Source organism: Pseudopipra pipra, chromosome 4, assembly GCF_036250125.1.
Source record: "Pseudopipra pipra isolate bDixPip1 chromosome 4, bDixPip1.hap1, whole genome shotgun sequence".
In the NCBI taxonomy this organism is placed as follows: Eukaryota; Metazoa; Chordata; class Aves; order Passeriformes; family Pipridae; genus Pseudopipra; species Pseudopipra pipra.
Genome location: NC_087552.1, coordinates 51,871,564 through 52,121,651, shown reverse-complemented (window position 1 = coordinate 52,121,651; position 250,088 = coordinate 51,871,564). Strand labels below are relative to the sequence as shown.

Genomic DNA, 250,088 nt, shown 5'->3' with positions numbered 1-250,088 from the left:
GTGTAGCTCTGCCTGTTCTATTGACTCTTCACATGTGTTTGTGGGTCTTGCCTGTGACTGGCATATCTCTGAATAATAAAAAATTCATCTTATTGTAACAGTTGTATTGGTTATCCTACCATGAGATACTCTTGTCAGTGCTGGTCAGACTGGATTTGCTATCCTCTCTGAAAGCCAGTTTCACACCTTTCTGGTTGAGGATTCAAATAGGCTTTCTTGGAAGATACCAAAGATAAGAAAGAGTTTGACTTTTTTCTTAGTTCAGTTCAGCTGCACGTGAAGAGCATGACAGCACAAGGGGAGTCCAGTTAGAGCTAGTGCCAGGCAATAGCTCATCCAGCAATCAAAATACACTTTACTGTTCATTGTGTGTGATGAGACACTTTCTGTGGACATTTTTGACATTTTTTAGACATTAGAATAATTTTTCTCTGTCTTGTCCCAATTGTCCATCTGACAAAGTGTTTTAAGCGGTTGTCACCTCTTTACATAGGAAGGAAAGAGTGACCCAGACGTAATTTGCTGCAGCACCCTCCAGCCAATGGGTTAAAATGAAAGAGCAGTCACAACCCTGCAGCATGGAGATTTCCTGTTCCTCTGCCAAGCCATGGTAGGGTTTCTGACCAAAAGCAAGAATTTAATGAGTCCATAGCAAAGCAAATTAAGCTAAGTGCAGCATGATTAGGCTGTGAACACTAATCTTTAAAGGCAATAGTATTTGATTAAGGAAGGCGTCCTCCAAAAGTGATGTTAAAATTGCAGTAAAAGACATCTAGCTATGAACATTCAATGTCAGGGGGATTGGGGTGGTTTTTTTGGGGGGTGAGCATGCCTCCCAGTTTGTAATGCTTCCTTCTGAATATGGCTTAGTGTGGTATCAGTTGTGCAATACCTATTGTGCAGTTTATCACTACTGCCAAGAGCTGACTTTACTGCAGCAAGAAACTGCATGTTGAAAGTTTGGTGACTGCATTTCATTCAGGAGACTATGAAAAAACTTTTTTCTCTCTCTTTCTCTAATGGGAAAACTATAAAAAATGCAAGTGAGCATGTGTTACTCAAGAATGAATGTCTATTTATCAGAAAACTAACTGGAGAAGTAGAATATTTCTTACTTTTACAAAAAGTTAAAAAGCCTCTAATTCAACTCGGTTTTCTAACACAGAATGTTTCCTAGTACAAGTTAAATATTTTAATATAATTCAGTGAGCAAAGAGTCTCTAATTAAGTCAGTCATCAGACAGTGGTGGATTTTTCCTAGTTAAAGTTGAAGCTTGGAGAGTGAACATTTCTGATAGTAATCTGTAAAATCGTGCCCTTGCTATGTAAAAGATCTCAATATGCTTAGTCGGTAACACAGCACCTTCTCCTCCAGATAGGTCTTGTGTGGAGCTGATCTCTCATATTTTCTCATCTGCTCTGTTTTCTTTCTGATACTTCTATGCAGTCTGTTTACAACCCCAGTCACTGTGGCTTCCCTCAGTCCCCATCATCTCCTCCCAGTCTGCACCTCTTGCTTTCCCACTTAGTGGTTTGACTGTCCTAGCCCTCCCAAGAGCTGCTTCTTTTGTCTACACACATTTCAAATTCAAGCCTTCATTTAAACTGGTAATGTCTCAGCTCTTCTCATTCTTGTCTCCATCTTTGCCTCTGCCTAGCCATGACTCCAGCAGCACCAGCCCAGGTCATAGTAATACTTCTTTTCTGCAAGTAACCTCATGCATTCTTCCAGGCTGTCCTCACACCAAATACAATTTCCAAACAAAAAGAAGCAGGTAAAGCCACTGGTGCCTTTTCCTTGAGTCCCTCATTAAGGCTGTCTGTTGTGACAACAGTGAGAGATTCTCAGTGCTGTGTTTTGGGATGGGGATGACATGCCTGGAGGTGTGCCCTCACCTGGCACTGGCAGAAGCTATGCAGCCTGCCTGGCTGTGCTGCAGCAGCTGTCTTTTCTTTGCCCTTCATCTCACAGCAAGAACTCTCCTCCACCTCCAAGTCCCGGCTCTCAGTCACTGTGTAGCCAGTTACGCCTGTGCGAGCTGGGTACAAAGAAGTCTTTTGATTTTAGGTTTGCATTTGCTGTGTGCAAGAGCCCCCAGTCACAGAGATGCAGCCACAGTGGCTCCAGGGCTGCTCCCCTTGCCCAGGGCCTTCGAGTTGCCAGGGTGTCTGCCCCCAGCAGCCCCAGGGTGGGGATGGCACAGCTACACCCCTCTTTGATAGCAGCAGCTCTATTTCATCTTTGATGTAAGCCCTTTACTCAGGGCAGCGGGCATGTCTGGTATGTATGCCACGTGCTCCTGCTGCGTTTGGCTAGAAAATACTCTTTGGGGGTTCCTGGAGCCAGAGAGGTAGATTGAGGTGTTTTAGTTCAGGGCTGTCTGCATCATGCACCTTGGCTGTATGTAAACATGCCCTTACATAACCCTCCAACCAAACCCACAACTCACAGAGTGCTGCAACAAGCTGCTGCTCTTTTTCTCTCTTGATTTTATTAAAACTTTGGAGGGAAGAGAGCTCCACACTTTCACAGACCCACAGGCAGCACTGCCTCCAGCACAGAAATAATATAGTAATGTAATTTCTGTTATTATTATGCTAAGCTCTCTCACATATACAAAGTGGTTTTTCAGTCCTCATAATAAAATGAGGACCTGGCAATGCTAGGGCAAAACCCTCTCAATGTAGTATTACTCTCCTCTCACAATTTCTCAGATCAGAAGAGCAGATAGTTTGCACAGGAGATCTTGGAGACATGCTCTGCTTTGCGGACGGCTGAGAATTCACAGGTGAAAACTTGGGCTCTCATTTCATAGCAAACATATTTCTTTAGCTAAATATTGGAAGCCATCGCTGGTGAAATCAGAAGCTGGGTAAAGTCACAAGGCTATGTGGTCAGATTTAACCCTGCCTAGGAGTCACACAGTGCTGGTCTAGTATTTACTCTGCAGTCACTTGTCTTGGAAGGGAAGTGAAACAGGCAAAGTGCAGCAGAAGCAGTTCAGCAGGAAATTATCGTTATGTACCAAAGCAAGCCCTAAGAACAGAATAAAAATCAAGCCAAGTAGAATTCAGCTATTTGCTAATTCTAAAAGGGGTCAGGGGGAGGAGGGGGAAGAAAAGAAGTTGCCTATATGCATAGCTTCTCTCTCAGCACACAAAAGAAGCAAGGCCTGAGTGGCCACTGAGACAACATCAGATATCACTGCAGTACATGTAGGCACTTGAGTGCTTGACTGGGTGTGAGCTTCTGTAGAGGTCAGGGGGACAACTAGGAAGATTTGTGACTGTGGGAGAGAGGGGGTGCTCACACACATCCCATAATAGTCATGGGTGGTTAGCAGAAAAAAATGTACTCAAATGATTCAGGAACTCAAAAGTAATGGTGAGAGCTGAACCCCCTCCACCCTCCAATGGACAGAAATACTCCAGCAGGACACGAGACACAGACTGTGGGACTATAATGCAGAAAAGAAACCCATCAAACAGGAAGGTCACCCAGATATGCAAGATCTCTGCCCCACATAAGCCTTATGTTAATAAACACTGATATTCCTTTTGACATATAGCTAGGTAAAATTAAAAAGAGTGCTTTTTTTCCCCCCAACAAAATCAGGAAAAATTATTGCAATTCAGACTATTTACAAAAATATTTAAGCACGTTATTTCTTGGACACAGAAGAAATCAAACAATAATGAAATTGTTTATTTGCAGCAACAGATGATTCTAAACTAGAAGTCTCCTCTGCAGGCTTTCAGTAGGACTGTTCACCTGCACCGCTGTACACTTCTCTGTTCTCCGTGTTATCAAGCAGCTTCTGAGCCCTCAGTTGTCTCCAGTCTACCTACCCACCTGTGAATAATCATGGTATTATAGAATGATTTGGGTTGGAAAGGAACTTAAAGATCATATAATTCCAACCCCTTTCCATGGGCAGGGACATCTTCCACCAGATCAGGTTGCTCCAGGATGTGTCATCCAGAACTTCTCTGGGCAATCTGTTCCAGTGCCTCAGCTCTCTCATTGTGAGGAGTTTCTTCCTTGAATCTAGTCTAAATCTACCCTCCTTCAGTTTAAAACTCTTTTAAAAAACACTTTAAGTAACACTTTTACATAACACTTTTTTGTAAAAATGTTCAGTTTTCATATTCTTGACCTTCTAACCTAGAAAGACATATGCTCAAAGTTCAGTAGGAAATTATGGTTACCTTTGCATTTGCCTTGGCTTTCAGCAAAGCTCTGCATTAATACTCAAATTTGGAAACTGCTCTTATTTCTAATACCCACTCTGGTACAGGAGTTCATTCAATAATGGGTGACAGATGTCACAAACCAACCTCCATGAGATCAAATTAATTTTTTAAGTAATTCCTTAAAATACACATAGAATAAGTAAAAATATATATAGTATAAGTAATAGGTAATAACAAAAAAGGTAACTCTGCTGTTTTAGCTTTCGAGTCCAAGTGTAGTCTATGCTGAGGAAGACCTGTTGAAAAAGTCTATTCAGATGATAACTCTGTGGGGAAAAACATGGGATGTGATCCACATTTGGCAGCGCTTAGCATAACAAGATGCTGATCCAAAGCCAAGCCCTTCCAGATCTACAGTAAGATAAGCTACATTAGTGATCATAATAAACATTATTTCCTCTGTCGGTTTTGTCCTCATATGAAATATTTGGCAGGTCGATTAATTAGAAGAAAAACGAATGGCTTAGTCTGGTCTTAGTAAGAGAAGGTCAAATAAATCTGTATGCCCTAAAATAGTCTCTTCCCAAGAGAAGTAAGAAGTACAAGTTGCCACAGATCCGATGACTTACACTGCTTGGAAGTCAGCCACCTTCTGTGCTGTGTAATGAGACTGCCATCCCTGCTCCTACAAAAGTAGAGAGTTTATATGAATTTCACAGGCATTAATTGTGGGGGCTTTAAAATTCTATTAGCTTAGTAATTAGTGGTTTGCTAATAATTACCTTGACAAAGCCAAAATATCTACTGGCATTATAGACAGAATTGTTTTAAGCAGGAGAGACAGAGACGAACACGATGCACAGAGTCAGCAGCACCTTCCCTCAGGCCAATGCTGACAGGACTGTGTTTTTAGCAGAACTTTCTACTGCAATGGCAAAGGTGCTTTTGTGGGTTTGCTTTGTTGTTGTTTTTTTTCTTTTCTCTTCTACTTCCATAATATTTACTACATTTTTCTTTCTTTCTTTGTTTCTTTCTTTCTTTCTTTCTCTTTCTTTGTTTCTTTCTTTCTTTCTTTTTCTTTCTTTCTTTCTTTCTTTCTTTCTTTCTTTCTTTCTTTCTTTCCTTCCTTCCTTCCTTCCCTCTCTCCCTCCCTTCCACCGTCCCTTCCTTCTTTCCTTCCTTTTCCCAAAATTTGCCACTTAAAATTGCAGGTAGCAAAAATAATAGATTCTACCCAGTGTGCAGCAGCAAGTACAGAAAACTAGAAGTAGGCTTTAAGCCTACTCTGAAAAGGTTTCAGGCAGACACCATGCAAAACCCTATAAGGCTCTAACCCTGTTCCCTCCCATCTGCTACCACTTCATTAATACAAGCTGAAGTTGAATCAACAGAGAAAAGTTATGTAAGCACTCCCAAAATGTTGTTCAGGTCAAGTCATCTAACTCAGCATAAATAGCCCCTGAGCTACCAGCGTGGTGCTACTGAAGGCAGCGGGGAGGAAATGTGTAGCTATTGAGGAACAGTCACCACCTGGGAACAAACCCATTCATGCACACAAGCTACTGCAGTGGCACCAGCTTCATGCCATCACACCTCTGTTTACATCAGCACCACAAAAAGTTTCACCAGGTGAAATATTTTTCCCCTTTCAAAGCAAGGATCTTTACTAAAACATTGAAATTTTCATTCAAGTTTGCTCTTGTTCTTAGTTTTCTTGTGGAAGATAGAAAGAAGAGCAATGATGACAATGGCTTTACAAAAATCTCAATATCTGAGATGTGATGTTTCCATTCTTCTTTAATATAAACTTGTATACACTGAAGCGCATAAGAAAACAGTAGTTTTACTACACATAGTTGGGTTGAATACTAAGAAAGTTCGTTGGGTTGAATACTAAGAAAGTTCATTGGGTTGAATTCTCTAAACTAACAAGGAAGGAGGACACCTACCACAATCCAGGCTCCATTTTCCAGGCTCCGTTTCCATAAATTACAGCTATCACAAAAAGCATAATTCTGAACAGAGAACCTGCCATTAGCAGCTAGTATCCTAGTACAATTGTGGTAATAATTGGAGGAAAATAGTCAAATATTCCTGAAAATTTTACATGGCAGGAGAATTTTGCACACCTATCAACGAGTTCTGCTTGCAGATGGAAGGATGCTTTTTTTCTACCTGTTGGCTGCAGCACTGCAAACACCTGGCTACTTGAAAAACAAGCTGGGCACCTTTTGTCCTCATCTTGTCACAGTCACAATAATAGAAGAGGCTTTGAGAGGTCACACTGTGTTTCCCCCTTCCTAAAGGGATGATCAGTTACTCCCACACTATTTCTGACAGATGCATTGCCATTAATAATCACTGTTAATTATGAACCTGGAGACCATGTTGTGCCCATAGTGTTTGCAATGGGGACTCTACTGTCCTGATGCATCATACTGTAGGAAAAAGATCCACCTCTCTGTTCCTTACATGTGTTGGCTTAGAGGATATCAAAAGAATTCAGAAGAGAAGGGAAGTGAATAATAATTTACACTAGCAAAGAGACAGGATTCTGAACACAAAGGTAATTTTTGTGGTTTGTGTTCCTTTTAATTAGGATCATAGTTTGTAATAGTGATCATGGGAGCAATGCATGACATTTCCTAGCAAAATCACTCAAATTCCTGCAGGAATTTTTGCAGTAATGCAGCACTTTCAAGCATAATGGACTTGTAAAGTATCAAAACTATAGCAGAGAGATTCAGAATCACAGAAAGGTCACTTGCTATCATTTCAGCTTCTGTTTCTGCAAAAACCTATAGTTACCATGTGCGTGTGATGGATCCAAGCAGAAGACTTTTCCATGCCTATGGGTGTGAGGCAGGAGCCAAACCATGAGGTGTTCACATTTTGAATAGTCCAAGGAGCTGACTATGCAAAGTAACAAATCATGAATAAATGTGCTAGACAGGATGGCAAATGGCTGAAGAAATGTCCTTTGTAGAGGCAGAAGGCCTAGAGGGCGAGAAGAGGAAAGGAAGGAAGGTCAAGTAACTTATTCAGCTTCTTCTGACATTTTGGATAAGAAAAATATTTTCTTTGCACCAAGTCAGCAAAAGCGTTTCCTGACGTCTTGAACTCTTCGCTGCTGTTTCTTTTCCCAGTGAAAGCAGCTTTCTAAAAGGCACCGAAAAATGTGGATGCTGGTCAAAGGAATGTTTTAACTGTCCATCTCTAAGCTTCATGCTGACTCTGTTGCTAGAACACCCAGGCACTTTCCATCAGGGATGCTCCTGTGCCAAGGGTGAGCTTCACTTAAAAAGCACTATTGTGCAGGGAAGGTAAAGAGTGCAGGGAATGGAGCAGCATGAACCAGCAGCCCGGCAGAACCTGGGAGGAGCTCTGATGTGCAGAAAGTCAGGTGTGAGTGCCTGATTTCAACCAAACCCTTAGACAACTTTTCTTCAAGCATGCAAGCCTGTAAGGTGCTTTTGGGTTTCCCTCCAAGGCGAGTCTGTAGCAGGGGACAGCTCAGTGTTGTACTCTCACTGCTGCTGAGCTGCTGTGAACCCACTGGGTTTTAAACTCATTAGTGCTGTGAAACAGCAATGAAAATATTTCTCTGAGTAAATCAAATGGCAAGGGAAGCTGGGGCTGGATTTGCCTCTGCTGTTTCTGAAATGTGAACGGTAAACTGGGACTTCACTCTGCACTCGGGTAGAGCCGATTTTACTTTTATAGGACTAATTGTTAATAATTTCAATTTTTTCCTATTTATGCCTTTTATTATGCTTTTAGTGACAACAGGTGAAGTTCTGCAGTGCAGTTGCCTAAACTGAAAAAATCTGTTTGCACGATTTGTAGAACTCTAGGAAAACAAGATTGAGAAAAAACTGTAAATATTTTGTATTAATGTAAACTACTCTATTCACTAGTAAGATTCAGACCCGCGTTTCACCCTTGCTCCTAAGTCTGAAATGAGCGAAGAGGACAGCGCGGGGAGGGGAGCATTCGAGGGCTGGCTAGTCACGCTGCCAGAGGAGGGGGACACAGGACGGTCGTGCAAGAGGCGGCTGCTGCACGGCCACCTTGTGCCGTCCTCCTCAGCATGTTGCTCGGCAATGGCTAGTGTCAGTGAGAAAGGCGGGCTGTACCTTTCCGAACCTGCGGTGAAGCCACTGACCCTGCACGCCCTGAGACAGAGCAGTGCTTCTCATCCGGATTGCTAAGTGGTGAACGTCCTCCTTACCTCCTCCACACAACGATTTATATCCTCTTAGGACACTCCAAACAGACAAATTATTACTAGCACACGCAGTGCCCTGGATAACCTGAGTGAACTCATCACAGTAGACTTGTATTTTGTTTTTCAGGGTGCAGAGCAGTCCTTCCAAGACTGGCCAGCAAATGGCCGCTGTGTAAGTTTTCCCCCTGCCACTGAAGTATGGCATTGCTAACACACGTCTTGCCAGCCAAACTTTACCGGTCTAATTCTAAACTTTAAGTGAACCTGGGTCAACTGCACCTTCGTACTTTGCATTATAAACAAACACCATGCAGCAGCACCCCATGATCTGGTGTTTTAGGGAGATGGCCATCAGTGAAAAACTCTAATGAAAAAACAGCTTTCACCAAATCTCTCCATTATGTGCTCATTCTATGTTCTCAAACTAGGGGTTTTTACCTTACTTTTTTTTCCCCCTGCTGCTAATGAGCACTTGAGAATTTGATTTAGCTCCTTGGAATGACTGCCACTTACTGCTAGAATGTTAATCTGTCTAAACCCATTCAGGTCCTCTTACTTGGAAGTCAATCACCTGGAGCCTGCATTTCAAAGAGATGCTGGCTAAGGCAGTCACAACAGCAGAGATGCTTTGGGACAATTCCCATAGCTGGGAGTAATCTCGGGAAACTCATAGCTACTAGACAGAAAACAAGTCTGTGTTGAATTCCAGGGATAAACAGAACTGGAGTCATCCCCAGCGGAGACCAGAAGCGCCAATGGCGGGGAGACAGGAGGCTGCTGAGCTGCAGCTCACACATGGGGTGCTGCACTGGCGTGTTGCATCACCTCTTCTGGGGGACAACCTTTAGTTAATAGTGCAAATAACAATCAGAGAGTGCATAGGGAAACCAGGACGGAGGAGATATGCCAGGACACAGCTGGAGCTAAAGCTTTAATGTGTCAGAGGAGGAGTTTGGCTTTCCAGAAGTAATAAGGGAGATGATTTAATTTGTCTTGTACTGGCCATTTTTTAACCCCTGTTTGGAGGGGAAGAAAATGCATAGAATCCCATACAAAATGTAGGAGACAGGGGTATCACTTGGGGCAGTTGATGATGTACTGGAGCTGTGTGTCTGTGATCATCCCACTGTGCTATTCTGAAAATGTTTCTCTTTTAGCTTCCTCAGCATGTTCAGAAAACTCTGGCTGTCAGAGCATGCTGTCCAGGCCAGAGGCACAGCCACAGCTGGGAGTAGTGACTAGGAGAGCCAGGATCTGGGGTTTGCACTGGGAGTGGAGGGCACCATGAAGTCTCCAACCACCATAACTGCTCCCGGGCATTGCCTTGCATTTGTTACATGGGGAAAAGTGTGTTTCGCCCTTGGTACACCCCATCTCTGTCACTGTCTCTTCACTTCCTGTGCAGTTCTGTGATGGTAAACTTTGTATAAAGTGCACCCTTGCAGAGAGAAGATGTAACTATTTAATAGCAAAAAATGGTTGCTTTGCTACTGCTGTAGAGAAGCAGACTGGTCCTGTGATCCCATGTGCAAAAGCACATTTTGGCAATAAGCAAATATTCAGTGTGATTATTTGCTCTCTGAATAAAATGGTTCTTTCTAAATAAGAAATGTATATTTGGAGTGCATCTCTAGAAACCTTATAAATAAGAAATGCAGAGGGAAGGTCACAGCATGTATTTTGTCAGCTTATGCAATCCTTTATGAAAAGACACAATCTGAGATGGAACTGGAATTCCTTTAGGTACTCATACATTTATCTGCTGTCCTAGTTCTCAAACAGAAGAACACAGAAAATTAAAAGCCAAAACCATCATTATTATTATTGATTTATAAGCAAAATGGAAGATTATGTCCATAAAGCTTAGGAGACCTATGTTATATGACACCTAATATTACATGGTCAGCCTTATACACTCACTACAGAGTATGATCAGAAGTATATTTTAGCTGTTGCATATAAGCCTGCAGTATGCAGGCACTGTAATAACCTAGTATTTAAGTTTTGAAGTAAACTATCTTAAAATTACTTATTAGTTAACAAAAGTGGTCTGAGGGATTAAATACAGCAATACTAACGTGGTTTCAAGTTCTGCTCAAAAGGCAGTTTTGTTCTTTACTATGGAAGAGCTACATTTGTGAATTAGCTTCTAATTTTACATAGACTTCAAGGGGAAAAACTGAGAGAAGAGTAATATATTTTGCTTCTGAAAAATTCAGAAGAAAATTATGGATTCAAAACTCTGCAGTTACCAACAATGCACCCACTGCTAAGGCCCTCAGGGGAAGGCCTGGTACACAGTAGCACAAGCAACCTGCTAAGCCTAAAACCATCAAAGAAAAGCAGCTAAAAAATGGCCATTTTTGTCTCTTTGTCTGCCAGGATTATTCCAAGAACAAGATGTTTCCAGGAATGAATCTTTGCTGGAAAACAGAAAGAGCATGAAGTGCAGCCAGGTTTCTAAGCTATGGCTTATATGGATGGCTTTGTTTTGTGAAGCCAGAAAAATTTGTCCCTGCTGATGTTGCAACCATACAGCACCATGAGTCTTTGTGTGTGAAGAAATTAATGTCTTCTCCATTTATTTACAAAAATGCTAAGTTAAGCAATGGAGAGATTGTAGGTACCTGTATAAACACAGAAGCTTTTTAAACTCCTTTCAACTGGAGAAGTTATTTTAAAAAAAATGAATAAGTCTTCAGCTCACAGGTTTTAAGCTTTTTTTTAAAGTTGTAATGATTGTAATGATATAATTTGATTTTATTTATCTGAAGTTAAAAGCACAGCTGGTTTTTGACACACGAGAGTACTCAGAGCTTTTGGCAGTAATGGGAAGATGATAAAGCAAAGCTATTTAATGCCTGGATGAAATAACCAGATCTGCCAAAGAAATTCCTTTTGGAGGTGGAGGATGGTGGAGGAAGAACAATCTTCAGGCTTTTCTTCATCTGTCATTGTGGCTGAGTGACAGATGAGCACCTTGTGCCAGTGAACCTATGCCTGCATGACAGCTGCTTTGCACCCCTCTGCACGGAGGCAGCCACCCTGGGCTTGGAAGCTTGTAGAGGGGATGCAGGTCTCCCCAGCCTGGTCAAGCTGTGGTTCTGCTGCTAGTACAGCCCCTGCAGAAGGATTAAAGGACCTTTTATATTGGAATTACCAAAAACACAGCCATTCTACAGCCTGCTTCATCCAAGTCATTTGCTTTTATGACAAAATGAGGACCAAGGACCTACATTTTCTTGCAAATGTTTGTAAGGAAGACTGACTGAGGGAAAGCACACTGGCAAAGGGTATGGGGACTACTATTACATATTTTGAATCACACCTGAATAACTTTGTTTTGCTTTTTTTTATATTCACAGAATTTTCTGATGCTTCTACTCTATCTGTTAAGTAAGCACAGGCACAGATGGTACTTAAAGCTCTTGCCAGCTTATCTATGTTGTAAGAAGTGCAAAATTAATGACTCAGCCTGTGCAAGAAAAAGCCAGTGGCTTGGCAATTAGACTGTCAAAATAATTTTTTGCTTACTGCTAGATCATATACTACCAATACGCTATTTTTCTTAGGTACTACTGTTATAAACTATGCTGGTAAAGAAATACTTCAACTGTTACAAACTACCTTGGTCAGAGGCTCTGACACTCAAAAAATGACACCTTCCTAATGAGAGCAAAGAGCTGTTTAAACTGTCACTCCACAAGAATATTTGAGCTATCTAATTTTAAAGATCTTTAAAAAGCATGTCAACCACAGGCTTGATCTTTTAATATTTTGCACAAGTCCCATTCCCTGAAAAGTAGAGGTTTCTCATTAAAAATGGTTGTCAGAGACTGGGTTTAAGCTGTAAGCTGATCTGGAATTTTTTTAATAAAGTGGCTATTATTTGCAGAAAACTGCTGAGTAAAGTTGTTCATTTATATAATCCCATCCTATATTTAAAAACACTGTAATAGTGTAGAGTTAGGCACATATTTAACTGTGAGGTCTTTCCAAAGACATGCACCAGTTGAACTCCTGTGTGCAGTACTGGTACAAGTTACACTCCACTTGCATGTGTGGTTGCTACAAGAACTGAAACCTCAGCACAAACATGACTGCTAGCTATTTGCAGATATATTCTCCATCCCCAAGCAGTTTCAGATGTTCTGAAGAACATCAACATCCAGCAGTACCATCTGAGATTAAGAGTCTCAAACACTTTGCATGGGAAATTTTCTTCCCAAGGTTCAGCAGTCTGAAAATGTCCAGATAAACTCCTTCTAGCTTAACTTGACATCTCTGGTGCAAACTCCTCAGCTGGGCTGGTTGTCTTCGCTTACACAAACATCATGTCTGGGAGCTGACCTCACTTGTGTTACTTAAAGAGAAAGGTATTCTGGAAAAAACCTTCTGCTATGATTTTCTTCCATATGTTCCAGCCTGGGGGTTTGAAACAATGGGCCAAATCCCAGCCATTACCAATGTCAGGAAAACCCAGAAAACAGCTGCCTGTGTGAAAATTCCTATGTTCTTCCCCACACTGCTCACCAAAACAGTTACTAGGAAACACAAAACATGCTTGTATTGGGATGTAAAACCTCTGACAGAACTACTGAGTTTCAAAAAAGCAATACAGAACAGCAACTGGTAAAATCAAGAGAAAGAGGAAAGCATGGCTTTATGAAGAAAACAAAAGCCTGAGAAAATAAAAGCTCTTAGAAATGAGGTTCATTCACCCTGGTGAAGGGGGAACAGCAGGCACAGCCCAGACATTTTCTCCCCTCTCTACCAGAGCAAGCAGAGCTCCCATCCCTCCAGCTTGATGGGGCAATTGAGCTTTTACCACACTCTGGTCTCTTGCCAACCCTGGGAGCCCAGCACCTGATCTCCAGGCAGGTTAGACCTCTTGGGTGACCGCCAAGCTCCCAAGTTCTCCAAGTAACCACTGGCTGCACCAAGGACAGCAGATCATTTGACTGGCTCCTGGCACTAGCGAAACCTTCAAGCCCTTCCGAGAAGAGAAAGGCCTGAAGAAAAAAACCAACCCAACAAAAAAATCAAACCAAAAACCCCATCAAACCAAAAACCAAACCCACAAAAACACAAACCAAAATGGATTCCATGGGACAAAAAAAATGGAAAAAAACAGGAAAGGGTACAAAAGTTACAAGCTCAAAAATTTATCTGCAGAAGACTGGAGGGAGAAACCAAGCAGAGCATCCCTGAGAGCACCCACCACTCCTTGAAGCTGTCCAGAGAGGCAGTGGCCATGACAAGCGTGCTCTGCACAGAGAAGAGAGAGAACTAGGTGAGGACACAGGCCACCATGGTGCTCACACAGTTTTCTCCTCCTGGTGGCTTGTGTGACCAGTTTGGCCAGGGCCAGAAGGAGGCTAATGAGGAGCTCCTGGGGATGATACTGCTATCTCTTTCTGTCCCTTACACCAGGACAAGGGAACTCTTCTGTTATTAAGGGTCTAAATATCTCTTCAAACCCTCTGTCAGGCCACACAGCAGCCCTCATCTCAGGTGAACCCCCATGGCATTATCCCATGAACTCCACAGTGTGGCTGTATGAAATGGCAGGATAGGCCTCTGGCCTCATGTTTTCCTGCTCTGAGCTGGAAAAAGCTTTCTGGGAAGAACTGGAAGAGGCTGATACAGAGTTAAAAGCACTCTTCCTGCCCCTGACCCCATCTGATTTTAAGAGTGCATATCAGAACTGGAGTATTACCTTGATGGCAATGCAGAGCTGCTCAGAAGCAGCAGCTGCCTTTGAATATGAGCTCTTTAGAGGAATATGAACTCAGACAACATAATGCCAAGACCAGGGAACACCCTTCAAATTTAAACCCTTTGTATTTAACAGAAAACTGTTCAAAAACCCTCCCTGCATGGCTATTTAAGGCAAGTCGATTAAGTTGGACTTAATAGTGCTATGCAGAAACAATATAACTCACAGGCTCCAAGTTACAGGGAAATAACCTTGTCTTCCTCATAATGAGTCATATCATAATAGTGACATAACTCATTTGGGTGACATGGCAATTGAAACCAAGAGTGCTGTGCTACTTTGCCGTAGCAGGTGTTGTGCTGTAAATGAAAATTGTGCTTACAGGGTTTGGCTTCTCTGCAAGACCTCTGTGGTTAGTTACTGCTGGGAAGTGCTAATCCCTGGAAGTAAGGGTGGAAAGAGACAGAACTCCAGCCTTTGTGCTTTCCCAAACAGAGCAGGAACAGCACAGGACACGCTGAGCCTCAAGCCCCAAATTTAAAGGACTGAGGTCAACTAGGGCTAGATCTCGGAGTAGTTCCTTTACAAAAGCCTTTAAAATGATCACTTTTTGGTCTTTTGTCTGCAGGCATTCCTCATAGCCAGTACAACCAGATAGCCATTCCCATAAAACATGAACAACAGAATTCAGAAATACGACTCGCATGAAAGGCTTCAGACAAACCAAACAGGTGAACAAAAGCTCAATGAGACCCTCTTTGGCCTGACAACTCTCTTCATAGATAGGCAGGCTTTTGTTTAGATTCTTGGCATCTTCCAAGGCAATAAAGGGGATCTAATATATAGGAAATCTAGAAGATTTTTATTTCTCTTTTTCTAAACATTTTTTAAAGCACTCCAAAGCACTGACTGGGTATAGATCACTTCGCCCCCATCAAAGAATGGAAATACAGCTATGCAAAAAAACTCCTTTCATTGTAGAAAAACATTACTTTTCAGTGTTGCAAACACATCATTGTATTGAACAATAGTGTCAAATTCATCAGCAATAGGAAGCATTTGTAAAGTATTTGGGGAAATTTCAGTGGCATTAAAACATAAGACCTAGGGCACCTTTCCTAAATCCCTTCTGACATCTGTAAAAATTATACTGTTACACCTTTTTTTTAACCTTTTTTTCTAACTTTCTTTTCTTTTTTCTAACTTTCTTTTCCTTTTCTTTTTTTTTTTTTTTTTTTAATTAGGGCTTTGCAGACCATATCCACTCTCCTCAAAACTCTCAGCTGGCTTTAAACTAAAGATGTGCTTATTTTTTATGAACAATAGGGGAAACTTCTAACCAGCAGCATCACTTGGCCTTTTTTCTTTTGTGCTGGTTGTTGAAAGACAGATTGTGAATGCAGACAAGTGAGCTATTCAAAGTCAGCTCTAGTATGGATTCCACAGATCCAGCAGAGTAGCAAAGGCCTTTTAACAAATCCTGCAACATTCTATACAAAATTGAGAAGATAAATAAAGCTAATGATGTAGTTTAATGGAAAAAGAACATGTGCCAAGTCTATCACTGTCAGGAAACACAGGTCCAGAAATTCTGTGCCTTTCCTCCCCATATATAGTAAATTAGATTATCCATAAAATGGAAGGCTTAGGAAGTCTTGAATGGCAGAAAAACATGCTGGTAACCCTAAAAAAATGCCATATGCCTCAGTGTGAAGGTCTCACAGATAATGATAATTCTTCCTGAACTTTGGAATCTGATTGCTCAGAAGAGTATGCTTTTCCTGGAAATTGTTGGTTTGATTGCAGTTTGGGCAGCAGCTATCATTCAGCTTTGGTAGTTCAGTCACCACTGGCTACTGGGGAAGATGTCCTAGCAAAACAAAATGAACCTGAGTGCTGGGGGAACATCCACATTAACCCAGAACTTCAGCATTGCTACTGTTGTACATTATAGCACATCACAAAGGCTGCATGGATTCTCCTGCTAAGCCATATCAGGTGATCATGTGCAGGTGGGGCCATTTTAGAAAAAAGAACATGTAGAAGACACATCAAATACTTACCTGGCAGGGAAGACAGCATGCTCAGACACATTTTCCCTGGATGAGGTTCATCCCCTGCAGTGTCTCATAGCATACTCCTAGAAAAGCTGGCAACCCACAGCTTGGGCAGGTGCATTCTCCACTGGGTTAAGAACTGGCTGGATGGCCAGGCCCAGAGGGTGGTGGTGAGTGGTGCTGCATCCGCTTGGTGGCCGGTCACTAGTGGTGTCCCCCAGGGATCAGTGTTGGGCCCAGTTCTATCTAATGTCTTTATTGATGATGTGGATGAGGGCATCAAGTCTACCATCAGCAAATTTGCAGGTGACACCAAGTTAGGGGGGAATGTTGATCTGCTGCAGGGTAGGAGGGCTCTGCAGAGGGATCTGGACAGGATGGACAGATGGGCCAAATCCAATGGTATGAGGTTCGACAAGACCAAGTGCTGGGTCCTGCACTTTGGCCACAACAACCCCATGGAGCACTACAGCTTGGGGACAGAGTGGCTGGAGAGCAGCCAGGCAGAAAGGGGCCTGGGGGTTCTGACTGACAGCAGGCTGAACATGAGCCAGCAGTGTGCCCAGGTGGCCAAGAAGGCCAATGGATCCTGGCCTGTATCAAGAATAGTGTTGCCAGCAGGACCAGGGAAGTGATTCTTCCCCTGTATTCAGCACTGGTGAGGCCACACCTGGAGTGCTGTATCCAGTTCTGGGCCCCTCAGTTCAGGAAGGATGCTGAAGTGCTGGAGCAGGTCCAGAGAGGGGCAACAAAGCTGGTGAAGGGACTGGAGCACAAGTCCTATGAGAAGACACTGAGGGAGCTGGAGTTGTTTAGCCTGGAGAAGAGGAGGCTCAGGGGAGACCTCATCACTCTCTACAACTACCTGAAAGGAGGCTGTAGCCAGATGGGGGTTGGTCTCTTCTCCCAGGCAACCAGCAGTAGGACAAGAGGGCATGATCTTAAGCTGTGCCAGGGAAGGTTTAGGTAGGACGTTAGGAAGAAGTTCTTCACAGAAAGAATTATTGAGCACTGGAATGGGCTGCCCAGGGAGGTGGTAGAGTCACTGTCCCTGGAGGTGTTTAAGAAAAGGCTGGATGTGGCACTTAGTGCCACAGTGAGGTTGACAAGGTGTAGTTAGGTCATAGGTTTGACTGAATGATCTCAGAGGTCTTTTCCAACCTAGTTGATTCTGTGATTCTGTGAAATGTACATAGAGAGATGAGAATCTTTCCCTGCCTCAAGGTATCTCTCCTGGCCACACGCAGTTAGTGGGAACTTTGCTAAATGAGAGCTTCCACCCATTCTTGAGTGATATGTATAAGCACTTCTGGTTTCCTCATCTGGCATAACAGTACAGCAAACAGTAGCTTAACAGACTTTCCTTGCTTACAGGGCTGTGATCCAACGTGGTGAAATTCTGTCATAGCATAATTCTGACTGAATATTCCTGAATTTTGACTTAGAGTGGCTTACTTATTTTCAAGAACTGGCCAGATTTGGATGAGCTCCTAAGATGGTATAAAGTAGTCAAAAAATCCTACGGAAGAGGCAGCCAAATATTCGCTTTGTTAGAGATAAACACTCACCATCTGTCCACCTTTCACAGAGCAAGAAGTCTGAGATAAAAAGCACACCAGGGTCTCACAGCCTCTTCCAGATCTGCAGCTGCCCAGGTACCACTGTAAGGCTGGGGTTCCATGGGTCTTTTTTTCAGTAGCACTGCCAACAAAAGCATTTTATCCCACGTTTTTAATTTCTGGTGCTACTTTCCAGCCCCCGTAGAAAATTTAAGGTTTGCAAGCATAACTGATGGGACTGTATGGTTGTGGGAAGGAGGACCTAAAAGATGAGGGAGCTGCCTGCACCAGCACAGTTCACCAGGAGAAATGTCCTTGGAAACACAACCTAAGGGATGATCAGCTCTTTCTTCCATCCCCTTTTTGACTACAATGAGCAGTGCAGAAGCACTGTCAACCCTTGCTTCCCTCTCTGCCCAGCTGCTTCTGTTTTCTTGCATTCCTCCAATCCTGGCTGAACCCAGGCAGTATGTTTAAACACAATGAGAATTCAGAACCCTTAAGAACACAAGTAGCGACAAGCACAACTCTTGTAGCAGATGCCATATCCGTGAAGAAAGAGGAGGTGAAATTAAAAATAGGTCCAATTCAACATTTCTGGAGCTCTGCAGGGTTGAGCTAGTATGTAGAAAAATGTACAGTTCAACTTTCTCTGTTTAGGTTAATTCTGTCTTGCAAATTAATTTCAAAACTTTACTGGTAATAAAATTCTAATCCAGGCATATAGTAGACTGGTGAAATAATACTAATCCCCATCTCATTCTCTGACATTATTGAAGAATGGCTCTTTTGTCTGATATTGGGATATATAGGGAAGCTCATATATTAAGAGAAATCCATTGAAAACTGTGATGAGAGCTACATAATGCAGGTCTTCAGCTTCACGAGCACCAGAACCTGAAGATTTCTGAGAGCAAAGTGAAGTGCAGATATTTGGGCTCTGGCTTGTATAAGCTCACTGGATAGATTTGCCTTGATTCTTCAAATGAAAAGCTTCTCCTGCTTCCCAAGGACACATTTGAATGATGCATTTGAATGGAAACCTGTCTCAGTCTACCTCTTTTACATTGTGAAATCCAGCATTTACTAGTGTATTTGGCATCATTAGCAACTCCTTTATGTATCACAAAGCCTTTAGAAATCAGTGCAGTACTAGTTTGAGTCCAAGACTTCAAAGCAAGACCATAGTGACATGTAGGGGAAGCATACACAGATATATATGCTATCTAATTGGGATGAACTAACACGGATGTTCCTGGGTCTACTTTAGTGGTAATTTCAAATTCACCATGCACAGGAAAAAGGTCATGAAGCGCAACTTTCATTTTTTGTCATGGAATGCAGATCTGGAGAACAGAACAGTAAAATCTAGATCACCTGAATATTACAAGCAACGAAGGGCCAGATTCACTGAAGTTGGTTTAAGGAAACACAAACACTACATTTTCTACCATCAAAGCTTCTGCTAGCCAATAAGACTTTCAGCTCTGAAACCACGGAGCTTACTCCTGCCATCCCAATCATGTATGGCCTCAAAAGGGGGTATATAGCTGCTTGGTCAATTCTGGACAAGATAAATAGGGGTCCTTCTTTTTCCCTTTTTTTTTTTTTCTGCAAATCTTTTCCCATTGAGTGGGTCTGGTCACTGCCACTGGTTTCCTGAATTCTCTGCTCTTCAGCAGATGGGGGTGGTAGTTGGTCTACAGTTTCACAACTTCTAACTACCTCTTCTTGAACTGGAAAGGAAGAGATTAGGAAGGTGGGCACTCTCTGCCTCTGAGGAATTTGGGGAGGATTTACATCTGTAGAAATCTCCCCCTGTAATGCCACAATCACTGGGGACCTTCAAGTTAATGCTTGGTTAAAAGCCCAAACGACTGGAATTTGGGCTAAAGTAGTGATGCTAATGGGATCAGCTGCACACCAGTGTATTTTTGCCATGACAGGTATAGAGAGGCATGGATAGTTTACTCACTGACCTAGTGTAGTGGGTCTGACTTGTAATGACTGCTTTGGAAAACAGTTCTGAACCCTGCCTTTTCTGCCACATCCAGATTGTGCTCTCCTATATTAAAAGCCACCACAAAGAACCCTCCAAAGCAGTGGCATCCAATATTGAGCCTCTTACACAACCTAGATGATTTAAGTATGAAAAGTGAGGAGCTGCTGGCACACTGCCGTACTATCAGAGGAGAAAGTGGAGTTAAAGGATTTTCTAAAGGGCAAGGAGTTGTGTGGCAACACAGAACACGTGTGATCTGCCAACAAAAGCAATAAGTGGCAGGGACAGGCATCAGTCATAGGGACAATAGCAGGAACTCAGAACACTCCTTGCAGCACAAGAAGGGGGAAAAATTACATTCATCAATTACCTCTATAGATTTGCTTTGTGAGAATGTGAAACAAAGGCAAATGCTTTGATGCTCAGCTTTCAGGATCACTAAAAGCATCCTGGGAATCACTGTAATTGTTATCCTCAAGTTCCTCTCAAACAATTAATGTTCTGCCTTCTCTTCACATTAGAAAGGAGTGGTTTGCTAGTTTTGTGGCAAAAAAAAGAGGAGGTATGTCAATACAAATGATGCACAAACAATACAGCTGAAAGTTCAGTAGTGATTATTGCTGATAGGTGCATTTTAAGGTTTTTGTTAATAACAAGCATCATTTCAGTGGCCCCTACTCAACTAGCAAAGTCCTTACCCTCACGAATGTGTGCATGTGTGCATGCATGTGTGTCTGTCATGATTTAAGGAATACATAAGTGATTGTAATAGTTTTCAAGGACATGACTATAGTTTTGACCACGCCAGCATTGTACTGCTCATGACATCAGAGCAAAAGTGGAAGTGCAAAAAAAAAGGTGAAGAGGCCACACCATGAAACTACCTTTCTTGGTTAGCTAGTTTGCTACCAGGGATTTTAGTTGTGGTTGTTACTTCGAGAACATTAATGCATGACTTGGCTTGAGAAATCTGAAGATTAATAACTTTGCTTTTAACAAAAACTTGAAAAATTAGGTCAGATACAGTTCGGACTGGTTAAGATTCCCGAAGAGTAAAGTTACAAATACAAATAACCCCAAGACCAAATATATTATTAATTAGCTATCAGGGAGCTAAAGGGCACATAGTAAATGAAGATAATGAAAAACTGTAGTAAATACACAGGAGTAATTTATCATTTTTGGGAGCAGGGTGGGGGTGGGAAGAAGTAGGGACTCTATCTTTGTGCAGACCATTATATAGAGATACTCCATTAAAATATACTAATATTTCTTATTCTAGCAAGAAATGACAGAATGAAACTCCACTTCAGATGGTAATAGTCATTCACTACAAGAATCTGTGTCAAAGAAGAATACTTTCCCTCATATTAAAACCAAGCAGTTCTCATTTATTAGATCTACTCAGTTTCTTATAAGCTTGGGGAACATAACAACAGATATACATTTGATGCAATATTACTTCAGAAATTCGATGCAGTTGACTGCGCCTAGCACAGAAAGATATAGGGATTATTTCCTTAACAATCTTATCCATCAACGACAATAATTTAAAATGATAGTCCATGAACTTATATTTTATTGCCTTTAATTTGTAAAATTGAGCTAAAATCAAGCCAAACTCTGAGTTTATCTGACAGTTGATGATCTCTTATATTTTAAAATCAAACACCATATGATACTTATTTAGATCCACTTATATTTTTATTAGTCATGAAAAAAATGCTTTCTGTTTACATTTACATCTATTTTATATAATTAGAATATCGGTGATGAAAAAATTTGTCCAAACCCTAGACATATTTAGACAGCAAATTTAGGATCCTTATTCTTGATTAAAATCTAACAAATAACTATGTTACAGAGGTGGACTTTTTAAATCTACGCATTTCAAAGCTAAATCCAAGGAGCAGGATCACTGCTCTTACTAGACCCTAAACCATCTTGTCTGTAATGTTTTAAGTGGAAGCCTGGAGCTATACTCAAATGAAGACACAACTTATCCCACCTTTCAGGCTGGAGATAAGGTGATAGCTAAAAAAATACAAGTGATGAAAATCACTTTCTTTGCAGTGTGAACAGGGTGGCAGATAAGTTTTGTTTCAGGAGAGAGTAAACAAAGGAAGAGCTCCCAGAAAAATGAGTGTAAGGAAGATAATGGTGCACATTCATCCCTGGGTCTCAACTGGACTTTGAAGTAGGACTGAGTCCCTGCATTTCCCTAGGCACATTAGCTCTGGCAGAGAAACTGGAAAAAAATTTAGTTGCCCTGACTTTAAAAAAAGCGCAGATGTAAGGCAATCTTCAGAAGCAGAGCAAATCCTTCACAACAATATCAAATGCAGATCCACTTTTTTTTTCCCCTTTCATATTCTCAAATGCCAGCATTTCATGCACAGTCTGCGTGTGTGCTCATGCAGTTATCAGGATGCAACTGCACCAGATTTACACCTCAAGATCTACCTGTTTCCAGCCCAGGATTCTTGCCTAAAAATTACCAGAAACGTTAGGAAAAAAAGATGCCAAATGCACTAGATCTTCAGTTTCCTACTTAAACACAAACATCTATTACAATTTCACAATATTTTATACTTATCAGGATCTTGGGCAGGCAGAGATGGGGAAGTTCCTAGAACCGCCCCCAGCATGGCATATGTGCAGCTGCAGCCTCCTTACATCATCTCCTCCTCCAGAACCGTGGTGATCCTGCCTGTTGAGGCAGAGGCAGCTCGTCTCCTATTTTCTTCCTTTTCAGTTCAAGACTCGCACAGCTCTATAAGGACATCTCCCAGCCTGGCTGCTCTGTGGTTATCCCTTGTGACCATGCCCTGTTTCCACCTGATCAAGTAGTTCTAAACAAATAAACATGTCCACAGTGACACATGCTAAAAGTTCACCCTTTTGATTAAAGAAAAGAGAGGATCTGACATTATCACCTAGTCAGGCATGGAAAGCTTCCAGAGCAAGCTCTGGCTTTGCCTCACCCATTCTTTGAAAAGGAGATTTGTCTGTCCCAACCTGAGTGCAACAACTCTGTGTGTGGCATATATTTATCCCCAGTGAAGTGGTTGCTAATGTATCCTTTGACCATGTGATGAAGTAGGCAGATAAGACAAGCCTCACCTCTGCTACTTTTTTATCTGTATTTAGGAGTTTATCAGGCTGATATAACCAGTAGGCAGAAGAGCATAAGGAGAATAGGACTGGTAAGTAACACATTCTGCAAAGTGTCCTGGACTTTCATGAGCATAGCTCTGGAGTTTTGAGGGAGCATTGAGCAAACCACCCGAAAAAGACTATTTCAGAGGCATTGTTAGCTGTGAAGTCTGGACTCATATCTAAACCCAAACTTTGATAAGTAAAGATTTAGATATTTTCTACCCGGCCTGAAGGCTGCTTCTGCTTCACAGTTTAAATGCACACCTAACGAAAGAAGTCGTAGTGTGACAGCCTATGTCAGAATGCGAAGCTCTACCAGAGCTGCACACAGAGCATTTATAAAGGGGATTAAGGCAAAAAGCACAGTGTAAGTATACAGTTATTGGGGTGTCAAATAACTTTATATTAATTCCTTGTGCATGAATGTCAAATGCTTTCAGGATCTGGCCAGATATTTTCTGGTTTATTACAGTGTCCAGCTTGGTAAATGAAAGGTAATATGTCTTGGTCTAACAAATACCTAATGAGAGAGGGGAAAAAGATCATTGTGACACTGCACAGTTTGAGAAAGAGATATGAGGACCAAAGATAATGACCAAACCAGCCAGCAAAACCTAAACAGATGGAAGTTACTGGATAAATTGGGCATGAGTAAAGCCAAAATCAGACAGAGCTCTGTACTTGCTTAACTTAGAGCAGGTAAGTTGTCTATTTGCTGCCATTGTTTCCTGCATCTACTTGCAATCCTAGTACCCCAAAAGTATAACAGTTTTTGTGGGCACAAGTGTAGGAATGAAATCAAACCCACATAGGGAACGTTCACATAATCTGATCCTGACAGAGTACTATGGTAAGATAAATGAATAATAAGAAATAAACTTCCTTGAAGAAGAACGATGCTATAGGCCAAGATACAACAGCATGATGAATACATTTTAGTAATGAAACAGACCAACACACTGGTAAGGTACAGGAAAAATTACATGCTGAATAGATAGCTAAACTTCCTTTTATCCATAGTTAAATAGCTATTATCATGCATAGTCAATTAATGTAGGCTGCCATTTCAGTTTCCTTTGCTTAGTTGCACTATTCTGTTTGCTTAAAAATACTGCACTAAGTAATAAAAAGCTAAACAAATCTATACTTTCTCTTTCAACCACATTTATGTCTCTTTTACCTGGATTTGCACAGCTCAAACATGCACTCAGTTATTAATGACTGACAGCTGAAACTCAGATGATTTACTATTGATGAGCACTCAATACCAGGGCCTGGAAAACACTGTCTAATTACTTGATAGACCTTTTACTCCTCTGCAAAACGAAGACTAAACTAAGATAGTAAATAAGTGTCTCATAAATGTCTTGTATTTGACCTGTTGTACAGTAGCTTAGACAAAGGAGAACTGTCCTGACAAATGATCCCAGGTCTTTTTCTTTAGACGTTGAGAGAAACTGGCTCCTTGTTCCTGTATCTCCCCCTGCTGGACGAGCAGCAGAGCTGCAGGGAAAAAAAAAAAAAGAATGAGTGGCTGCTTGCTCTCTGTGCTGTAAGCAATTGCCAAGATCGGTCATTTTCCCGAGTTGAATGAAGCGTTTCATCGTTCAATAAAGAGAAAAGTCTGAAAACATTTCCAGCCATAATGCAGAACTAAAATAGTGCAGTTATATGCCAGTAGTCTTCATGGAAGGAAAGATGTTGCCTTCTGGCTTGCATGCTTGACTCTGAGACGATCCTATAGCAAGAAAAAATATGCCAAAATGCCCTGATAATTACGGTGATACACACATTAGTCAGTACCAGCCCAGACATTTAGTTTCATATCACTCAGATGACTAATTGAAAAAATAACTCAAAAGTCAGTATCCATATTACAGCTATTGACCTCACAATAATTGTTGCCATGATCTGTGGGACCCCAAATGTTGTCCCTTTTATCCAGTCAGCTCTTTGAATCTAGTTAAATTTCAGTTCATGACCTGCATATAGAAAAAAACAAGGTCTGAGAAGTTTGCCTTTCAATTAGCAGTGTGATTTCTGCTCTATTTCAGAAACAGCATAAACATGGGCGCTTTTTTTAACATATTAATTTATCTTCATGGAAAGGTGGTGAAAGTGCTGAGCTGTCAGTCCTGAAGACTGACATGTACTATTTACCCAGAGGAAAAAAAGCATCCAAAAACTAGCCTTAGCTTTGCTATAAGATCTTACAAAATTTTCATCAAGTTTTTCCTTTGGAAAACTGTGCATAAAGTTACTGATGCAGGAAATCTAAAATGCTGCTGAAAGTTCAGGTTTTCCTCTGTCTTATATGTCTTCTTGAGATGTTCAAACATGTAGAAACACTCTTCATGCCTGCTAATCTGAAGCCCTCACATAAGCACTCTTTCTATGCTAGAGCTTGCAACGCTTTCTTTCTCCATTGTGGTCATGCTAGAGAACATTTTTGGTTTTGCTAGGACATCGGTGGTGCATGATGAGTTTCTCTGCAGTTGGTGGTATCTTTTGGCCTATTTTTGCCGTCTTCTTCTTCACAGGTCTAAAAAGTCTAATTTAAGTTCTAATTAAAATGGTTTCTTGACTGCTGTATAGCTGGGCATATTCATCCCACAGATGAAAAGCTACATAATGCTAACTATATAATATTTTCTTCTAGTTTTGTGGTATTTATTAACTAGTCAACACATGAATGTTTTGATGTACTGCTGAGACTTAAATAGAATCTTTAAAACTGTAAGGGGAGGGTGCATTTTCTAAATTTAATGTTAAAATGTTTCATACCCAGCAAGTTGAGGAATACTTAAATGAAAGTATGAGTCTTTCACCGCACTATAATAAGACCAAGTTCTAAGCACACTTTTGTTAAAAGTGCCCAGTGAAATGGATGGTAGAAGTCCCAGACAAAATATTCACAGAAAAAATATCAGAGATTCACAATGCTACAGCTCCCACCTGTCTGCTACCCTCTGAATGTGAGCCCCTCTCAGTTTTGCTGATGGAAGAAAATATATGGGCATTTTCTCTAGTCCATGCAATACACTGCAGCTTAGCTTGAACCGCCTTGCGCAACAGCTTAAGTTAAGCCATCGGACTTTGCACTGACGTGGCTGAGGAGTGCCATTCCACCAGTGATATCTGGCACAGAGGCAATAACAAATCCTAGGATAAGAGGTGTGGTAAGAAGGCATTAGCTCTAACTCATCTGCTAAATGAATGTATGTCTTAAGCCTAGCTTTACTCTGCTTACAAACTCCTTGGTTATATAGAAAGGTGAGATAAATGGAGAATGGGCAAGGAAAATGAGGCTTTAGGCCACTTCTCATTTGTTCTGTGTGCTAGTACAGAAATACTGAACTTTGGCCAGAAGTCAGCCAATGCTGTGCCAATGTAGTGCCAATGAGGTGGATGGGTAAGGACATCCCTGGTGCAACAACGGGTCCTCAGCCTAGCTTAGAACTTGAAAACACAGTGATGACCTGCAGTGTCATACATCAATCCACACACGTCACACATATGAAAGCACCTTTATATTGTCGCACACGGGTTTCCATGCAATGATCCCCAGTGCCATTGCGCCCCATCTTTTCTTGCTATCCAGGCTTCCCTACAGGGCCAGAGTAAAGCAAAAAACACCCTGCAGCACTACTGGGAAGCTCGAAGTGCCTGTGACAGCTCTCGGCTGTTTGGAAACGAAGAGGGGCTGGTGTTCCAGCAGAATCTCGGGCCAGAGTGCCGGGGCTGGGCCGGGAGGTGGCAATGCCGGGCCGGGAGGTGGCAATGCCGAGCTGGGCACAGGCGCCTCCGGCCCACGGGCACTCCCGAGGGCAGTGGAGGGCATCTCTTACACGGGTTACAGCTCCCCGTCTACGTCCCAGTTAATGGCAGCTCCAGCATGCCCAAACGTATGGGGACTGATTTACTGTTTGCATTTTGGGATGCACTACGCTGCAGATAATCACTTTTCTCCCAGCAGTCTGAATGTAACAGTTAACAAAGAGCACTTGGCTTCACAGCATCTCCTTAATGCCTGATGAGTTTTCTGAACCAGCTAATGACGCTGTTTCATTTGATTAAAGGCAGTATTTTTTTCATTTGAAGTGATGGCAATGGATGAGGAGCCCAGTAAAAAAAAAGTAGATTGGCATGAGAGGCTCAGAAAAGCTCTGGTTAATTTAAGCTTAGCTAGGGAGAAGTTTAGTGATTTTTATCATATTTAAACGTCATGTTCCAAACACAGAAAAGTTGGATCTGCAGTTTTCAGTGTGGGACTGAATGTGAACACTAACACCAGGAATCACATTAGGTCAGTTGCACATGAGATTTGAGCTCTGGACTTCATGGTTTTGGCCCTAACTCTGTTTTAACCATGTGTTATGTCTCCAGTCACGATTTCTTAACAGTGAGCAAGATCTTACCAAAGCGTGTGCTTTTCTATTCTCAGAGATCAGAGATGTCACTCATTTCTTTGATCCAACAATTTCAAAGAGTAGAGAAATTTTCTAATTTGACTCCAGGGCTTGGATTCCAACAGGGAGAGATATAACCAGAACAAGGAAAGTTGGGATATGTAGCATTAATGCAATCAGATAACTAAGATGTCTGATGAAACACTGCCAAATTGACAATGTCTTCTATTGAATTTATATACATGCTTGGTATGGTAAATTCAGTGTAGAGTTACAGACTTTTATTGTAATGTTTAATAAAAAAACATTCTGGCAAAGTTCAGTTTATGAGTATTGTTCCTCCTCTGGAATTTCTTTCCATGATAAGAAATAGAAGGCAGTATATTTCGATTTACAAATGGTTCAATTTTGGTATCAGGACGCAACTGTGGCCTGAGTTCTGCAAGGTAAACTGAAAGAGTTTGAACACTGCCAGGAAGTAGCAGAACCATAGGAAATTGAGCACCAGAATCAGATCAGGTTTTAACTATTATTAACTACGCTATTGGCTGCAGTGAAGTTATAACACAGCTCACTACTACAAATCTTTTAGATGAGGAGAGTATCCCCTATCCCACAAATGTCCTTTCCACACATCGTGGGAGCTTTCATATCAGGGGTTTCTACTGAGCTGTAAAAAGAGTATGAGATTTTTGCTCTAAATGGGTCGTTGAACTTCATTCTGTGAACTTGAAACAGATTAAATCTGGAAGGCTTCTTATGAGTAAGAAGACGACAATGTTCAAAAGACAATGTTCAGGTTCATCACTGGAATATCACTAAAATTAGTGATATTTCTAGTGATTAGTGATATCACTGGAATCAGTGATATTATTTCTCATTCTCACTGGTATACCTCATGTCAATTAAGTGGCTAATTAAGTGACATGAATCTGCTGCATGAATATCTTCAGGCAAAAGTAAAATACTTTTCATTTGTTCTAGCAACCTTAATTAGTTTTTCTAACTGCCGGTCACCTGAATTGCCATAAATTAAGAAAAGATGCAATTCCATGTAACAGAGACATTTTTAACTGAAACTGGGTGAGCTGTTTTTTGTCTGTCCAGGGCTTGCTATGATCAATAACACACTGCTGAATCCCAGTGGAGTTGATCTGAATGAACAAGACAGGGATTTAATAAATTAGAAAAGAAATATTAAATAAATGAGGACTCTTTCTGTAATTTAAATATAAACCTATTTGAGCTCTTGTTTCAGGAAAGAAAAAGGTTGCCTAGACTTGCATCTCTTTATTTTCCTCTCACTGATACTTCTACAGAACAAGGGAAACTCAGAAGCCCATATAAACTGCTGTCAGGAAAAACAAAATCTTCAAACTGCCAAATAATACACTGATATCAAACAATTAATGTTTCATTCACCTATGTAACAAGATGAAAACTCAGGTCCCTGCAGTGCTTCTACAATGATTGATAGTATCACTGAAGGTTTTAACAAGTGAAAGAACTGAGCAGCAAGAACATTCTATGTCATTTTGCATGTTAATGTTATGACATCCTTTGCTAGCATAGCACAATGAGTGCTTCACAAAAAATTTAATATATGTAAAGCTTTGGAAAAAGGAGATTATGATAAATGGGAATATACTCTCAATCTTTTATTTTCTCATTCTTTTTTTAATATTTTCCTGTTAGTTCTCTGTTAGTATTTTGAATAGAACCGTTTTTTCTCCTATGAAAAGCAACTCATCTAATTCCAACAGTCCCTACAGAAACCTATAATGTTTGAGAATGATTACTAAGTTGTGAAATGCTAATGTACACAGTGTTCTTTGGCTTGGACCAAACTAGCATACAGATGTAGAATCAGTGAAATTTTAAGTGGAAGCCTAATGGCTGTTTTGATTCAGGACAGATAAGCACACTGCTATTTCTGTTCAGGAAAGTTTTGCTCGGAGAGCTAATATGATCACAGTAGTGCACAGCATTCCATATCTCTAGCTATTAATGTTAACAAATTTAACCACTCAGAAAGTGCAACCTTATCACCAACATCCACTGAGTAATGCACAAAAGCAAATAAGCCATGAAATCACGTGCAAGAAATACTCAGGCCAGTCCTCAATGAGAATAGTGAGAGTTGCCTAAATCCTTTTATGCTAAAATCACAGGGAAGAAAATTGTCTTCTTCGCTCCATGATGGCCATCCCAATATTGAATTGATGCCTTTGTCCAGGATGGAAAGAACAAAAACCTATCCACAGCCTGTAAAAAACTGTTTTTCTGAGCTTGTAGTTTGTATGTCTCTGTCTACTTTGACAGTATGATCACTTGCGTGAGGCACATGCACTGTTCCTCGCCTAAGAGGTTATTATTAGACGCATGAAATCAGTTGGAAGGCTGTTTTCTAAAGCCTGCCCCATTTTTTAAAGTACTTAAGCACTGCAGGATACAGGCTAGTGAAGTGCCAGACTTTATAACAGGTCACTGCTGTTCTTCACTCTCTGAAAGAAACTGGGTTTACAGTGAGGAACACAAAGAGAGGAAAGGACAGGCTCCAAGCACTAGCAGCATCCTATTACACAACAAAAAGACAAGCTTAAAAATCATCGAGGTGTGCAGGTTACCTGTTCTACAGATGAAAGGTCTAAAAAAAAAGCCACTAATCTGAGATGTGTTAGGAGGCAAACAATGACAACTTGCTTCTTATTTCAGGTTATGTCCTAAACAATATTTAACTTCAGCAAAACACTGGAACACTAAATGCAGTTCAAAACTACTGTGTCTCCTCTTTATCCTCCTGGCTTTGATGAATACTCTTATGTTGCCTCTGCTTGTTGAGTGAATTAAACTCTTTTAATCTCTGGTTGGGAGGACTGTCTCATTTCTGCTTGTTCAAGAACATGAAAATGCAACTGTGACTTGCCAGGACTAAGAACATGCCTTTTCATTAAATCTGTTTGCTAGGTATTGGTGAGAACACAATGGTCTTACTAAGAAACTTGTCAATTCATGTTATTAACAGACTATTTTGTCATTATTGTTGGAAAATTGCGACAAAGTATTCCAAAGGGAAAAATGGACAACTTCATGCAAACACACTTATCAGGTGAGTTGCAAATGGTAAAATGAATAAATAGGAGCACAGTGTGTTTCTTATTGCTGTGACTGCATAATAGATCAAGCAACCTCATCCCCAGCCGATGATTTGGCGATGCACTTGCACTGCCACAATAGCTGCGTTGAAATTGCACTGCTTAAGAAACATTTTTCACAAATCTGCTTCACATAAAATATATTTGAGAGGGAACTCATTGATCTTGTGAATAGGGCTGAATTAAGTTAATTTTGAGTCTTAAAATGGTTGGCAGTATGCCAAGGTTAGACTCCCAGAGGAGAGACACGGGCAGCAGTGAATTTGGATTTGAGGTACAACTAGCAGGCACAGATTTGTGGTCTCTTTAACTAAAACTGTCATCATAGTAAGAGGGGTATCAGCAACAGAGTGGAGTGCCAGAGTGGGGGAGGCAACAGGCACAACCCTACAACACCCGTCCTCCCACAGAACTGGATACTTGCCATTTCCTTGTGAATGGAATGGAAGTAATTTGGAACAATTGGTATAATGAATTAAGGACTCAAAACTGACACCACAGGTGGATATTACCTTGGCAGAGGCATGGGGCAACAAAGGCTGATCCTGTATCACTGAACTCAGTAGGAGTACTTAAATTTAGCTCAGTGGATGCAGGTGGTGAGAGGGAATTCTGATAGGGCCCCAGGAGCCTAATTCTGTCCTGGTGTCTAGTGTTACCTGTGCAGGGGTGCTGGAGAAGAAGGGTCTCATTTCTTCACATCTGCTCAAGTTCTAGACATTCAGATTGTTTCTGAACCTAAGTTATAGGACAAAGGTGGAAAACAGACAGCAAAAGTGTTGAGAAACATTTTACACTTGTTCCACAAAATATGTACTAACAAGGTAGGTTATAATTCTATTTTGCAACTGTAGGGACATGAACAAATATTCTGAGGTTTGGTTCATTATGCATTTATAGCTTCAGGGCTCTCCATTCTGTATAAGTGTGCTTACTGATATACAAGATGAAAATTAAAGGAGCTGTTTATGTCACTAAAACCTGAACATGTTGTCCCTGACAAGTAAAAGAACATTTTATCTTACACCTTGCCAAACCACAAAGCTACTGCTTTTTGGTGTCAAATTATCTGACTGTGCTTTACTTCCCTGTAATGTATCTGCTTTATCTTCCTGGCAGACACCTTTGCAATTTTAGTAGTATTTGAATAAATAAACATTGTCTTGCACAAATGGTTTCTATGGAATGTATGCAGTACTTTTGGGTTTTTTTGGTGAACTATAAACTTTGGCAACTGAGGTGACTTATATGTTAAATCCTTACATATCACTGTAATTAGATTACACAGGGAAATATTTGTACTGGTATTTACTCTCCTGTTCTTAACTTCAAAGAATAATATTATAAACATATCTCTATTTATTTTAAGATCATCTGAAATGTTTTGGGTTTTTTTTCGTACGGATATGTCAAACTCTAGATTTGCTAAAAAACATTATTTTTATAATTGTCCATGTATATCAACAGGAATTTCTGCCTGTCTGTCTGTGAAAAGTATTTGTGAACAGAAAATCATTCTTGAATCTTAATGTTAGCAGCAATGATTACTATATTAGCTAGAGGTCATAACCATCATAATTAAGGAACTCAGCTTTGCATATTCTTGGTAAATAAACAATAGAAATGCATTTACATAACCTATACACCAATGAAACTGAAGAGGAATGCTTTATTAATACCCAGACTGCTGTACTTTTACAAAAGACTTGTAATTCTAAGGTCATGACTGTCAAAAATGTTAATTAGTGATGCAATGATGGCCATTTTACCTTGCTTCTGTATGACTGAAAACTCCCCCTATTCTGCTCTGCTCCTTCTCTGATAGCCTTTGGCTAGAAATTTTGTCTCTGTTTCTTCTGTCTCTTATTCCTGTTACCCCTGAAGCAGCTCACATTCCTCTATTTCTTTTCCAAGCCCCTACCATCTTATAAATAGCAACTTTTCTGGTGTCTGATCTTCAGACTTCTTCCTCAGCTTTCCTCATCATCAGCTTTCCCTTGTCCTCCACACTTCAAATTGCTAAAACAATTCTTTAGTTATCCCACTCTTTTCTACCAGGGCATTTGTTACTCTCAAGCCTGTTAGCTGTTCTCCGCTATTCTGAGTTACAGCCGTGGTCCTCCCAGCTGTAAAACAAATAGTCAGAAGAGTGAATGTGGTAGATTTATAACATTCCATATCAAACCAAACTTGTTTTTTCCTTATTATAAAGCCTAATTCAAGATTTCTTGTAATTGTTATGAGATAAAATTAAATAAAAGCTCAGTTGTTAAGTACAGAACATATCTGGGCAACCTTTCCAGTGAACTGTTTGTTATTCTGAAGCCATTAAAAATTTTGGGACTTATTTGACCATTACCTGTAAAAATAAAATTAAAAAATCTAGAAAAACTAAATGTAAAAATTGTTTTTTTGAATGAACTCCTTACATTTCTTGGCTGGATTTGCAACTAGACTAGAAAAGCAAAGGAGGAAGTTTTGTTTATCAACTATATTTCCTTTGTCCTTTCCTTTCAGCTTATATTAGAGTCCAGGAAGCTGTTTGTGTATGCTTGCACGGCATTTAACTTTGAAGTTATTATACTTCATTCAGAGTCCTTTCTAACTATAATGAAAGACACTCTGCTATAGAACTTAAATCTTCCACTTCTGAGGCAGAAGAACTGACCATAACCAGGGTACCAATGAATATTTCAGAAATTTACACTAAACACTTCAACAAGAAGGAAAGATATTAAAAAAAAAAGAATTTAAGGTAACATCTCATATGTCTTTCCCCACCATAGCTCTTTAAAGGTTTTAAGTTTAACATATGGTAATTATTAAATGGTTTGATGTGAACAAAAGACAACTTTTTTTTTTTTAGTCGAACAAGGTATTACAATGACTATCAGTTTTGAACCACCAAATTTTTAAACATTTCTGCAACAAAATTATTATCAGTTTCACCTAAACCACAGTTACTCACAAAGTATTAAAAGGGACAAAACTGTTGAAGTCTTTGTTCACTTACCAACTCGAAGTTGCTATATAATAGATCTGTTTACACATTAATTTTGCAACCTGAGTTGTGTCACATAAAACTGGCACCCTTCCTCATCTATTTAATCTGGTCTGAAAGAGGTATCAAAACAGAGCAACACCACACAGGATCAGGTTCCATGGCTACCAATAACAGCGTGGTGCTAAATACAGACATACCTGTTACACATGACATCCTGGTATATGTAATATTAATGACTTCTTTCTTGCTTTAGATAAATTATTTACTGGTCTTTCATTATGAAGAACTTTAAAAGCCAGTAACCCCAAGTTCCCGTGGATTCAATGAGTAATGAAAACTTCTACAATGTGAAAGACTTGGATGAACTGAAATTCATATGAAGTGATCTCCTAGGTATTACTATACCATCTCAGCGCTTGACACTTCACTTGAAAAAATTCATATATTTGGTGTTTCTTGATTTCTTCAAGAAATTCAGAGTTTCAGAAATCAGCATGGACAATATCAGCATGTAAGGTGTTTGTGGGTACTACTGGCTTGGCAAATTTTGGTCTTTTTGCCTCTGCATAATTTATTATAATTGGGTTGTAATTTCAGAATATAAGGACTTTTCTCAGCAACAACCTGGACAGAGAAGGAAGCAATGAGATATGATAGTTTGCCAATTCATGAAAGTATTCATAGTAGTGAGAATGAGGGAAGCGGTATAAATGAGGGCAGAAAGACCTTATGAGACAGAGTGAGTGGTCAGTGAAACAATAGGTAAAAATGAGATAAATTATGTACATAGGGAGAAAAGAGCCCTGGCTTTAAATATAGGCAGGTGAGTTCTGAGCGGAAAGTTGTCACTCAGGAGCAAGATCTCATTCCCATAAAAGTATCAACTCAATGCACTGTACCATCTTTGAGCTACCAAGTTCAGGTTTTACCATATCCAATCCTTGAGCCCTACTAGATATAGTTTAAACCACTAGTTTACACAGAAAAGCCTAACAGCTTTCTATTCTATTACCTTCAACGAGTAAAACTGATTTACTCATTTACTTTGGTAAAATTAATTTACCCAATTTCACATGACTTAGCCTAACAAACACACTCAAGTATTACAACTGGTGCAGGAAAAAAATGAGATTCAACCTTTTATTCTTAATGTTCTACTCTAACTATGTCAGCAGTTCATTCATGCACCACTTCGGGGCTGAGGCTGCAGGTCAGTGCACTTCAGTGAGCCACTTCAGCTCCCACCAAATTAGCCGTAATGAGATTGCTCAGCTTCCAGAGCATGCTATGCTCTATGAAGAAAGGGCCCAGATTAAACAGAATACTGCTTCTTTTTTACCTCCTCCATGATTCAAAAGAACACAGGCTAAAAAGTCTAAGGAGTTTTAAGAGGGCTTTCAGTGAGGGGACAGTAGTTAAAAATGTCACAGACAAAAAGGAAATGAGATGGTGGTGCTAAAAGATATTTCCTTCTTTCAAAAGACAAATAGCTTCAGGTACTGAAAATTCTTAGTAGAACTCTTAGCAAAATAAACTACTTCAAAGTGAAGGTGAAAAAGTAGTACACAGAAACGAAATTGACATTGGGCAGCGATTTCCAGTTGTCTTTTAAAAAGAGCTGCCTTATCTATTCGAACAAAATAAATAAACAGCATAAAAAACTCCTTTCCATCTATATTGTAGCTAGCATTGTGCCCTATTGATGCATACAACCGATTAATCATGTATTCCACCACTTCATCAGGAAAGAGTCAAGATTTGTTTGAACTGCTACATGCAAAGTTTACCCAGCCTATTTGGCTCACTTTGTTATTAACTCCTGCCATCACGATTGCAGCAGCCGTGCTGGAGCATGTAGCAGGTCCAGACCAGAAAGGTGTCTTTGTACCATCAGCAAACTAAGGACTGTTTTTAACTCTCCAAATTTTCTAGTCCTGATGCACACAATTGCATAGAGTCACAGCTTGGTTTGCTTAGATATCTGATAATATTGATACCAGAAAGGGATCTGGCTAACACCCAAGTTTTTCACAGGAATAACAAGCATTGACTTGTGCACTTCAATGCAGCTTGTTCCCAAAAACTCTGCAATCTCACAATTTGTAAAAGCACGTATGTACTAAGGTTTATAATGAGCTTTACTAAGTGTGCAGCCAACCTAGACTAAAGCCTTGATCACCTAGCTTTTGTGCAGCTCTGCTACAGATTCTTCTGTGAGGTCCTAGGTAGGATTGTGTTGGAGAAATGACACACCAAAAGTCATTACAGATTTTAACTAAATCAGAGGAGTTTTTGCTTTTTCAGGAGAATTTAAAGATTGTCCATGACAGCACTGATGTAACAGGAACAAAGTTTATAGGGAAAAAGCAGCTTTCTGACAAGGTTATGGCTCATTGATTATTGGCATAATTTCAATTACGGCCTTTTTTTTTTTAAATAAAATTTTTGGAAACAACTTTAAAGCCTGCTCCAATTATGCTTCCAAACTCTCAAAAGTAGAGGTTGAGATAGCCAAAACATTACAAGACTATGGTGTAAGGTAATAATACCATGCAGCTAATTTCAAGCGCAAGTGAAAACCCAGCACCTTATCTGGGGCTATTGCCGTGCTTGGGAGATTTCCAGTCCTGTAATTGGCGGGGTTTCGATGGAGTTACAAATATGAATGTCAGTAACATTTGTCTTTAAACGTGGTCATGGAGCTTGCAAGAACTAATGCCATTTGGGCTTTTTGTTTGGTTGGTTTTTTTGTTTGTTTGTTTTTGCTTTGTTCTGATTATTTTTAAACCAAACCAAAGCTGCAAAGGGAGCGTGGGAGCACCTCTTGCTCCGGCGACGTGGATTTTCGCAGAGGTCCGTTCAGGGAAACCTCGGGAAACACCTGTGTGTTACACACTCCCCCTCCCCAGCCCCGGGCGAGCCGTTGCCAGGCTGCTTGTGCCTCCCGGTGGATCCTGAGGGAGTGAGGGGCTCGGCCTGCCCGCTGGGGATGGAGCACGGACGCCAGGCTCCCGGCCGGGAGCGGGCGCCGCTGCCTCCGGCTCCGGCCCCGCCGCCCCCCGGCCCCGCGGCCTGAGCCCATGCCCGGCCCGGCAGAGGGGGCTGGCGGGGGGCCTGGGCAGGGGGACCCCCCGCCGGAGCACAGCGCTGGCGGCGCCCCTTCCCCACCCCAGCGGCCCCGCAGGTGCGTCTGGGCCGCGGCTCGGCCGGGCGAGTGAGGCGAGCGGGACGTGCGGGCCCCGCCGGCGGGGCGGCCCGGCGGTCCGGCTGCCCTGCCGGGCGTGGGGCGAGCCCTGCCCGGCATGGCGAGGAGGGGTGCCCGCAGCCCCAGGGAGCGCCCTCTGTCCCGCAGCGCCCCGAAGGGGCCGCGGGCGGAGCGGCCTGGCCGGGTACGAGCCCCGAGGTCCCGGCCCAGGGAAGGCAATCTCGGAACGTTTTGCCTGTTTATACAAAGAAGTAGCTTTCCTCCCCCCCCCCCCCCCCATTTTTTTTTCTTCTTTTTTCAGCTGCTGCATATCTGTCCTGTGAGTCGACTTGAGCTGGGAGTAAAGCGGAGCTGGGGAATGGTCTCATGGCTGACTTCTTTTCCTGACTCACTAATCTCCCGTCCCCTCCAGATTAGTTGACTGTAGCTGGGGAGAGCAGAGGCTTTGGAGTTCTGTGTCAGACAGTTGCAGTTGATGTTAGGAAATTTATGGGGTCATGTGTACCCATAGAGTTAGTAAGACAAAACCTACCGTGTATATATATGGCTGTCAAGGATTTACTGTTTGTGAGGAGCCATGTCCAGGGAGTGAGAAAAAGGTTAACTAAAACATCTTGTTCAAGAGCTTTCTCAGAGCATGAGCATAAAGTCTTTGTTCTCTCTCACCCATGTTCTCTTCAGGTACTCTTCCAGTGGATTTCCTGTGGGCTTAGTCTTAGATGTGTTGAATGCTTCAAACACAGGGCCTATCAGAGCAGCTGAGAGCTCCTCTCAATCTTTGGGTGTAAAAAAGATAGGAAGAAATGTGAATGCCTCCAGGCCTCGTACCTCACGCTGCCTGACTGTAAAGCAGTATAGTCCAATTTAGATTCCCAGTCTCACCCTTAGTTCGCACTCTGCTATTTGGAATCTGCAGTCTTCTTATCTTTATTGCTATTGTTTGTATGTGGATACAGTAACTTGTGTTATGGGAGTTTATCTGCATCTGTAATTACAGGTATTTTTGGAAGAGAGTTTTGTACATCCCTTTGCACAGATAAGGTAAGAAAGAAGCACCCCTTTTTCCTTGGGATGCTACTGGTAGTGCTTGTTGAACTGTTGTGCTTAACAGTGAGTAGTCCTGATCATTGTCGTGAGTTTAGTGGATTGTGACTTGGAAGCAGAAGTGGGGAGAAACTTTCTTGTCTATTTTCTGTGCTTTCACAACCAGTATCATCCTGAAATAGGTGCTGTTTACCGCAGGAACTCTAGGTGTCATGGAGAACAGCTGCCCAGTAGCTGCTGCCTAAATCTTAGTCATGGATGTCTTTAAGTTCCCTTCTTTTGCATACCCTATTATTACTCTAACTTGTAAATTTCATCAAGCTTAAGGAAAACAGTATGGAAGTACGTTGGCAGGAGCTTGGAAACTTTATTGCCACAAGTACTTTATTGCTTTGTACCTCTAGTTAGCCAGATCACAGAGAGTATGTACCTATTTTTAACATGGAATCAGTGTGCTAAGACTGTATGGAGAGATGCTGGATTTGGGTCCAAATAAGGTTGATTCAGTGTGTGTATGACTCAGGAATATTATAAACTTTTATTTTATGTTTTTCTGTCTTCACATTATATCTCCATCTGCTTTAGAGACCCCGTAACACAACAGATTCATGTTTCATTTGAAAAATTTCTTAACTAAACAGTGAAAAAGAAATACTTCTGAACTTTGAAGGCCATTCTGTTTTAGTAGTGTGATAGCTTCCTTGGGACCTTTAAAGTTTTTTTTCCCCATCAGCTGCATAATCTGCTTGAGATCCAACTCATTTCTTCCACAAAGGCAGGATCTTTTCTCTCTTCTCTGGGAAGCTCTTCTTCCTAGCTGAGCTTCATATTAATCACGCTTGGTGTACTCTGCTTGGCACAGTGTTCAGTAATCCAGGCAGTGATTTACAGTGTTGCAGCTGTGCAGTGTATCTGCACAGGGCGGAACACTGTCATCTCATCTTTGTTAGGGTGACATTTATCTTTTGGAAAAGTATATTCATCACATCATCCTAATATCAGTGTATCTTGTGGCTCGGCAAAATCGGCTGTGGCAAAGAAGTCACAAAGAGTAATTGGGAACTCTTCAAGTCTTCAAAGTCCTGACACCACAGACATAGTTCACTTGCTACATATTTTAAACAGGAATATTTATGTTCACCTGGAGAAGGGGTTCGAGTTCCAGGTCCCTTTAGATGGTGTCCATGTTTCTGTGAAATCGTATACAAGTTTGCTGGTGAAATTAGTTTAAAAGACCCTGAAAGTATTTATGATTTTTTTCTTTTCTAAGCACAAGAGTTTCTGTTTGGTTTAGGTAACCTGGTACTTTATTCTAGTGAAGAATAGTGTTTTCTTTTGATAACACTGCTTGTTCTGTTTCAATATAGCTTCATACAATTAATTTATGTTTGCTCCATGGATTCATCAGTGCTGCATCTAACACTAGAGATGTTGGAGCTAAGCTCCCACCAGAGGAAACTATTTGCCTGAAGCCTTTGTAAAGAAATGGGAAGAATTGCTTTGATAGTGTTAGCAGTTCTTAGTTTTGGAGAGCAAATCCTGGGGAAGGAGAATGAGATGTGGCCTCCTCCAGGTGAGCTGCCAGAATTCAGGAAGGAACACTGGTCCATTGTCTGGAGCATGCTGGGCTGGTTGGACACTGACTTGTGCTGGTCTTGGAGAGGGGAGAAATGGGCTGAGTGTCACCAATGTTCAGGAAAGGGAGTTCGAATGGGGGAGTGCTGGCTCAGTATGGGGCATTTCATGGCTGCCTGCTGGAAAAGCAACAACTTGCATTCCTTCTTTCCCCTCCAACTCTGTGCTGCCATCCAGTGTTGCCACTATGGTTTATTGTGATGATGGGCAGGAAAGGGAAGAGGAAAAAAAAACGTGCTGAGCAAGTATGTCTGGCCTGAGAAGTATGTATTTTACCCTGAGGGGTGTTGGGGAGTGCAGGGAAAAAGCTTGAGAATGCTGCTGAACTAAATTATGTAGCAAAAGGAAGATCCTTTCCATTTGATCAGAGTATCACCTTTTTTCTTTTCTTTTTTTTTTTTTTTCCAGACTGGCAAACCCCCCAAATTCTGCTGTTTTATGCTGTTAGTTCTAAAATATTTATCAGCACCAGACCCATGCCTGACTTTCTGTATTAAAGCTGCTAAATTCCTCACAGTTCTCTTGTATTATTCTTCCCCAGACATTAAGACTAGTTTGATTTAAAAAAAAAATAAAATTAATTCTATCTTTAAATTTGTTCTGGCTTATCCTTCTTCTGAACACCTCCCAGTGTTATCATAAAAGCATGTTATAACAACTAGAGCAAGTAGAGTAAATCCAATACTTTAGGTGTGTTTTACGTGGGACTTTAGCATATATCTGCATTCAGCTAACACTGGGCCTTTTTATTTTTCTTTTTCTTGAAACCCCATTCCATCTCTGGGGAAGGTAGTTTTTATTTTATTGTTTATGTAGGATGTGTAGAGAATTTAAGAAATGCACATGGGATTATGGAGAGTTGAATAATACCTTCAGAAACTCTCAGAATGGATTTCCTGCATTTAAAATTCTGCTGTTTAGGTATTGTGTTAAATATGTAACTCTTAGGTGATCTCTCTTTTCCGCTTTTAAGAACAGATGTGCAAGTTAGTGGACAAACATTTGGAATTCACTGCAACTCTTTTCAAGATGGTTTTTCTTTGGAAGATATGATGTCTGCTTTGAAATTTCAGTGGTGTCTTTTTTCTTAAAGGAGAATTCCTAGTAAGAGATTCTATTCTGTCCACAATACTAATGCTTCTTATTAGACACAGAGAATCAGATCTCCCTGTACAATCTGTTTAGGATCATTTATTGTAAAGCACTGACTTCTTTGAAACAAATAACAGTCTTTGCACTGGCATTGGTGAAAACAAATAAGGTAAGAAAACTTACAAATACTTCTCTGTATACTGTAAGATGATAGATGTATACAAGTATAGGTGATAAATGTTTTTGCAGCATTAGTGCCTGAAAAAGAAAATAAGTTTTATTGAAAACCTGAAAATGAAGGGAAAAGTTTATTCTAGCAAAAGAAAATTTCATGATTCAGTGCAAACTTTTTTTTTTGCAGAGGCAGCAGGACTGTGACTTGCACTTACACAGTCAGCAACTGGAAAAATGCCAGGTTCTAAAAGTAACTTGGTATCTTCACATGAGGATGTTATAAATGATACGTCAGACTTGAGTGAAATTAAAATTTCGGATGAAAAAGGATCCGTTGCAAAAAGAACAGTGGCTCTAACTGAGAAGGATGGCTATCCCGACTCCGTGTACATGAATGCAGCTAAGATTTTTCAAGGCATTCGTACTGAAAAGAGTAAGGATAAAATGCTAGTGCGGTACGGCGATAACTCAGAATCTCCCATGCTGGCTTTTAAAGATGAGCATTCCAGGCGTGTATCTTATGAACTGGCTTTCAGTGCTCTAAAATGTAAGTACAAAACTTTTCCAACAATTGCCAACAGAAATGATGCAGCAGGGAAAACACAGGAAAGCAACATGTTGATCTCTGACAGCAGAGGTCTGAGGAATTCTTTGTTAAACTGCAGGTTATTACAAGACTACTCATATGCCTCAAATAGTTAAATATAGCTAAGTGTTATTAGCCTTTTGTGAAATCAAACAAACATTTAAACCCTATACATTTTCATGTAAAGGAATTATATAAAGTTGCTATTCTTCATGATTGAATTTACCCTTAATTTTCATGATGTTTTAAACTTACAATTTAGTGATTTATCAGGTTTTCTTTTTCTTCCCTAGAATTTTGTAGATTTCATAGCATAACTTGTCAACATTTTCTTTTTTTTGCAGATCAAGATCTTCTTGAAGAAATATTGTTAGATAGTGGTGTTTACCCATGCCAGTCAATAGTAAGTGAATGTTGTTGTGAGGAAATAAATTTTATATTTTCTACATTGATGTAATTAGAATCTTTTCTGCAACACTCTTCAAAGCAACCTTTGTTGTTTTGAACTATATGACAGCCTCAGACTGAAATATTGCTGACCATTTTAGATAGTTGTCCAAAGCCTCTGTCTCCAAAGTACTAGGTATGTTGTTTGTGAGATTCTGTTGCACCGTACAATCTTTTGAAGGGAATCAAAACCTTCAAAGAAAGAAGGTGGGAGAGAGACCCATAATCTTTACTGCAGGGTAGTACTTGCTCAGTCAGATTGTCCATGTGCTTTCCTTTCCATCTGTGTCCCCTTGTGAGCAGGGGAAAAAAAATCATGTATCCTTCCTGTCCTTGGGAGTTAGAAAGCATAGAGAGAATCCCATCAGACAAAAAAAATGCATTGAACCCACATTTCATTTCCTGGGAAAACCATACTGTATACAAATATTGTACTGGCAAAAATTGGTCCAGGTTACTCTCTGAACATACTTTCTTGCTTTGACATGAAAAGAAATTCTAGACCTTACAGAGTAATTTGCTGTTCCTTCCAGTTTAGTCTTTGATGGCTATGCAAATTGCAAGATGAACTTGAACTGATGTTATTTGTGGAGATTGATGTGAGCAGGCAAATGATCCAACACGTTTATCTTTTGCTTGTTTTTGTAAGGAAGTAAGACTTACATGCTAACATTCTGTGTTTGGTGGTATTTCCCTAATAACTTGAGTTTTCTAACTAATTTTGGTCATATTTGTGAGAAGTTGAGCATTTTAGAAGGCATAATAACTGTAGGAATTTCATGGAAAGAGGTAGACAATAGTAACAGAAGTGCTGTTAATTATTGTCCTTAAGCAGTGATGCTCCCTGGTGTAAAAATTTTGACATGGAAAGGAGATTTTACATAAATCCCAACAGCAGAACAGTTATTACAATTGAGTTTATGGGCTACTACATACAGAAGAATCCCACAAGAGATGAATTTAGACAAGAAGTTTTTGTTAGCTTTGCTATTCAATTCCTTAACAAGGAGAAAACAATTTCAGTGGTTCAATGCTGATAACATTAGAAGTTGTTAAGATGCAGTGTTTTATCTGTGTTTGGAGAATGTTTTTAATTTCGATAAGCTAAATAACTTACAAAATGTGTATTTTGAGTTTTAAAAAACCACAATCTTCAGTGTTTTATTAGCTCTCCATAACGAATTACTTTTGTATTCTTCCAAATAAGCATTTCACTGGAGTTTTTAATGCCTCACACAGGAGAATGCTGTTTGATATGGATCTTTTTGCAGAAGTAAGGTACACTTTGTGTCACTTTTGCTATCCAGATGCGTTTCTGTTGCAGCCAGATGAGTTAACCAGCTTGCTTGTTGTGATGCTTTATGACCTACAAGACCGAAAGTTTGAAGCACGAAAGATTTTTCATGAAGAGGAACCTGTAGAAGAAGTCCAGGAAATAGGGCATTATTTATATAGGTATATGTGCAAAGAGCTTTTTTTGTTGATATATATTAGCAAAAATGCAGATTTGTATAACCAGTACCTTTTAATAATAGTTATTAAGCATGTCTTTTATTTTCAAATCTTGTGGCCTTTTTGAATTTTTAATGAGAGCCTAGTTTGAAGGGAAACTTTCATATTTATATAGTTAAGAAAAATACAGCTAACAAACCATCCTTATATTATGGATTATTTTACTAGCATCTTGTCGTATTTTGGCATTGTTGAAACTTTTATCATACAATTTTAGGAGAGAAATTAAATATTCAGTAAATGTTCATAAATATGAGTGTAATAGAATCGAGAGGTCATGGAATGGAATAACATGCATCTATTTAGCAGTACTTCTATTATGGAACTTTGTTAAATATCTATTATTTTTAAAAATTAGAACAAAAAAGAGGGTACGTAAAATAAACATTTTTATATTTATTATTTTGTTAGTCAGATGAGGAACTCTAAAGGCATTTATTAGACAATATTGTGCCGTTGCTGGATTTAGAGTAGCCCAAAACGTTCATGGATATCTTAAGTGCAAGGTATTGCTGGAGGGCAGTAAGTAATATATCTGAAGTAGTTCACCAACAATTTTTATTTGCTGTGCATTATCATATATCAAGAGCTTGTGGGGAGAAAAGACTGAGCATATTTTCTCTGACTCCTGGTTGCCATCATACTTGTGTTGGTGTTGTTTCTGTAGAACAGGTCAGCTTTCATCAAATGCTCATTCTGCACATGTATGTATTTACATTTTCAAACATTTGAATGAATCTCATGATTGTATTCCACAGGTGGAAGTTCCAAAATATATTGGGTTGGGGTTTTTTAAGCTGTTTGAGAAAGTGAATGTATTTGAGAGTCACCTGTCATAATTCCAGTCCCACCTGCATTTAAATGAAATAATATTAGCTGTGGACTATACCTTGCATCTACCATTGTCTGGGATAGGAAATGTTCTTCTTAAACTTATGACTGTGTTTTTGTAGTCGTAGGACCAAAGCGGCAGCTGCACTGGCACGATGTCGCATTAAATACGATGCTCTTTCAATTGAACACTTTGTACCAGAAACCATATGGAAGCAGGAACAAAGAGTTTCTGCTTTACCTTTCTATGTTTGGATAAACACATTTAAAATAAGGTAAGGACTTTAAAGTATCATTTGGTATTGATGTTTTACATATGAAGTGATATAGGTTGCTCCGTACTTGTTTTAGAATTCTCAGGTTATATTTTTACCAGTAATTTAAAATTCTTACAGGAAATTCTGATTAGTCCAGTTCCATTGTGTTATGTTTGCTTGTAGTTTTTATATATTGCAGTAATGGTATTCATACCCTGTAACAAGGTTGTGAAACAGTTTTTTTACTATTTTGTTGCCTGTGTGGGTCTTTAACCAAAAGAAACAAGGAAATAAAGTTAAAAAAAATATGGATGAGTAAACTTGATGACAGAAGATAGAGGAAACATCTTTAAAAGTGGATGTATTGGTGTAAGCCATAATCTTGGCAAAGGGTGTTGAGACAGATACAATACTTAAAGTGGTGTTTATTCTGTGAGGGTGGTGTAAACTTGAAATAAAAACACACTTTTAAAAATTCTTATATTCTGTAGACTACTTTTTATAGTCTATACATCACTATAACTGATGTTCCCAGTTCTGTACTAACTGATACATGAACCATACCAAGTTATCCTGTTATTTGTTTTGTTAGACAGGTAATACATTTTATAATGTTTTCAAGAATTTTGTTTTTCTACTCTGGTCTTGGACCAGTGTTTGGTGCTTAGAAGATAATGTGTCTTACTCTGTTTGTGACTTTGCAGCCCTTAAATAAGACTGGACTAAAAGCTGCTGCATTCATCCCACATTTAATGTACCATATAAGGCTATGGCACTGTTCAACAAACAAATGTTGCTACATATACCTTTAAATCTTTATAATATTTGAATTGCTAACCTCAGCAGTTATGCCTTCATTACATTTACACAAGGATTCTTTTGGTTATCAGCCATTAAAATCATTGGTGAGTTGGGCTAAATTGAAAGCAATCGAAAGAACTAAAGCATTCCAGCAGTAAATTTACTACAGTGTGTCCTGAGCACATGGACATTTCTGTTTTGATGCTTTGAATCATTCTCTGGAGACACGTACATCTTTCTTAATTTATTTTATCAGACTTATTAAGTTAATTGTTTCAAACCAGAACTTATATGCCTAAAATATGGTCAGTTCCCCTCCTACAGGCGGTATGGCATTCTGTACCTATGTATGTATGCATACGTATGCACACACTAACAGAAGTAAAAAATTCATATAATCAATGTAAACTATATTGCTTAAGTAACTCTTGCATATTTAATGGTCAGAGTTGTATGTTAACAGCCTTGAAGATGTTATCAGAGATTTGGAGACGAAGGGACTCACAAAGGTTGAATCTGTGTCAGACTTTGACCATTATACGTATGCCATGGACCAACATTGCCATGATGTATTGGTTTTTCCTTCCTCTCTTAAAGAAGAATTGCTTAATTTAGATCTTTTTGCAGATTGCAAACTCTTACTGCAGGTGAGTTGATGTCACCCTTGAGTCAGATGATCTGCAAACTAAAGTAATTGCTTTGCATTAGAATGAGGTTGTGTATTGTGTGACTATCCTATTAAATCAGTCAGGCAGCAACATAGTCTCCTAAGGTTTTTGTTATTTTTGTTAATTAGAAGGTTACAAACTCATTCACTTACTAAATTTAGCATGCAAATGTCAATGCTTATAATTGATAGGTACACTTAGGTTAGTAGAATGTTTTACATTTAATCTTAAAACTCTTGACATTAAATATAAAAAGTGATCAAAGAGGCAGTCTCACTTCTAAAAAATGTGAGGAAAGTTTTGATGTATCTCTATATGCTTTCCCCCAGTTAGTAGATATTGGTGTGCTATTGTAGTATTTCTTCCTCTTCAACTGGATGTTTGGGATGGAATGATCACACTTCTTTGTATGTTGTGCAGTGTGGTTCCTAGATCTCCATAAACCCCACTGGTCTTTTTCCTGACTTACTGTCATTAGACTCTCCAGTCAAGATTGGTTGGAAGTTCCTGTTGTAGAGCAGTGGTTTGGAGTAACCGTGCAACAACACACAACCACGAGTTATCTGAACTATCTGATGATTTTGAGTGCCTAGCAGAAACATTTCAATGGGCATTTTCACTAGATGCTTAGCATCGTTGGGAAACTTTAGCCTCAAAATTTATTGCCTGACTTAAATAGTGATTCACTGTTCAATATTCAATTTCAGTGTGCATATTTTTAATAGAAGATTTGCAGAAAAGGACAATACATGAGAGCCCCATAGGTGATGGGAACAAATTCTGAGTACTACTACTTAAAAGTATTCAAAATGAGGAAAGAAAACTCTCAAAACCTCTGTCTCTTTGGTGGGGAAGGGTGGTGCTTGAATGCTGTGAGTACATAGACAATGATGTGAACTTAAAGGCTTAGCAGTGTTTTCCCGCCCTTCCATTTATTATCAGTGTTTGTCAGATTTGGTGCAAGACCTTGTACCTGTGGTCAGTATCTTTACTCCCTGCCTTTTTAAGTAATTTGATGGAGCTGATTTTTCTTAATCACCACTGGTATGAGGCCATTGACTCCTTTTGAGTGGTCCCTGTGTTTTCTGCATTCCAGTCTGGCTCTGTGTTGTTCAGATTTCAGCAAAATTTTGATCTTTGATCTGTAAGGACTTCATTTCTCCTGTAATGATTGTCAAGAGCTATGTGAATAGTTTTGCATTTCTCTCTTAATTCTACCTGTTCTGAATTGCGGCCTATGTTTGTTCTTTTCTGGCTGTTGTTAGGAGTTCTTCATCCCTCATGAGGATGATATGCATTCTCTCTTTTCACCTATAGAGATATTATGCTTTTTTAATGTATTATTTAGAATTAAGTTATTTAAATTTATTGAGTGACTGTTTGGATTTGTACTTTATTTAATTCTGTGTTAGGAGCTATCTCTGGTTAGTTTTTTCCTCCCTTCTTTCCCATTTCCTATGAAAACAATTAAATACTTTGCTAATTTGGAAAAGAAGGTTGGCATTCATAGAAACCAAAATAGATGGTTGTACTTAATTTTTATGTCATTGTTTTCTAGGATAAGTCTCGCAGCCTTGCAGTACACTCTGCACAGGCGCTGTTGAATGCAGGTGATGACATTATAGTGGCTCACACAGGTTCCTATCTGACCATTGCCCATATGTCAGTGCTGACAAATCATGGCATGTCCACAATTTTCGTTTGTGGTGTGAAATCTTCAGCAAAAGAAGAAGAACTGAGGAATATTTTCAGTCATATGGGATGTGAAAGTAGGTGCTGAAACAGTTGGTATGCAAAAAGTATTGTAATACAGATATTTGTGATATCTATAAATACAGCATAATTCTATCCAAATTCAGAGATCTTTTCTTTGAAGACTTGGCGAGGGCAGTAACAACTTTTTTTTTGTCACAAGGTGTGCTGACAGCTCTTCAGCTACAGTCAAGTTAATTGAAGGTCACAGATTAACCATGTTATACATGGAAGCTCCTGAAATGTCAAGATGAATTTTTCCATAGAAGTACTTACTGTATAGCAGTTGCTGTAGCTGGTAGCTGGGAACTTTTGGGTCCATTTATTTGATACTTTGGCTGTTGCTTTCAGTCTGATTTCCGGCTGTTTGAGTGTTAATTCAAAACACATGTACTTGTCCAGTTTATGCAGAGGACACGATCAGAACAGAATGCAACAAGACCCTGCAACCCCATCAGCTGTCTTTTCAGTGGAAGATGCAGGTCTAGTTAGCCTTTCAATCCATTTGAAATCCACAGGTTATAATTTGGAGGATCTGGGTCTAGCAGGCTCTAGCTCTGTAGAAATCTATGTAACAGCACAGTCTCTTCACTTGTATCACCTGTAGGTAGGCTTTCTTGCAATGCATAACTGTTGAGTTCTTCCTTTATTTTGCAGATATTCGGTTGTTGCATGAAGACTTTACTGAGCTTGAACCAACAGACCGAAGACTTCAAAAGGCAACAGTTATTTTGCTGCTACCACAATGCTCTGGACTGGGTGCTGGCAATCCAATGGAGTTTATTTTAAGTGAACACAGAGGTAACTTTTGATACAGAAAAGCTCATGCTTTCTGGTAGAAATTAATAAATTCAAATATTGTGGTCTAGTCAGTGTAGGTACTTCAGTAAATTTTATTTAAAACCCCTTATTTTAATTACTATAAAACATATATTAACTTGCATAATTCTCTGTCTGATTCAAGTTGGTAGTATGAAGTTTGAGGGTTATTCTGGGGAGCAGAATGTATATATTTTTTTTAAAGTAAAAAGACTACAGGCAGAAAATTTATTTCAATATACCAATATGTATATTTTTTTCCATTTGCTTACATTCCTTTATTGACTGTTTGTATAAGTCTGTTCACTGTACAATTTTCATTAAATAGAAGCAAATAAGAGGCACCAGTAATTACAGGTAAAGAAGGAAAGCAAATAAATTAGGCACTCCTCGGTATTCTAATTTGTAAAACCTACCTTCTAACTGCACTAGTAACAACCACATCTGTTTCTGCAAACAACTAAATTTTAAGACACTAAGTTGCAATACTAAATTTACAACTCTCTACTTTTAGATGCAGGGTTGCTACGAGACCTTTTCCAGGGATTTGTGTCTGAGGATAAACTCGGTATTCTTGCTGAGAGGCAGCTTAACGAGTTGATTCATGCACTGAAATGTAAGTGTGCTAGTTCTCCAGTTTCTGGGAGGACCTTGTACTATCAATTCCATTGTACTATCACCAGTTTTTACATTGTTAAAAATACATGGATTACTCTATTAATTAACGATAAGCATGTAACCAAAACCGCTGAATAATGATCGCCTCCAATCTGAAGGTGTCTCTGTGTCCTAGTGTTCACCAGTCTTCAGCATTGTGTATAGAACTGGCTTGTGACTTAGTCATACTCTGATTTGGAAATGCTGCAAATGTAGTCAGAGTCCATCTGCATGCTGCCACTTCCTTCCCTCTCCTTTTGTAGCTGTGTGAAAAGATAGATACAGCTTTGAATTTGTGCTGTGATCTGCAAATATTTAACATTTTAATTATTAAAAACCATTAGAGTTTGCATACTAATGTGTGCAGGAGGATATTCTTATTGGTAAAAGTGACATCCAAGCATAATTTTTGTGATGTTTTCAGTCCTTACCAAGCCACTGTCTGTATGAAGAATCTGAACAGTAGAAAATTTGTTTTGTTTTGTAGTTAACAAAGTACAAGCTATTGTTTACTGCACTTGTTCAGTTTACCCACAAGAAAATGAACTAGTAGTGAAAAAAGCACTGGAATCTGCAGTGGAAGGAGATAAAGGACAACCATATAGGTATGGAATGAGTAGTTTTATCTATGGAAAAATTAAAGTATAACTTTAAATTATAGCATAATTCTTATCTCCCAGACTGATATGTGTCTTGCATTAAATTAATATTTACAATAGTTTTTGCTGCCTGTCATGCCATTTTTTCTGATGTTTATGAGAGTACTTAGCAGTATTCTACTGACTTTTTCATCTAATAGTTTTGTTCACCTGAAACTGAGATGGGAGGAAACCATCACTGGTTGGAAATAACACTCTTCTGATGGAGCTATTGCTTTTATCGTATCAGTATTCAGAGAATGAAGCTAGTTTAAGATAAAATGGAGACTAGAAGTCAGGGAACTTGCTAGCATGCTTTCATCTTCTGACCTAGAATGATCAGTTTTGAAGGAAAAAGGAATTAAATCTTAAATTGTGAGAATAATATAGAAGAATAAAAACACTAGCTGTAGGATTGCTCATCCCTGTATTCAGATGAATGACTTGTGGGGAGGATGGGTTACAGTAAGAGATCATAACAAATACAAGTATATATGAAAAAAGTATGTGTTATGTATACTTTATATGTAGTTAAAACCTGTCAGCTGTCACCCCTGTCAGACAGAGAAATCGTTAGAAGGCTGGTGAGTACTTTCTGGATTTTCCTTTCAGTCACAATAGATAAATGCAAACAGTTGGCACTCACTTGCACATAGATACAATAGATGATTACGAGATGCAGGTTAAGAGAGTGTATGTTGCCAAAAGCACAGAAGAGTAATACCATATTTTTAGATTTTATATTACCTTAGATGATGTTAATACACTGGCTATCGCAGGGAAAGGTACTGTGGCTCAAGATATTCAGTGGAATTACATTTTGCATGATTAAAATGGTAAATGTTAACTGTGGCCAGTCCGAAGAATTTTAAAAAGTTATATATTATTCATAAGGTTAAGACATAGTGCAACAAAATGCATCTTTTTTGCAATTCACTGATAATTGAATTAGCCTGGTTGAATTTTTACATTAAGTGGGATGAAATCAGGGCTTGTCTTGCCAGTGATGGTATGCTAGTCCAAAAGCATCTATGGCTCTTGCTGTAAACTGTGTTTTCCTTTGGAATTTGAAATTTTGTGGAGTCTGTCATGTCTTGATCTTTATGCAGCTATTACGCTATGGGGAGAACTCAGGGAACCTTGGAATGTAATGGTCTCCAAAGTAGTTGAACACAAATAATACATACATTTGTAACACATATAACAGAATTTGTATTAAAAAGTTCTCAGCGCTTTAATTATTTTAGAAAAAATTCCCCCTTGTGTAAAACACCTCCCCTTCCCTCAAAGCCAAACCAAAGTCTGTTCAGTGTTTTGCAGAAACATCATGAAACTTGTCAAACCACCAAATTATACTTTTACTTCCAAATACAAGGCCATCTCAGATGGTCAGAAAGGGACAATAAAATTACATTAGGATTTTGGCAGACTTGAGCTAATTTGTGACTGAAGACTGATTGAGCTCCATAAATAACAATTTCAGAATTGGTTTTTGCTGCACTGTTATGCAGTATCTTGGATGTTTTCATGCACAGTTCTCACTACAGTAAAGTTGCTGGTAACCAGCAGTAATAGAACACCATAAATAAAATGTATAGTGTGATTATGCTTGTCTTAAGATGTCTTATATGGCTCAAGCCATTTAAGATGCATGTATTACTTGCAACAATGCCTTTTACACTTTCCTTAGAATTAATTAGAGAACCTACTCGAAACAATGCAGTATAAAACAATGCAGTATAGAATGAAAAAAACTGTTGCAGAATTACTAGCCCCAGTGTTTACAGTAGTGTCTTTGAGAGGGAAGTTACACTAATAAAACATCCTGTATGATCATCACAGGTCTACTTAATATTATTTTCCTTTTCCAATAAAATCGAGGGCTTTCAAGAAACTTTTACACCAGTTGTGCTTATGTGCATTATATCTTTTGGAATTACTCTGCAGTACTGGAGTAGTGCTGAACAAATTAAGGCTCTGCTGGAGTTTGGGATCATACAGATGGTCTTAGGGCTGTGCACTTGTAAGGGTGATTTTAAACAGGCTAAGCTGAGTTTACCTTAAGGATATGACAGTTTATAGCAAAGGCTTCACCTTAAGTAAGGGTACACATTGTGAACAGGTGTGTTTAGAGAGGAATCTAAACCACTCATGCATTTCTCTTTGGCGTATCAAAATTGAGTTAATTTCTGCATCATTTTTCAGGGTCAGACCATCCATTGAAGGGATTCCTGCTAACAGTAATTTGTATACATCAATAAAAATTAATCACTTTTTTTTTTTAATTGAGTGAGCTGATGTAAAATGAAAAATCTCCTGTGTCACAGGACATATAATGTGAGGAGGATGTGAGCCTTGTAGTCTGTTTTATCAAGTTCAAAGGCACATAGAAAAAAAGCCAAATCATGGTGGAAACTTAGAAACAAACAGTTTTGCAGACTTCCCATTACAAATGAACTAGCCAGCCAAATCAGGATATTGCTTACAAATACTATATGCATTTCTCCATAACCATCTTTGAATAAAGCTCTCTCTCAAGAGGATTAATGGAGCACTGAGGAGGGGCTCTATCTTATATTCCTCAGCAATGTGAAAAGGAAGTGGGTTATAATTGCAAAAAGACATTTTGAGAGTGTTTTTTCCATACTGAGACCTCTTAGAACTAGTTTAGCAGCCTTATGAGCCAAGTCCCTGGGGGCTCTTTGTAACAGCTAGGCGTTCCTGGAATACAAGGAAAACATGAGAAAAGGCTAGTTCTTTCTTCCCCAGTGATGCACTGCAAAACTGTAAAACTGGAAAAACATCACTCAATTATTAAAAATATTTTTAGCTTAGCAAATTTTGCTAACCTAAGGTTTTTAGCTTAGATATATTATTTATTATGAGCATATACTATTAACTCAAAGTCAATATCTCTGCAATTTCTGAGCTGCTTAGTGTTTTCAGGTCATTCCCCAACTTCATGGACAACTTGATAATCCAGTAATTGCAGACCTGAGAAAGAATAAAGTTTTTCATTATAATAATACATATTTATTATCTGGTGGTTAATACCATTAATTGGAAAAAATGGGAATTATTGAAAAAAATGGAAAGACCCCCATTGTTTCTAAAAAGATGAATTCTTATGCCTTTCCTGAATTGCAGTTGTTTAAAATTAAGATAAAGCTATGTCATTGAAAGGCATATTTGGAAATTACTTTTAATGCATCCTTGTTTATTTCCTTTTATATCCTTAAATATGATTTTCTGGTATTTTGTTTATTTTTTACAGGCTTATTCCTCCCGTTTTTTCTACTTGCTCCAATTCAGAGGCTTCCACTGAAATTTTTTTCAAAATGGAGCCATCAGAAATTTCCAGTGGCTGTTTTGTAGCTGTTCTAGAAAGAGAGGTAAGCTAAGGAAGTTACCATTTAAAATCACTTCACAGAAGATGACTACTGCAATTTTCCACAAAAGAATGAATGAAATTGAACATCTGAAATAAAATTCCTGGATGCTCTTTAGTTGTCTTAAGACCAAAGGATAGGGAGCAGTTGAAATGTGCCACTTCTGGAATTTTATGCTGAGCGCAGTTTTCCAACATGTGCCTGTTGTTCTGGAGCTGTTCCTGGTCAGAGCAGGCCCATGATCCAAGTCAGTGCCAGCAACATCAAGAGGAAATATATTGTTGTCATACCTTGGAATGAAATACATAGGTTGATTAGACTCATGATAAATGGTATCTAGTAAAGTTATTTTTTATCTGTGTCATGAGGATTTTGCAGTGTCCAAGCAGACGAACTCTTAAACCCTATGGGTGACACTATTATAATTTGAATGAAATAGGTATGAATATGTTTCCTTCCCAAACTAAGGCATATGCAAATCTGGCTTGAAAGGCAGGGTGCTTTTGCTGAGTAAATGGAAAAATGTTGGCACAATTCCTGAGGAAAGGCCTTAAAGGGCTAGTTTGCATCTCTGAGCATCAACATTCTCCTCTTGTGTCTGAGAAAAGCAAGAGTTTTTTAACCAAAAGAGGAAGGGGTGGGGTTGGGGGGGAGCAGCTCATTAGAATTTCCTTGCAAATTTATGATAGAAGATCTTATTTGGTCATTTGTGCTACTTTCTGTCATACTGTGATCACAGTGCTTGAAAGAAGCTTGTCTCTTAGGGGAAACTAGAAGAGAAGATTTTATTAAGAGTAAGAGAATCACATATGAAAAGCCTTTAATTTACCTATTATTGACCTTCTTCTTTTCAATAGAAAATATTTTTAACCTAGCTCCCTGAGTTTTAGTTAATCATGCTATGTACATATGTTTACCATATTGTATCCCTCCAGAGAAACAAATACTTTTGTTTCAGGTAGTTAATTTGAATAATTTTTGTCAAATTTTTGTCAAATTCTAATGGACAGAAGCAATTGCTCCTATGGCCAATTTTTAGGTTATTTGGGAAATGATCATTCTCCATGAAGCAGAAAACACGTACTTACAATTTAAACTGAAATTTCTGGTTTACAGAAACCCTCTTCTTAGCTAGTTCTAAGTAGTTTCTTCCCTATTTTTTCTCTATATGCTTGGATGCTGAGCTGGTTGCTACTTAATCTAGTCTGAGAATTCCTTACTTATGTATTATGAGGGAAGATTTTCATTATAGGGAAAATTATTCGTTTAATGTTACTGATAACATTTCTGTATTTTAGTAACTACTTCTGATACACACACACACACACACACGTGTAATGTATATGCATGTTATTACAGACACATCACAGAGCAGGTCAGTGTGGGAGTGTGCTGGTTTTGGCTGGGGTAGGGTTAATTTTCTCCCCAGTGGCTGGTGTGGGGCTGTGCTTTGCATTTGTGCTGAACACAGGGTTGATAATACAGAGATGTTTCTGTTATTGCTGAGCAGTGCTTACACAGAGCCAAGGCCACCTCTGCTTTTCATACTGCCACGCTGGTGAGGAGGCTGGGGGTCCTTGGGAAACTGGGAGGAGACACAGCCGGGACAGGTGACCCCAAGTGACCAAAGGCATATCCCATACCATATGACATCAGTATATAAGGTGGGGGGAAGAAGGAGGAACTGGGGACATTTGGAGTGATGGCACTTGTCTTCCCAAGTAACCCCTGTCTTATGAACCCATGAGTTTTCTGGCTTTTACCCTTCTGATTGTCTCCCTGACCCTACTGGCGGGGGAATGAGTGAGCTTGGTTGCTGGTTGGGGTTAAACCACAAGTCAGACATGCAGTACAGAGGCTGGAACTGAGCTTCCCCTCTTTGGAGTGGTAGAGAACAAAGTTTCTGAGAAGCAGATGCTCTGATACTCTTTACACAACAGTCATGTTCTTAATTTCATGAATAAATAGTTTGGTTAGCATTTATCATATGTGACTTAAGTCCTTCTGCTAGACTCTGCCACAGTTTTCTCATGGAGTAAATTCCGAGCAGCTCTGTGTTGTGACTTAGATTCATTGTTGTTTCCTTTGAAATTTTCAGAAATATTCTTCTAAAAAAGTGCCTGCTAAAGACATTTTGGCTTATGCTGCAGAAAAAGGACTACTAGATAGCATTTCTGAAGAAAAACCAAAAGAAGAGAAAAAGCAGAAAGTAAAACGACGTAAACGTAATGTTACTGGTACTGATAGAAAGCCAAAGGCTGCAGAGCCCCTTCACCATCAAACTGGAGCTCATGTTAAGGCTGAAGTTCCTGTGTCTAAAGCAGTCAGTGACACACAACAAAAGCATGTGCCCAGAACAAAAGCAGTCAGTGACACAGAAAAGCATGTGTGCAGAACAAAAGCAGTCAGTAAAACACAACAAAAGCATGTGGGCAGAGCAAAGGCAGTCAGTGACACACAACAAAAGCATGTGCCCAGAACAAAAGCAGTCAGTAACATACAGCAAAAGAATGTGTGCAGAACAAAAGCAGTCAGTAAAACACAACAAAAGCATGTGCCCAGAACAAAAGCAGTCAGTGACATATAACAGAATGTGTTCAGAACAAAAGCAGTCAGTAGTACAGCCGTGCCTAAAGCAGTCCGTAACATACCCGTGTCTAAAGCAGTCAGTAACACACAAGAACGTGCACCAAACAAACAGCCACGTTCAGCTGAAGAAATCTGCCAACCCTGATTCACACACAGCTGTGCCTGAAGTGCCAAAGAGTACATGTCATTTGTCCCCTCTGGGCAAGGTGTCTGAGAGAGAGACCTCCTCGAAGGGCACGTGCAAGACATAACGGGGTTATATTGAAGCCTGAGAAAATCACTTTGTCTCCAGAGTGATAACACCATAGGAAAGTTTGCAAGGAAACAAACTCAGGGTATCAAGTCACCATCACTTTCATAGCCAGACTGGAGCACAGGGTCCAAGTGGTTGAATATTTCCACCACCCCTGTCTAAAATGGTCAAGCCAACTGTGCTTAAACATCTCTGACCATGGGAACCTTCAAACTTGGCTCTTCCTTTATACAGAAGGTAAAGATTCCTGTATATTAATCAATACTCTTTGATTACAGTATATATTTATGCAGGATAATCTTGGTGTGGGAAAGAGCTATGTTATGGCTATTTGTGTAGAAATCTCCAGGTTATATAGTAATTTTTAATCCACTAATCACACTTTAAAGTGAATGAAGCTCAGCTGCCTAAGGCTGATAGACTGTTGCGAGGAGTGAGGTCAAAAAACTGTAATCTCTTGCTATACACTTTAAATTGACAAGTTAAATCACACATCTGACCCCCCATCATGGCCTAGTTCTGTAAGAGTAATCAATTTCAAATGGATATTTTTTTTAAGTGAGACTGCATTTTTTAAGTGGCTACTTTTCTTTACAAGTGCTAGGTACCATTTTTGCGAGTTTCCACTTTGATGCTTTGCACAGTAAGCTCGTTAGCTCACCTTTATTTCTAAAACTAGATGTGAACTTTTGTACAGGAAACTGGCCAAGTATACTAAGGGCCATGCACAGGCTTTCTCGTACTTACTCCCTTGGTTTCTACTCAAGTGTACTTCAAAATATTAACAATGAAAAATGGATAAAATATTCTCATGTTAGAAATGCTGAACTGTCATCATAATGTCATGTCAGACTATGTCATGGCTCATAATTGCTCCTGATCAATTTCTTAAAAGAAAAAGAGCTGATACTGTCAAAACAACTTACATTTATAAACCTTACTGCTAGTCAGCTGAATAATGACTGAACACAGAGTAGTTTGCCTGTCTTTGGAAACAGTCATGGGCTTCTAAGCTGCTCCCTCTTCCCAGCAAAGATTAAATAACTGTAAAATAGCTACGGTTGTTTTATCATCTAAGCAGAGCATAAAGGGAGACACAAAGATACTTTTAACAATAATCTGATTTGTGTTTAGGAGTTTTCTAAAAATGAAACAGCACAGCAATATAGAAAGGCAAAGGTAGCTGTGGCCCAGAAGAGAAATTTTCCTCTAGGCAACCATTTAAGATACTTGGCAAGAGTGTTGCCATGAGCAGCAACAAAATGTAGTATGGAATCTTAATTGATTTGACAAATGGGTCTGGATTTAGATCGATCCAGAGAAAATGTTTTAACATCTCTACTTTTTCTTCACCCACACCAGTCAGTGTCGCTGGATCAGCAGTACCTTTATAAGAAAGGATGTGAATGATACTCCACCAGCAACATAAACAGCTGGCTCGTGTTCACTGGATATTGTTGCTTCACTGAATCACTGAAAATTTCTTTTAGCATTTTAATCTGAGCCAGCTCTCCTAGGCAAAGACATCCCATACCTCCTGCATATCCCTGGGAGCAACCCATGGTCCTTACCCATTCCATTTACATAGTGAATTCTGCTCTTGTTTTTGAGCAAACCTGTAAGGATAGATTTAGACCTGTGCACCACAATATGTAGAACTGGAAAAAAAGAAATTCTTATTTCAAAACCATCTAGGAGGAGGAGAGATTCCACATGTTGGACAGTGGGAATGGACACTAAGAAGATTTAATTTTTTTTTCCTTCCTGTATGGTTGTTAAATGGTTAAAATAAACTTAAGAGATTCTGTGGTTAGAGAATGATTTTTTTTTAAATCAAGATCTGTATCATTCATTATTAAAGTTAAAATTACTTGTAAAAGAACATACATGTATGTGTCTGATGACAGAATTTCTGGGCTACTTATGTAATACATGTCATGATGTCCCACAATCAGCCTCATCTTGCTTTCAGAATTTGCATTTTTGAAATGGTATGGAAGCTAAACCAGTTAGAATCTTGATGTCTTACTAAGAATATCAGAGAGTGAATATTTTGACTCTGCAGATCAGCAGCTTTGTAAGCACTGAGCTTCACTTGGTGGAAACATCTGGGACTGAGTCCAGATGGCTTGTAGATGCTTGTACATTAAGTTAACACTCAATGACTTTTTACAGTAAAACTGTATCTTATGTAACTGTTTTTCAGTAGTCCAGTTGTCCCAGTTTGTAATTTTCAACTAGAAACTGTTGATTCAACTTTCCAGATGCAAAAGTCTCCATTTTATTGCTATTACCTCTAAAGCCACCACTTTGTTTTTCCCGTCCTTCAACCACCATTTGGAACAAAAAAATAATTTCCCAATTTCATGGAGCAGTCACAGTTGAGACAATCACTTTATGCAGCTAAATTTATTCTCAGAACAGATTACATTTAAATGTGGAGAAGTGGCCAACAGCAGGGAAAATTGTCCTTTTCTGTGTCAGTCAGGTGCTTTACGTAAGACTGGGCTCTCCTAATAAACAGTGGATGTGTTTCCTTCTTTCTTACTGCTGTTAAACAAACCTGCTTTGGCTGACTGTACATACAAGCTGTAGCAATGTGTTAATGAACCTGCCCAAGAAAGGAGTAATGTGGTCGATGGTAATGCTGATGCCATTGATGCTGAAATGCTGAGGCCATACTTACTGTTGAAATGAGAAAGTTCTCTTTTCCATGGGTGATATACTAACAGGTTTAGATCTCTAGGTAAATGATCTATGAAATGCTTGATACATTTAAAAGGAAAGAGATGTAGAACCCTCAGTGACACAGAACTGATTAAGCTATTAGATACTACATAGTTTTTGTTCCTCTGTCTCAAAAGCGCGTATTACTCCTCCAGGAACATGTGACTCTGCACAGGAAGTACATCACTAAAACCTCATTTTACTGTGAATGGATTCTATGCCCTTCCATGCAATTTTTGTTATTCCCATTTAACCACCCTGTAGGTGGCCTCTGTGGCCTTACATCTCTCACAGCCCCCCTCCTTGCTCCCCTTCAAATGAAACAGTAAGTGGCTTAAATAAAACCTTCAGCCAGCACTGCAGATTTCAAAAGAAAGGTTTTTATCTTTTAGTCATTGACTGAAAATAAATTTCCTTGCTTCTGCAAGGGAGTGTGTTAATGACATGACTGACTGACACGTGATACTTACCTCTAACTTAGTACTTGCATTGAAAAAACTGAAGAAATTAGCTTTGCTTTACATGATTTTTCTACAGACTTCAATAAAAATGTGACTACAAATAATTACAAAGCCTGCCTTTTTTAGGCAACCTATAGTATACAGAGTGGAGAATGTTACAAGAGCACGTCCAGTAAAGACAATACATCAACATAATAATGCAGGATATTTCAGTAAAAATAGAATAAATAAAATAAAAATATTTTAAGCTGTATTTAACAGGTTAAGTTAGAATATGGCATCAGACATACAAGGCATAGTGAACATGGCTGCCAGTCTACAGAATCACTAGGTATTATAAAAAATGCATAGATAACTGAAGGGTCGCTATAACATCAACTAGAACAGTGGCAGTTGCTCAAACACACACACCCCATACATACTTTTTTGGCCATGGTAAAAAGAGCATCTGAATATACTGTTTAACAAAAGATAATGGGCTTTGCAATATTAGGCTCCAACTCTGCAAACACCTGGATGTATATTAAATCTTTTGGAGAATAAGGAGATCTACTGAAGCAAAAAGGCCACATATAGTCAGACCATTAAGCACACTACTTAAATACTTGCAAAACAACAGCGTTTTGTTAACAGACACAAACCTCTTAAAACAAACATTGGTGAGTGAAGTACAGCTTTTCAAATACCCTTCTATCTTCTCAGCCCTTCCTGCAATTGCACACATTGCTACTGAAAACTAACCAGATGTTCATAGCCTTGACAACACTGGTGCAGAACTTCACACTGCTGCTCACTAAGTGTTGGTTTAGTTAGTCTGGATCTTTCCTGGGGAGAATCAGCACTGTAGAGGTGCAATGATGAAATTTAATTATACTGCTTAAAATTATTTCATTGTTGTACAACAGTTGCAAATCCCAAATCACGCTGTTCCCAGCTGGAACTTTAAAAAGACACTGTAAAGTAATTTAAAATAAAATTTGAATCACTGGCACAATGCCAAAAAAGGAAACTTTTTATCTCTTAACTTCACAAATATACCTAAAGGTACAGTGTTAGCCACCACATTTTAAGGGCAGTCATCCCTGGAAGTGTTCAAGGCCAGGATGGATGGGGCTCAGCAACCCAGTCTAGTGGAAAGTGTCCTTGCCTATGGCAGGGGGGTTGGAACCAGATGATCTTTAAGGTCTCTTCCAACCCAAACAGTTCTGTGGTTCTCTGATCTCACTCATGGCTGGGCTTCGCGAACGAAGATTTGGGAAGTTCTCTGATAGGAAGTGAGTTTTTATACTGCTCCTAGCAGAGGTGACTGGGATCAATATTAGAAACTGCAGAAGCAGGTATGCAAGCTGCCATGCCCGTGCTTTGTGATCTGGCTTTGTACTCGGTTAAACCACTGGTACTGCTTAGGGGGAGGGGAGTTGTTTGCACCCCCTCACCTGTAGCTCTCCCTGCACACTCAGCACAAGCAGCTTCTCTTCCAGCTGTACAAGCAATAGAGCTGGTGCAAAGGAGATGGCAAGAATGTGAGCCTTGAGAGGGGAAACAATTGCTTCAGTGCCTGAGGTGCAGAATCTCTGTCATGAAGAGATCTCAGATGGGTGGAGGATCAGCTCTTCAGAGCGTATTCTAGAGAGCTAAAAAGAATTACCATAGTTGCATAGCTAGCCTTCACCTGACATTTGCTCATACATCATGCTGAGTTTAGTTTAATGATATTTCTGCATTTTTCAATGCAGAAATTTCTGGAATTGTCATTCTTTTCCTGTTGTGTTCCTAAGTTACTTTGCCCAGGTGTTGTCACTAATTTCTTTAAACAAGGAAATAAAAAAGAAAATAGTTTGTTTGTAACAGTCTCTTGCATAGTAAAATAAAAAGGAGTTATTGTAAGAATAACATTGACAATGTTCCTTTATCTTTGCAGTATGACCAGATTTGCAGACTTGGGAGACACTTAAGGTTCGGAACTTATCTATAAATGGAGGCAAAACATTTTTAGCACTAGTTAAAAATACTTTTAATGTTCCATGTCCAAAGTGTGTACCAATCTGCAGATCTAGACAGAAGATGGCCAAGGGAAAGACTGAAGATGCATAACTGCATTTCAAAATTAGCCTGAGGTGCAATTTTGAGGGCAATGCTGGGCTGATTTGTGAGGGTCTGCAGGTGTGTCAATGAAAGCAATCAGATGAAGCCTTTGGAGCAAAAGCATTGAAATAACATTGTATCACCTGAAGCACTACCCTGTCAGAAAACAACTCTCTTCTAATTTTGTTACAAGAGCATTAAAAGTAAAATAATTTCATGGAATTTTGTAAATAACAAGAAACATAATTGTTCTTTTTCTGGCATGCTAAGTATTCAGCAGCAAACTCTAGGGGAAGGGGGAATTGTGCAACCAGACACGGAATTGAACATTTCATCAAACACTTGAATGGAAAAAGTATGAAATAGTTTAGCCTCTATAACAATTTTAAGACAATAAAATCATTATTTCTTACTTAGTCCTGATTGTTTTGAGCCCTGCATGAAACAAATGGTATTTCTGATGAATAAATGACAGATTTAGGAGAATAAATTTAACAGCCAACAGTTTCATTTGTATGTTTAAAGCTGAAAAGCTTCAGTTGATCACCCTGCAACTCAATTACTAAAACCATTTCTGGATTTTTCATCATTGATTTGGTTTTAAACACGATTCTTCTCTAAGACCACAATGTGTAACCAAAAGATGAAATAATTACACCATGATTCCAAAGCATGTCAGGGAGATGTTAAAGTGGTTGCTAGACCAACGCTGACAAACAATTTAAAACTAAGAGGTGTAGTTCTGTAAAAAACAAAACTTGTTATTTAATCTACAGTAATTCAATGGTAGCTAATACTTGGTACCCATTCCAGTGTTGAAAACACAGCAAAGTGCTGTAGGATTTAAGATTGGTTTGTGACAAATCCAGCTCAAGAAGGTGAAATTTTAACTCAGGCATCATTCACTCCACGGACTTTAGCATGAGTTCACTGGGAGGGACATGGCCATATTCTTTTTTTTGTGTGAGTTTAGGTAATGTTCATGTATTTACAATCAAACAAACCTTCCATTGCCCATGATGTAACTCACTGACAGCAAAAAAATTATTCATGCTTCTTTTCATATCAGACGATGGTGGCAAGAACGAGAGAACATGCTTGTCTAATATTGTTTTGATAAGGGTAAATTCTCTGAAGACAAAGCATCAGCAATTGAAATGGAAGGCCAGATATCGTCAGTTCATTTTCCTTAGTGTAGCTACTGTTATCTTCAGTTAAATGTTAGAAGAATCTTCCCTCTTGCGCAGCTATGGCATCTCAGTGACCGGACGTTTCTGTTTCAAAGTGTCAATGAGAGACAACACTCCTCTTTTTACGTTAGTTGTAACTCTTCTAGTCACCGAGTCTGCAGGAGGTGGGGGCGGTCGAACTTTCTGTGAAGGAGGTCTGGCTACTAAGCACTTCTGATACCGTAACTGCAACAAAGCAAAACCATTCTGCAATCAATACTCTATCCAATAATTTCACAGAGCATTTCAAATACACTCTTAGTACTTTCTCATTAAATATAGCCAAACCTCTGTTTTGGCTGTGACACAAAGCGTAGCTCAAGTTAACGGGACATTGGTCTGTCAGTGTGTGGGCAGAAACTTCATTAGCACACAACAGATACTACATCATATAAACAGCCATTTGAAAACTGAAAAATAAGTTTTCTGGGTTCAGCTACTTTGGAACAAGGATTATTTTCACTATATTGCCATTGGATTGTATAACAATTGTGTAGTGAAAGAAAAGATTTCTAACTTACAGAGACATTGCAAAGGTAAGGAGGATGATTAAAGGGGCATTATTCACTAAACTGGCATTTCAAACTTTAAAAGTTTGGATTTTAATTAATTAAATATATCATAATACCAATTCCTATTTTTATCTGTTCATTCTTTTTCTGCCTTGAAATTAATATAATTGCAAATTTGGAAAGATGATTATTTATGGAGACAGTGAAAAATCTAAGTGCTATTAGATGCCTTTGAAGAAGGTCACTTACCATACAAGCAGCCTGAACAGCTTCTGATACGTTGCCTGCATTTGGTTCGCACCAAAAAACGTGGCACTCAAAATGCTGGTTTCCTGTATCCATAATGAAGGCGAACGTGTGAATGTCTTTGCCTACTCCCATGAAGGACAGGAACCGCACACGACACTCCACCATGACTTCCTCTTCATTCTGGTAATGAATCAAACGACCATTACTCTTGGATATTCTGTGGAACTTCCAATTTTGATTAAATAGGAGGATATGCTGAAATAGTATTGTAATTCCTGATTTATCTGCATATGCCCAGCGTGCTCAGGCCTGGGCTGGATCTCCTTCTAGGCTGTCACTGGAAAACCAAGGCTTTGAATGTTAGCACAGAGCATGTTGTACATTTCACAAACTGCTCGTTTTGTGAAGAAACAAAACCACATGCCTATAATGACTCCAAAATATGCTCCCCTATCACTGGTATGCTATAGAGATGCTGGTTTAGTACCTCATCAAAAGACATATATAAAAGACTTTCTTCAAAAGTTTCACTGTATTAATCTCTATGGAAAATGCTCTACCTTTTCCTCTGTAACACAGATTTAAATATTACTCTTGGCTTCCATACCAAGAATAAAGTAAATATAGTTTGGAATTTAGGATTGTTACTTGGGGCTTAACCTACAACATTTTAGGCTCCAAATTCCTAGAAACTGAATTTAAGTATCTAATGAATACTTTTTATTTCTGAGAACATGCTTGGAATGGTAAAGACAGCTGAAGCTGATACAAGCATTAAGAGCCTCTGCAGATTCTGGAAAGAAACAAAATGCAAAATAAACAAATGAATTCCAGTGTAAATTAACTCTACTAATGTTTCTGTGTTCCTGGTTTTCAACACTCATGTTAAATGTGTTTTAAACAAGACAGTCTGCCTTACTCTTTCATTGATTACTGTGACAGTAGCATCAGCAACATTCATGGTAACTGCCATCCAGTCATCTTTGCTAGAGGAAGCCATAAGACTCTCAATGGCACTATTCAGAGTATCCATTCCTAAAAGAGAAAAAAATGCAATAATGAAAAATAAAATATGTAAACAATAACAAAACTTTTTATCTTCACACTGTAGTACAGAAAACAGATTGTTCTGGGCTCCTTATTAAAATTATTTCGATAATGGAAGGAAGTATTGTGAAGTTGTATTTCTTCATCTGCAAAACCAAAACAGGTGTCTCTGGCTTATAAAAACCAGGACAGCATCTTGTTTAGCTGCTGCACCATTTCAGATCTCTAGGGCCCTTCTCATTAGTAGCAGAGCTTATATTCAGAGGAAGATGTAGAAAGAAACTTTGCCTTCTTGGCAGCTCCCAAAATACCCTGGCTGCAAAACACATGTTCATATGATGCCCTGAATATTTGATGTCTTCGTGCCTGATTCGTATGGGTGAAACACAGGAGTTGGTACCCTTCAAAAACCATGCATTTACCCTAGGCTAGCCAGAGTCCAGCTTTCAGAGCTTATGCAAGGTACTTTGGAAGACACTTAAGTGTTACGTACCCACAGGTTTAGCTACAGGTAGCATGCCCAGGTACTGGACGTGGAACTTCTGTACCAGTTCTGTCTTTGGTGTTGGGAAATCTACTGCATGGGAACAAAAAAATCAATTTCTATTAATCAGCATTCACAGCAGGAAAAAACACTTTTATTTCATCAATAACATAGAACAGTTTACCCAGTAATTCCACTCTGAAGGTATTGATCGATTAAAACAGATTTTTACTTCTTCTAACAAGAGCAAGCCTCAATAATTTCTAAAGGAATTAGGAATAAATTTTCATCAGCTGATGTTTGGTGGACGCTAAGAATAAGGTCACATTATATTGCTGGCATATTAAAAACCAGAAAACATAGATGAATGGGTTTTTGAGACATATAGACCTAAGTTTCACTAAAATAACTATGTAAAATCTGGAATCTGCTTTAAATACCATCCTTGCTAATATGCTAAATACAGTCTCCAAGTAATCAATACTACTGTCTGAACACTACACATTACACAGACCATTACAGAAGTTGATGTATGGATTAGAAGTAAGATATTCATTACAAATTGGTGGATCTAGAAGCATATAATGTCCTGTAAAGCTAACACAAAGCATGTTTGTTCTCCTGGAATACTTTCAAAATAGCAACTACTAAGGTATGACTAATAAAGGTACAAAAATGCAACTTCCTTCTACAATGCATTAGAGTGTGCAGAAGACCCTTCAGCTGGATGAAAACCCACTTGCACTCCTTCCCTCAGAAATTTCTAAAATAGATTCTGAAACCTAGGAGGAGTACTCCTACGGCTCCTCTGAATCCAAGTGATTAACTGGAGTATATTCTGGTTTTAAGTGTGAGAGACTGAAATTATTAATGGCTTAGAACATTGTTAAGATCATTAAAGCTCAATCCCCACTGAATATGCCTCCTGGATTTCAGGGAACTGGACTGTGAGTTAAGCCTCCTAACTGGAACCTGAGGTAAGATAAATGTGGTGCTATTGTCTAATCACCTCAGGTTTAAGGCAAAGTAAACAAGGCTGGGAGGAGGCCATAGCCCACAGACTCATTGGTAGTCTCCCACTCCCTTGAGAGACTGGACTGTTAATGCCAAGGGCTCCAACAACCAGCAGGGTGCTTTGATAACAATGTGCACAGTGGCTGTGCAGGTGCTGAAGGTGTGCACACCTGACATCTCAGGCTACAAGCTGGGTGTTAAACAAGATAAGGAAAGAGGCAAGCCCTTTGAGGCAGGGTAGTGTTTCTTTTTCCTTACACAAATGACTCAGCTGTGATAACTCCCCTCTGGGGAAGCACTGAGACATTCACACATGGCCTGGAGGTATCTCTGCGGATGGGCCATTATGGACTCAACTGTGCTGACATAACAGGCATCTGTAACGTCTTAGAAGGTGTCAAAGAATCATTAAATGTCTTGTAATCCAGTTTTACATCATCAAGTGTAAAACTCCCCAGTCCACAGACAGTATTAAGTGTTTCCCCCTGAACCCAAGAGTATATAACTCATGAAATCTTTGAGTTTTGTGGGCTGCCCCCATCGGATCAAGACCATCAGTTCCACAAGACTGTGACTGTCACTTCAGCCAACAGACATTGAAATTGCAACTACCAACTCTCATCGCTGCATCCAACGGGTGGTGACTATATATCTTTCTACTTTTATCCTTTCTTTCTCTTACCTTTCCTTATACATTTTAAGTGTTATTTTTACGCTTTTATATTGCTATAGTTCTGTATATAATACCAATCAACATGGCTACATACATGTTTTCCTTTGCAACCAAAATAAACCCTACATATATATATTTACAAACACCAATCGCTCGGTGTTGTTTCACTAATCCACCCCAAGGGACCTTTTAAAAAGAATCTGGGTTACCCTTGCCTTCTGGGGCAGGTTGTAACAGGAAGATTTGGCCAACTGGTGCAGTCTCAAGTCAGGAGGTATTTTGGTTTGAAAAGGACATTATGTCCAAATATCCCCAAAAAAGTAAGACTGGATTTGCAACACTTGCACTTCAAAATAAAAGAGGAAATGCACAAGTTGACATAATTGAGTAGAGGTCCATTACTGTCAACATAACAAGTAAAAATATATAAAGTAAAACAGGAACAGGTTACAGTCAGATACATTAATTAAAAGACAGGCTTGCTCTCCAATCAATATGCTGCATTTTCATCCAAAGCTGCATCAGAAACAAAACTCATCTAAAACAGGACCATCCTGAGGATACTAGCTGCAACACAGTACCTTGCAGAGGAACATCAAGAGTGACATTTGTCCTGTCTTGCAATGAGCTGCAAGCCATGGCTTTAGCATTCTTCCGTTCAGCCATAATCTGAAGAAGACAGTGATAATACAGCATTTAAAAAAAAAAAGTACAGTAACAACTACAAATTTACTCCTATTACAATCCTAGTTTCTGAAATCTGAAGTCAGAAGCCACATGACTAAGCAGGTTATTCTTTTTAAATAACAACTTTAATTTTCCTCCACTTTATTTAGCATTCCTTTACTACATAAAGAACTTAAGTGGTGTACAAGCCTAGATGAAAGACAGATGGAGGAGGAAAAAAACTCTAGCCATTTTTCTGAACAGTAAAATTGCAGCTGATAGGAGGAGGAGTAATATAGCAAGAAATATAAATATTTAACGCACAGAGAAGAGTGTTCATTATTTATGTTTCTCTCTGAACTATCTTCTGCTGTATATGATTTTTTCCTCCATTTTTATGTTTATTCTGGAATTAAAAATCCCATGCAAAATACAACCTGTTCTTCCCCCAACATATTTAATAGTAGCAAAAGAGGAAAAAAAAACCTACTTCAAAATAACCATTTTGGATGGTTATTCCCTACAAATATATGACAGAGAAGGTATCCAGGGAAGCTAACAGAGGTTTCCCAAAGCTCATATATGAACCATTGCTATCTGCTTCTTTATGCTACATCTGTTTCATTAGCTATAGTCTTAAATGTCTAGTTGTTCTCTTGTTGTTCTCTTATCCAAAATTAATGTCAGAAGTTTCATGTCGTAGTTACTTGTGTGACAGCTCTGCTCCCTTTCTGATATCCCTGCATAGAGCTACCACAGCATTTACTTGATGTTGACCTTACTGGATAAAAGCAGCTGCGCTAGGGCCTGTGTAGCATGTTTTTTCCTGCTAGACTTGCTGGAAACACCTGTGTGAATTGGAGAAGAACTAGGAAGAACACAATAGGTCTAGGGTTCTCCAGTCAGCCACTGCTGCAGTCCCTGGTGTTAAACTTCACCAAGCACAGCCTGCAGCTCCTTGGCCAAACCAAGCAGCTACCTGAGTGCTGCCACTGCTGCTCCCTCTGGCACCCGAACCAGGACAAACGTGCCAGACTTTGCACAGTTGCTGGGCTACCTTCTGCCTCAGGCATAACTGTGCTGCCCAGAGGGCTACAGTAACACACACTGTGCAAATGCTCACCTTGCTTGCATGAGATATCACAAGTTCAGTATCACATCTGCGGTGTTGGAAAAATGAAAATTTTTTAGACTATACAACTGACTACAGAGGAGGGTTTGGCGTCACTGATTCCATTCACTAACATGAAGACAAAATGTAAAAAGCAAATGACAGGCATACAGCAGAATTTCAGAACTTGAAGGTTTTCTAAATAGCTTTTCTAGAAGAGCTGTGACTTATGAGGAGGGACAAGTTACACAGAGATAACTGATAAAGTTATTAGTCCCCACAGCCCACTCTTCCTGTGGTGCAAACTGCCATATTTTAATGAAAACCACAATTAGAAGCATAGTATTTTTAAAAAGGGGGATGCAGCTGCAAATCCACCACAGCTCAATAAAAGAGTAAAAGAGGAGCTTCAAGTAGATTGGTTTAACTTCCTCTTTAAAAAGCATTTCAATCAGACTGCTTGCTGTAAAGAATGTGCTGCCTTGCTATTGCTGCATGAAATGAGTGTACAGAGGACACTCATAAACAGATCATCCAAGAAAATCAAAATTAATAACCAGGAAATGGTGTCAAATCTATAAGGTAAAATGATCAAAAAGTACAGTCCTCTCCAGTATTACAGACAACACTATGATCAGCAGGAGCTAGGATTCTTTAGTATTCCTAACCACAGTAGCTTACACCCCCTCTTCTCCATGATTTTTTTAAAATATACTTAGCAACTATTTTCTGTCTCTCCTGCAGGATGAATAACACCATTCAAGCAAGGTCTGATTTATTTATGGAGTTTAAGATCACAGTTTATTATTCATTGAAGCTCTGTGTTCTTTTTCCATTTTGAACCTGCAGCTTCTTTCTTTCTCAAGAAAACCTTCAGTTTCTATACATACTTGTCAAATCAAAAGCACATATCATCTTTCTCAAATCTAAATGCTCACTCTCCCATAATTCCTATCCGTTTGCATCCTTTCCTTTACAAATTCTCTACATCATTCTTGTTGCCAGTGATATAAACTAAACTAACACTGCATACAACTGCTGATTACATGTAGGTATAAGGCTCAGGGATCTCTAAACAGACGAATGCAGCTGATTTTAAATCCACTTGCCTTTGAGCAGATTTCATGTAAACTTGTAGCGATGGCTTTTGCAGGTGTGTCACATCGAAACACATGACATTTTAGAATTCTCGTGTCTTTGTCTCTTGCCACATAAGCAAAGTCTCTGTGTAAACAAAAAAACCTGACATATTAGAAACAAGCAAAACAAACTATGGCAGTAGAATCAGTAGTATCTCCAAAACAGCAAGTCCTACTTCAATTTAACAAAGAATAAAACACAGACTTAGACAAAGCAGATCTACAAACGTAATAAACTGCCTACCCATGAAACATATATATAAAGTTTGGTGCTCAATCTATATAATTAAAAAGTTCATTACAGTTTCCTAACAATGCAACTTACTGAAGTTATAACCCATAATTCCAAATGCAATTGTAAATGCACAGGAAAATTTACTCAAATATTTTACTGAAGATGAAATGGGGAGAGAATTACAAATTAAGACAGAAAACACATGCAGCTCTCAACTGTTAAAAAAATGAGAAACTGCATACAAGATAGTAGTTAGAGAAAAACTGTATTTCAAAGGACTGTATAAAGTGTTTAAAATATGCAGATAGTAATTAGAGATCTGGTTGCATAAGGGAGATGTGAACCTGCCGAGCTTTGCTCACACTAATTGCCCTAAATTTCTGACCTTATTTTTTCAAAAGTTAAATAAAGCTGCCCTACAAAAGATATTTTTTGCACTGTACTCGCTAGTTACCACAGCACAGTATAGCTTTCTAGCATGGGTGAAGGAAGTGCCAGGATTAGGTTTATTTGTTCTCAGGCTTCTTAAGAGCTGGAGCTCTTCTGAAAAAGCTGAAGGGGTATATGCTGTGTCAGGAAGAAGCTTGGCTTTGCGCCCAGTTGCCATCCTTGCTATACCAGACTCTATGTTCATTGGTCTTGCATGTCTGCTTTTTCATGTCCTCCAAGCAACCACAGCCCACTCCTATTTTGTGACCCTCCTGTTACCTCCAGATTTCTCTGGGACTTTTCATCCCTAGCTAAGTTATACTGAGTAGTTAACTACAATTAAATCAGACAAGCAAAGTTGGAGCTCCCAACAGCCACTTATGCCTGAAGTCTCTCTCTCTGAAGTCTTCAATGCCTTTCTGCTTTCCACATAAATAATTACCAGCAAGATTCTAACTGGTAAAGAGTTAGAATGGCAAAGGATACTCCTAAACCCCAGGTTTAGTATAAACTAAAGTATTTGTTTATAAAAATCTGTAAATATTCCAAGCAGGGTTTAATGTAGCATGGATGGCCAATTTCTTCATTCATTTGAAAGGCCCAGTGAATTGAAGAATTTTATACCGAAGCTGTTCAGGGAGAAAGAGAGACTGTGGCAGATGGATTGCTGGCCTTCCAGCTCTGTACGAGAGATGAACGCTGTCCTGCTGTTAAGTACAGTACCCGTATCTAACTGAACAGCACTAGACTTTGCCCTTAATGAGCCCTTGAAATGTAAGGGCTGCTCAGTAACAGGTACAGGTGGTTGTTCCATCTAACTGCTTTGCAACCTGGAGCCTGATGAGCAATACTTTAAGAAAACTAAATGACATAAAACTATCAGGGGATGAGATTTGGAAGCAATTCCACATGACAGAACAGTGCAGAAACACAGTGAAGATGGAGGCTCCTCTCCATCTCACTGCATGCCAACCTGCAATGGCACACACTAGGGCACAGCAGGAGGCAGCAGGGCAGCACAGTGGAGTGTGTTGCCACCTGAACCCTTCCTGCACAGGGAATGTAGCCCACAGGCTGCATTGGTTTTCACTGCAACACTGCCCTCCAGCACGTAAGATACAGGCACCTTGAGGAGGGATGGTGTTTTACCCAACTGCTCGTGACTTGCAGGAAAAATCACAAGGCAATAATCCAGGAAGGTGCTGTCTATTACAGAAGATGCCCTGAGGTTCCTAGCTCCAGACTGACCCTCAGACCCTTGTCCACAAGAGCCTTTTGGTTCTTTTGCTGCAAGATCACAGAGGTGCTGAGTTCCAGCTGCAATCTTGCTCCTGGAAAAAGGCTGATGCTTTTGCCTCATCTGTACATGTGCCAAGTCTTGCTTTAGAATGGCTTCCTCCTAGCTTAATGTTTCAAAAGCAAGTTGAAGACTCCTAGCTGGACTCTAGTAATAAGACTAAGGAAAGGGAGTATGGCTTACCTATGGTTTATGAAAAATTAGCAGCTATGGGTTAAAAAATGAAACCAAGCGCCACATAAAAAACCTTTGAGAATTTTGCCTTTTGAAGTAAGCTTTCGACATTATTGGTGCTTCTCCTGAAAGACCAGCAGGGCAGGTCTCTGAAAATGCTCAGGCTCACAAAAGACCCACATGAAAAATCCTGAGCTCTAAAGAAACCTTGCCTGTTTGAGAGCTGTGAGGAATTTCCAAACATCCTACGCATTTTGAATTTTTGTTTTCTACATGTTTGGCTTTAGCTGCCGTCTTTTAAATGTCCTGAGTTACAGACTTCACATTTTTGAGTCCAAATATCTTCCCTAACAAATATTTTAACTGCAATGCAAAAACATTATTTACTTAAGAGACATGGATTTTCCACCATAACTTCATTGAGACTTCCCCCCACTTTCCATGCAAGAAAAACTTGCTGGAAGTGACTATGACTTGCAGAGTAGCAAAGACACACATAGCATAAACAAGCAGACTGCTGCACACACCTTATTATGGGATCAAGGTCTGTTCTTTCAGAGTGCAGACATAACAGCTGAAACCTGTGTTCGCATTAACTTAAAACAACATTGGAAGTCATCCTGTGACCATTAGATCGTTATTTATTACAACCATTTATGCCAAATCAATACTATTCCTTTGAGGACTTGTAAACAGGTGATTTATGCATCCCTTTACAAGACGATCCTAGAAGAAGCATCTGGTGCTGTTTTGCCGAGATGCCTGCACTGCACAGAAGCCTGTTTGACTAAACAGAAATCTGCATAGCCTGAGGAAGCTATACAATACCAGGATTTCCAATTTTAAGGCCAGCACCTTCAAAGAGTTGCACACTCACAGAAGAAAACCTGCTCCTTCTGTTAGCCATACAGCTATCTGTTAGAAGCTTATTTTACTGTTAAGAAAAGCTAAGGTGGGACAAAGCCACCAAAGCAAATCATTAGGGTTTAGAGGACATAACACATTGCCAGCAAAATCCATTTGAAACAGCTCAATAAATTGTGGCCCAACCTCTGATCAGTAGCTCTGGCAATGCGCTGGCACACCACAACTTCACAACTTTCTCAATAAACTACCATGCTGTGGGAGTTCACATCAGGATGGGCATCTCCACTGTGCTGCCAAATCCCTCCCTACTACGCTGGAGAACCACTGGGGCCACAATAAATCTCACCTTGCAGAGAGTTTATCTGAGATCCAAGCTCTACTGCAAGGATTTTCAGTCTTATCTGTAAGATAATACTAAATGCGTTTAGTCAGCACGTTACCTCCCAGTGGAGGTAGGACTCAAACGACTGCAGAGATAAAAATGAGTCAAATAATTAAAAGTCTGTTAAACTAAAAGACTGAATTCTGTTAGGATCAAAGATCTTGGTCGTAAAGGAACATAGCTCATAATTATACCCCGTAAGTGGGAAACATCTTTGCTAAAAGTATTTTCAACAGCATTTTAAAGGCAGAGAGAGGTGGACTGGGGGCAGCCCACTGAGCCTCGAGTTTTTCTCTCAAGTCTAAATTTACTTCTCTGATCAAAGGAGACCAATGTGGAAGGCACCATGAACAGTAATGAGCTTGCATGCTTTTGGGTAAGAACATTTCTTTTCTCCTGGAAGGCTAATGACAGCCAAATGAACAAGCCACACGCAGAGCCCAGCTCAGTGACCATTCTGACCACAGGTAAGACCTGTGGCAAGGGCACAGAGGAGTCTGATGAGTGTTATGGATGTGGTATCTGTAGTGGGACACTGCAGGTGTCCCACTTTAGTCCTGCCATGTCAATGTCCTCCCTTACACAACTGGCTCAGGCATAAACCCCTCTGCCCTGCTCCCGAGGAGGTAACTGGACATTCACATGTAGGCCTGGAGGTATTCATCCCTTCTGATGGGGCAAAATGGGCTCTGGTGTGAGAAACATCGGCCATGTCTTAGAAAGTGTCGCAAATCAAAAACCCTCAAAAGTGCCCCCAGACTAATTTCTGGGGCCTTCCACCAGAGGACTGGACGTGATCCAGTGTTACATCAAACAGTGTAAAACTACCCCTCTCGCCCCAGGGGAGGTACCTGGGAGTTCCCACCTGAACCTGAATGCATATTAACCCATTGAACTTTATGTTTGTGAGCTTCCCCCATCCCTGATGAATCAAGACTGTGACCATCACTTTGGCCAACGGATATCATAATTGCCTCAATATTGCAGGGCTGCACATAACGCTGCCATAGAGCCTGGCACTTGGTCTTGCACCTTCTGTAAATATTTCTGCTTGTAACGGTATGCAATCATAAAAAAGGCTGTATAGCACAATTACAGAAGAAAATGAAATGCCAGCCAATACATCAGTTTCAAGTACTGAGAGCTAATAAAACTCTTGTGGTGCTGTTTCAGACACACACCAGTGTTTCATTTTAAGTACCTGAACACCTTGAACAAAGTAAATCAGCTAATTACACTCATGGATTATGACTACACATAAACCTTTAGATGATCAGGGCCTGCATCTGTATGAAATGTGAGTTCTTCAAAACCTGTGGTACTGCATCATGTACAACTCTGCTAGCACCATCTGTTTTCAAATCATCAATCAAAATTAGCCCACAAACAGTCCTTCCCCCTTCTAACAGTGCACAAACAGTACTACTGATTTCATTAATTCATGGAAGTCACCTAGATGCCAGTGCACTTGCACAGGCCCTACATAGCACCCCAGCAGCCAAGACCTGGAGATGGAGGTATGGGCTGGTGCCAGTTGGCTCCTCCACTGCCAGTGGAAGCCCTGCAGCGTTGCTTCAGGCATTTCTAGGCATTTGGAAAACCAACTTCCGCACTCCCTCATGGAAAAAAAGGTATGGCTTTGGAGATTTCAGCGTATCTGCTTCCTGCAGCAATAATAACAAACTTAGGACCACAATGGAACAGCTTCTTGTTTGTCCAAAGCCTTGAATCATAAAAAAGCCAGAAGACCCCTCTCTGATTCTTCTTCCACTTCAGATCCCCTCTGGGTTGCTTCATCTATAAACCTTCATTTGACTACAGCTCACTGGAAGCTGATTAACATTTAAGTGAGATTTATGTGCAACAGGCCCCTTTGATAATGAAGAAGTGCCAAGTAATGTGTTTGCAATAGAAATTTATGGAAAAGGGCAAATGCCTCCTCTTACCACTTCCCTGTATTTATACCCTGCTGGGAAAACAAGCGAAAAAAGAAATCAAAAAGCCATTACAAAGCCCATGGCTGAATAGAGAGCTAGCACAGGCTTAACAGATCACACCTCATCCAGCTGGAGTCTTCTCTGTCTCCATAGGGTCTGTGTTCACATGAAATCTGTAGGATCTGAATGACAGCTCCTGATAAAGTTTAATTCCACGTCAGTGGGGAGAGCAGCAAGGTGCTTAGTGGGAGAATAATGTTGCAGAAAAAAGCTATGTACTCTTGAAAACTTTATAGCACAAGGGTACCACTTCTGTTGATACAGGATTATAGAGAAGGAGTACTGCACTGTAGGTAATTTTTAATTTTTTTAATCAGTTGCACATGTACTACACAATCCACTAATATCTTTCCAGTTATAGGAAATGGATATTTTCCAGTATTCTGGAAAAAAGCTAGAAACCCAGAAAAATAGATAAGGATTATTTTGCTGCAAGAGTAGGTAAGACTGGTTCTGCTGAGCAGTTAAAAGTTCAGTAGAAATTCCTTTACTTCGAAAGAGTACAGGACTAGAGAAAGACATTTTAAAAACCAATTTTGAGAGTTGCAAACACAACGTAAGGTGCTAAGTAGAAGGGAATTTAATTTTTATTTGCTCTTTTACTCTCCTTAATTGGCAAATGTCTACAGTAATTGATTAAACCTTAGATAGGCATACCTATTTAACACCTGGCTAAGCATCATTTAGCTGCTCAACCTTGGATGAATATAATCACATTAAAAGCAATTTATGCTAATGCTGTCCTGTTTGAGTAGCAGTTATAACCATGTGGCACTATTAGGCTAAAGTCCTAGGAGGCATCCCAATTAAGTACAATCTGAAAGAGCAGCACATCCTCCATTACCTTCCCACTATAAACTTATTTCTTCAAAGGACTGCAGAAGAATATAGAATTGCATTAATCCTTTTTTTTTTGTTTTTGGTTAAAAAACCCTGACACCTTAGCCTTGAAGTCTGAAATAAATTTTTTTACTCTTATCAACCAAAATAAATTGCTGCTATTTAAAACAACTATATTAGAATGATACACATGCAGGAAAATGTAAATTGCTTTACAGATTTATGTATTACAAATTGTAACAAGAATCCTTGAACCAGAAAATTATATTGTCTGAGTTTGGCTTAAAATTGATAGACATTCGTCCACAGTAGCCTACAGAAGATGACAGATTTCTCTGTACTGGTGTACAGACTCCTGTGATTGCAGGGTCACAGAGCACACACCGCCATGCTGTGGGTGTGGTGGGGGGAAACAGATTTCCCCCTGAAGTTATAAAATGGTAAAACCCCAAGGGGTGGTGACCCTTGAAGTTTTGAGGTTTTACCCAATGAGCGCTTCTGCAAAGTATAAACATATCACAAGCAGAACGGAAGAGAAGGTTAGTTGTAGTTGTTGTAGAAGAAGTAGCCATGTTGTAGAGCCACGAGGAAGGGGCTTGGAGCCCCTCGGGGCCTCTGCGCCCCCCCCCCCCCCCCCAGCCCTGGCTGGGGGCTACAGGGACTTGGAACAGCGTAAGGCTGGGCTAAGTACCTGTGGCTGAAAGCTAAAGAAGTTTTCTCCACCGTGAGGGAGCAGAGACAGAGCAGCAGCAGAAGCAGCATCCAGAGACTGTGGCTAAGAGCCAAGAGATAACTGAAGAAGCAGCAACAAACATGCAGCCAAGGAAGACACAGAGTTGTCTGAGAGAGCCGAGAGAGAGCCAGCAGCAGACAGAGAGAATTAGGCTCTACAGAGACAGAGTTGGGGTAGGAAACTGAACCAAAAACCCCAAACTCCTTTTGTGACCTTTCCTAAGTGGAAAGGATGGACTCCTACTGAATGGAAGTCCTAAAACTGCAGCAGCACTGCAGAGAGGAGCTAAAAAGCTCGGAGAAGGAATGCGGAGAGGGTGACCTTGGCCCCCCCGCTGCTTGAGACAGAGCACAGAGCTCTGCAAAGGGGGCTGTTTTTCCCCTGAAGATACGGACTGTCACGAAGACCCCCGTGCTTCGTGGTATGATGGTGGTGACGCAACCGTTGTCTGGGTGAACGCAGTCCATGGAAGAGAAGACCCTCGCTTGAAGACGAGCGGCTGAGGGGCTTGGATACTCCCTCGTGTGTGCTGGCAGAGATCCAGTTACAGCTGCTGCACGAGAAGAAGAGAACCTGCTGCCTTAGAGACATTGCTGCTCTGAGAGTGAAAAGGGATCTTTTCCTTCTTCCCTCCTGGGCTTTTATTTGTAGGGGAGAAGAGATTTGATCCATTGTAAATACTTATGTCACGGTAGAGATAGCTAAGATTGTATATAGTGTATTGTAGTATTTATTTGTACAGTCGTTGTAATATATTCCCTTTCCCCCATTCTGAGTCTCGTGTGGTGTCTGGAAAACCCATCTCACATTGGGTTGAGATGTGGGAGGGGGTTTGGACTAGGGAATTGAATTTTTGAGGCGCTCAAACCATGACAGTGGGGAAACCATTTCCTGAGTCCATAACCTTCAGGCTTCACTTTGCTTTCCTGCAAACAGCTGACCAGAGACTTGTGAAAGTGGGAAGAAAAAAGAGGGAGCAGCCACCACTACAGCAGAGCGGGTCCGAGGCACCTGGCAGGAGGCTGACATTCACTGTCAAGACATGAGCACCCATGGAAGCAGAGTAAATCAGCAGAGAAGGAGAAAAAGCAAGAGAAGTGAGAGGAGACTCATGAGAAAAGTAGATAAATATAATGCCATCAACACCATGCTTGGATGGTGTTTTTCCATGACACACAAATATTCTAGTATCACAAATGGCAGAGAAGACAAGGTGCAAGAAACTTTGCAGTAGTATGTATGACAGAAATTACAGATCCCCTGGATTAACATTTCAGATTTTTTATCCAGACTGCTCTTTCACATAGGAGAAAGGAGAATGATTTATAGCTGAGATGAAATCTGTGACTCTGTTCAGTGCACTTGTCTTTTTATTAGAGTCACATCAAGGAACTTGCGAAGTTAGGGAGAAAAATCCAAAGGCAAGAAACCATAACTAGATGAAACAAGCAGCACTCACAAAAGCTGCAAAATCTGTTTGTACAAGATTTACTGAGGACTTCTCAACTTCCATTTCACCTACCAGACACCAGACAGACACTGAATGAAACCACTTCTGCCCTTCCACATCTTCCAAAGGAAACCCACAGCCCCTTCTCCAGGTTACTATACACTAACTACTTAGGAATCAAGTTCAGGATGAGGAGAAAGAAAAATAACTACTCCCAAGAGTCTCCTCCTTCCCATTTCTTGTAGACAGTCATGGTGCATTTAACCACATGTACTCTTCTCAGTGATGAGAGCTGGAAGAGATGTGGGGGAGAAGGAAGTTTCCCTATGTTTCTGACAGTTGCTGGTAATCCTAGACACACAGGAAAGCCCTGCAATTTTCCTTCACTCCAGAGGCTCCATCTCACAGAGCTCCTACACCTCCTTGGCTGCTCCCCAGCTACAACTCAGAATGGCACACTGGGCCACCACTACATTACCCTAGACACTAATTTTTAATTCAACGAGTGAAAATGCCCTCCCCAAGCAGAGATTTTTGGGAGAGTTCTTATTTCAGTTCTTACACAATTGGAAAATGGATTTCCTTGCAGCAAAACATCAGTTCTGCATTTATTAAATTCTCCTCAAATGGTCTGGCATTGACAGAGTGTAGCTTGTTTTTCTAATTCAAGCATACAGTTTGTAGGGCAAATTATCCCCTGCTGAAAGGCTGTTTGCTTCATTCCTTGATAATGTCACTTGCTAACTCTCAAGGAGGAGCTACGGCTACTTTGTGTGATACTCAGAGGCTTTAATCTGGCGGCCCTAAAACTCACAGCTGCCAGTTTTTCTTTGATGTCTTATCATTGCCACAGTTCTGCATGCTTCCAAAATTTGTTAAAGCCCTCTCAGAGCTGATACGTCTGATACCCAGCTCAGCCCTTCAGAGCCCAGCATTTCCAAGCCTCAAAGCATTTGCATGACTTTCACTCCAATTTCCTTCCTGTGGCCTGATCCTCATGTGGCTGTGGAAGCCGGTCCCCCAGACACGGTTACCAGGTCTCAGCACTGCTCACTACCTCCTCCTGTGCAGGGGGGGCAGGAATCCAGTCAGCCTTTCCACCACTGCCTTGCAAGCCAGAAAGGTGGCTCTGAGAGATTACAAAGCATTTCCCTTTCTACTACCAAGGTCTGTATCCCATTCCTGCAAAGGGCCAAAGATTTGCATCGACAAGAGTCATGTCAAAGTGCAATTCTGTAGCGGAGTTGTCCAGATCCATGAGCTCTGCTAGCACAGTGACAAGAGTACAGATTGTACTGCTAAGACGTATGTTCCATGCTGGTCCTTATTCCCAACCTCACCTCATGATCACATGGCCAAAGTACAACCATTGTGGCAAGGAGGACAGTTTATCATATGGGCCCTGGAAACTGCTCTCCTGTAGGACCAGCAGCCCAAGGGGGCCCAGCTATACATCCTGCTGATGCTTGGGGATCAGGTGGGGCTTACTGCTGCTCACCAACTGCTAGACAGACAAGGCAAGCTGAAAAGGCAATCAGTAGCTTAGACCTCTGCTTGTTTTATAAATGGATTTAACAAAAGACAGAACTTCTGTGACAGATCATATGAAATTCCCTGACCACTGACTTGATCAACACCAAGTTTTCATGGTGGGGTTTTTCTTCCTTAATTGCTTAATTTTTGAAATATGCACAGGCAGGGGCCTGCCTTCTTACCCTGTGCAGCAGTTTTCAAGGAAAACGCACACAAATGAGGAAGTTTGTCAAGGTCATTAGAGTTGCTGCTTCTCCTGTGCAGCAATGTAAAGTGGTGGTTTAACTCCTCAGGATGGCCAGTCTAGCATTTCTGATGAATCCTGAATTTCCTTTAAGTAAATGAATGTGCTATTATGCCTATGAACCTCTGAATATTTTTGACAATATTTCTGTCTTCCAGATCTAATTGGAAGGCGTGGACTTTTGTTTATAAGGAATATCTAAAGATTTAATAAAGAAATACATCAAGTTGAGATGTTCAAAGCACTATTAAAGATTTAACTGAATAAGACAGCGGACTACACCAGAATAGTTAATCTCTCCAGTGTGATTTGTTTTATAAGCAATGCTTCCTCTTTATTATTCAGACAGAGAACACAGCAGTTGTGCACAGACACTACCCACAAATCTGCTTGCAGCACACTTTTGCCAATGTTAGGCTGGGAGGATCATCTCTTCCTACATTCATGAAACCTGCATTAGATTGCAAAGCCATAACCAAGAAAGTTCAAACATTTCCCCAGGCCAACACTGCCTAAAGAATTGATTAAAAAACAGTCAAGCCTGGAAACTGTTCTCATTATATTCCACAAAGCAAACATGAGGAATGGTCCACATCTCTAAACCATATTCCTTCCACCCAGTCCCGCTTTGAAGTTTTTGCAATTTAGAAGAGCAAACAAACCCCAAATCTCATCTAAGGGATGCAATTCTATTGCTAAGAGCCTTTGGAGTGGCTGCAGCCCTTGTGCTGCAAAGCACCTGACTACAATGCCTTACTGTCTGCTCTCCCATGAAACGGGAAGCATTGTAGAGAATTCCAAATGACCCCTTTGTACATCCAAACAAATCAAACAAACTTTTCTTCAAACTTGAAAGACAAGCGAGCAACCCAGATGGACCCAAAACAAATACTAAAAATAGGAAATAAATATTGATGTTTCCAATGCTTGCTAAACTTAGCTCTTAAATCCCCTGCTTTAATATCATGTTTTTTTCAAATTTAAATAAAAGGTGGGACTTTAATACTACTGTCTTGCATTTCAGATTCAGGAGAGCAACATAATCTAAATTTTAATCTCAAACACTAGAAGCAAATATTAGAACCCCTGCAACACATGATTTTAAACTGTCCCACTATTAGAGGATTTGGGACCTGGAAAAAACAAAACAACTAACTTGACAATTCTGTTAATAGTAAGGTGAAAAGGCAACACAGAGACAGGAATTTACTCACTGAAGCTGAACTTCTGTTCACTGATACAAGCAAACCAATACAACATTGTTTGGTGCATGCTGGAAGGATAAACACGAAAATGGAAAAATGAAAATAATTTACCTCTCTCTGAATCCGGGAAGCATGAAGAAACAGAAAGAACAAGTTAGAAAGCACTCAAGCAGACAGAGCTCCAACATATGATGAGGCAGGGTAGCTGAAAAGTGCTGTACATTTAGTGTTCACTGTTGTTTGTAGCACAACGTATCTAAGCATACTGCCACTATTTCCTTTTGACACTTCTTTTGTTGAATCTTCTTGTTCTGAAGTTTGTATTTTTGGAAACATGGAATGAAGCCAACAGGCATCAGCTGAATTCAGTGAGGCAGCACAGACATACCAACAGTGGGAAGTAATAAAGCTTAAAATACCACACATAAGTCCAGAAGTAGTATGCAGAAAGCATAAATAGACATAGAAAGTGCATGAACCTTCCTTCATCCAAAATAACACTATTTACAGCAGACACTGACTAAAGAAACAAGAATAATTCTTCAGAGTGTGAAAACCTTACATTGTTTGAAATGAAAGAGTAGAAAGATTGTCCTCAGTTTTTTTAATGCCTTTTCCAAAAGAAGCGACAGCCAGGGGAACAACCTCATAAGTGCTGAGCTGAAGCCAGGAGGTATAAAACCACCACACACTTTCATTTTTGAAACACTTCAGCAACCACTAACTATGAAAGCAGTCAAGTTGGAAGGATGATCCAAAATTATAAATATAATGGACATTCCAGGAAATTTTACAATGGAAGCGTGAGACAGCCTCATCATGAAGAAGAAACACAGGGTGCTCTGCTCCACTTCTTCCATGCAGTAAACTGGGAGTTTCCCCTCTTCAATATCCAGCAGTGACCTGTGTGGATCTCTCCAACCAAAACCCCACTCATTCATTCACTTCAGCTCCATGGGCTTTCTACTGGGTTTTGCAGAGTCAGCAAGGACTTCAACTACTGCTAATATTTTATAAAGTAAGGGGTTAAAATTGGATCTCAGCACTGCAAATATTGTAGGTCTTTCAAGCCTAAATGCCCTTGATGCTACATTTCAGTGCCAATCAGAACTCAAAAAGTAGTATCCCTCCACTTTCTGAGAAAATACAGTCAATGTTTCTAAGTAGTATGAGAAGCAAAATACATACAATTTTCTCTGTCCATTAATCACTGGCTTTATATGAAGTCCACAAATAGAGATTTCTATCTCTCAGAAATAACATTATATTGGAAAAAATGTCCTGTAATTTAGACACAATATACTAGGGGAAGGAGAGCAAAAGAAATGTCCTGGAGACACAAAACATGACCTGCTGGATCAAACTCTGAAAGTGAGATTTATTAATTCCCCAATCATTATGCAAGATACAACTGTACAGAACAATCACCACTGCAGCTGTCAGTAAGAAGAAAAGACCACTGGAGGGAATTCAGGAAGGTGACTAAAAACATAAGCAGTTGGGCTGCTGAACTTCCTCAGGCAGTGAGGAACGAGTGGGGCTCTGGCTGAAGGACTCTCGTACTGTAGGATGCGTGCGAATCAAGGGAGGCTGCGTCCCGCTTCTAACCAGTTAATTACAGCTTTCCAGTCAACTCAACATCTCCTCATAGAGTGTCTTTTAATTTATTAATCATTTTCATAGAGAAGACTATTTGCCTGTATTCTCTTTACATTCTGGTAGCTCAAATATGGTTGAATGATTCACCTTTAAACATAAATAAATAGATTAAAAAAAAATTGCCCCAAGGCTAAAAAGCAGATATGGAAAGTTTCAGTTCAAGTGGCAGATTTTGCTGGTGGTTTAAGTGCCAGAAATGCTGCTAGAGCATCTGTGCAAGTGCTTCGCTGTGGTGCCCTACATATCCCTTTCCAAGCTGACTGAGTTAAAAGGGGTCAAGCCAGAACCTGACAATAACCTGGGAAGACAATCCCCAGAAAATTGTATCACGGCTGTTACACTGAATTTGAGATTCATTTCCGAGGGGAAAAGGCCAAGACCTCTGAGGAAAACAGCCCACGACCTTCCAGCCTGCAGAGGTGTGAGAAAGGAGTGCCCCTCCTAAAGAGAGCTCCAAGAGGACACTGCCTCCCAGGGAAGGCGGTAAGTTTCCTCCTCCCCATCACTTCTGCCAGGCACATTTATTCCAGGCTGTTTTCCAATTAGCACCTTTAGAGTTGGACAGAGGGAAGCTGGCAGGGGGGAAATAACATGCCCAAGAGCCCCAGCAGCTCAGGTGCCCCTCATGCCTATCCATCCCTGTGACTGGGACAGCTGGAGTTATTCTGAACTCCAAATACTCCACAGTTGCTACTGTTGTGTCTTCTAATTCAACAAGAGCCAATGTAAGACTACAATGTGATGGAGAGCAAACCACACCAAGAAACCCAACAGGTTTTCTTCTTCTTGGCATCTCCAACAAGGTATTTAAGTGTCAAGCTCCCATGCTCAGCTAATGTTGTAGTGAGGCACTGCACAGAACATGAGCCTGGGAGAGTGCTAAGAGTTTACTCCCCTGTACCTGTCAAGTTTACAGCCCACCCATTTTGGTGACTGACACATTCAGATAACTGTGTGAAGACACTGTTAACACTTCACACCTCTTCATTTCTGTAGCTTCCCCTGGAGTTTGGCTGACTGCAACCTCCCCAGTTGTCTTTTTTGAGCAGATCAGAAAAAATAAGGCTGCTGTGTGATAACTATACTATAAGTAAGTACAGAGGTCTGCCTTCCAACTTTCGTGGTCCTTCAACATTTTCACATGGGACTACACCCACCAGCAGTGGCCCTGACCATCTTTCTTCTTAAGAAATAACGAACAGCTGAATTGTCTTTGCTTTCAATTACTGTAGAGTTCCAGTGGAGTAAAACACATTTTTCTTCATTAAAAATAATGATGCATGACACAAGCCTTTTGTCTTTGTTTACAGTTATAAGTATTTGCCCAAGCACATCCTCTGAGGCACAGAAGAGGCCCTACTCTGGTTCTCTAATTTGTCATTACAAAGTCTAGTAGCACTTAATACAGCTAAATGTTTATGTAAAATGTAGTTACACTTCAACAACATAACATGAACAAATAAAGGAAACAGCCTTCATGTCTGTGCATTTGGAAGTCTCCCTGCTGCTTAAAGAATGATTATGTCCTTCACTTTTGTATGCCATTAGAGAAATACAGTTTCTTTCAATGAAACAAAAATAGCTGGGGGTTAGAATTTTTCGAAGGGTTTGGTAGCTTTTTAACCTTTTTTTAATTATTTTTTTAAAAATAGTCCTTAAGCCTTTTGTCTCCAAACAAGTATTCAAGTAGCAGACTATTCCAGCAAACTGGCCTTGTGTTTCTGGGTCCCTGCCACCACCAGGATGGAGACTGAGTAGAAGTACAAGTAACACTTTCTGCAGGATCCCCAGTTCTCAGTGGGCCAGATTGTGCCATCAATTTTTAAGCAATTCTCCACTGGTAGGAAAGATTTCTGCTTAAAAATTGATGGTTTGATCTAGCCTTCTGTTGCTTATCATATATTATGAAGACTACTATAACCTAGTCAGATTCTATTTTTAAAATAAAAATAAAATATGAGGCAGCCTGACATGCTATACAAATCCACATTTTGTAAAGACTAAATTGTACTCTTAAAACAGCAGGCACCTTTTCCCAAAATCACTAGACCACCATTTTACAAGGATCAGTTGGATAGAAGAATTTCTGATTTAAGTTACTAAACAATTATTAAATTCAACCATAAACATATTTCCAATTTGGAAAATTATTAGAACATATAGAAAATGTTTTATTGTCATACCAACATCAAAATAGTACCAAAAAAAATGGTTATGTTGTTTTCTTTGGCAGATACCAGACCAAATTCAGGGACATGCCAGTTATTTTCTAATAGGAAGAAATGAAAACAAACACTTCTTATTCTCTGATTTAGAACTTTAAAATTTCAGGTTTTAACCTGTATTAACTTTACACAGAGAATAAGGTTATCTCAGCCTATCTTAAACTACACTGGAGAAAACTCTGCAGTCTAACACAAATTAAAGCTTTACAGTGCAGTTGAATCAATGGCAGCAGTCTAATAGCAATTAGATCAGAACTTTGTCCATAGTAAGTTTTACTTCATGCCACGAAACACAGAAAACTCCAAATGATGAACCATAAAGCCTTGCTGAAGAGGATACCCAACAGACTGTAACAATACAAGAAATACCACAGACCTTCAATACACACCATAATTATTTGTAATAGTAATTTAGATAGTTTGTTCCCCATTTGTATTGCAACTGGTCAATGTTTAAAATGTCTTTAAAGATAGGGTTTATAACACAGACACTTGTTGTAAAAGGAAAAATTAACCTGTACTTCAAAAAAAAAATCTAACTGGTATTATATAAGAAAACTGCACTAATCTTCCCCTTTTTCTCTTTTAACTTCTTATGAAAATAAATAGGACACTTTTTACTGATAAATGCTTCAGGACTAAATAAGATTCTTTTCCTCGCTCACAAGTTGTTATAATTACACTAACCACAAGGCAACAGCTACAAGAACATAATTAAAGCCATGGTTTTAAGAGGTGAACAGTTCACGTACTCCCCTCATAGACTCAGCAATGTATGCTGTCCTTTAAGAAAGCAAAAATTACTGCACAAGAACAGGTAGAGCAATGAGGTTCCGTAACATGCAAGAAACCTGATGGAAAAGTGAAGGTGCTGAGTCTAAAAAAAAGATAAATGTGCTTGTCTCTCTCCCCCTCTGCATCCAGTTTAATAAGGATTCAAAGCTATATCTCAATTAACAAATCAATGAAATTTCTCCTGCTGCAAATTCTTTATAAATTTAGACAGGATTAAGCAAGTACAGGGACCTCAGGGCAATACATTACATTTAAATCATGAAGTTTCCTCTTCTGTCAGAAGAGCTGTTAACCATTTTACTTCAACTAAATATATTGTTACATGCAGGTATGTCCACATACAGTGCAATACTTCTGTCATGAAACATGTTCACTTCTGGAGATCTACACAGATCACTCAACCTCCACTGTCAGTTATGGGCTGAAAGAAGAAAGCCCAGACTGGCTAGCTAGAAGTTAGCTGGGAATTACACATAAATAATTATATAGGCACCGTATGCTGGGAGGAAAACACAGGGAGTTTTCTTCTCTTGAGCAAATGAGGTTTCTGCTGTTCTTAACTACAGCATCTTTTCATCCACGGCATTACCAGTCAAAACAAATTATGATCATGCTCTACAGAATCAGGTTGGTCAATACACAGTCAGTAACCGCAGCCAGTTTAGGAACATGTAATTCTGAGCAGAACACAGCCCCCCAGACCTATTAATCATCGGGATCCATTAGGTAGTTTGCTGCTCAAATGAGCAGCATCTGAAGGGATAAAGGAGAGGGAGAACAGCATCAAATACTTACCGCTCAGCACACGGTCCCTCTGTTACAGCATTTCTGCTACAGTGCTCTCCTGAAGGTTGCTAAGTGTCAGGTCTTGGAGAAAAGAAATCTGACTTGCCTTTGTCACACTAGGAGCTGTAATTTGCCTTGCAGGCATCCACACAGGAGCTTTTGACTAACAGACCATAGCTTTGAAAATACAGCTCGAGACAAAGGCTACTCCTAATGTGAGACTGCTGTCTGGGGGATGGAGGGTGGGGAGGGAGGGCTGAGGTTTTTTTCTCGTCACTTTTTAAGTTTCTTACCTTTTTGTTGCAGCAAACAGGAATTAAATGCCAAGCACGTCATACACAAACACCCAACTCAATGCTCTGACTGGTCCCCGTCTCTGTTAGCGTGTATCTAGGCATCAGATGATGCAAAGTGCACTTGATGCAGCCGTGTACTTGTACTTCAACAACGGGGGCCGAATACCCCTGAGAACAGCAGCTCATTCATTTTGCATCGAGTTGAAACACATCATGTCAGCTCCCACTCTCCTCACGGACTGTGCATGCTTGTGTTTGCCGGCTCCAGCTGTGAGTGAGTGGGTGCTTCTCCCTGGAAGGCACCGCTCCTCTGTCAGCCGTGTATCGTTTCCTCCCTTCCCAATCCTTTTACATCTCCGCGCTCTCCACACTCTGACCCGCAGAAGAGGTGCCTCTCCTCCCCCTTTAACAAATCTTTGCTGCTACACATTGTGTTTCTAGCCTGTAAACTTCCAAGACTAATCTTTTGTGACAGAAGCAATTTTTTGCAGAAAGTTGAAGTGCACAGGGAGTCTTCTACTCCCAATTTTTCAAAAACTCTGCAAGGCATTCACAATGTGGTTCTGTACTGAATGCAACAGAGAAAGTATCTTTAAAAAAAGGCAACAAAGATTTACAGCTAAATCCAAAAATTCAGACAAAAGTACAACTGCATTTACTTCAATGAAATTACATCTGTTTATGCTAGAAGTGAGATTTATCCTTGAGCTGTAAAAACAAACACATTGAATAATTTGATTTTACAGAACTGGCACATGCAGTAACAGTAAATCCAATTTAGGAGTGTTGCTTGCACTGAAGGTGACAGTAAACACAATGGTCCTGGAGCTCCAGTTTTTATCCAGCAAAACTCCCCATCAAATGCGCTCAACCAGCAACAAAGAGCTGCTTCTGCAGGAACTGCACTTAAAATGTGGCGGGGCTTAAATCCCATCGGGGCATTCGGCTTTCACAGCTACTTTCAGGATTGCACATCACTCCTCCTGGATGCAAGGAACACTGGGAAAAGGCAAACTGTGACCAAGGAACAACTGCAATGTCGCAAGGACATGGGTCACTCTTCCCCATGCAAGGGACTTGCTCCTTCAAATGTGCCAGCAGAGCTGTCTGTGGGATCACACCTGTCCTCCAGGAAAATGAGCCAACATGGCAAATGCCCACCAACCAGTCTCTTTAAATTATCAGAGCTCAACATGAGTGAAAGCAGAGCAGGGAACATGACCATGGATATTTCCACCAGCAGAGCTGAGAAGGTGAAAAGCAGTTAAAGACAATTTTCTGGCAGTCACTTCTTTAAGCCACACAGATGCATGAGAAGCAGGATGTTTTTCCACCACCTAAATATACCCTCAGAGCCAAGTGAGATTCCTTCCTTCCCGTGTATCATCAACAAGGTTTGGCAGGACCAGTTAAGCTCAAGCAACAACCTCTGCCACCCCAAAAGCTTTCCGCTGATTTCCAGGGAGTAACAGGCAGGAATTTAATAAACAAATCTGTTAATGCTGCCTAAGATAAAACAGTTCTGACAGTGCTGAATGCCCAGTGCTAGAGAGTTCAAGGCCATGTAATAATTTTTGCACTGTACAAGTAACTTCTCAAAAGTCTTGAAACAAATCTGGAATTCACTTGTGGGGAGAAAAAGGGCCATTTTTATGGACAAAGTGGCACCTGAAACTGGTTAATGCATTAAAATACACATTCATTACATTTTTAATCCAGATTCCAATATGCATTCAATGTAATGAATTTATTTTTTAAATTTGAAAATGGGGACAGAATTAATCTGATAACTATTACAACAACCCTCTCCATTGCTGTTCTCCTCTTCTACTCTTGGCAAGTAGCATACAACAGGATATGGTAGCCTTTCAGCTGGCCAAACAACAGCACTTGTGAGAACAAAGTCAGACTTCTACTTAAAAGGCTTCTAAAGAGAGAACCCAGACTTTGCCATTTTAATATGCTGGAACAGGTTGTGGGAGAGAACTGCTCTTCCCTGATCCTCTCTTCAGTACAAAGAGAGGAAAAGAGATTCAGCAGAACCTTGGAAACCTGTAAAAAAAAAAATTAAAACTACATTCCAGTCTTCAAGTTTTTAGCTGGCTATCCAGTAAGTAAACTGGGACTAAATTCTAATCCTGTGTTGGTTTTAATGTTTTGTGTTAGATGCCATACTTACCGCCTGTGTGCCTTTTAGTAATGACATGACTGGATACAAACATGTTGGCTCTGTAGTTTCGAGAAATATCTTGCCCTGGTTTCAGCATTTCAGCTTCCCTTGCCCCTCACCCTCTGTTCCTCCAAGTTTGTTGCTTCTAATTGCTAAGTATGAAAAGGGCAACAGATTTACCTCTGCCATCAGAAATAGAAAAATCTCCCAGGGCTTGGCCAGCAGGCAGTTTCTGAAAATGAAAAACAATCTGGGCCAAATGTCTTCCCATTCGTGCATACACAATTTGCTTAGTAACTACAATTGCGCCTCACGTTTGTTTTTCTGGCAAAACTTAGCTTTACCAATTCTCAGTCACACCCAAAAATGTGAATTCAAACATGAATTTCAATTTTAAGGCATAAGATTTGGGGGGTGGTAGTGTCTGATTTCTTCCAGTTTCCTTGGTCAAATATCTATATTGTGAAAATGAAACTCACATAGAAATCTTTCATGAACTGTGTTGTAAAGAATAATCATCAGTAAGCTCTGAGACCAGCCATGGAAGTCACAGCACTTGGCACTGGCTGCCAAGCTTGGCTGACAGGCTCTCCCCAGCAACAACTGCTACCAGAAACACTGTGAAAAAAATTTCCAGCATAAACACCACACCAAGTCCCATTTCCCACTGCCAGCCAGTGCTGTGAACTTGCAGCCAAATCCCTACACAGGAAGGATCTTAGTACTGCAATTTACCTACAGGCTGCAAAAGAAATAAGCTTGCAGCAAGCAGTGGATCAAACTTACACTGACAAAAACAGCAGGAGCAGCCAGCCTTGGCAAGGTGAAAACTGCCCAGGATTTGTCAGCTCATGAAGACCTGACAAATTCAATTTCTGCGCTGCCAAAAGTGCCAAATCAAGGCAGCAGGGGTGTTTTGGAACATGCCTGGTGTATAAATACCACCTGTGTTGCTCCAGCCTCTCCCAGCTATTACATGCTGCCCTTTCATGGGTCCATAGCTGGGTTCCTCACTGGGGATGAGGTTCAGCCAAGCTCATAATGAGGGAATCAGTATTTAACACTGTAAAGAATCCAGGTAGATCTCCATGCACTCAGCAGCAATGACGTGCCCAATTCTCTGGTTAAACTGCCAGTGAACAGCAGGGCACCCAAGTAAATGAAATGAGCTTACACTCTAGACACAGGGGTGGGATTGTGTTCTCCCCAAACTGAACAATTATTCCTATTGCATGGCCAGAAGCTGTTTTCCTCAGAGTGAAATACCAAGCCTGGGTAATACCAGGAGAGCTGTGGCTGGGCTGAAGAAACAAAAACACTATCAGTGTCTGAGATCCTTATACTTACCCTGAGCATGTGCAAGGTCTAGATCCAAGGGTTGCACATACATATAATTTTGAGGAAAAAAGAAAACGAGTTTGTGGGTACAGAACTTGGGTTCAGATTGCAGTTTGCTTTAGCTTGAACAAAAGGAAAATTATATTATAGCAACACATTCACATTGGGAGGACAAGAGTGTACTTTTGCATGTGCAGAGGGTAGTCAGTCCTAGCTGCTGCACTCACACTGCTGGCTCACAACTACGGACTTGTAGTCCTAACTTGAGGTAAAAGCAGAAGCAGGTTTGCATCCCAGCTCATGCATCTGCAGCACCGAAAGCTCCACTTCTGCCCTACAGGAAGAGAAACAAATGTTTCTCAGGGTAGCCTTGCCTTCCACTATTCTGAGGCACCCATCTTATCCCTGAAGGAAAACTTTTTGACATTTCCAGGAAACAAAAACTAGTCCTTCTAGCAAATCTCAGCACAAAAATTTTGTTTAGTCTTTAACAACCCAGAAGCTTAAAATCTCCCATAATCTACTTTCATCACAAATTAACAAGCAGTACCAGCAGTGCCTATCTTCTAATTTACCTGAAATTTCCTATTATTTTCAAAAAGAGAGGAGAAAAGGTGAAAGGCAAGTGAGGAAACATTTAATAAAGTTTAAATCCTGGATTCAGACAGGTATATGAGCATCTCCATACACATCTAACAACTTGTTAGAAACAAGTTTCTAACATCCACTGATGGATGAAGAAAAATTTGAAATACTACCTTGAATCCTAAAGGCTCCAAAGTGACAAAATGAATATGTCATTTATGAATGCCTGGATTGGCAATATTCCAGAAGAGCTTTGTTTGTTTTTTTACATTAAGGCCCTTGAAGCCATGTGTGTACTTCATAAATGGAGGGCAAGTTTGCTTTCTCTAATTCATCTCATTATGTTCCTGATGGTAGCTGAGTAAAACCAGAGATGAAAAGCTATTTTCCTAAATAAGTACACATAACTGTCCCCCAAAAAGAAAGAAAGAAAAGAGTCTTCCTTAGTGTGTCTATTTTCTTGTGAATGTGGGTACTTTTAATCTTAAATGTGTATCTACGTTGTCGGAGATACACATGCAAAGTGTCTTTAGATTTATCAGGCACTGTAAAAAGGAACTGGCAGAAAATAAATTTCTTAATGAAGAAAGACTGATGATACACAACTAGAAAGCAAAAGCAGTTCAATACACCCTTGGCAAACTGAACTACACCTGTGATCAGCTTGCCAAAAGAATGACCTTAACTGCTCTGAGACTGTAATTGCAGAGGACAGGCCATAAGGACCCAGGTGCACCCTTCAGTCTGAGCTACTGAAAAATAATTCTGTAAGTAGTCTACAATTCCTTTTGCTACATCCTCTTGACAAATACAGCATCATTACAAACATTGCCACACATCACTAACAGGTACCCCAGAACACAGGCAAGCTCACTTTCACAGGTTCTTGTCCGAAGTGGAAAAATGTGCTTACTTCACTGATGTTAAATATAGGATCAGGAGAATACCAGGACAAATACTGAAGCCAGCCACCTTGCAGACCTCTAACTCTTTCATGCTCTTCTAAGAGTCACAGTAGGCTCCTTACTTTTCCACCTGCTATTTTGTTCTCGTACAAGAACCACCCTAGCCCTGCTAAAGAAATAACATTTATACCATCCTGACACTCACAGAGGTACTACACTGATTTTGCTGAGCAGTATTCAGGTTTTCCAGGTCCATCTCTATAAGTTATGGACTAACTCAACTCATGCTGAAGCCAATAAAAAGCTTCCTATCAATTACAAGGGGAATTTGGTCCAACTCAGGGGGCACAAGCATACATCAGCCAACTTTGAAATTAATCAAGGTGGGGAGAGGGGAACTTCAGGCACTAAAATATTGAAATTCTAGAGATAATTAAGTTCTATGTTTAATGCATCATTCAAATTATAAATTCAAATTATCTTTATGGCATTAAGATGAATAGTATTTGTGTGAAGATGACCATCACAAAAAAAGATGTAATGCACACAGACTTTTCAATGTCATTAAGCACAAATTTCTTTAAAAAAAATACAGATGTTAATGTAAGTTTCTAAATACAGAAACAACTCAGTCAGCAACTAAACCCCTAAATGTTTAAGACACTTAAATTATCTGTTGAAAAAAATCTTTTAGTTTGCTCAAATTAGTGTTTAAGTTTTTGCTAATCAATCTGCACATATCAAAGAGACTTCAATAGGCAATCTACCTCCATTGCCAGAGGCCAAATTGTTCTGAATACCACTGACAAACAAAGGCCCTTTTCCCTGGTGGAGCCACTGTTAGGAAAGAAGCCAACATACCATTCTCCAAATTAAAAGCCTGAAGTGAAAACACTTTCTAAATACATGGAATGGATAAGACAGTATATGCTATGATTTACATAAAAATGCACTGCACATAAATATTTGAATTGCAATGAGCTAATAGCAAACGTGGAAGAGCATCCACAGGCAGATACGACATTTAAATAATTGAAGTGGTAAATTGATAGCAAGAGCATCCTCATATATTTTAGAGGCATATCCCAAATTATTATACAAGCGCAGTTAGCCAAGTTTGTGACTGTGCTTAGAGAGCGACACAGGACAAAATTTGTACCTTGTTTTACTACTGCATATACCACATGCCAAAAGGCATCCAGTGGTCTACAAATACGCAGGCATGTCACAAGTTCTCTTGATATCAGGAGTAAAACACTCATGCAAACATGAAAAGTTAATACTGGCCTATTTCAATAGATCTCCACTCTACCGTCTCTTTCATGTTAAATCCCAAAGCTAAAATAAACCAGTCTAATGAATCAAAATATGAATGCACACATGCAGCTTTTTTGCATCCACTTCACTGTATTTGCTTGAAAATACATTGATTCTGTAAGCTTGACCGAATTTCCCTTTTCACAGCTGGATTGTTTCATTACCCCCTCCTAGAACACACTGCACTTCCAAACAATGATGTCAGGACTTATGGATATAAATGGGAAGTTTTGTATAAACAATCACTTAAGGTATTTCTTAGTGAGAAGGAAAAATGCTTCCAAGACATAGAAAGGGATATTCCGATGCAATTAGCTTAAGGAAGAGGAGAAAGCAAATGATAATTGTAAAAAAAACCCAGCTAAAAATATAGGTCAGGAAAGCCAGTAAAATCCTTTTCCTCCAGAGTAATCCTTCACCTATGCCCCATTTACCTGATTCCTCACAGTATGTTTTGTCCTTATTTCAAGGTTACGGGGACCAAAGGGAATAGGCAATATTGATTAATGGTGTTTCAGAGATTGAAGAGTGCAGCTGAAATTACACATTCTTTGAAGGGTGTTATCTTTTCAGAAGAGCAGGTGCAAACACCATTTGAGTTTTAATTTATTTTATTTTCTGCTTTTCTTGACCATGTCTCTAATGCAGAAGGGAAAGTTTATTATTCATTATCTTGTGCAGTTTGATAAGCTTTTTTCATGGAACTGGAGAAAGACTCAATCTCAGAGCACATTCAATCATCACCTCAAAAGGAGGGCAATCCAGGAAGATTTTAAAACACCTCCCTGAATGATGTAGCTACAAGCCACAATGCATCAATGAAGCCTGTTGTGTTGCTTGTATACAAAATATTTTCTGAAAAGAATGATAAATTACAAACACAAAAGGATATCCCAACCACACTAAACTTGTATTTATTCTCTTTATTTCTCTTAGCTTTTAATTGTCTAACTAAGGCCAGGTATCCCTCCTGAAGTCTCATGTCCACGTGATAAGACAAGCACAGGAGCTCAAGACAGGTAATATCTCTAAGTACACAGTCTCAGCTGGGAAATACAGGGTGACATGAGATGGGTACTCAACATGCAGCACAGCTTCCACACTCCCCACTCACCCCTGTTCTGTCCTCTAACAAACCAGTTCTCAGTCAGACTTGTCCCTACCCCTCTTAGTGTGACACACACTCAAAACTAAAAAGAAAATATTTAACCTGTTGTAGCACTGTTGTTCAAGTGAAAATTTCCATTTCTGGATCTACAGAAAGGTTCCTAAATCTGAATTTAGACATTTGATTTTCAAACACACTGCATATACAGAGATCCTACTTAAGTCAGTGGACAGTGCAGGTGTTAAACACCTCTGAAATCTGGCCATTTTTATTAAGTTGTTGAAACAGCAAGAGAGAATTCTATTTTTAATTTGCCATATTCTGAGGAATTTGAGCCATCATTTCATATCATTTATTTCTCATTTTCCACAGATTTGTCCCATTTTCCTCACTTATATCACTCCAATAGTTTTCTCTTGTCCTAACAGCTCCTGAGATAACAGAGTAATTTGTTTTGTTATTAGGACTTTCTTCTCTTCCAGCCTTACAGGGTTACATCCATCTGACCTGGGGGATCTATCCATTTATTTGTCTGCTCTCCCCTTCTGAGGCAGCTCAAGCCTCGTCTTTGGTTGTCCATTGTTCTACTTTCTCAATCCAGTTGCCTTCTCTGCCTTTCTCCCCTTTTTGAATCCCAGCTTCATTTTATTCCAGTGTCTAGGCAGCAGAAAAACAACAGCAGTTCAGAGAAGGGCAATGGACATCCACACAGATGAAGGGATCCCAATCACCCCCACCTGACAAAATGGGCATTATTAGGACAGAGGAGGGAGCACAAAACATTCACATTGTCCAGTCAAAGTGCCTGTGGTCAGAAAACCCTAACAGCAGATAATGTGCCTCTTTCAGCACTTCAGAAGCAAAAGCAACCAGGCTCCCTCCTCAGCCTGTCAGGAAAACACACAAACTGTACAGCAGAAACAAATCTGCTCTATGTGGTGACAAAGCTAGTGGATGAACAGACATGTGCGACATGATTTGTTTAACATTCAAGGTGCCTGCACCATCCAGCAACTAGTTCCATACTCAGTCCCATCAAAGCTGGTCTCCTGAATCTACCAGCAGCCCTCCTGGCCAGCTAACCACAGAACATTTCAGCTGGATATACTGCTGTTGTATGAAGACACCAGGAGAGAAGAAACTGTGATCTTTCAGTCAATTATAAAACTTGAGGCAGGCTTTGGATTGGTGGAAGAGCAATGCAGATATAGGAGGATTCAGGTAAATGTGCTAACAGAAACTCTTTTACAAAATTGATGGGCTGTTACCTTTTCTCTCTTCCTTGTTAGTGAGCAGCTCAGAAGGCAAAGGACATGCACCAGCACTCAAGGAGAGACAAAACCTGAGGAATGATTTATGTATAGTCCTGCAGCTTGCAAGTGAAAAGAACAACCCTTTTAGCTTCAACAGAGACCATAAACATGCTTTTAACCACGAGGAAAAACACAGCAGGTGTGGCTTGTTAAGAAGCAAACACAGCACTGACAATTATTCACTGATACACCTGTGACACTTCCATGTGACAATTACCTCATTGACCTTGAAATAAAACCATTTATGCAACTGTAAGGACTTTCCTTATTTACAAACAATACTAACTGAATCATCATGGCTCTGTTTTCAGTACAGCAGCATAGTGGCTTTTACTTTTAAAAATCACAAAATATCAACTAAGAAACTAAGTCTGCCAAAAGGTTGCACATACAGAGCACATTTATTTTCCTTTAATGTCCATATATATGTATCAAACATAGGAGCTCACAGAGTACACATATATAACCACTAATTTGTGGGAACCTGCTTTTGTTCCTGATTTTTTGAAGGTGCTCCAGCCTTTCTTAAAATCAAACATTTTACCAACTGATTAATGGAAAACAAGGGATGTTACCTTTCAAAACAAAAAGTCACCACACAACCCAAGTTAACAAAATTATGAAGCCTTTGCTTATCAGAGGATTGTTAAATAAGAAACTCTAGAGATCAGGATTTTAATGTAATGTATGGAGAGAGTGAATACAGTCTCCTGGAAGATGTTTCTGCCTGAGATGAGCTAGAAGACACATCCTCAGATTAAACTTTCATCAGCAGATCTCTGTATTTCATCAATCTTTCATTATGGCATAGCTTAGAAAATCATCTGGTCAGGTGTCATTAGAAAACCTCTTCATCTTCCAAAGCAAAAACTACCCAAATAAATTAGTACAAGCAAAAGAGAGTTAAAAGGAGGGTCTCCAGATCGTTTAGGGGTTCAACAGATCAAAATATAGGGAAATACACATTTCTACAATATTTTAAAATTGAAACACTACCTTTCACAACAAATCCAATATGTTTTTTATACAGGTTCTTGGACTAGAAGATATAGCTAATTAACAAAAGTCAAGTGCAACAACTTCTGGAAGACCTTCATCCCAGAAACTGGGATGTCACTAACTTTGTGGATGCTTAATCCACCAAAGCAGCAATGTGATCCCCTCACTTTTTTTCTGATGATGGCAAACTTATAATTAGGGAAAGTTGCTTTTGCAGTCAGTGAATGGCTCTGGTATTTCTCACCTCAGTAGCAACAGGTGATTTTACCAGGATGAGCCCAAGGACTGTTTGCTAATACATACATGAAAAGAGATGCAGTGCAATTTCCAGCTCAACAATATGTTTTTCTCAGCTCATGTTCTCCTGTCACCAAACGCTTTTTTCTTGCATTAGTGCTTTTTCAGCAAGCGCTACATCGTTTATGCTACCTTTCAAAACATGTTTCCTAGACTAAACATCTCTATGCCCAAAACACATTGTACATCTGATTATTCAGTCGTAAGTTTGTTCTTTCTGCTTGTCCTTTGGATCTTCTGCTATTTAACATCACCTGCAATCTGAGTTTACTTACAAATAATGGCTACACTGCTTTTCCTGCAGTCTTATTTTTTAAAATGTGTCAATAAAATATTGAACTAATTACATTTCAAAAAGGGTGGGCTCCAGTCCTGAAAGTCATTCCGGACACAATATTTCTGTAGAAGCACCTATCAAGATGATTACAAAGGGCTAAGAATAGGAAAGCTCTGAAATCAATCTTATGAAAAAAAAATAGATTCCAACAAAAGTGGCTAAGAACATTATTGTGCCAGCAAATGAAATATTAAGGCTAGTTTTGATTGCGTGTTTAATACATAAACACAATATATAATAAACTTCAATAAACTATTTCTTGTTGTTACTTACAGCAATCAATCTCGAAAAATCATATTCTCTTGAAACAAGAAATGTTTGAACACAGAAAGGCCCACTCCCATTACTGACAGTAGAAACATGAAAAAAGGTTAGTTTATTTGCTCTTCCAGGTTCTCTGTGTTGTCAGTGTCGCAAAAACAACATCTTTTCAGGAAAACAGTTGAGAAAACTTCTACTTTTTATGACCAAAAGGTAGAACTAGATTTGTTTGAGGGGTTCTTGTTGCTTGTATTTTTTAAATTGGATCTGTACTTCTCCCACATATGCTATAACTGAGTATTTTTTTTTTCTTAATAGAGATATGAGTTTTTGCAGAAGTCTCAGCAGAACTGGAATTCATCTTTGGCCCCCAGATACAGCATGTAAATGGGCAGGAGTGGGATCAGAGATGCTATTTCCTGTGCCCAGTACATAGTTTTTGGTAAATGCTGTGGGATATCATGACAGATCTGTAGGTCAGAGCAGACAGAATGAGGTCCACATACGATCTTTCCCAACAACTCCTGCCCTACTGATAGGGCTTATATTCATCTAGAAGAGTCTGCTATTGCCTCCCAACTCCAGATACATTTCACCAAAAGCTAACAACATTATTGGTGTCACTTGGTAGCAAAAGGCATATTTCTCTTAAATGTTCCCTTAAAACATTTATGATTCTATGACCAGTTCTGTCTTTAGGAGAGGTGGGTACCCACCTGAGGAAATATGACCCATTATCTTATTTTATAAACAACATAATGGAATTATTTTATTTTTCAAAGAAATGTAAGTATTTGGAAAAAGAACCGTAAATGCTTCCAAAAAAAATGAATGAAAATTAAAGCTGCTTCCTTTAGTCTGTAAAGCTGCATCACATTTAGGTGCCCCTTAAGATGCTCTATTTATTTTTTGACCGAACTAGCAAGCCACTACAAAATCTGACTTGAAGGGAAATGTACAATGCGACCATTTTCTAATGCAAACAAAGCACTCTAATGGTTTATTCATAAGAAGTTAAAACCTTTTTACTTTACAGCATTTCAAACTGGATTTCTCCCTTTTAGATCTCTCAAAAATCTGGATCAGTTAAAAACCAGTTAACCTGCCCCCTCCAACCATCAGTCATTTATAAAAATAAAAAAATTAGAAAGAGTCACCCTTCCTCTTGGAAATTTAGCCATTGATAATCAGAAACTTTGAGGAGGATTATAGAAGCTTCAGAAAATCTTTTACTGGGAAAGATTTTTGAGGTTTGAAATGACATTTCCCATCTGAAGTCGGAGACAAGAAAACCCCGCCTGCTACTGCAAATATCTTGATAATCACAGAATTGTAAAATGCCCTCTGGGTTTGAAGGGACCTCAAAGATCACCATGTTCTAACCTCCCCTGCCTTGGACAGGGATACCTTCAACTAGATCAGGTGAATCTGAAAAATCGGTCCGAGAAACTGCTCAGAGACTTTTTATCTTTAAGCAGCAAGGTATTTGTTTATTCAACGTTGGGAGCAAGCCAGCTCGCGCTGGACAAACTTGCTCGAAGGCTTCACACAAAATCAGCATTTTTATACAATCTTCAGATGTGATTAAATGCATATTCAAGTGATTACAACATCTATCTATGGATATTAATAATAGGTGGAGCTCAGGCGGGGCTTGGGGCGGTGCTTCTCTTGGCCCTCAATCCTGAGGGTACTTCCACTCTTCCTCCATGGGTCTGGGGGCTTAAACTCATCTTCCTCAGCTTGACCTTCCTTCTCTTCCACTGTTCTTGACCCGCTCACTGAAGCTTGGAGAAAGCCCTGGCTCCCGGCCTATTTCTTCTATTCAAATGTCTACCTTATCCTACTGCATTTCTAATTTATCACCTCTAGGCCTATTACATGTTCTTGTACTATTCTCTTAAGCTTTGGTCCAGTAAGTAGAACAGAACAAGCACAGATCGTTTTGGATGTTGGTAGCTTGTTAGCAGGCCCAAATTTCTTAGTTAACTCTTTTAGGCCTGGCCTCCTGTTTCACAGGTTGCTCAGAGCTCCATCCAACCTGGCCTTAAACACTTCCTGGGATGGGGCATCCATAACTTCTCTGGGCAACCTGTTCCAGCGCCTCACTACCCTCACAGTAAAGAATTTCTTCCTAAGATCTGATCTAAACCTACTCTCCTTCAGTTTGACACCATTCCCCCATGTCCTGTCACTACATGCTCTTGTAAATAATCTTGCCCCATCTTTCTTCTAAGCTCTCTTCAGGTACTGGAAGGCTGCAGTTAGGTCACCCCTAAGCCTTCTTTTCTCCAGGCTGAACAATCCCAATTATCTCAGCCTTTCCTCAGAGGGGAGGTGCTCCATCCCTCTAAACAACTTGAACTCACTCCAACAGGCTGATGTTCCTCCTGTGCTGGGGACCCAGAGCTGGATGCAGCACTCCAGGTGGGATCTCAGCAGAGCAGAGTACATTGGCAGAATCACCTCCCTCGCCCTGCTGGCCACGCTGCTTTTGATTGCAGCCCAGGATACAACTAGCTTTCAGGGCTGCAAGTGCACATTGCCGGGTCACATCCAGCCTCTCATCCACCAGCATTCCCAAGTCCTCCTTGGCAGGGCTGATCTTGATCTGTTCATCCCCCAACCTGTATATACTGGGGGTTGCCCTGACCCAGGTGCAGCACCTTGCACTTGGGCTTGTTAAAACTCATGAGATTCCCATGGGCCCACTTCTCGAGCTTGTCCAGGTCTTTCTGGATGGCATCCTGTCCTTCAGGTGTGTCAACAGCACCACTCAGCTTGGGGTCACCTGCAAATTCGCTTAAGGTGCACTCGATCACTTCATCTATGTCGTTAATGAAGACATTAAATAATACTGGTCCCAACAGGGACCTCTGAGGGACACCACTTGTCACTGATGTCCATCAGGACTCTGAGCTGTTGACCACTACCCTCTGGATGCGACTGTCCAGCCAATTTGTTATCCATCTAACAGTCCACTCATCAAATCCATCTCTCTGCAATTTAGAGGGAAGGATGTTGTGGGGGACCATGTCAAAGGCTTTACAGAATTCCAGATAAATGACACCTGTAACACTTCCTTAGTCCACTGATACAGTCACTCCATCATAGAAGACCACTAGGCCCTAATCAAACATGGACATAAACAGCAGCAGCTTGTTAATCCCTACTACCCATGTGTCAGGATGGGTAGTGTCCTAAGATCCTGGACTTACTCCATGTGAATGACAATGTTTTTGCTAGGTCAAAATTCCAAGTGGGACAGGGAGACAGCTCGCTCTCCTGCTCTAAGTCAGTCACTTTCACAACCCTGTTCCCACAGCGATGTTACCTGACAAAGAAGGATGTTACCAAAAGAACACCAGTCAGGAAGGAAAACTAAGGAAAGACTGCCTCCAGGGCAGGAAGGCCTTTAGCACATACTCCTGGTTGTTCCCTACAGAAAGGAAAAACTTCAGCTCCCAGGCAAGCCACATTTCATGGACAAATCATAGTATTCTGCAACACACCTGGGAATTTTCTTCCATCAAGAGCTAGAAGTAATGGTAATGGCTTAAAACCATTATTTTTTCCTCAATCCAACTTTTTTCTCCATCAAATCAAATATCTCAAGAAAGTGGCAACACATGCATACAATCAGAGCATAGGTGGCACATTTAACTTGGACAAGCAGGAAGAACTGCTTTCACATAGCCAGGAGAAACATACTATAGGACATATTTGAAAACATGGTTTTATACTAAAAAGTATTACATGTATCTGAAACAAAACGATGTTGTGTATGCAGTTTTATGCACCTGGCTAAATTAATCTGAAAGGTTTTCATAGTGATACACTATGAAAAGCAGAGTTTAAAAAGTAACACTAGCAAGAAAATAAGAATTTACCCACCTTCCCATAGCCCCAGAACACACTTATATGTCATCTGTATCGGTAGACCAAAATAGCACCAAGTCAAGAGGGATAAGGAGAGCGAAGACTTACCGACCATTGTCACGGCCCACACCCCAGACTCTGATGCTCACAATGGGCTGCGAGTGCAGAACTGTGCGGTCCATGGGATCAATCAGGTTCAGCATGTCATTTTCCAGTATAAGGTACATGTCTTTGCCCTGCAACTCCAGACAAAGTACAGTTACACAGTACATCCCCCTCTCAAACCGACTGGGCTCAAGGTGCTATGCCTGTGCTGTTCAGACTTGCTTCCTCTTAGTTTACTCAAAGTTTTGGTTTGTTCCAAGAGCAATTGAAAACTAGTTCATATACTTCCAGTGTGAAAAAGATGTAAGATACTTTCTTTCTACTACATGTTTAAACAATGCCAATCACAAAAGGCTTTGATGTATTTTAAATGCAACTCATTCAAGCCCAAGCTATTGAGTTCTTCAACAGATTCTGTGTTCATCTTTTCTTCAGTAAATTCTTCCAAATACATGAGAGGTCACGGTCTGTCTCAATAGCAAAAGCTTATATCAAAACCTGTACCCATGAGGGAGAGTTCCTTCTTTCAAAGTGTTTTGTTTCCATAAACTTTACCAATGGATTATGGGAAGAGACAGCAATTTGTATGTGTCAAAGGATTTACAAAATACTCTTTGAAGAATGATTAAAGGGGAAAACCTAGCATTAAGACCAGATTGTGAATTCTGCTAGTGATTGCAGAATCCTGGAGCCAGGATTTCTCCCTAACTCTTTGGCATGTAAGAACAAGGACAATGCTTTTTCCCCTTACAGAAAACAAATTTAGAGACAATTTTCCTTTTGATGCTAATTCACAAATGCTAATCTTCCCCCTATTGCTAGCATTTGTAACAGGTCTACTGCCTGTCCTATCACACGTAATACCTCTCTTCTTGGAGGCCATACACATACTCTGCAGACCATGAGATCCCACAGAAGTGATCCTGGACCTATTGTTGAGAGTTAAGACAAGCTCCTGCCAATCAGAAAAAGCAGGTGGAACCTATGAGCTAAACATAGAGTAATTTGTTTCCTCTCTATTGTGCCAGAATCTATAAATGAACAGAAAGAATGGAAAGGATCTGACTCTCTACTGACAAATGTTTCAAAACCAATCTTTTCCTTCACCTCAGTGACACAGAAACCCTCTTCTCACTTGGTTACAGTGGCTCAAGTCTCAGTGATGTCTAATTTTGTGTCTGGCTAAGAAATAAATTCATGTCACTCTGGGAGCCTTCTGCCACAGTTTGTAGGCTAGGCAGCATGGGGCAGGCACTGCCCACCTCCTTCCCAACCCCAGATCTCCTAACAGTGAATCAAAGAGGAGCTGTGACACAGAGCTAGCAGTGCAAGTGCCAAGAGGGATGTGGGAGAGATAGGGGATACCTGGTATATGTGATGCCAACACAAGAATATTTTGCCTGATGGGAAAAAGCACAGCTGTGGCAGAGATGCAAGGCTGTATATATAGGCTGCTCCTAGAGAAGCAGAAACAGATGTAGCTGTGATAGTCATGCACAAAAATGGGGCAAATCAGCAGCACTGAACTGCTAGCAACATAGAGAAAAAGAAACACGAGAAATAAAACACAAAAGCCAGGATGACACCAGACAGACCAGGATGATGAAGGAAACCAAAGAGAAAACAGAGTCATCACAAGGAAAAAGTGGGAAAAATTTGCTTGGAGGTCAAAAGCAGTAAATAAATTGTGTGAAGAATGCTGCCAAGTGTCACAAAGATTGCTTTTTGGATCCATTTTCTACTTAAATATTTGTTCCAAAAGGAAATTATTACAAGAATGTAAAATCTGTTCATCATGCAAAATATACTGGGATTAGAGTAATGAAACTGAAACCAAATTAGCTGGAAAAAAATTGGAGAATGGGCAGATAAGCAACATAAGTCACAGGAAATTATCCTTGTAATGCTCAAGGGACAGCTTGTCCACAACCAGAAACAATATATTTTGCTAATTTTTGTAGCCTTATTATACAAAAGCTATTTTAGAGATGGAAACACTGCATAGGACAAAAAGACATTATTTAGACAGACTGGGAGCTTGAGCATAGGCTTTAATCTCTCAGACTGCTGAAGAGCTGCTGAGATCTCACGGTTTGAGATGAGGAAAGGGAAGAGCCATGCAGAGAAAGTAAACAGAGGGAAGAGAGGCTCAGTGCCAGCACACGACCCAGAAGTGTTACAGGCTGAGGTATACAGGTCAATGGCAAGAACACATCTTTTTCATGTAAGTGATATTGTAATGTACAGAAATATAATGCATGACAGAAGAGCAACACAAACAGATGAGTAGCGTTTTTCTTTTTGGATTTTACAGGACAGTAGACGTTCAAAAGTTACAGGGAATTTCTTTTGGAGCAAAGGGCATGAAATCCCACGTTAAAGCCAGTAACAAAGTTTCTGCAGGGTCAGGATTTTAACCAGGGTATGGGAGTTTTTGTGTTTTGTTTTGTGGTTTTTTTAAATCACGAAAACTTGGTGATGGTCCTAGCCCCAATTTCACTTTCATTATATTCTAGCTAAAGTAAATCTTTAGGCAATCTTAAAACCCCTATCTGCAGTCATCAGTTCTAGTCTCCTAATAGATTTCTGCTATAATTGTTCCATCTGATGGAGCTGTCAGTGACACAGCACTATTTTTTTCAGATTCCTCTCTAAAACACACCTCTTCCAATCACTCTTGAACCTTTACATAGCAAGCAGAAAAATGTGGTTGGTTATAATGAATTCTTTTAAAATCAAGAATACAATTTATTTCAGGAGCCACCTATGAGCACATTGTCTCTATTGTTTTGTCAGGCTGATTTTTTTTTTTTTTTAACAAATAGCAGTCTTAATTGAAATATCCATTCAAGAGGACCAAAACTTTTCAACAGTTTGGCTTAAAAACCCACAAGGGTTTCCAACAGAGAACAATGGAATAGACAGAGAGAAATATGGGAAAATGTGAACACTAACTCTTAAAACAAAGCACATGCAATCAAAGTAAACAATATATTTCAAGCTGACAAGAGTTCTGTCATCTGAAATATGGGTGAGATTACACACGCGTAAAGACACTGGGGTTTTCCTCCTCCTGGGATCAGCAGTAAGTCCAAAGTCCATGACTGACACACCTCTAATTGCCTGTCTAGCTAAATTATCTAAATAAAACTGATCCCAGATGTAAGAAAAAAGGGAAACCTATGTTATTTTGTTCATTTATATATACAATATTTATTTCTTACATAGAAAAATCCTTCTGAAATTATTTGAAATAGATGGAACACTATAAATGAGCTCCTTTAAACATAATTTTAATTTTCAAAGAGGCACTTGCTCTCTGTAGCACCTTGGCACTGCTGTGGTCATAGCCAGGATACCGGACTTGAGCCTTAGACTGCAACAATGACTTGGGAGACTGAATGATATTTTTCCTAAAATGTTCATTTAAATAGACAAGTCTTTCTTTTAATTTCTTTTTTGTCTGGCAGTGCCATTTCTCTTAGATCACACAAAGGAAGTTATGACATTCACTCTTTCATCACTTATATATTCAGATCTTGTGTGGCAAATCTACACTAGTGTAGCCCTCCTGAAAACATGTCAGGAGAGAGGTAGAGAATAAGATTTGGCTGAAGTTTAAGTTGTTCCATGAACAAACAAATAACAAAAATGTTTTACTGTGTCTCCTATGCCCCCTGCACCTCCCACCTTTTCCTTTCTTGTTTCACTTACTCCATATCTTCCACTTCTTCATCTGTCCCCAGCACACCTATTTTTCACACCACAAAACCTCAAGCTTCCTTTAGTTTTCCCCCTGAGTTCCCACAGCATTATCCTGTCTCTGCTGCCAGTTCAGAAAGCACCATAGAGCTTGCCAGGTTCAGTTGATGAAGGTGCACCAACCCTTCAGCAAATCGAGAGCTGGGCTCTCTGTTTTTCCTTCAGTGTGTGGGAATTCAGCATCCTTCAAAACTGGATGACACTGGTGCACAGATTCAAGAGTTACTGGAGAGGAACTAGAAGACAGACTAATGACATACAATTAATTTCCTTCTGAAACACTGATAAAATAATCATCTTAAAATAAGCCATCTGTCCATCAGTCCCAATCTTTTCATACGTTTCAGAAGCACAGGTCATGCCAGTCTGGGTTTCCTCAAAGCTCTCTGTCACAGGCAAACCTTCGAAAATGCTGTTCTAAAGCACCACTCAAACTTCTTGAAGACTTGCACTAAATTTCAACAGTTTGGCTTATGTGTTCCCAGCACTGTCATTGCACAGGTGTGTACCAGCACAGATGTAAACATGAAGGCAAGATCTTTGTGGCATCTGCTGTCCTGAGCAGTTTGGAACAAAAAGGTCAACATTTTCCTTGAACCCTTTTTGGCAGTGCCAGCTGGGATAGGGAAATCCCAAACACAGAGCATGGACACAGTTGTCTACAAAGTTGTTCTTTCAAGATGTTTTATGACACGAGAGGGATGTTCCCAGAGGAGGAAAAGTTCACCCTCTTCTTACCTCTCCCCAGATGCCAACAGTGTCTCTGATGTCATTTTTACAGTAAGAGAGTTGTCTGATGCAATTGTTCACAGCAACACTGCTTTTTCCAGGAGCTAGATCTTCTTCTGCCATTTCTACCCAGCCCAGAGATCGCACAGCAAAGCACTGAAAAGAAACCAGAAAATATCTGTCATGCAACAAAAACCAGACAGTTAAGGTTAAAGATCCCCAGCTAGGAGGGGAACAAAATTAAGACCTTGTAGATGGGCTTATTCTCAAAGATAAGTAAATGAAAACATAATTTGTGAATTGCAAGGTGAAAACATTCAAAGAAGAATGCATGACTTGCTGTGAAAAGTATCTGTGGAGGCTACAGTAATGCTTTTCAATAAAATACTTCTGTTTAATATAAAGAAGGAAACAAGGGAGCAGAAAATAGTACGACAGAAAAATAAAGGAAAAACCACAACTACAGATAGAGTACAATTGAAATTTTAGCTGGGATCTGGAGCTCTAATTGAAAAGAAAGAAAATACTAGTGGATTATGTCTCTTGTGAGATACCCACTCACTGTCTGGCTTTTAACCAGAAAATTACACTTTTTTGTGGATTACAGCAATCACTTCTGCAGTAAGTTTAACTAAAGTAGCAAACAATAACAAATTCAAAGCACTAAGAAAAAAATAAGCTACCATAAGAGGAATGCAGACTTTTTCTAGAAGACATTAAAAATTACCTTTAAAAAAACCCACTTTAATTATACTTTTTTTTTTAGCAGAAAGATGTTTAGCCAACCAGAGCACTCAGTTGGCAGAACAAGCCAAGGTGACATTACTTTGCACATATGGTGCTTTTTGCAAACAAAAGGGGAGAAATTGAATAGCACCATCCCTACCCTACATCTACTAGAGCAGAGAATAAAAAGCTTTAATTCTGAGAAAAAAACCCCATGCACATTTGCTCTCAGGCTTTATGGTGGGAGAAATACAGACCTTCCACTAAGTTAACAGCTGTTTGTCTATGAGACCAAGACTTGCTCCAGAGAATGTTACAGGAATCTCACTCCCAAACAGCAACGCGCAGCCAGCAATAGGCACAACAGACTGACTGTTGCACCTCCCTGACAGACACACCAAATGCTTAAGATGGTCCCTAAAGGTTCAGCAGTAGTAGACCAATACTCATTGTCCAGTGCTGCTGCCTTGTGCCACAGAGCCAGAAAGCAGACAACCATCCTGGATGCTGCAGGAAGGAAGGCAGCACCGGTGACTGTAGGGAGTCCTGCTGCCTCCAGCAGCACCCTGCCACACGGGCAGGCACCTCAGGAGCAGCAACAGCAGGTCCATGCTGGAGCTACCAATTAATCCTTCTCCTTGAGATGCAATAAATAACTCAGCTTCAGAGTTCAAAAGCTGACACTGAATATTCATTTGCCACCTTCTAAAAAATGCTGTAAAGCCAGCAAGTAGATCAAGCTCACACACCATCACTAGCGTGCCATTTGGGAACAACTGTCCTCAAAAAGAAGCTACCACAAAACACCAAGGTATTTTAAATATGCATAATATGTCAAGTTTGGCAAACTAAGGGAGGAATAATATTCACCAGTGAGTAAAAAGATTAATGAGTTTCTTCCTCATTTCCTTTAAAACTTCTCTCCTCCTTCAGCCTTCTTTCATTTTGCACAACTGCACTCATCCAAGCTCACTTCACCATGAAGGAAACCCAGCTTAAGAGCCTGCTTCCCATACCTCTGGTACCTACCCCAATGAGTCACTAATGATGCATCTCACCTCGAGCATCAGACAGCAAATACGCTCTGCAATTGTGTAAAACCCTTCAGTGAGTGTGACTAAAAAATTAAAGCCTTTGATGCCTCCAGATTTTTTGTGGATTTTTTTTCTTTGTAAAGAAGGGAATCAACATGCAAATTCTCCCATGCTGCTCCCTGACCCAGCTCCACTGGAAACCCAGGGAAGTGCTGACTTTCAGTTCTAAATGGACATGAAGTAGAAGGTGAAAGAGTAGACAAAGGAGAGTTCACCACTCAGGGGTGCTCTTCACTTCAGGGCTACACAAGATATTAAAATATCAACTTTTTAGCAATTATTACAGTTGTCTAATCTTAAGATTGCGGAATTGTTTCTTGCACATCAGATGCTCATGAATCTTGCTGAAAGTGCTGCTATACCCACTGGGGTATTAAATATTTATCTTTGCAAGCTTTAAAAACACCAGTTTTTACTGTACCAGAAGAAAGGGGTTTTTTTGATAAGTATTTAAATATTAAATTGAATAGCAGAATACTAGCACAGAGAAACATTTTCTAAATCATGAGAGGTGAAGAACTAAATATATACAACAAGCATACTGTTTCCTCATTACTCTTCATATCTCTACCACATCTGCAATTTGTTAGCTGCTTTCTGAACACAAGGATGAATATAGAATCACAAATGCTTTGGGTTAGAAGGGTTTAAGATGACAGAGTTCCAAACCCCCTGCTGTGGGCAGGAACACTTTTCACCAGACCAAGACGCTCAGAGCTCCATTCAACCTATATACTCCTTGCACTGAACAGCGTGTATCTTAAGAAGGTCAAAAATGGTGAAAGACAATCACTTCAAACTGACAACAGGTAAATCTCTGATTAGTAAAGATGGTAAACTGTTTTGGTATTTTTTCCTGGCCTTTTTTATTTAAAAATTATTTAAAATTTATTTAAAATTCTCCAGCAGTGGCATTCCCTGTGTTTCTTCAGACCACTGTCATAACAGTACAGTGAGCTGAACAGGACAGTCTTGTTCACCCCACATATCCCCCTCCATGCAAAGGGCTTGGCTTCCTTCCCCACTTCCATTCCCTGTCGGTGCTTCCAAATTAGGAAGACCTGAGAAAACGCCATCTGGCAAGTTTTTGTTTGTGTATTTCAAAAGAAGCCATTACCATAACTCAAATAAAATGCTTTAGAACAGCTTCATGAAAACAAACCAGTTTCCAAAATATTGCAAACAAAAACCTCTCAATCAACACCAGGGAGACTCAATACCCCACTGACAAGGCAACGCATGTACCGGAGTATACACACAAATGAAACTTTCTTTTGCTCAAAATACACCTAAAGACCAAAACCCTTCTGTGTCCTGGTTAACTGAATACACACTGATGTGACTTGGCAGTGATGGCAGACCTTCATGCAGATTTCTGAACTAGAAAATATGTGGACTCAGTATTGTGATACACACCACTCAGCACCAGTACATAAACACACATCTGTGGGGTGGGAGAGAGGTGGAAGTCTGAGCACACATGCCTGTGTGTCTGTCTCTCTCTGCATATTGCCAGCAGATTATAAGTGGATTATAAGAATCCACTTCATGTTTTATTGCTGGTTGCTTTTTTTGCTCCCCTTCATTGCTTGACTTAGAGGTTCTCTTCTCTTTAAAATAAAAGAGCACAAAACCCAGCAGAAACAAACCACCTAGTGTCTCCAATCAGATATGACCTAATTTTTAGACCGTGGCTAGCTGAGTGAGCTGTGACAGCAGAATTGCTTAGTCCTCTAGCACACTAATACAGCATCATGCTTCCCTGGCTCCCAACGATGATACTCACAAGCCAAGACACAAAGTACTTCCTTTGACCTGAAAGAGCTTTGCTAACACAACCTCTTCTTCTGGAACTAACATCTAGAGTCAAACTAAGCTGAGCTGAAAACCAGAGCGCAGCTCTTCTTGATTATGAGCTCAATAAAACAAACATTCCAGGTAATGCCAGTTCGTTATGCACCTCTACTCAAGGCTCACAAATAATTACTGGCAAGTCATAATTATTGGCCTGTCATAATTTCAAAGTAATCCCAATGCCAACTTCTGGTTTACAGTAGACTACCTGATCTCTTTCTCTGTTTGAGAAAGTTTTCTGTGCCTAGTTAGACCGCCTGCTTGCCCCCAGACTCTTTTCAAGAGCTGGCAAAAAGAAAACAGGTTTGAAGAAAACCAAACAAAGTTGATAAACACAGCAGGATAAAAGAGATTTAGGAACTGTATACTGTGTTTGGATCACTGCTGTTTGAAATTGGGAAGAGCAAAGATACTACCATGAACACTGTGTGGCTGAGAGAAGAGCATGGAAAAATGTCATTTAAACCATGGAATGTTAATAATCTTGTATTTTTATCTTGACTGGACTTTGCATTTCCTGCCTGGACATTGTGCAAAGAAAAGACCTAGGAAAAAAAGGCCACCTTATCTATCACACACTACCCCATGAAAAGACAGATGAGAAAAAATGAAAACACAGGCATTGCTGCTCGGTTTTACAGTTCTGGGGAACCTATGTCTGCATGGCTGCAAATCCAATTAATGTTTCAAGGTAAATGATCGGTAACCAAAGAACTAAACTCATAAATGCTGTTGTCCAAACTCTGTAAAGAGCCATAAACCTCTCTAGCAGTGCAGTTCTGATCCAAAGCATTGCCTAAAGCTGGGGAGCTGTAGGATTGAAGAAATGAACAAACCACAGATTACACTTCTGCTCTTTGGCATTGCAAAACCTTCACCACAGGGTAGGGTTCTGCTCTGAAGCAGCTTTTCCAAAAAGCACTCCAGTAGGAGCTTTGGCAGGAATGCAGAACCATGACGAAGTTCTGCACATTGGCAAATGCACACACTAGCTGTTGCCCCGTGCAATGCTAAGCATGTACCATCAAAGAAAATGAAAATATTGAGAAAACCAAAGCAAATACAATCCCTTGTTAAACAGAGGACAAGAGATCAACTGCATATGACTGATGGCAGAGTACTGTTGGAAACTGGATGGGTCATAAGGACATGGGTAGAAAAGATCCAATTACAGGGAGAAAATTAATAGAACATCAGTTTGAGAACAAACTAATGCACATTACAAGACCACAGACAGATTACTTTTCTTATTAAACAGCTGGTGGCAGACACTATGAACATCTGTATTAAGTGTATGTTTGCCCTGATGCTTTAATTCTGTGCTACTTATTTCTTCTTTACTTCTGAGACTACAGGACTTGATTTTGAGCAGTTTCCCTTTGTTTCATTTTATGTTTTTCCTTTTCAAAGGTTATATCTGTCTGCAGATATGTAAATCATTACAGTACTTAATAAGGCCTTTATCACAGACCACTGAGCAGGCTTGTGCCTGGAACACAGCATGCAGGTCACATAATTAACCATTTATTATGCAGCCAACATAATCTTCAAAATATTACTTAGGTTTTCTTCAACAGTTTTAAAATAAAACAAACTATCATATTATTTTATGCTTTGGAAGATCAAGCATCATAACATATAGCCCCTCTATCCTGAGGTAGAAGTATGTTCCAGAATATTTGCCTGCTACACATCAAGAAAGATTACACTGATTACAGATGAAAATATTGGAGAAGATCAAAGCTAGACTGAGTAACAAAAGAATAAAGAGATCTTATGCAATCAATGAACAAGCAAACCCTTTCATTTAATTGACATGCCGTGCATCCATTTTCTCAGAGAAATACTGATAGTTGTCACATAGAAGTTCTTAGTTACAAAAAATTCAAAGTGAAAAATCCAAAACATACTAATAAGATTTTTCAACATTTCCAGCTTTCTGTTGCAGTTCATCTTGTATTATTTCAATTCCTGAAAATGTGCATGCAATAAAAAAACAAGCACACAGATATTCAGGTCACAATGGAATTCAGAAATCACTAATAAATGCTATTTCAAGCAGATGCTTATAAACTAAACTTCTGTGGAATTAAATATGAGGGCTTTACAAATACCATAAAATAACCTTTATATGAAATTACTTCTCTAGAGGAGGTCAATACCAAATTTTCTGTTCTCACAGTCTCTTACTAATTCTCCAAGCCACTACAGTCTAATTTTTATCAGACTCACAGACTCCAATGTGTAGGATGACAAAAGTCCCTCTTTTGTTTTGAGCTTAATACTTCTGTCTCAGTGGTTCCCACTGGCTTACAGCCAGAGGTCAAATCTGCTCTTTCAAGGCAAGAAAATGTTGCAGGACCACTGTGCTGGTTCAAGATTTTTTGAATCCCAATTTCTTACTCATTATTATATTTCTGAATCAAATGAAAATCTAGTCATTTGAGCAAAAAAAGGAATGGACACTACTATTCTATACTAATACCCTCTGTAGCTCTGAAGAAGAAATTAAAATCACCTTATTCTTTTCTTTAGTCTTCTCATTAAAAAACAGGTTTTGCTTTAAGATCCTTTGCACATACCTTGACTTCACATCCTAAAAGGATGGGTTTATGGACTTCGCTTTGAGCTAAGGGTGTTTTGGGTTTCATTTTAATACACTGAAATAAAAAACTTCCTCAGTGAAGACAAGGCAGTCATATTTTTCAGTAGAAACTTACACAGGATGTTCAAATTAGGGTCTATTTTGCAGAGTAACTGAACTGTTAGGATAACTCAAGCAGATTTCACTAATCTGCAACAAACAACAATGACCCCAACAAACACACATACGCTTTGTCAGCAAAGACAAGCTCTGCAGGAGTTTACAAGGCAGAAAAGAACACAGGCCTTCATTTCCTTAAAACTAATACTCAGCACTTCTTAACTTTAACCTTAAAAGCTGTATTTTCCTGATTTGGACTCTTCTTCAGGTTGATAGATGTAAGTGGTTCTAATGCAGCCAGCAGCACTCTATTTAGTACTGTGGTGCATAATTTTAAAGGGAATATGTGTGACATCCAATTTAAAAAAAACAAACACAACAAACCTCCTGAATAAACAAAGCCCCCTAAAAAGCTCCCAACCTTTAAGTGAACTCTTGACCTTAACTGAATCAACAGAGAAAAACCTTCCAGCTTCACTAAAGTCAGAATTTCACGTCCCCTTAGAAGGAACATTATTACAAGTAATTTGTTTTCTGCAGATATTATGTTTAAAACAGGATCCAAAATCAATGAACTTAAATCACCGTTGATCAATTCGCAGTCTTCAAAAAAACCCACTCAAATAAGCATTAATCCAGAGTCCAGAAATCTTGAGCCATGGTGGGCCTCCCACATTTGAGGACTCACTTACTGTCACACTGCCTCCCTGCAGCACCATGGAGTCATCATCTTCAAGCATATGGAATAATGCAAACTTGTGTAAGAGCAACATGGCACTATGATGTACAGCATATCTCACGCTTTTAAATCTCTTCAGAGATAAATATTATCTCCCAGCCCCTTTTCTCTTCAATGAAATGCAGGAAATTTTGACAAGGAAAACTTCTCATTTTTTAAGTGAAATTTAGAAGTAGAACTAATAAAAAAATAAATATACGTGCAAGCTAGAGCTATCTAAATATTGCTCTCTCATTTAATATAATGTTCCATTTTAATTGATTTTTAAATTAACTTCCTCCATAAATGTAATTTCCAGCAAGTCCCCAATGGACAAATAACCTACCAAGTTTCTCTCGTGCTGTTTTCAAAACGTGTATGTGCAATACATAACAAACATAAATATATATATATATATTTATATACATACATAAATACATACTCTGCACTTTTTCCATTAAAACTCTATGCAGCAAAATGGTAAACATTGTAACACTGCAAACTAGAACAAGTTCTTTCCCTGAGCTGCCCTAAACTGGCAAGTTAATGTAAATAATTGAAGAGAAATACAAAAATATCTGTCAGTTCATCTTGTAGCAAGATGATGAACAGATATTCAAGAGGCAATTCACAATCAACAGGTCATTCTAAAGCTGAAGCTGACAGAGGCTATATATTGTTTTAGAGGTGAAATGGTCAGTCTCAAGTGGGGAGTATGAGGGCTGCAAGCTGTGATTCCCTCTGCACTGCATTAGCAAAGATGCTGGTGTGCTGACAGGGAGGTCTGCCAGCAACATCAGCCCAGGTTGCACTAAACTGGGAGCTGCTTGCTCACCAAATCCATCAGTCTGCTGAATGGCAACAGGAACTTTTTGCCTGTGGCACATGAATATGATGAACACTGCTTCTTCTCCCAGTTTCTCTCTATTCCTCAGGGCTCCTTCATCAATCACATACAAAGTACTGCTAGCTCATAAAGAGTTTACTGTGTTGCACCATAAAACAGTGAATAAATTGTGATTAAAAACAATTAAAAATAAGAAACATTAAAATATTAGAAAGTGAAAATTCTCCCAAGGAAAAAAAACTTGCTTAGAGCAGCAGTTTGTTTATTCTTTTGTTCTACTGAAGCACCACAGTTTGTTAAATGGTTGTATACAGCAAGATGCTATACAGAGATTCCAGTCAAGAAAAACTGGAGCTTGCACCTCCATGAAGATGACACTGGCACTTCAACCTAGTGAAGCAATAGAAAACCCTTCTTACGCTGCCATCACTGGAAGAAACAGCATCATTAAAAAAAATTAAAACAAAATCACATATATTCATGTTTTCTCAAACGTGGCCAGCACTTCCTGGTAGAGAAGCCACAATTGCAAGAGCACTGTTTCACTTCGGAAATGGTTTCCCATCACGCGGAGGCCACAGCAGTGCAGTCAGTGTCATACAGTTGTGATTTCAGAGGCAGGGCACGCTGGCTCCAGCCCTGCCTCACCCAGCTGGCAGCCAGGGAAGCTGCCTCCCCACAAGGAGAGTGGTCACCGGTGCACACCTAAACTGCCCACACAACTTGGCCACTCATGGCACTCATAAGGTAGCAATTACTCCAAGGGAAAAGCATGACCCACACAGCTCCCATCTGCACCATTCATCCTCCTGTAATCCAGTTGAAGTCTACGTTCTTACTACCCCAACAATAATTCCTGGTCAACAGACCTGTAATTGTCAATACTGGAACTTCAAATGCCATGAAGATACTTTGTTTTGATTTGAAACAAAAATGTTCCTGTATTTTATCTTCTCTTTTCCCAATCATGTAGAAATCTGGCAGCTCAGTGCAAACCTTTTGTACAGTATATCTTAATAAAGCAAATCCTGATAATGCCTCCACATTCAAGACTTAAGTCTTGCATTACAAACCTGGAGAGTAACAGTAAATTTTATATTTAAATTTTAAAGCAGTTTCCATTCTCTTTCATGTAAGCAATGGCTTTGTGATATATTTTTTAAGGAAGGCTACAAGTAAAATCTCTCCTCTACATTCTCCTACTGTTTAGTCACTCATGTACTGATCCTGCATGTTAGGTGCACATCTAGTCAGATCTCAGAGATTATGGGATTTCTAAGACAGAAAGACTTGCAACATTTTGCAGGATCTAATTATAATCTGGAAGGGTTTGAGAAATTAAGCTACATTATCCCAGATATTTATATTTTACATATAATATAACAAATAAACATACTGTAACTCTGTATGCCATGAACAAAGTAAATAGCTGAGATTTGGGAAAACACTACAAATTCCTCTGCCCTGGACTCATCTTCATATTTGATTAAACTACACTCCATTTACGAACAAGGCAGAAGCAAATATCCTCTAGATGGAAATCTGTATGATGATGTACATCACATCACGACATTAGCACTTAACACCTAATGACAAAACAGATGTCAGAAGGACTATCAATCACAGAGAGATAAAGAATGAGCAAACATACTCTCTGAAAGGTCTAGTGCACAGAATGAAAAAGACTAAAAAAAAATTGTCAAGGATATGTATTTTAGTGCTTTAGTTGGCTATTTAACTGTTTTTGAAGCAGGACATTTTCAAGCACCTGCACCATTCACCTGCAACCTCTCTATAGCTGGGAGGATGTCTTAATGCTGCTAATGGCAAAAAGCCAAATTCAGAAACAAGCAACCAGTTTAGAAACAGCTGTCTCCATCACTCACCATTGCTACCCAGAAGCTGCAAGGACGGAATGCTGGAAAAACTTTTGCTATATTATAGTAATTATCAAGACTGACCTTTTCCTGATTATTCACTGGATGTTTCAAACAGAAGATATATATTTTGACTCATAACTTTGAAAGCTACTAAAATGACTATCTGGTTGCTGAGAGGGGGAAGAAACTAAGCAGACCCTTTCATCTTTGAAAGAAACAAGAAATCCCTAACATCAAGCTCCACTACAGGGCTTATTTTTGTTTTAGGCTGGGTTTTTGGTTGGGTTTTTTTCCAAGATCTTATTCCCAGGGTTTCATTCTTCCCTATGAAAGCCTAAGATAAGCCAATACCAAGAGGCAACAATTTTTTAAAACTACTTAACTCTTACTCTATGGTTATTTTAAAATACTTAAGAACATAATTTAAGTAAAATTTATGAACACTGAGCATAATTTGCTTTCCTGCATTTTGTGAAATCATTTCTATAGCATTTCATCAATGCAAAAATCATTATGTTCAAAGAGAGTTTTTAGTTTACTATCAGCAGTAGCTTAGTGTTAAAAAGAACTATACACACACTGTTTAGGCTACTCCCCAAAATACAGAAATCTGCTGTTGACAAGAAACTTTCAGCTACTGGCAATAAAATTCTTTGAAAGAAACAAAACAAGTAACTACTCCCTCCTGACCAAGGTACTATTCAAATTATCGAGATGAAGATTGAATTTTTCTTCCTCTCACTCTTATAAACACTGGTTATAATTATGGCTTAGGCTGCAACACAATGAGTACCTAATTAGGAGCTGAAAAAGTAAAAGCAATCATGGTCAAGAACTTTCCAAAAAGGAATAAGGACATTTTTAAGCTACCCTACAAACTACCCTGGAAAAACCTTAAGTTACCCTGGAAAAACACCACCCAAAGTAACAAATGTGATTGCCTACGGTTAAAAATTAAAGACAGAAAACACAGAGCTATTACAAGAATCAGGAAAACAGGGACTCATAAGGAGATGGCAACCCTCCTAGCCTCATTAAGACTAATTAAAAGCACTTGGCTTGTTAAGTTTAATAAAACTAAGCTGAAGAAGAAACATAATGGCCTGCTATAAATGCATGAGTAGATGGCTAAACATAGAACAAGAGGACAAAAAAATGGCCTAAAAAGTTTAGTTAAAAGGTTTTTGACCATCAAAGGAAGGTAATACTTGAATCAGTTTTTCAGTTAAGACTAGTCAAGGCAGACCCCCCCCTCCCAAAAGCTTAAGAAGAAATTTGTAATTAATACATGGGATCATATACTGTGGTTCTCTATAAGAGTAAAGGAATGGGTTCAAGGTTTCTTTCCTAGGGAATGAAAATCGAAGATTGTTTTTGAACGACACAAATTCCTATTCCAAAATCCAAGCAGAAATAACATTTCAGAAGAAAAAATGTTGAAGATACCCTATTTCTCTTCTAGATTAAATCTACTTTTGTAAAGAGACTTAAGATGGAATAACCTCCTCAGATTTAATTAATTTACTTGAGTCCATTAATTGAATTGAGACTTTCTTCAGCATTTCATGTGCTCATGAGAAGACTATATGCAGCCTGAGGTTGATGGTAAAACTGCTTGAAAATGCTGAATACTCCCTGTTTACACCAAGAATTTCAAAAGCTACTCTGATTCTGAGAGAAAACTATATGGTAAGGTTGGAAAAGCGAAACTTTGCTGAACAGGCTAACACGGTCAGGGAATTCAAAAATCCATGCTTTACACAAAAAGGAGAGAATAAAGACATGTCCAAATATCAGGCCAAACAGGCCAATTCTGAAAACGCTTCAGAAAAATGAGTCACATGGGCTTTCCAGTTTTCATGCCATTCCTAGAGACAGTGACAGGTTTCCCAGGAGGTTCAGTTTCTATTCATGACCATGAGGAAAAAATTTAGCACCTTTCTATACTTTTACACACAGCCATCACATTTTACAATAATGAAAAAAAAGACAACACAGAAGAATTTACAGTTTGGGATTGGTAAAAGCATCTTTTTACCTTCCTTGAAACTCAATTAGGAAGGCACACATTGCTCTATAAATTAACTAGGAAGGTTACGATCTGTCTCCTGGGAAGTACCAATTCAAAATTCATTTCTAGTTGTGCATGTTTCACATGCAGAATTAGGATCCTTGTCAAGTGCAATGAGCCATCTCTTCCAAGAAATTCCTATCAAAATGAATTACTGAAATCAAGAAGCTGGATGTAATAATTCTCCTCTTTCTGTTTCTCCTTTATGACCTTGTACAGACAACCTGACCAGATGCCCAGGATATGAAACTATGAACTGCATCTTAACCACATGATGTCTAGAGAAACATTTGTTCTTTATTGAGAATTCTGAATGCTTAACTGTGTTGCTGCATAAATCACTTTTCTTATAAGAATTAGATGAATTATATGGCATGCTTTTCCCATGCTGACGCTTTTGCAGTGCTATTATCTTCACAGAAGTTGACACCCTGGGTGAAGACAACTACTACAGCTCTCCACAAGGTGGCACAGTTCCCTTTGCTGAAATGCAGCATTACTCTGCCATAGAGAAATTTTTTATTCACCCCCTCCCCAAAAAAAAGTACTGGCAAATGTCATGAATTAGTTTAAATAGGTTTTAGATCTCTAACACATCTCTAACAAGGCTCAATTTAACAAATAGTTAATTGTTAGATAGTTAATAGATAGTTTAATGAGTTGAAAAAAGGCTGCTTTCTCTTATGCTGAAATGAAGAAAAAGTATCTGTGCTTGCTACCACACAAAAGCAAGCTTCAATCAGAGATAGTTAAGGCACCTAATACAGCAGTGGAGAGACTAAAGGGCTAAAAAAAAAATCTGATTTTTCCAAATCATCAGTTTCAAATCCTATGACTTCTTTCAGTCTCTCAATATTTGGGGTAAAATGGGACTAGCAAGGAATCCACCTACCCCGCTCCCTTCCCATTCACGTGAGAATTAAAGATCCCAGAGCATTTTCCACAGGTGAAGATTTTCCCTGCTGTTTATGGACCACTTCCTGTCCCTCTGACATATGGCCGTGCTTGTCCTGTCCTTAGGGCAGAGGTAGATGCACTAAACAGCTCTGCTCTCAGCCTCTCCTAGTGCACAGCAACATCAGTGCTGCTGAGCTTCACCTGCAGGACCACACATACAGTCAGCTACTGCCCATGCATAACACCCACATCAGGCAGAAAGCAGGTAAGATGCTTTGACTCAAGTGATTTTAAAAAAGCCAAAAACATGTATAGTTTCTCCTCTATTTCTTGTCTCGCTCCTCTCAGTCACTTCTATGAATGTTTCAGTGCTCAGTTCTGATTCTGTCAGTCACTGCAGGTGTATGGCACAGCCAAAACACTTATTTAAATTATCAGGATTTCCAATTACAGAGAGTCACATACATCCTTAAAAATGGATGCAAGTACAATGCAGAATTACCAAGACAAATCTTGTCTTGAAATATATATGCAAGCATTCAAAACCTTCTGCTGCTATTTTATCCTCAAAACCCTTATATTACAACAGTAAAGGCTCTGATCTAATTATGGTGCTTGGTCACATAATGATCTAATTTTTCTTTATGAGTTGCATTCTCAAAATAGGTTGCATTCTGTCTTCTAAAATACAAAGTTTCTTGTTCTAAAAAGTAACTTCCTACTAGGTGCAAGTTGAAGCAGACACATCAAAAAGGAAGAGTACTTTAAAAAGGGACAAACTTGAAATTAAAGAGCAAATTCTATCACTGAATGCCCCAGGAAGCTATCCAGCCATGATAAGCAACAGAGCCCTCTCTCACTCAGAACGGAAAACTCAGTTGTGCAAGAGGACAGTTATTACAGTTGGACAGTAGAATCCTGAGCTCTACAATCCAATTTCCTGGCCTCCGTAATTTTAAAATAAGTCACACTTTCCTGACCAAACTAAACATAGCTTTAAATCTGCAAATTCCTTTGATGGAATTAGTCATGCATGGTCAATCCACATTGTACCAAGAGGAGGGGTACAGTTAATTTCAAAACTTAGGAGACATTCTGCACCTTGCAAGTTTACGTTTACAACTGCAAAATTTTTAATTGTTATTCTGTTGCAGATTTTCTTACAGACCTTGGCTTCTGGATCACTGTTGATGCTACAAGAATCATCATCATCAGATTGAGGACCATTTCTGTTAGAGGGGGAAAAAAAAAAAAGAGACAAACTCAGTCTTAAATTACAGCACAATACAAAACAGAGCTGGTCACTCCACTGGAGTTATTGTACCTGAGCTTCAAAGAGGCATAGCGTAATGTTGCTCCTTCAAACTCTTTCAGACTTGGGTCCGGGTTCACAGTGGCTGCATGCAGATCCTAGAGATAGAGGCAGTGCTATTAGTATAGTTTTAATACTATTAAAATAGTATTAAATACACCATCATGTTATTTCTTATCTCAAAGGGAAATTAAATCCTCCCTGCAAAGAAGCAATAGTATTTCTGGCTGAAGTTGAAAAGAGGCATGCATATATTTCTCAAGCTGCATTTCATTCAGTGCAGGCATCTTATTTGCTACATCATGGCAGTTGCCCTGCTAGTTTAGACTGAATCCATTCCAAGTGGAAAGATCAGAAAAGGCAGCATGTTTGTGAGCTAGACATCCCTAGCAGTACCCCCATTCACTTTGGCCTAGGTTATGAATGACATTCATGGAAAAATAAAAGGGGAAAAAAACAGCCACTGCCATGCAAAAAACAAGGGTAATAGTATTAAAGGTTCTAAAATCTGACAATATACTTGCCTTCCAAATGTCACTATTAATCTTTCCCCCATTCAGTACAGCAAAATCACTCCATGGCTGTTTCTAGACACATAATTATTCACACAGGAAGAAGCACATTGATAAAAAAAAAAAAGAAAAAGAAAAAAAAACACAAGACACTGTTGTTAGCATTGATATTTACAGGATGGGTTAGGGAACAGATCACCTCAAACTTCAACTACTTATTCCACTATACTATGGCATTTGGAGGAAAGGGGAGAGAAGACATGCCTCTAACAGTTACTTACCAAAACAAATGATTGAAACAAGGAAAGTTAATATAAATTAGGAACAGACAATGAAATTACTCTTTAACTATGATCTTAAAAGCAAGCAAAATGAATCTGAATATGAATGTTGGCCACAGCTGCTACAGCCTTTGATAAACAGCAATTAAGGGGAAACATTAGGATTTCCATTTGAATGGCATTTTTGTTAAAAGACCCCTAACATTACTGGAACTAGAAATACTGAAATACAGCAATATATACGAAGATAAGAAACATACAAGGCAAAAATCAAATATTTCTAGAGCGAAAGCACAAGAAAACAACAAGGAAGGTAAGGAGGGTTAGTAATGAGTGCAGAGATTTCTTGCTGAAAAAGTAGTTTTCAGAAGTCTAGCAGCTTTTTTAAAAAACAAACCAATGCGAAACAAAGCACCTACCCTCTCATTTTCTATTCAAATTTCTCAAAAATTTGGTATAATCAAGCAAATAGCAGTGCGTTTAGCACTACAACAACCCAAGGTTCAGCCTTTCCTGTAAAGCCTGAGAGGAACAGCTGATGTCAGAGCTGCCTCTCTCCTCCACCCCACCAGGAAACAAATCCCACAGTCCTGAACAAAAGCCAGGTGGGACAGGAGATTTGACTGTTGAGCACCAAATCAAGAATTCCTGAAATTAATTCCCTTTTTAAGATGAGTTCTCCCAGGCTGTCCAGCTCAGCCCCCAGATGAAGTGGTTAATTTGGCCCAATCCATTAATATTATGCAGGGTAGACTTCTCACCTCAGCAGTGTTCTCAACATATCCCCATTGGAGGAATTATTTTGTGAAAAGCAGCTCATGAGTACCCCTTCCCTAACATGCCTACGAATTAATTGATTTGTTAGCTTTTCCTACCAAGTCCCTTTTCTTTAATTATTAGTGGTTATGTTAACTACAGAAGAACTTCCAGAGGTGATCCAGGCCTGGGATGAGTCAGGCTATAAGACACAAACTACCTTCACCAAACTCTGACATAATCTCAAAGAAACTCTTACTGAAACTTAAACCCTACAGCTTTTTCTCTGCACAGGAAATGGAAAAGAGGCAGCAAAAGTTCTAAAATTTGGAAGAGAACATTACAAAAGACAAGGACTCAATAAGGAAGTAATTTGGCAACACACAAGAGAAAAGAGTAATCTAAGTCAAATTTAAACAGCTGTGCAAAACTAAAATACATTTTCATGCCTCTGAGGTGGAGGAAGGGAAGGAATGTTACAGGTTATTCATATTTAGCATTTATTAGCATTTTTGTTAAATCAGCAGGATTTTCGCATAATGCTTAACCCATAATTGCTTTGGATTGAAATTTACTGATCATCTTGTGAAAGAAAAAATGCCTTGCAGCCTGTGTAAAAGTAAGACATTTTCACATTTTTTTCCTTTTTAGAACGCTTTTTGCCATCAGTATGCATTACAGCATCATTTGTCCTACCCATTCTTTTTGATTCTCTGTTCAACAGTAATAACTGTTTTTCTTTATGCTAAATATCCAGAGTAAGCTACCAAATAAAAATGGCTGACTTGATCTGTTCTTTGTGGACTGCCTTCAGCTGTGAGCCACATTCTAACAAACGAAGCAAAGCTTCTGTATACTACATTATTTAAGAGACAGGGACACAAGAAAATAAAATGAAGGGAAAAAAAAGAGGAAACAAGACAAAGGGTAAAAAGATGTTACTGTGGGGGAAAAAAGTGCTTCTAAATGTTTATTTGACAAACTCAAAAGCTGAAAGAGCCCAAATAAACTCACCTCACAACTAGCACATGACGATTCACAGCCAAATGTGACCTAGATAAAGGATTTTTATGGACTCACAGAAGCCTATTGGGACAGATATGAAATGCTACCCATGCCACTCTTCAATCCTAGATTAATCTCTTTCATATGCCTAAAACCTGTATACCCCCCAACCTTTTAATAATAAAGCAATACAAATTCCAGCATGGGGGAAATGAGCTAAACCAGTCCTCTCCAAAAAGATTATCTTGGAGCACAGGCTTCCAACAGCAATGAGAGAACCAGCAGTACATAGCTCATATGTGGATTCAACTTGGAGGTGGAAGCTCTCCACCACAGCTGGTGCAGCCAGTAGTAGTACTGGGATAAAGGTATTTGGGAGCCCCTATTTTAGATCAAATTCCACATCTTATGTGAAATGTCAGATTGACCACATCACAGACACCTGTATTAATCCTTCACAGGGAGGGAGAGGAGGAGCACTTGGGCTAGGCTGCAGTGCAGCAAACAGGTACTGAAACAAATATCACCTGCAAGTGACCTGGAGATGATTCAGTGCTGGCGTGTACCAATTGCAGAGAGACAAAACCCTAAAAATTCATGGCAGCTGATACTGTCAAAATTACTTCATTACCTATCCCTATCTCTTAAAAACACACTGTAATTAATTTTCATCTCACTACTTTGTACTCGGGTTCTGCTCAGAACCAGCTGAATCACAAAGCATTCTTCCTCCAGTTCCATTGTAATAAAGCTCCAAACCTGTGGTTTCAAGAAATGCAAGACTTTTCCTAACAGTTCCCATTATAACTCCAGCTACGCCTCTTCTTTGTAGCAGTTTCTGTGTTTAGCAGGGGACAAAGTCCAGAGCTCAATTCATGCTCTTGTTTTGAACTCTGTTAGTGTAAGTCTGCTGGTACTGTATTGCAATTCTATCTTAGTAACCTCTGAGTTAAAAAAACAGTACTGCTTCAATAATGCTAAGATGCTTATCAATGAATGCAGAAACCTGAAAAAAACCTTTGTCTATACCTACCATAAAAATAATCATATCATATCAATACAAATTTTGCGAATGTATTTATTTTCCATACCGTCTTTTATGCCACAGTATATGGTCTTGATGCTGCCACAGAACTGCCTAAATCCTTGCTGGAACAAATTCCTTGCTGGACTAGAACTGCCATATCAAAACCTAGGTGAACGTACTATGTAATCACATACATGTCTTATTTAATATATCTATACTGTATTAAAATCTGTTTCACAGAATCACAGAATATTCTCAGTTGGAAGGGACCCACAAGAATCATTGAGTCCTACTCTTAAGTGATTGGCCCATACAGGGACTGAACCCACAACCTGGGTGTTGTTATTAGCACAATGCTCTAACCAACTCATACATTTTGTATTCTCCATGATGCTGCTGAGAACTAATGATCGTTACTTATAATCACAAACTATTATTCACTTAAAGCAAACAAAATTGTGAAAGGCTAAAAGTACACCTGATACATTACCAGTAGGTCTGAATTTTTAATTGTAAAGATATTTTAAACAGAAGTAGAAAAAATATTTGAAATGAAAATATGTGTTTTTCCTCTGCAGTTTACAAACCATCCTAATTTCTGGGGTCTTGTGAAAAGCATCTATAACTTACTAATTAAAGTCCTATTCTCCACATTTTAGAGTAAGAAAAATAATGGTAAAGTTATATCCCTCTTGTGTACATTACAGGAATTTATACTGGAAACATGTGCAGCATTTTACATTCAGCATGTCTAGATTTTTTCTTGTTTTCTTGTACTGGAATGGTAACAGTTGCAGTTCTTTCTCCATGAATCCTCTCAGAAATAACTTCCAGCATGCCTGGTGCACAGTACATTACATGGGAGCTTGACTGATGTAAACCATAACTGAAATGTGGTGGTCAAGTTGCAAGTCTTATGAATAGCATTTGTGAACATGTTGGAGCAATCTTTCTAAAATAACGAACAAGACTGTGCATATTTAAGGCTATAAAAGATAAAAGTTTCAGAGGCATGATGGTAACACATACTTGAACGTCCTTAACACCTCTTAACTTCCATTTAAATTAGTTTGGTGCACATATGAACAAAATCAAGAACAGATGAAATGCTGTATCTAAATGAATAAAAAACAAACCCCTAAGGATTGTCTGATCAAAAACTCAAAGCCAGTACAAAGACTTCCCTTGATTTCATAAAGCTGCAGACATTTTCCTGAAAAGTTAGTATGAAAAACAATTAATTTAACACCAAATTTATTTTATATTACTATTTAATTCCACAGATGTCTCCCCAGCATACTAAAACAAAGTGATTGTATTTTTTGTAGCATACTCTTCTTTATGATAATTGATTTTATTTTTCTACTTACATGACACCAAACAAACCTGTGGATTGTGCCTGAAAGGATTATTTTAAAAGGCAGTATCACATACTGCTCTTTCAGCACGTGTGGAGGAGAGTGTGCACTTTTTTCTGTTTGTAGTTAAAGACTGACTGCAACACACTGATAGATATTTTGTACTGGCAGGATGTACAGAGACCCACACTTGAGAACACTTCATGTTTATTCAATAGAAAGCACACTGTAAAGGAACTAGTGTCTCAAATGAAGACTCATATGTCTTTATGTGATACTCCTACCAAATGAACCAAAAAGAAAGAAGATGCCAACAAAGAGTTTGGCCAAAAGACTACTATCATGTGCAAAAGTTTTATGTATCCTGTATCCAAATAATGCAGCAATGCTTCAGCATATGCTACAGAACTGCATAAGTTTCACATTCATCAGTGACTCATTCATCAGTCACTGGCTGCCTAATTTATCTGAGAAATGTTTGATTTCATCCTACATATCCAAAGTTTACAGTGTTTTATGAGGCAAAACCATTACAAAATGAACACAGAAAATACATACTTACGATGCATTATCAAAAAGTAGCTACACTTTGGGACATTATCAGGCCGGTTTAGCTAACAGTTAAACCTGCAAGTTCAAAAAGTTATTTCAATTTTCTTTACAGTATGCAGCCCACAAGAAGACACAGTATGTTACCTCAGTTTCTGGAGTAGGAGACGGAGTAATGGAACCAAGAGATCCTTTTCGTGAGCCCTGGAGATCTGTTGGGATGGACACAGGACGCTGCCACTGAGTTGTTCCTGTAGGTATGTGCCAGTAGTAGATCCCAGCAATGTCATTGATTTTTTTCCAGCCTGGTGGTAAGTCTGGGTCTGTCTGAAATGAATGATCACTCCATATATCTGCTGTGAACAGGAAGAAAAAAAAAGAATCACACAAAGACACAAACAGCTCTTCCATGGGTCTGCACAGCTGGTACTGCTGTTGTACAGTTCTTGTGTAAATGAACAACAGAAGAACATACTAAATTATTGAAGCTCAAAGTAATGTGACAAAGTCTGGTTTTGGCATATAAAGAGAGGAAAAAATGGCACTACTTACTGAAGACCTGTTGTAATATGGCAACTATCCAATATCATCAGATAGCTCTTCTAGTAAGATTTAGCTTCAAGTACCTTAAGTCACAGCATAGAAAATAATATTGGGAATTGTGGTGTACTCTATTCCTCTTCATCACAGCACCTTCCCTTCTCAATGCATGGCAGCAGTATTGATGAGCATGTATTTCTCCTCATAAAAGTCAGCTTACCGTAACAAAAACCCCTCCACACCAACCAACCAAACCACACTGGGTTGACTTTCAACATCTAGAAGACTGCTTGTTCTAAACAACAAGAACATGAGAACTGAGTGATCATTTCACACACACCCTCACTGTCACAAATGAACATACTGTTTTCAATTGGTTTTACAATGGGGTAGAAAAGAAACCACCAAAAACTCATTCACAAAGCCAAGGCAGAAATTAAATACTGGTGCTACCGACAAACCTCCTGCTAATTTAGGAATGCACCAGCAATTCATAGTGCAATTAGAGACATTCCCAGATTCACCTGGAATTATAGATGCATGTAAGAGATGTCACTGGTGGAAAGCATGCCCTGCTTTTTTGGAAAGGCAGGGGCACCACTTCTGTGCAAACCAGCTGTACCCCAGCAGAGGCAGTTACCTTCTGCTGGGTATATGCTTTCCAGAGGCTGGGAAGCGAGACAGTGCTCTTCTAAACTTCCCAGATAAACTGCTTTGTTTGTGTTATTGTGGTACATGCTGTTAACCGACTGCTATGGTCGACTCCAAGGAACATCGAGCTGTAGAAAGAAACAAGCAACCTGCTGGACTGATGTTTCCACAAGCACTTGAGCAGAGATGATGAAGGCTGACTGCAGCACAGTGAACTGAGCTAGTGAGAAAAACTCCCAAGAATACCAATGCTCACCATACCAGTGAGCAGTGTTTCATCTAGTCCAGCAACTTGTTTCTTACCTTCAAAGACAGTCCTCAAAACTCCTTCAGTGGGCAACAGATAATAAATAACCTGTTGTTATATTGCTGCTCTTAATCTCTTTTTGGAATTAAAAATTCCTTATTAGTCTAACCTTCAAGCCTCTTTCTAGGTGTTTTATCACAATTGTTTATTTCTGAATCTGTCTCATTTCTGCTACCCGCATTTATGCACATACACACAAACAGACATACAAAGGGCCTGATAACTTAAAATAACTCTTACACTCCATGGCACAAACCAGACTATTTCTTCCCCAGAATCACTTAAAAGTTCTTAAATTACTGATTTACCATTTGATGAATAATCTAAGCAAATTCTGCAGAAGAAATACTAGAGAATATAATTCCACTTAAATTCAATAAAAAGTCTCACCTGTGGCCCAATATCTGAAATCAGCAACATTCATATATTCAGTTCCAGAAGTTCTCAAATATTCTAAACACCTGCTTCTAAATGTCCCCTGTTGTAGCCTCTACTGCATTTAAATACATAGTTCGTGACTCCAAGGTCTTACATGTTTTAAAGGACATTCATCTTCAACCTTGCTCATTTTTGTTTTCCAACTGAACAACTCAACTGCACTCTTTTCAACCACATAAAAGGAAATTAAACACAAAACACTTTCTACAATTTGATCACATCATGCAAGAAGTAATGTGATCAAATATCTAAACATACACTGAAGTATGTGTGGCAATATCTGTGACTCCAGATACCCTTGGATAAGTTTAAATAACCAGTTCATAAAATTCCAAAATATCGCAATAAAGCCAATGTTCCTAGAACATACATATTGGGTAATGCATGCCAGGATAGCAAAATAATAAGTCTTTATTATGCAGGGAGGCAGAGCTTCAGATCAGTTCAGGTTCATACCATTTACAGAATTAAACAGCCATAATTCAACACTGCTAGGACACGAAATGTTATTCTCCTCACTTAAGGTAGGCACAGTTTCTGTCCTTGCTATACATACATACGTATGCATACACAGCTATTCAAATATCCAGTCAGGAAAGTGTTATGCCATGGCTGCATTAAACTACTACTTTCAAACTAATCAACCAAACACTCAGAGGAACCAGCTTATTGTTATTTATTGTTGTCATGACATGCAGTACCAGAAAGACCTAACAAAGAATTACTTTCAAGTAAAAGCAGACAAAACTCAACAGCAGAAAAATTGTTAGCCCAGGGACCTAAACCAAAAAGATTCCTGCAACACTTAGTTAGAAAAGAAGAAATGATCTTGTATGTGAACAAACAGTTGGAAGGAAATAATGTAAAATATCTGGGAGCACTCAGGTAAGAAAATACCACCTGGATGTAATACTAATTTACTTTGAAAACTTATCCATTGACAAAAATAAATACACCAAAATATGTTTGCATAAGCTTGGAAATAAAACAGGAATTAAATTTTGGGGTTTTTTCAATTAACATAGCTCAGGACTTTCAAAGGGCTGCATTTCCACACAAAATGCCTACGATATATGCCTGTGCACAAGAGGTATGTTGCTGGTGTGTAGGTACTCCTCACACAGAGAGAATGACCTCAGACCATCTGATAAGCATGGCTGAACAGGAAAGCAACAGATGGGATGTGCTCATACTGAAATACCATTCCTCATGTTTGTTATGCAAAGCTGTACATCAATCCAACTCTGTTGATATGACATAAAACAATGTGCATGAAACAAATCCAGTAGGAAATAAAACTGATCACATCGGACTTCTTAATCTGAAAGTGAGAATTGCTCTTATGTCTGCAAGGTTTTAGAGGTAAAAACATTAAATGGAAATAGTTCCTTGTGGTCTGTGGATGACTAAGTCCTTCATGCTTCCTCAGCGGCAAATGATTTGCAGTGATCAGGAACTTTTCTCTGATTCCTTCCAAGTCATCCCCAGGAGATGAAATTCTACTTGGCATCTCCTGGCCTTTTCTATGCTTTTCTTTATGCATTTGTTGATGAAAGGTCAATGAACCAGGACCTCATGATTGCTTATAAAGCTTCTGGGTTTGAAAGTATCATTGCTCTGAACTTTAGAGCATGATTCACAAAAAGAATGTATCCTTCTGTACTGGGATTGGTTCACCTACCACATTTATTAGAGTAAACCACGATCCCCTGAAAGGCTATACTGTTAGACATTTCTGATATGAAATGCATAAAGCAACAGGAGTAAGAAAAAACAACACTGAACTAGAATAAAAGAGGCACTCTAACTAAGCTGTATGAGAAAGCAGACACTGGGTTTCCTGAAGAAACCTTGATTCATATTATCTGTGTAAGCTGTCTTTCTACAGCAAGAAAGAGACAAATTCTTATCAATTGAAAAACTAATTTAAAATGTAACCAATTCAAAACTCTGCACAGGAATGACTTATATCTTTACCCAGGCACCATGCAGATTCACACCACACTGCAGACTTTTGAAAGCCATCTCTTTCTCAAGGGAGAAAGCCCTTACTGAAGAGGGTGGCCCCACTGCCTAGGTACACCCTGGCGATGAAGTCCAAAGTCAACCTTCATTGCAGGAGAGCGGACAGTCAGCCTGCAGCTGACCCTTCACCTCAATTTCCATCCCTGTCCAAACACAGGGTGCACGAAAGCCGTCACTAGTGAGGCAGGCAGCTCTCATCCCAGATCTGCCCACAGTGGCACAGACATGCCGGTGAGTCCTCATCGGCAATCCGCTGCTTGGAAAGCTACCTCAGATTCGTGTGAGCTGTCACCAGCTGACTGCTGAAACAGAGTTAGAAATTCACAGTTGGTCTTCTGCAGGCAGAGTCATGTGAAAAGAGGGGTCGCAAACAGAGGACAATGTTTTTTGGTTGGGTTTTTATCTCACGAAAGACAGATGCTTAAACTCATGTCCATACAGGGGGAAGATCCCCAAACCAGCTACTCGTGGAGATGTTATTACAGAAGAAGCCTGACTCAATTCTGGTGAACAAAGATTACAGTAAAGGAGACGCAGTAGAGGATTTTGAGGACCAAAATGGAAGATTGCATAAACCCATGAAAGATGTGACTTAAAAGAAGAAGCTAACTCAATCTGAGGAAAACCAACTGGGCTTCCTGCCTCCATCAGGACCTGGAAAGGCCCTAGGGAAACCAGATTTTTTCCCCCACTACCTAAAGCTTGATTAAGAGTTGGAGATAGAGTCCCTTCTTATGGGGGACATGGCTTCTGCCCAAAAACCTTTGCAACTGGTCTCTGCAGAAATCGGAGAGAGGAATTCGCTTGTTGCACCCCACCATGCAGCCTTTGCTTCATGTCTTCAGAGACTCAGCAACACAGGGATGATTGGAATATTTTTAGAAGAATGGCAAAATTATGAAAAAAAATTAAATAATCAGAAGTGAAAGTCCACCGGGAGGGCAGCGGCTGCAATGTCCATTCCCTTCTAACATCAAATGGGGAACTAGTTGGTTGTTTCTCCTTAAAAATTAAAGTGAAAGAACAAATTTAAAAATACTCAGTAAGGCTTTAGAAAAGCAACGAAGATATTTTTGAAAGGTATAAATAGTTTTATAAATAAATAAATAAATACAGAGTTGAATCTGATTTTTTGCCTGAATGGCTGAAACATGAAGCCTGTAATAAAAAAAACACAGTAATAAAAAATACGGTCTTCATCCTGGTATCATTAAAACTTCAAAAATACTAGAAAAATGAAGTCTGTTATACAAAAGGAAACTGTTAATTCACTCTTTTGAAACAACTAGCAATAGACATGTACCACCAGAAAACCATAAACACAGTGATATTTAACTGCTAATTTTGACTAGGAGAGCCTTGTGAACACATTTTGTATTCTAAATAAGATAGGATAAAGTCCACATAATGTAATATATTTCTGTTTGTAACTCCCTTCTCCAAATGTCAGCCTCTGCCAATTACCTGATATAGAGCAGTAATAAATTCCATGCTGTAGCAGTAGTTGAGATACTAAGTCCGGGGTAATAATTAGAAATTTTGTAATTATGTTTTTATTTCAAGTTAAAATTATTTTACTATCTGAGGCTCATCTAGGAAATAGTGTTATGCTACTGCAAAGAAATGGTAATAAACAACATAAATAATTCACTGAAGAGTATATGTAATTGGTGACCAAGCTCTGTGGTAAAACTAGTACTTTTATCACTTATGTTACTGTTGTTTCAGGGGAAAGGATAGTTATCAAACTGCTGTCATTTTGAATCACTCTTTAGCTCCTGTTCAATTAAACAGAAATTAAAACTAAAGCATTTCAGCAGGTTCTTTAAGAGCAGACTAAGTTGTGCAGTAAATGGAGAGCATTTATTTTTCCATCGTTTTGCAATGCCATGAACAGTTTCCTCAGAACAGGCACCCTGTGTAAGGCAAGGTCAACATTCACCAAGTATGGGTCACATCAGTGGCATCACAACAGATGCAAATAGTACGCTCTGCATCTCAGTGCATCTCAACAGCTTTCCAGCTGCTGTTCCTGACCATGTAATTTGTGGATATTTCATGATTAGAGACACTAAATGCCATGAAGCTGAAACAGTTTTTAACTAGTTCAGGCTTTCTTCTGCAGGCACAGCCAGAAATCCCTTTCACTGGACACCAAAGGCAGTCATTTAGAGACAAACACAGGTGTAAAGAGAATGGCAGGAGCTCTGGAGGCACTTTCTGCAAGAACAGGAATGCACAGATACAACTCAATATATTTTAATTTAACAGCAATTAATAATTACTCATCTGTTCTTTTAGAAAGTACTACACTGAAGTAAAATGTTCAAATAGGGCTGATTTGGTGCTCTAACAAAGGCAGAATGGAAGAATATCAAGCAGATGCTTCATTTTCTAATGACTAAAATTCTGTTATGTAGAAAACTGGTTTGTCCACCACCCTTAGCAAAATCTGTATCTATCAGCATAAATCAAACCAAAGACTCCACCCAACCATTGTCAGAAGTTGGTCTGGGACTAAAACCCAGCTGGTATGACATTGTGCTTGTGCTCAATTAATCATGATCTTTTACTGATAAAGACTAGAGATATACCACATCATTTCAATAACAAATCCGAGCACTCCTTTTTGGAAGGAACATAATTGAGTTCCTTCCCTCTCTGAATTTAAAAAGTACTGGATAGTTTAAAATAGACAGTAATAAACAAACTTTCTCATTTTGGACTAACAAAAAAAGAATAAAAGCGGCAACTAGGTGTTATCTCCACTTCAAAGAGATGGTGATGATAAGCAAGGTGCTGGGACAGAGACCAGAGTCAGCGCCTCTCTGTTTAGGTCCTTGTGCATGAAGGAACCTGGTTCACTAAAGGACAAGCAAACTTACTTCCTGAAAAAAATACTCTTAAGGCAAAAGGTCTAGCACAAAAAATTTTGTATTGAACCAGGAGATGTACTTTGAAAAACAGACATGTATTTTGGATGCACAGCTCTTCTTCAGGTGAAAACAAATCCCACCAACCAGTACGGTTAGGGCATTAGTTTATGAACAAAGAGACTACTCTTGAATAAGAGGAAATGCAGTCCTGAAGGGCTTGAGTTTGGCAGCACACATGACTTCAAAACAGAGACTGTAAAAATGCTGTACAAAGTCATCAGAGTGCTGGAAATTCTGTATCTGGGAGGTGCATAGTAATAGCACCTATGCCACAGGACAATTTTAACTGTATTATTTCACAGGTTAAAAGCACATTTTTGAAAATTGGGAGACAGCAGAGAAGTAGAGTCATAGTAGGAAAGAAAGTATATTCAGGGAAATCTGAGCAGTATCATTGCATCATTTAAAGGACACATGCTTTGCTTTTCAAGGGATTAATTGCCGCATATTGACCTCATTTCTCCTACTTGAAAGCAGCAGCAGATATGAATGCACAGATAATGCAAATGCAGCTCTGCTGGATTTGTGGAAGCACCAGATTTTCAGTCTTTCCAGCTAAGGAGGGCTCCTTTCACTGCATGGTAGCAGAATGACCAAGTGAGACCTCTTGTCTGCAAGGCTCAACAATACTTGCAAACATTTGATCTACATTATCTAAATAGGTTAAGTAATAAAACACCCATACTGTACAGAGATAAAGATGAGAGATCTCCCTTTTTTGTACTTCTAGCTTAGTTATCTCAATTCTTACGATTGTTTTGTAACAATTTTTCTTCTGAAAAGATCCTTCAAAGAAAAGGGTCACCATCCGAACATGGGATTTGATCCAGACTTTGATTGTCTACCACCATCTCAAAAGTGTTATTTCCACGGTAAAAAGATTAACTGAAAAGCATTGTTCACTGTCCAGGCTGGAAGCAATAATGATCCAAACAGGAACACTTTCATAGTTTTCCAAATCTAAAAGAATAAACTGGTCAATAATAAATCTACAAACCCACTTCCGAATCTCTGCCCCTCCCACTACTCACATTCCAGCAGTGCATACACAATATAAATGAAAGAATTCAAACTCAAGAGCACCTTGTTTGTAATAAGAGATCTGCACCAAAGCTTCCTATGTCAAAAATTGCAAAGAACAGGATGACAACAGGATCCAACAACATGTTGTCCTAGTGTTTGGGTACCAAAGGGAAACTACTAGCTTCATATCTGATGTCTGTCTTCAATGCTGGGATGAAGCATAATGAAGAGCTGGCCCAGAATATCACATGTGTGCTTCCCCTTGTGTCCTGGGCAAACAAGGGTAAGCACAAGAAAGGAACTGGGAAGACAGGAGGATAAAAAGGTTTCATTAAAAAGGAAAGGGATGGGGAAAAGTGTTTCTTCATCTTCTGAAGTTCCAAAATCTTGAAATAACAATGTTTTCCTTCTGTCTTCTAAATAAAAGCAAAACTAAAGGAAAAGAAAGCCAAAGAAACTGAAGACTTCTTGAAAAGATGCCAATGACTTCAGCAGATCCAGGATCTGATCCTAAAGGAAGCATATTTCTCCCCCACCCCATAAGTACCCTGAAGATCAAGGCAGGCACTGGAAGGGAGGGGAAGTACACTTTGTCTTAAGAGTGAAGACAAACAAAATTCAAGGAGCACTCTGCATTCAACAGCACAATAGAAAGAACACAGGCCTTGTGTATTTTTATTCCATTTATTTCTGTAGTGGGCTCCATGTGTAAGTTGCTTGGGTTTAATAAAAAGAAGACTCCAAAGATAACTCTTCTCCTCACTTGCCACGCTCTACAACAAAATCAATGGTATTACCTACTCTCATGATTCATATCAATGATGGCCATCATTGCAAGGAAGCACGAATGCTATTTCAGAAACAAATGCACCAAATACACAAACCACCAGAACAAGTAATTATAAATCAGTCTGTCTAATTTGGGGAACACTACTCAACAGGGAGCGATAAATATCCAGAAGCTGATCATTTGTCATCATCTTTGCTCACAGAATGCAGCTGGTTGTCATGACAACCCTGTCATTCTCCTTGCCGAATTGCTGAACCAGCCACGTGTGTTTGGGGAGAGGAAGATTCCCTAACAGTTTCCAGGAAAATGTGCTGAAATGTGGCATTTACAGGCATACATGTAACCAGACAACATCTGTGCCAAAATGAATTGCTATTTTGATCAACTGTAACATAAATCATAATCAGAAAAGACTGACATCTTAAAAATTCTATGGAAGCTTGGGATGAATTGCCTGCTCTATTTTTTTTCCCATGTCATGTGATCTTTGTCCTGCTGTATAAATCATAAGTTACTACAAGCATAAGGGGCATTCAAGCAGAGATGACTACCTTAAAGAAGAGAGAGGAAAGCAGATTTGTCAACATTCAGGGGAAAAAAAATCCTACTACTAAACCCATTTGTTTTGCTGTCTTGGCTTTTTCTCCCTTTCAACAATGAAAGCCCAAGCTGTTAATATAAGGACCAAAGTAACAGTGCAATAATCAAAGAAAACCAAAGGCACGTGACTTCAGCAGAAGGGTTCTGAAGAACTGTCGATGACAGCCCTGGATAAGGGCAGAGGATGATACCAGTTGTCCTGTTTAAATGGGAGGGTTTTGGGGATCTCCAAGTTGTTTTCTCAGGAGTAATACAGCCTGAGGTCCAGAGGTGAAGCTGTGAGAAACCAGTGCTGCAGCTTGCATTTGCAGGAGCTGATACTAACAGCAGCGGCAGTAGGAAAAAGTACTGCTGTAAGACCGCGAGGAAAGGTCCATACATTTCTTCTTGGAAAATGGGTAAAAAATAGGTAAACACAAGAGGACTAGCCTGTTCACCAACAAAAACACCTATCCACAAAACAAGCACCTTGTAAGGTACTGTGTATATTAAATTTGTGACAAAAAAAGTGCTGAAAACACACCAGTGGTTTAGTTATTGCTGAGCAGTGCTTGTATAGGGCTGAGACTTTCTCTTTTTCTCTGCCCCCAGAGAGAGACTGACTGGGCATTGGTCTTTTGGTGTTAGTATTTGCAGTACTTTTTATATATGATTATTTTTTCCTTAATTCATAAAGTTTTCTTTATCTTGATTCACCACTTCTTCTCACTTTTATTCTTCTAGTTCTCTTCCCTATCCTACTGGTGGGAGGAGTGAGCCACCATAGAGGCATTCAAAGCATAATAGCCAATGCAAGGTCCAAGAAGAAATAAGCAGGTACCATCTGGGGTGGAATGAAAAGGAGTCCCAAACAAATGAGGGTAGCATAGAAATGAAAGCCCTTTTCACCAACTCTGTGCTTAAATCAGATGCTATCTGAATAAGATGCACCAATACCTTGGAAGACTTCTACGAAGTAATTTCCAAAGAAGTCAGAATAATTTGCTAGTGTTCTAGAACATGATCTACTCTTGCTTATAAACAGACTTTGCATACCACAGAATCATGGAATGGTTGGTAAGGGACTTCTGGATATCATCTAGTCCTGCTAAAGCAGGTTCACCTAGAGCAGGTTACACAGGGTTGCATCCAGGTGGGTTTTGAGTATCTCCAGAAGCAGACTCCATAACCTCTGTGGGCAGCCTGTTCCAGTGCTCAAAGTGAGGGTGACAGAGTATGACCAGTATCAGTGAGTTTCTAGCTTATTTGAAATGCTAGTTCTCTATTCCTTCCACTAGATGGCAAAAGCTTTTACTTTAACAATAGTTCAAAACACAGCAGACTGTACCTCTAATTTGGCCTAAATTCACTGTGATCATGCTCTGTGTGAATGCACCCCAAAGGACCTCCTCACTATGGAGGACTCTGAGCAACAAATAATTCATCAAGAGCAGTATCTTCATCATCATTAGAAAATCAGTCAAGTGGTATTGCAAGTTAGCTATCAGGGTTAAACTAGTCCAGCAGCAATCTGCACCTGCTTTTCTGACTTCTTTTTTTTAGGCATAGAAATTCTTCTTCCCATGCTTTTCCCCACAGAAAGCAGAACTGCAGCATATGATCTTGTGTTCATATGGGTTTATACCCATATGAAAACAAAAACTACTTTGTTTTGTTTCAGAAGCAGGGTTTTGTTTGGTCTAAAGAGGAAAAATTAAATGGCCATCCCAGCCAAGAGACTGCTAGACTCACACAGTGAAGCCTGCACATGCTCTGTCGCACCGGCAGACACACTGTGCAGCTCACCAAGGACAGCATGGAGTCCAGCCTTCCTTGCCCTCACAAAATGTATTTCCCTCCTAAAATAAAGAGTGATTCTCCTGTCCCCTCAAAGTGAATTGGTATGTTAGTGTCAAACCACCCACAGGAAAGACGATTAATTTTGGGTCATGAACAAATATAATCTGGAACAATCACACAAAACACAAAGATTCAGTCTATAAATACTGACAGAAAGAGATGTCCTTTTGACTTGAAGACACAAGATGCTTGCAGAGCAGGAGGAGACACTATGCCAGCATCTGGCATACAGCAGCAACAGCTTCAACTCTCCACAAAGGAAGTCCTGCACCATACTGCTTTACTTACAACTAACACCCTTGTTTTACAAGCTTCAAATATTACCATTTAGTATCTCCCAACCTATAACTCTCCATTTTACTAGGACTGGCTGTAGACACAAGTGGTTTCCATCTCCCTTACACCTTCTGCTAGTAGCTACTGCTACTTACCTTGACACAAGTCATGAAAGACAGATGGACAGATCTTATTTCCTTACTTAACTATGATATACCTGCCATCAAGTCCTGGTACTAAAGAATGGGAACAGTTTCGGACTCCACAATTTCAATCACATTTGCTTCAACTAAGGAATAGCTTTATATCCTCTCTATATCTACAGATATAGATTTCTGTATCTATTGTAGTCCCAACAGTTTAAATTTGGTGATGTTAGTGAATGCCTCTTTAATGAGAATGAAATGGAGTAGTAGGACAGAGTATGGAAGAAAGAATCTAACTAGCTGTCACCATTTTCTTCTCCTTTATAGAACAGGAACTGCAGAAAAAAAGATTTGCATTCAAAGTCAGGTACTAGGCAAATGGCAATTTTCTTCATCTAAAATGAAGCCTACTGTCTTCAGGAGAGAACAATGTAAAGAAGGACTGCATTTCTCCAGAGAATATCCTACATAAATACATTGATATAGTCTAAAATTTGAGAGACATGCTCATTAGTGTTTTTGCATATATGACTGGTTAATTAAAAGCCAGTGAAGTTGCCCAGTGGCACAGACATACAATTCAAACGGTGGCTTGACTAAAGCTGCTTTTCTTTGACATCTTCATTTGGAGTACTGTGCAAATGCACTAGAAAAACCTTTTCTGAATTTAATAATTCAATGAAAATAGGACATAAAATTGAATTACAACAGAGTTACTATCTGAAATTAAATGTTTTACTTCACAAAAAATCAAAGTTTGCAGGAATGTTTATTTCCTCTCTCAGATGCAAGCTCTGCTCACCTCAGTCCATGTGAATACATGGCACCACACACAGTGCAGCAGGTGCTCTAGGATACCATGAAAATGACTACTTAATCTTCACACCATCCTTGTGAGGCAGGAGAGTGCAAGCCCTGTTTTAAACAAAGTCAGGCAGACATAAGAGAGAGGTCTGAGATGCATTAAATAAGTCTCTTGGAGTCATGCCCACGCTCTGTGTACTCCCTGGGATCTGTGCAGGCTCCCTGCACCCAAACACCAATCACAAGATGGTGCGCAGAGATCAGCCACTGTCCTCCAGTGTGTCTTCATGTCAGAGTCCCCTTCCATCCTACACCATAGACTGCTCTTTCCAGTGTGGCATAAAGCAATTCTTACCCCATCCCACCCAACTTAGTCAGTTTAATACTATTAGTAAAAGCCAGAATGTCACTTTTAATAATCTATATAACAGATTACTTTGCTACTTTAAAGCTGTAGTCAAATGTGCATTAGAGAGCAAACTGAAGCCTCCAGGTTTTTTCCAACATAGAAGTTAAAGACCTAATATTTTCTCATCTTCAAATCAATTTCATGTTGCTACAGTACAGAAGAGAAGGGAGAAGTTTATTATGGTGAAAATCCATTTTTGCCATTAGAGACACCTAAGCATGAAATATTGCTCAAACATAGGAAGCAACACAGTGTCTCTCACAGCCTACAGCCTGCTTGAAAAGAGAGGTGCTAAGGGAGAAGCTCAGGCACGGCAGGCAGCTACAGCCTGAGTTGTACGATGTGAACTCCTCACCTCCACCTCACAGCCTTCAAATTTTGAGACTTTTTATAAACAAGACCCCAGTTACCAAACAACTTTAACCTTTTCAAAAGTAATTTTGCTTCAGGTGAAGTAAGTCTTCTCCTGCACAGACATGAATCACAACGTACAGCATCTACAACGGGAAGCCTTTATGAACAGGGGTTTCTGACAGCGATGCAAGTGCCAGGGAACTGGCTGTATTTTGCCCCCCCGGGAGAGGGAAGCATGCTGATAGTGCACACGGGGCACTCACAGCCCTTCAGTTTACTCAAGTATGTTGCATCACTACATTGGTATAAACTTTCTATTAAATCTTTATTCACGCTGTCCAGATACTTTTTGATATTAAGAAACTCAAAGATACTAATCATCTTTGAAAGCATCCATCTAACATTAGAAATATCATTATTTTCATTCTCGCATCTACTTCTTGGTGCTCCAGCACCAAAATTTTGCATTTATTTTTCAGAGATACGGATTTATACACATAATAGAGGGCTGCAGGTGGTCTTGGAAAGCTGGAAAACCACTTCTATAGGATGAGAAGATTGCCTGTCATGGATTTCTATTTACTTTTGTTGCAGTGCAAAAACAAAAGACTACGGATACATCCTATGGGATCTATCCATTTCAAGAGCTGTTTGTCAATGCACAACCTTCACTTCTCAGTTTCCTTCAACACACAAAGATGTCCATCTCCTGTTTTTTATCAATTTCTTAAAAGAAGTTCTTTACTGGTACTCTTCTGATCTGTTACTTCAAACCCTCATACACAACAGCAGACAATTAATTACCTTTTGCCACTCTTGAAGAATCAAGGTAACCAAGTTTTTTGAAGATAACACTTCAGTACTCACTAGCAGTTTAAAAGGTTACACGTTGGGAACTAAGACCAAGACAAAAATCCTTATGCCTACTGTTTTAATGTAGAATTGAACTATCACAGGACTAGTGCATGCACATCCACGTGGCCTAGTATAAAAATGCATGTAGCAGAATTAGAAAAGACAAACACAGATAAAAATGCTTCTGCAGAAGAGACACCGAATGTAGTAGGATTCGCAAGCTTGGAAAAGAAGTGGCAGGGAGGAGGGAAGGATGTCACAGAAATCTGTAAAATCACAAATGATGGGAAGAAGGCAAGGATGGAAAGGAAATCATCATTCACTGTTATTCACTGCTTCCTAAAACAGAAATGCAATAGGAATCTAATGAAATTATTGGAGAGCAATTTTATAACAAAGGGAAATACTCTTTCATATAATACATAATTCAATTATGCAGTTCATGTCACAGGATGTTGTGGACGCCAGAAATATAAATGAGACAAAAAATGATTAAACAAATTCATGTTAGAAAAGTCTGTCAAGGGCAATTAAAGAAAATAACATGAATGACATACCAAGTCTGAAAGTCCTAAAACTACCAATTGCTGAAAGTGAAAAAGATACAACAGGGGGAGGACCACTTTATGCTAGCCATGCTTTTTGTTTTAGTGAACATGTAAGCTTCTGCTACTGACCACTACAAGGGCCGATCCATAAAGAACTACAAGAGCCTAAAGTCTGCTGGAAAGGGCCATTTGGTGATGTACAATACAGAACTGTAACCTCTGTAACTCTTGTAAAAGCTCAGGTGTCCAGTTAGTATGTCAGTGAAAAGTGGGATTAACAACATTATTGAAAGACTTTGATAAAAGCTACCACAGCATTTATACTGGGTCAGATTAAAAAGCCACATCTGATATAAGAACTCTCAAACCAAAATATCCAAGCTTCCTCTAAGGGATTTATATATATATATATATATATATATATATATTCCTAGAAGGAAAATACACAATATATGTGTTCTCATAAATAGAAAGGTACACAGTTTCCTACCCTGAGATACAGAAAAACCTCATATGACAACAGCAATGCAGGAGTTATGGGACTGAATATTATTATCTCTACACATTTGTCACCTTCAATTTTACAGTAACATGTATCCAAAAGGAAGAGTTTACTACTTTTAAACCAAATTGTACAGAGCCATTTAACAGATACAAATTTATTTATAGACAAATACAACTGGTCTTAAATATCCTTATGAATAAGGAAAGGGGAACATAAACTACTGCAAAGAGTAGTAACTAACAGCAGATCTCATCTGGTGATTACTGCAGAGACAACTGCTGTGGAGAGGTAATTAACCGCTTAGACTACAAGCTTTTACACATGACAATTACTATAGTTCAAAAAACCTCTTATATCAGTAAATGTTTACAGTCTTGCTCTCCTTATATTATTTGCAGAAAATTTCGGAAATAGCAGAGATGACAGCAACATCCTGTACGTGAAATGCTACTCAGAAATTCAGTTTATGCACTGGTAACAAATTCTCAGTTAATCCTGTCACCTTCTGAAAACAGATTCAGGCCAGAAAAAAAGACTGTGGCCAGCAAAACACACAATCTTGACACAGCATCTGTAAAATGATAATCCAAAAGAAAAGTAACCAAGTCAAAATAACCTGATCTGGTGGCCTTTACACTGACCCTTTTGCAGTAATGCTACCAGGAGAAAACAAAGAGTTTTCTCTCTCTTCTAAACTTTGACCACCACCTTATCCATTAGCAAATCATAAAATCCCAAAGCACATCCCACCAAAAGATCTTTAGCATATTACCACATGAGATAGTTGATCTGTTCATCATTGCAGAATTCAAGCTGCAAGGCTCATTCCTTTCAAAAATTTACTTTTAAAACATGAAAGAAATCAAATACTACTGTTGTCAATTTACACTTTTTTTCAGTATTTTTGACAGAAATTTTTACAATTTCATGTGTTGTGATATCTGGTACTTTTTAAAATCCCAACTCCTGGAATCATAAGAAAATTGCAGCTTGTCCATTAAAAAAACTAAACACACAAACCACCCAAAAAACCTCTCATTACAATCCATGGAATCTCCAGTGTCTCCCTCTCAATTTAAAAAAAAAAAAAAAAAGCTGAAAAAATAAAGTTAGAATGAAAGCTTAACCCTAAACGATGAACAGTGACCTAAAATTTACTCTTGCTTTTTAATATATATTCTTGTTAGACACCCATTTGGGGGAGGTGGTATTTGTTTCAAGGAAAATTTATAACACTGTTTTCATTTTTAATTGGTTTATTGGCGTAAACTGAAGCAATTACTCATCTCTACTGTAGCTTTTATAATATAATGCATGATATCTATAAACATTCCTGTGCAATTAAAATGAGTATGTAAAATTAAATGTGTTAATAATAAAGAAGCAACATCTGAAAACTCCCTTGCCTCCCTTCTACTTCCAGTGCTCCATCCGTCCATCTGCCCTGTCTGCAGGGATGGTCTGCAGATTAAAACAAGTGAGATCTACTGTGAAAATGCTAGATATATTCCCCCTACTCACTATAAAGCTTCTGTTGTACATCTGAATACCTAAAGTACAACCAATAATTATTATTACTAGAGTATTTAAGTGTGGTCTGTAGGGTAATGAAACTTTTAAATCATTAGATTTTGTCTGTCTCCCCCCTTTTTTTTTAAATACTGTCAAATAGTTACTGGACTGATGGTAGCAAAATTTGGTTGAACATATAGATAGCATCTCTACCTACTTCATGCAGAGAGACAATCCACCCCTCTGCATCATTCCTGGAAAATCATAACTAAGAGTCTCTACTCAACTGGTTTTATGTGGGACTGCTGAAGCTTGTCTCAGATTAACAACAGTCTCTCTCAAGTCAGAGACACCTATCCACTCAAAAAAGGCAGTTTCCTCTGGGAAGTGTTGAGGACACTAGAGCATGCACCACTACCTTCTGGACCAGCTCCTTGAAACTAAAAACAAAGTGGATGTGGACAGAAGCCACTGGGAGGAACACAGAATGGGGTGTTGTTATTTAACACCAGCCAGAAACCAAGCACCTCGCAGTTTCCATGTCACCCTACTCCCAATTAACTGTGGGATTAGATAATCTCATGAAAGAGGAGTTTCCCATAAAGAAGTACACTAAGTATATTTAAAGTACAGAAATCTGGTTCATAGTTATGGAAGAGAGACTTCACCTATGACATCAAGAGAAATATACAAAATCACCTATGACATGAAATCAAGTGAGATATATAAAATCACCTGTGACATGAAATCAAGAGAAATATAGAACATCAATCTTCTATTACTGAACATACATTAATTTTGATGATGTTGGTGAGCTCTATGGATCACAAATCTAAAACATCTTTTGTTAATTTACTACTGAAATAATGAGCATTCATAAAGATACCTTTACAGTAGTAACTACCAACTGTGCACACTGCAACCTAAGCTGTCAGATACCAGCTGATCTTCCACTAAACAGATAAAATAATTGCATTCAACATCCAGAGCTAAATGACATTGTCAACCAGTGCTATGAAAAAGTAAAACAGAAGTGTTACTTACAGTTAATAGATGCTCCTGTATAGTTCAACATGTATTGATCTGCTACCAGCATCCTTTAAGTTTGCTATATACATGTCCCAACAGCTTCATATTCTCCTTCTGTGCAGCATCTCCAACTCAAACATGGGAAAATACACTGCTATCTTTAAACAGACACTTACTTAATTAGTCTATCCAGGAATGGTACTCTGGATGAGAGGAAAGAAAAGCCCCCCCCATTCAACTGCCAATAGATATAACAGAGGAAACACCACATGTTGACCATATAAATGACTGCATTCTCTAATAAGCCAGGAAGAAATGAGAGCGATGGCTACACAGGAATTACAGCAGCGTGTGCATACAGTGAATTCTCTACTGAATTGATTCCAGCTTAGAAGAGATTGATGTATTTTTCTGACTGACTCTGCTCAAGAGACATGCTTTTGAAACAGTACTTTCAGCCCACAAGCCTTTAGATATCAATCACATCAAGATTTAATCAGTTCAACTTCAGACCAGAATAGCCCCTCATCCTGCAAATCAACCCCTGGAAATATATTTATGTTGTTTTTTTCTCCTCAACTGCCTCTATAAACAAGGAAAGTAAAAGATTAGGAAAATGGAAAGCAAAGATCCACTCTCTGAAGACAAAATTCTTCTTAAGACTGCGAACCTCAGACTCCCTGAAGGTGTATTGCAGGCATGGTAGAAATTGATTTAGTGAAAGGCTTCTATTAGTTGTTCTCATTGCAACGTCCCTCCCCTTGCTATAATCAATAATTTAAGCAAAGCCAAGAATCATGTCAGCCAAAATGACCAGGGTAACTCGACTGTCTCTTTCTTGCAGAGCAGAAGCAAAATTAAATTAAAGTCTGAATGGGAATGTATTCTAATTTAAAAATTAATTTGGTCAATCTGAATTGTGCTTTTTGCCTTTCATTTTGAGTAGGGGAGGAGGGATGGGCTCCTTTGTTCATCACTAAAAACTTCTCAGGTTCAGAGAAGTGCCCAAAATCCACTTTCAAAAAATAAAAGAAGCCATAGCCTTAGAGTTATGTGCAAACAAGAAATGCTCTCTACAGAGTTAAAGCTCTTATTTGTGTATTATGACAGTCCTGTCTTTCAGTGCCCTGCAATGATCTCTAAGTTAGTAACTGATGCAGTGTTTGATATAAATTGAGCCCTGCAGAATCCCAATTCAAAAGCAACTAAAAACAAAATAATAGGAAAAATGCATTTAGTTAAATTGTGTCACTGTTTAGGACAAAATCGTTTCATTAAGAAACAGTTTCATGAATAGTTCTGAGAAAGACTACTTCAAGGGTTTTGCTTGAAAATCATACTAGGTAATAAATTAGTCCAGTGTATCAAATTATGTACATATAAAATAATTAACATAACAAATAACAGTTAAAAACAATCCCTGTAATACAACACCATGTAAAAATGGATTAAATGCCCCAGAGACACTATTAGCAGGGAGCTTTTTAAAAATATATGCTACAGATTTGGGGTTGTAGTCCCACTCTCCCCCCAAGGATTTCTCATCACTGAAGTATCACAGATAAAACCAGTGTGCAAACTGAAAGACACACACCACTAAGCTTTAGCAATCCAGATCTCAGACACTGCAAGAAACCCACTTAATGTCATTACCTTCAGCTCTGTGGCATCCAGATATTGGACATTTATGACCTAATGCTGAGTACCCAGGGGCTCCATACATCTCAAAATGAAGCAATCTAGTCTTAATAGCAAATGTATGTGCTTTCATAGGATTGCTTACAAAAAGGCTTCATGTTCCTTAAGACAGGCCAATACATCCTCTTTCAAGCAAGGACTGAGTTCAGAGCAAGGTCTCTGCAGCATGCCAAGTCCTATCATACATTTCTGGCTCATGGAGATGCTCAGCACTGCTCTGAAAGTACCCACCTTCTCTTGATGCAGCAGCAATGAACCCAAGGCCCACTGCAGCATCATCTATTGCATGTTTTGGTCGTACATGCTATAGGTTTCTGTATATTCAATACCATAGCTTGCAACAGCACAGTTGTGACTCAAGGGACCCACAACCCCAATTTAGCCATGTCATTAATTAAAGCTGATTTCAATTTCAATCAGCTAAAGCTGACTTGTGTGAGAACTCAGCACATGAGGAACAAGTGCACTCACTGAGAGACTGCGGTCTAAAGGAGACACTAACTCAGGGAGATTAAAAGAAATACCTACAGATGTAAACATACCAGGGCAGGAACTCAAGGAGTTCCTCCACAGCTGCAGTTACTCTCCTTTTGCTTCCCCCTCCAATGAGTCCCTCCTCTCAGCAAGCCCTCCAGGTCACACTCCCATCTTCCAACCCATCCTCCCATCCCCACAACTCCCTTGTTCCCCCAACAGCTTTCTCCTCGGCTGAGAACAGCAGGGAGACCAGCTCACCACTGCCGCTTGGCCCAGAGCTGGTATCATTGCAGGTGCTCACAGGAACAACTACACGGCCCAAGCTTTGTGTTTCCACTCTGCAGAGTGCAAAGAGGCAGGAATCACTTCTGTGCAGGAAACTGCTCGAACTTTACCAGCCATCCCCAGCTTATACACCTAGATGAATTGCTGCAAGATCCTCCAAAAACTTGGGAGCCACTGTTAAGACTAGAGACTGATTCTGCTGAGTGGCAATGCTGTTCCTCTACCACACCTCTTGCAGCTGAGATACAGAAGCCCAGAAGATGACAAACCAGCACCCAAACAGGCTGCAAAGAGCTTTGGAGCACACAGAACCAACCTGGAAAAATATACCCTCATTCTCAGCTTGCCTTAACGAACAGGGGCCTGCACATAAAGAGTCACCTCAAAGGTAACAGTGTTTTTTCCTTCCCTTCCACAGAGATTTCTATATCCATTTCAAAGCATCAATCAGGTGGATTGAAGTTTGGCCTGACTTCTATGCAGCATTCAGAAGTGCTGAGGCAGAGGTTTACTGGATCGATTTTGGTCATAATTTGTTATTACTTGAACAGCTTTATGAAATGGGAGCTTTTTTTTTTTTAGAAGAGGTGGTTAGTCTGATATCAGCTTATGGTATCTTTTCTTCTGTGCAACTTCCTGTCTTGCCATCCTTCTGAAATGAGGATCTTGACTTTTTCCCATTACTTTCTCTGGGTTTTTTTTCTATGATTTGTTTTCTCTTCCTCTTTGCTTCATCCTGTGTCTGACAATCCTAGGCACAGAAGAGCTTTTTCAGCAAGGTGCATTCAACCTCAGAGAGGACATGCAGGATCCAAAATTACACGTCCATCCCTAAACTACAAAAGCTTGAAAAGTTTCCAAAAATAGTTTGTCAAGTTAAGTACCTGACATGATTAAGCTATTCACCACTTCTGAAACTTGAGTTTGCCCTACAGATGCTCAGAAGAGTTTTCCACTTTGCTACAGCACACAAAAAGCATGCTCTTATATTTCTTAACATTACACATCAATGTAAACTACATTATGGTGTTAAGAGGAAACTTGCAGTGCTCTGAACATCTTGTGAACTACTCTACAATTTCCACTTAGGCAGTAGTATGGTGCTGGCATTCACTTCCCCGTGCAGTCTTGCCACCACCTCTATTCCCCATTGCTGCCTTTCACTTTCCCCTGTCAGTATTCCACATGTTCTGGGAGAAGGCCCTGCATGCATTTGTTTACCCCACAACTACACATTTTACTGAGTAGAAAATATTAATGTTTAGCAAAGTTCAAAATTGTAGTACTGCATTTATATAAAGCAGCGCTAAGATTTTTTCTGGATTAGGAATTATGTGCTTTATTCATCTACCACAGAAAGTGTCCCTGAAAAGACAAACATTAAACACGAAATGAAGTATTGAGGGAAAATAACCCAGCTTGTTAGACTCCCATCAAGTGGCCAGAAGCTCAGCTGGAATAAGGTCAAAATCAATGAAGCTATGTCAGTCAGGACAGGGCCACATTTGACACTATTTGTAGCCAAAGCACTCAGCTAGCCACAGAAATGCTTTAGTAGCCAAAGCAAAGCCACCATAAGGCAACTGTCTTCGAACTCTATCTCCCCCAGTCCCGGAGCACCCTGGGAGAGATATCACGCTAGGAGAGACCTCTGTTTACAAAGAATATGACAAACCATCCTAGACCCTTTAGGCACAATACAGCAGAGGTTAAACATAAAGTTATTTTTAAAACAAAGGCAGACACAGAAGACAAACAGATTTAGTTTCTGCACTGCAGGGCAGATGCTTCAGACTCTGTCCAGCTGGTTAATTCATCTGTGAGTGTTACTTAATGTACATCCTCCTCAGCCTGCGGTTGCTTCTTCAGAATTCAAGTCCTAGTTCTTGCCTCCTATCTGTTGTCTGTCTTGGTCACCATCAGGCACCTCAAGGGACATCAGGAGGGCAGTTGATTCAAGCCCTCTCTAGGGAGGAAAATTAATGGCTCTGATGAACTGAGGAATTGTTCTTTATCTTTGTTAGACAGTTAAGTATGAAACTGCAACCATGACCATACAACACATCCTGGAAAGCCTCTTCCATAGTCCCAAATTCTGGTAATTACAAACAGAGTTTGGGAGAGGATGCTAATCACCAGTGTTTAAAACATCTATCCTTCCATTTCTGAATTTAAGCATATTAATTCACTTTTAAATACTTATTTTTATTAACTATCCCAATTCAAAAGGGATAGTGGCTGACCATCACTCCTTATTGTGGAATTTTTGGATTTGAATTCAGAGCACTTATCCAAGCATCCAAGATATGGATTTAGGTGGCTCCACTGAGAATCACAGAGTAAACCCAACCTGACTGCCCAAACACAGCGAGCAGCTTCCCTGTGTAACCGATACTGGCAGAGTGTACTCAAGAGAATCACCTTTCAAGGTCAATTTGCTATCAAGTTCAATTTATTTTATGGGCTTCTAAGAGCGGACCCTGATACTGTGATCACCAGGTAACCATGCTGCCTTTTAGGTTTTATTTCTTTTTAACTGGCTTACATTTTCTTCCCTAAAATCCTCTCATAGAGGTAGCTAAGTAAGAGACAGTTAGTTACTCCACATACAGAATGTTACCTACATAAACACTGGGGATATACAGCAATAGTCACCCTTCCTAGCAGTCAGCAAATGGTGAAGTCTGAGACTATAAAACATGCATTGTTCTTCAGATGTGGTTATCAGTAATATGAAAGATTAAAAGAAATACCAGCTCAATATTAAAAGTTGCCAGGCCTTTAGGATGCAGAGCAAGTGTGAACTAGAGCCTCTTATTCGCAAAAGTCTGAAAATTGGGAGTTTACCTAGAACCCCAAAACTGTATAGGTGATGTGTTTTCTCTAGTATTACAGGACTTGTGTTAATCCACAGTGTAATTGAATGTATTTCTGCTACCATAAATCTTTTTCCCCACTCAGGAACATGGAAAACTTGTTCTGTAGCAAATAACATACTTGTTGTCTATATCAGATACATACTGCAAAGAAGAGTGCTTTTAAGAGGACATCCATTTTAATTTCATCAAAGACACTGGTTAAAATCAGAGGCAGAATTGACCATTGGTATAAATCTTTCCGACTACTTCATGATTTGCTGTAATTTTTATTGTATTAGAGGGCCATTCTACCCAGATGTACTGTTATTTCAGAATACCGGGCTCTATTTACAAGAACAACACTCCTGATCCCCAAGGGCCAGTCTCATGGCTGTCATTTCTGCACTAGATTGAACTTATTTATTCATAACCAGCTATAAAGCTGCCCTGCTGGATTTGCTCAAAGAGTAGCAGCAGACAGGCATTTGGTATACAGCAGTTGCATACAGCAGCAGCACCCCTGAAAAAGAGAACAATTCTGGTTTTGAACTCCCTCTGATTTCAACCAGGGAGAAGCAAGGCATTCTGTAAGCCAAAGGCTGAGGGGCTGGGGAGCCAGAGGAGGCTGCTGCCCCTGCACAGTCTTCCACAGCTCTGAAGTGAGGAGGGAGGGTGTAAGACTGCCAGTTCCAAGTACAAGCTCAAAGAAGGGGTTTTACTTTAAAAAATATACAAGGCACCAAAAATATCCACCCTTTGGATATTTCAAAAGGGCCTTCAGTGCTTTTAATGCCTTGAGAGAGAATGCAAGGGAGAAGACACTACACACATTTTCTCAGGAGGTCAAAAACTGCACTTTTACTGGCATAAGTTTAAAGGGCAACATTAACCAAAATAAAGCATTCCACAAAGCATTGACTTAGCACATGCTAACCCAAAGAACTTAGCAAAATCCAACCCATCCAGCTCTATGTTTCCCAAAATATCAAGAAAGGAGACTAGCAGAAGAAGAAGTAAAGAAAGAGAGAGAAAAGGAGAGATTTATAGCTACCACCCAGAGCCTCATGCAATTCCAGCTTCCATGTGACCAGATGGTAGGGTCTGAACACATGGAGACCACGTCTTTGGTTTTATTTGCTCTGGCTCCCCTGTGGCCACCCCTCCACGTGGGACTTCTGGTCCACTGGCCACTCTGGAGGCTCTGGGATGGGGTGAGGGGCAGTGCTTCTAGTGTGCCAGCCATTCTGGGGCTGGGTTAGGGGCTCCAGGGTGTGGTGTGGGGCAGTGCTCTTGGTGTCCAGTGGCTGACAGCTGCTCCAGGGCTGCCCAAGGAGGCTCCAAGGGGCTGGGGTATGGTATGGGATAAGGTACTACCTCACCTTTGTGAAATTCGACCTGTTCCTTCCCTCCTCCCCCCCCCTACTTGAGTTGGTCCAAGTCAATAATTAATATAATAATACAGTGTCTCGCCTGAGAAACCAGCCTGTTCTATCATGTCCAAAAGCCATCCTGGCATCCACAGCAGCTCCCCGTTTGATTTCTTAGCTCTCTTCTGTTGTATCAATTGATAGTCTATTTTGGAAAGAAACTATAAACACTTACTGAAACAATTTTATCAGTGTGGAGGTAATTTGAAGATAGCAAATAAGCCCAAGGCACAGATGTCTGTAAATTGCAAGTTGCAACAGCTGGATGTTTTAAGAGTCCAAGAGTCCATGATCCAATCCACTACGGCAGGTCCTGTGTCATACTCAGTGCTCTCTGATAGCGACCATGGAGATGAGAAAGAAACACCTCTACCAGTTTGATTTTCAAAGGCAATTTTGAGGTTTTCTAGGGCTTGCTGTTTATTTTCAACTCTGCTTTTTTCATAGAAACGGAACTCAGATATCTGGACATCTGCTTTTCTGTAACCGTCTGCTTATAATACATTTGTTGCTAATATGGTGAATGAAGCCCTTTCATTATTTCTGCTTTAGAAGAGTGGTGAGCTCTGAAAACTTTGTTAATTGACATTTTTTAATTTTTTTTTTCAAGACAAGGAAATCCCCCATACTCATCAGGGGAAAGTTCCCCTTTATTTCCATACTGCAAACAGAACACATCTCAGGTAACACTTCGTTACTTGACTAAGTAAACATGCCAACATTTCAAAACAGCTCAAAAAATTCCCCTTCCTGAGCGCTGAATGAGCTCCTACACCATATAGTGGCAATATAGATGTGGGAAGAAAATTTTAAACACATTATTTAAAAAAAGAAACTGCTAGCTCTTAGCATCTTAGGACATACCCTTAATTAGATTATTTTGGAATTATTCTAATTTAGTTTTTAGTGAAAATAATTTTCCTACCCGTAGTTTCTCATTGTCAAACCAGAGGAAAGTACAAAGACAGAAGGTGCTAACAAGCTCAGAGTTAAAGATATCTAAATACCTCTTACTGACAGTTTCTCCAGAAAATGCTATTAGTGATGTCACACATACTACATCAAGTATCCCAAGAAATAATACTAACTCAAACAGCAACCTTAGTAAACTGAAAACTTTTTAATTTTGCACAATTTCATAAAAATTTTCTCTCTTAATAGGAAAGGTCTGTTACATATCAAAAAGAAGATCAGAAGATCCATAATATGTCACATAGTGGGGATTTCCGGGTTTGATTTTTAAGAAATGCTACACGTTAAAATAAAAATCCCTATTGTCTTAATCATGCATGACTGACATGTAATGCACCTGTGAATCTGGACCATAGTGGCCTTCAAACAGCATATAATCTCTGAAATCATTTAAAATACAAACCATATATGATGAACTTCTCTAGACCATGGTACCCTTAAGAATTGGATTGCCTCTCCTCATTCTGACAAAGTTGTACCTTTATATACTGGCCAAAATATGAAAAAATGTGACAAAGTCCATTAACTAGAGTAAATGAGATCTCTAAGTTTTAAAAGTATGTTGTAAAGATGTATTGCAAAGCACAACAGAGCCAAGGCAGTCATCATTACTGATTAAATAAGCCCAGGTATCAAAATTATGAAATGCCACGGCTTCACCTTTTGAGTTACTGTATGGAACTGCTGCAAATGGAAAACAAAACACAGAAATTAAATGCCTCAAGGTGTGGAAGGACTTTTTTTTTTTTAAAAAAAGCATCAGCAAATGACTGGGGTGGAGTGGGCACACTCACAAAGTTGTGCATTAGAAAAGTAAAAATCTTTGCTCAACCTAAAAATCACTGCTCAGAGAAGTTTGTTTGCTATGTTTAGGCACTTTAGCATCTTCAGACAACCATGTACCTCTCACAACACGTACCCATTGCTCAGTGAAAAGCAATTATTTATAAACTAGTAAGAGGTGCAATTAGCATATTTTTAGGATCCTGTCTATAGCACTCGCTGGGGCCTTTCTTAAAGCCTCTCCAATCGAGCAGGAGGCTGCCAAGCATTCTCAAGCAGACAAGGAGGTGCATGCAAGGCCAGCACTGGTATTTTGATGCAATCACTTCCCCACTGATATTGCTAAGCCATCTCTCTCCCAGCTGAGAAAAGTTAAGCAATGTGTTTTTAAAACAGTGGCTGTGAGGAGCCTTTGTTTGCATACCTGTTTCATCAGGTGAACTTGGTGAGGCACTGTCCTGGGACAAGGTAGTCCAGCTGGAGTCCTCATCACTTGGGGCCAGGTTTTGAATCCTATGGAGGGCACAATCTGTTTTGGCCCCAGTTTTTGGGTGATCCTTCTTAGTCTCAGGGCTTGATGACACTGTGGCAACCTGGCCATCCTCTGGGCTTGGCAGCTTGTTTTGTTTCCGGGGCAGGACTTCCCCATTGACAATAACAGTAGAAGCCTGGCTGTTGCTTTGTGCAGACTTATCCTCCATCGCAACAAAACCCTGCTCAAGCTCTCTAGCTGATGTCTCTAGATCCGCATAGTAATTCAGGAAGCTCTTGGTCCTCCTTGGCTGCAAAGGTAATATTTCACAGCCAGAGGAATCCTGTGGGATCGGCTCTTTGCCTTCAAACTTCTCAGAAGTTACACTTACGCCTGCAGTGGTACTGAGGTTTTTGTTGGGATCCTGCTGTCCCTGCTCTGCAGCTTTCCTGAGCTGGTTTTCTCCATTCTTCACCAGCTTTATATTGGCAGAGCTGTTCCCCAGAAGGGGCTGAGCTGCTGGATCGGAAAGACCCATGGCTGTCTGAATGTTAGTCAGTGCATATTTTTTCCTGCATTTCGGAGGAGTGCTGTTCTTGGTCTCTGTGTGCCTAATCTCTGCATTCAGGAGTTCGTTGTGAGAGGAGCGCAGGTTAAGGGTGTTCGGCGGGGTGGCGGGGCTGTTGCGGTTCACAACGTCCGTCGTGCTGCCGCTTGCCATAAACACTGCCAACGTGTCCACACCAGAATCGACTGGAAAAGCAAAAGAAACAGCCATGAAACACATTCATTATATACACTATTTTGCTAGGGCTTCTGGTAAAGGGATGTAGCACTTTACGTAACTGTTTTACAGGAAGAAAATTACCACGACCTAAGTGGGTAAGAGAACAGACAAAAGCTTAGCTTATTTAATAAGGAAAAACAGAGGCAGAAAAAATTACAGAGAGATCATCGGGACCACGAAGCTGAGAGAAAGCAGAAAGCTTGACCCTATACAAGACAGTTTTAGGGCAGATTTTACATGTCTGATTCTGTTGCAGGCAGGCTCTGGGACAGCAGAGGTGCCCTTTGCCTTCCAGGCAAATGCCTAGAACTCCAGATATCATCCTTACCATAATTTCATTTTAGTATTTCACCTCTACCTCTGATGAGGAGAGAAAGAACTCAAGTGCTCATCATTAGGAAGCAGAAAATTTGAGACATTTTAAGCAGACTGAAGACAGATGCTGCTCCTTTTTCATCTTAGAGTAGTACTGTTACGGTTAAGCTTGACTGGCTGGTCAGTTGTTGACTCTTAAAGCCTGCATTTTCTCTGCTATTTGTCTGTCTTTCTCTCCCCTACCTCCCCTGCCTTTTTTTTTTTTTTTTCTTTTTGAGGAGGAAGGAAGTAAAGGGTCAGGGAATATGAGTAGAAGATTATTTCACAAAGGTGTATTTGATTTCTAGATCAAGGGGGGAGGGGGGCAAAATATCCTTCTGCAATTTGATCAACTTTAAAAAAAAGAGCTGCTCCAGAGATGGCTCACCATTTCTACAGCTCATGAAGTTCAAGCTTAAGGATAAAGCATTCATCCTAGGGCAGAGTACATGAACTCCACCATTAAATAATACCATTCTTTTGTCTACTTGTAGACAAGTTTCTGATTTTTGATAGATAGGGGCATAGATCACATTATGAAAAAACACTAAGTTTATTCAGGGAACAGATTTTTAGACTATTAAAAATGATCAAAATACATACATTTTTTTAAATTATAATTTGCTCTTGTACTGTCTATTTCTGGCTTCCACTAATCTGCACGAGTACTCCCTGAACATCTCAATTTAAATACTGTAGCAATCACTGTTGTTTGATTTCTGGCAACCAAATTAGAGGCCAATTAATAAATCACTCCTATCTGTCACAACATGAAACACTCTTTCTGTTGTTCCTAATTCTCAGATATCACTGACTGCTTATGTTGCACATAAAAACATATCTGGGGCTTATCCAGGAAGGAAAAGCTGTAATTTGAACTAGTCAGATCATTCCAGCCGAGTTGTGCTGCATCTTTGTATATTTGATACATAACAGAACCAACTGCTGTACAGATTTACAAGAGACTAAATATATGGGTTTTAAAAGAACATATACATAAACAGAGTGAAAAGGAGGACTTCACAACATTACCTAAACGCAGGCATAGTTGCTAGCATTCCCTCTTTTTTGATGTGCTTTCAAACATCACTCTGGTTCATTTAAAACCAAGCAGATCAATTAATAAAACCCTTTGTTCCCTGAATCACCCAACTAGAACAACTTCTAAAACTTGTTAAAAACAGAATTTAAATTAAATTTTACAAATTTTCATGTTTGTCCATTTCTCAAGCCCTGGTCAGTCAGTCTAAACCAATAGCAAATTCTTCAGAAATCAGATCACCCCAAGCACACTGTGCAAAAGCCATCAGCTTAGGTAACAGTTTAAGAACATCCTATGGACAATTTCAACTTTAGACGCAAGAGACTTAGAAATACAACTATCACAAAATTCAAAGGAACTTTATAAATGACAAACGAACAACTTCTCAGACAAACACATCATTTACACATAACTCTCTGGATCTTACCTAAAACCAACCAGGTCTAATGCAAGCAAGGTCACGTCTGATCATACAGAACCAAAGAACATGTTTTAGATGAAATGACCTCTGTATACAGACTGGCTCCTTTGGATTTTTTCTGAATCAGCTAAAAGTCTGACAATGTGAAAGTCACATAAAAGAATAAAGTAATAGGACGGGATGATTTCCACCAACCACTTAACCTTTAGAACTTATGGAATTGCACAGTATCTCGGGATTTCACTAGATTATATTTTACTTTATGCTTCAGCAAATCAAAACAAGCATTTACATTTTCCACCAATAAATACAGCTGCCACAATATGGAACAAGACTGAATTTTATTCTTCTCCATTGTTACAAGTGAGCTACTTCATGCAATGTTTGACACTATTTTTATGACTAAACAAATTTCTTAAAAAATAATCTTCCTAGATAAAGCTTAAGTATTTGCCTGCCAGCTTATCTTTAGACAGTCCCCTGCTGTTATCATTTTACTGATCAAAAATAGTGTTAAGAATAAGCCCCTAGAAACATTGCAATAAAATGTATTATGTTTTATTAATCTGCTTGATAAAGGTACTCCATTGACTTAAAATGAACATTGGCACATTGACCAATGACTGAGACAAAGACTTAAGGAGTCTTTGCAACCCATACAGTGTTTGTGAGTTGGGTGTTAAGTTGGGTTGGTGTATGACCATAAACAGAAAAATGCCAAAATCAATCTCTTACTAGACACTATCTCCTCTCCTGACCCCATTTCAAGTAATCCATTGATCAAATCATCATGATCAGACGATCAAAGAACATGCAAACAGCAGCACAAGGCGTGCACAGAGTGGAACAGGCTGTTCTCTCAAGGGCCAAGAGCCTGTTCGCTGGCTGTCACCCTGCACTGCCAGCCAGCCTCTGGAATGCACACAGCCAGCTTCCCTCTGCTCGTGGAAGGAGACACAGAGGTGAGAAAAAGAGGGAGGGAAAGAGAAAAAGAGGCAAAAAGAGAACAAGAAATACAGATGGGAAAGGGCAGGTCTTGCATCTCAAGGGTAGAAGTTGCTACCAGACTAGGACTAACTAAAGTGCTGGAAAACGTTGGAGTGCAAGAAAACACTTAAGTGCACTGAAGAAAACCTAGACTGCATAGTAGAACAGTGTAAGGAAGAAGAGCAATATCCTGTCCCTCCTCCTCTATACAGGACATAATGATGCTCAAAACACATCACTTTTCCCAGAGGAAGCACATCCCAACTTTCTAATTAAAAACGTCAAGAAAATGCAAATTCTTCACATACCTGCCATTTCAAGCCTGAAATTCTAATCACTGACTTCCCAAATCTTTTATTTTGTCTCTCCCCCTGACCCTGCCTCCTTTGCTCAGGGTACCTAACTCAGTCTGGTGCTGTGCCTCTCACCAGCTAGCCAACACCGTGTGCCAGGGCTCCTGCACCCAGGACTGCCACAGGCAGACTCCACACACCCCCCTCAGGCAGCTCTTTGTGCTGCCTGGCCACCAGCAAGGATAATGCTACTGGCACAGGGCACCACATTTTCAACTCCTCTGCCTTCTGCTGAAAAGAAAACACAAATAGACAACCAGGCCAGGAATCACTGTGTTGATACATATATCTCAACTGAAGTGGGTAAACATCTGTAAGTTCTGAGTGAGTAAAAGTAAGGTATTATACTACAAAATGTCAGACTCTGCCGAAAAACTAACAGTAATTAGGACATTGTCATTACTGGGAATAATAACATTATTAAATTGTTGGTGCTTCAAGACAGCAGTTAGGTAGAAGATCTGTCATAGCAATTCATTAAGAGTTTTAACTTGCTAACGTTTTAGAAGAAATCGCAGTCTCAACTGCATACTTCTAATATTTAGAAACTTACCTAGAGATATAGATTAATATATTTTTACCATTATGATGTGTTTAACATAGACTAGTGCCAATTTTCTAAGCATCATAATAATACAAATAATGCCATTACCTCAATAGCTTTTACTGATGTTTTTCAATTTTGTTGTGTTTACCGTTTAATGACTTTTTTGCATTGTATTGTCTACAGGAAGTTTTTTAAAAGCTGAATAGAGAATTTATTCAAAAAGGCACTGTTAGGAAGAAAAGAAAGTGCTTGCTCTTTTTTGTGTATAAGTGAGAAATGAAAGTGAAATATGGGCCTGGAAAGAAGAAGAAAAATAAGAGGAAAGTTTCACATATTTGCATAGCAGAATCTTTTAAAGGGCATCTGACCTGGAAGTACTTCTGACATGGCTCACGGGGCGTTCAGCAATGCATCAGGAAATAGATTATAATTTGAAATCTGAAAAGAGGGATCATTTAAGAATTAAAACCAAAGGAAAACACAAAATAAAAATACCACATTTCAGAAGCTCCTGAGAGATGTTAAGCATTCTAAACAAAGCCCACAACATTACAGTGAAGATCTTTTAAGCTTTCAATGATATTTGACAGTCATTAAAAGTGTGGGAGAGGCTAGTCTACAGCAACAAGAACATGTAATTAAAAATAACTATTATATTTTTGTTAATGTACACTTTACTTGGAAAACAAGTTCAAAACTATTCTCCAGTTTTAATCAACATACTGGAGCAAAAACTTCAATACATTAGAAAATATGAGGTTTTTCCCAATTACCCAGCTACAGCTTACTCAGGAAACCACAGCAGCATTGGTAAAAGTAAACAAAGTAATAAGGGAAGTTCACATGAAAATCTGCAGAATGAGATCTAGCATATGAACCTAAGAAGCATAGTCTGCAGGGTTGATCCCACAGGAGGGAATCATAAAAAGAAAGCTAAGCAGTAAGTTCCTGTATGGGACCTTTCCTGGTCATCTTCTTATAAGTAAACATTTTGCCTTAAAGTCTCTGTTTTGGGTATGAATGACACATAGAATGGGAAATAGGGTACTTCTATAATATAGAAACTTTTTCATAAAGCAGATTTTCTTTCTGCAAGGGTATCTGTTGAGTACAAAACATTTAATGACAAATTTGTGCCTTGAAGTTACAGCCTCAAGTCTTATACGCTTTGGCTCTAGTTAAAGCCTAAAGCAGCTGGAGAGAATGCCTTCATTATACAAGGATTAATGCTCAACACTAGCTAACTCCCTTCACTTCAAAGGATGAATTCCTACGTTAAAACATTCATTCTTAAACTACGACCAGCTAAATGGTAATAGTTAAACAGATGTCAGCCAAAAGCATTCTAAGAAAGTCTAGATTTACATTATTGTGGCTGAAATCAGAATCAAGATTAGAAGCTTTCTTAGTGTCAAGTGCCATCCTCCTCCTTCTTACCTAGATATCTACACAAATTCCAGGTGACATCTAACACTTTCATAAGGAAAAAGGAAGGAAAATACTCAAATGAAGGGCTGTAGTAGATCAGAGCAACTGATAATGTGCCTACAGCCAGTGATTTTCTTCTTGCTGCTCCCTCTGGACATCTCTGTTGGACTGAGCTTGGAAACTAGAAAGTTCAGCAAAGCCATGAAAGTAAATTACGATGGTGGGCAGAGCAGTTTGGGGAAATCAAGAACAGAGAAGGAGCAGGACTGCAAGCACCTTGCACATGTGCTCGCAAATCTATCTGCAAACTCCTCCACACAAACCTCAGAGTGTTGAGGATGGGAAGGACCTCTCCCACTCTCCAGATCATCTAATATGATGCCCCTGCCTAATCAGGGAATCACTGCTGCCCTCTCTACTCCACCCTGGATCTGTCCTCACATCAGAATAAAATCCTCACTTCAACCTGCTTGCTAAATGCAGCTTCTCCCATTTCTGGCTATTTCCTGCTTCACCTAGTCCTACTGAAATCACCATCTGGTAATCAGGTTCTGTCCTAGCTCTTCCATTCCCAAGAGGCACCCTGCCAGCCCCTGCTGCCACAATAATGACATTTCTCCTTTTAGAGCTAATCATGCTGCCAACCAACTGCAACAGCCTAGCAGCAGCGCTGTTTCTGTTCTAGTGATGCTCTTATTGATAGAAATCCATAATGCTGATCTGTCTTTATATGGTGTTATTGAGGGAAAAAACTTTCAGATTCTGCAATGAGTTCTAGCACCCAAGTGGAATATGCCTTCCCATTTGCCATGTTTTTCCTTCCCACTTCCCACAAAGCCAGTCAAATTCCTCATCCAGCAAAAATTCAGAGACAGATGCCTCTCAGAATCAGATTCTAACAGATACAAAAGAAAGAAGACAAATAATAAAAAAATAAAACCAATAATGACAAAAAGAAACAGGCTAAATCCACTGGTCCTGTGCTTATAATTATATTAAGACAGACACATCTAAATAATCAGTGTATATTTGACTATCAGACTGAAACTCTATATTGTAGATGGCCTGGGTCATCTTATGCTACTAGAGTATTCTTAAATCAAGTGATCACTTTAAGAAATAAAGAGCAATTCTTTCATTTATATAAGGCATAACCATGACATGCAATTACGACTAATCCCACATTTAGCAAGGGAAAAAACAAGACGGCATATTAAGTCTTTTCCAAATTCAATTTTCTCCCTTTAGTTAGATTTTCCCTCGTGTGTAGAATAAAGCAGTCTGGCAGGCAAAACCAGTGTTGTCACAGCAAGAAGATGGAGTGCATTTTATCTACTGGATACTTGTGAGCACAGATAATAAGACCTTCTGTCATTGGATCTATACGTTCACAGCAACATTTCTAAGTAAACGTCTATAATTTTTCTAATCCTGTTGTGCAAATGAAACTCCTGAGCCTTAACATTTCCTTTTTTAAATTGATATATAAATTACTCAATCTCTACAATAAAGATCACAACTCAGACTTATTTGCTAATTTACAAATAAAACTACTTTAAATGCACATGCTAGTACAGGGCACAAGCATAAACTTCATTCTCTCTTAAACAGACAGACAAACTCAGAAACTGTAACTTAAATTCCTGTAACTGAGATGACCAATAAAGCAAGAAGGACTTGTTCTTTCATATCCTACCACTTCAATCGCAAATGCCATCCAAAAATAACTTACCAAGTCAGAAGATAAACAATGTGTAATCAAGCCTGATCAGAATTACCAAAATCAAGCGTAATGTCACACAAAACAGAAGGTTAGGATAAGCTGTCTCAACAAAAAAAATGGTAGCCAAAACGTTTTGTAGGCCAGGCAGCCTAACCATATACTTAATGGAGTGTTAGAGAGAAACCAAAGGCCAGACTTGGCACACAAAATGACTTAGACTGACTCAGACCGATTTCAGACCAGGGATTTTTCAGCCCTACATAAATTTAACTTTGATCATTTGTCAGCTTGTAAATCAGGAACCAGAACCACTCTGATCATCAAAAGATGATCAATTCAGCAACAGGGTTAAGGAAACCCACAGGGTCCTGCACCAGCTTTCTGGTTGTTTGTAGCGGCACCAGCCCAACACGGAGACACAGGTAGCAAAAGTAGGAAAGACATTAAGCATAAGTCACAACATTATTAACAGAAGGAGCAAGAATGTTAACTGAACCACTGTCAGATGCAATGGTAAATTAAATTCCAGCACAGGTCCCATGCTGGACACACCCACACAAAAATTAACCTCCAACACATCTTGCCTGCCCCCCCTATTTGCAGCTTGCAAACACTCACTGTTCCTGCAAAGCCTAGAAACAACACTGCATACTCCTGAGAACAATGTGCTTCTCCAAGAACAACTAACTGCATGCACATAAATGCAGACACTTCCGTTTCTCTTTTTAAACTAATTTATTTCAAACTTCTGATAGCCTGGCATCATGATTTCACCTGCTAAAACTTCATCTGCCCTCTGAACTACATGTTATAAATTTGTGGCTAGTTAGACATTAAGCTTTTATTAATCAAGGTTATCTAGAAATGTTTTTCCCCTCAGATTACTCAGACTGGTAGCAATAGTTTTGAGCCACCTTTTATCACTGCCTCATAATTGAGATCTTAAAACGCATTAGCATTCTACACCAAAATTTTTTTTCTTTACTGTAAAGTTGCACTTACTATAAAATTGGGCTCTAGAGATGAAAATCTGAAAATGAAAAAAATGGAGAATAATCTTTCAGTAAAGTCTCTACAATTCTATATGGAAAGAAACAAAGAATAAAATATATGTCTATCAAAAGTATCAATACAAAGAGAACCTCTAACGTAATTAATTCCTAAGTGTTTGGTAGTAATTTCAAAGTGCTACCAGTAAGCTGAGACCAGTGAACAAAAATAAAAAGTCCAAGTCTCAGTTACATGCAAGAGCAGTAGAGTGAATTGCATAATGAGACTATCCCAGCTCTCAAGGAGAGCAAATTAGGATTTTGCATGTTGACAAGATTGCTTGTGTTCCACATACTTTAAAAACATTCTGTATCTCACCTAGGTAAGGTTATTACATCTGTGCACTTTTAACTACATCTCCTAAAACTGTCTTAAAATTGGACTCACATGTGCTACCCACATATCCCTTGCTTCCAGTAATGGAACAGAGCACAGACTACATCAAACCAAAAAAGGTCTTGACATTTCTAGCCTGTTTTTTCATCAAAAGCTGCACTAAAATAAGACTCATTACACAAAGGCATACATTTCAGCAAGTCTGAAAAGTGCCTGCAAAACTACTTTTTGTAGCTTTTAGCTATTATTGTCTTCAACCAAACTTCAGTGGACAAATCAGAAGTATTTCAAAACATACAAATAGTTTATAAACCAAGTCTTACCGTACTGCTTAGGTTGACAGAACATCATAAAGATGACTAAAACAGCCATACCCTACAGTAACTCTCCCAATGTCATTATAGTACTAGAATACGGAAATAACTTTAATCCTGGCTTGATGCAGCTCCTTGAGAAGGTTGTTGTACTACGCTGAGAAACCTCTACCCATAGTGCCCATATATAAAACAAAACCACATGCTTGTAAATGAAATCGAAGTATCATATTTGCTTTATGGTCCCCATAAACTAAACAAATCAATCCATAATAAAGTGGAAGGAGCACATAACAAAAAAGCAACTGCACTTACTGGCATTTATATTAATTACACTGAAGTGTGGCTAAAAGTAGATTCAGTTTCAACAAACAGCAAACTTGGCTGTAGAAGACATTGAACAAGTGGAAAAAACAAACTACTAGTATTAGTGGCCTGCAACAAGGAATCTCGAGTTCTTGACATGCTAGCCAAAATTCTCCACTTCTCTTTCTTATCTGCTAACTCATAGATCTTCACAAGGCACTTGAACACCAAAGGAACTAGAGTTCCTGTGAGAGGGGACAAACACATGATTCAAATCCAGTATCATGGTGGTTCCCCATGAACATACACAACCCCAAGTGGAGCTACAAGGAAATTTTATGTCAGAGACTGAAATGGTTAATGGGCTTAAACATTTTTAAAATCACCAACAGACTTTTGTCCACTGTAACAAACTGCAAAGACACAGCTGCACATCTACCAAAGCCATCCCTGAATATGCCTCCTAATTTGGACTTGGAAAGGACCTTGAGATAAGGGGTTACTGCCGTCCAACTATCCCAGGTCAAAGGAGAAGAATGTATCCACAAGTGTAAGAGATTGAACTGCTAACATTCAAATACCTGCAGTAACTGCCCAGGTCCTGTAGGAGCCTGGTGCTGACGGCACAAACACTCGGATGACTGCTTTGTTAGTGATGCACAGAATGGCCTCCCAGGTCCAGAAGGGCCTGCATACCTGAAGCTACAAAATGGACTTCCAGGTAAGGGAAGAGGCTGATAAGAGGCAAATTCTATGAGACAGAATAGTCCTTCTTATGTCAACATTCTCCCTTATGTGATGACCATAACGGGCCAGGATCGATTCAACTACACTGACAGCTGCAGCATCTTAGAATGTCTCACTCATGAAATGTCCCATGATCCAGTATTACATCATCCAGGAGAGGTACAGGGGGCATTTCCACCCAGCCTCTGCACAATATAAACCCCATGAAACGAGAGTTTTGTGGACTCTTTCCCTCCACCACTTGATAGATACAGTCTGCAACCACTGAGAAGTTCAAAAGAAGAGGACCAACGGGATGTCGTTGGAACCTACAGAGTAGTGATATCTTTTTTCTACTTAATCTGTTTCTCTGTCACTCTCTTTCTCCCTCCCTCCTCTTTCCCCTATCTCTCTCTCCTTCCTTGAACTTGTCATTAACTGTTAAATAAAATCCATACTGTTGACTTCGGCATATGGTCTCATTTGCACCTTAATTCAGGCAGAGGCATCTCTCTAATAATTTTAATAACTGGATTGTAACACCTTCAGCTTCCACCTGTGATTCCACCCTGAAGAAGAAGAAATGGAGCTGTCAGAGCTCTGGGACAGGGGTACTATTTAACTATGCTAAGAAATAAACACAGAAGCGACAATATGCATTCGGAGTACTACACAGTCTTTAAAGAAAGCTTTTTATCTGCAGGCTCTGAGTCAGCTCCTATCTGTGGACACCAGCACATGCTTTGGGGCTTCACCAGGATCACCCAAGAGGCTGATGAAGTTCTTGTGCCAGTCTCCACATAGCTTCCTAGGAAAGGCAGAAACCACACAAGAGAGGCTTTAATGGGGAGAGCAACGTGTGTGTCACTGGGTACTTTGGCAATTTTCACTCCATCAATCATCTGTATTCCTGCCTTTTCCACAGCCATTATGTGGAGCTTTAAAAGTAACTTTACAGAAAACTGTCCCTGCAGAGTATGGTCTGAGCAGTGCTAAAGTTTGAGTCTCGTTTATACCAAGATGTCTTTCTCTGGAAAGCAAAGGTCAGGAGATACAGGGCAGGATACTGCAGACATAGAATTTTACTGGGATGCTTCTACCATGAATTGCATGGCAGATACACTCCTCCCTGGGGTCAGGGTGCCTCTTTGGGTGAGTTCCCTGTTACTCTAGAAGAGGCTCCAAGCCCACAGAGCCACACCACGGTACACTTTCACATCACCTCATCTTGGGCTAATGTTAGCAACATAATTACCAGCACTGGTTGCAAGACTGGAATTTTGGGTTCTTTCAGCGGTTTGCTGTTATTTACAATGTCATCATTCTCACATTTGTTTCCTTACTTCACTGCAATGAAGTGAAGACTTTCCAGCAGTTTCATGAAACAGCCCCCTTGCAAGCCCAGCAGCAAGGGCCTGCCCCAGTCCAAAGAAGGGCACAGTTGGGCACTCCTAGGGAAGCTGAAGAGATAGAGGCAGAGCAGGAATTTGAGTTCCTGGAGGGAAATCAAACTCCAAAATTATAAAATCAACCCTTCTCTCTCTGCCCTCAAGCATTCTGAATTATTTACAAAAGCAGCTTAAGCATGGGAGATGATCATGAAGAGCCAAGACTCAAACCTCTCCCATCTGCGGTCCAAGGGAATGCCATTTCACGAGGGATGTTTCCTTTCATCGTCATTCTTGATTTATGAACACTTCAGAAAAACAGTATTTCCCAAAAAAAGTTTGCCTGGGACAAAAAAGTCACCCTCCAAGAGAAGTTTATGAAATAAAACTTCAGTCAGGTCTGCCCCCAGTCTGTGGGCAGTGAGGGCTGGTCTTAAAGTTCCATGTTCAAGCGGGTCCTGTCCTCCCAGAGGATGCTGACGTGGTACACCAGGACTGCACGTCCACCCTGGCACAGTCCCAAAGTTAGCAAGTGCTGAAAACTACCACCCACATACTCCTGCACTATCTCACTTCCAATGTCCTCTGAAAAATGGGCTTTTTTTCTTAAAGCACTCTCACAAAACTCTGTGCTTTGTTATTATTATTTTTGTTGTTGTTATGCTGCAGACAATATATGCACGGACAAATCCTGGAAAAAAAAGGTTTTTTTCCAGAAATACAAAACCTTTTACTCTGTGCAAAGAGAAAAATTTTTTAGTATGAAAGAAAATTTGAGGCTACCTAAACAACACAAACAGAACCACGTTTTCACAAGAGCTGCTGCAGTCAATTGAGAAAAGTGGGGTTTGTGAGCAAATATTAGAAAAACATAAATAAAAATGAAGCTCGGGAGAAATTAATGAAAGAAGTCTGTTTACAAAACCTAGCTTCTCAGTAGCTGGAGACTGTACATCCTTAGTCTTTATTTTTTCACAAGAAAAATACAGAAAACAAAAGAAAAACCAACAAAATAGCACACAAGGGAGTGTTAAGTCAGGACAAGCAGTGTTATACAGAGTCAGGGATACACCCAAGACTGCTTTGCTTGTTGACAGTAATCAAGGGAGACCATTGCTCTTTAATTACATTTTTTAAAAGTCTAAACTAGTAGGCACCCATTAAATTCACAGCTTTCCACACCTCCCTATTTCATAACCTTCCGTAAGTGTATAGGAAATACATTTCCTAGCACTGGGCTTCAAATAAACCATTTTCTATTTAAACTGTTATGTGTTTCCTCGATTAAAAAACCTCTTGCTATTTTCCTAAGACTACACACTATTATATTAATTAAATCTATGAAATCATTCAACAAAACAGTCAATGCTATAAATGGATGAAATATTAGCTTACCACCAAAGAAAACAATACAACTGCTATACTCCACACAGACCTAATTCTCCCCTTCACATTTATTTAGGAATATGCATATGTACAGACATAAGATAAAGTTAGGGACTAAATCTTAAGGCTGCACCAAGTCCTTGATTTACATTAAGACTGCAACAACTGTGAATGTGTAATACAATAGCTGAGATGGTGCAATTACTCACTATTTATGCAAAGAAAACAAAAGGAAGGGAAGGCTGTGGATGTGGTCTATCTAGACTTCAGCAAGGCCTTTGACACTGTCTCCCATAATATACTCCTGGAAAAGCTGGTAGCCCATGGCTTGGACAAGTATACCCTCTCCTGGATTAGGAGCTGGCTGGAGGGTCGGGCCCAGAGAGTGCTGGTGAATGGAGCTGCATCCAGCTGGCGGCCGGTCACCAGTGGTGTTCCCCAGGGATCAGTGTTGGGCCCAGTCCTGTTTAACATCTTTATAGATGATTTAGATGAGGGGATTGAGTGTATCATCAGCAAATTTGCTGATGACACTAAATTGGGAGGGAGTGTTGACCTGCTGGAAGGCAGGAGGGCTCTGCAGAGGGATCTGGATAGACTTGAGAGATGGGCTGATTCCAATGGGATGAAGTTCAATAAAGCCAAGTGCCGGGTCCTGCACTTTGGCCACAACAACCCCATGCAGCGCTACAGGCTGGGCACAGAGTGGCTGAAGAGCAGCCAGGCAGAAAGGGACCTGGGGGTACTAATTGACAGGAAGCTCAACATGAGCCAACAGTGTGCCCAGGTGGCCAAGAAGGCCAATGGGATCTTGTCCTGTATCAAAAATAGCGTGGCCAGCAGGAGCAGGGAAGTGATCCTACCCCTGTACTCTGCGTTGGTGAGGCCACACCTTGAGTATTGTGTTCAGTTCTGGGCCCCTCAGTTCAGAAAGGATATTGAGGTGCTGGAGCGGGTCCAGAGAAGAGCAACAAGGCTGGTGAAGGGACTGGAGCATAAGTCCTATGGGGAGAGGCTGAGGGAGCTGGGGTTGTTTAGCCTGGAGAAGAGGAGGCTCAGAGGTGACCTCATCACCGTCTATAACTACCTGAAGGGAAGTTCTAGCCAGGTGGGGGTTGGTCTCTTCTCTCAGGCACTCAGCAATAGGACAAGGGGGCACGGGCTTAAGCTCCGCCAGGGGAAATTTAAGTTGGATATCAGGAGAAAATTCTTTACAGAGAGAGTGATCAGGCATTGGAATGGGCTGCCCAGAGAGGTGGTGGATTCACCATCCCTGGAGATTTTTAAACGCAGATTGGACGTGGCACTGAGTGCCATGATCTAGTAAATGGACTGGATTTGGACCAAGGGTTGGACTCGATGATCTCGGAGGTCTTTTCCAACCCAATCGATTCTATGATTCTATGATTCTATGAAAAGTAAAACCATGTATTTTACCAGCACTTTCATCAAGATCTAATCTGCTTTCAGAGATTTCATTATGATCCACATTTCCCAAATACTGGCCAATTTCAATACCATTACTGTTGGATGTCCAAAACACCTATGCTATGTTAGGAAGCTGCATAAATCAAACCGTAACAAAAGCAAAAACCAAAGAAAGTTTCCTGGCTTAAAAACCCTGACAGCTTAAGGAAAGGGAAAACTTATATTAATAGAAGCATAAAGCAATCATGAAGTAGGTATTTTGATATCTCTGTTCTCAAACTGAAGGAAATCTGGTGCCAGTTCATTCTGATGCAAGTTTTGGCCCTGGCAGATGATAGGAGCCTCAGGGTTTCCCCAGGCAAATGATTCCACTTCTTCACTTTCTGCAACTGTTCAACTAGACTACAGGAAAAACATTTTAAGCTCTTCTGGTAAGAATCTAATGCTTGTTACTTGTTCTCTCTAAGCAGGAATGGATTTGATTAGATACTTCTACACTAGATAATTTTAAAGCTCTGAGCTTCAAGCCTAGGCATGGGATGTGAATATCATATCCAGCCATATGCCGAGCGGAAATGTTGGAAGGCCAGTGCCTAGATTTAATGTCAAGTGATTCCAACAGATCAGTCCAACTCAGTACTCTAGTATTTGACCATCAAAGACCTGTCAAAACTGTAACAACCATTTATTTCCTCCATTCTAGTACAGAGAGTATCCCTCAAAAAACTCCTTGGAAACATAGTATCTAAGTTGGCTTTAATACACCATTTTAACATACCTTCATGACATCTATGACTAGTGTGCAGCAGAGAATAACCATGCCTTAGTACTTCCTAGGATTTAGCCTTGTGATTAGAAAAAACCCGCAAAGTCAAGTTCTGAATACAGGATCTCACCATGCAGCTCCTCATGTCCAATGGCAAATCCTCTTTAGGAAGTCCCTGTCCTGCCACAGCTGTAAATTCTCACTGCAGTTTCCTCCATGCATCAGCCATCACAAGTATGTGTGGAGCTGGATGCCTGAAGTGATCAAGGGTTTCAAAAAAGTTTTTTAAGGAACAGAAAGAAAAATACAGAAGTGAGAGCTTACCAAGCCGGCTTTGACACCAAGAAAAGCCATGTGGGATCATATTCTTTGCTACAGCAGAAGGAAGAGTGAATACTGAAGTTAGCCTACTACAACTTCACCTCAGCAGTCTGAGGGATCAATTGAAAGTGCACGAGGACCAGCAGCAGCCTTTTGGAGGTGGTGCACTACCCCACACAGCTCTCCAGCAATGTCACATCAGCTCATCTCCCACAGTCTGCACGGTGAAACCACTGCACTATACGGTGGCTGATAGAAGGAGCGAGGTGATAAATTTTAGGAGCTGCCTTTGCACTTTCACAGAAGACAACCTTCAGTAAGAGTTGATATAATATAATACAATAGGATACAATTCAGAGGAAAAAACAACGTGAGTAATATTGAACTCAAGCATATAAATAATCTGAACTGGAGATGCTGGTTGCAGTGCGTAAGCAAGTGAAGCTATAGCGCACAGTGACATTTTAGGATGAACTCAAGTAGCTTGTTAATTTGAAGGTATCTGGTACTGAAAACCCAGGATGGAAGTGAAGAAGAATAGAAGCTAACTTTGGAACCCTATAGTAAATGAAGCTGGAGAACTTGAACACAAAACACAGCACAGAACACAGCACACTGCAGTAGATTTGGTCAAGTCACAGGGCAAGCTGCTTTCTAAAGTTCTAGAAAACACCTCTGCAGTTTAAACATAGATCAATATATTTAACATTTGGGTACACACACAGGAAGGCTGGCATTGATTAGAATACGTCAGCATTCTTTATAAATACTATTTCAAAACTTACAGGCTTAGCAGCCTTTAAACGTAATAAAGCAACAAATAAATTAGACCAACTGCATACATACATGAGCTGCTTGGCCGATAGTGAGCCCCTGGGTACCGTCTGCCCATAGTGCCAGTCAGCACATTACCACACGCTGTCAGCTGCTTTCCAAGTACAGATCGAAATTCTTAACTGAGGGAGAAAAAAAAAAGTGAAGATTTAGTACAACAGTTGTATCTTTTTCATTAAAATGCTAATGACCCCTACAAATTTCAGGATAACTGCATCTATAAACTATTCATAGTCATGTTGTCAGAGGAGATGAACTGTTGTGCTGTACATGCAGCACAAATTTATTATTAGTGATTGTCCTTCATTAATAAGCTCACATAAATGTTGAGGCACAAAGAAGTCTCAAGTCATACTGCAGCTTCTTTTGGCCCACGATACTGACTAAACAACAAACACTGCAAGAGTTTGCTTTTGGCTTTTAATAGTTAGCCAGTAGGGGAGATTTAATAACAATGTCATCTTAAATTCTGTGAAGCAATCATTAAGTAACAAGTTTATGAACAGCTTGCCATAGAAGCAAAACTTATCTGTGCTATGTAACATTGATCACTTTGAATATGTCCCTAAAAAACACAGTGTCTTTACAGGAATGCAGGATATTGACTTGTACATCAATTTTCTTGAAGTATCAAAACACCAATCAAACAAGGAAATGCATGGTACATCCTGTGGTCAGTTTGGAATAACAAATTGAAAGTCTTAATTGAAATGCTATTGAACCCATCAAATTATTAGCATAAAACGTTTTAATCTAAAAACAAGTCCCATTGTATCTTTCTTCTGTGCAGGATTTTGTAGTAAAATATGGATTTCAGCTGCTTTTCAGCTTTACCTTTTTCTTAGTCTACCTGAATAGCCTTCATATTCCCAGATGTCTTCCAATACTTATTGCATGTAAACCACACAATCTGTAAAGCTACATTTCCTCTTATTTCATTCTCTCCCTTGCTAGGAAGACCAAGGAAAGCAACAAATTCTGAGGAGTGTTTTTCCTAATTCATTAAGGATTTTTACTGTCTCAGGCTGCAGCTACAAGAACATACTTGTTCTATCCAGAAAATAGAGATATCAGGACAGAGATGAAATAGCACTGCACCAAAACGGGGAGAGTTCCACAAATCTTCAGACATGTCAGTTCCCCGCTGGAGTTCCTGAATTAGATAAGCCTTTTATATATATTGGCATCCATGCAATTCTCTGGTGAGCTGGTCTGGGAGCCAACACAGCTGAAAACTCCATATACAGACATATTTTCAGTCAGCTTAGGCTCCTGAACTGGCTCATGGTGGTTGCACAAGTATTGGTAGCTAGTGAGGGCAAGTGGAAAGAACGAGACCATGGCAGTCTGAGTTTAAAATGACTTAAAATGCATTTGCATAACATTGCTACAGCCTCTGTAAATTACTTCTGAAATAGACACCTACAAGCCTGCATATCTGACAGTGCAAAAAACAGGTAAAGATCTCCATTATTTTCCAAATCACTGCTAACAAAGCATGTTCAACTCCCCTCAGTGGAGAAAGTTCAGTCAATCAATGAGACAGTACTCTCCTGTCACTAAAAGAATTCTGGCTGTTAAGATGAAAAGTGAGTGGTAAGCAGTAAAATTAACATTCAGTCAAAAACTCCTGCATTTCTTTTGCAGGGCAATATGGGACAACTCCTTGCCATGGGCCAAACAGATCTTTTCAAATTTCTGTGGTGGCCTACTAATTGAACACATGTTGTACAAGGAAAAAAGCTGCAGATGGCTGCTTCCCCTTTCCTGGTCTATAGGAATAAAACTAAAAATACACACTTATTAGCAGAAAAAAGCTAAGTCTTTTCTCATCCCAAATGGACCAAGTTCATAATTCATAACAAAAGACATCAGAACAGTCTTTAGCTGTGCAAGGATAAAAAAACATTTACTGAGGGGAAAACAAAAACTGTAACCGGATGACAGTATTACAATTCTTTTCCCTAACTTGTGAAAAAATTCAATCAGTATGTATGGAGCTGCAAGATTACTCATTTTTCATAAATGCATTCCTGTCTTTCTAGAACGTGTACACTTTTCCAAAGCTATAACACTATCTAAATTATATCAAATATTTGTCTACAGTTGAGACACACTATTCCTTCCCTACCTAGTACCACTGCCTTCTGCACCATACCATAACAAAAAATCCTAATAGATATATAAATTAAGAATCCCAAACTTCACAATTACGCTCTCAAACAGCTAAAGCACAGTATGGTCCTCCTGAAGTAGAGTGCCCACTGTGGGAACAAACCACTCTTTGGAGAGGTCAGGTGGGGACCAAAAGGTATGACCATCTTTATATATCATATTTTAAAACCCCAGAAATCTCAGTGGAAAAGACAACATAAAGATATATTCTCATTATAGCAAAAGTTTCATCAGTTACTGTATAAAGGAACTTCAAATATTTACAACCTGGATTAAGGCCAACTATCAAAAGCCAATTTAGAAGCAAGTGCCATACACTAAGTGAAGTTAAACCACACTGCAAAATAATACTGATACTGGGTTGTACATACCAGCAGGGACATACCCAGATCTTGAATGAAGACACTGCTTGCATTTTGGGGGTTTTTTTGTGTGGTTTTTGTTTTTGTGTTTTTTTGTTTTGGTTTGGTTTGGTTTTATTTTGTTTTGTTTTTCTCCCCAAGAACCATTTCTGAATTGTGACCAGACTAGCCAAAAAGGCCTGCCTTTTCTTTAAGCACATCCACTGAGATGAATCTCAAGGGCATTTCTGGATTTCAGCAAGCTCAGGGAACTCTCACAGAAAGGTAGGTGACCTTGTTGGTATCCAAATGCCATAGCTAAAAGCATCTGAAAACTAGCACTTATTCTCCATATACATCCATGTGAATGATAAACAAAATGGAAAGAGGTCTCGAATACTGTTTTCAAAAAGTCCAAGTATCATGCATGTACAAGTTTGGGTTTGGTTTTGTCTTTAGATGTACATGACTTAGATATCCAAACCTGCACATAAATCTGAGTTAAACCTGAATGTACCTGATATGTCAGATCAGGTCTTCTTATTAGTTTTTAACCTGATCACTCACATTTGTTTTGTAAAATATGTGTTTTGTAACAGCTTTCTGTGTTTTGCATATTATTCTACTTGAAAATTGCTTTAAACATGTTTTATAGTGATTTTTACACCTTCACAGTTAATTTTAAAAACTACACATACACCATGTAGTTTGTATATGTAGTACAATGGACATATAGCCTTATGACTTCTCTTCAAGACATAACTTGATAGAGCTCTGCCTGAAGGGGTTGGTTGTTTCCTTTGTTCACTTCTGATAATCTTCCCTGATTCATTTCAGGTGACCAGCCCCACGATGCAGCAGTTACAAACAACCATGGAAACAAAACCTGAGCACTACCACTGCATACCTGCCACCCAGGGTAGCACTGGAAAGCATTACCCACTTCAAGTCATGCCAAGTCTTTTTTAGGAGCTGTGGTGACAGAGGTACCAGCTACTCATCATCACACATAATGAGGACATAAATCATCTTGCAAAGAGGTCTGCCATGACTTTCAACTGAGACTGTCATCTTTCTTTACAGAGCCTCTTTTGTTGCAACACTTCTATGTTTCTTGGTTTCTATGACTGCTACGTAAGACTTTCATTTTACTTGTATTAATCTTTTGACACTATGGAAAAAAAAAGGAAAACAAAGTTCTGGTACTGTTTGTGGGTTTCTTTCCCAATGAGAGTGTCAAAAAAAAAGTTTTGTCCATAAGACAAGACACAGCATCCGGTTTGTCTGAACTAACTCCATTACCTATTGTTTGAGGAGAAACAACTCATAGTCCAACCTCCATACTATTAATGACCATTTTGAGTTTCCTCCAAATTTATTTTTTCATGCATGCTGCTGTTTAGGAGGTCAGCTGACTCCTTATTCTTCTGTGGTTCTCTACAAGCAACGTTCGCTATAAATACATGTGTGTTCGAACACAAATGTAAGTACATTCACACTGGCTGCTATTATCTCATAAAACGGATTGTGCCAGCAAACCTACCTGCACATGCTCAAGAAAAAGGATATGACTGCAAATTACCTACAGAAGTCATCCAAGTGTGACTGACTACATCACAACACTTGCAAGGAACAGCTACACACAGTGTCGGGAAAGAAAAGGTTATTGTATGATGTTTCTTAAGGGACAACTACTCAAAAAAATTACATTCCAGCACTCTCTAAGTGATATTCTAACAACACAATCCCACCTTTAAAGTCTTCCTTTGAATACCAGGAAATAGCTCTGCTAGGGAATGTGTAAGAGAACACCTTGCATTGCTTTAAAAACACACTCAAGCCACAGGTCCTAAACAAAGCAGACCCTCTATAGCAAAGGGTTCAGATACTAAAAGAGGTTGATATAAAAAAATAAAATAAATTTAAACATCAGCCTGTAAGGCTGGTGGATGGCTCATTTTGAAATAAGAAAGTACAACTGTACATACACAGAAATTTTGTGTACATACATACATATTTGCATATTTAATGCAAAAATGCTTCCCACAGTCAATCGCTTTTCACTTTGCCTGCTTTCAAAGGAGTGACAGGCAGCATCACCTGCATGACAACCGTAATGAAAGGCAATTTAATCAAAAAAGCAAAGTGCCAGCCAGGCCATTAGGAATTTCTGTTGCTGGTTTCTGGAGGCACATAGAGACAGGACATTCATTTTCTGTATTGTGAACAGCTATTGGATGCAGATCTCTCAAGCCAAACTGCCTCTTGGAGAAAGCACAATGTTGTACCAGCCAGATATCTTCTATCATTGCAAGTGTGACCTTCTTTCAGGTCATTAGTCATTAATGATTCATAATCATTATTCTTCATCTAATAACCACATCTTTTTTTAAAAATAGGTATTTTCATTTCAGGGACATATTTTTCCAAGTTTTCCATTACCCAAGAGACCTTATCTGCCTTTCCAGTTTTGTCTGGCAGCACTCAGACTGAGGAGGTTACGCTGTCCCCTCCACCTACCTTTGCTGAGAGGCAGGGAGCCACCCTGCTTTCCAAAGGATTCACTCCCTGTCATCGCCACTTACTGGCACAGGATAAAAGCTTTCTGGGAACCGGAAAGACAACCACAATCCCACAGCCAAGGGGATGTCCTGCCTGCACTCCAGCCCTGCCGCATTTGCCATGGGTTTGCCACACTTGGTTCCAATAGTAGACATGCTTAGAGATCTGTAAAGTCCTGTCCTGCCCAGGAAGTCTGGCAATTCCATCATTTCTCCTTTCAACAAATTCTCACTACTCAAATTCTTGTTGCCTGCAGGCATTCTTGCTTGCACTTCTCTGTCCTGTATACTTTTTTGCTGCTTTTGTGCTTCTAAGTTCTCCCCTAACAAGTTTCTGTTTGGATGCTTTCCCTCTTCTCCATTTTTGAGAATTCCTTCATGAGGGCTTTTCTTATTCTTAGTTATCTTTTCCAGGTACTGTGTCACCTGCCTGGTCAGTTGAGGTTCCCATACATCATGTAGGGACAGATGCTTCAATTTCTCACTCTGTTCTGTTGGATATCATCAGTGTTAGTCACTTGAACAAAACTTCTACTGTGTCCCCAATTCACGTTTAAGGCTTTGCTTTACAGTCCCTAATTCATCAGAAGTGTGTTTTTCTGAAATTTAGCATTTCAGTACTTCTGCAGCCAGATCGTATAGAGCAAGTTGAATTCAAGACACTCATGGTCCCTTGACCTTAATCCCCTGTAGAGATGATACATGCTTTCTCAGTAAAACACCCATGCTTTTTATATTTATTATGAATTGTTATCTTAATGCAGATTTTGTTCAACCAAACAATAAAAGAAAACATCAGAACATTCTGTGTACAACTATACAGTCAATATATATTTTAACACAAAGAAAAGCACCATCTATAATACTGGCAAGTTTGTTATAAATAGAGTTAACTTCATTCACTCCAGTGCAGCTATCTGAACTAACAATCTCAATTTTACTTGCTCATTAGTGAGAATTTGTTAAGTAGAAACAAAGTTGCAGATTAAAAAAAAGAACTGTGGTGCTCTGAGCCTCTGAGGCTGCAGTCAGGTTAGGCTGTAAGCCAGAAGGAAGCCTGGCAAGCTACAGAACTGTGCTGGAGTACAAAGGTATTACACGATCAAAGCAATTGTAGCTGGGTAAAACAGATCTCCCTGCAACGCCTAAACCAAGACAGTAGTATTTCAGACACATATTCTGAACCTCATTTACACAAAAATCCATGAAAAATATTTTTCAAAGCTGACTGTCAGGTAAAAACAGTATTTCTAAATGAGAAGATGCTTATTTCTGCTGAAGTCAGAAATGCCACCATGTTTTTGTTTTTTTGGCTTTTTTTCAGTGGGAAGCTTTCCAAGCAAGCTAAGTTTTCTCTTGTAGCATTTCACGACTACTCTTCACTTTCCCCTTCCCTGTATCTTATAGGAATGAACACAATGTTGTTGCTGTCCTTCCAAGAATGGATGCAAAAAGTGGAAGACAATTCTTAGACAAAACAGAAGCAGATTCCCCAGAAAAATGCTGTAATTTTTGTGTTTGCCAGCTCTCAAATAACTACTGGGATGAGCTACAACTTCTATCTCCAAAACCAAAAAAGTTTGTCATCTCTCCAGACAGAAAAACAAAACCAAACCCACCACATTCTAGATCTTGCTGCTATCCTACATTAATGCTGAAACATATCTTAAGAGAATGACTTTGTATTATTACTCAAGACAAAAATTCCCAGTTTATCTATTTTGTCCATTTGCATCTAAATGATCTAATCCAAACTTCCTGTGTTTTACCCTTTCATGGAAGCAATGAGCACAGCAGAAACCACCTACTGCTCAAAGTCTGGGATTTCAAGCCAATGCTGTTTCTAACTCCCATGAATAGTAGAAAGCCCTCAAAAGATAAGTTGAGCATAACAGAACTGAGCTCAGCTGGTTTTCAGGGTGTGAGGACAGAAGAAGAGAATTGTAAAGCAATACAAAAAACCTGCACTGACATTTCTTTAAACAGTTCCTTCTGGAACAGTTGCTCCATCAGCAGCAGACACCTTCTGTGACTTTCCTTATCTCTGTCCCAAACAGTGACTTTCTATCTCAAAAGCAAAATACAAAACAAAACCATAAGAATTCTGTTTGTAACTTATTACTCATTCCTCTTGTCAGAATTTCCTACTTTTATTGAACTCAAGCACATATCCCTTGTCTGCAATGCAACAGTCACAGCTGTTGCTGCTCCTTGGGGACCTGGTGGTAGCAGATGCAGTAACAAATGCAGTGTGGGTTGAATTTTGATGCTTCAAGATAGGGATTCTTCTAAAAGTTTACACAATCATTTTTATATTAAATATATATTTATTATATAAACCTATGACTCATCTAAATATAGCTAAAGCTTTATATATATTTATATTTTTGTGTGTGTAGCTGCTTCCTGACCACGGGAAAAACAGCTAAAATACAATTTAGAGCAGAGGAATGACAATTAAGTAAACTGCTACTTTAACAAAATTTCATTTTACCTGTGGCAATGGAAGGCTGTAAGGCACTAAAACAGGCTTTCTCCATACTTGATTTTGATCTCAGATGCTTGATTTTGATCTTCAGCAGCCCAGACAAGCCCAAGTATTTTCAAGTATTTTTCAGAGACAATAAAATAAGGAAGACTTAGGGAATGGACAATTATCAAAGCTCTTGTACAGGAGCTTTGATGCATAGAAGGAACCACAAAATGATTACCACAGAGGAGGGAAAACACAAATTAACCAACAGAGTGGAAAATACTGAATGATAAAAGGAATTTTCAATTAATATTGTCATTAATGATCCTGCCACAAAAGGTATCAGTGAAATCTGGTGACAAAAAATTTTGGACATTTTGCTGCAAAGAGAAAGATCGAATCACCAAAAGGAAAACTGGATGTCAATAAGGAGCATAATAGAAATGTAATAAAGAACAAAGCACGAGGTCATTTATTCATAGAATCACTAAGAAATTCTGCTGTCAGTGTTGGGCTGTGATTCAAATGTTTGGATACGATGGAAGAAGGAGACCCCAGCTACATCAGCAGGGTGCTGCTCTGAGCTTCCAGTCTGATGTATGCATGGGGGCAAGCAAATTTGTTCTCTGGTTACAATCTGTCCTGCAGAGCTGGGAAAACACTGACACGGTTGTGGGAGGTAACATCCAGACCTCATCTGAAACAGCCTGGTAGCATCTGGTCCCTCACACACCAGGGATTAATGGAAAATACAGGGAATTGGAAGATAATCAAGGTGATAGATTTCTGCCTTGTACAAGGATATTAAAGGTTTGTCTTACAGCAAAATGAAGGCCAAGAGAAGAAACAAAAACTTCAAAGTGTAATGTTGGCACAAGGAACAAGTTCTAATTTCCAGCCTAATATCGGAGAAAGGTGGTCCAAGAATGACTCTCCAAAACTGTATAAAATCATCTAACACTACCTTAAAAGTTACAGATTGTGTAATATGATGCAAGTAAGAATCTGAATGGGAGGTGATTTTTTTTTTTAATTGACATTTTTCTGTGCAATTCACAAAGAGGTTAATAAGAAAGTTTAGATTCCACAAAAAAAAAGACAAAAATCTAGCAGGGTTATAAAGGTGGTTAGTGAATAACAAGAATGTCTAAAGTTGGGTTTTTTTAAAAGTACCAAAGCCAACAAAAAAAATCACCTAAGATCTAGGGTATCTTGTTTCAAAGGATAACATGGCTTTCATCTAATAGGATTTGGAAGAAACTGTGAACAGATTTTTCACTCTGCCTTCTGCACAATTTCTTGGCTTTCTTATTTCTCTGAAGCAGTTGGATCCAGGAATGACTGAAAGCAGATGAACTATTTCTGAGGTATGATTCAGGATTTTAATCTCTATTACTTCCCCCACCACCACCCTTTAAAAGTCCCATTTTTTAGGTGTAGCTCCCAAGCATGTGTCTGAATGTCTCAGTTTGTCATAAACTCGACAACTGCTACATCTCTTTCCAACATCATCTTTTTGCTGCTAAGCTGAAGGAAGGACTAGAGTCTTATTTGTAGGAAGCAACTCATTTACATTTCTTATTAGAAAACAATTCAGACCTCTGGGGCTTGTTTTGGTTTTTAACCCACAAGGATATGAAGGGAAAAGAAAGTCAAAGTCATGTGGAACTTATAAGGACAACAGTGCTGTAGTATACAAAGAGAGTACACAAAATAAACCTTTCCTTTGTTTCCAGTTTTGGGAGGTTTTAAGGCAGAGCCATTCGACATAGAGAACTCTCATACAACATTTCTATTGACTACACAGTTGTTCATCAGCCATAAAAACCCTCAGCATTTTAGTAAATAAATAAATGGTGGAAAGAGTAATTTCTGTAGCATCACAGGGAAAAAATTACTTTCAGTTAATGAAATAGGAAATAAAACCCCAGTGGTTTTTAGGTCTTTCTAGGAGGAAACCACACAAACTACCTCTATAGCTTTATAACAAAACCTCATGATTAATGTATCAGTGTCATAACAAAACAGAATCATAAAGTCATAGAATTATTAAGGTTGGAAAAGACCTTTAAGATCATCCAGTCCAACCACTAACCCAGCACTGCCATGTTCCCCACTAAACCATACCCCCAAGTGCCATGTCCACATGTCTGTAGAACACTTCTAGGGAAGGTGATTCCGTCGTTTCCCTGGGTAGCCTGTTCCAATGCCTGACAACCCTTTCAGTGAAGAAATCTTTCTTAATATCCAGCCTAAACATCCCCTGGTGCAACTCAAGCCCGTTTCTTCTGGTCCTGTCACTTGCTACCTGGGAGAAGAGGCCAACCTCCACTCGCTACCACCTCATTTCAGGTAGTTGTGTAGAGCGATAACGTCCTCCCTGAGCCTCCTTTTCCCCAGGATAAACAATCCCAGGCTAAACAACTTCTGAAAAATTTAATGAAGTAGTAATTGCACTGAAAATTGTATTGAATTTTTTTGTCAAAGTACTTGCTTAGCCTCACCTTCCCTCAAAAACAATGTCTAGAGGAGACAACCAAATCATATAATATAGGATTTGTAGCTTTATTGAACTGAAAAAGTATTTGAAACCATTGTGTAGCATACTGAAATATGGTCAGCCTTTTAGGATGCAGTCAAGATAGGGTTCATTATGTGCAGTTATCACATAAGACTTCTATCTTTCTTGATGGAAGAACTTATTCTTAGAAAAAAAACATATTTTTTTTTAGTATTAAACATCTGTCAGAATAATCAGAATAGTTTCATGTTGTTGCTGATGCTTCCTAATCACGAGCCATGAATAATCACATTAAATATTGCAATGCTCCATTAAAAAAAGCAATTTATTTAACATTTTCTAAAACACTGTTAATTTCTACCTCATGGTGCCTTTCTCCATTTTTTGACAAGTAAGATGAGTAGGGGGACAATAAAATACCACCTGAAGACAATCAACCAGCTACAATTCAATTATTTCTTTTCAGATCTCTCCTCTCCACAACACCCTCTCCTCCTCAAGGCAAGAGCTGTGTCTTTGGCTTGCAAGAACAACTGCTATCAATATAGCAAGAAATTTATTTATTTATTTAAGTATCATTTAGCTACACTACCCAGTACTACACCTGCTGCTGCTGTTACCAGTGGCAAAAGTGATGACAAATAATCATAGCACTGGGAGCAGAAGCAGAGGCTATTCCATTCATCTGCTGCAACCAGAGAAGTTCCCCCAGGGTTTCCTTCACTACATATTGTTAACAAAATCAAGCACCAAAACTTAGCCTGATTTTATAAATAACATCTTTCACAAACAAGCAGCTATTCTTTCTAGTTCTAATCATTCTATAATTCTGTGATTTTAAGTGATGATAACATAACAGGAACTTTCTGATAGCCTGGGCTGATTAATAATCTGCATGACAACCCTATGTTTTAGAAGAATACTGTTTGATTCCCACGTAATAATTGAGGCTCTGTCAAGTAGGTATAGAGACTAAATCAAAACAACCTGAAAAAAGAAGTTGCATCATTAGCCCAAGCCTCGTGTGTATTACGGACCACTAAACCTGCTTGATTAACATACACAAAAAGCATGAAGACCAAGATTAACCCTGAGCCTTTCCATAAGAGCCATCTTTACTGCACTGGCTAAAACAACTGCACACCAACACGAGACTAACCCAGGCTGGCTAGAGTCTCATCATTCCCTTTGTGCAAAGACTGCTTTAACAAGAAATATCTCATTGGAGTGTAGCTTTATTTAGGGAGGAAAAAACAAAATTAACAAAAAAAACCCCAAACCCTAAAACTTCTGAAATTCTTCAGGATGAGAAGTTCTTTCTAAATAAGGAATTGTCTGCGAAAAGTAATATGAAGCATGAAAGATCATTTTCTAAATCCGTGTCTAGATACTGGCATTTATCTTCTCTCTATATTTTAACTAACCAGCTAAAGTGGAAACTCACAGGATGAGAGTTTGCAGCTGTGCACCCCACAAGTAAAGCAAGAACGCAAGGCATGCATAAGATTTCTCAGTGGCTACAAGGCTCACATGCAACTGAAAGCTCTGCCAGCTCACCTGCACAAATTAGGACTGTACAAAATAACACCCTTGGTAAGGATCACATCAGCAAAAGCCCAGAAGAGTGCTGCTGCATTTCAGAAGGGTAGAAAGGAAATCCTGATGGAAAAACTTACTGCTTCTGTCAGGAAACAGTGCAGGTTTTTTGCAGAGCTCTGCCAATACGACTACTTGTATGGCACAGACAAACCTACAGACATGCTTAGCCCAAGACTTCCAGCTAACAGCACTTTCTTTATGAGTAGACAATTCCAGACTTCTCGCATATCTTATTTCTGAAGATGAGAAACCCTGCGGCTTGCCAGGTACTGGTAAGTACATCCCCAGCCTGCTAAGTCACGTGAGAAGGAAGGGACAGCCATAGCAGCAGAAGCTGGTGGTGAGCGTGCCACCAGGTAATCCCTCCACACAGACAGCCTCAGCTGGAGTCACAAAGTACTGCTGCTGTGGGCCTCACTCCCACCCTGAGACCCACACAGAACCATCTGGATATGTCACAGGAGACTGCACTTCTTGAACTGCACAGGACACTGATATCCAACACAGGTGTCCCCATTAACAGATAGCATCACTGACACCATACAGGAGCAGCACTACTATGAATGTGTACAGCCTTTTCCCACGTGAGGTGCACAGCAAGTCACAGTACAGATAAACTGCAGAAAAGGATAAAGTATGAACTGTTGCTGGAGTACTACAAGAACTGGACCACTTTTGTTCATTAACATCATCATGATAAACAATGTAAATACTGCACAGAAATACAGGTACCTCCAGTCTCTGTGCTGGGAGAAACCTAGAAAATTTAGTGTTTAAGACACAGTACATGAAAGTTCAGAAAGAGCCCTCCCACCCCACAGGATCCCCAGAAATGGAACAGGTTACTTACTCTTCCCAGCTCGTTGGTGGAAAGCCTGTACTAAAGCACCAAGTTCTAGAGTCCTGGGCAGTCTCCTTCAGGTCGCTGCAGAAATCAGGCAAGCTGCAAAACAAAACCAAGTCACATACTAAAGTTTTCATTTATGAAGAGTCAGGAAGAGAATAATGAAAACTACTGAGCTTGCAAAGGTGCAGGTTACCAGAAGAAACCTGCACAGCCATCCTCTGTGGCAGTGGGAGATGCAAGGCAATGGGAGGCTGGGAATCAGATGAGCACAGACACAGTAACCCGAGCAGCCACCTTCAGTTTACATCCTTAAAACCATCTGCATTCAACAATGTGCACAGAGGAGAAGCAAAAGCAGAATAGACGGATCTGTGTATCACCTTCCCAAACCAGGCAGGTGTCATGAACTGCTGCTGGACTATGGCAGCTCGGGCACGTTAAAACACGCTGCAAAGCACGCTTTAAATTCTCTCTCCCTCCGCACTGCAAAACAGACCTGCAGTTCTCCCCATGCACAAACACTGAATATCACAAAGAAAATTAACTTAGATGATAGAGATGAACCCCGAGTTAGGAAAGAACAGTAAAATGTGCTCAGTAAACAGTATGTTCATAAAAAAATCATGTTTTCAATTATGCTTGTGTTCAGTAGACATCAACTGTATAATTTATTTTTGCAAGGTCTGTATGCTGCACCACAGTTACTCCACCCCTGGCAAATGATTACATTAATGCTATGGCATTTGGTACTGAGAAATATATTGGGATTGTCGCCACATAGTGACAAAAATACTGTTATACCCCCATCAAAAAATGCTCCATCAGCGGCACCAGATCTGTCAGTCAAACTATGCTCTAGGATTCAGGGTATTATTCAACTTTATATTTGTTCCCCCATCTGGAGAAAATAACTATGAAAGACCAAAGATACAAATCTCATCTGCTGTAGAGCTTCGATAATATTTTTTTTTTTATTTTGTTAAAGCAAAAGCCTGACTAAATCAAGTCAAATTAGATTCCATTTTAAACAGAGATTTATTCCTTTGTTCTAACAGAAATCCAAGAACTATAAATCCTAGAAAGTATTAAGACAGATTAAGAGAGCTAAAAACATTCTTGCTAAAAAACATATTTGTCATTTGTAAACTTGAAATTAGACCTTTTTATAAGCCAGATGAAAAGTAATTTTAAAATATAAAGCTTTTTTAAGAAATCAAGAAAATATACTCACTTTATTATTAATAATAAAATTGCACTTTAAAAAAAAAAGGTATTCAAGGAGGCAGGAAGAAAACAGACCAATGTTCACTAAACTAATATTCTAACTTAATTTAGCAGGCACATTTGTGGACTTTTGTATCAGATTATCAGATTTCAGTATTCAAGAGAGAGGAAAAAAAAGGAGAAGAGAAAGAAAACATGTTGTTAACATCTTCATACCAGGAAAGCCAAGCAACTAGCAAGTTCCTGATGCTTGCGATTCATGGGTTTCAAATAAACAAAACTTTCTGGGTTAAATGCTGAGACCTGAAACTTCTCTACAGACTGAGCATACATGCTAGCATTCCAAATAATTTTAAGGGGTTTCTTCTATACATAATCAAACAGATGCATCTGTCTGTGTTGGCACAGCCATTTTTATAATTAATCCTTTTCATTCTATATATGAAATGTAATTTGTTCTAAATCAAGCCTAGAGTAACTAAAACAGAAACAGTAATCAATTCAATAAAAAAATTAGGCAACAACTCAAAAAGCTTTTTATGTCTGGAAGAAAACAGTTTAATGGTCCAAACTAAGACAGGGTCAGACATCAGTTCTGAGATCAGAGGAAAACCTGAAATACAAAGTAAAGGTCTCAAAGGTTGGAAAAACAGCCTCTTCAACAAAACAGCAGATAGAAAATTGCAAAACAAAGTTTCAACAACAGAAATCTGACCTCTGACCAAAAGTGATATTAACACTAATGGCACAAATTCCTGAAACTGTGCTGCCACACACCCAACATTTTCTGTTTCCCAGTTGAGAATCCCCCACCCTGTCTTTCCCTTCCTCTGCATGGTGCTGAAAATGTCCACTTCTCCGCCCACATTTTTACCATGTTGCCTGCCTTGAAAATCGGCAGACTTAAAAACAACTTCAGAACGAAGAGAGAAATTTTTTTTCTTCCTGTTTATAAATCTTCATATTTCAAGAAAAGCTCAGACAACCAACAAAGTAGCCAGCTCAGTCTCCCAGGCCTATGCAAGCCGGAATAATTCATTTAGGACTTCATTAAAAGCCGTAAATTGGAAGGCAGATATCATGCAGGCATCGATACCCTTCTTAGAGAAGGAATCAGCAAATGCAACGCCCACAGATGACACAGTAGGAACATACTGTTACCATTAATAAAATAAACAACTGGCTGGTTGAGGTAATAACAGGTGCAAGTTTAAAAAACTAAGTAGTCCCTATTTCCTCCTTTTGCAAAAATGGGGCTATAGCTACATATCCTTGAAGTGAGATTAGATATTTCTGGGTACTTGGATTTCTGTGGGACACAGATCTGCAATCCAGTTCTCAGCTAGCTTTAGAAACAAGTCATCTCAAAGGTGCCTGTGTGCAACCTGATCTTGAGCACATTACAGAATTTCAGTTACAATAATAAAACCAAACACCAGTAAGCAAAGAAAAAAACTGGGAGTTATTCCCAACTCATAAGATGCTAGAACAAAACATACTTTTGTATATCTCCCAAAACAGACTCTACCCAAGAGAGACTCTGTGCAGATTTGTTACATCTGAACTCAGACCAAATCTACCTTCTTGAAGTTTAGCAGGAATTTACCAAGTTAGGAATCACTGCAGCTTTTTCCCCCCTCTGCTTGTAGCCTGTGGCTTCCTGACAACAGCTAAAAAGGTTAGCTGGTTTGATTGCTCTACTGTCCAACCACCTTGCTCTTGGTAGGGAACTTTAAAATTTAGACTAAATATGAAAGAGGCAGGTTCCTAATCACCGAATTTCAGCTGGAGTAATTCAGTACTAAAATAGGTTTTATACTTCAGTAACTCTTTTTCCTGAAGCACACACACTATATAGATGGGTTGCTCAGCAATGACATTGCATTTTTGTTCTTGTCTTTAAATAAGAAAAAGTCCTGCACCAGCAAGATTCTCAGATGCTTCTGTTGACTTAAACTGAGATACTCTGATTTAAATCCACTTAAATATAAAAACTGACACAAAACCCAAAAATATTCACCAACTCTTCCCCCCTTTCCCATTGGGCAACTGCTTCTCAGATGGGCTGCAGGAAAGAGCAGCCAGGCTGCCTTAGAGGTGGCACATCTCTCCAGGGAGAGCAACAGATAGTTTTCCACTTCTTCACCTTGAATACTTGTTTTATAGGAAAACAAACCCATCTATTTGAATACAAATTTTAAGAATTCTATCACTCTGGAGCATTTCTGTGTTCTTTACAGTGATGTCTATACATTGCTTTCAGATTGCAAATCTGTCTGTGTTGAGCAGGGTGTAAAAGCAGCAACATTCAAGTCAGTAAGAATCCAGTTGCTCCTGGAAAAATAACTACAGATTTCCCAATTCCTGTGATTTTAGAATGGAAGCACAGTTACAAATTTATGTGTAAGGCTGAGGATATTACATATCTACATTACTCATCATATAGAGATGAGAACTGATAGCAGTATGACACTGGTGAGTTTTCACACTGCAGCTTCCTCTAACGCACACACACAGACATGCAGACATGCTGCATTGACATTATCAGACTGGCGGGGTCTGCCTTAAAATGTCTTTTAAATAAGAATCCCTGGATCCTACCTACTCCTCCATTAAAATTTCACCTCTTCCTCCAATTTCATAATAGAAGAAAGAAGTTATCCAGCATAACATCAATAATTAATAAGTACAGTGTGGTCATCTATTTTAGGGATAATTTTTTCTCTTTCCTTCTAGAAAGCACATTACCAGTTTCTAACTCAAGTCCATCAGACAGCCTCCCAGTAAGCCTCATGCAACAGTCCCGAGAATCCAGGCTGCTGGGGTCTGTTTCTGAAAGGAGAGGAGAGCTTCATTTTTCTGAGGTTTCTAAGGGCCTTAGTCTGGAAATAGCTTTTAAAAATCACAAAAAACAAAAAACCAACAAACCAAACCAAATCAACAATGACAAAAAAAATTATGGCTTTTTTTTAATAATAATAATTAAAGAAAAATCTGCCAAGTGTATTAACAAATTGCACTTCAACCTGACAGACGTGGAGGACTCTCATCAAAGATGGGATGGAAGAGAAGGCTGCTGTCACACCTCAAGAACTCCCTGATGCTTTTAGCATCTACCTTTCTCTGCATCTCACCTTCCTTGGCAGTAGTTTCTGCTCAATCCACAGAAGGAAGCACCTAACACATTAATTCGCTTACTGCCCTAGAGGGAGGGCCAAAAGGAAAATTGCATCACTTAAATGGTTTTACCTTCCCAAATTTTTGAAGGTCAGGAAGAAGCTTTCTTTCACAATTAGTGGCTAAAACACTGAAATGCACATGGCACTGTTTTATTTATGAACTCTGAGAAGTGCAATAAAATTGAAGAGATTTGGTTTACCACTACTTGCAGGAGGGGTCCTACTCTTCCCCTTCCAGGTTAAAAAGCGTATTCTGGATACCTTCCTGGAAAGAATAGGTGGAGGCCTCTGGTCCTCCTGGGCCAACAAGAAACATGAACATGGGTCTTTTGCCTCCCCACGATGAAGACTGACCAGGGGATTACTGCAGAATAGACAGCAAGGAGGGAAAGTCTTGATATTTACGAAGGATACTAAAGTCTGTCCCCTTCATTTTAGAGATTCTTTTTATTAAAAATATCCAAACTGGATATTGAAAAATAGATTTTGTTCTTCCTTTAAAGTTTTGAACAGAAGCAGGCACATGGGAGTGGGGCTAAGAAACTTTCATGCCACTCTGGACCAAAACTATATTTTCATTTTAGCCAATCCTCCCCACCACTGCACTCAAAACACTGCAGACCTCCACACTGCCAGTGACTGTTCTCAAACACCACGGTGTTATTTTGGTCCTTTGGCTGCATGACTCACTGCTTTTCTCAAGTCTTACTGTTTGCCAAACTGTGCTGCACAGACACCAAATCAGAAGAAGCCAAAGCACTGGGTGACACTGAAGCAGAATTCCTCTTCAGCCTCTGAGAGGCTGACATCTCCCAGTGCACAGCACTGGCTTCAGCTCACATGGTCCTGTCAGACTGTGCACCCCAAAAAGCCCACTTTGATTTGTGTTCTGCTGCTATGGTTACACAGAAATCAGACCATCCTACCAGTAAAAACCTTTATGGAAGTACCCTACCCTTACAGCCTGAGGGAGCTGGTATTTCCACTGGTGAGTAATCCAGCTTCCTACAGGTGAACCAGATGGCCGTGGCAAGGAGCTGTTCCAGAAAGACAGCTGCTGCTCTGGTTCTAGGTCTCAGCACACATACACCCAATGTGCAAAAGCCAACGGAAGAGGGACAGAGCTTAGAAACATCCAGAATACAGCTCCCACACTTCGGAGCAGGCAGTTTGCAGTATACTGGCCACCCTCCCAGCAGCACGATGAAGCCTTGTGTCCCCCCCTTTCTGCCCCTAAGTCTATGCCCCCTCTGCAGCTTTCATTATCACTGCTATAGTGACTCTCAACAGATAAGTTGCTGCTATTACAAAACTGTCTGAGCAAACATCTGGCCTGAGGCTGACAGTCTCCAGGTTATAATGCCAAAAGCACAGTACAATCAACATGGGGTTATCGCTCAACAGCAACTCTTCAGGCACAGTCTGAGTACCCAAGCAGCATGGCTTCCCCCCAGAGGATGGTAACCAAGCCATATTTTCTGTTTGCTCATCCCTCCTGACCCAAACTTTGGAGCTTGCAAAAGCCCAATGCACAATTTGCTATTAGCACGTCAGCAGTAAAACAAGTGTGCGTTGAAAACACTCAGGGAGCTGAATTAAAAAGAATTGTAAAAAATTTAAAAGTGGAAACAAAGAAATTTGAATCAATATTTGAAAAGAAAGCAGCCTGGAATTTCTCTCAAAAATGTTATTTTTAGTACAATGGGGTACAACAAGGCTAGCTGAACAATTTTCCAAATATATTTTAGGAATAAAGCTTACTTTCACACAGGCATAGTCTTTCAAGAAAGGAATTAAAAGCTCATATATATGACAGAGACCAACCATGAGGGTTAGAAGCAACTAAAGATGCTCCTCCACAGGCTGCCTGGAGAGAAAAACATCTTCAAATGATTTGACTTTTTAGCAGACATACCATACTTTAGACCAGGTTTTTTCTGTCACTTAGAGAGAGACCTGTGGGTGATGAGCATTCAGGTCACACACACCTTTTCTGCAGCAACCCACAGCACAACTATTCATGTGATAAACACCCACCTCACAGCAGAAGCCAGTGGCAATGAATAATGCAGGAGGATCCAGTCACTCTACCACATATCATACCCATGGGATATGGAGGCAGCATTTTAGCTTAAGTCATCCTTCCTCCTCCAGGGCACAAGCATGCTCTTTAGTTATTCCCTTTCCACCTCCAGTTCTGCACATACATTAACAAGTCAAACCCAGCAAACCAGGACAAGTAGTTGCAGAAGAAATAGGGACACAAACACAAATGCAATACACCTCTCACAAGATGATGTTAAAATATTGCAGCATCTGCTCAACTCAATAGGTCCACAAACCAGAGACAATTTTCCCAAAAAGGTAGTCCATTGTTCACACTTCCCAAGAGATGCACTTTTCCATTTTCAAGACAATAACTTCACAGAGCATTAGCTAAAACAGGATAAATTAAAATGGAGCCACGCTCAGCCTTAGTTTGTAACCTTGCCTGAATGAACGCAGATACACTGCAAAACTGAAGGAAAATCTGAATTCGCAAATCATCTCCTTTTTAAAAAGGCATTATCACCTAAGCTTTAGGTAAAAACTCTCCCAATAACTCATTTAAGTTATTCATTCCTATTCTGAATACTGTTATCACCGTATAATCCTCCACAACCCCTCTTGATATTCTCCAGTACTTTCCACAGCTTATGCTGCACACCACAAGGCGCTCCACCTTAGAGCACCATTGGTACCCACCACGCCAGGGCAAGGCACAGAGCTAAAGAACTCCCAGGACAAGGCACTGGGCAATGCCAGCTTGGCTTCTCTGGCACTCTGCTTTCAGCATCCTGCTTCGCCAGCCACTCTGCCAGCACGCTTGGCTTTCATGCAGCTTTTGCATTAGCTTGGGCATCCACTCACATCACAGATTTAATGTGCCATAAGAAGGGTGTCTTTATCTCACATCTGAGTTGTTGCATACTATTTCTTTTGCATGATTTTCATATACATAGGAAAATCTACATAGGAAAACTTATCCAGCAAGAGACCAGACTGCATTCAGTAATGCCCAGGAAGACTCTCAGACTGCATGCTTAAAATGACTGAACTGAAAAAAATACAGGCTCAAGTCTCTCTCCAGTTTTAGTCCTAATCATTTTCAATGATGGTGTTACAAGCGCTCATAATTTTGGCTTCAAAGCCAGCTCAAAGACAATGAAGAATCTTTAACTTCAACATGTACTAACAGAAATCATACTCATTCTGCACACCAGGGCAATATATTCAAAACTATCTGCCCTACAGGTGCTTACCTGTAAAAAGGGATCATCTTCTCTACCTTACAAGCCCCTCTGCCACTCTGGTTTGGGGTGGGATGAAGTTAAAAAAATATTACAGGGCATTTTTTGTCCACACTAAAGGATCTTATGCAAGCCTACGATAGGTTTGGAACAGACCATCACATATGTGCTTAGCAGTATTAAGGCAGAACCACTATGAGAAGTAGCTATCAAACCTGTTCTATCTCCATCACCTCAAATATAACAACTGTTGGGGGTCTGGGGCCTTCTTATTTGTTTTTTTGTTTCTCTGTTTTTAACAAAAGAGGGTCAGGAAGTAGCTGAAATATTTCATGGTCAGAACAGCTGGTGGTTAATAGAAAAAATCCTTAGCATATTCCTTTATTAATCTTCATTGCTGGCAAGCTGACTCACTATCTAGGGTTGATCTCTTAAGGAAGTAAAGATATTTAGATCAAATTTTTTTTTTTTACTAAAGACTATAGTTCTTGTGTTATGCAGTATTTTCTCAATTCTATTAATGGTGCAATTACCTGATGAAAAGAATGAGATTAATTTTTTGATCATCAAAAAACATGCATACATTTTCCTACTGTGTCATAAAAGCTGCTATGAGGCTAAAATCTCTTGTCTAATCTAAATATTTTTACTATCTTTTTTTTTTTTTAAACCAACTTGAGGCCTCTCATAGAAGAGATCCTGCAGTTTCTCCTGAGAAAATGATGATTAACTCTTCCAGAAATGACAGGAAAAGATACGCTTTCCAGGGAAGAGAAATTAGGAAGATAAAAGATACAAAACCATCGTCTACAGAAAAGTCAAAAGAACCACTACCTAAAGAAAAACACCAAGGATGGCTGTCACATGACAAGAAATTTGGTACTTACATGTCAGAGATCTAACTCCTGTATCATACATTTGCTTCCTGCATGCACCAGTGACTTCCCATTGTTCTTAGTATGACTGACTGCAGAATAGCGTTAACTACGTCTTTATCTTACGTTATGTAAAGCTTTCCTTGACCATCCTCTGGGCTTCAAAAGTTTATTCCTCTAAGTTTAGCCATATTCTATCCTGTAACATTCAAGTATATTCTTAATTAATTTGAAAAACCCTTTCCAACAACTGCAGATAAAACATCACATCCAAAGAAATGCATGGTATAGGACTGCACTCAGTAATTCTACTTTCAAAAAAACCAAAAAACAAAAAGGCATTTCTCAGTAATAACTTCCACTCGTGTATAATTACACAGCCAAGAAATACAATACATGCTCAAAAGTCTGATATGGCAATTACTCATTAAATAAAAAAAAATCCAATCCTGATTATGAAGTTCTTTCAGAAAACGATCACTTTAAAAGTGTTTTTTTTAACAAAAGAACAACAGTAAGACTGCAGTTTAATCAACAGCTATATTGCTTTGCCCAAAATATGTTCATTTATGTTCTTTCCAAGGTCTCCATTCCTAAGGTTTTAAGACCTAGATTTTTATTAGCAAGTGTTTGTGTTTGGGTTTTGTTTTTTAAATAAGCTCACACATATACATAAGAGGCAGTTACGTCTGCATTAAATTAAGAAGTTTCTGAATTAGTTTCCTCTTGAATTGGAAAGAAATTTTCCTGCAGGACATCACACATACTTAATTGCACAGCCAAGAGGTTATATTTACACTTCATGTCAAGACCAAAAAGTCAAACTACAGAAATTAAGATGCTGCTGCAATATTGCCAAGACTTCAGTAAAATATCCTGTACGTTCCTAAACCACTTTCATTAAAACACAGGAAATACCATTTCAGAACAGAACTAATTCAAGCAGCTGTTACCAGATGCTCCAGAAGGAGCAAAAAAATTCACCGTAATACCATACCCTCACTCCAGCTCACTTACATCCCTGTCGTTTCTGGCTATGAATTAAAACTTCCTGCCATACCTTTGTTTTATCTAAAGCCTTAATTCCGCAGAATTACATTGAATTTTTTCCAATTCATGCAGAACGATCCCCATCATTAAGAAACCAAGGGGCAACATATATTACCACAGTGAGAGGGATCTCATCTCTCAACACTGTGCTCTCAAATTGATTTTAAGACAGAATAACACGCAAGTTTTTTTTTCCCCAAACATAAGATTGTTCTGGATACTACTGCAATGCTTTGTCCTAGCACCCTCAATTCAAGAATGCCAGCTATGTTTAGCATTTTGCTTGGAGGTACTGCAGGAATCTAGGGTCAGTAGTAGCCACAAGTGGTCAAAGTTACTCAAAACAGTTAAGTTAATCAGTACAGCAAAAAAATGTAACCTCTTCAACAGAGACAGCAGGGCTTGACAGCTTCCAAAATGAATACTGATAAGGCCTAGAAGCACAAGAGCAATGCTGGCTTGGACAGAAGTTCTGGAGCTGTCTGTGTATTGATCCTCTCTGGCTCAACTGTGACAAAAGATGTGAAGTATCATGAAATTAAAAATCAAAAAAAGGTGCTCTACAACAAGAAGCGAAGCATGCAATAGATAGAACAAACTGAATACTGACAGAATACTGATAGAAAGGTCTTGAGGACGTCTTGAGTAAATCAATGGGAATTTAGCCACCAATTTCACTGAACCTAGACTGAGGTTTGTGCCACAACTGAAAAATAAAATTCAAAACTCTTTTTTAGCTTAAAAGTATTTTTCCTCACAAGAGGTCTTGGAACTTTTTAAGAGTTGAAGTGCAGAGTTACAGCTCTAGGAACAAAATTACCCAACCAGCGATCGACCACCAACCATGGTTGAATGTGGGCAGCTGAAATGGGACCACCTGAAAGTCAAAATCATTAAAATTCTCTATCAGACCCTTCAAATCTTAAATGGTACCAGAAGCTGCTAGGAAGCACTGTGAGAAGTAAGCATATACAATTTCAGCTGAAGTAACAAAAGGCAGGAAGAATTCCCATTGTTTCCAGTTTACCCATCTAGGAAGCTGGTTATGTTCACAGCCGCTGAGGAAGAACCAGTAGCTGCAATACTTCTGTCAGAGATAAATGTGTGTGTGTATGTATATACATATGTATAAGTATGGTGTGAATGGACACAGTCACACATTTTAAATGCCTGCAAGACCAGCCAACTCAGTTTAAAATGAACTTACTCCCATGGTCAAAAGCAATAGTGAAATTCAATATTATAATTAAGTTCAGTATAAACTTGAAATACGCATAAACAAGAGCTGGAATAATCTTTAAGGAATAATCTTTAATTTCACACAGGCAGTACTTAAATAAGAATACAGGGTCCTGGACTTGACAGGTTAAAATCAAGTATGAACAGGCGATGCTTTCCTCAGCTTAAGGAATCATTTTATGTAGTTTCATCTGCAGAAAGTAAAAGTCAAACTTGCTGTTCCACAGCCAGCAGAGTGACAGTAACTGTACAGTTTTACATCTATGCTGTTTTAAGCCAACTGTCCCTTTCAGCAGCAGTTGGCCTTAGACTGGCTCAGCCACCTCATCACAGAGCCACAGTCTCAGGGATGCATCTTTTTTGAGGGGTTAGTTTTCAGCTGGGTCCTCAAATTAATCAGCTTGGACAGGACGCCACAAGGATGCCAGGGACAAGAAGGCATGTTGTAATAGTTTGAAAAAGATGGACTGACACCACTTAACAGCTGCTGTCAGCAACAGGTTTTAAAACATTTCTTTTGGAGCAGTCCAAAGTGATGTGAAACCGTGCCCGTAATCTTTCACCATGCCTTTAAACTTCATTGAAAGATGTCACATCTGGCATGTGCAACAGGCCAGGAGCACTGCCAGCACTAATGACTTGGATGACATCTGTAACCTCACCAATGTGCTCAGCTCTTCCCTGCCCGCTGTTTTTTCAGTATTGTTTAAAAATAGAAGGATGAAAAAAAAATTAATTGGGGTCATATAGGAAGCTTACAGAAATACACTCATCCTGATCTAATTTCAGCACAGACAAATAGATCATCCTCCTCCTCCTAAGGTCCAGGAGGATGAAGTAGTTGACACAGAGACAGCCCTGCCTGCTCCTTACCACCTGGGAAAGAAAGCAAAGCATGACCCCAACATCAGTCATGCAAAAGCCCCCTCCAAGGACCTAGAAGTTTCTGGCGTTCGCTACCCACAGTAGCAGGCATTTTTAAAGAGATGCCATTTGTCAGAAACATCAGCCAGGCTGGGCAATACCCAGCAGCCCTGGGTATACTTCAGCAATACTTCAGCAGATACAGAAGGTGGAGCACAACAAGAAACCATAGGGTTTCACTTATGAGAAACATCATGCAAGTCTCTATACACTGGATACCTGGTCAGAGAAACATTTACGTGACAGAGATGCCAGTGTTCCTACAAATCGAACAGTTTATGCAATAGTTGTAATGGTACTGGAATAAAAATAAAGCTTGAAAAAGCACCAACACTAGTTTAAAGGTAGCTGAAGTTTAGAAAACGTAAGAGAACCAGGGAAGTGTTCTGCATCCCTTCCTAAGGGAGACAGACAGTGCCACAGGCAAAGGTACTTTCAGTCACAATAATTTAAGCATAATCTTAAATCAGTGGAGAATGCTTTGGTGTAACTGAGGGGAAAACTTTGTTCATAGCTGTAATTAGCAGACAAAAACTGTTCCCAATGAAATCAGCAGGGCTAGGATTCTGCACTCTGCTTTCATAATTAAAACCAGTGGGTTTTTATATTCCTTTTGAATTACATATATATTTGGCAAGGTCTTTATAAAGTCTTTAGAGAAATCAATGTACAAATAAAAACCACCACATACCTTCCATAGAATATGCCAAGACAGGTATATGTTTAAAAATCTGATTTGAGAGGACACCTTAAAATTTTCAGTGCATTTGTGCCATTCGTCATCTGCCATCTTATCTCCTGGGATATTTATTACCAATCATCCTTCCAATGTATCCTGTTCCTGTCTGTACTTCTAACAAGCAGCTTGTGAATTAGCTTAAAGATAGTCTGCTAAAAGAAATAAAAAAATAAAACCTATTTCTAGTTACCAAAAAAAAAAAAATAAAATCCATAACTAGTATAGTATAGCACAGGCAAGCTGCTATGTGTTTAAACCTTAACAAACAGGATTATTAAAAAATCCAGTTATTGCCATTCAGCAAGTATTCTTAAGAGACAGACCTTGCTGCTCACCTTTTTGCAAGATCACTGTATCAAAGCAGCAGGAACTACTTTGAAAAGCTCACCATACTCAACAAAATCACAGAGCATGCTGAGTTGGAAGAGACCCACAAGGATCATCAAGTTCAACTCCTAGCCCTGCACAGGACCATCTCAAAGAGTCAAACCATGCGCCCAAATGCATTGTTCAAATGCTTTTTGAACTCTGTCAGGCTTGGGGCTGTAACCACTTCCCTGGGGAGCCTGTTCCAGCAACCAACCACCCTCTGGGGGAAAAACCTTTTTCTAATATCCAACATAAACCTCCCCTGACACAACTTCAGGCCATTCCCTCAGGTCCTGTCACTGATCACCATAGAGAAGAGATCAGTGCCTGCCCCTCCTCTTCCCCTCACAAGGAAGTTGTAACTGCAGTGAGGTCTCCCCTCAGTCTCCTCCAGACTGAACAGACCAAGTGACCTCCGCCGCTCCTCATACAGCTTCCCCTCAAGGCCCTTCAACATCTTTGTTGCCCTCCTTTGGACACTCTCTAAGAGCTTAAGATCTTTCTTGTATTGTGGTGCCCAAAACTGCACACAATATTCAAGGTGAGGCTGCACCAGTGAAGAATAAATACTGCTCTAGAAGATAAAAGTCTCAATTAGGGATAGCCGTATGCAAAACTCAGACTGCAGAGGTCATTGACTGGGAGCAGACCGTTAGATTACAAACTACATCCTTCTTCAGTGGTCAGTGTACAGGCATATGAAGAATTATGTTTAAAATTTAACACAGTTTTAAGGTGGCTGGTACAGTCAGCAAAAACAGAGTTTCCAAACCTAACAGCGTGGGGTAGCTAAATTACTGCAAGACCAAGTTATTTGACTATAGTGCTGCATTAGCTCAGAAAGGGCTCGTTTACCTCACACCTAACAAAGACTGGACACACAACCTTATGAGGCACTTCCAGAGTGTTAACAGACCAAAAAGCAGCAGCAGTTTCTTTTCCCACTTCTTTATAAGGCAGAGAACAGTTAAAAACCCACACACAGTTGCCACCTTTTTCACAAGGCGGCTTTCAAAAATCCTGTAAAGCCCCAAAAAATCTGTAACTGCACTAATTCTGTGAATCCTGACAACCAAGAAAGGAAATGACTGTGCTTTATGTAAGCCAAGTAAAGATTTCTATTATGATGGCTTAAATAAAACAGATCCCAAGAGAGGAAATAAAAGTTACCCAAGTCACCTGGCACATTTAGCCTGTCTTCAGGTATGACAGACACCAACCCTCCCAGACCGGAGACAGCATTTTCTTGCCAGGGTCACATCCATTTCCCTCTTGGTAAAGAATACGTCTAAGTTATTTCAGTTCTGCCATTGTCCTAGTTCCAGCATATGTTCTGATGTCTTATTTGTAATTACTTATGCTTCTCAAAAAAGGAGAGGCTATTAGGTAATAAAAAATTACCCCAAACCATCTCCTCACTTCACTAATTTTGAGACAGACCAATGCTGACATTAAAATGAACAAAAAGACTTCTGAAGGCATAACTTTTAAACAAGATGACAATCATCTTTTCCTTCACATTAGCATATTTTTTCCAAGCCAGGTCACTATGGGGAGGCTGACATTGGCTGGACACCAGGTGCACACCAAAGCTGCTCTATCACTGTCCTCCTCAACTGGACAGAGGAGAAAAAGCTCCTGGCTCAAGATAAGGACAGGGAGAGGTTACTCACCAATTACCATCACAGGCAAAACGACCTCCATTTGGGGAAATTAATTTATTGCAAATCAAACCAGAATAGAATACTGAGAAATAAAATCAAATCATTAAACATCTTTCCCCAATCCCTCCCTTCTTCCTGACTCCATGGCATCCACCTGCTCTGGCACGGCCTCCTCCACAGGCTGCAAATGGATCTCTGCTCTCCCATGGACCTCCATGGGCTGCAGGTAGACAGCCTGCCTCACCATGGGCTGCACCATGGGCTGGTGGTGGTAACCTCTGCTCCAGCACCTGGAGCACCTTCTCCCCCTCCTTCTTCACTGACCTTGGTGTCTGCAGGGCTGTTTCACATACTCTCACTCCTCTCTTCTGACTGCTATTGGTGTTGCACGGAACTTTTTACACCTTTAAACCTGTTTTCCCCAAGGCACTGGCACCATGTCTGATGGGCTCAACCTTGGCCAGCAGCAGGTCAGCCCTGGAGCCAGCTGGCATTGGCTCTGTCAGACACGGTGGAAGCTTCTGGCAGTTTCTCACAGAAGCCAACCCTGTAGCCCCTCACGACCAAAACCTTGCCATGAAAACCCAACACAGGCACACAGGCCTGAGATGCTGCCAGGCCTCCCCAGCAGTCCAGGCTGCAGCCAGTACCACGCTTGCCTTCTCCTGCCCTTTCTGAACTCCCGCGCCATCCAACAAGTGAGGAGCCAAACTGTACTCAGACTGCGGACAGTCCAGCCAACTGTTTTATAACTTTATTATTAAACAAAGGGCATTTCCCTGTAAATACAAATATACAGCATAGCAGTCTGCCCTTTCCAAACATGCTGCATTTTTTCCAGCTGTGAGGAGAGGTTTGGTTTTAAATAGTATCTAAAAATTCTGTTTACCATTTTTCATTTTAAAAGTACTACTGCTGCTTTGCAATTAATGCCAATTTTCAGATGCACAAAACAAGACCAATGGTATAATTTAACCTAACTTAGTCAAAGCTTGTCTTTGTCTGATGAAAATACAAGTACCATAAAAAATTTAAAATACCATACTGCCTTTGCATATTTACAAAAAATTCAATTCCTAAAAATAAATAACTGTTTAGAATACTTTTCTTCCAATTTGTCTATTACATCAGCAAAGCTGTTTCTAAATTTTACTAAATAAAATAACAGCTAGGAACTGAATCTAAAGAAATCACACACATCTTTTCACTACAGACCTTCCCCACGACACAGAACGTAGCTTATTCACCGGTTCACAGATACAATAGGGCCCTGTTCAGCGCAAAGGTGGCAGTCAAGTTTTATGCAAAAAGAAAAAAAGTGACAGTGATTACTGGAGGAAATGAAACATAAGAACAGTGATTACAGTTGGAAAAAAGACAGATACTATAGAGGTTTTAAAGAAGTTATTTTATTTCACCTGATAGTGCTAAAAGATCAGATTCTTCTTTTGCACTTAAAACCTGTTTCTCAAGACTCTATCTCTTGTTCAGAGATGAGGTTCAGCAAGGATTACATTTCCTTTATTTGAACAGTAAGAGAACACACCTGAAATGCCAATAAACCTCAGACTTCTGTAGGCTGAATCGCCCTCTGAAGCACTGCAAAAGGTAAATACTTGCAACCATACAGCTGTATTAGTTAGCTACAACTTACCTAATACAGGCATCTGTATTTATTTTCTTATGCATCTGTTGAACCAGTGTCACAAGATTTCTTTAAATATTAAACTAGTGAAAAATCAAAGCTGAGGCTAAAAAGAGAGTAACAGCACAGAAGATCAAGGATTTTATATTACTACTGACAATGAGCAGGGCATTCTAAAAATTCTTTCAGCTCATAGCAGGATGGTTTACAAACCTATTTAAAACCACAACCATCACATATATTACCTGTGGCTTCTTGACAGGTGTGTTAAAACAATCTGGAAGACAGAACCTGTAACACCTTTTACAAATGTGCTAGTAACTTGTTTTGACACTTAGACACCCTCCACTGAGGTATATCCTGTGCATAAAACACACTGAGTCAGAGGAGTTCTCCTCTCCACAGTTTCCAAACCAGGAACCATATAAACCAGTAAATGAGGCATGAAAAGACACAGACAAAACCAAAGTCACCTATTACTCACGAAAACAAACATCTCAATAGTCAGAGGAGACTAAAGACTAACTATTCATACGCCAAAGCCCCTGCAAGATAAGATGGATCTTCAGGAATTCAGCCAAACCTACTCACATGAGGCAGGCAAACTGAGTGAAGAGCCTACTGTCACCTGCTGCTGCAAAGCAGCTTGCTGCCTAGAATCACACATTTTGTAATCTTCTCAGCTCCTAATTTCCAGGACAGTAAAGTTTTGCTGAAAGTCTGCAATACCCACAGCCACTGACAAAAAATAATATGCAAGTATACACTATCATCAACAAATCTAAGCTACAGTGTTATTTTGTCCTCTTACCATTTCCTTCATTTCAGGCAAAGGTAATAACAAAAGAATAAAAAGGCAGCTGTATAAAGATTGCTTGTTTTAAGTGATAAATGAAGCAGCAATTGATGCTAGCTAATAACAAGGCAAATGTACTGTATCAGTTTAACATTCCAAGGCATAAGAATAAACAAGTAATAAATACCCTCATTTGAGTGAAGCACAAAGCTAATATTAGGATAAACCTCACAGAAAACCTGAGAGTCTATAAATGGTCCTGACCCCACTGCATTTTTTCTAAAGCAATCCATTTAGTCACTCTGTTTGGTGGAATGTAGCTGTGAACAACAATAAACCTGAAACTGAACAATTCACAAAGTATGATAATGTATATATCTGAGCCAGTGACTGGACCATGTAAGGAGCTACCACTTTCCTAACAGAGATAGCCTTTCAAGTAATTACTGCACCAGCTCACTGGTGGTCCACGCTGCAATCCACAAAAGCAATTTCCCTCAGCAAGATGTCTCAAAACAGGGCAGGTTTAATCCTCACTCATTTTACTACACTATGGTTAAGCGATGAGCGAACATGCAGCAAATTAAGCCAACTTCTTGGTTTAGATCAAGAGACAGTAAAAACAGCTCAAAGACAGCTCAAAACTGATCAATTGTTAAGGCATCTTGAATCACACTTTTCCCTTAGCAAGTTGCAGGAGAGGATGCTCAGTGTCTTACAGGATATAACCAGATCCTTACAGGATAATACCTACAATGGCTAAATAATATTATCAACAGGCATCTCCCTGTAGAAGTTTTTCAAAAGCATCTAACAGTGATACAAAGTTCTGTGAAAGGATAAATTTTCAGGGTGAAAGGGAGAGAGTTGAGCTCATGCACACCTTGGCTCTCCATAGAGATGCTGCTGCTGCAGTGCACCCCACTGCCAGGACCGGCTGAAGATGAGCTGTCAGATGACCGGCTGTCAGTCAACCCAATGACTGATTTAAACCTGACACCACTGCAGCAGTCTTCCACAGCACAAAAGCTTTATACTCCCAATGCTTATGCTAGGGAAGTATAAGAAACATTTATTCTCAAAGTCCATTCCTGCTTTGCAGTATTTTCTTTTCTGACAGATTACTATGGTGTTGTATACCTGATGTCTACAAAACTCAAGGCCAAACTAGTGTCAAAGGTCCTTAAACTGGCAGTGGCACAGAACTGCTGCAATTTAAAATGAATAAGGAAATTCCACCACGTAATCAATGGGATAATTACTTTATATGTACATTGTCAGAGGAAAATAAAGAGGGTGAGTAAAAAAGGCTCAGTCCCTGTGCTGATGGAGGTTCTGTAATGTTAAGAGGCAATTTCTCTTGTGAGCATGCAGTAGAGGTCAGCCACCTCCTCATAACACCTTAAAGGAAACTCAGAGAGCTAACACCTCTGGGAATTCACATCCGCAACACAGGCATAAAATAAGCAACATCCAACTGAGGCGCAGATCAGAAACAACAGCAACAGTGATACACATCAAGGGACTAAGGATTCAAGAGTAGAAAGCTGAATTTTTACCTTCTATGAAGTGCTGAATGGAGATGAATAGCCACAGAACTGAAACAAGGGGGCAGGGCCACATCACACAATATGTGTGAGGGGGGAAAACAAAAAGAATAAAGATAGCCTCTTCATGCAGTAACTGAGTGGCTTAGCTGTAATACTAGTTTTCATTTTACTCAAATCCATTTGGCTGAAAGGATGCCCTTCAATTTGTGAGAACTCCTGTCCCAGTATACGCATACAGCTGAAGTTCTTATTTCTGCAGCAGTCAAAATGGAGTGGATTACACGCATCTACAAGGTTGCAAAGCTGGGTGATTTCACTTTACACTCCAAGTCGTGGCAATTAAAAAATAAACAAATACAGAAAAAAAGCAGTATTGTTCCTCTGCAAGCAGCCCAACTCCACCTCCTCATTCATCACCATGCTACGGCATGTCCTGTGTACCTGGACATGGCTCCTGAGTACTGCACGTAGGTATCGCACTGACCTCCCTGCCCTCACTGAAGTCAGAAGCTGGGGACTTTTAAAATTTTCACCTTCTTTTCCAACCTCTGGTTTATTAGTTCTGTGCTGTTCTGTGAATCTCTGTTCCCTTGAAGAGAGGAACATAGCAGAGCCCTTAACCTAAAAATGTTTGAATTTTGGTAACTGTTGAAGAAACAAGTGCGAGGAAGTGAGAGTGAGGTATATTAAATAAATATTAAATTAGAAAATTACTTATTGTGAGAACAGAACAAAAAAGAGATAAAGCTGTAAGTTGTCAAACACCATGCATAAACCAGAAGTCAAGAAAGTATACTATTCGTTTGCAGTTGAAATTGTTTCAAATGCATTTAAGTGTATTTCAAACTACATATTATATCTGGGCATTAAACTATAATTATTTGGCAGTGTTGTACCTAAATGCCTTAGAGAGAACTGCCTTCAATTTTGATGAGTTACTGGAGGAAAAGAAAAGCAACACCATATTAGCACAAATCTAAGGAAAGAATTGCTTAGCTAAAATTCCACCACCTACTATTTTTGCAAGCATCTAAAACCACGGTCAATAGTCTCCAGAATTGCTGAATAGGGTTTTTAGGAAATGGGACATGGGGGAAAAAAAGAAGAATAAAATTGCAGATCCATCAAAAAAATCGCTTTGAGTTCAGATCAGTTTCTTATCACAAAGGTTTCGTAAAATTGCTATTGAAACAACTATTTCTCTTTTGGCAGGACATCAAGAAAACAGACTCGAAACATTATGAACTACCCATTAAATAATAAATATGTCCCCCAGATACTCTTGACCTCAAAAACAAATGGTCTCAGCCACAATGAACGATACCTATATTATTCTTCTCACTTTCAGAGGTGCATTCAGGCACCAATCCTCTATGGGATGAGATGTGATTCCCCTATGGAGGCACCTCAAAGCAGGCGCATTGGTCAGAGCAGCTTAGACTGACACAAAGGTAAGCACCTTCCATGGTCATTTCTGCTGCACACAGAGCACAGATCTGAAGGATGGCAACAGACCAGCACCAACCTCACCGAAGAATGCCAGTCACTGAAAAGGAAGAGCTGACCTCCAAACACTGCCCTTGTGGAGCACCATCCAATTCATTAAGAAGGTGTCTGTGTTTTCTGGACAAGCGCAGCAAAATCAAGAGGTGAAAAAGCCTCAGCACCCACTCAGACAGAAATGTCAACCACCTCACGCAGCCACAACTGCTGGGGCAAAGTGGGAGTGGTAAGAAAGGGGGAAAAAAAAAACCCACAAAAATTCAAGGAAGTGGCATTACCCTCCCCATCCCTGAGTGCTGCCTGGTTTTCTCCAAACTTGCACCAGGATGTTAAGTAGCCATTGGAATACCAACACCCAAAGAAGCAGTGCACAGAATGATCCAGTCCAACACCTGAACGAGATGTAGGCGTGCGAACTGTATTTGGTTGAACTACAGATGACTAGTAGAGCTTACTTAGAAACTTGCAAGAGCACAGCATCTCAGGAGTACAGCTACATTGCACAGAGAGCTGTTGGGAAGTCACAGAAGCTCCGATTTGCCCATAAAACCTCCCAATCTGCATACCCATCACATGGTGCAGATTTTGGTTTCCCTCAGCTGCATGCTGATATAAGGGCCAGCTCAGTGACCTGGCTCTGGCAATAAATTTCCATTTTGCTTTTTTGATTCTATTTTTAATTATCAGAAAGAAAAAAAAAGAAAGAAGAAAAATTCTCTACTTCGTAAAAATGCAAAACATTTTTATTCCTGTTCCAAGTCCAAAACAACACCATATGGAAACTCATTTAAAGGTCTTATGTGCTTAGCTCTCTTTCTGCTGGGTAGCCCTAGGAAAAAAAAAATCAAAAAAATCAATGGAATGTGAAAGTAATTTACATTATACATGATAAATGAAAACAGATAAAAACTGACAAAACCAACAATAAGTCTCAATATTTACTTTGAAAACAATGAGAAGTTCTGAAAATACCCTCAGGTCCCACCATATTAGAAATGCCTAAGATGGTGGAAGAAACCTGAAGCAGCTTTACCCTGCAACAACTCTCAGCTCCTAAAAAGATGCCACTTGCAGAAGCCAAAGACACCCAAAAAGCCACCTCGCCTTCATTCCCCACTTTTGGGCTATGCAATGAGTTGAGTGAGAAAGCTGGAAAGAGAATGAGACACCTTGTTGCTTCCCCAATTTCTAGCTGCAGCTTTAAGCTGGCTGCTCTGCGTGTCACCAGGTTGCATTTCTTGCTGGAATAATAGGAACATTCTGTAGGTGACTCATTCATAATCCATAAAATCTTGAGCATTTTGCAGCTCTCACAATGAAAGCAAAGCAGCTTCTTCTGGTCTCGTTTACCATGGCCAGTCTCAACAACATATTGATACGAAAAATCAGTAATTAAAAAGTTCTCTGATTCTGAGAATACTTTGCAAATAGTGTAAATACAGCTTTTATACATCAATTTTATTCAGAATGTGTGCAGTAGCCCTTACTGATCAGTTACTACAGAAATCTGAACAACGGCATGTCTTTTTAAGAAAGTGAGAGCTGTCGAAGTGCTATATGTACACTATTTGCAGAGCATTCCTTATTTAGATTTCTATGGTAACCAGTGAGGACTGCAGTTCATATTTGGAATTTTTTCATTCCCCATGGTCCAAACCAGCAGAATTACTACAATCCTTTTTTAAGTAGAAAGAAGGAATAAGCAAACACATTATGGACTCAAACAGAGGCGAGTCTTTACTAATTAACATGAGATGGCTTTCTCCTCTGACACAACAACAGTAAGTTCATTTAAGTTATTCTGTTTAATAAAAAAATCAGTCTGGTATGCATTATCCACCAGACAAAACTTGTCAGAATTGGATTTCTGCTGTTACATCATTTTACCTGTCAAAATACAACCCATGCAGAGGAAACTGGGACAAGTTTGTTCTCCCTCTGTCACATTAGAAATCAGGGATCACATACATTGTGAGGACCACTACCTGTTGTAGGGGTACCGAATTGTTACCACAGGAGGAAGCATATTCATTATTAAACGTCATCAACTAATTCGAAAAGAGAGTCAGAAAATGTACGGCAGTATACAGTCACCCTACACCTCCAGAACAGACTATATTGTGCTTGCTGTAAACACTATAGGGCCAGCATGAGCAGCACCAGCTCCCTCATCCACACTGCCTCTTTATGGGTTTTCCCATCAAGTCCTCCCACATACATGTCTCTGGACTAATTTCAGGATAATAAAATATCAGGAAGGAGAACATAATTGCTCTGTTCTGCAAATAAATAATCAGAACTCAAAGAAAGTGTAATTTATTTTCTTTAAAGGGGAACTGCAAAGCAGGACAAAAATCTACCTCTCTCACAATGTATAAAATATGCCCATTTTAACATCAGAATTGTATGTAACCTCAAGGACTCACTTCCCTCCTTTTGCTAGTCTTGATTTCCAAAGAGGACGCCAGACCCAGACACCACTTAGTTAGCCTTTAGCCCCAAATATCCAAGACTAATTTCCAAAATTCTCAGAGAAATTAATCCACTGTCAGTGACAAATGATTTCTATGTAATATTCTTCTCCCACGTCCCACATAAGCTTCTTTCCTCTCAGCATTTTGCTTGTCAGAGATGGTACCACACTCCTACCCTCTGGGAGTCCATGAGCAAGTCTGGAGCAAGTGCTCCCCAGCGGGCCCATTTTTGCCCAGTGCATTAAGTTTCTGGGAATTGCGATTCCTCCTTCGCCAAAGACTATTTTTATCAAGGACAGAGGAAGTCCTCTCCCCATCTGCTGTGAGTTTTATCATACATCCGCAATTCCCAAGTGAAACTGCACAGGACTCTGAGAACTACAGCACTCTGGCAAGACTACTGGGGGTTTAGTAGCGAAACAGCCCAAAAATACCTAGAGGAAAGCACTAGCTGAACACTGCATAGTAAGAGCCCTCCCCTGCCACATTCCCACCCCACGGCCCAGAAGCCAGATGCAGCAGAAGGTGACTACCTACCGAGAGTCACCAACAAGGACCACTTGGTCTCAAAAGCCACCTTTTGCTGAACCTATTTACCACAAGACACAAGGCTCCTACCACCTACTTGATCAGCACAGGGTCAATCCACAGTCAGCAATGCTTGTGATGGGACAAGTCGGACATCAGCAGCAGCCCCACAGCACGGGACCTCCACATCCTCACTGCTGCCCAGAAAACACAGGGAAGATGGCAGAGGCACTCCAGCTACCCAAAATATCCTTAAGCATGGAGAGCCAGGAGCTCTTTGCAGCTTGGGCAACTCACAGAGCCAAAACAAGCCAGCAAGGAAACATCGGGAAAGGTATACTTTACTACCAGAGCCCATGAATGGGCACCATTTTGCCTGGTTCCCCCGGGGGCCTGTAAGCACCAGCCACTCATTCCCTCTTGCCAACTCCTCCCTCCCCCTCAAAACAGTGGTGCCTGAGCACGGACAAAGGCATCCTGTTTTAACACACCACTTTATGGCAAGAACATGAAACAGAAACAGTAGGTAATAGTCAAAAAAAAAAATCAAAGAAAACCAAAGTTCTGTGAAACAGAAAGCACTTGCAAAGCACCAAGTTTCAGTGGGATGTGGAGGCCAGTGAATGAGCACTCAGTTTCACTAAAATACTTACTTCAGACTAGTAAAGCATAACATTACACAGGATAATAAATTTGAAAAATAAGAGCTTGTTAGATACAGTAAAACTGGAATTCATTTTATACCTTGGCTTATATCCCTCCCTTAATGTAAAAAATTCAATTAATTTCAACATCACTGAAGGAAAACAGAGTACTTCAACTTCCTCATGGTCCAGTCTAATGCAACTAGCCAGTTTAAACAGGGAGAAATCACAAGTGCCCACCAGGAGACTCACCAGCCAGAGGCATACTTCTTGCATCATGTTCATCTCTGCACCTCCAAACCAAGCCTTCTGGAACACTCTTCACAGCAAGTCTTTCCTTAGAAACTTCCTAGCATGAGCTGTGCTGAAATATCTACTACTGTCTCCTGAAAAGTACACTGCAAAGCTCTCACATATTTCCTCCATCTGCTCTTGGATATGTTAATGTCATATAATCATAGAATATCCTGTGTTGGAAGAGTCCCACAAGGATCATCAAAGTCTAACTCCTGGCCCTGTACAGGACATACCCAAGAATCATACCATGTCTCTGAGAGCATTGTCCAAATGCTTCTTGAACTCTTGTTGGGCTTGGTGCTGTGACCACTTCCCTGGGGAGTCTGTTCCAATGCTTGACCACCCTCTGGATGAAGAACCTTTTCCTAACATCCAACCTAAACCTCCGCTGGACACAACTACAGGCTATTCCCTCATGTCTTTCACTGGTCACCAAAGAGAAGTGATCAGCACCTGCTCCTCTGCTTCCCCTGGTGAGGAAGCTGTAGACTTCAGTCTCCTTTTCTCTAGGCTGACCAAACCAAGTGACCTCAGCTGGTCCTCATATGGTTTCCCCTCTAGACCCTTCACCATCTTCATGGTCCTTCTTTGGACACTCTCTAATAGCTTTATATCCTTCTTTCACTGTGGTAACCAACACAGCTCTTGAGGTGAGGTTGCACCAGTGCAGAGCAGACCAGAGCAATCCCCTCCCTCAATCGGCTGGTGATGTTGCGGCTGATGCCCCCCCAGGACATGGTTGGCCCTCCTGGCTGCCAAGGCACAGGGCTGACTCAATGTCATGTCTGAAAGAATCACAACTCACCATTTAGGTGACACACCTTAGCACATTCTCTCCAGAGAATGCACTCAAACTACTCCTCTGCTTGCTCATGCTATCTTAAAAATGCACCTCCTATGCACTCATCATGCTGCATGCTGACTAAGGTCTAGGGAGGTCCAGTCATTATATCCAGTCAATTCCTTTTTGTACTTATGTAGCAGTAAAAAGACTCCCATCCTGACTCACTGACCTTGGCTACTGCATCCTCACGAAACATGCCATAACACACAAACCAGCAGCCACTACACAGTGAAGAAAACAGCTGCTTCTAGACAGCTGATATTCTACTTCAGCAAGAACAGTCCCAAGGACAACATTCAAGAGTAGTTTGGAGAGTTCTCGCATAGTGGGACCTCACACCTATGTTCTTTTGTTATAAATATCAAGGCTCTGTTTTGTGAAAGCCCAGACCAACTTCCATCAGAAGAATGGCAGGAATCCTCCAGAACATTAGCACCTTTTCAACTAACAGATACGGCAAATCACTCTCTTCCTGCACCTACCCTAAATATCACACTGTTCAGCTATGGTACACTGTCTGGGCAGGTCCAAGAATGTTAACACTGTCTTGCTCTGTCCAAGTAGAGAAACCTTAACCCAGCTGTCGATGGCTGCTGGGTCTCACAGCATCACAGCAGTAGAAAGGTCACAATCAGCAGCAATACAACAGCCTAGACAAGATCTCCCTGCTTTCAGCCCTCATGCTAGACTTCATCAACAGTTTCCTTTGCTAACAGAAAGACATGCATGTGAGTAAAGTGTCTTTAGCAGTCCACCACCATATACATACACAGAGGGGAAAAAAAATCCACTCTTCCGGTTCACACAACTACAAGCCAGTGATACTCCTATGCAAGAGCATTTGCTTTTGAACACTAGAGCTGATGGAGGAAAAAACCCACAAATCTATACTTTCTCTGCACAGAAGGGAAGCACAGAAACAAAAGAGATTGTCACACTGTAACATGAATTAATTAAAAAAAAAAAAAAAAAAGGAAAGAAAAAAAAGAGTGTCCCAGCTGCCATCCTGGCCACCTTGAGTTCTGCCATGCTGGCAGGTAGCACTGTAATCACAGGGGCCACTATTGAAAGAAATGCTGCCAGTGTAGAGCAAAATGCTCAGAAGAGCAAAGGAATAAGGAGGCAGGAGTTTAGATGGCTTTTGATCTTTCTAAAAGGATTAACCTCTTTAAAACAACTATCTTCCTTTTCTTCCATTTGCAGCATATTTTCTCTAGCTTTTTAATTTTGTTTTGATCAAGCTCCTGTTCCTTCTGTTCAATCAAGTAATTTAACAACTTGATTCGTGAACTGCTCAATACTCCTTCTAACATGGAGTTCATACGTCACTGATTACTAATTGCTTAGAATGCAGAGACACATCAAAAATCCCTGTGCAGTTCCTGTGGCTCCACACAATAAAGGGCATAAAACTTTCCTGGAAAAATATTTCTAGCCTCCAGCTAAAATGAAAGGGGAGCACATGTACACACAGTTCAGTTGAGCCAAATATCGAATGTTGGGCCTCTGAAAATAGGAAAGCAGAAAGACAGAAGAAAGCAAAGTCAGACTAAAATAAGGGCGGAAAACCCAGTCTAGAACTAAAAACCCCCTCACCACCTCCAAATATGCTCAAATCAAAAACCAAAACCCCGTATGAACACAGCTATTAATAAGGAATGACATGCTACACTATTCTCCAGTCAGGGTTTGGATTTTGAGGTTGTACATAACCATCCACAGTCTCTCAAGGAAAAGGGAACTTGAATGTCAGCAATGGTTCCTCTGAGTCTGTGCTGACTGTTCAGCACAAAAAATGAAAAGCCCACAGTAGGTACCATAGAGATACTAGAGTTATATATTAGCATTACAGAAATTTAGATTCTTCCACAGTATGAGGTATCTTAGAAGTATAACTATTGTGCTTGTTGGAATTATTTCCATCAACATGCCTGTAGAACTGTAAGCCAGAGAGAAATACATACGCATGCTAGGGAAGGGCTAGTTGGGAAATACAGCAACAAGTCCAGTATCAGTCTGATCCTCTGCAGGGAAACAAACAGAGCTGAGGAGATGATGCTCAGCAGCACTGCACAAGCCACACGCCTGAGGTGCTCAGCCTCTCCAAGGCACAAGGGGGAACAGGGAGCCTTCCTTGCTTTTTGCTCAGCACCAACTTCAACAGTCAGGCTCTATTTTCTATTATCAGATAAGAACTAGCTTTGGAATGTTAAGAGTCTGACAGCTAATCAAGGAAATTTACCCCCGGGAACCAAACGCTTACTTTCTCCAGAAATCATGAGACACAGCCAGTTCTTTCTAATATAAGTCCGATTGCGCAGCAATCCATACCACTAACAGTGCATTCTAACACTTGAAGTTTGACTACAAAGGCATCATCGCCAAAACTGACAGTTCATGCTGTTTAACAGCACCCTAAGAGCATATTGCAGTAGTATTTTTCTTCATACTAAAAATGCAGAGCATAGAAATATGTCAAAGGTGCACTTTGAACAGGTAGTCATGTACTTTTCTTCTAGACACAGCTTTTAAACAGATCACCACAGGAACACCACAGCACTGTGTTCTCCAAATATTTTGTTCAGACAGTTACCACAAAAAATGCAAAAGGCCTCCAAAAAACCCCTACTTCAATCTAGCCAGAAATGCATACCATACAAGCACAGTCCTTCCAGTAAGAAAGCAGCCTTTGGGGTGGTTTTGTTTATGCACCAATTAGGCTGTTAAAAGCATTCAGAGGTACCTCACCTACCAGAAAGCACATTCCTCAGGGTGTGCAAAAACACAAAGGTCCTCTTTTTCACTGAATATCTCTAAAACTGTAACAGAGACCAGATTTGTGTTTCTGCAATTCAAACATACTATTCACAGTATTTAATTTCCTCCTCATCTTAATCCCTTAAATTTGATGAATATATCAGCACTATTTTCCCCACAGAAACCCAAAGCCAATTTATAAAACAGTAAGGCTTAAAGACCTTCAGATATGATGTTATAAAATAACATTATAGTAACATCCAAGTTTTGTTGTTTAGATATATTATAACCTTATTCACATTACAAAATAAAGATGCAAAGGACAGAATGCCTGGACAGGTAACTGGTGTCACAAGTGATAATTATTTTTAAAGCCTTTTCTTTTAAATATAGTCTTGCAGATGTAAAAAAAGCAATACAATTTACATCAACTATGGTACAGGAGCACATTAGAAACATCAGCAATGCTGACTCCAAAGCAGAAATCCATCCCTGAGATGGCACCAGTTCAAACTGCCAAGGCTGCATGCTGCTGCCCAAGCTCAAACACATTGCTTCTGGTCCTGATCCAGCTGGCATGAAACCAGCTCAGACCTCCTCCACAGCCACAGCAACGCAGATAATCCGTCTATGACAACGATGTGCAGAACGTGAGGGGGACAGGACACTATTCACTACAAGAAGAATTCCAACAAGGCTTGACTAAGACAGCGTGTTTGCTTGTACTGATGCATTTGTATCTTGCCATAAACACCACCATCTAAAGTCCACTTGCTTCCAAGTTTTAAACTCAACAAATAAAACCTCACTGAGGAATTATAGTAATTTACATATCAAATACTAATGACCACTTTACTGTTTTAACCCTTTCTTTATTTCTTCACTGATGTTAAAACTTCGAAATTTTCTTCTGTTCCCATGCTTTTGCTACAATTTTGTAGAAACACATCCACCATAAAATTGTAAGCCGAGTGTTTGGGGACACTCTTGAAGTGGATGTTGTCTGCCCAGACTTTAGTAAAGCCTTTGACACCATTTCCCATAGCATTCTCCTAGAGAAAGTGGCTGCTTAGGGCTTGGATGGGAGCACTTTACTGGGTAAATAACTGTCTGGAGGGCCAGGCCCAGAGAGTGGTGGTGAATGGAGTTACATCCAGCTGTCAGCCAGTCATGAGTGGTGTTCCCCAGGGCTCAGTGTTGGGGCCAGCTCTGTTTAGTATCTTCATTGACAACCTAGACGAGGGGATCGAGTGCACTCTCAGACAGATTGCAGACAACACCAAACTGGGTGGGAGCGTTGATCTGCTGGAGGGCACAAAGGCTCTAGAGAAGGATCTGGACAGGCTGGATCAATGGGCAGAGGCCAAAGTATGAGGTTTAAAAAGGCAGTGTCAGGTCCTGCACTTGAGTCACAACAACCCCATGCAGCGCTACAGGCTTGGGGAAGAGTGGCTGCCAAGTGGTCCAGTGGAAAAGGATCTGGGGGTGCTGCTCGACAGCAGTTGAACATGAGCCAACAGTGTGCCCAGGTGGCCAAGAAGGGTAATGGCATCCTGGCCTGTATCAGAAACAGTGTGGCCAGAAACAGGGCAGTGATTTGTCCCCCTGTACTCAGCACTGGCAAGGCTGAAACCCTAGTACTGTGTTCAGTTTTGGGCCCCCTGCTACAGGAAAGACATGGAGGTACTGGAGCATATCCAGAGAAGAGCAACAGAGCTGGTGAAGAGTGTGGAGCATAACTCTTTTTAGGAGTGGCTGAGGGAGCTGGAGTTGTTTAGCCTGGAGAGCAGGAGACTCTAATTTTTACTCGCTACAAGAGAGCTGAGGTTGAAAGGAGGTTGCAGTCAGGTGGGGGTCAGGCTCTTCTCGCAGGTAACAGGCAAAATGACAAGAGGAAATAGCCTCAAGTTGCGCCGGGTAGATTTATACTGGATATTGGGAAAAATTTCTTCACCTAAAGGATTGTCAAGTATTGGAACAGACTGTCCAGGGACGTGGTAGAATCACTGTCCCTGGAGGTATTTAAAAGACATGTAGATGTGGTACTTAGGAATATACAGTTTGGTGGTGGACTTGACAGTGCTAAGTCAACAGTTGAACTGGATGATCTTGGAGGTCTTTTTCCACCCTAAACAATTCTATGATAATGGGTACCTTCAGCACACTATATGCAGAAACCAAGTAAGAGCTGGAAAATATCTGAGCCATATGTATAGAATTATTGACTAACAATCACAATTTGATCTTAGCAGCTGGGCTTGTATTAGTAGCAGCAAGGCAGCATTCACACGCTGCCTCAAACTAACATAGACTCTGTTGTCTGATACAATCTTCCAACTGTTCCTCAAGTCAAGCAATTTTTACAGATAACTTGTCTTTATTTGGCTGCTTGTTTTTCCCTACACTCATTTTTTTCCTCTCTCTGTCTGTATATCTATACATGTATGTGCCAAGATCTTAATATGTGAAGAACAGGCAGGCATAAAAACACCTTTATATAAAACCAATGACGGAATCCTGAAGCTCTGACCATTTTCATTTGAAATCAAAGTTATCATAATAATTTTTATATGTTTATTTATTTATTACTGTTACAATGCTTCCTTGCTTTCACATTCTGGCTAAAATCAGCTGTGGAAATGAGAGAAGAAAGGGTGTTTTTTAACACCATAAATTTTAAGCCAAAACAGAAGCAGGAAGTTCTGGAATTTCACAGGAAAGCTGGTCAGTTTTTTCTTTTAACATTTGAATAGAGAACAGATATGAATCTCTAAAAATTAAGGTTCTTTTGCAGCAAAATCAGAGCAACACATGAATGGTTGCTGTTATCAACACAAGGGTGCTGTTATCAAGTTGAACTTTAATCACCATTACATCAAACTCACCACATACACGGACTGTGATGTGACATTTTATTTAATAAAAAGTGATACAGACATAGTTCCTCAGGATAGGGACTATGCAATTTCAGTTAAAAGAAGACATTGCGTGTCATTAAAAATTAATACTGAACTACACATTTTTAAAGCTCCTGAAAAGTTTTGACTACAACACAGAAATACTTTGAAAGCTGTATTTCAAAGCTTATGCTTTTCAGTCATGTACCTAGAGATACTTAAGTCATAACAATCAATTTTGGATGGGAGGTAGCGGAAGGCAGCTGGACACCTGAGCTAAGCCCCCTTCTTGCACAGTTCTGAGCACCCAAGAGCATCTGCCAGCTGCCCAGCTGTGCACATCCATCTCACTCCATCTGGGACCCTCTCTCCAAAAGTTTTAACTACTCTAAGTTTTTACACAGTTGAATCAAACACAGAGCTTTATCATTACCTCTTAGCTTTAATTCCAAACAGCGGCTTTTTAAAAGTTAACAGGATATGCACATGTATATAAAATGTGGACTAAAAAATAAAAGAAGCTGGTAAGTTTCTTGGCATAAAGCTAAATAAGGAGGGAAAAGGAACAAGAACGGCTGGAAGATATCCAAGTTTTTAATGCTTCTAAAGCAACTGACAGTTATTGGCCAGAGAAGAAAACACTTCTGATGATTTCAGCCAAAACAATTTTTTTCTTCCTAATTCCTAAATAGCTGTAGTTACCATGGCAAGACTGTCTTATTCACCTGAACTGCCCCCTTCATACTTTTAACTAGTGCACTACACATAATAGTATCAATGTGGATGTATTTTACAAATTAACTCAATGCAAAAAGAACCCGTACTGGACTACTCTGTGAATGCCACCAGTAACTGCCACACACGCCTGAGCTTCTCCAAAGTAACCACGGCCACCCACAACAGGCACACGAGTGTCTGAGAGCAGCTTTATCTCAGTCAGTAGTTCCTGAAGCACTTCAAAAAGGGGAGCAGGTTGTCTCAGTTGGTTAGAGCATGGTGCTAATAACGCCAAGGCTGTCAGTTCAATCCCCACGCCACCCATTCAGTTAAAAGTTGGACTCAGTGATCCTTGTGGGTCCCTTCCAACTCAGAATATTCTGTGATTCTGAAATGAAGCATGCTTTGCATTGCCCACTGAACCAAGGAGGGAAACAAGGACTACCACATGCACCTCCCCAGGCAGCACAGGCTTGCCAAGAAAAGCAGGTGATGGGCAGGTGGTGGGATGCACAAACCTTGGTTGGGAGACCAACAGTAAGGGTAAGAACAGGAGCTCAGTTTGCATAACAACAAAGATGAGTGCAATCCTATCTCCAGTGTCCTTGTCTTTTAAAGTACCTCATAATGCAACCAGTTGAAAGGAAGGCTGCAGTAGGGAGAGATGAAATGTAGGAACATGAGTAGATGACAATTTCTGATGTAAAGCAAGATCTGACAGGACTATGAGGAGTCTGCAGAGAAATAACTGACATGAATGGACAACAAATAAAACACCAGTGGATTTCAGTATTAACAAATGTGAACTAAATGCAAGCTTTTACACTACCTATAAAATACCATAGGATTTTTAATTAAACCATTAATTATAAGCTCTAGAAAGGGACTTAAACAGCTCAACAATAGGTTCAAGATATAGCCATGGTTTAAGAAGCAGAAGAACAGAACCTCAAATTCCATAGCTTTGCATGAACAGAACTGAGATGAAGAATAACGTTAACCCAATTAATGTCTTCTAGAGGACAACAGTGCAGACTCCTCCACAGTAACATGCTGTGCTAGTCACCCCAAAAGGTGCTGCTAAACCAGACAAGGTTACCTCTTTCTGAAAGAGGTAACAAGTCTGGCTCTGGGAACCGAAAAACCCTCGAAATAGATTGTTCTCCTGAACAATCCAAATCTGCTGAAATGCACCCAAGTATGATAAGACAGAAAATAATCTGGAAAAGGAAGCCTGGCAGTTTCTGCTTGAATGTACAAAAGGCTGTGTACGTGTATAAATACAAAAACTAATTCCTGCAGGAAGTCATGGAAGTCAAGTATGTAATGTTTTATATGAGTACCAGGATCAGGACAGTTGTTCCATCTATACTAGGATTATTACTAAGATTTGTTCCTCTGGAAACATACAGCACTGACATTGACAAGGTATTGAAATCAGAGGGACAAAGGGCCTGATCCACCCTGACATTTTGCCCAGTTTCAAACAGCATACAGCACACCATCTATCTGGCACAGATGAAGCTCACTCCACAGCAGGTATGCTTCTGGTACCAGACAAAAGGAGCTCTGCAGAGGAGCAGTAGTACGTGTTGAAACTGGACTGGCTTTTAAACTGAAAGAGGGTAGATTCAGATTGTACATAAGCAAAAGATATTTATTATGAGGGTGGTAAGGCACTGGAAGAGGTTGCCCAGAGAAGTTGTGGGTATCCCATCCCTGTATAATGTTCAAGGTCTGGTTGGATGCGACTTCAAGCTACCTGATCTAATGAAAGATAAGATGTCCCTGCCCACAGCAGGAGGGTTCTTGGACCAGATCTTCAAAAGTTCCTTCCAATCCAAACTATCCTACGATTCCATAATTCTACCTGCCCTATAATCTCATCTGTCTTTCCTAGCTACTACCCATACAAAGCCAGTCTGATTGTGAAAACAAGGGAGCACCAAACAGTGTCAAGAGACAAAAAGATACAAAAAGACAACCATACAGACAACCATAAGGCAGGCCCTGCATGCTGATCCTCATGTAAGTGGGAAGGATAACTCCACATGTACGGTAAACAAGGGCCACTCAGAGAAAGGGTTAACTTTCACTACCACTCAGGAAGGAAAAATAGCTCTCCTTTGAATGCTCTCTGATCGCAGACCCATCCCTTACACAGTTCTAAAATATTGACTAAAATGACACTTGGGTGCATTTTCCATCTGGAGATCTGTCAGGCTTTTCTGGAAGACATCTATCCCAGCCATGGAGCTTTCCTTTTCCTCTTGTCGCTCCACACATAATACACACAACAGGACTCTATCCATTAATTTTGAAAAGCTTAAATTGTTTCAGAAATTGCATCCTTGGCATCTGGGAACATCCACATTCCTTAACGATTTTCTTAGTACTGCATGTGCTGCTAAAGACTTTTCCAACTCATTCACCTCAAGAAGCATATATTTAGAGTCATGTGTAGGCAAAGATATATTTTCTCAGAGAAAAAATGTCATAGCTTGAAGCTTAGATAAATCAACAGTCCTAAGATTAAAGCATCTTGCTGCCCTCAAAACAAGCCCAGAATTTCTTTCCAGCTAAAGAAAAATAAGTTTTATGTCTTTTTCTGCCATTCTGTAAACCAACAAACTATGATTAATTTTTTCGTGTGTTCAGAGTTAAGTGGTCCTTGGAGACCATCAAGATTTGTCACATCATCATCCTTTCTATTCTAGGAAAGCAACCTGTATCATTGTCCAAGTCACTGCTTTTCCAGGATGTTAGCTCTCCAGTGGGTAACCTCTTCCAGCTCATCCAAATCCCATCTTCTCCACAGGGTCTTCTCCTTTTAAAAGTCTCTTTGGCACAAAACACAGTCCCAGGAAAAGTAATCCATTTTAGTCTGTACAAGCCCATTCACTTTCTCTCCCTACTGAAGGTACAGACATCATATCCACTCAAATGGAAGATGAGGACCAGGTTCTCTCACTCTCCTGGTATCAATATCATGAGACTAAATCCTCATATGTGATGAAAGCCTCTCCATACTTGGGCTCAACAGTTATTGTCCAGCTATTCACCACGCTGTGTTTTGATAAATCCCTGCGAGGGATGGAATATCAGTAATTATCAGTAATTACTTCAGCAAGGGAGCTACAGGAGTGCCATGCCAATGATGGAGCTGCATACACACAATCACTGTAAAATACTTACAAACAGGCAGCTTGTAATTTCTTTCCTTTCCTGTTCCCACAGACCAGTGAACTACCAACACTAAACAAAAGCTGGTAGACATGACTGCTGTGCCATCAGTGAAGATGCAACTATAAGTCCTCCACTGTTTCCCCTACAAACTCATCAACTCCAGCCATAGAAAGCACATTTCAGCATTTGCTGCTCCGCTCTCTGTTCCCTTTGGGCTGTGGTAGATTTTACTCTCCGGAAGACAAATCACTTCATCTAACAGCTTGCAGAAAAAGATGGCTTGTCCAGATCTATGAATTCTACAGGTATAAGGTGACCACCTTATAGATCAAAGTAAAATAAATACTTAAAGGGAACAGTGCATGTATAAAGAGTTCCCAACAACAGCTATCTGTACTCAAACATACAATGGAGGTGCTCCTCACGTAAGTCTATGATTAGTGGTCTCCTGATGAAAATAATTAACCCTTCCAATTCAATTTCAATTCTTCCAGAACAGTCAAAGGCCTTTCAGTATTTTCAGGATGTCGTTCAGGTGTCTGGACTTTTACACAGCCTGATACAAAGAACAAACACTTGCAAAAGAAAGCTAAGGAAGTGTGATGCAAGTCTGAGCACAAAATCTATGCTTCAGGTATAATGAAAGAATGTTTCTGCAAGAAGAAGAGTGATGCAAACCTGAGTGGGACACCAATGGGAAAACACATACCTGACTTCTGTGGCAAATTGTACATCACTGCATACAACATTTCACTGTGGACAGCACACCAGAAGGAGGGAAGGTGGAAGGAAAAAAAAAGGGGAAGAAAAATGGGGGGGAAAAAGCACTTAAAATGAGAACATTTTACCTGCCTGATATTCCTGCACTCCCTGCAATCCCTGAAATCGCTGCAAGGACCCGAGGTGCTCATGGACCCCAGGCCAAATATACTCTGCTGAGGTGCCTTGTTAGACCTCTCCAGAAATAGTCTGCTCTCTCCATTATACTGGGATGAAAGTCCCCCTTACATGGCAACTCTGTACGTAAAGTCGAGGGAACTGGAACCACTAACTCCCTTGCACAAAGATGCTCAGAGCTCAACCTCCCAGAGGAAATCCCCAGCCATGAGGCCACTTCTTCTGCACATGCTAAGAGCCATGTTGTGCAGACACAAGCCATGTCCCTCCAGACACAAGCCATGTTGTGCAGGCAGAGCTTCATCAGAAAAGGTTAAGAGGCAGAGATTGCGTTTCGTGTTGGTATAAAATGTGTATTGACCCAGGAAGTTAAAACCAGATTATTTTTCACAACTATTCTTTCCAGTACACTTTGCTCAATGGAAAGAAAACTAAAATCTAGAGGAGCTGTTTTATTTATTAATCTCTGCAGACTCACTGCAATCATAATTGGGCAGGCTAACTGTTCAGAAGATTACGCCAGTGATTCAATTGCACTGAAATACAAATAAAGATATCTGCATAAAGAGGGCTGCAAAGTACTAAAAATAAAGACCTAATTAAGTTACACATTTGTGCATCATTGCCCTTTTTATTAGAGTTTGGAAACTGAAGGCAAGATACTATTATATATCATGTACTATTATTCACATAAGTGCCTAAATTACAGAGTTTTGGGAGATACTAGTTATGTGCTTATTAAAAAGTCATTTAATTCATCATATAATACACAGGCTTCTTTCAAGACTGAAATGGGAAACATGAAAGCAACATCTGAATAGCAAGCCTCAATCAGAAACTATTTCTGCTGCCATAACAACAGATATTCCCTCCAGATTTTCGTTTTCCCTCTCACATTGAACACAGCAGGGGCTGGAGGAGAGTTTCTGAACCCTAATTCATGTTCTTCACATTTACCTTTAAAAAAAAAAAAAAAAAGAAGTGTGCTGAGTACAAACTGTGACAGGAGTTCACAACTCCTCATAAAGCTGTGTAAAAGTACTGATACCACGTAAGTACAAAGTTAAAGGACCTGAATAAATCAGGTTTAGACTGAATGGTTAGACCAGAGGCTCTTGGGGGGCAAGGAGGAGGTAAACATCTGCACTGGATAGAGCAGAGATACAGAAGCAGTTATTTTGGAAACAGAGGACATCCTCGAATGTGCAAAGAGTGATTAGATGTAGGGATACAACCCAGTTAGCCTTCGTAGCAGATATGATGGAAGCCTTGGCCCACCTTGCTCACACACAGATGAAGTTGCCGAGTAGCTGCCTCTTAATGAAGCCTGGCTGATGTTTCACACCCAGGTATCACTTTTTGGTTTTCTTCTCGTCCTTCTCCCCTTGTGCCTAATTGATTACAAGCTTGGCTAGCACTGGAATTTGTTCAGCTTCACAGTTAGCTGTCAGCCCACAGTTAGGGTGGCAGCATCCCACCAGACCCTTCTCCAGCAGGGGAATGGGGACAGGGAGTGATGCCAAACCACAAAGGGCACTCCAGGGCAGCTGACCTCTGGCCCTCTGGAATCTGCTGCTCTTCAATAAAGTTCCTCCCACCCTGTGAATGCTAACTTCGAAACCCCAAATTTAGGGTTTGATAAGCTTAGCTATTCAGAAGCCATTTAACATCAGAAATGGCTTTCTAAGCACTCCCTCCTTCCTCCCTCAAAGGATTTCATGAAGCATCAGGGAGACAAAAGAAAACTTTCTCTCAGAATTTTAATATAAATATATATTTGAAACAGGCTTAAATATTTTAAAGAATTTCTAAACTGCAGTTTGTTTCATGTGAAGTGATTCAAGTGTCCTTACCACAGAAACCACAGCTGTTAAAAGCGTCTGATAGTACTTTTTTCATCTCATTGTTATTCCTCCACCGACCACGGTGTATCTTTCATTTTAACAGTCAATATTAATTTATACAACTTCTACTTGAGTAAAGGAGCCTATTACCATCCTCACATCAGAGATGGATAAACTGCAAGTGCCCCAACACTGCACAACATCGAAGTCACATGAGCAACATCTTTCCCAAATAGCTCTTTGAACCATACAACATGCACAGAATGCACATCCTCAGTTAGAAACACCAAGCAGAACACAGCCCTCCTTCCACAACTAGTTTTTACAACCAAGGATGCCACACACTGTTTTTATAATGGTAAGAGTTACAGTGCAAGTTACAGTGCAGCTGACTCCATTGAGATGCATATTATTCCTCCTTTGACTTCTGCACATATTCTTTTTGTTTTTCCTCAGTGACATGGGCTTGAAACTCTTGAAAAAGAGCATGAATCTACAACTACACACTACATTTAGTCTGAATGGGGTCTGTGAAGGTTTTCAAGTCAGATTTCTTTTGGATTCAACAACGAGTTCTTGGAAGAGCTAACAGCAGCACCTTTCTTGTATACTTGCAGATGTACTTGGCTGTACTTACAGCCAATCCCAAAACCTTCACTTTATAACCTCCCCAAGCTTCTCTGCCTTAAATCTGCAGAAGCCTGGGGAGTCTGGAAAGAAATGGAATAGAAAATAAATAAAACTGAATGGAAATTTTTAGCCTTGTGTTTTGACCTGTCTTACTCTAAGTTCATACAAAATTAAGAGTGCAGTTTTCAAGGCACAAAAAGACCCCACAGTATAAAAAAAATAATAAAAAAGAACCTTTACATTAAAGAAGGAGTTGGAACAGAATACTTCAACATGAATGCTTTTAAAGAGCTGAACAGGAAGTTCATGAAAAACAATTCTTAGCTACGAACACTTCGTGGGTTTCATTTAAATGTACTGACACAAATGACAACTTTGACCAAACTTCTAACTGCACGTATTTCATGCCATCAGGTAACTTCAGCAAATTCTCTTTTTATTCAAGAACACCCAGAAACTTAAATTTTAAAGAAAGTCTCCTCATTCCAACTTAAAGAACCCCCACTCAGCACCAGGGAAAACTTCCCCGTTACAGTGCAGCCTCTTGTGTTGTTGCCACTGAGATGGTGGGCTTTCCCCACCATGGTTGAAGAGATCCCTGCTGGGAGAAATGGATGATGAAACATATAAGTAGCATCAGTCAGGGTCTAGATACAGACTTTCTATGCAAGCCTTTCTGGTTTCCATGCAATGGTAAGGTCAGATTGATAAAAGGTGTTGAAATTCAGCTAAAGGCACTCTGGAAAAACAAAACACCGCAGCAACGGGAGTCACAAACCCTGCAAGGAGCATAATGCCCATCGTAAAACATGGCTGTCCTGACGAGGCAAAAGACAAATGCTCCCAAGCACATGCTATTCAAAGGCTGTCACAGCTTAGGCTGCCAGGCTGCTAATTCTTGCTGGTTTTAAGTTCTTAAACAATCTGTTGACTAGTATTCCAAGGAGAAACAGACTGGCACTGACTCGAAGCCTTTTCTTCTCTTAATAATCTATAATAAAAGAAGAGCTGAGCTGCAAGAACAACCAGCCAGAGGAATCTCCCTTGTGCAAATTCCTGGATGTCACAGGATCCGTACAGGTATATCTACCATGATAGTTTCATGGCCAAACACTAGCTTGCAGCTGGCACTCCTAACACCAGTTTTAATCCAGGTGGAGAAATTTCCCCACAGGCTATGGAAAGTAATGCCTTAAAGACATCTACATCTCAAATCTATGACTCTGTAACAAAGACAGATGCATATCTATTTTATTATCAACTGCACAACATTACTCTAGCCACATCTCTCCACTTTTTCCCCCAAAACACATTAGCACAGTTAAAAAATATTTAATATATGCAGGAATCCTTACATAAACTAGACGTTAGCACCTCCTAAATTCCCCAGCACTGCTAACGTAGACAGATCCCTCCATAATTAAGCACAATGTGGTTATGCACGAACTGAAGGCACGAACCTTCACAGCACAGATATGCAACACTCATAACTCCTTTGTTCTGATGTACTGCAACACGAACCATCTTATTGGTCATTAAATACTATTTTTCCATATAATTTTAAATTGTTCCAAAATAAAGTGTTTTTCTAAATGTAATGCTTTCTCCTAACAACACTAAAAACAGCACTTGAGTTAGACAGTTTAATATGACCGAGGGATCTTAATAGAGAATGAAGAGAATTTAACAGCAGCCTTTAATTATTTGCTTGGTGTAAGGGGGAAATCAGAACTTATCAGCCACACAGAACTTTCTCATCCATTTCAACTTGGGGGGAAAAATCTGTACAGCAGGAAAGTGTTTGTTAATCTTTCTCTATATCTCTGGTCACACAGGGACAAGAACAATGCTACTACAGGTTATTCATTGGGGAGGGAGGTGGTCTGCCCTAATTGCACTTAAAAGGTAGGTCTGGACAGAAAATCCTCAAATAACACTGCAAGTTTACAACTGCCTTGTCAGGGAGCAAAACACAAAAAGGGAGAATGGGGAGAGATGTTTATGGCCCAACCCACCAGGGCAGAGTGAAATACCAAACAGCACATGTGCTTACAGATCCTCTGCTCTGTGCCACAGCTTCCTTGAATACTCTCATTTCATCATGTACAAAACCCATTAGTAATTGTCTGTTGCTGTGCTCCTGCCTTCAACACAAAGCCATGCATTTTCTGAACGCTGCTCCATATCAAATTCACCACAGTCAGTTAAGTGATTGGTGATCACTTTTGAGTCCAAACACAGCTATCCTACTTCACAATATATGCAGCCTGTTTCAGGAAGGAAAAAAAAAGGCAAAGTCAATAAATCTTTAACTTTGGTTAATTTTACTTTGTCTTTTGCAGCTGCTCTATAACAAGAATTATGCTTCATAGCAAGAATTAAGAGAATGTTTTCAACTAAAGAATATCTCGATTTCAATATTTCACCAGTCTAATTCAAAGTCCAGTTCCCCCTCATCGGATAAATAGTTTCTCTTGGGTTTTGGATATATATCATTTTTTAAAAAGTACCAGCTGAACCATTAGGGCTAAAAGAATATCTCTGAAAAACAGTATCCTGAAACTACAAAGGTCACACTGTCCTCCAAGGAAAGAGCATCAAAAACACGCTCCAGCTTGGCTGGTCCTTAGACACTGTCAGCCCAAAGCCAAACCAATTCAGAGCCAGATACTGCAAGCAAAAGAGAAGCTGTCTCTGGCTTGTGCTCTTCAGGATGAAAATGACCCAATGTCAGGACACTGTAGTATCTGGGGAGGGAGAAGGCATTAATTCGAATGAACAAAGTGACATGCCTTTCAAACACGGTTCAGGACCTACTTATATCAGAGGGAAGTACTTCAGCCCATCTATTCCATTAGCACCAGTAGGCCAAAACCAAAGTTCTGCAGATGTTAAAGTACTGCCTAAAATACAAAAGCAGAGCAAAAGGAATCAGATATTGCTAAGGAAAACGGACAACATATTTTCCTGGCAGGCAAAAATGTTTTCCCAGAACACCAAAATCCCTATCGTAACTTTATAACTATACCATTCAGATCCAAAGGTTTTTTAAGAATGTTGGAAACAACATCTTCAGAATTAAACATGCACAATGCCATATTTAAGCCTTGACCATGGGTGACCCAAAGTTAGCACTTTTCCTCACAGTCCATCTTATCTTACGCACCCCAATTCCAACAGGTTACTTAGAATTAACATACCATACATCAGAAACAAGGGTGGCAAATGCCTGCCATTAGAGAGGAAAAACTTATTTTCTACACTGTTCTTTGAGTCTTACACAGGACAGAGCTTACCACCTGAATACAAGGTTCACCAATGACTCTCTACATAATATCTCAAATTGCTGCCATGAAGATTTTAAAAACAGTAGAGTATTTAGGGAGACCAACCCTCATCCTTGTGCAAAGTTCTTCCTTGTCAACCTTACAGAGACGCCTTCATTTGCTCTGCAGGTCTGCAAAGAACAAGAACAGACACATTTTCATAGGATGGAGACAGAATAGGCAGCCTCTAACTTAAATATCACGGAGTAGGGAAGGCTGTTAGAAGGAAATTTCTAACACTGCTCCTAGGACTGCTTGTCCTTCTCCAGTGCTATGTTCAAAGACATAATCACTTACACCCAGTAGGGCTACGCTGACGTTTAAAAAAAAAAAAATCAGGGAGGGGAGATTCTGTTTGGTACTTTTAAGACAGACAACTCTAAAATACAAACTAAGCCCCAAACCTGGGGGGTTTCAGGCTACACACAACCTACCTATGAACTTTACAAATTCAGATAATGATAGTATTTAATAAATAGAAACATAGTATGTAACCTTCTGTATTTAATGTACTGTTATTATAATTACATATGCAGTCAAGTCCTTGCCAAAGTCTTTGCAGCAAGCAAAACCAAAACCCTGCAGCAACTTTTGGAATTCACCTTCTGGTAAGATCCAAGCAGCCAAATAGGAAACTGAGACCACAGTCTGGGAAACTGTATAGCCACAAGCAGTCAAAAGCCCAGGAACTATATAGCACTTTTCCTTTTTCCCAGACTGAGCAAGCCAGTCCAGTAATCCTTTGTGCCACTTCCAAAGACAGTTAGCAAAGTCATGCTTTAATTAGCTTCTCCAGAGCTATGAGCACAAGGAAGAGTACTGTATAATTTCAGAAATAAAAAGTGTGATAAAAAAAGGCAAACTGATGCAGAGCTGGAAAACAGACAGGGAAAGACCAGATAAAGCAAGAGACATGAAATCCCAAAGCATGCCCTCCCAAAATGCTGGGTATTATGTGGGGTGAAGCCAATGCTCATGCTCAGAACAAAGAGCCTTCTCATACTGAATAGGATTTAAAATTATCTTTCTCATTTCTCATTATCGAAACGATTCATTTCATCCCAGACAAGACCTCTACAGTACACGGTATAATGGTTTGATATACCTACATGTCTGCAACATCTCGTTTAATACCAGCAAGATTAATGCATCTTTTGAGCATTTCTAACTTCCGGTTGACAAATTTTTTGTGGCAATATCCCACCCCTAGTCTTTCCCCAACCTAGGGGTCTCCTCAGCTCTTCTATTATTTCCCCTCTAGCACAATCCTTAACTGCTTTGTAACTCTAACTGTCATAATAAATGTTTTACTAAAGACCAGATAAAATAAAAATATGTCTCTTAACTCATATTTTAAGGTAGGGAAAAGAAAAGAAAAGAAAGAGTAATTTACTCTGGCATAGTCTACCAACAGATTAATTTATGCTGCATTTTGTTCCATTTTCCATTCAAGGTTTAGCTGTTTTTTTCCTTTAATATCTGTTTTAAAACTTAACATATCAAAAGACTGACTGTTTCTTCTGTAAACACACACTGTGCTTCAAACACATCAGGGCTGTTACCATTTAGAAAAATAAATAACTTGTACACATATTTATATTCTATTAAAACTAAATCAAGAAATATGCAAAGAATGAAAACACAATACTTCACTGCTTAGAGCAGAAGTTCAAAAAAAACCCAACAAAACAACACCTACAAACCCCTGAAGTTCTCTTTCAGGGAGCCTACAGAAAGGAGGAGAGAGACTTTTTACAAGAGCATGTAGTAGCAAGAAAAGGGGAAATGGCTTCAAACCAAAAGTGAGTAGGTTTAGAGCAGATACTATGAAGAAATTCTTTACTGTGAGGGTGGTGAGGCCCTGGCACAGGTTACCCAGAGAAGCTGTTGATGCCCCTTCCCTGGAAGTGTTCAAGGTCAGATTGGATGGGGCTCTGAGCAACCTGGTCTAGTGAAAGGTGTCCCCGCCCACGACAGGGAGTTGGAACAAGATGATCTTTAAGGTTCCTTCCAACCCAAGCTTCTGTTTCACTTACTCCAAGAAGTAGGAGTCTGCTGAGAAAGAGAAATTCAAAGTTTGTGTTTTCCTCTCAGTAGGAAAAATCACCTCAAGAAAACCCACATTTTCCTTAACAAAATATACCTATTAATTTCTGTTCTTCATACAGTACCTAATATAGAGCAATCCCATTACTATCTCTGTAACCACCAGTACCCACCAACACTGGGAATTAGTCAAGCAACTAATTGCAGGCAAGCACAATTGTGCCACAGGTCTTGAGAGGAGGTGTTAAGTCGCTCCATGCTGGAGAAGGGACACATGAGACCTTCCAGCTCAGTTGGCGGCACACAGTGCTCTTCCTCAGCAATCCTACACTGCTGTACCAAGATAACAAGTATATGTTTGAACAAAGGGGTCGCTGACATGAAATTAAGCCACCAAATTTCAACCAATTTTAATATCTGAGAGCATGAGAATGAATTTGTTGGAGTAAAGTTCTATTCGTTACATATTCCAAAATTAATTGGAGCAGCAATTAATGCTCTGTATGCTGAAGAATTATATACACATGCCAGTCTTAACAGCAGTCACTCAAATATTCATAGAAAAAAATCCCAAGTACTATTCTCACTACACCATCCTGGATGCACAGGCAGCGTGTAACATCCCTTTCATAGCACTCAGCAGCACACACGTAATTAAAACATCAGAGTTCCCTACTAATAATAATATGGTCCCACATCTGATGGCTGGCTGCAGCCTAACAAAACAGAAAAGCAATTCATGATTTACACGAAACCAAGATGGAGATTACAAGTAAGATTTGTTTCCTCTAGAGAAAGACAGAAGGACCTAAATGATTATGATTACCAATGACTATTCAGGTAAACAGATCACCTGTGAAAAAAGCAACCAGGAAGTGTCTGGCATACCATCATCACTCCTAGCTCTTATTTTTATTCTACAAAAAAATTTTAAAAAAGAATTAACTAGTGGCTTTTGTATCACCGGTGGCCCTACTCAGAAAATTAAAATGCTAATTATTCCTCCTTTTAAAAAACATTCTTTTTTTTCTTGTAATACCTTTTTCTGCCCTTAGAATATGGGCCAGCAGTTGATTATCATCTCACAAGAGTAAAGTTCAAAACACGCCGCTTGTCTGAGTGGTGGCATCAACAGGCCTCCTCTGGCAACACAATCATTGCTAACATGCAACTTGCATCTGAAGTTTGCAGTTCAAAAAATTAATACAGTTTAAGAAACTCATGTATCACAACCAGTATTTTGGGGAGACATTCCCTGTCATGTTGCCTCTTTTTTGTACATGTCATGCAAGGCTTCCTCAGAAATAAAGCCAGCCTTGTTCTCACCTGAGGGAGGACACCTCCTCACCAGCAAGTGGCATGACTTCATCTGGGAGGTAGAGGAATCAGCCTAAAATCATTCATCAGCTGCCCTGTGATAGTATGAGGTACCTCAAGAGAAGAGAGAGCAGTGGACATGAGGCAGACATCTGGGCAGCTCTCACTTAGCTGTATTCCTAAACCCATTTCTGTATTTCTCCAGTTCTGCATATTGCTTTGGTCCCCATAAGTTTTTATTATTGTAGATCCCACCTCTCCAAGCAACCTGCTACAATACACTGTGGAAGCAATGAAGCTTTCTTCAGGGATAGCATGAGGACAGTGAAAACCCCACCAGTGTGACAGGACCTAAACACAGCATCTATCTACACAATTTCATTCAGAATGCAAGAAAAGAGACAAGACTTGCTGTTCTCCCTTCTCCCCTTCCACAGTGTCCTGTGATTCATTTCTGAAGACAAAAGTTCTCATTTCTAATATACATGAAATGTTTGTGCTTGTCTGACTCGATGTGGAAAGGAAAGCATAAAAAGAGTAACTGGGTCAAGGGAGCAATTATCAAGTTATATTAACATGGAGAAATCCATGTGACACCAGGAAAACCAGAAGATCTAAAAATTCCTGTTGGTATGTCATTTCTTAACTTGGTACTTAAAGCATCTAATTAAAAGCTGCCAACCTCATTCTAACATTATAAATACTTTGCTTTTATTTTTGAAGATAAAGGTTTTACAAAAAAGGTGTTTTTAAACATAGAAATTCTTATACCATGGAAAAGCAATGAGCAAAGGAAGGAAATGAGCATGTAAAAGCCTCCTAAGATTACTCCACTTCAGAAGCAATAAGCAAATTTTCTGATCTTGATTCTGACAATGAGTTGCCATTCTACAGTAAGCTCAATTTCTGAAGCCATCTCTGGTGCCTCTTAAGATAACAGCACTAGAGTTATACTTCCCAATAGACCTGCTTTTTTTTTTTAAATACCTGCTCCCAACAGAGCAGGTATTTAAACCAGTATAAACCCCACACTGTTATTTTACTACGGTGCTTTGCCTCTTTCAGACACTTAGTACAACCAGTCTGCTCCAGCTGCATTATTCTCACCTTGTCCAATTGTGAGGTTCTCTGCAATTGAAAATCCTTTAATGGAACTGTTTTGCTTCAAGTTGAAGCACTTTATTAAGTTTAAAATATTGTGTTGCTTTCTAGTTATGGCTAACAGCTATGAAAACATCCATTTCAAAAGTAAGAAATAATTTCACTATTTTCCATATGGTGTGCAGATACAATCTGAGGTAAGAAAATATTAGCCTCCACAAGAGCCAACCATTCATGTGTACACTGCTGTTTCAAAGAAAAGTTTCTTTCACCCACAGCTTTTGAGAGAGGCAGAAACAGGGCTTATCAATGAGCTTGTCACATTCAACTTACAAACCCTTGGAAAACACTAGTTTTTAATAATTCATTTTTACCAACCACCTGTGGCCACTTGACAAGCTTTGCACGGGGTCTCTCATGGCCTTTTTAAACTCCTTGTTGTGCCATGGAAGCATTTGAATCAGCTTCTGAATTAGAGATAATAAAAGCTATAGACGCTATTGCATTAGGAATAGCCAAGAAAATGCAAAGAACGTAGCTTATATGTAAAATTCCTAGACACAAACTTCAGTTTCTGCAAAACAAAACAAAACACATTTATTCTCCATTTTGAGTATTTAGAATCTTTCAGGAAAAACCCTCTCCTGTGCTTAAAACAGACAAGGGAAGGAAAGAAAGAAACCTAGAAAACACCTTTAAATGGGTTTATATTGTACTTAGTACAGACTATGGCTCCCCACTGCTCCATTGAGGAGTTTTATATGGAGGTTAGTGCCTAACTCCATGCAAGTGATTTAGGCTTATTTTACTGTTGCATTTTGTAATTAAAATTCCTCTTCATCTGTTTATGTACTAGTTCCTGCCTCCACCTGAACCCTCTGGCAGGTGCCTTTCCTGAGCCAGCCCTTAGGAGCATCAGTATCTTTATTATGGAATTGCAGAGTATACACATCACTCTCCTTAGAACATCTCCTCTGTTAGTTTTAAAAATCTATGCAAATTCAGCTTAATTCTCTACCATGATGGACATGCTACAGGATTGAAGACCTCCTTTCAAGATCACCTTCTGCAAGGAGGATTCACATCCTGCCATAACAGCACATTGCATTTACCCATGCCAAAAACATTTGCTTGCAATCTCAGCTCAAAGAGCAACCCCAGAATGCGGAAGGCCCAGTTCCATGCTTGAACACTGGCTGCTTGAGGAAGTTCTCAAGTATTGGCACTCAGCAGCAGGGCAAACTCAGGATGTACTAATACCATGTGCCAGGCAAGAATGCTCTAGGAGAGCCTGAGGCCACTGTGCAAAAAGTACCCACCCCATTACTTTGGGAGAACTAATGACACCAGTTCAAACATCAGCAACCTGTGAATTTTCCATCCCTATACCACAGCAAAAATAGTACAGGCAGCAGAAGCTAAAGCCTAACACTAGTTAGGTTTGCAGTTGGATCAGCATCTCCTGAATCAGCCCCACAATGTCCAGTTTTGGTTTTACAGCTGGAATGTTGTGTGGGCTAGTAGTCTTATTTTAAACTCTTGCACATGTGTTACTTAACCCACAGATTTAAAACATCCTCAGGACTTACAGAGATGAACCTTAACAGTTTCCTGGGAGTAATAGGATTTATTGGGCCAAAAATTAAGGGGTTACAAGCTCAAACTTCTGATTTATAGCAGAAGCGCAAATTTCTTAATTTAAGTCCCACTGCAAGCTGGGATACTGTCAACCATATCAAGTGCTATTTTTTCCAGCTCTATATTTACACTTCAAGGATTATGTAGAAGCACAAAGAAAAAGCAAAGAAACCAGCTAAATGCCTCAATGTGAACCTTTTGGGGAAGGTTCAGAGAAGTCTGGGTTATACGTCTTCAAACAGGTCTCCAAAGCAGTATAAATCTAGACATCCATCAGAACTCAAAGAAGGAGGATCCAAGCTTTAAATTTAGGAAAACAATCATTTTACCTTGCATATGCACAAGAACTTGAGAAAGCATTGGGAGGAAGGCAGGTTTCTCTTCTGCTGTGGAAAGAGGCGCAGCTGAAGAATTTCAGCCTCACCCATGCAAAATTAGATATTTATTTTGGATAAATCCCACAAAATGTTTTCCGTCCAGCTAGCACTCCTACCTGCTGGCTTAGCAGCAGCAGACCAAGGCACTGTGCTGCAGGATGGCAGGCAGCCAGCCGCCAACTCCTGTTTCTCTCCAGAGACTGGCAGGGTAGACTGCTCAGTAAAGCCTCTGGATTACTGCAAAGCAAGGACAGAGGCAGCTCTCATCTGCTGTGTCTCTGGGGCTACAAGGGTCACCAGAGCCACTGCTACCAGAGAGACATTTTCATACAATTCTTACCAGCAAGGTCTGTCACAAATTTAGGGATGCACCTCACCATATCCTGCCTGTCAGCTGTTCTCATCACTGCAACACGTGCACACAAGTTGGAAAGCAGGGAGAAGAATGAGCATCACCTTCTGACTTGCTGGTAGGACCAGGCAGGCACTGAGGGGCTCCCCTTTTTTCTGCCTAAAAATGAGTAAGTAAAACCACATCACATGACTGTATCTGTTGCTACATACTGGCTGCCCAAAACCAGAGAGTGGAGACTGTATTTCAGAACCAGCATGCAGTAGTGCTGGCTGATTTCTAGCCCAAAGCAAGATAGGAAACAACAGAAACATGACTCCCACCTGAGGTAAAAACCTTTAACAGTGTTCTGAGGGTCCCATCACTTCAGGACATCCTTGGCCTTAAGCCTCATTGACATCCCTCAGAGCCTCCCAATCACCTCTCTTGATCCCCCTTCCCCACACAGACCTATCACTGAGAATATCTGAATTTTCTGTGGTCTGCCTTTAGAGTTACACCTCAGTACAAGCGCATCAAAGTATTGACATGCTGTTAGGTTACAAAGAGAAATTTCCCAGGGAACCCTTAAGCAATTTCCCTGGCAAACAGCACCATCTTTATCACATAAGGACATATCTATAATGGTTTTCAAAAAAGAATTACTGGTCCCTAAACACTCATATGCCTCTACCAGAGAGCTTCCTACACTTTGACATATAAAAGACCATTGTGTTTACCCACGTTTAAATCCATACTTGCAAAGGGAAATATACAGGATATTTTATGGAAAAAGTTTATACGTGCCAGTGCTAATGTAACAGCATGCAAAGATTATAAAAATAAGGTTAAAACACACTCATATAGTGAAGCTGGGTTTGCTAGTGGCTCTTGCACACTCTTAAATAATAGCACGTTTAAAGCAACACTGCTTTGTGTTTTTTCAATATCCTTGAGTAGTCATCTTACCAGCCTACAAAGTTATCTAACAATAGGTCTGATTTCAAACATTTCCAAGAAGCAAACATCAAATAATTAGAAACATGTTTCTTTTTTAATGCTTCTCTGTTCAAATACGCAAGTGTCACCAAACATTTTTCCTAAATTTGAGAACTTTTTCAAGATAACAAATGTAGAACTTCTCAAAAAAAAACCCAAAAAATCCTGTTTGTCTGAGTACATGCATCTTTTCTTATACAGCTGTGTTACTTAAACGACTCCCTTCACTGATGGTTCTCATGTTGTTTGACTGTTTTCTTAAACTGTGATGGGAAAAAGACAAAGGAGGGAGGAAAGAAGGAAAAAAAAAAAGGCAAGCAGGCTCCCACAGGACTCTAAAAATATGAGTTATTTCCCAAGCAGGCAATTCTCGCTATCTTTCAGATTCAAGTGAAATTACCTTTATAACCTTCCCCTTTCCTTTTACCTATCAGTATATGTTCCATTTCTGTTGTATTTTTAAGCTGACTTTTACATCTATACTTTTGGGAGAAGATAATATCAGAGTAAAATTTAATTTCTTAAAAGGCAAATTTTTTTTTAACATTTCAATTTCTTCTAGAAGTCCCAAACCATAGTAAGAATTTAACAGTAACTAATGGAGGATATGATACCATACTGTCAGCCAAGATAACACAAAATAAGGGTGGGGTATTAGCATTTTACACAAGCACACACCCACCATACACACAGCTATCTCATGGAATTATGTATCATCAAGATGGGCTTTTAATCTATCAACATCTTTAACAGGCTTCAAAGTCTCCAGTTCCCCGGATACACCCCGCTCCCATTGCAGCAATGGGAAGGAGTGGACTGGCAATGCTTGTGCTGCTTCATCCTTCCCTGGCCCTCCATGGCCAGCAGACCTGTCCAAGGGCAGGCCAGCTTCCTGCTCCACTTCCTCCACACCTGGGGCAAACCCCCCTCTCCTGGACTGCAGCACTCTCCTTCAGCAACAAGGGCAAAGCAATCCGGGACCGTTATGGATGGTGCACACCGGTGCATGCAGGTCTCTGCTGTACGGCAGAGGAGACGGCACAGCTGCAGCGAGAAGGCAGGAAGGACCAGTGGTACTGTATGGTTCCTCTAGGAGCACTGCATTTCACTTTCCAAGCCACATCAGCTCCACGCCGCTCCTCTTCTTCCCCAGAAATCAGGTACCCACTCCATCACTGCAGCACTAGCCCCTCTCTATCCTAGTGGCAGGCCATCTCCCCTCAAACTTTCCTGGTATGGCAACACAAACTCTGCCTGCTCTCCATTTCCTATATTTTCCAGCATCAGAGAAAAAAATGGCTTTATGAAGGAAAAATGACCACATAAGCATTCAAGAGGGAAGAAAAAACAGCAGAAAACTTTTGCATAGATTACTTTCATTGCTTTGAAATACCTTACATCACTCTAGCAAAGGGCGTTACCAAAACTTAACTCTGTCCTAATACTTTTTACCTTGTTCCCCTTTCTGCTGACCAGCATCACTACATTGACTTAGCACACATCCAGGGCCAGCCATTCCACAGGAAAACACAAGTTTCCCATGACAAAACTGCCAGGACACCCCAAGCCTGCCACTCTATCTGGGTGCCTGGCCTGGTGGACCTAACGATCTTCCAGAGGTTTTATACCCAGATTGGTATCAAGGGAAAAAAAGCAAACATGGACATCCTGCATCTCCTGCTCATATAGGAGGCATGCAAGATGCTGACAAAACAAGATCATCATGTAGTGCTGGAGGTTTCCTTATGTATCCCTCCATATGTATCCCAAATACCCAGGTTCCCTACTGTATTTACTTCCAGATGAATCTTTCTTTAAGTTCATAGATTGTGCCCTATATGTACTTATCTTCAACTCATTTAAACAACTTAATTAAACTATCTTTCTGTTATGCTGCATTTAAATCCTAATTTAATCTGACAAGTGCCAAGCTCTCCATGGGAGGGCAATCCTCCTCCTTATTCCTCTTCCTTGCAGTTCCCTTTCATCTGTCATGCTGGTTCTCTTCGCAGCTTCCTCCATAGCTACACAATTCAATACGTTGCTAAGAAATACCTCTTCATAACAATAATCCTCTTTGCAAATAGAATTAACAAGGCAAGTGTAAACACCGGAGCAATGAATTCGTTGTCATATTTACCCAAACTACTGCTTCCAGTTCCTTATAATGAAATTCTATATTAAATACGTAGGATGGCTTAATGTCAATCTCCTCATTTTCTGAATTCTGCATCTGGCCAGTAAGCACCCTGCAGCATCTCCCTGCAACTCAGATGAGGAATTATAGTTACGAGGTTTCCAATAAAGGCTTAAATAATTTGTGCCAATATTAGTCACACCAAATTATTGCCATTTAGTAACTGTTTGGAGGGCTTTCTACCCCGAGAACACTGCAAAGGAAAGACATGTTTGTACAACAGATAACAACAAAATACGTAAAGGTTATGGTAGTTTCTTCTGTTCAAACAAGTTAATTCATAAAGGTAGGGAACATTTAGTGCCTGCCAGTTTCCTTCCCTTTGGAATCTGTCCTTCACACACAATAGTTACATTGGGAAAACTCCCTCCATAATCAGCTAGTAGACATAAGAAAAAAATCAGTTGTGACCCAGAGAGTACTGCATGAAGCATATTTTAGTACCAATATTAAACCCAAAGGGTATTTTTAAACACATAATCTACACTCGGAATCTGCAGAGGTAGTTTAGAAATGTTCCTTTTGGTGCAATTGAAAATTAAACTGTGTTTGCACTAAAGGGAAACAAAAAATAACCTCCAACAAAACAGCTAAACACACTACAAAACTGCTTAAAAGCATATCACAGCAAAGCATGACTAGTGCTTCCAGGAGGGTTTTCTCAAAGGCAGGCAGAATTGATGTTTGTCTGACAGAAAACATTAACTGGGGTGCAACATAATCCAGCAAGGAAGACAAAGGAAAGAGTGAAAGGTTCCTGTTTTCTACAGAAAATAAGGACAGCCAAACAGTAATAAATCATTGAGTTACAACTCTATTTTGAGAGGACACCACAGAGATTTTAGCGGAGGTTAAATTGTGAAGTCCAACAGATTAAACTATCAAATGTAAGTCTTCCAGGAGTTTGCTTAAAGTACTTTATGGCCGTAGCATTATTCAGAACAAAACAAACCAGAATTACAAATGCTGGCTATATGGTATTGAGATCAGAAGCAAAAATTTGCATATTTTATTTTCTAGGAAACCTTCCTCTGTCACATATTATTACTTTCAAAGCACTACTACTCAAGTTAGCAGTATACATTCATGAATTCCTAGAGTAAACTGCATCTGACTTCATTCATCTGAGATCAGTGTTCAGAATCAAATGCAGCGCAGACTACTGATAAAGGCAGAAATTTGCATCTAGTTAATCATCCTAATTGTTATGCAGACCACTTTAAAAAGGGACTAATCAGTGTTATACTCAGATGCAAGGTTTGTTCAGCAGTAAAAGTCGCCATCTAAATGCTCATACAAACAAATAACACATTTTCAGGGGCAACTGAAGCTCAGCGCATTTCAGCTAAAAAATGAGAATGGTTTTGACGCTGGGAGACAGAACTTTGAGATTGATCTCAGATCTCCAGGTAAATCGAGTTTCATCTTTCTAAAGCATAAAAAGCCCACCACACAAGGTCAACTCACTATCCTGCAAATGATGGAGGCCAAGTCTCTGCTGTCTTTGTCAGAGCAGACTCCTACATTCATTTCCAATTGCCTTGCTGCAGGGTCTGCCGTCATACCCTTGGCAATAGACTACAGCAACCAGGACCTCAGATGAGGCACAGATAAACAAGTGTTCATTAGCAATCTCAGGGCACTGTCTGCTATACTTCCTTCAAATTCTTCTGACAACCTTCTTCAGAGCTCTGCAACCTCAGGCTTGAAACACCCCTTGAAGAAGGTGAATGGAAAGTGGGAAAAAAGAGACAACAATCCCAGTAAGGTTCCAGGGGAATACAGAGCTGCAAAGACTAACACCTCTACTGGGATACTAATTAACTCAAGTGATGCTAATGATAAAAAGAGAGTATTTGGTCATCTGGATAAACTGTCTATTGTACAAGACTCAGTACAGTTTGTACAGAGAGATGTCCTTTCCAAGTTCTTCAAAGGTGCCAAACGCGGACAAGGTACACTCATTCCTTCTGACCCATGTGAACTTCCAAAAGGACATCAACCATATCCCTTACCAAAAAACTGAAGGCCTTCTTGGGGAAATAAGGCAGACAGAAATAAGAAAAGGTCCTATGTGGGGAGATAGATGGCTGAAAAATAGAGGGAGGATAAGGGCAAGAGTAAACTGTCTCTTCTTTGAATGAACAGAAGTTACCAATGAAGTTTGGCAGAGACATATGCTCAGGCTTTGGCTGCTTGACACATTCATGTGAGACAAGGAAAGGAGGATGAACAGTGAGTCGAGGAAGTGTGATGATAAAAAAATGTATTATGGTAGAAAGGCCAGGATGTGAAGAATTGCACAGTCTCCTCTGGGAGACTGAGTCTATAAGGGTGCAGAGGAAAGCTAATGCAAATAAACACAAGAAATGTAAGAAGATGCACGTGGGAAAGACACGACCATGTCTATACGTCACTGTGGGATTCCAAACTGACCGTACTCCTAAAAAACATCTTGACATTTCAGTTTCACAGATTCAAGAAATTAACTCTCTAGCAAATCTCCAAAAAGCAAATCAAACATTACAAATCACTAAGAAAGAAACCAAAACATGGTTATTTCCCTGTATAGCCCCAAAGCTCACCTACATATTGAAAACTGTATACAGCCCTGATCCTCCCATCCTAAAGTGACAAGCAAAACTAGGATCAACTCCTGGAAGAGGTTGCTCATGGTCCAGAATGGCTTCCAGACAAAGAATATCCAAGTAGGCAATTCTTCAGGCAGGTCAAAAGGCAACTTGATGAGGAAGACAGAGGCCTACAAAATCCTGAATGGCATAAGTACAGGATCACTAACCATCTCTGCCACAGAAGAGCTAAGAGTCACCACATGAAGGAAGCCAAGCAGAAGGAGGGAATTCCTTACACAGTCAGAAGCAGACCCACAGAGAAGCAGCACTCCTGGCCAAAGGCCATAGAGGCTGCAACGACATCCCAGGAGGCTGCAGATAGAGCAGATATGCATTTGGAACCAAAAATGTTTTGAAACAGGGAAAGTATGCACCTAACTCTGGCAATGCCAAGCTGAGAACAGAGAGAGGGTTCAGAGAGTATCTATAGAGAAGGTTTTGAATAAGGGCATCCCGTTCTTATTTTTCCTTGGATATCTGCTTACATGGAGAGGGGGAAAAAAAGAAATGCTGCAGAAAACAACGAATTAAAAAGGGAGCAGGCTGAAGAAGGAAAAAAAAATTAGGAAACTAAAGCAGGACACCACACAGAGCATCCCAACAACACCCTCTGCTCCTTAAATCTCTGGGGACAGCATGGATTACTCCTCTGCCTGCACAAAGCCATACTGAGACAAGGAAAGAGAAACAGGCACAGAGCACAGAGGTGCCGAGATACTGGTCATTGAGTCTGGATCCCACCAGCCCACGGAGAGAGGCAGGAGGAGACTGACAAGAAGATCCCATTCCTTTGCAGGGCGCCAGATAGGAAAGCTATAAATAAAAAAAAACCAAACACCTGTAAGCTCAGGAAGAGGCTTTGGAGAAGCAAGAACAGGAACTGCAGCCTCATGCATTAGCTATACATGTCCCAAGGTCTCCTTTTCCCTGCAAAAGGGATGTGAGTCACAGAGCCAAAGAATCACATCATAAATGTACCCATTTCCACCTCTCCATTATTTTCTCACATTTGATTTCAGCAGGGAATAGATCAGCCTAAAGTATAAGTCAGCAAGAAAGAGCCCCTCATCCCTCCTGATGGCAAGACACCCTTGCTTTGGCCCATAATAGTTGCTCTTTCATTTCTATACTTACTACATCTCTGAGAAGCAGTCAGGTACTGCTGCCAGTCACAGTACCCATTATACAGCATCCACAGCTGGTTGTATTCCACGCTGCACACACGATATTTTTAGAGTCAACTACAGACTTTACACAAGTTCAACTACTGCAACCACCATGCCAGATAACTCAGCTATTCTGCATGACAGCAAATTGAGACAAATCCCATGCACAACTAGCTCAACTAGACTTGTTTTCAAATTTGCTTTAACTTCATTTATTCCAGTCTTCCAGTCACAGCATAGCTTGGAGCACTGGTCTCAGTTCACAGCATCTGAGTCTGCTGTACAGCCCCCCAAGAACTGCTTTTTTATCTTTCTTGAGAGGATTTATGAATTACTTATGTGGGAGGGAGGTTTGCTGCAGTTCATTTTTTAAACTGAAGGTTAGTAAGCTCAAGCAGCTCACACGCACAAACATACAGTCTTCTTTTGCACAGTTTTGATTTAAAGAAAAAGGATTTTCCACACAATTACATGCAGCTGTTAGACAACACATTATTTTGCAGGGGGGAAAAAAACTAACATGCAAAACATTTCAGAAAGTCGCCACTAAGCACACTGCAATCCTTTCTATGCAGCAATACAAATTGTAAGGCAAGCATTTTTATGCCAGTTTTGAATGTCAGATTTTAAAAATAAGAAACTCTAGCGCAGAAAATCTATGTTAACTCAGACATACGGAAAAGCTTTTCCTGAGTCACCAAGCCTTATTTCCTACTGCCACAGCCAAGCACACAATACAGACTTCCTCAGTATATCCTCAAGAGCCAGCTAAGGGGCTTGCTTCCATTTATCCCACTTGAAGGTAGTTCTAGAACCTCAGTCCATTTAGGGAAGAAACTGTGTAAATTCCAACTTAAGTTTATTCATGCCAGTTTATATCTATTTGTTCTCATGCCAACATTGTTCTTTAGCTTAAACAGCTCCTTGCCCTTTCTAGTGTTTATATCCCTGCTGTATTTGCAGACTGCAATCATATTCCCTCTCAGGCTTCATTTGCTAGGCTAAACAAGCTGGGCTTTCCTCATGTCCTATGGAATAGGAGGCATTTCTGTTCTCCAGCTTCAGTCTGCACCTGTCCCACCCACAGCACAGGTGAGAGAACCTGTGCCTGGCACTCTCTAGGAGCTTGCACCCATCCCACCCCCCCTCCTGCCAGTGTCCTGGCCAAACACACTCTACCATTACCTTTACTTTCTCCACAGCAGCAAGGCAGCAGCAGCTTGATCCACAATGATCCAATGCACCCAGCACATGCTCTGCTCTACCATTCTCAGTAATGGATCTCCCTGCTTGCAGCAGGGAACAAAGGCAAGACTTTGTCTTCCACCAGCAAGTGGAATACATACAGTTTGCTTTCAGCACAGATGATTTGTTCAAATGTGATCACACATCCTAGGTCAGAGCTTGCTATCTGATGGAGATGTAATCAGTTGATTGCTCACCACAACCTACCAACTACCAGGATTCATTTTAGTTTTTCACAATCTCTGCTAAAAAATTCTTACAGTAGGCAATCTGAAGTATTCAAATTCCCCTTTATCTAGCTCCTGAAGTAACCACTCTCTTCAGCTTAAACCCTGTAGCAGACCTTTCTAGGCTCCTCAGGTATTTCCTAAGGAAGTCACCATCCCTCCTGAGGAAGAGCACAGCACAGCCTACTCAACACCACACCAAAAATGACCAGTTTTGTCACTGGTTCCCAACTTAGTTGCAGAACTGAAAAAACAGAAGAAATAGTACAGGTTTCCAAGTCATGCATTCCATTTCCCAGCAAATTATTCCCACAGTTGTAATCTACTGCTTAGACGACTCTTGCTGGGAAAGGCACATTCACTCATGCTGTTTCAGAGCCAAGAATCTTCCTCCTTGTTACTACCAAGTTACATATTCTTCCTAATATATGAAAAAATTATTCTTCATCACAAAGAGTCCTCTCCAGATCTCAATTTCCCCTAGGTGGCAAAAAAAAATCCCAAAAATACAAGCCAAAAAGTATTCCATCAAACACTCATTGCTGTAAAGTAAAGGAAGAACAAAAATACCCACACTCCATATGACTGTTCCAGGCAAGGAAATTAATCAGCCAAGATTTTGTCCCAAGGTCACCATAAGAGGATGTTTCTCCCTTTAAGTGCTAGGACATCTGCACGCTTATTTTAACTAAATGCAATTATGCAGGCAGAAAATAGTTTTAAACACAAGGCAGACAACTCATTCAATCTTTCAGAACATACTAGAGCATAAGATGGCAGGACGATGACATGTCAGATCTAGAATGAACTAGAGGAACACAGTGCTGAGCCAGAGGACACAGCAAAGCTGCAGCAGCTCAGCAGCAACCCACACCTCAGCTTCTGGGGCAACACAGCAGACCTTTAGTGAAGCATTGAAACTTGCTGCAGATACTGTCATCCTGCACAACTGATTGCAGATACCATTTACCATGTACAGCTACCAACAGCATCCACAATGCCAAAAGCCTACAAGCCCATCACCACTTCAGGGTTGGGTTTTTTTCTTCATTTTAGTTATTTTGAGTTTAAAGCCAAGAACTACACTTGTCCTTCCCAGCAAGCAGAAGCCCACCCAAGAATTAAAAATCATTGCAAGCAAGCAGGCAAAGCAACGAAGTACAAATACAAACCACTACACTTTCCATCTTATCTGTCTGAATTCACTCTCTCTCTAGCTGCAAGCAGAAGTAGCTCTGTCGCTGCCTTGGGACCCAAGCAAATTCGTGAGAACTTCCAAGTGGGATTCATGGAGTCCATGTTCTGTTCCAAGGACTGTATTTTTTTGCACGCTCCCATTTGCAACCCCGCGTGCAACCCTCGACTAAGATTTAATCGCAGAGCTGAACTCGCAAAAGACCGTTCTAATAACAATAATAATTTTTAAAAGGTACTTCTACAGGCACTTTTGACACTTTTCAGGCTTTTTTACCGCACCACCATCAGCAGAACCAGACCGGCTGCCGCTGCTATTCGCCGCCCGCGGGCGCAGAGCCCACGCTCGCCCCAGGCTGGAGCCAGCTCTGCAGCAGCAGCGGCAGCACCGCAGCGCTCCTGCACGCCGGGGGAAGGCAGCGGACCGCCGGCCGGCCCCGGCCCCGCACCCTCGAGGCGGGGATGCGCCGGAATCGCCCCGGGCAAGGGCGACGGGACCCTCCCTCGGCCTCCTGCCCGCTCCCTCGGGCAGCGGGCCGGGGCGGCGGCACCGCGGGCGGCCGCGCACCGAGGGCTCCGCCGCGGGACACGCTGCGCTGCGCTGCCCGCCCTTCTTCCTCCCTCCCGGCCCGCCGCCGAGCGCACCTGCCCACCGCTCCGCTCCGCTCCGCCGCCCTCCCCGGAGGCGCCCGTAGCCGCTGCGGGATGCGGCCAGCCTTCCGGAAACGCTTCCCAGCCCGCTGCGCTTACCCAGGAAACGATTCCGGCCGCCGGCCGCCGCCGCCCCTCCTCTCCCTCCGCCCCGGCCACCGCCCAAAGCCGCGGCCCGCAGGGAGCCGGCCGGGCGGGGCGAGGGCTGCGGAGCCGCGCTGTGTGTGTGCCCGTGCCCGCTGCCAGCCCCCCGCTCCAGCCGCCGCTCCAGCCCCCGCTCCAGCCCCGCCGCACCCTCGCCAGACTTCGCGCCCGCCCCGGACTCCCGCCAGACCTCAGACTCGCGGTGTCTCGGCGGAGCAGCATTGGGGGTTCTTAGTCAACAGCTCACTGGCAGCCTCCAGAGCAGATGTCCTTCTGTGAAGGAGTAGGGATTGTGTGTGAGGCAGGTTTACCCCGGAAAAAAAAAAAAAAATCGTTTTTTCTCCTTAGGGGAAAAGAAGGGTCTGGCTTATGCTTGGCAAATGTAGTAATGCCCATATCAAGATGAGACAGTGGCAATTACGCTCCCAAAATGCCACCTGCTGTATTCCAGCGCTCTTCCAGCAATAATGAGAGCCAGAGAGGTAGACAGCCAAGGTTTGGAAGCTCACCTAGAAGAAGACCTTATCGCTCTCTACAGCTATCTGAAAGGAGGTTCTATACAGGAGGAGATTGGTCTCTTCTCTGAGGTAAAAAGCAATAGAACAAGAGGAAACAGCCTCAAGTTGCACTAGGGGAGGTTTTTATTGGACATTAGGGAAAATTTCTGCACTAAAATTTCTTCGTCAGGCGTTGGAATAGCTGCCCAGGAAAGTGGTAGGATCACTGTTCCTGGAGGTACTTAAAAGGATGTATAGATGTAGTACTTGGGGACATAGTATAGTTGCGGACTTAGCAGTGTCAGGGTAATGGCTGGACTTCATGATTTTAGAGGTCTTTTCCAACCTTAACAATTGTATGTTTCTATGGCTCTAAGAAAGGGTTGTTTTCCAAGGGTTGTTGGATATGGACTCCAAGTAGCAACACGGGTGTCAGTTAAACACTCACCTGGCTGGTAAACATTAGCAAACCCCTCTAGTGGAATAATGGAGTGTGCTTGAAACCAGCATAGTGTTCCAAGTAGCGGTGTTCTGGTGGGTCTCAAAACTCAGGTAACCAGTGTGAATGAAAAGAAATGGAGTGTTCTCATGTGCAGAAAACAAACAAGTAAAGGACCAGGCCAGGAAACTTCACTGCTCTAACCTGCTTGTAGTACTACGGGGTTAAAGTTGAGAGTAAATCCTTAGGCACGTCTCGAGATGGATGAATAGAGAATCACAGCAATGTCCTGGACAGTTAGTAGTCAGACTTAAAAGAACACACTCATAGAAAGATATTTCTGTTTAAAGCCTTCCAAATATGTGGGATATTCTCTGTTCTGTCAAGATAGGTTTTTGAGATTACAGAGGAAGAAACTGCTCATTGCTAAAGCAAAAATTCAACATGGGATGATAGTTCTGTGGAAAGCATGTAAATGCTAACAGACCTTTTACTGCTACACCTTCTAACAATCTTAGGAAGTCCCTGAAACAGCAGATGCAAAATAATCAGCAGTAAAATAGTGTTGTATTGCAGTGACCAAAGAGGTACAAAGAGATCAAAGAAGTCTATTATAATAATAAAATGGGCAGTCTCATTTTCTCATAAATTAAAACACATTTAGTAGTCCTATTGAAGTGCCCAAGTCCACTTTAAAATTTATCACACAATTTATAATGGCAAATCTGTTTATCTGCAAAAGATGATTTTTCCTATGCATTACAGAACCTTCTTTAGTATTTTGTTCCCTGGCTTTACAACTCTGCTCCTGAGAATGGCAGAACACTCATGAACTGAGAATAATTAAAGGAATCATTAAGATGAATAGGAATATAGCATCTTTAATTAGAAATATTTTATGGTCTTAGAAGATTATATTGACACCTAGCAGCCTAAAGAACAGAAAAAAATATTTGTAATTATAAGCACTACAATGATGAACAAAAAGAAACAAAAATTAGGTGAAGATGTACAATGATTAGGCAAAGATGTAATAATGCAGAGCAAAACACCTGAAAATTATACTTAAATACTTAATAGCTTGCTATTAAATGTATTGTTCTTGTGTGTAGTGGTACCCACATTTCTCCATTTGTCTTAAAGTTGGACATGATTTAATCTTCTAATTTGTTTTAAAAATGCAACACTTTTATAAACTAAAACTCAGGTTTTAATTTATATTTTTAGATTAAAAACTATGATGATGGTCCAAAAAAGCCTTCAAATAGTTATAATGATCTGTAATAAAAACATGTCATCATGATCAAGAAGGACTGATGACCTCCTGAGACATCCAAAGGTCATTGATCAAATTTCAGCATTTTCAAAACAGGATGCTACTCTCTTCAACAAAGCACATCATCCAGCAGGAGGGAAAGCTTTTATGCTTTTACAGCATACTGGAACAGAACTTTCCCTGGAATATGCACTATATCTACTGAAGACATAAAAGACAAGTATTGGGTTACGAAGATTATTAGTGAATAACCTATTAATATATTTCTCTGACAGAAATGTCCAGGCAAGATACTCAGAAATTCACGTTCCTTTAATGAGAACTGTAATAATCCTGCATTGTGGTTAGAATCAATCTAATCACTATGTGGTTAGAGTTATGATTAACATTTAGTTACATAGTCTATATAATGCACTTTGGATTGCAGTGTAGTAAGCAGAGTGTTGTGAAGTGTTGAGGAATCTAAGTAAGGAATTTCATGTCCTAAATGGACAGCTGCTCAGGACATTCACTTCTTGGAAACATTTCCAGGTGGATACACTGCTTACCTAGGCTCAGCAAGTCTCATCAAGTACTTCGTAGAATCACAGAATATCCTGAGTTGCAAGGGCCCCACAAGGATAATTGAAGTCTAATTCTTGGTTTAAAGCAATCCATTGTGTTAACTTTTCCAGTTCAATGAAACAGTTTCTGCAGTTGTGGCCTTGAAGAACTGAATACTGAGCACCTCATGTTCTGCACTTAAGACACAAATACCTTGTGAAATAGTATTTATGAACAACATGGGGGAAAAAAAAGAGGCCTTTCTATATTATCAGCTCATACCAAAAGAATTTCATTATCATCTTGCTGTTCCTGTATGGGAACTGTTGACTGCAAATTTGTTTTGGTTTAAGTCTATCTGACTTAGGAACAAGGAATGACAGTCCATAGGAGTCTCCACTGGCAAGTAACACTCTGCAACTGACCCTTGGTGCTGCAAGGGTCTGCAGGCCCCGTGTCAGGACTGACTATGCCTCCGAGTGTGCTCTCAGAAGTTCATAGGTTCTCTCTCTGCTTTTTTCTATATACCAGCTTTTTAATTATGGGTTAGTCCATGTAGAGGGATAGTTTCTTTCACTGCAGCGGGAAGCAGGAAAGAGGTGACTGAAATAAGCAACGCTACCATCTAGTGGTACTGCTGCACTTCCATATCACAGAGGAACCTACACCATCTTTTGCTGAATATATTGATCCTAAACACAGAAACTTAATTAGGAAAATTCAGTAATAGCAGAATGGTAATTTTCTTTGGAACTGTCTCTAACATTTTCACACAGCTACATTAAGTTTCCATTTTAAATATGAAATCAAATAATTTTCCAGAAAGAATGAAAACCACCACACACAGTGCATGCACAGCTGGCAGATTTAAGAATTAGACTTGTAGCATGTAATTTTTCATTACAACCTTGAACATGTTTAGAGACCTCAGTCCCTCAGATGTATTGCTTCTCAGGACCTGTGCAAAAGTATGTGTGTTGCTCCCATTATTTTGAGTTCCTGTCTCCTTAGTGCTCCCTGGGCAAGCATATAGTGAAAGACTAATTCTGCCATGGACAAACTTCCCTGTGTTATTTATAGAAAAGCAAAGACTGTAAGACATCAGTGTCAGATAAGATTACTCCAGTAGTTTAATCAAACCAGGCACTAAATCAAGGTCTTCTGCTGTACTCGTGGAGCTCTCCCCCATTCACTGTATTAGCTATCTCAGGCATGTTATCACTACATTAATTAAGGTTATAGGGGAACAAGTGCAAGTGGAGCAATTTGTAGGCCAGCAGTTCTCTGATTTCTTGAGGTGCTAAGCAAGGCAGAATGATAATCTTGAAGTTTCTTTCTAGCTCTTCAGGAATGCAAAGCCTTGTGTTACAACCAGCCTTCCTTACAACCAGGAATGATTGTAAAGTAAGTTATAAATGATCTCTTAGACATCTGTCTACATGTAATTCTCTAATCTCTCCTTTCCCTGCCTGTTATACAGCAGTATATTGAGATTTCCTACAGGCAAGGTGAAGGAAAGGTGGCCTGGCCTGGCTGGCCCCCAGGCATATAAGCTCCTTGGTTACATGATGCGCTATTAATGCAGAGTTTCCAAATGCTACAGCAGCTGCTTAGGCACTCTACTAGAAGCCAGTAGGTGCTTTCAGAGCTGACTTTTCTGCAAACTCAGTTTACTTTTTTATGTGGCTCTGGTGGACAAAAATACTGAAAAGTTGACACAGAGCAAGGCCCATAATTATAATTATTCAAATAAAGAGAATAGCTCATGCTTTCAAAGCTAACATCTAGCTAGATTTTCTTACCTTGGCTGCATAAAATGGGAACTATAGCCCTGATGAGCACTGAAACATGATCACCAACATTTTCCTACAACTGAGAAATAGAAATACAACAGAGACTTTGCAATGTCATTTGCCTTTGAAGCTGCGAAGATGTTGAGAAGGCAGTTGTTCAAACAGCACAAAATAAAGCACAGCTTAGAAGTTTTAGGCAAACACGTCTCCATTGCCAGCAGTTGCTGTGTTTCAGCCCTGGTGCTCTTGCATCTTGGAGCTTTCTCTGGAAGTGCTTCACTGCAGGTTCTGCTTCCCAACAGGCAGCCAAAGATGGTGTATCAGTACAGGTCCCTGTGAGGCAGTCAGGAAACCCATTCTTAGGCCAGAATGGCTAACCCACTCATATGCTATATATGGTGCTTCGAGAAACCTGCTTGGTTCGAGAAACCTGCTTGGTCAAGTTGAAGGTGTCCCTCCCCATGGCAGGGGGTTTGAGACCTCTCTCAAAGATTATTGAATAGCCTTGGGAATATGGAGAGGTCCCAGTTGACTGGAAGCTGGCAGACGTTGTTCCAATTTTCAAGAAGGGCAAGAACGATGACCCTAGGAGCTACAGACCCGTCATTTTCACTTTAGTGCTGGGTAAAATTATGGAGAAGATTATTCTTGGAGTTATTAAAAAACACCTGCAGGACAACACAGTCATCAGTCACAGCCAGCATGGCTTCATGAGGGAGAAGTCCTGCTTCACAAACTTAATTTGCTTTTATGACAAGGTAACCCACCTAGTTGATCAAGGGAAGCCAGTTGATGTAATCTTTTTGGATTTCAGTAAAGCTTTCAATACTCTCTGTCACAGGATCCTTCTGGACAAACTGTCCAGCACACAGCTGGATAAACACATCGTGTGGTGGATGAGCAATTGGCTTACAGGTCGAGCACAGAGGGTAATAGTGAATGGGGTGACATCAGACTGTCAGCCTGTCACTAGTGAGGTTCCACAGGGCTCTAGTTTGGGGCTACTGCTCTTCAACATCTTCATAAATGACTTGGATGCAGGACTCAAAGGTATAGTAAGTTTGCTGACATTACTAAATTGGGAGGAGCTGTTGACTCCTTCAAGGGCAGAGAGGCCCTGCAGAGAGACCTCAACCAATTAGAGGACTGGTCAATCACCAACTGTATGAAGTTGTAAAAGGGCAAATGCCGGATTCTGCACCTGGGATGAGGCAAACCTGGTTATATATAAAAACTGGGCAATGAGATACTGGATAACAGCACCTTGGAAAGAGACCTGGGGGTTCTGGTCAATGGCAAGTTGAATATGAGTCAGCAGTGCCCTGGCAGCCAGGAGGGCCAACCATGTCCTGGAGGGCATCAGGCAAAGTATCACCAGCTGGTCAAGGGAGGTGATTGTCCTGCTCTGCTCTGCACTGGTGCTGTCTCACCTTGAATATTGTGTGCAGTTTTGGGCACCACAATATAGGAAAGATTTTCAGCTATTGGAGAGTGTCCAAAGGAGGGCAATGAAGATGGTGAAGGGCCTTGAGGGGAAGCTGTATGAGGAACGGCTGAGGGCACTTGGTCTGTTCAGCCTGCAGAAGAGGAGACTGAGGGGAGACCTCATTGTACTCTACAACTTCCTTGTGAGGGGAAGCGAAGGAGCAGGCACAGATCTGTATTCTCTGGTGACAAATGACAGGACCTGAGGGAATGGCCTGAAGTTGTGTCAGGGTAGGTTTAGGTTGGATATTAGGAAAAGGTTTGTCACTCAGAGGGTGGTCGAGCACTGGAACAGGCTCCCCGGGGAAGTGGTCACAGCACCAAGCCTGACAGAGTTCAAAAAGTGTTTGGACAGTTCTTGGGGTTGTCCTGTGCAGGGCCAGAAGCTGGACTTTGATGATCCTTATGAGTCTCAACTCAGGATATTCTATGATTCTATGGTCCTAACTAGATGACCTTTAAGGTCCTTTCCAACCCAAACCGTTCTAGGATTCTTTGATTCTATACTATGCATATATACACATTCACATCCACTAATACTCATTAAGAGGTACAGAAAGCTAAGATAAAGTTGGAAATGCTAGGTTTGCTAACAGCAGAAGGTCAGTGCTTTGTCTCTGAAACAAGAGAGACAAAAGTCCAGTGTCTAATGTCCTAAATACAGCTAGAAAAGCCCAGGCTGCAAATTCACTCAATGGGAATTTTGCCCTACGTGTATAAACATACACAGGAAAGGGCAGCATGTTTTGCATTTATATTTGCAACTGTAGAATGTGATAGAGTCCCATTGTTTTTCTGATCCATAGTGTAGTTTCCCTCGCAATCTAAATATTTTTCTCCACTGAGACAGGGATTTGTTTCAGCATGTGCATTTATAAGCTAAACTCTTCCACTAAAACAGTACAACTCAAGGGCCAAACAGTGGTGTTCTTCATACATGTGTGCTTTGGGTAAACACTTCAAAACAGCGCTTGTTAAACTGATCCTCAAAAAAATAGTTTCTCCATCAGTGACAAACACTGTCCAAGCAAGCACTTCTCTGAAGGTGGAAGTTTGGAAATACTCTTCTCCTTGTATAGTGTAGAAAAGTTCCTGGAGCAGAGAGGGGAAAAAAAAAGTCTTTCCTTTCTGCCCAGCGCTAGTGCTCTGAGAGCAGCTTCTGAAGATGCACAGGATTCGCTGTAGGGTTAGGCTGAGAGTGGCTCAGGGCAAAGGCACACTTGGAAGAGGTGATACTTTCCAACTGGGTTTGCTTCACTGTAATTTTAATGTCAATTGCTTGCAGTTGAGCCAAGACTAATAACCTTCCACCAGTGACATCCCCAGCAGTGTCAGAGCAGCTGGGCCCCTGCACTCCTGCATCGCCCAGCTGGTAAGAGCAGCACGTACAACTGTTTTGCATTAACAATACACTGGGTGGTCACCACGTGTAAAACACTTTGTGTCAGCATTATAACTCAACCAAAGGGTTATGTTATGCCAGATGTACTTCTGGAAAGTGGCTATTAATGTGGGGTTAAGCCTCTCATTCTTACACAAATCAAAGCCTTGACTTGTAAGTACAAGTGAATAGCTACTGTTAATTTGTAATTAACACAGGAATTGGTACAGGAAAAAGTTTGGAGATCTCAGCGGCTAAAAAGCACAATCTGCTAGCATGATTAAGGGATCCATTTAATGCTTCTGCATGCTGTTAGAGAGTGGAGAAGCAAGAGCAGCTCAGATGTAAGTCTATGAGGCTTTTTATCTACCATGGTCACACTGAGAAAGAGTCAGAGCTGTGCTGCCCTATGAGTCACTAGCCTGCCAAACCTGCACACCACATATATGCTAGGATATGCCATAGACCTTAGGAGTGATGAAGAAGAGGTAGTTTGACACTGGCTCAGATGCAGAAAATGTCTTTCCCATGCAGTCTTCCATAGTCAGCCCACTTCAGGACAGGACTAGATAGGCAGGCAGGTCTCAGGGCAATCCAGGGACCTCAGGCTCTCGGCTTCACTCACTGGACTGGCAGCAGCTCTGTGCCAGCATCACTCCCTGAGTGAAGTAGCTCTAACAAAAGAACCATGCTTGAATTTCTCACTAACTGTCTGCAGCTGAAGCTTTACATCAGAGCACTTCTCTAATTAAAAACAAAATCCCCACACTTCTCAAGAATGTGCACATGTAGATTAGGAAGTAAATCCCTTGGCACAAGCTGCTGTAAATATTGTGGTACACATGTCCTTGTTAATGTGTAGGAGTTCAGGGTAGCTTGTACTATACAGGACAATTTTGTTATGGAAGTAGAGTTTTTAGAGAACATGCTGATCTGAGCACAACTTGTTTCAGAATTTATATAGGTGTGGATAAACATATATATAAAAATGAGGTGGAAACACTTGACCAGAAGACCACTCGTAAGATACAGCAAGAATACTGGACCACATCAGTTATGTGGGAAAAAAAGCAAGAATCTTTCAGGATTCTGTGACTGATTTAGCTAAAAAACTTTTTTAAAAATTATTTTTATGATGTGGCTTTGTTGTTCACTGATTTCAAGTGTAAACTATTTTAAATTCTGCTAAAGGTCTGCATTTGCATATAAAAGACAGAATGAAGAAATACCTTTTACATCTGCCCATCCCTATTCATCACTATTGGTCCCCTTTTCCTTCCCCGCAAAAGAAGATAAACTCATGTCCAGGACAAAGTGTAAGATGGTTTGTTCTGCTGAATTGGAGGAGTTACAAGATTTCACAGAAAACCCCTTCACACCAGAGTCCTTGTCTACAGGTTCCTCTGTTGTCATGCAAGCTGGATAAGCCTGCCCCCCCCCAGCTTTTTTTCTTCAACAGACACAAAAGCCCTTGCCCTTCTGGCAGAGTCATACCTCTCACTTCTCCATCCAACAGCAGGCAAGCCAATTTCTTCGTTTTCTTCTCACAATCCTTCAAGAAACAACAAAACTATGCTAGCACATAAAGAGACTGCAGGTGACAACAGACTTGGTCCAGAAGTTAGATCCCTCCTCAACAGCTCCCTAAGGCATATATTCTGTACTTTCCCTGAAAAGGTTTTTTAATTCTTGAGGATGGAGACCAGTGACGTAAAGAGGTGTTTGGGAGGTGGCCTGTGCCTTTCCCTCAGCACCCCATAGATCTGAGGAAGTACATCTCTACCACTGTAAAAGTACTAGTGAGTCACTGTCTTGATATCCTTTGAACTGACTGACGTCTCTCTTCTCTCTTCCCCCCCCCCTTACTCTCCTCCAGCTTAAGAGTGGCTAGTGCTCCTGACCTGATTTGGAGCAGCCTGTTATTTTGTTTCACAAGAAACAGCCTATGTAAGGTAAACTCTTCCAGCAGTCCCAGAGTAGACGTGAATGTCTTCCCAACACAGCACTTGGGAAGAGGCACAGTGTTGTACTAGAGAGTGTATTACAAGAGTCAAGTGCTGCTATTTAGGTCTCACAACCAGTAGTTTAAATCACATGGCTCATCTTGTTTTGTCTTGTGCCTGTTAACCTGAGGGAAGCATTCACTGGATGAAAATGTAAGTAGGTATGTAAGTCCTTATCATGGATCATCCAAGTACTACATCAAAATTAGAATTTATTATTATTAGCTATTACAAGTATTATGCTAAAACATTGCACAGAATGAGGTCCTCTTGAAATGTATATTTTACCTCTCTGGATAAAAGCACTAATCCTAAGAATGCTTAAGTCAACAAAACAAAGACAGAAGAAAGAAGGAGGGATTGTTCTCTTCTACAGGACTAGAAAGATCAATTTTTCCTGCCTAGACAGTAAAAAGCACTGATTGCTAACATCACCAAAGAAAGCATTTAAGGGAAGGAGACACATGCCAATTGCCCAGGTGCCAAAATACTGTCTTTCTTATCCATTGAGACAAGCCTTGCAAGCTTTCATATCTTTAAAACCAGATATCATTTCACTGGAAACTAAGAGATCCTTGACAACAATGCCTGCCTTTCTTTGTGAAAAGAGAAAGGATTCGCTCTCTGTTTGTCCTACTTCTACTGTGAAACAAAGCATGCTATCACTGTGCCTCTGATACACACATCATCATTTGGGTGGACATGATTTTGCTGAGGAATGAAGTGAAGAGTCATAAGCATCCTGCCAGACAGATCTGAAATCAAGAAAACCATGGCCACACTCTTCAGAACTGAGACTCTCAAGACAAGCCTTTGAAGCTACTTTTTAGCAGTTTAACACTTCTACCTACAGACTTCCAGAAGAGTCTTTGCATTCTGTAGAGCTTGTTCTTTACCTGCTGGTGGACTTGGCTGTAGTTCAGAGCAACTGCAGAGTCACTGCTAGCAGTCAATACACGCAAAGTCAGTCCTTGGCGGAGCACCGCCTTTTCTCAGCCTGACCCTTTTAACTGCATTGCTTCTGTTACCCCTTTCCAGCTGGTCTTCATCACAGGTCAGACCCTGAGTTCACATCCTTCAACATGTCTCCACCTCAGCAGCCCTTAATTATTACATCTCCGAGCCAAAACATACGCTTCTCGTGGACATGGGAATATAAGAACATAACTTTTCAAACCTTTACATGAAGTAAAGAAAGATTTGGGGTTTTTCCCCCTATTCCCAACTCAGCTCTGAGCTGCTTTGAATTTCTTTCACTTTCCAGACTCCTGCTTGACATTTGAGATATCAGCCCAGAACTCCTGGCCCATGGACCTGGAGAGCAGCTGCTGACAGCCAGGTGTTGAGTGTGACTGAACTTGGACTGCCCCACATGCTGGGCTGCAGAGTCACCAAAACTCACCAAGACTCCTCACATAAGTATTTAAATTAACCTGGCTGCAGTTCAGAAACAAACACATCTCTCTTCCTGCTCAAATCTTTTATGGACCCAGACCTTCTATAAAAGCACTCACTTGCCTGGCCTATTGATCCCTCTGATCTTCTAACTAAAGGTTGGGGTACTCTCATGCAGGAATTGCTGCTGTGCTCCAGACAATTTACCAGAAGAGAAGAGGGTATGTTACTGTCTTACACAGATCTCAGATGCCCACTGTCCCTACAGTGGACT

At 40.0% G+C, this 250,088-nt stretch overlaps 2 protein-coding genes and 1 long non-coding RNA gene across 22 annotated transcripts; 1 reads left to right on the top strand and 2 right to left on the bottom strand.

The window, feature by feature from the left end:
* Positions 1-23,830: 23,830 nt before the first annotated feature.
* LOC135413353 (uncharacterized) lies at positions 23,831-36,488 on the bottom strand. Of its 2 annotated transcripts, XR_010430188.1 has the most exons (4): positions 32,252-36,423; positions 31,142-31,220; positions 24,807-24,900; positions 23,831-24,656 (listed from the first exon to the last, which is right to left on the bottom strand). It is a non-coding gene; the product is annotated as an uncharacterized LOC135413353 (long non-coding RNA). The 2 variants fall into 2 exon arrangements; XR_010430189.1 differs by lacking the exon at positions 24,807-24,900 and having other exon boundaries at positions 36,074-36,488.
* An 88-nt stretch (positions 36,489-36,576) lies between these two features.
* Positions 36,577-58,382, top strand: NSUN7 (NOP2/Sun RNA methyltransferase family member 7). 4 transcript variants are annotated; one of them, XM_064652969.1, is made up of 13 exons: positions 36,862-40,631; positions 40,824-41,183; positions 41,567-41,625; positions 42,994-43,124; positions 44,135-44,287; positions 45,534-45,717; positions 47,297-47,507; positions 48,148-48,291; positions 48,824-48,925; positions 49,454-49,571; positions 52,879-52,996; positions 55,092-55,340; positions 55,675-58,382. In XM_064652969.1, exons 2-13 carry the CDS (start codon positions 40,871-40,873, stop codon positions 55,831-55,833), a joined length of 1,941 nt encoding a protein of 646 aa, XP_064509039.1. In that variant the 5' UTR covers positions 36,862-40,631; positions 40,824-40,870; the 3' UTR covers positions 55,834-58,382. The 4 variants fall into 4 exon arrangements, with proteins under 4 accessions (XP_064509036.1, XP_064509039.1, XP_064509037.1 ...); XM_064652966.1 differs by lacking the exon at positions 36,862-40,631 and adding an exon at positions 36,577-36,670 and having other exon boundaries at positions 55,092-55,694; XM_064652967.1 differs by having other exon boundaries at positions 55,092-55,694.
* APBB2 (amyloid beta precursor protein binding family B member 2) lies at positions 58,230-238,980 on the bottom strand. 16 transcript variants are annotated; one of them, XM_064652950.1, is made up of 16 exons: positions 238,958-238,980; positions 180,652-180,744; positions 168,144-168,253; positions 151,587-152,387; positions 125,223-125,431; positions 120,112-120,174; positions 119,600-119,685; positions 119,444-119,504; positions 105,494-105,640; positions 100,997-101,130; positions 69,203-69,317; positions 66,898-66,985; positions 64,639-64,722; positions 64,018-64,133; positions 63,099-63,278; positions 58,230-62,523 (listed from the first exon to the last, which is right to left on the bottom strand). In XM_064652950.1, exons 3-16 carry the CDS (start codon positions 168,187-168,189, stop codon positions 62,356-62,358), a joined length of 2,298 nt encoding a protein of 765 aa, XP_064509020.1. In that variant the 5' UTR covers positions 168,190-168,253; positions 180,652-180,744; positions 238,958-238,980; the 3' UTR covers positions 58,230-62,355. The 16 variants fall into 16 exon arrangements, with proteins under 16 accessions (XP_064509020.1, XP_064509019.1, XP_064509022.1 ...); XM_064652949.1 differs by lacking the exon at positions 238,958-238,980 and adding an exon at positions 238,853-238,948; XM_064652952.1 differs by lacking the exon at positions 238,958-238,980 and adding an exon at positions 238,853-238,948 and having other exon boundaries at positions 64,639-64,719.
* Between the last annotated feature and the right edge of the window lie 11,108 nt (positions 238,981-250,088).

Coding starts and splice junctions, on each gene's coding strand:
- APBB2 (XM_064652950.1), bottom strand. CDS start 168,189: ATGGGCAGACGGTACCCAGGGGCTCACTATCGGCCAAGCAGCTCAT. Junction 152,388..168,143: donor CTATCGGCCAAGCAGCTCAT/GTATGTATGCAG, acceptor TTGCTTTTCCAG/TCGATTCTGGTGTGGACACG. Junction 64,134..64,638: donor ACCTGTAGCTAAACCTGTGG/GTACGTAACACT, acceptor TTTCTCTTTTAG/GAATGGATACTCTGAATAGT.
- NSUN7 (XM_064652966.1), top strand. CDS start 40,871: ATGCCAGGTTCTAAAAGTAACTTGGTATCTTCACATGAGGATGTTATA. Junction 41,626..42,993: donor TTTACCCATGCCAGTCAATA/GTAAGTGAATGT, acceptor TTTCTGTTGCAG/CCAGATGAGTTAACCAGCTT. Junction 44,288..45,533: donor ATAAACACATTTAAAATAAG/GTAAGGACTTTA, acceptor GTATGTTAACAG/CCTTGAAGATGTTATCAGAG.